General features: G+C 41.0%; 6 protein-coding genes and 1 long non-coding RNA gene across 10 annotated transcripts; 3 read left to right on the forward strand and 4 right to left on the reverse strand.

Moving 5' to 3' along the window:
* Window positions 1-1,468: 1,468 nt before the first annotated feature.
* On the reverse strand, window positions 1,469-90,844 carry babam2 (BRISC and BRCA1 A complex member 2). Of its 2 annotated transcripts, none has more exons than XM_079368970.1 (12): window positions 90,739-90,844; window positions 89,324-89,479; window positions 87,964-88,040; window positions 81,694-81,788; window positions 62,366-62,560; window positions 60,922-60,996; window positions 29,676-29,785; window positions 14,361-14,460; window positions 5,345-5,415; window positions 5,134-5,216; window positions 4,882-5,035; window positions 1,469-3,324 (listed from the first exon to the last, which is right to left on the reverse strand). In XM_079368970.1, the coding sequence occupies exons 2-12, from the start codon at window positions 89,458-89,460 to the stop codon at window positions 3,261-3,263; spliced, it is 1,161 nt and encodes a 386-aa protein (XP_079225096.1). In that variant the 5' UTR covers window positions 89,461-89,479; window positions 90,739-90,844; the 3' UTR covers window positions 1,469-3,260. The 2 variants fall into 2 exon arrangements, with proteins under 2 accessions (XP_079225096.1, XP_079225097.1); XM_079368971.1 differs by having other exon boundaries at window positions 89,324-89,470; window positions 90,739-90,831.
* A 121-nt stretch (window positions 90,845-90,965) lies between these two features.
* On the forward strand, window positions 90,966-130,802 carry rbks (ribokinase). 2 transcript variants are annotated; one of them, XM_079368972.1, is made up of 9 exons: window positions 90,966-91,109; window positions 93,570-93,631; window positions 102,596-102,728; window positions 103,724-103,787; window positions 104,204-104,266; window positions 105,680-105,844; window positions 110,659-110,750; window positions 119,848-120,036; window positions 129,663-130,802. In XM_079368972.1, the coding sequence occupies exons 2-9, from the start codon at window positions 93,573-93,575 to the stop codon at window positions 129,834-129,836; spliced, it is 939 nt and encodes a 312-aa protein (XP_079225098.1). In that variant the 5' UTR covers window positions 90,966-91,109; window positions 93,570-93,572; the 3' UTR covers window positions 129,837-130,802. The 2 variants fall into 2 exon arrangements, with proteins under 2 accessions (XP_079225098.1, XP_079225099.1); XM_079368973.1 differs by lacking the exon at window positions 90,966-91,109 and adding an exon at window positions 91,173-91,281.
* On the reverse strand, window positions 130,463-132,121 carry mrpl33 (mitochondrial ribosomal protein L33). The gene is made up of 4 exons (XM_079368974.1): window positions 131,982-132,121; window positions 131,673-131,691; window positions 131,477-131,583; window positions 130,463-130,902 (listed from the first exon to the last, which is right to left on the reverse strand). Exons 1-4 carry the CDS (start codon window positions 132,001-132,003, stop codon window positions 130,853-130,855), a joined length of 198 nt encoding a protein of 65 aa, XP_079225100.1. The 5' UTR covers window positions 132,004-132,121; the 3' UTR covers window positions 130,463-130,852.
* Window positions 132,122-154,177: 22,056 nt separating this feature from the next.
* Window positions 154,178-180,024, forward strand: LOC306840310 (uncharacterized protein). The gene is made up of 5 exons (XM_079369509.1): window positions 154,178-154,785; window positions 165,602-165,683; window positions 165,894-166,408; window positions 171,779-171,832; window positions 178,715-180,024. The coding sequence occupies exons 1-5, from the start codon at window positions 154,717-154,719 to the stop codon at window positions 178,838-178,840; spliced, it is 846 nt and encodes a 281-aa protein (XP_079225635.1). The 5' UTR covers window positions 154,178-154,716; the 3' UTR covers window positions 178,841-180,024.
* Window positions 180,025-182,479: 2,455 nt separating this feature from the next.
* LOC306840559 lies at window positions 182,480-183,396 on the reverse strand. Its single transcript, XR_013781347.1, has 2 exons — window positions 182,675-183,396; window positions 182,480-182,634 (listed from the first exon to the last, which is right to left on the reverse strand). It is a non-coding gene; the product is annotated as an uncharacterized lncRNA (long non-coding RNA).
* A 164-nt stretch (window positions 183,397-183,560) lies between these two features.
* On the reverse strand, window positions 183,561-190,323 carry slc4a1ap (solute carrier family 4 member 1 adaptor protein). Its single transcript, XM_079369920.1, has 14 exons — window positions 189,374-190,323; window positions 188,930-189,158; window positions 188,684-188,812; window positions 188,552-188,612; window positions 188,324-188,463; window positions 188,056-188,216; window positions 186,401-186,470; window positions 186,101-186,290; window positions 185,891-185,987; window positions 185,508-185,760; window positions 184,882-184,989; window positions 184,709-184,794; window positions 184,556-184,625; window positions 183,561-183,717 (listed from the first exon to the last, which is right to left on the reverse strand). The coding sequence occupies exons 1-14, from the start codon at window positions 190,226-190,228 to the stop codon at window positions 183,668-183,670; spliced, it is 2,499 nt and encodes an 832-aa protein (XP_079226046.1). The 5' UTR covers window positions 190,229-190,323; the 3' UTR covers window positions 183,561-183,667.
* supt7l (SPT7 like, STAGA complex subunit gamma) lies at window positions 189,970-194,030 on the forward strand. 2 transcript variants are annotated; one of them, XM_079369923.1, is made up of 5 exons: window positions 189,970-190,058; window positions 191,369-191,855; window positions 192,019-192,343; window positions 192,512-192,749; window positions 193,515-194,030. In XM_079369923.1, exons 2-5 carry the CDS (start codon window positions 191,419-191,421, stop codon window positions 193,817-193,819), a joined length of 1,305 nt encoding a protein of 434 aa, XP_079226049.1. In that variant the 5' UTR covers window positions 189,970-190,058; window positions 191,369-191,418; the 3' UTR covers window positions 193,820-194,030. The 2 variants fall into 2 exon arrangements, with proteins under 2 accessions (XP_079226049.1, XP_079226048.1); XM_079369922.1 differs by lacking the exon at window positions 189,970-190,058 and adding an exon at window positions 190,425-190,527.
* The last annotated feature ends 94,328 nt before the right edge of the window (window positions 194,031-288,358 follow it).

Consider the following 288,358-nt stretch of genomic DNA (forward strand, 5'->3'; position numbering starts at 1 on the left):
CAGCCAGCTGAGGTGGTTTGAGCGCCTGATCAGGAAGTCTCCGGGAGGCATTCTGGCCACGTCCAACTGGGAGGAGACCGACGGTAGACCCAGAGAGCTTGGCCTGGAAACTTTGAGATCCTCCAGGAGGGGCTGCAAAAGTATTGATGGGGAGAGGGACGTCTGGGGCATCTTGCTTAGCGCGGTCCCAGATAAGCGGGAGATAACGGATGGGTGGATTAAATCAAACATCTAATTCTAAATATCACATTATTATGATTGATAGTTTTTCAGCAATATTTATTTCAATATTGTTAACAAATAAAAATGTAAAAGTCATTAAGTATTAGATTTGAATGTGACTCATTTACAAAGGCTCAGTTCAAAAACATTCACTCGTATTAATAGAGCATTACTACTTTGAAAAGCAGAGTCGTGATCTCTCAGTTTTATTGTCAAGTCAAACTTATTTCCTCATGCTCGTTAAAGATGCTTCCTATCAGCCTGCTTCCTCTCTCCTTCTGTAACAGCCCCTCTCAGACATCCAAAAATGAGAGCAGCTCATCCTGCGGCTGACGACAGACATGTTTTGAAAGCAGGTCGGCAAAGGTTAGAGCAAGAAACATGGAGCGGGGCAGTGAAAAAGACAAAAAGAATCTTGCTTTTTAATTATTTTATTAAGAGCCTTGATGCTATTAAATGCCCCAGATACATTCACCCTATAGTTCTCAATTAGACTTGACAGTTGCTGCATTACCAACAATAAATATAGCAAAGGGCCGAGCCTCAGGCCAAGAAGGACCCCTAACTATGACCCTCATATTTAATGATGAAAACAAGCAGGCGCACACTCTGCCTCGCTCCAGCACATGCACGTGCACGTCCAGAAACACACGCGCACACACACATCCTCTCTTTGCTTGAGCTCCTTGTTACACAAGCACATCGAGGGCCTGTGAAAGGCAGCAGTATCTCTTAAGGTTAATAATCGCAGTGGGATGCCAAGGTGCGCACAGACTTAAATTCGAGTACATTTTATGGACACCAGATTTTCTTTAAATATGCAGCTTTGCCTTGAATGAGTTTTCAGTTTGTGTTTTCAGCTCTACCGACGCTGGCAGTGTTGGTCAAGGAGGAACGACTGCCATTGGATACGTCGCTTTTTTTATTCAGCACAAGTTTTCAGTTTCCAAAATACAATAAATAAAATTTTCTTTATGATTACCAATAATTACAGGCAAACTCCTGCACAGTCTAAACGCTTGAATAAACTTACCAACGTATTTGTGTGATTTAGACGATGCCCTTTTTGCCCTTCTGTTAAGTACACACCACAAGGTAATCAGGCTGATTTCAGGACCAATTCCCCTTTTCTTTTGTAAGTCAGCAAAGGCCTGATTATCTTGCCAGATTCTCCTGTGGTGTGAGGTGTGTTACATCTATATTCTTAACGAATATTAATATAGAACACAATCACCACATATTGCCCATGTATTTATTTATTTATTTAAAATCCCTTGAAGTGAGGCAAACAGGGTGGAGACCAAAGACAAATGAATTCCACACTGTTGGAGGGAAACAGACTTCTTTACTGGAGAGAAACTCAGACAGAACTGATCCTTCAGTGACTTACAGTGTTGTCACTTCACGTGACTTTAAATGCTTAAATGAAACAGACAGTTCAAATGAAAACTCATGGAGATATTGTGACAAAGAGCAGTGCAGCCAAACTCTAACATGTCATTAATGAAAGAGACCACAGTAAACAAAGGAGTTTTGAATTGTCCCCACACATGTAGTTAGTCGTTTTCATATTGATTACATACCAACGAAGGGCAGCTCTGGATGGAGAATCGTGATCGCAGCCCTCTGGGGTTTGAACGCTTTAAGCCGTTGGCACAACACTTTTAAACAACAGTTGTTTTTTTGTTTTTCAGACAGACACACTGTACAGGTTGTTGTGGAGATCTTTTCTTTGTGGGAGGGACAGAATAGGCTGCATATAAGAAGTGGATGTAGCCACTGTGATGTCAGCAGTCAGTTTATGGACAACCTTTTAGAAGCCTCTAGAAAAGCATTTGAGCCATGACTGATCTTGGATATTTTAAAGATGGATTTGAATTGGACGAGAGGGTGGCCCTGTATAAGGAGCAAGCACAGAGTCATAAGCTAAATCTAGGACTAGCTTTGTCTTCTCTGATTCACGGTCACTGTGATATTAATTATAGCTAATGAAAAACTGCCTTTAAACAAAATGTACTTCACAAAGATGGAGAACTGTAATCTGAACAAAGCTCTCTTAGGGGTGGCGGAGGTAACCAGGCCACAAAGCGTACACTGCTTTACCCTCGATGATACTATAATCTTATACTATAATAAACTTTATTATAGAAGAGTTCTTATCAACGATGCAGACTATAAACTCTGAAATTACTGAGGTTTTAAATCAAGGAAGAAGAATTGTTTTTAGTTCAACTCGTTCACCATTTTGGTTTTACCATTGGTGACTCTAAATTGCCCGTAGGTGTGAATTCGGGATTGGCTGGTTGTCTGTCTCTCTGGCAGCCCAGTGATTCAATGGCAAACAGTAACTCCGCCTCTCGTCCAATTACAGTTGGGATCAGCTCTAGCCCCTCCGAGACCCCAAATTGGAAAAGCAGTCAAGATAATTGAAGGATCTTTTGTGCAACCATTGGACCCCCTGCTGGCCACTCAAAGAAATGCAGGTTTAAGGCACTCCTGCATTAGCTTCAACTTTCCAACCAGGAGGCTGCTCGTCTCACTCATTCAATACAGTCTATGACCGGCGAAAAAGCAAAGAACATACACATTAGAGGCTGCTTCCACAAATGTGAGCAGCATGTGCACAATGTGTCTGTTATTTTCACTAAAGGAGGACATTTAAGTCACATCGCTGCCTTGTATTTACAACACTAAGTCTTTGTTAGCCTCTCTTTTACAGACATATTGTGAGTACACCTCCACCAGAGTTCAGCTGCAGCATATCACAGTGGCCTCCAGACTTCTACACTAAAAGTGGTGTCTATACAAACCAAATGAAAACTAAAATGGGGATTTAAGAGGCGACCATTTCAAGGTCAAATAATGGAACTCACAAAGTCTGTGTGCAACAAACACAAGGTCACTCTCACTGTACTGTTGAATTTCAGAACATTTCACAAACATTAGTCTGTGCATACTCACTTACAGGTACACAGGGACATGCACAAACACACTCACATACAGGCAACTCTCCAGGCATGTCATAATGCTGGAGAGCACTAGAGTTTCCCGTTGGCAAAGGCTCCCTCTTGGAACTGAGGGATAAAAGTCTTGAAGTACGCCCTGAGGTGGGTGAGAGAGGGAGAGAGAGAGAGAGAGAGGGAGAGAGGGAGAGGGAGAGAGAGAGAGAGAGAGAGAGAGAGAGAGAGAGAGAGAGAGAGAACATTAAATAAAACATCAAATGTGACAATAATTGTACTTCAAAGCCATCTCAAACTCAGACCAGTCCCAGCGGCATGTATGAGCCTGCAGATGAAAGGCAGAATGTGTTTACTTGTTAAAAATACAACGGCACATGAGAAAGTAAAGAAAGACACAGGACGGAAAAAATGCAAGTATAAAAACAACACACTAACAGTTCTTGGTGTTCAGCTACACAGATTTATCTACTTGTACTAAATGTGCTTGTTCTTGAAAAGTCAGATGAGAACATTAATGCCACTCTTGTATCTGAAGTAGCTTTAGCTTGTGCATTTTTTTTAAAAAATGTTTGAGTTGGGGGAAACGGCTAGCCTTAGCTTGTCTAACATTAGTCAAAAACACAAATTATTGACGATCTATACCGTATCATTTGTTACACATTTATCAGAATGTGTATTACTTTACCAGACCGGTCACACTGAGGCTAGCTGCATTAAGTGGTCAGCTCAAAAAGGTTAGCATAACACAATCACAGCCTCCACCAAGCAGCCATAGCCTTTCAGCCTGGTTTTGTAGCTGTTAAAGTCTGTCGAGGAACAATCTTGCATTACATCAATCTCTTATCAGTCTGTGTTTGTTTACTGCAGATGAATAGATTGTGTCCTACGTTAGCTGGCTCACCAAATGGCTAGCTTTGAAAGCCATCTAAAGACCCTGTACATACACACATGCTCTGAAGAGTGAACAAACACATCACCAAGACTTAGCAGTTTGGACTCAAATCCAAATTTTAATATGATGATTATTTTTTTTTTCTTTATGTTGTTTGCATTGTCATATTGAAAATGCGTTACAGAGGTAATGTGTGCTGGAAATACAACGAGGAACAGGATCGCATCCTTCAACTTTTCCAATTGGGATAACTTTTCAAGCATGTTGGGCTCTTATTTTGATCTAAAATGGATTGCAGTATGGACTTACGCCAACTTTTCCCAACAATATCCTCATCTGTTAGGAGGGGAAGAATACAGAGACATATTTGTTTAAAAGTTTTAGTCATAAGTTTTTAGAAAGGACAGTGGATAGAGTCAAAAATCAAGGAGAGGGAGTCCAGACCGATGACTGAACTGAGTGTTAATCCATTTTATTGGATTTGTTGTGCTTTATTGATGCATGAAGATTATGATTAATCATTATCATCAGGACAGATCTTTCTTAATGGTTTTAAACCATCTTCACTGAGAGGTTCATACATGTTTAAGCATTTTTAAGTGGAAAAATTCAAAGACACTCAGATCGTTAAATATTCACGTCAAATATTTACAGTTTTAAATGAAAGACCTACATTTTTTGTGAAACTTTCTGTTGTTCCTTTGAGGCAGAACCTATTGGTTCAGGGTTTGCCATCCTAAATATGTACAAACTGATTTAAAAGAGTTTTTAAAAATGCATCAGATGTCATGAGGCAGCACCACTCACTTTGCCCTCTTTGCCATCTCATTGCCGTCCCAGCGGGGGCTGTAGGGGTACGACTTCTGCACCTGAGAGTAGAGCTGGCCGCTGTTGGTGAAGTGGTACACAGACTGGAAGGTGAGGGTGGGCTGGTCTCTGGGGAAGTACAGCGGGAGATCCACTACCAGGAGCAGAGGGACACAGGAAAAAGAAAAATCACAAGCATTAGTTTTGAACCCAAACTGATGAGAAAGTCATTACAGAGTCAGGTTTTCCTACCGTGTACTAGGAAGCAAAAGTCCTTCCACATGAGCAGTAGAGTAAGTTTGGTGAATCCTTCAGCATCGTACTCCACCACACCCCTGAAATTCACATACAATCATTTCAAGTCCCACTCAAAGTGGTATTTTACAGTGACAGTAGCCTTTTGTAAACCGAGAGACGCTGTGATCTCTTCAGAGGACAATGTGCTCGTCTGTGTTCGACTCACGTCCCAAAGTGGCTGAGGAAGGCGGCGATGTACTCTCTCCTCTTGTGGTAGCCTTGGATGACATACTGCACCTAGAGACAACAAAGTAAAGAGTTTAGTACACAAAGGAAAACATTTGAACCCCAGCAGTGACTTGAAGGAAAGGAATTCAGAAGGCATCATTCAGTTTGGTTTAGTAAAATACATCAACTTAAACCAAAGAATTAAGGATGTGAAAGAGTACTTTTAGTAGTGGTATTTAATTGGTTTAAGAGAAAATGGGTATCTGCTGCACAACATTAATAGATAAATAAATAAATCAGCCTTTAAAGCTCCTATCAGGAACTTTTGATTTCTGATGATTTTGGCGCCCCCTCTGGACAAACTGGTACCTCTCATCTCTTTGATAATTTGTCCTGTACATGTGTTAAGAAGGGTTTATGAGAAAACCTACTCATCTTAGTGGAAGAAAAAGGCTTCAATCTTTGCTGTTGAAAATGATTAAAAAAAATCAGCTGACACCAAGTCTGCAGCGTTGCTTTGAGGCATTAAAAATAATGAGACAGAAGTCATCAGTCTCGTGGCTGAAGGTCTCGTTTGCCTTTTAAGGTCAAATAGAGATGTCAATATTAATTTCTGATCTGATCCATAACCAGTAAAAAAGTAATCACAGGAGCTTTAAAGAAATAGTTACACTAAAAATGAATATCTATTATTATTATAGACATTATAATAATAATAGATATTATTGTGAGACTTCAGTTTGAAGTTTAATCCAGATCCTATACAATATGTTCTAAACACAGAAAATTAAAAAAAATAATAGTAAGGGTAAGAATCACCAGAGGCCTCCCGACACAATATCATTACAATACTTGAGTCAAGATTTAACATCATATTGTGTTTTGAAACATTTCGCGATATGCTGAGAATCACGATACAATATATTGCCCTCTAACTTTTGAAACTGCATATCATGTCCACATAAGAAAACATTCTTATTCTATTCATCTCCCTTCAGTATTTTTATTCCTCCACGCGGGAAGTCGAGCCCACAGACTGACCAACACTGATGAAAGTGAAACCCTGTAAATGGCGGCATGATCTGAGCTGTTGGAGTGTTAGTCTATTTCATTGATTTTTTATTGATTTTGCCACTTATTTCAGGCCCTGCTTGTCAAACAGAGATTCCTAATTTAGTCATTACAACTTTACACATTTGTAAGCGTCTGACAGAAGAAGACCCTCACAGCAGCAACAGATTAAAAGGAAGTCTGTGACATTTTGGTAGCTGACTGTACAAAGAGACAGCAAAGGGACCAGAAGCAGGGAGACCTGGGGTTGTCAAGACAACATGATTAAAGGTCTTTGACCTATAAGAGAAGAAGAATACCCTTAAAGCAAAGGCATTTGCACATACTCCATTTAATGAATAAGTGTTTATTGTTTTCAACCCCCCCCCCCCCCCCCCCCCCCAGCAACCATTCAGTCCACATCATGTTTCTGGGTCTTTCTTACCCTGAGTGAGGCCTTGCAGGCTCACTCAGTCTGCGTGCAGCCTGAGAGGAAACGCTGTATGCAGCGTACTGGGAGACGTTTGTGAGAGAAAGCTACCCAGAATGTAAACAGAGCCTTGGCCTGTAGAGGGATTAAGAGAGGTGAGCTTTTTAATGGTTGCTTTCACTTTAAAAGCAGACAGCTCAGAGTACAAAAGTGGTATTACATGCAATCTTTGTACAAGCAAATTTAAATGTCACACAAGCACAAAGTCTTTAGCCAACCACTTGACAGCCAAATAAGCTTGTGCCTAAAGCACCACCATGGAGTGTGTCAAACAGAACAAGGAAAGAGTGCCTGCTCAAAGTGTTCATTTACATATACTGATCTCCATTTCCAACAAAATTAAGGAAATGAAGGTAACAATTTCAGGGTTTTATTTATTGAATACGAGTCATGCATGTAGAGCAACAATTTAGTTCAAGTTACAAAAGCAGGAAAACATTATGGATCTTATTTCAAGGTAGGGTATCTTACATCTCTGTGGTGTTATGCACATTCACACTAAACTACCTGCTGGCATTGTTGTGACACTGACAGGCATCAATTTTTTAAAAGCACACTGCACTATTAGCCATATGCTAACAGCCAGTAGCCGAGCCAGACCGTCGGTGCTCTTTTTCAAAATGTACAACATTCCCCGTATTTTAGCCTCCTACGGACCGTGTCTCGTACCTGCATCCTCTCTGTGTCTGCTTTGGTAAAAACCTACCTCAATTACAAAACATGCAGTAAAAAGGGACGGAGCCGTGTTTGTCATACAGCGGCTGTTGTCAACCCACTGTTGTCATAGAGACAGGATGGACGTGCAGCGCTTTTATTCTCAGCGAACAACCACTTCATGTTCACACTCCAGAGCGCACAGCCGGCTTTTCAGCCCAGAATAAAAGGCCAGGTGGACCTGTGGATCGTCATGACAAACAGTATAAAAAGTACCTGACTATTTGCTTTACAGCACAGAGACTATGAGTGATGATTGAACCTCAAACTGTGACTTAACAGCGATTGGAACATAAGTCTTAACTGAGCAGATCTACCCTCTGCTGTGCGCTGGGGGAGAAACAAACCCACTGGCAGTTATTTTGCTGATCTGCACCTTCGACCGCGGCACGCAGGACTTTTTTCTGCTATTGTGTTGCTGTAATATTTTAAATGGATGATTAATGGGATGATTCAGAAAGTAGGCCAGTAGAATAATTTGCAGTCTGGCGGAGTGGACTGACTGTCGCCCAGGTGAATGCCGGTTAATATTTTAAAATAAAAATGACTCTGCTTCTGATTTATTTATTTTTTGGGTGTGCCAGCTACTACTTTGGGTGGCACTGGCACAACCTGCCACACCTATAGCGACGCCACTGGGTGGGGCTATGAAAAAAAATACACCCAAAAAATGAAACAAAGACATGATCACTGAAAACACCATTTCTTCACATGACTTTCCAAACACTTGCTCATCACGAAAAGGGGAGGCTGTTCTCCTTTTTGGGCTGTTTAATTGAGTGCATGTTGACAGTCGTGAGTACCTTAAAGTCAAAAGAGGAGGGGCTTAAGGCAGCTCATTCGACTGTTAAGCTTCCTGAAGAGGTGAGAAGATCTGAAGTCTGATAGCCAAGCAGCCGTGAAGGTGCAGTATGCAGAAGTTTGCCTACACGTTTAAGCTAACTAACTAAGCATTAACAAGTATTTAAAAGAAGCTTCTGAGACATTGGAAAGCTAGCTGTTTGAGGATGCAGGGACTCAGGCTGCACAGCTCTGGCTAGCCCCCGTGTCTCCAATAACATCATATTAACTCCTACTCATTACACATGTTTTTGGTTAAAGACAGTGATGCACTTCACAGTCATACGATCATTTTATGTCCAACATGTTTAAGATAAAGTTTGACAATGGATGTGGGAATGTTTAATGAACGTTTTGTGACTGAAATAGATTTCTTGCTGCAAAGTGGTCTAAACATAGACATTTAATCAACTTCTTTAAATAGTTAAAAATACTTTTGGGACAGTTTTTTTTTTTTTTAAAGATTTGTTTTTGGCCTTTTTGCCTTTAATGATAGAGGGAGGAAAGTGGATAGAGTCGGAAAGGGGGAGAGAGGGGGGAGAGACATGCAGGAAATGGGCCACAGGCCGGACGCGAACCCGGGCCGCCCGCACGCGAGGACTGAGCCTCAATACGTGGGGTCGCGCGCACTGCCGCTGCGCCACCGGCGACCCCATGGGACAGTTTTTAATCTTTCATTCTTTAAACTTCTTTTAGAAGGTAAGAAACGGAGTGGTCTTAAAGTTCACGTACCTGCCGGGAAAAGAGGAGTGAAAGAACAATGTCAAAATGAGATGTGATATCGACGCCATGGTGTCTTTAATGTATACTGCAATAAAAAGCTGACACTGCTTTTTCTGGTCCTGACTATTTTATAGTAAAATTGTCGGGTTCATTTCAGGAAAGCGTTGAAAAAAACTGGAGATAAAAATATTTGACTCTCTGTTTCTGCACGGTTTGGATTACTCATCATCCATGTATGAATGACGGCGTTTAGTGAAAGAGAAAAGTCGTAATCTGTGATACAAATGGTCATGTGTGTGCGTGTGTGTGTGTGTGTGTGTGACAGGTCTTATTTCTGCAAGGGCTCTTAAACACATTGTGAGTCAGCCTCCTGTTCAATTGTGTTTACATGGGACAGTGAGGGCGGCTATTTAGCTTTTTCAGAAGCTGCACAGCCACATACTCAATAAGCTGTTTATCTAGTTACACTGCGTGTGTGTGTGTGCATGCGTGTGCATGTGTGTGCGTTTAAAGGGAACTGCGGATCACTGAACTTCCCCACCCATCCTGAGAAAGGATTTCCCGCCCCCACTGTCACTCAGATGCACAGCCCAGTCTGTTTTTCTATTGGCTGCCTGGAGGTTTGAGTGATGCAAGACAGGTGATCTTGCTCTGCAGGTATTCAAACCTGCCTGCACCCATGGCTCCAACGCCCGCAAAGCCATTTATTGTGCTTGTGCATGTGTGTCTGTGGAGAGTGTGATGCAATAACGCCGAAAGTGCTTCCTGCTGTGTGATTAAGAAATCTCTTCTCTCTCTCTCTGTCACATACGCATTCACACCACCCCCGGCTTTCATGTTATAAAGGGTGACTGAAATCTGACAAAAAATCTCTTTTAAAAAAAATCTGTCTTTTGGTTATCTGATCCACATGCTTTGAAAAACCCAAATGCTACGGAAAAACCACACAAGCAAAGAGAATTACCAAGAAAACCTCTTTGAAAGAATTGAACTTCAACCCTGCCGAGTACTGCCATTTATAAATAGATAAAAAGCAGCCACCTGTAATTGAAAGGAGAACGCACCACTGCTAATGGAGGCAGAAATGGAGGAAACGGTGGAAATGTCACACAAATTTCAACATGCTCAGCTTTTTTTTTCACATTTGTAAGAAAACACGAAGACGTGTTGACTCATTGTTAAGTTTACAGTCTGCTCTGCTTCAGGGAAATCCACTAACGCATCTCGTCGCTCCTTTCTTTCTGTTGGAGAAAGTCACTGTAAAGATTAATCTCCCTGATGATTCATGTGTCGTGCTCTGTAAAGCTGCTGCCATAACTGTGATGGGAGAGTTGAATGAATGAAAACTGCTTTGTGGGGGCAACTGCTTTAACTCGGTTGGTGGAGCATGCAGGCAGCTAATAAACAGTACATTCATGCATGTCTATCCAACTTCCTACCTTTCATATCCTGCCTCTCTTGGTCCCATCAATCAATAAAGGCAAAGGAAAAAACACCTACTGTGTGGCTTTGGTGTTTTAAGGGATTAGCCTGTTCTGACACAAATGAAATAAGTCCAGGATATGGTAGATCAGCAACTCCTGCGTTTATTTAAGATACATTTACAGTTTTTGCTCATGAGGTTTGGTGACTATAAATCAGCAATGCTAGCAGCTGTTTCTAGGTTACAGAACTTATTTTACTGTCATAATTTAAGTCTGGGCCAAGCGTTTAGCTCAGGCTTCTAATGCAAAAAGGCCTCAAAAAAGCTTAAAAACATTTCCACTTTTACTGTAATTGTTTTTTGTTTTTTTAAACTGCTGCTAGATCTGGTATTTTAGGTCACAGCAATCACAAAAAATGCCAGAACAATCCTGGAGAGACCGATTAAAGCTATAGGCCAAAACACTAAAAAAAAACATAAACAAATGGAGCCTTTCTGAAGCAAAAAAAAAAAAAGGATTTTTTTTCAGCCTTTACAGGCGGTCTTGTGGCTGAAGTCAATGAAGGGGGATTTTAGAAAACACAATTTAGAGCCCAGATAAGTGAAAAAGGACTCAAGTTTACAAAACCAGAATTCCCTGTAGGAAAAATGGCTAAAAATACGACTGTGGTGACCTTATGCTCACATCACACAGAAACTGGAACACTAGCAAAACGCTGAAGTGGACACTTGACACACTTAATTATACCGCTTTCATTTTTGAATAACTCTCACCTTCTCTCTCAAAGGTGAATCTCTGACTAAAATATCACTATAATGTCAGCAAATACCAACAACTGAGAATCAACTTCTTCCTGCTGTGGTGTCAATCCATTATATAACTTTCATACTTCAAAAAAAAACCTGTCAGGAATCATTTGATTAGCTTCTGAATCTGATTTTCATGAGCGATTTTTTTTGCGTCGATGCAGATGCCAGGCTGCCTCCATCACTCAGAACAATCACAGTCACAGTCACAGCTGAGGTATGTGGCGATATAGTTGTGTCAATACAATCCTAGCATCTGGAATAAGTGGGAGGAAATAATTGATGGTGTTAAAAAAAAAAAAGGACTTCACAGCCTGTGCAAAGATAATGAGAAGATTTGTCTGTGATGTTAAGATATATTTTTTTATTTCTTTACCATTCTTCGGCAGCAGTTGATAAATTTCTCTGATATTACTTTGTCTTATCGTTTCTCCTCGGATGAATCAATTTTCTTACTTTTCCTTTCTCTTTCTAAGCTAAAGTTACATTTCTTTCCTGTTAGAAGTGTTTCCAAAGAAGGCTAAATACTGCATTGGCCACAGAGCGTGTGCTATTGAGTACGACAGACTGCTAATTGCTACTTTTAGCTGTCTAAGTGTCCATTGTGCTTTTAATCTGTGACTGCAAAAGGCCTGAACGCATGACAGGAACTTTGAAAGGTCCAAGAAATGTGTAGAAAAAAGAAGTCTTTCAGAGTAACAAAAAGGACTCTGATAAGCAGCCTAAATTATGCAGCAGGAGGACTGCTGTCCTTACAAACAACAGGGATGTTGTGCTTCTTTTTTAAATCTTAATAACAGCAATAGCTAAATGCTGGGTGTCCGTATTGCTTGAATGCATCGGCTTTTGGAAAAAACAGCAGAATAATCATTTTGAAATGATCTTAAAAATGTGCTCTGCTCATTCAGGATCAGGAATCATAGCTTTCAAGCGACACATGGCATGAATGATATTTAAAAACTACAGTGGTGTAAATAATTGTGATAATGAGAAGACAACCTCCTGCCTGTGAGCAGGCCATGAGGTTTTTAACTGTATGTCTGGAAGACATGAAAGTATGGTTCAAGTCAGAGCTTACATAGCATGAAGAGCTCAACAAGTTGAAATGAATGGGAGCTAACAGATAAAGTCTTGCTAATTCGCAGCCTCGATGAGAAGGAGGCTAACAGTTTAGCATGTTCGCTGTCTTCGCCCCCCCGCCGCCTCACATGTTCTCCATCCACACCGTTCAACACAAAAAGCCTCCGTGGATTGCTTGTACTGTTCAAATGGTTTTGTGTCATTACAATTCATTCACAGCGCGCGTATGAATGTGCATGAAAAAGATCAGAGGGACAGAATTTTACAAACGTCTCCTGCTGCTTTACGAGACCTGTTGCGCTTATAGAGAGAGAATTTGAATTATTGGATGGATCACAACAGAGCATGTCATTCTCCACGTTAAAAGGATGCTTTGAATTTCCAAGTAAGCTGCACAACAGGATGTATATAGGCTTACAAACCGAGGCTGTTTTACATGCTTTCATGGCTCTGTTGTGTTGGCTGCAGTGCTCTTTACACCGCTGTCAGCAGAGCACGATGTTGGTTATTCAGTCCTAAGACATCTCTGACACCCAGAAGAACAAATCCCTTAAGCTACGTTTTAGTCTATAGAATTGAAATAGTATTCATGCTTTACAACAGTAATTGGCTCACATGCAGCTCTAAGTGCTGGGTGCACATTGTATACAGCAGAATCTGAAATGTTAAAACATCTGAAAGTGGGATCATGTCTGTTAGAGGCTGAGTGTGTCTTGCGCTGCACACTTAAGAATTACAACTTAATCTTCTAAATTGTGGCTTTGACAACATGAGCATGACTTCTCCTGCCTTGTGCCTTTATCTGCCATCGACTTTTCATTTCAACCTGCCTGTCCAAACACGACTGCAGCCTCCTCGGCTCTTTCAGAGAGGTGGAGACGGCCGCTCTGGCGCTGCTGCTGAGACACCGGGTCGATCTGGGACACGAGTGTTCCTGACATCCTGAGCACGCTGGTCAGGGTCCAGGTGCATATGAAGAGATGTGTGCATTATGTGTATGTGTGGAGGGCGGTTGCGGGGGATGGGCTTTTGTCCCCCCAAGGGAAATGGCATTACATGGCGTCTGCACTGCGTATCTACCTGTCAACCTGCAGAGGCCAGGGAGCGCTCAGACAGACTATGGAGATTGGCCAGCACGCCCACGTCGTCAGATGCCAGACACACGTGCATGACTTCACACACACACACACACACACACACACACACACACACACACACACACACACACACACACACACACACACACACACACACACACACACACACACACACACACACACACACACACACACACACAGCTTAGCTCGACAAGACTTCTCCGAAAATGATGCCTGTTTTGGACTAAGAGCAGCAAAGCTTACATCTGCACAGTTATAGATTCACACAAACACAAAAAGTGAGTGAATTAGCTCGAGGTTTGGAAAACAAGAATCAGAGTTAAAGTCCCAACACAAGCCAAAACTCTGTTTAATACATTTTAACAAGTGAACCCCCAACCTCCCGACTGAGAGATGACCGACTGGTGGAGTTGGTCAGAAGTGTTGCAGAGACACTTCCTGTATAGAGCTGTGTGTCAGTAGAGAAACATCACTGTTAGACTGTAAACTGTAAAATTTGGAGGCCAATTTATCCACAGAGGTGTCCTCATTTTCACAGATGTGCTAAGAAAACTAAAAGCTGGCTGCTAGCAAAGCTGCGTTCAACTTTGGCTTCCCAACACTTTGTCCAGCTGAGCGATATTGAATGAAACGACACCGGCTTGGGACACATTATCGTCTGCACTTTTAAATTCTTCGTCATGCAAACCGCGAACACAAACAGAGACGTCTTTCTGATGAAAACACACAAAGACACAAAGAACTGCACTACAAACAAAAACACGTTTACCTTGTTTGTGAGTAACTGGCACACTTGAGGGACGTAGTCTATTAGGCATCCTCCACTGGGGAATGCTGGGATATGAAGTGCAGAGGAGCCTCCCAGGGCACTAAAAAAAAAAAAAGAAAGAAAGAAAAGAAGTCAGTTGGCTAGTAAATACACACATTTAGCTTACACAGAACATAAAGTCACTACGATATTCTGTTGACATGACATTGTCTTGCCTTATTGGAACTCTATGAAATGTCTGAGAAAACCAAAAACACACGCAGAGCGTTACAAGAAAATAAAAGAGTAACTCATGCCTGTGGCTTCCTCTTAATAATTCTTCACTTATTTTTTTGACGTCCTGATTCAACGCAGCACCACAGCTCCATTAGTGATTAGCACACGCCTGTTTAATCAGGAAATCTGCTGCTGTAGCTCCCCAATGACTAACCAACCGAGCCAGTCACTCCCTCATTTTATTCTGATCTGGGGCAAAAAAACAGAGGGAATACCCTGAGGACGGGTTAAAGGTCTTAGGGAGCTTTTAATGCCCATGTTAAGACACATAAGGGAGGACTTCTTCCTCTGCTTTCTATTTTTATCTCCTTCTTCATTAAAGCAGGACAGTCAGGGGGCATTCAGAAAGGCTGTTATGTCATTTAAAAAGCAATGCCAAAGTGAATGACTTCCGTTTACCAGGTTAAGCATGCTTGATGCATGTAAATAGCCAATGTCATGTAACCGTATGTCAAATGTCAAAGAGCACGTATGTTGAGCTGCATGCTGCAGGGCTTGTTCTCTGGTTGATCAGAGAGTCTGTGATGTGGAAACATCAAGTATCCCATTTCTTTCGAATAACTTCCGTACACGGAGAGACTTGAACGCTAGAAGACTGAAGTCAGACACCTTAAAGACACTTTCTTCACAGGCAATAAGAGAATCCAGGGCTTGCAATTTTTTAAAAATATATTCTACACTGAAAAGAAAAGAAATATAAAAGAAGTCAAATCCAGCAACACCTATTCCACCCTGGTCTCCTTCAGACAAGTTGTGGACAAAGACTTCAACAAAGCTGTGTAGAAGAGGTGTTGACAGCTTGTTTGCATGATATGGACGTTTTTGTCCCAAATTAATTTCCACCTATTCATCTGAGGATAGCAGATGAGCTTCACCTGACTGCATTAAAATGACTACAACGCACTACCTCACTTTTTAACTTAATCTGTACTCTGTTTATATTGTTAATACTTTAATTTATCCACATACTGCCTCCATGGTGCAATACTCACAAGTGCCCTTGTCTGTCGATTGTCTGTCGTTCGTTATTTGTTGTCCCAAATGTCTTTAGTTAAGTTCTTTGTTTTATAGTATTGCTTTTTTATTGCTACTTTTTTTATTTATTTAAATTTGTCATGTTCATTGTTATTTTTTTAGTGCTCTTTTTTATGCACTGCAGGTCTGCACTGCGGGTTGGGGGGATTGCAATTTCATCTGTGCTGTATGTCTAACATGGAGCATATTTGACAAATAAAGAACCTTGAACCTTGTGAGAGAGACAGAGAAGTCTATTTTGAATTAGTACATACTTTAGGATCTATCCAGTCATCTGTGAGACTTGCTGAACTTCCTGTTGCTCTATTTGGCGTTTTACTGAAAAAGGAGGGAGTGACTGATTGGGATTAATTGTCACATCTGTGATATGTTTCTTGTGAGTGCTCATATCGCGATGATGAAAATTGTGATTATTTACACATCACTTCTTGGTACCAATTTCAATAACCAGATAAGCAGGCTATTTCACAAATCTATGGGATGTTAGCAGAATATATGTTGTTCAAAATTAGCTCCTCACTTAGCCAAACACTTTACATTCAGGTCTCTCGATGTGGACAGGTGACAAATCTCTTCACCAAAGTCCTGAATGCGTCATATGTAATGATGATCATCCATCTGCGGCTAAATACAGTTTTATCTCATGATGTTTGAAAATATTTTCCACATTATGTCATCTATCTAAGCTGAAAGCCTGCGATTTCTACAGAAATCCTGAGAATTGCAGAGTGTTGCACAACGAAGGGTTGGGGGAGTAGTGAGGTGGAGCACAGCATTCTTCACTCCACCTTTCTGTCATAACCAATACCACTGATGTTTATGGGAAATGTCTCTGAGCAGAGGTGAGGAAGAGGTTAACAGTGACTGGACACAGCAGATTTATGCTTTGCCAAGAGGTGAAGAAATAGTAACTGATGAGGTTCTGGAGAAAACACAGGAGTGACTTTACAAGAAGTCGCTGAAAGATAACACCCATGTTCACTTGAACAGCCTTTCCTTAAGATCCCTGGTCTGATTCCTTTTGCCGAGAGATGCTCGGCTGAATATTAATCAGGTCTTATTCTCACCGAATCCATGCAAACTGTCAAGAGGCCATTTTCATTGTTGAATCCTTTTCTTCAGAACTCCAAAGCCACCATTTACAGTAGGCTTTGTGCACATAATAAGCATTAGCCTGTGCATTTCTGCCGCGCACCAACAAATGGTCGATTGAGAATGGCTTGCAGCGACGAGGAGAGGAGCTTTTGAAAATGGAAATCTAAATGATGCCCATCTATCCTCCCACAGATCTAAGAATAGCTGCATATCATTCAGATGGAAATGCAGACAAAATAGACGCTGATGTGTTCGTCACTCGTGTGTGTGTCAATGGCGAGCATGTGAACAAATGTGATGCTTTTTGGAGTTTCAATGGTTTTGCCTCTGGAAGATTCATCTGAATGGAGGCTGATTAGACACTCGACTCTTATGCTGAGATCAGATTAACAGGTCGTCCAAAATCCAAAACCTGATACGAGAATGTTGGACAGTTACTCCCGATTGGTCCAGTCTTGAGGTCCATTATTTCCCTGAAACATCACCACCTATACATTGTATTTAACAAAGGCAAAATGCGTTTAAATCAAGTGCATAGGGTATACACTAAACATACCCTTGTCTGTAGCTAAACATACAAAAAATAAAACTAATAGGCAGTTGCAACTCCTACAGACTAATTTAGGCAACTAAAACTAATGTCACGGCAGAACAAAACTGAAATTACATTTTAAAGTTGCACTTTTTTGTCCAAGAATAATTGACTTCTATTTTTTTCTTCAAATCAAATTCATCATGTTTTTTTTTTATCATTGAAAACTACAAAGCGTTATGGCTGCATATGATCTGCAGATAGGCCTTTACACGTAAAAGAAACACACACAATAATTCATTCTCAAGAATTCAATAACAGAGTCTGAATTCTCTCAATGGCACCTCTCGAAGTAGAAGGGTCGACATGGAGAAGGATTAGATTTAATGCAGCTGAGTATTATCATTATCATTTTCCTGATTTAAGTCTCTCAAATGATTTAAGCTCAACCATATTGTCAAGCTCCTGATAATGCAACAAATAGTACCTATTTGTGTCGAGATTTAATTTACAATGTTATCCACGAAAGATGTTAATTAACAGTAACAACCTGATATCTGACAAAAACCCTGAAATGCAATTCTTGTATTGATCCAATTTTTTTCCTTTGTTTATAACTTAGCAGTTTTTATTCTGCCATGTTTCTGGACAATATGGTTTCAGGTGTTTTTCAACTTGACAGGGCAAGGGACTTAATAACATCGAACTTTTCCAGAAGGGAAAAAAAGAAAATCAGTTCAGAATTTTCCATGCGTTGAAGGTCCCTGTCTGACACTTTACATGCATGTGTCCTTCACGTTAAGTTTAAGTCCACATCCCTGGTTTGTAAGGCAGTTTTGGTTCCTCTAAATCCAAGTCGAGATGACCGGTTTTAGATCAACTCCACATGATTAAGCCAATAAGCTTGTAAAAAAAAAAAAAAATCTGCGGAGTTTCCCTTCAAGCAGAGAGTGGGCTGAGAGCACGTTGACCTGATTGAGGTGACTAATGGAAAATGAAGTGACTCTGTTGCAAATTCTGACCTCTGGTTGAATTTAGATACATAAAAGAACAGTACATGTCCGTGTTATAGTTTCAAAGTAAACAGAGAACCAGAGGTGAACTGAACCTGAAATGGTTCGGTATCATTATAGTTACGTCAGTGTTATCAAATGTCCTGTATGGGCTTAAAATGGAGCTTCCTGTGGGCGGGCTCAGAATCCAGACATAATGGTTTTTACTCTCCAAGTGGCGCCCTGAAGAGTCCCTGCTTTTGTCTCCACCGGTGACACTGCTCTCAACACTGCCCACACACACTGGAGTCATCATGAAGACAAGCTGCCTAACACAACCCCTCTGAGCAATGCAACCTACTGTATGACATATTTACAGTAGACAGTGGTACACATGTAAACAAACACACACAAACACACTCATGCTGTACAGTGACAGGGCTGCCTGTGACTTCATCAACCAGAGAGATTATCCTGTGTGACTCAGGTGGATGGTGACGAAGCTCAGTTTGTTTATTTGTGTGTGGTTTTATATGTGCGGTTGTGATGGGGGGGGGGCATGACAGCGCAGTGACAGCGTGAGAGCAGATAAAGACTCAATTGGAAAGAGGGCAGACATGATTCATTACCAAAGTGAAAGATAAGGCCAAGACGAAGAAATGATTGGAGATGCAAATGTAGTTTCAAAGCAGCAACATTTCCATTTTGATTGCCTTCTTCATTTCCTAAAGCCTGCAGGCTCCTCAGAGGCCCACATATGACTCTGCCTGTTGACTGTTTGGACTAAATAACATCCTTTTCTTCCCTCTGTGACTGGACAAAGCACACTTGGCCTATGGCAGTAGGAGTCAGTAACCTTTCTGTTATGAGGTGACTATCCTGGCATAACAGAGCAGAATTTTACCCAGATTCAGTATTCCTCCTCTATCTAGATAAAACCAGATTAATAGAGCCCTCAGGCTGCGACAGTTACACACGCTCACGAGTGCATGATGAGGTTTGGCAACGGGGAAACATTCGGTAATTGCCCTCTTTGACCTCTTCAACAGTCGGCACTTAATCTGCATGAAAATACATCTGCATACGAAAACGTTTGGCTTCTCTGAAGCTTATTTCAGCCGATTTGGTGACTTGAAGGAGATCAGTCCGTGAACAAAAGAAGCACAATGAAATGTAATATTTGTCTATGGTCTGAAGTGGCATCGATTTGTCGTGGTTTTTTTAAAACAAATATCTGAATATGAACGCAGACAGTCGATCTCGATCGTAATCAAATCCGAGCTAAAGGGTTAGCCGATGGGTTGCTGATTTATTTAATGATTGAGTGTCTACTTATACAATAGTGTTATTTTAGAAACAACATGCCGTGTTACATGCATCTATCTCAATATAGATGCGGAAACACTTTAACCATACAGAGCACTCGTGATGTGATAGAAAGCCACAACTGGGTGCTAAATCGAGATGCTTATAAGCTAATGTGTGTGCTCCTGCAATTCGAGACACTGAGAATGCATTGCAGGCTATCTGTGCATCAAGGCCAGGTTTCCATATATCGCAACATCTACCTGCAAAGTGTAGCTTCACTGAGGCTGTGTATTGGCAAGACTATGACTATATGATGCAGATCACAACAAGGGGAGCAATGCAGCCGATCCTCTATTGTGAAACACGTCACTTTAGAAATCAGCCACACTGTTCAAAGCATCACAAGCTCCCCCAGTCTGTCCTCGCGTTTATTATGAGGTGACGCAGCAGGAAGAGTGGGAAATCCTGTTTGAGAAACATTTGGGTTACGCTCAGTAATCCTCGGTTCGGTTCAGGAGAATATTAAAGGTTTGAGGTGAAGGTCGTATGTTGGTACAACAAGGGACACAGAGGTCCACTGGTGAAAGAGAAAACGCTCTGTTGAGACAGTCACAGCGTTCACCGAAGTGTGAACTGCTACTCGAAGCATAGCTCCAACAAAGAATGAACCGTTGTGTTTTTGGAGACCTTAAAGGAAATGAGGAAGATCCTGTTGAGTCTAATTTAATCTCCAAATCTTTTTTTTTTTTTTTGCATCTGATATTCGCAAGACTACCTCATGGCTTAAGTTATTGCCTCAAACGTAATTTAGTATTAAACAGTTGTTGGTGTGATTAGCAGCAAAGCCTGAGCCAGTTTCTTATTGTGCAATTTCACATTTTTGGTCTCATTAAATCTGCTTTTGGATGAACTAAGCTGGTCGGATGTTTTTCCACCAGAGAAGATATTTAGCAAGAAAATACTCTGCCCACTGAGGTTTCATATTGGCAAACATATTGAGTTGAACATTTTTCTTTTCCTGCAGCAAATCAGCACCACAAAACTCAGTGCACACAGACTTATAGAAAACATAGGAAGCACAAGTGTTCAAGGAGACCAGGAGGAGGATAAAGTGTACTTTGAGCGGCTGAGAGTGAGATAGGTGTCTGCACTGACATCGCAGACTGTCGAGTGGGTTTGCCGGGTTAGCCGTGAATTTATTTTATCAGACTGACGATTTCTTCCTGTGACAAGGCGCTCACAAATCCTTGAAAAATATCTGATCGAAATGCAAAGATTTTCAAAGGCTAAAAAACACCTCTACAGACCCTGGAGAAGGGACACACAAACTGTACACCCACACAGGCACATGCACACACAAACACTCATCATCAGGCAGGCGAGCAGGCGTGCATGTACACACACACACATGCGTTCACACACACACACACACACACACACACACACACACACACACACACACACACAGGCACCTAAAGGCAAATGCAGATACACAAACATAAGTGCACTGCAGCCTAAAACTGTCTCTCTGTGTTGATTTTTCTGGGCTCCTAAATCTGGTTTGGGGGCAGAGACGGTGCCCACTCGATTCTTTTATGCAATGCAGCAGGTTTTCTGGGGGAAGGAGAGATGTATCCAACTCATCTCATGGGCACAGCACAATCAGGTAAACGAGAAGTAAAAGTGAAAATGAAAAGAGCGATGAGACCGCTCACAAAATGGTCGGAGGAGACGCAAAAGCAATGGGGTAACAAAAAAAAAGAAAAGAAGAAGAAAAACGACTCGCCAGACCAAATGTGTGGATGTTTATGAATGCTGAAGATTTATTCACTTAAATATCTCCTCAAGTGATTCAAGCTGCAATAAAACAACCATATTACAAACTCATTAAATGATGCAAACAGGAATACGTGATTCTGAAAAAGCTCTTTATTATGTGTGTAAATCACCAGTTTCATCAAGATACTATATCCATTCTTTGGATGATGATTTGATAGTGCTCGCTGTGGGCAGCCCCCTCACTCTCACATCTCTCCATTAGTGCATGTCCATAGGATCCTGTGTGTGCATGTGTGTGTGTGTGTGTGTGTGTGTGTGTGTGTGTGTGTGTGTGTGTGTGTGTAGCATGTGCAACAACAGAGTGTTAAATTGAATTCCCTTCATGGGATTAATTTCTTCTGACATATATTACAAAGTCTGCCACGATATGATTTGAGTGTGATTCCATTCAGAGGCCTGTGATTGATTTGAGATGTTTTTATTATTCTGTGGCCGTTTGCCTTTTTTTTTTTTTTTTGACTAGACGGGACAGCTGGAGTGAGACTAGAAATGTCAGGAGGAGAACGTGGGTTATGACATGCGGCAAATGTCCAAGGTCGGATTCGAACCCTAGCAGCTCATACAAGTACTACAGCCTCTGTACGGGTGTGTGCAAAATAATCAACAGGCGCTCCCAAACGGGGATCGTTTTCCTGTGTTTGTTTTCAGTCACAGAAGGAAACCGATGGACTGTTCTGTACTGAAATGAGTTTGAGCGAGACAGAGCTAAAAGTAGAGCTCAAGTTTTATTAATAATTTGTGATACCCGCTTACATGTACATGCTGATGTTGCTGCTGGACCTCTAATTTGTTTTCCATACCAACCTTAAAGGTGACAATCGTAGTGTTCACACATTTGTTGTTGTTTTTTTATGCTTGTTCAGTAAAAGAAAGAAAAAGTAAATACAGAGTGGAGGACGGTCTATATTTATCATGCAATCTGAGGAACATTGCTTACATACAGCTCAGTAAAACTGTAACAGAATGAAGTGAAATCTGTTTTGCCTTCAGCCACAGACGGATACTATCCATGTTAGTTCTGTAGAAAAATGTTTGATGCTTTGTGTCAGATGGATGTTCAAAAAAATTCCCACAGAGACGGACACGTTTGATGTGCATCTTCTTAAAATCTGCCCGATCCTAAAGCTCTTCATATCTTTAATTGGCTTTGGTATATGAAGCCAAGCAACTCACTTTTACACACTTACGACCCAGCTCCTGCTGTGTTTCACAACTAGTCTTTTTTTTGTTTTGTTTTTTTGCAGGGATTCTAGTTTTTCTGGTCCAATCACAGCGAGACCTTCCCTGCAAAGATGTGATTTTTTTTACACAAAAAATGCAATCCAAGACGCCTCCAAAGCTTTTTTTTTTTTTCTTTTTTTTTACATTTTCTAAATGTCTACACCTATTTACCACTTAACTGTTAGTTTACATGAATAGGGAGGGGAATTCATCAGAGCTAAACAGCGTAACACCATGCCTTTCACGATGTATTTTCTTCTCGGCGACCCGTGAAACATTATATAACAAATGAACGCTGCATCTTAAGCAGGTGAATCTGGGAGCCTACAGAATAAGTGATTTGACTCTTTGCAATCGATATTTTCTACAGAAAAAGAAGCAAGTATGGTGGTGCAGTCCCATCAAAGAGCGGAGTCAAGACAGAGTCTACATGCACTGTACATTATTGGTAAAAATGTGGGTGTCTGTCAGGATATTTCAACATCTTTCCCCCCCTTGCTGCTCTGTAAGGCAGAAAACATTAGAGTGATTGTGTGTTTGAAGACAGGGAAGAATAAGTAACAGAGAGAGAGTAAGAAAGAGAGAGGAAGAGGGAATAGAAATAGAGGTATAACACTGTAGCTCAGGGGGCTTACGAGTTTGCGTTCAGAGCTCTTAGATCCGAGCCCCAGCTGAAGGAGAGTGAAAGTGAGATATCAAACAACTCAGGAGTGATGAAAGAGGAGAGTAGAGAGGTGGAGGAAAGAGAAAAGGAGAGAGAGGGAAAAGCTCTCTTCTCCCGTGTGTTGCCTTTTTTCCGCGCTGCGTTTCAGTCGAGCGAGGGACGACCTTGCTGGGTAGAGCACAGCTCTTCTCTCTCTTTTAAGTCCCACACACTTTCTCGGTTTCCTTTGAGGATCAGCCAGAGGGATCAGCAGAGGAGAGAGAGTGATAGAAAAATGGAGAGAGATGTTGAGGAAAGAGACAGGCGGCAGACGTGAAAAATGGGAGAGGTGTGGAGGGAGGCTTTGGCGAGATATGACCGAGGACACAAGAGTTAAAAACTGGAAAAAGTGATAAAAAGAAAGAAAGAAGTGAGATTGACTAGACAGCGGTGAGGGATGAGGGAGCGAAAGAGTGAAGGATGGAAGGATACAGGCTGTAACGGCTTAATCCATAAGCACAAGTATGAGGACTAAGAGGTTCATATCATGATTTCAAAGTATTCTAAGAACATTACACAAATGATTCCTAGAGGACAATCGTGTCTTTTTATTGACAAGATTCTTCAGTTAGATACTTATAAAGCCACCAGACGTCATTGATAGAGGAATCAAATTCCCCCGGCAGAACCCGGGAGTTGTTGATCTACCGCAGTCTCATTTGGATAGTTTGTGTTATTCTGTGACTTTGGCGGCTCCAGTGGCAAGATCTGACTCAATATTTATGTGAAACAATAACAAAAACAAACCTTGAACTCAAGGTGGACAAGCAAATTCGGTGTTCTCTCCAGGAACAGACAAAACACTCCACATCTGTAGAGATCCTTTCCCTATGGTTGTTTAGCACTTGAGACTACACATTTTGACCAGTCAATGGTAAAAAAAACAAAACAAAAAAAACAGTAATTCCGAAACTCACTTTGATGTGGCCAAGAAATATAAGCTGTCCATATATGTACTCAACTGGGAAAAAAAGCTTGTTCTCCCACTCCCACTAAAATTGATCTTAAAGTTTTAGAGGTCACATATTCTCTTCATTTTCAGCCTATTTAAGTATGTCTCAGAGCTCCCTTAAACATGTCTGTGAAGTTTTTTTGCTCTAAATCCAGCCTGATCCTGTATTTGATCATGTCTACAAACCGCTCTATTTCAGCCCTGCTCAGAACAGGCTGTTTCTGTGTCTGTAGCTTTAAATATGTAAATTAACTGTGTTTGACCACGCCCCTCTCTGAAAGGGCTTTGGGTTGCTCTGGCTTTCTTGCACCATGCCTGATTATTTACAGTGAGAAGGCAGACTCAGAGGGCAGAACAAGCATCTAGCTGTGGGAGTGTCATCCACCTGGGGGAGGGGTTACTGCCCTTTGTGATGTCATGAAGGGAGAATCTCAAACGACCTGTTTAAGAACACTTTCTCTGAAAAGTGAAGCAGGCAGAAGACAAAGTAGATGGAAGGTTTGTCGACAGAGTAGGGACGCATATTCGTGTTAGAAAGCCATGCTAAAGTTTATTTTGCATAATATGTGACCTTTAAAATATGATTCTGGTTCTGAACATAAAAAGTGATTTAAATGTACATGTATCTGGCCTTTGTAGACAGCCGTACTGAATAAATTTGGTTTATCTTGGCTTCACTGTAAACAGACACTCCAACATTTTTCAGGAGCTCAACGAGTGTTTGCTGTTGTATTAATCTGCACCTGCTGTTACCATGCATGCTTACATGGGTGTGACCAAATCAACAAGGACAGAAATCTGGAGGATTACAAGTTAAATGAGGAAGCACAATGGGAGTGAGTGAAACGAATTAAAGGTAGAAGGAACAGCAGCGGAGGGAGTAAGGGACAGGAGAACGGCAGAAGGATTAATGTACGGACAAAAGAACATCCTTAAAAAAAAAAAAAAAGAACAAGACAACAGGATGATTGACAACAAGCAGGAATGACAGAGAGCTTGCAGATGTAAAGAACATTTTGACACTGAATAGATGCAGTTGATATGACAGTCTCTACAAACAGTGAAATCCAGCGGTGCCAAAAACAAAGCTGAGCCAATTTTCTCTAGCTGTCCACATCTGCTACACTCAACGTTTCATAAAACAAGAACTGATTTAAACAATTCGCAAAGCGCTTTTGATGTGGATTTTATTGTGGCATTTTATGATTTTTCGAACATTTGCCGTTGCTCGGGTTAATGCAGAAGCTCCTGACTGTCGCTGTCTATCAAACACAGAGTGCAGGAACGCTGCAACAAACATGCATTTTCCTCTCCACTGGAGACAATGCAAAGACAACGTGCAAAGGGTTACTAACAAGGGTCAGTAAGGACATGACGGATATCTAACAGGGTAACTGATCTGCATGTACGCACACACAGCGCGAAGACTCGCACAAAAATCTGCATGCTTAATTAAGTAGCATCCTCAATGAATACAATAGGAATGCGCTCATGCACGGACTTGCAAACACATGTAGATGTTTGTCTTTAAACAATGGTGAAAGAGACGTACATTTTTGCCTTGGGTCATGAATTAACACACTCCCACACATCTGACAAAAAGGTGCACAAAAGCATGTAGCGGAGCACATTCATACTCAGCCTTGATATGCATATGTGCAAATATCTCAAGACAAAGAGGCAACATTTAGCGGGAGGAGAAGGGCTGGTAAATGAGAGCTTGGCTCAGTGTAGCATGGTTAAGCCTCAGCATGCTGAGATGCTTCTTAAAGGGTTAAGATGAGGAGGGTATGCTTTATAGCCTCTCCTCATTTATCTACCCCTCCTTCCCTCTCAACTACCCCCTCTCCCTCCCCTGCGCCGCAGCTTCCCCACTTCCTGCTCCATACTTTCCGCCGTTAGCCTCCTTCTGTCTTGTCTCCTCATGCAACTGGAAGAGAGAGGGAGAGAGCCTGTAACGCCACAGCAACAGCTCCAGTCTGGTCTGCTGGAGCTATCGGAAGGTCAGTCTCCCTCAGAAGACAAACACACACACACACCACACACAAATGTATGCATTGCACACATACATTCTGCAACTACACCACCGCAAGAGCTCTCCTGAAGAAAACCTCTTCAACCAAGTGTCCATCAAAACAGCACATTTATGACCAATCCACAGCTAGTTCATATTGTAAAGAATTGATATTTCACATTAAAGCCTCAGTGGCTCAAGAAAGGTTGAAACCTTCCATCACCTTCTATCTTTGTAATAAGTGCATTACACATCATAAAAAGCCAAATCAAAAAACAGAGGGACATGCAGAATTGTGTTTTATAAAGGAGATCCAGCAGCTCATGATTGCTCACATATGCACAGAAAAAAAAGAATGATAACACAGGAGTAGTAGGCGACCTATTGTGTGGTATAATTAGAGTATTTTGCTGCAGATGCTGTATGGGGTTAAAGTCCTGTCACAGTTCATCATTTCACATCGAGGAGGAGGAGCATCTCTCCCTCTCTCTCTCTCTCTGAGTGTTTTTTTTAAACCTGACTTCATATAGATTTAGAGATTCCTTTTATTGTATAAGATCAAACCAGTAGTTTGTCCCTTTAGGCGCACAGTAGACAATCTGTAGTCACAGTGATGGAACAGAACAACACTTCTGAGTGTCTTTCAGAAAAACTCCTCCACAGCTCAGCGGACGGGTCAAAAGTCATATCCACCTTATGACCACAAACATTTCCCTCTTTACCAGTCCTTTGAGCTGTTTTCATTTCGTTTTGGTTCCTTCATCATTCATTAAATCAATGTCATAACATTAGATCTACCAGAAAGTCCTTCAAAATAAAAGCAGTTTAATTTGAACAGCCAGTTAAGTAATCATTGCTTAAGACAGTAGGAAAGTTCAAAATAAAAGTCTAATCATGTTCATTTGTAGATGCAGAATAATAGAATTTCACACAGGCTTTTAAAAATATGATCAGTTAGAACACTAACAGTGACACAGACACGCCAGGGGATTTTTACAAAAAGAGGTGAAAAGAATTTTGTTATATTGTGAAAAGAATTTTGTTATACCGTGAAATCAGCAATACCACATTGTTAAACCTCCAGTGTGTGTGTGTGTGTGTGTGTGCTTTTGCCACTGACAGCGAGACACACACAGATAACGAGACAACAATTTTTGTATTTCAGGAGAATGAAGATTACCGTATTATGAAAGTGAAAAAAAAAAAAAACAGCAGAGAAGGACATAACAAAATGAGCCAAGCAGGAACACGGAGCATGAAAAAGGAACATGGTGAGACAGGACAACGAGAGAGAGAGAGAGCGAGAGAGAGAGCGAGAGAGAAAGAGAGAGAGAGAGAGAGAGAGAGAGAGAGAGAGAGAGAGAGAGAGAGAGAGAGAGAGAGAGAGAGAGAGAGAGAGAGAGAGAGAGTGGTGGGGGAAGGGGGGAGAGAGCAGAGGTCTCTTAACCTGGTGCGACGGGGCGTGTGCTTGTAAATAAACATCAGCCTGAAATTATTCTGAACACGAAAGCCCAGACCGTGAGGGCCTGAGGTCAGAGTGGGCCCATACCTGGCTCTCACACACACACACACACACACACACACACACACACACACACACACACACACACACACACACACACACACACACACACACACACACACACACACACACACACACACACACACACACACACACACACACACACACACACACACACACACACACACACATCTGCATCCACACCTACAGTACAAAGAGCAGGCCCTATTCGAATAGTGTTGGAGCGTGCACACAAACACATGAACAGCACAACATACTTTGAGGATATAAAAATAAAAACCCACGAGCATGCATGCATCCAAACACACACCCTTCTGCACACGCACACACATGCATGCAAACACACACACACAGGCAAACACAGACACACACACCCAAATGTAAACTGACAAATGCACACAAACACACACGTAGACACTACACCCTGCAAGACGAAAACTGGATTGAAACAAAGAGAATAAGCACACTGCTCAAGTACCCACACACACACACACACACACACACACACACACTGTGCCCACAGACTCAGAAAACATGCTACACACACAAACACACACCGTCTTTGTACTGTTAACACCCCAGATGTCTGTAGACATCTAGTCATCCCGAGCATAGACGTCGTGTGTCATCCATTTCATTTTTTTGTTCTTCCCCTGTTTGTTTTTGAGGAACCGCCTGATGAGTCCAGACACTGGGATGTGGGATTATTCACAATGATGTAAGTTGTTGCTAGATTCACAGCACACTCATGCTAATCCATCAACTTACGTCTCACATCCTGGAAATCAGAGGCAGGACGAGGACAGAGGGGGGCTAACATCACCTCGACCCGACCTTCGCTGCCTGCTCACTGTGAGGTTTTTTTGAGTGAGGCACGAGAACAAACCTGCAGACTTTTTGTTCCCCGGGATGAGTTTGGGAATGTTTCTCACGAGATGACCTCTGATTCTGGATGGTTTCTCCTGTCCAATATCACTGAGACTACAAATTGCTCAAAGATTTAACCAACGGGGCATAAATGTATGGAAGTGTGAATGAGTCGTCCATGACTCTGGATTAGTATAAGAACCTAAGATTGTGTTTGTAACTTTGTCTGCATGGATATGCAGAACATTTCAATGATATAGGCCGACTAATAGACTCTGAGACCAACTTTACAGACTTTAAGAACAATACTACAACTCTTTGAAGGACTGTCATGAACTAAAGGACGTTTAATGGAAGGGGGAAAACAACCTACAGTATGTGAGGAATGATGACGAACAGCAATGTTTGATCCACTTACAAACCAGGAAGCTACGAGTAAAAAAAACTCAACGTTTGACAAGTTAAACAACAAGTCTCACTTTCTAAACAGCTGTGTCTTCGTCCCTTAAACTATATTACTAATTAACTATAATATGGAATCAAAATGTAACATTCTCCCAAAGTCAGAAATCTTTTTTAATGGAAACATCTAAAGGTCTGACTTACATCTGAAACTGTGATTTATATTCCAAGGTTTGATGCAAAGGAACCATTGTTTAAAATTTCAGATTATAGACAGAGCTAATGAAAAACCTTCAATTCACATGAATCACATAGTGGTAGTAGGGTCCATAAAATAAACTTTCTATTAATTGATTAGAAACAGAATATGTTGATCACACCAGGATACATTTGGTTTATCCACAGTCATTTTCTGGTTTTGTTTGACTGTAGTGCAAACCGATTGCATGCAATAATATTTACTCCATCTAAACACACTGTTTAACATCATCAAAGGAAGAATACAAGTAATACATTTGTCAATGTGATGTGCTTACTGTTCAATGCTGGGGGACAGGTAGAGCTTAGGGAACACCTGGGTAGCCTCAGCGTCCTCAAAGCTCACCGAGAGAAGAGCGACATCCTCTCCAGGGTCCAGAGCCGTGTCCTGAGAAAGAGAAAGAGAAAAGGCTTTACTTTAATTACATCCCAACATCTCTAGAAACGGAAATCGAAGGAAGTGGTCAAGACACAAAAACACACAACAGACAACAAAAGTAATAAAACTAGACGATCCATAATGTGCCCTGAAACCCATTTGACCCCAAAGTCCAGTTCAGACTAGAGCGAGCGCTCTGTTCCCTCTTTGATCACAGTACACTTCCTTGTCCTGGCACAGATGGAAGGTGTGCGCTTTAGAACGGTACAGTTGCTCAAGAACGGGTACAAGCATGTGACGCAACGTGAACATGAAGTATAATGGATCCCTTCATTCCATTGTCAAGAAATCCTGGAGTTTTATGACCCAAAATAAGCCACATAGTCAGGACAGGCAGTCATGTTCTCCGACATGGGGATGAAGACTCAACTGCGCTTACCTTTCAAAAGAAAATCGTTTGCAGTCCATCTGTCTTGTAAACTAAACACGCTTCATGATCACGTATTCCATTCATGTGCTGTGTTACCACATGATGTACAAGAGGTAACCTGCAAAAGATAGCCTGAAATCTTAGGTACCGTTCATAATGCACTCATGCATTCATGACTATGTTCAATGCTCGCACTCGTCCTCATGCACACTGCACACACTCACACACATATCCACACTCACTCACTCAGGTAACCGTGCTCAGGCCAGGTTAGTCCTGGAGCAGTGGGAGTGCAGGCCAGCGGAGGAATAAAGGGGGGAGTGCGCCTGAAGTTTCCCACGAACATGGAATCCAACAGTTCTCTGACAGCCCGAAATTGTAACATTATGCAAATTATTCAAGGCTCCAGGAGCCACAGCCTTGAAGTCTGACACAATAAAACTTCAAGCTAATTCTTGCCTCTTGTCAGCCTGTTCAAGTAACATTTATCATTAGAACACTTCAGCGACAACTTCAGGTTAGTTCAAGTATCTCTGCTGCAAATTGGTTGTTTTTGTTCTTCCATGTATGTGTTGTCATGGGAAATCTATTAGCTATTCCAGCTCGGATTATTGGTCTTTGCTGTTTCTATTCTGTTCTTATGTTCAGATTTAAGATTTAGCTGACACAGCTTCTAAGCTAGCTATACAGCAGAACAAACACAGTAGAGTGAGTAAGTAAGTCTGCTTTTATTCAGAGGTCATTCATCTGGCTCAATGATCAGGAGAACCCAGTGACTTTATTTTCCACCAACAGTGGTTAAATGTCTACATCAAATCTCAAGGAAACTCACTGTAGATGGAGAATTGTATATAAAGTATTTAAGATGTTGGTGAGGCCAATTCACATATCGATGCCTTTTGAAAAGTTTGGATAACACAGAAAATATTGAAACTCTTGAACAACATTTTAAGCATTTTGTGTTGAAGCATGCAGAACCTACATTTGGTTTCAAACTTTCAGGTAGACACTAACTCATACCATATGATAGGATACGATACAATGTGATGCAATAGAAGGAGATCAGCTGCAATACGGTATGATAATTATGTTACACTATATTTTTATTTTGCTCATAAGAAACGTTTTCTCCATGGAGGAATGTATGTTGCAGAATATTGTTTACTTTTCTAAATATCTGTGGTTAGAAAATACATTCTCTGTTCATGTCGTATTTTCAAATTAGTAGAAGTAAAAACCTAGAGATCATACTCTTTAATGCTTACACAACAAGTGTGACAGTCCCAAAATCTTGAAGGAGGTGGAGAGGAGAGGGAAGACACCAGAAGAAACATCTGTTTCGTTTCATGGCACATTAACTTCAACAGCTGCACAGTGAGGCTGAGCTGATGACTGGGAGCTCCAATCAAATCATGTGTGAGATGGATGCAGAGGCCACCCGGAGCTGCTTGCTTCAAACCTCGTCTGCATCTCCGAGGTTCTAATTTCTCGATCTGTGATGTTTTTCCTAGAGCATGGCTACTTCTCAGGCACTGTCATTAGTGCAATTCCACATCAAGTACCACTCTGGCCTCTCTCGGCAGACAGAGGCTCGGCGGTGTTAATCAAATGTCTTACAGATGGTTTGAACTCATCCATTTGTTATAATCGCTGCACGCTGTGGTGAGAGGGAATGTAACCACCATACATGATGGACAGAGGCACACAGCAACCAGTATGCAGCAAGGGCGCCTCGAACGTGATCAGGCCTATGAACTCATTTCACAAACTGACCATTGGATTAAGAGAAACACTGAGTGGGCGGATGAGGGATTCCTTCACTGCCCATTTTCTCCCCTAATGGAGTGGGATTCATTTCATTGCATTTAATCTAATGATATGAACACTGTTTTAAAAAAGAGAAATGTATAGAAGGCACTCAAATCCATGCAAATGAAATTGGTTGCAGCTGAGAATACATGAGAAATGGCAGGGGCACTGGAACGGCTCTTAATGTCTCTGGAACTTTGGCTACAAATGGTAACAATGCATTTTCTAAATTAAAGTGGGCATATTATCTCCCCCTTTTTTTTTACTTTTTCAAACAGTCCCCTGTGGTCTAAATGAAACATCTGTGCTGTGCTTTGTTTAAAATATAACATGAATCAAGCAGCAGAGGAGGTTTGTGTCCACGTAGAAACCAGCTCTCTCAGAGCGCTCCGTTTAGGTGTGTGTGTGTCTCTTTAAATGCAATGAGCCCTCCCTGAGTTTTCCCAGTAGACAACACTCCCCTGTAGAGACAATAAAAATGGCAGACCTGCACATAAGTTTTGCTTTAAGCAGGAGGTGGAGTCCATGGGTGGAGATACCAGGAGAGGGAAGGGGATTTTCTTATCAGAATCCAACTTGTGATGAAAACAGAGCTTTTTTCTCTGTGTGGTAAGACTTAAGCAGACAACAAACGAATGCATAGATGGATTCATTTCAAATGTTGTGGGTCGATAGACACTCAGGTTACCCAAATAAATGTTCAAAAACACTGTGAAAGTGGATTTTTTTATACGTCCCTTTTAAAGCTGTGAGTCTCTTTAAAGGGGTACTTCACTTTACTTCACTTTCTTTGTATCATTATAAACCTGCTAGTATTTTTGAATGGTTGTGTATCCCACCCTCCTTTTCCCCTGAGACAGTAAAGCGTTGTATTTCTTGTCTGAAAAGGAGCCGATGACGCTTAAGTCGTCATTTCGCATCAACGACTGGCTGCTGTGGTTAAAGTGGGTTAAACTACATTGCTAGTTCTTTATGTTTTTGACAGTGAAGCTACAGACCTATCATAGATCAGTGGGTGGGAACTCGCTGCCAGCATCGATAAGCAGCGTCCGCCATCTTGCTAGGAAGCTATGCTGACACTTACAGGCTCTGTGGAGAAAGCTGAGAAGCAAAAAAAAAAGTCAAGCTGATATGGATGAGGGGGGTTTGATGCTGTGCTTGAATTATGACGATTTTCAGGATCTTGTGCTTGAATTGGATATCAGTGGCTATTTCACACGTCTACTACATGACCCAGTTTTAATACAGATTCATGTTTCAATGGATGAAGTGTCCCTTTAAGCATTTAAGAAGAGCTACCTATTTAAAAAATATCTGCTTAGGTCATTAGCACTCAAGACCTCCGTGCATGCACCAATCACTGCACTGCAGCCACAGGGTCTGAGTCCATTACAGACAAAAACATTTTTTTATATACTGAAGCGCTCACGCCCTCAGATTCAGAGAACTTGTCACTGGCGCTTATTGTTGCTAGGCTTTGTAATTTGTATCACAGCAAGTCAACTCACTCAAAAAAAAAAACCCACACCAAATTCTCACCTAATAAAGTAACGTTTGAAGATATCACATAGCGACATTTTTCATTCAGATTAAAAATAGTCGGCAGTACTTTTAAGACTCTTCCTATTACGTACACAAACCTAAAGTTACAGAGTTAGAAGGCTTCTATTGGTCGGGGTTTCCAGGGGCTTTAAGTATACGTAACACATATTCTAAAGTAGGAGCCATGAATGAGCAGATCACAGTCACAGTCACAACAATAGCTGTTGCTATACTGGTTTGCATAGAGACTGCCTTGCAACAGATATGAGGGGGTTAAGACATAAGCAGCAGAAGGGAGGCAGCGGGGTGTGTGCGGCATCCAAAAGTGTTGCCTGATGGACTCAGCTCGCATCACTACAGAGGGCATCAGTAAACAAGAGCTGCTCCGTGTCTCCCAGCAGCGCTCTGGGCCTCAGCAGCTGACGATAAGGGACAGATAGGAACAGGCATGGAGAGGCTGGGGTGGGCGTGGAGTTTGGGTCAAGATTATTATGCTCTGATTTGTAGCTGTCATGTCCCGTTCTCATCTTTAAAGGTGATTGAATGGACGCTTTCTTTAAGGCGGGGACAAAGGAAACAGACGGATGAGACCCAAGAGGAAGGTGAGAGGGCCAGATGAGGAACACGGGGCTGCAGCTGTGCACAGGCTGCAGCTTCACCTCCCTCGAATCAGTCAGACCAAAGGCGCTGTTGAAGGGAGAGACTTTTTTTTTTGTGGAATGATTCAGACTCTCCTCGTCCCTGCAGACAGCGGAGAGCTGTTCCAAGTCATATCAAATCAGTGAAACAAACAAAAACCAAAAGCAGACCATTTAACTTGTAGCTATTGCCATTTTAAATGAATGAAGGAAGCTGGAAATAAGAAGAACAATCTAATCTTATCTTGTTGAGAGTTTCAGTGTCTCTGCCTCAATAACTCTTTGAGCCTTGTTTTTTTTTTTTTTTTAAAGTTATACCAATAGATGACACGCTGTAAACTTTAAGTGCACCTTTCAAGCATCTTTTCAACGAAGAACGTACAACATTTTAAACATAAATACAGCAGATATGAACTATATCCTACGTGCAAATATCTCTCTGAGCCATGACTGTCTACAAGAAGTGAGAAGCGCGAGACACGCGTGCTGTGTTGTTGTCAGAGCCGTGTTTCATCATGTTTACATGGACGTGACGGCTCACTCCTCTCCTCACGTATAAAAGCTGTTTGAGTGAAGGACTACAGAAAAGAAGAATGGAAAACTTGCTGCTTATTTGATTGTCATTTAAGCATTTTTAGATCATGTCATGCTGTATGCAGTAAATGTACATGCAACGTGAAGCTACTAGCTAAATAGAGTGTGCTAACATTAGCCTGCTAACACACCAAAGCAGGCCTCAGGCAATTGCGGTTGGCGCCAACAGAACAATTGTCTGCGTGTGTGCTTAACTTCTCCGTGTGAACTTGAGGCGAGGGGGGGGGGGGTTAGAGGTGTGCCACAGGAGGAGGGCGGAGGCTGCAGTGTGTCGGAGGTGCTCATGGTCTACATCTACTGGATCAAAAAGTCAAGCATTCTTCCTTTAAGTCTTTATTGTTCTTGCAGGAAGAAAAACACATCTTCAGACTTCCAAATGTCTCTAAAAGAAATGGATCTGATAGTTAAAATTAAATCGGGAAAAAGCTCGTCATGTAAAATCAGTGTCACTTTGATGCTCATGATCAGGGCTCACGCCAAGCTACCACTGGGCGCCTAAAACTCAGCGTGTTTATCGGATTACTAATGATCCAACAAGGAAATGTGAACATTTTTCATACAGTTAAATTACTTGACAAATGTTTCCTCCATGACTTCTAGCTGAGGTCCCAAAAAAGGTCTTTAAATGTAACAAAATAGCTTGTCCATGAGTGCTGAGAGCAAAACAAAAATGACTACCTAAACTTGACAGGGCCATTTTAGGAGAAAACTGTTTGTATGCTTAAAGTAAATTAAAGAACAGAGGGGCAAAATAAATGGTTTACTTGACAGCTGGCTCGGGTTATTGAATACACTGTGTTCTGAGGGGGTGTCTTTAAACTGCGGTGGAAATGTAGAGGTACTTGAAAACTCTTGTGATTTTCTTTTCTCAAACTTTGCCAATATACAAGTGGTTGTGCAAAACAGATAGCTTAATGAGGAGAACAAAATGTGACCTTCTAACCTGACTGCCTTGAAACCATGGCTTAACTCAGAACAGAAGAACCGTCTCCACTGTAATGAAATCAAAAGCCTCCAAATGGCCATTAATTTCCTTTGCACACAAAACACACATCTTCAGTCCTTTTAAGCAAATACACTCGGGGCCAACTGCTGCCTGCTTATGTAAAGAGTTATTAGAGAAGTAACATTAAAAAAGCCTTTGCTCCACAGGCCACAGGCAGCACCTTAATGAAGAGACTTCTTCGTTGGTAAGTAATGAGCAGTGAAGCAGCCGAGGTCAGAGGGCTGGGAGACAGGCAGGGCGTCCTGCAGGGGTGTCGGCTGGACGCTGGAGCAGTATTTACTACATGTCCCCGGGGCCATGTGACTCAACTGCTGCAGGACTGGATTTAAGAAAGCGGTTGGAGAGTGTGCACGCCAGTGTGTGCTTGGACATCAAGGTTAGAGGGTGCCTCGGAGTCAAACCCTTTCACGTGGCCACCAACCCCACGCCCTCTGTCCTCCTTGCTGCTTGAGACACATGGACACACACACGCACGCACACACACACACACACACACACACACACACACACACACACACACACACACTAAAGCACAGACACTGTTCCTTATGTCTGTCCTTGTGTCTCCTGATGCTCCGGCCTCTGGCATCTCCTCTGTGTCGCATGTGACAGGTTGGAAATGTGACAGCTGTCCTTATGCCAGACCAAGTCTGGCCAAAGTCACAACACACACAAACACACTCATCCGCGAACGCAACACAGAGGGCTCGACTGCAGGGCGAGTACGGAGGAGGTGAGGGCACTTTGTCCGCTTTCTTCGCCCAACTTTAAATGTCATGCCCAACGTAATGGGGTGCTTTGACTGACAGCAGGATTGTTGTGCAAAGACATGTCCAGCTTCTAGGCGAGCAGCTTTGAATGCCCCCGTGCTACACTGGACACACTGCTGCTCGGCATCCTGATAACAACAATAAATACATGGCAGTGCCTGCAATTCAGGTTGGACATTTTCAAGAATTGTGCACCTTGGACATCAGGGCAGTCCAGGGGCTTTTACCCCTGACCTTTTAGCTTCATATTAAATGAACTCTGGTGGGTTTGACTTGACACACAGTCAAATTCAGCTCGTGTGGTGTCAATTGAACACTTATTCAAACCAAATAAGGCAAAGACGCCATGACTCTCTACAGGTTTAATGCGAGTCTGTATAACCTCACAATTTCATTACAGGTGAAAATAATGATGAACAATAAATGATCATTTCATCACAAACTACAAGCTGAACACACTGAAAAGACTACCTGAAGAGCAGCAATACTCTTTAGTTAATAACATGCCTTCCATATTCACTCACCGTGCCAACATTTGAAATATGAGTTAGAACAGAGATGGAAGTACAACCTGTCAAAGTATGCACCATTTCACTGTGGTTATTTCATTTCAAAACAGATTTCCCAAACATGAATCGTGTGCAAGATTTATTTAACACAGATAGTAATAAATCATGTTTGAGTCTGTTGTTGTCGATGGGAGATCAAAGACGGTGTTTTCAGCAGACAACTAACGGGCAAACATAGACCAGTGGAAGTGATTCTAACTTCTACAATCACCCTCCATCCCCTGTCATGTCTCAGTCCAAGTCATGTCATTTGATCTGCTGCGTGTTCAGTTAGGTCCTCAGAGCCTCCCTCACAGAATGAGGCAATAACTATTGTGTTGTATCGTCAAAAAAAAAAATGTAATCAACAAAAAAATTCACAAAAGTCCTGCACACGGTCAAATTTAAGAAATACATCGACAACTTTTGGCTACTGAAACATTGTGAATATTCTATTTTAAGCAGTGGTCTTTTTAGCATCATGAAAGTGAGAAATAAACTTAAATTAAATTTTTGTTTCTTTATGAGACGCCACAGGAACACGACAAAAGGTTAATATTTGGTTCCTGTGATTTTGAATGAACCTTGCTGCTTTCAATCGTGGCAACCCAAAACTGGGCCGGGCTTCACTTTTTCTTCCAATACATTTGGATACTACTGGTCGAGAAGAAAGCAGAATTTGCATTGATTGAAAACATGATAACAAAAAAGCATTGAAGCTTCAGAACATCTGAAAACCTTTCAGTCAAGTGCTGAGAAATAGTCTCATACGATGGAGGCTTTTGTTTTTAATCCACTGTCCTGTCTCTAAAATAACAGATAAAAGATCCTCACATAGTACTCTTCAGTGCCTTAACAGAATATAGTGAATTACTGTCTGACATACCGAGTTATGCGTTTGTGTCAGCCTTTTCAAAAGTTTGACAGAGACTTACGCATCGCTCCCTGAGGGCGAGAAGCACAGGGTCAAGGTGGCAGCTGCCAAAATGTCTCATTGGATGACATAAAATGTTCTGATTGAGAAAGAGAGTTGAGGATATTGTTCCTAATGATGTGGTGGCAGTGGTGCAGCTGCTGCTTGTGGGGAGGGTATGGGCAGCGATGTGGTGTACTTCAGGGGCCATGATGATCCCACTCCCTTCACCTCAAAACACAGAACATGCAAGCACAAGTCACCCAAATGGCACGCGTGTCCAAAAGAAGACATCGTCCTGTCAGAGGAAATGTCTTTCCCATGTCTGTCCCTCTCCTTTTTTTTTTTTTTTTTTAATTATATTTTTGGGCTTTTTTGGCCTTTATTTAGAGAGAGAGGGACAGTGGATAATGTAGAAAATCAGGGAGAGAGAGAGAGAGGGGAATGACATGCGGGAAAGGGCCTCAGGCTGGAGTCGAACCCGGGCCGCCCGCGTGAGGACCACAGCCTCAATGCATGGCGACGCGCGCGCTGCCACAGTCCCTCTCCTTTTTTTAACTCTTCTCCCAACAAACTCCCAAACGCTCATGTTCTAACTCAGTCTGATGTAAGACAGGCTGGTCGATGTTTAACCAGGCACCTCATAGTTGGACTCCGTGCCAGGACTTAACTGTGACACGAGGACAAAAGGGCGAAAGATTACTGAGCACACATGCTCCACCTGGAACCGTGCAGGTAAAACAAAACCCAAACACACCTAATCGCTCACGTCAGCATTGTGTTAGGGCGTGTTTGTTAACTCAAGAAAAAGCATATACTGTTTGACTCTCTCCATGGATTCTTATATCACGGGTGTGTCCATAAATGGTAATCCAGCAACAATTAATAGCTAGAATTTTCCATAGTTAATTTGTTAGTGCAGCCGTGCTTTCTGCTGTGAGAAACACCCTGTTATACAGGGCCGCCACTTAAAAGACAACATTTCCAAACACCAGTCAAAATGATCCAGTAAGAATCGCTGCACTGACGTATTTTAGAGTTTATGGACAGAGAGTCCCTAAAATCTCTATTCTTCTGAAACACTTCTGTTGACAGACAAAAAGGGCAACAAGCGGCTCTGCCTCTAACCCGTTAGTGACTTAGGATTCTTTAAGTGTTCAGCATTCACAGGATGTTTATAGGGCATCCATTGTGAGAACTGCTGCTCCCCTCCAAAACAAACACTAAAAGTAAAAGCAATGAATAAAATGTCCTATAACAAAAAACAACGAAAAAAAACCCCCACACTAACAGTAGGTCGTGCCTTGGCAGCTGCTGAGTTACTACTAACTTTAAATGGTTAGTTGATTTTCCTTCACCAGGTAAAATGATTTCAAAAGTAAAAAAAAGCAGTTGGCTAGAAATCTTTCCAACCAACCACCAACCCACCGGGAGGACCAGGATGGATAAGTGTTCAACAAGTTTAAACACAAGATGTCCTCTGATAAAAAAGAGTTTGGTGTTTCGCTGAACTGAAGAAACACACAGAGTAGTCAAAGGTTGATATTAAACTAAGTCTGATAGGACATTTCTGTGTTCTCAAGGTTCAAGATACTTTATTTGTCAAATATGCTCCATGTTAAGCATACAGCACACACATCTACATTGTAGATGAAGATTCATGTATCTAACAGTCTCTTACATTAAATGTAATGTTAGTCAATGGAGGGTTTAGATGTGCAAAATGAAAGAAGCTAAGTAGACAGTGGAGTTAATAGGTACGTTTGTTTTCATCCCAGCAAAGTGTTGGAAAAATATCAAGAACCATTAAAACATGAAACTGTTTCAAATGTTTACATTTACATTTAAATAGTCCTTTCAACTGGAAAGTGAAGTTTCCCAAGAGCTTTCAAAGTCGATCCAAGCAGCTCAAGAGACTGACTTAGCCCTGAAACATTTTACCCCAATGAAAATAATGACCCTACAAGAGTCAAGAGTCGAAAAGGTCAAACAAAATAGCAGCCATTAGTGCAATTCACCAACACTACAGGCAATTTAATTGACACTGGCAACCTTCATTTTTTGTGGGTTATTTTTTTTCCATCAAGCGGCTGAGGTGCAATAAATCCACAGTTCCTAAAGTGTCCACTTGAGGCTGGCTGCAAAAGTCAAGCAATCCCCATTAGAGTCCATGTTGACCAGCTTATGTTTACAGAGGCATTAAACAGCTTTTTTTTTTTTTGACTTGAACAACTCAAAAGAGTTATAAAGCTAAGACAGTCTGAGGTCAAATTGACCCAAGGAAAACCGATGCGTACAACATCATAAACATAAATCAACATAAATTAGGAAAAGTCATTACATATGAAGCAAAACAATTGATGTCAATCATTTATTAGAAGACGTTAAACATTGAATAAACAAAGGGGAGGAAATGAACGTTACGATTTTTTGTTATTCAGGTAATTAAAGAAGAATAGATACTCTATTCTTCTTTCTCAGGAGCAGAACCAGCAGCAAGAATCTTTCAATTCTTGGTGACAATATCTGGCCGAAGACCAACAGATGTGCCAACGAGACACTTAAGCAAGCTGATCATTATTTCCCTCAAACACGAGTCATATGTGTGACTGTGGCCAGCTGTTACTGATAGTGTGTCACTGATAGCGTGCACTGTGTGTGATGATGGGGCTTCAAGCCACAGAGGGTGACTCAAGTATGTGTCTTTGCATGTGGAGAAGTGCATGCCTGAGTGTTTTGAGAAGTGAATGAATGCATGTGCTATGTTCATACTGATGACACAATGAGTGACCTGGGAGTCAAGTACCCTCTGACTTCTGTACTGTGTGGTGACATTATTATGTGTAATATCTAACATCTCATTTAGAACAGATTTTTAACTGAACAATTAACGTTTTTTTTTTTCCTTTTTAATTTCCTTTCCCTTTTTTACTTGAAGCTGAAAATGCTAACACTGCTTGTGTTATTGTGGCATTTTGTGGGGGTGATAATTGTAATTGCATTAATATTGCTTCAATGATAGTGTTGCAGGGTATTTTTGTCCCTCTGCAGTGTTAATGAGACTATTCCGGTCATCTGAACCACTACAGCCTCTTTTACCCCATTTGGGTCCAGTGGGAAGTTGGGGCTAAATAACCGTGAAATGAAGGCATTTACAAATCATTCGGCTCAAGACAGAGCTGAATTTTTTTTGCAAGGAGTCGTCTCAGCTGCAGTCAGGACAAACCACAAAGTTTGATAAGCGCTTCAGTTGGCTCACACTCGGCCTATGATTACAAAATATAACAAACATGATACTGAGGTTGTTTGGTTTGTAAATGATCTCTCTCGAAACGTGAACCATATGTTTTAAATCAGTTTGAAATGGCATACATTTTAAAATGAGGTGCAGCTCAATTTGATATCTATAAAAGTGGCTTGAGTCTGAAAGCACATCTCCTGATACTAATTACTATTTTGCAGGAGCAGAATATCCTGCATACAGTGCTTCCATAAAGTAAGCCTGGAAAGCTTTGTGAAGGGGCGCCAGTGGTCTAGTGTTTACTTCATGCACCCCATACTTCAACACGGTAGTGTTAACCGGGGATCAACTCCTGCCAGTGGCTCCTTTTATGACATGTCATTCCACACACTCTATCTCTTCCCAATGTCCCAATTCACAGGCATTTTCTTGTTATTGTTATTTGCTATAAACGGGTGAAACAAAATATATAGTAATAATAATATAAGGCAAATATAACAAGATTTACAGCATTTAAAATCTATTTGGAAAACATTTTGTGATTTGCTATAAGGTCACGATTGTGGAGTCGATGTCTTGTTATTTTTCTTCCAGCAGTTACATTCCTCTTTCACAAATGTACTTTCTAACAGCCACCCTGCATTATCTCTGCCGCCGAAGAGAAATTATTCTACTTTCTTATTTAAAGCTGTTGATAATACTTGTGTGTTTGTCAACCTTCGAATCAACGCTCAAATAACCTTGTTAGTTTTCCAAATTGCAAACTAATGTTCCCTTATAATCCAGAAAAAAATGAATCTAATACTTAACCATGGGGTACTGTGGATGGAAAATGTAAAACCGTGTTTCATGAATAAAAAACAAGTTTTAGGTTGTGATTCTTTCGGCTACACTGCCTTTATTAAAGCATCTGTACAATGCTTCGAAGAACGAAGAAACTCTTGGGTGAAAAAAGGCTGATCCGTCTTAATGGTGGTGGTAATGGTCTGAAGTCATTTTTAAGCCAAGGGTAAGCCAAGACTCACAAATGAGCTCTGACAGGCAACATAGGGACACCATTTTAGCCTGAAGCTAAACACGTGTTAATAAAAAGCAGGACAATGGATGGAGAGTTCAAATGAGAGCTGAACAACATCAAGGTTGAAATGACAAACGACAAACAGTGGATTAATAAGGAGAACATTTGGAGGCGTTACAGAAAAAAAAAAAACAACAACAACATATAGATCGTGTTCAACTTGATATAGAGCGAGGGCGGAAAGTAGGCCAGTTAGAAGTAATTCCATGGAGGCGTGGAGAAGTGTGGGGGGGACGGAGGAAGAGGAAGAAGAGGAAGAAGAGGAGGAGGGGAGGATGCTCTCCAGAGACTGTAAAGCTGGAAACCTCTGATGCTCAGCTGGAGGTACAAGCAGGTGGGTGGGAATCTTCGTTTGGAGACGGAGTGTGGGTGGTTGAAGGGGGGGGAGGGTTGTGGAGAGTGACTGTGGATCGCAGATTCGCCGAGGGAGACGGGAGGAAGGCATGACCTTTGGTACCAGGGTGTCATATTGGGGTCAGTGGAGCATTAGGGAGAGGATTCGAGCTCCATGCTCTCTAACCAACCATCCTGAGGCTGTGATTTCTCTTTAATTCTCCGTATCCACAAAGGATACTAAAGCACTCTCCTTCATCTCTTTAAATAGTCTATAACCATTTACTTCCACACTTTAAAAAGGAGGTGATGGAAGCTTCTCATGACAATTGTCTTATTACAGCATGTGACGTTTTATCATTTCTGGATATGGAAGATAAGGGCTTATTGAAGAGGAATTCATTTAGGAAAAGGTCAACAGGTTGGCAGATATGACAGCCATCTTGTACATAAAGTATAGATAGATATTTAGTATAAAAACCATCCATCCATTATCTACGTATACTGCTTTTCCAGTTCAGGGTCCAGCTGTCATTGAACTGGTCCATGGTGTACCCCCAAGTCAATCACAGCGTTGACATATAGAGACAGACAACCAGCCACGTGCACATCAGTAAAGAGACACTATTTCTCCAGGACACATGCAGCCAGCATCTGATGGATCTCACATACAGACATGGTAGTTTAGGCTGAGGGTGTGTGTTGCTAAGGCGGACACTTTAACTGTGAAGCCCTGAGGGGAAAACTACAATCATAAAAGCAAAAAAAAAACCCACAACCATTAAAATGACAGAGTTGATCTATTCCAAGCAAACACTAACATTTGTCATTATACATAAAAAAACATGACGATTCACAAGGGCCAACGACAAACTCACTGAGTAAACTCTGCCATCAGTGATGCTCTTTTGAACGTGGGCTCGTGCACGCAATTGGTAGAGAACGAGCAGGGAGACAGGGAGGCGTGTGATTGGTTCATCAAATTTGTACCTCGTGGCAGACAATGGTTTCTTGTTCAGAGCACACAAGTTACTAATTTCTGTCAGGACATAAAGACAATTTCAACCAAAATCTTTAAAAAAAAAAAGTGTATCTGGAGAAAATGACAAACCCTGCCTTTAAAGCAAAATAAATAAAAGTGATAGATAATGAAATACAGACAGCCTCAAGTGTCATCACCACTGAGATGAGACATACTACTTAAATATGTTCTCTGCTTGCATGACTGCCATGACATCATGAGGCAAGAGATGACTCAGTTACAGTGAGAAACATGTTGTTTATCATGAGCAAACAATTATCAATTCATCAGCGTCAGAAGCATTCTGTGGCATTAGTCACCAGATATGATCCAACACCTAGTTATGATATGATAGAGCCTGACTAAAGAGGTCAAATATGTGTCATCATCAATGGGATGTGAGGGTAAGTAAGGTGTCTCTGATGGATTCTCACCTCAGATGATGATTACTGTCTTATAATGGGAATGCTGTAACAGAAAAGTACAACAGGGGAATGAAAAAAAAAAAACATGGATATGGAGGCACATGGAGAGATGAGGCCACACAAAAGGTCAAGGTGCTCACATTTTCTGTCGTTGCTAACCATCTCTTCATATGCGCCGAGGCTGTGGTGCCACCATTCATGTGTCACAACAAGGACGGGTGGAGAATTCCCTGACTCCTCAACCTCAGGGCACGACCTTTGTGACAACCCGCCTGTCAAAGCAGCACCGGGCTTGTTGCCCTGAGTGATGGGTCAGTGGACTGGAGTGCACTGACGGAGACGAGACGAGGGCATACACACAGAAATCAATGTGCAAACCAATAATCCATCAATCGGACATTTACACATTTACACTTTAGGATGAGCTTTTCCTCTCACAAAGACATTTGGGTTAAATTGTGGAGTGATGTGGAGAACAAGGCCCCGCTGTGTGCATTCATGCTGAGTATACAGTCGTTACGGGCGTAATGACTGTATACGCATGCTTACATTCTGATCTAAATGATCTACATTAAAATACAGCCAAACTAGATAGCATCCCTTCCCTGTGCTTGTTTTCATCCAGGTTGTAGAGTGGAGAGAGCAGGAACAATAACTGGACCTACAGCCTGGACTAGTGTGTGAGCAGATGTGTTGCAGTTTTGAGCATCACATTAGACCGGCTTCATGGACCTACAGCCCAACTGAACAGGGTGACGTTTAACCGTGCAGTCCACTGAAGGTCTTCATGAAGCAGTGTTGCTGTTCAGACTGTGCATACACTGTAGAAAGAACAAGTACTACTATTAATCCAGTCCTGTGAACTGGATTGATTGTGGGATAAAATAACACAAAACATCCTTCCTGTAGCGCCCATGTATTTCCTATTATAATCGAGGCACATGCTAAGAAGTGAGTTGGGAGATGGACTCAGCTGTATGTGTCTATCTGATGAACACATGAATGCTGGGTCACACATTTAAAAAAAATGAAGGCCCCAGTTGTTCATTGAAGCATGAAGGACTGATACACCTGGCGTGCCCTGACAGGTGCAACAAAACAGGAGAGTGAGGTAGATGTGTATCAAGCACAGCCTGCACATGCCCACACAGATTCACACTTCCTGTTGAAATGCTGCTGATAAGTGATATACTGCTGTATGTTCATATAAAGTGTGAGCGTTCCTCTTAATTGTGTGAATGTTTCAAGTGTGGTGAAAATGTAATAAATGACAGCGTAATGCGGTGGTAACAGTTTTGTTTCATATTGCACTATTTAAAAATACACGTTTATCCTTACATGGAACAAATAATGGCTCTCTCTATTGGTAAATATGGACACTTTCTCAGATACTAATGACTGGTGGAGTGAGCAGCAGGGTGCTACTGGAGTCTAACACTAATCATTATGTCATTCCCCGAGGTTCAAATATTTACATTGGGCTCTCTAAGGAGTTTCAGGGTGTGGACATCTCCAACCACAAATTGATATTTACAACAACATGGATAAAGAGCTTTCTGGTTTCCATGGCCTTTCTACTTTCAGGATTCAGATGAAGCTTACAGTATTTTCAGCCGTCTGAACTCAGAGTCATTTCTATTCCTGGTGATATAGTGGAGTCATGCTGTGAAGTAATAATGACCTCACACTTCATGTGACATCTGTACTCAATGCCATTAAATTGGATATGACTACTTGATGCTCTTTGGTGTACTGTAGTAAGACAAAAGAAGGGCTGAAGTAACCCCTTCTTTAGACTTTTATCACAGATTTACAGAAAATTCATTCAATAAAAAGAAATTCCAGAGCACTGTAACTTCCAGGGAGAGTTTTCTCTGGCCAGGTCCCAACGTCCACACAGCTAACTTTTCTTTGCCCCATTACTGTGAACATTTAATGTGCCTCTGCGCAAGAGCTTGTAAGTTAAAATACTGTATGGAAACTCTGATGCTTTTACCTGGATCATTTTTTTCTGAGTCTCTGAACATATAAATCAGGTTCAAGCTCAGGTTTTATTATTTGTAGTTTGTAGTTTTCGGTGAAATGATCATAAAAGCAACCTCATTACCCAAAGAATAAAGAAGAAGAAAAACAGTACTCCGACCTGTCAACTTGAGTTGTTTGATGCCAGCCAAAATATCCTAAACACTCGGGCACAATCTACATGAAAAATTGACTCCTAATCTACTGCTAACAAGACACGACTTTCAAGCTGTTTGACAGCCTGCTAACGACCAATGTTGGGGTAAAATCACAGCGTTTTGCTGGAGTTGAGAGCCTGGTCCTCTCATCTCCATGACTGGAGTTGTTGTTCTCTCTTGTCTTGGTGTTGTATTGAAATCAAACCATTTAAAATATACAGCACATTTGTTAGTCTAAGATAATGGAAGTATTGCATTTGAATGGGTCGAACACTGTCAACAATCAATCATCAACGAATAAGTCAAAAGGACCTGGAAGTAAATCAGGGGCGGCAGTAGCTCAGTCTGTAGGGACTTTGGTTGGGAACTGGAGGGTCGCCGGTTCAAGTCCCGGCACGGACCAAGTCCGGAAATTGGTCTGGTAGCTGGAGAGGTGCCAGTCCACTTCCTGAGCACTGCCGAGGTGCCCCTGAGCAAGGCACCGAACCCCAACAACTGCTCTGGGGCGCTCTCTGTGGGCAGCCCCCTCACTCTGAGACCTCTCCATTAATGCAGAGTGAAAACCGAATTTCCCCTCGCGGGATTAATAAAGTATATGGAGAAAAAAAAAAAAAAAAAAAAAAAAAAAGTAGGCCGAAGCCACAGGTCACAAGAGCTGATGTCCAGGTGTCAAAACGGACTGGTGACTAACTCAACAAAAAAAGAAACACGATGAAGAAGAATAAAATACAAACCAGCATTATTGTCTTCATACCTATAGGTAACGCAAAGTATTGCACACGCAAGAACAGCTATAGCCAAAAGCTGTTTCCTTATGGATTCCAATTTGGCATGATGGGAAATAAACAGGAAATGGGATCCATTTGTTTTATTTACAGTCTTTATTCTGCAAGACACTCAGTCTTTGCCAAGTCCTACAGTCTACAGTGTGACTGCATTTGAAGGGAGAAGATGTCAAACTTGAGTCAATTTGAATGTGTTGAATATTAGGCATTACTATTTCAGTTAAAGTGCGAGCGCCCAATCGACGGCGGCTTTAGTCCTCCAAGCCCAGGTTCAAATCTGATCTGGGGCTCTTTTCCCCTCATGTCATTCTCCATCCTCTCTCTCTGATTTCAGACTCTATCAACTTTCATATCTCTCCAATGAAGGCACAAAAAGCTTGAAACTAGATATTTAAATTTTATTTTAATTATCAATAGAATTGTTAAACAATGAAGCTTTTTGTTACCTCCAGTAAGAGTTTAAAACAAGAATTTACCAAATGTAATGTCTTCTTTATTGTTGCTGTACCAATGTTTTTTCAATTTAAAAAAAAGAAAAGAAAAGAAGTTAAAGTTTAAGAATCGGGTATTGCGACAAGCCCAAGATTTACTATTTAAACATGTAAGGAGAAAGGAGACATTTCAAAGCGAGGTTCTGATAATTGACTGACACGTCATTTAATCTGGTAAAGGCGGTTATGAAAGCAGTTCTTGCACATGAAAATGACAGTTAAAAAATAAATCTGATGCAACTGAATGAGTGTCCTGGTAAATCACAACGTTCAAAAGGTCATTAATGCCAAGAATCTTCAAGCCGTTGAGCATGGAGAGCTGCACTGTAAAGTCCCCCTCACTTATTGAAGTGTGTTATTTTCCTTACTAATGGTTGTAAGTTGTTGAGGACGCAGCATATCTGCAGCTGCATTGTGAATCCAATGCATTTCCTACAACAGGTGGGAACAGGCTCAAATGACCAACAAACATCAAACCCAAACATTATTGGTCGGGTACACGCTAGTACACAGGTGTTCTTTGATATCAATACTATGAGCACCATATGAGTGTGGTAAAATCTTTGAAATTAAAGTGAGATGAAAGCGTTCGACTATTAACAGGAGCAACATCATAAAGACTCCCTTTAGCTTTCTCATCACGAGACATTTGATCAGCAGGGTGAAAGCTGTGGAGAAGCAGATGTTCCACCACCTGGCTGTAACACAGCAGGGTTCACATATCCATAGAGCTTGCTTTTTTTTTTTTTTTTCCTACCTTTATTTTACCAGCAAATCTTAAAAAATCCCTTTCACAAGAGAGACCAAACACAATCACAAACACATTACAGGCCAATACAAGACAACACGTGTGCAAGACAAATCAGGTGAAATGTTCAGGACTTCCATGGAGGAGGCTAATTACTGACTCCAACATGTACAGTGTGTGGACTGTTATCATGTCACTAAACCCCCTCAGGGAGAGACCAGACCCCTCTGTAAGCACTTCACTGTTTGTTAGTTCTTCTGTATTGACGTACTTGCGGTACACTTTCTTGAAAATAAACTCGACAGCCTCACTTATACTGTACCTCTGTGGGGAGAAATGTTTACATACCATGACAAATGAGTGCTTTAAGTGTGAATAGGGAGCCGTGTACGGGCTAAAAAAGGTAAAGCTACCATTGTGTGTGTAGGTTTCTCAGTTCCCCAGGTCATGGTAAAGTCGACACTCAATCCAAAAGCAACTGGAATTAGTTGAAGATCTTGAAGTCTGACCTTTGAAAGGCTTCCTCAGTTCTGAACTAACTGGGGACAGAGCTTGACCGCTCAGCCTCTACGTGCTTGTTAGTACGCTAATGATCCGGAGAGGCTTACATTTCTAGCTCCGTCCACAGAGGGGCTCTGGGGCCGTGGGTTCGAATCCGACCTCGGCCCATTGCTGCATGTAACAACCCACTGTCTCCCTTCCCACACTTCTTGTCGCTCTTCAGCCGTCCAAAATTACTTTTGAAAAAACATGTTGCCAAAAACGATGGAAGTTTTAAACATTCAGACGACCTTAAGATTATTTATAAAAACACTTATGATACTTCAAAGTTAAAACCTGTGTTATTTCTGTCCTTTCCTAATATGCCATGTCGAGATAGTGTGACATGATAAGGTCGGCCAAAATTTAACCAGAAGTGCAACTAACTTGTTTTTTCATTGTCTCTCCCGTATTTTAAATTCTAATGTCCTTCATTCTCATTGAAAATGATGACTAAGCCCTGGCTGAGCTCTGACAGATACGTTTTTCCAATTCAATTAAAACGTATATGAATAGTATGCTTATAGTTAGCATTCTGAGGAGGCCCCTGGTCAGCTCAACCTAAAATCAACGTAAGCATTGATGTAACACTTTTGTAACCACATCCAGCTTCTTGCAACAGAGGAGTTTCAGTTCACTCTGTCAGCAAACTCAGTATAGGGCTGTGCATTTCCTGCTATGAGTGCGGAGGAGATATTACCGTTATTTGATTTGATAACTGATTGGTAGAAAAGCATTAGGAACATTCACCTATTGCAGAATCAGTTATAACAGTTTTAATACACTTGTAAAATAAAGATGAGGAAAAAAAAAACATCTTGACAATACAAATGATTATTTGAAGGCTTTTCTAGTCTGTCACTTCTTATTTCTGTTTTAGAGCTGTTACGCCTGACATTTAAATTCATCATCGAGAGCATACCAAGCTATAATACATCCACCATTTAAAAGCCACATAATTGTTTATCTGCGTGGAAGCATTGGCTGGCCTTTTCAGATTTCAGTGGTACACTGCATTAGTGAAGCCCAAACTGGCAATTACTTGACGATGTCTTTTGGGCAACTTGCTTCCTTATTAAATGCCATGTCTCGGTGCTATACAGACACGCCGTCACTCAGAAGCAGGACTCTCAAAAAGCAACATAAACACACAAATGAAAGCATGCTGATGCACTTCTGCTTCACCCTGAATTTATTCAAATCCTAGCTGAAGATAGCTTTGCATTTTCAATATGCCGGAAGTTTTAAAGGTTCATTTGAAGTGAGATGTTCGAATAAACGATCTGCTCGTGTCAAAGTCTGCTATCTACACAGTCTGTGACTGAAATTCAAATGACGTTTATTTTGTCTCAAATCATACTGAAGACTCTTGATGTGACATTCACATGGACGTTATACGGACATTTTTTTTCCCATTTCTAGATAAATCTCCAATTATGACCATTAACATCATAATGATGAACTATTCAATATGTAGTAAAATGAACATTTCTAAATCCTGGAGGAAACTTCAGGGTTTAAATCATGTCTCATATGTTAGGAAGCAAACCAGAACAGAAACAGCACAGATAGAACAGCAGTGTACGTGTTCAAAAAAAAAGGGGATGTGACGGAAGAGGCCGAGCTGAGGCAAAGAGCAGAACACTCTGGGCATTATGGGAGTAACCTGCAATTATTTTATAGCTCTTAAGATTCCTGAGCTCTTAGTCAGTGTTTACCGTGCAAGGGCACGGCAAGGCCACAAATTACAACCACTCGCTTTGGCACCAAATACTCACCAGTCACGCACAGGCCCCAGTTCAGTCTCTAAGTAGCAGACCGGCCCGAGAATAGAAAGACAAAAAGGTAATGGATGGAGGCTGGCCTTTAAGTGTTTGTTTTTAGTTTATCCTTACGTCATATGATCAGCAGAAGTGTCTTTTTTTAGACTCCGTCATCCAAAAGCAACGGACTCTATTTGAGGACGAGAACTCTTTTAACCTCATGTGCAGCCATGTGGTACAAACAACGACCAGTCGAACCAGCAGATGAACAAGTCATTCATGGTAAACAGTGGACACAGGAAACACTGAGGGGGTCATGACACAAGTTTTGGGGTTTTTTTTCCCCCCAGACATGCACACCTGAACATTTGGAGGAAAGTTTCAGGACAGCGGGCTCCCTGATCTGTTTATCAGATGTCCCTCACAACCTGAAACGTTCCTTGTGTGTGTGTGTGTGTGTGGGGGGGGGGTCTCAGGACGCCATGATGTTAAAAAAAACAAACAAACCTGTAAATCCAAGCTAGCGGAGGAAGTGAGACACTGATGACAGTCTTTTGTCATTATATCAGAGCGATGTGTAAATGGAAACATTTAGAGTATAAAGTCAAGTGGAAGATCTTCAAGAATATCAACCTGAATGTCTGCGGATGTACTAACAGTAACAATGAAAGAGTGTTAAAGTGAATAATAGGGTAAAGCCATCATCCCACCTGTTACCAGCTGTCAATTCAAGTCAACTTTATTTATATAGCACATTTGTAGCAGCCAAAGTGCAATCCAGTAAGTTTAGCAAAACACATTACATCCAGCCATTATAAAGAAACGTAAACAAACAGTAATATTTCTACTGGACACTGCTGTTGGGATTTAAAGAAGAAAAAAAACTCAACAAGAGGGAAAGAAGTAGGTTTTTAAAATGACTGACACTGTTCACTTGTGGCAGCTGTGATATTAAACATTTTGAACCTGCTGCACTGACATTAGCACACCCTAAAGTCATGAGGAAATGCCACTAGAGAGCAGGCAAAAGCCTGGGTGAAAAATGATGCTGCGTTGGTTTATACTTGCAGCTATCGCTGTGATTTTGGGACATTTTCAGGAATTTTATACAGATGGGAAAACTCAAGTGATACACTGGACGGCAGTGTTGTGTTTGAATCACCAAACCACCAGGATCTGGAGTCCCTGGTTTTCATGACCAGGTCACTAAAGAAGAATCTAAGTAGGGTCTGAGTCAGATCACAGTTACCTTGCATTTGCTGCAAGTATTTTTGAAAGCAGAAAAAGTAGCTGATCAAGCAGGCATGTGACCACACGGGAGAGCCACATACAGAATATGTAAATAAACTGTCCAGCAATAAGTCTGAGTCCTCCGTCCATCTCCTGAGTTCTAATGCCGTCAACGCTCGAGCATGAGTCCAAGGCCGATTCATTAGCGCTGGAGTCCAAGTTGGGTCGGAGGTTCTGAAAATCTGGACTGAAGTGGGGAGTTAGATTTGAGCAATAGAAAAACAGAAGGACCTTTCACACATGCACGTATGTGTGTGTGTGTGTGTGTGTGTGTGTATGCATGTATGTACTGTTGTTTTCCAGGTTTGTGCAGAAAATTGTGCAAGACTCATCATGTGACGCAGGAGACTATCTTCAGCCACGACTTCTCCAAAAGCTCAACTGCCACGCAAAGGGAACGTAGGCTGGACACAAAACCGCAACAATGGTTGAGAAAGGAGCAACCGTGATGTGGCAACCGGAAAAAGGTAAGCCAAGCACAGCTGCAGCTAACCGAAGTGGTTTGTAAGCTTCAACTTATGGAGAGCTGTGGTAGCCATACTGTTCTACAACGCTCACTGAAAAGTTCTGCAGAGTTCTGCATGTCCACACCAAGCGACTCTGGGGTGGGTCATGGGAAAAGCGGCTTTGTGTCACTCTGCAGCTCACTGAATCTTTGTCACAGGAGGTGTTGAGTTTAAGCGCTTTTTATGGAGCAGTGAGATAAGGTTTGATAAGACTAGTAGCATCTTTGAACTATAAATGTTGTTTCCCTTTTTTTGTGAATGTTTTTTGCTCTGGTTTTGAGAAGCGCAGGCAGAACGTCTACACGTCATGTTCAAGTTCATGGATCTGTGGGGCCGAATTTGAGCTTTCGACAAGTTAAAGCAATTCTCTGTGCCATCCGAACGAGCAACATGGCAGCATCGACTCTGTGGGGAAAAAAATCTTCATAATGTTGAATTCTCGGAAGAAAGGGAGGAGAACGGGGTGGATGAAGGCTCAAGAGCTCATGTTGTGTTGCTTTCATTGACACAGCGCTGTCTAATGCTGTTCGCCTCAGATCGTGAGCATATCAAAGAGCCTTTTAGTTTGTCTGTCGTCCCAGACACGAGGCTGCAGTGCTTACTTAGAAAAGCAGCGCTCCCGCCATTTGTCTTCCCTGTTCTTTATCTCACCTGTATTCATGCAGACAATTAACCCACTGACATCAAAGATCTCTTTCACAAGGCTGACCAGGCCAAGAGGGCAGCAGCACACGTCCTAATAAATATTACACAGATATATTGATGACTCTGTTGATACCTTTTCAAATACAAATACAATACATGAAGTAATTCTCCGGCACACAATCATTAATCTCACGGGACGATTATATTATTTTTAATGACCAACATGTGTCATTTGTCAGTTTTACTGTGAACTTCATAACAGCCGAATGACAAACATCCATCAACAACATCATTCAGCAGCAAACGCTCTGCATATTTCTGCTCAAATTACGGCTCCCTCCCTTTCTAAATGAGTTCATTACTTGGCTTTGGCTGACTGCTTAATATTAACATCGGTGATCTATTTTAAAACCTCTCTTTGAGACGCACAATATCAGCCAATAAAAGGCATCCATGGAGGTGATGAGTGGGATGGAAAATCAATTGATTTGAATAAACAACGCCTACTTCATCACCCCACTGAATTAATCAAAAGCTGACCTCATGCTATCTGTGACGCTTCTGATTTGATCCCTACATAAACCGTTTAACAAGAAAACACTGACGGAACTAATAACGGGCTACAGGTTACTGGGATGTTTTTCTATTTGTAGTTTGGTGTAAACACTAGAAATATGCAGAGGAAAAAATACATGTATAAAAAAGGTACCAGCTAAGAGAAGAGGCTAATTATTCAAATGATGTTTAAATGTTGAAAATTGTAACGACGTGGGTGCTGTTGGGTTTCACAAATACTACAAATCAAATTTGCAAGGATGGTATTTGGGAAAGTCAGGAACTAAAAGATCACATACATGAAGTTTAGAAAAGTAAAGAGCAACATCAGAGGTCATCATTCTGAAAACAAGCACTTTGACATTCAAATGTTTTCCATCCCTGTCAGATATTGATCAGGTATAAGTCCAAGATTGATGCTTGTTTAAAAGGAAATACAATCTAAAGTTGTGTCAACCAAAATCAAGTTTGCAGGTGTGTGTGTGTGTGTGTGTGTGTGTGTGTGTGTGTGTGTGTGTGTGTTGCTGCCAGCCACTGTTCAGGATCAATTGCTTGGACTACATTGGCGGGCTTCTTTTGAAGGTGTGGCTCCAGTCTTGCTAACAGAACGCCTGAAAAACACCTTGATAATTCTGCAGCTTCTATCAGCAGGTGAAAAGCCGCTCGCTCTCAGAATCATGAAATCTTCTTTACTGCTTCATCACTTTGCATGATGAATACAAATCGTTTGTTTATTGGGTTACAGAGCTGAAAAATAATGAGTCGGTGTGCAAAGGCCGGAACACATGCACAACCCTCCTGACTGACACAGATGTCTTCATGTTGATGGTGCATCTATTCCACACCATAAATACTGTTCAAAGAAACTGGATATGTTGACGCTTTAAATCCAATTACTTTTGTACATGGTCCAATCAGAGGAGTTTGTGCTGCAGACAGTGCAGAGCAGATTGTGGAGTCAGGGACACCAATGGAATAGACACTAATGAAACCACCTCTGAGCACATTGTATTCAGCTTTATCTGTTCTGTGAAATGTTTTTTATATCAGTGCATGGAAGCCAAAAACTAATATTAGTTTGAAAGATCAGTATCAACCAAGTTTGTTTCTTTCTGAGCCCGTCAGTCTCAGCCCAGCGCTGTTCAAAAGGCTTCTGCCCCGTTTAAAAGGAAATGTTGTTCTTGCCACTGTTACTTTGCTTAATGTTGTCACATCATGTGCTCATGGTGGATTAACGCTGGGTCTTTGTAAATAATGAGAAAAAGAACATTGTCTAGACCTGCTCCTTTTTGTAAAGTGCCCAGAGATTCGATTTGTTATGAATTGGCGCTAAAGATAAAGACTGACTGAAGGACTGATTGACTGAAAGAGGTTGAAACGTTCCAGTGTTATTGGCTTTTTGACTGGCCCTCATCATGAAGCTATCGATATCCTAGAAAACAAACATTTTCCACAAACCTTTTTTTACGTGCAGTTTGATTGTTTAGGCAACATCAAACTGTCTGATAGAGAAGACTTGGCGACAGCCTGAGTGTTATTTTGCAGAAGACAACGGCGTACCAAAAGCCCTCTGCATATAAAGAGAAATTGCGACGTGCTTGCTCCGCACTCTTCTGCCAACCCCTGGCTATATAACCTGCCCCCGAGCTCCTCCACGTTGTTCCCTGCGGGGGAACAAGGCTGCACTCGCACTCTCCCATTACTGAGGTGGGAGATGCTGCCATTGTTAGACGACCCCCCGAGGAGCATAGGGAGCGTGCTTAAAGAGGATCATTAGGAGGAAACGTTGGTGTTTCGTCCCCCTCTGTGAAGTATTTACCGACGCTTAGATCTCTCTATCTGTACTTAGAGCTGGAAATATCAGAGAAGATGAGCAAAAGTAGCTTTGGCTGGAATATATCGAGTAATAATGTAACTTACAGAGAAAAAAAATGATGGAAGTGACAGCACGTGGATGATAGATTGTGTTTTCCCACTAAAGAACGTTTGTCTATGACTGCAATATTGACTCAGGGATCATTCATTACTTCATATTTGGATGAAAGAATTAAAAACTAGACAGGAAATGAAAAGGAAGTAAAGAAATGATCGAGCCAGTGACGCTCGTACTACAAATGAAAAGACAGAACAAGAGCCCGAGGCTGCGCTTCACCCTGACCCTCCCCTGTCAGCTAATGCCTGTAGAGCTCTGAAGGTTAAAGTGTGTGTGTGTGTGTGTGTGTGTGTGTGTGCGCTTGTGTGTTTAATGGGGGGAAGGATGCGGGACCAAAAATAATTAGAGTAAAACTAATTAGATGTAAGTGCTGTTGTTGAAGCATGCACAGCTTGTACAGACCAAGCGTGCATACAGGAACGCTCCGGGTGAAATTTAGCCGGCCCTGAAGGAAGCACAACGGACCTGAGGCGGTCCGAGGCAGCCTTCTGGACATTTTACAGAGATGAGCTAAAAACGGTAAAAAAATAAATAAATTTAAAGTACAAATAATAATCTGGAGTTCATGTTAATATCTGGAACTTTAGATGGTACGCTTTTTTTGCATCGTGGCAGAAAGTTAGACGATAAATGTCGCTTAACAATCCGCACCGTGGCGTACTCAAGCGTGATTGGGCGTCTGAAAACGATTACCTCTCGTACACAACGTTGTAATACAGCTTCTGCTTTATGTCACTATGAAGCTTGCTCAGTTTAAAAAGAAGCAGATTCGAGAACAAAAACAACAACAACAAAAAACGTTCACACTGGCCAAACGAACTGGACTACAGAGCTCCCTGTATTAAAGTTGGCTGACATCACTTCGGCTTCGTCCATTGATATTTACAGTCTGTGTACAGGACTCAAGCTGCTTTTTTCTAAAAACAGTGCAAACTTTACATTTGCCTTCTTCGCTCCAAAGATGTAAAAATATGTTGAACTATTCGTTGAAACGTGCTGAATCTGTGCCGCCTTTAACCATTTGTGTCTGTTTGCAGGTTGGAGCATTTTCATAATATTCAGATTTTCAATCTTCTATATTTGGCCACAAGACCTGGGTCACCTAAAATATCCTTTCCTATTGATGACAGCTGCTTGAGGCAGTCCCTCATTCTGAACACAAACACACACACACACACACACACGGCACACTCACAATCGCTGTGGAGCTGGTGACATGGGTCAGTGCTTGTGGGGGAAACAAAGCTCAAGTGAAGCGAGAGCAGAGGGCTCAGTCACGAATGTGGCATCGCTCCATGCAGATCAGTGGGGACGTTTTTATAGGAAAGCCATCGCTGAACAATCTCTTCAGAGCGAGGACTGACAGACAAGTGAGAGGCAACTTGAAATGAAAAGGTCACAGCAGTTCTTCAAGATAATCAGGATGTTCTCTCAGGTTAGGATAATAAGGAGCAGAAACGTGGGGGGGAAACATTTCATTATGGCTACAGACTGTATGAAACATGGACGTAGTCACAGACCGTTCCTTTACATGCAAAGCCTCACGACGCTAATCCATTTAACCGCTGTCCTTGTCCTCCGATATGTGAGCTACTACTGCATATTCTTTTGGTTGGTCTACTACACTCAGACAAAAAAGTTAGCAGGCAGCGAACGGTTTACCTTCCATCGGTGTACCTTAATGGCACAACACACAATGTGTCGTACTCCCTTTAAAGCGTGTTTATACCGTTCGACTTCAGGGTGAAGGATAAACTCCATGAGGCCACTTTGGGTCTGATTGAGGTGTATGTTTTTTGTTTTTTTATGTTAGACTAACACAGAAGATGAATTCCCTCTTTTGTTTCTGCTGAGGCAATACAAAGCCCAAATGATGATGGCCGCCATATTGGATATACTATCTCAGCTAAGGTGGGCAACTCTTGGGATTAAAACAATCAGAAACAGTTGTAGCCTCCCGTTGAGTCTGTAAATAGACGAGCTACGTATTGAGACCAAATCCTTTTTGGTATCAGGCTGCTGACATGTTTATTACTGCTGTAATAATGAGCACTTTGATATGAGGAGTAAAGGAGGTTTCCTGCACACAGCCGCAACTCCACACTAGAAGAACTGTAGTTTTTGCCACTTTCTCAATGGCTTCTTTTTTCCAACGCTAGAAGTTCAACTCCACATAATATATTGTAGGAAAGGAAATACATTGTCCTTCATCTCGAAAAACATTTGAGTGAGTGTCTAAAATAAAGCAAGCGAAGCCTCATTTCCAGCAAATGGAAATGCTATCGAGCGGGAGGTGAAAGAGCAACGTAAAGTGTGAGTCAAAGCTTTAAACGGGTTACAAGCCAGAGGTCAAGGTACGATCAAAGGATGAGACATTAAGACCGTGGCCAAGAGGGCCAAACGCCCTTTACAGGGGAAGAAATCTGCCATCATCCATCTGTGTGCATTTCACTATCCTTTCCTTCATCTCTACTCTCCATGTCTTTTATTTTGACTATGATGGAACGGCCCCCCCTTTAAAACCAGGAATGAAATAAATAATAACCCCCACCCCCCAGGCTGGGCAGTCCATGCAGGGAGGTAAACATGTCCACTGTGGTGAGCTCAGACCACGCGGATGCCTCGCTCCAGGTAACAGTCGTCCTCCACAACTCTGTGCCCACCAGCAACATCTCGGCATTCACGAGCAGCGCAGAGTAGCCGATGTCTGAACACATTTCCGCTCCAGTGCCAAACCCTCCCATCCTCAAGCAAGGACATGCATGGATTTGATGAGGAGGTTGATTCAAATCAGGGTCAACAGTGTGCCCTCTGCAGTACCTGGCTGATGGCTTATATTCTGTCTGAACAGGATCACCTTAGTGATTTTTGAAGTGTGGACTTATTCGTAAAGGAAGACCAGCGACTGAAGGCTCAGTGGGCGTTCAGACGGTAAACAGCCCTGTTGTAATGCTTCAGGTACCTGTGAGATGAAGAAATACGATGGAGCAAGTCAGGGTTAAGTCATAGATTCTTAACAGACGCTCGTCAGTCTCAAAAACACGGGGTCGTAGTTTGTGATACTATAAGAGAGGACACAGGGACCACTGCTCCTTGAAGATATCAGTGGGTAAAGCAACAATAGACCCCAGAATTGATCACATTGTGTGATATTAATGGGCATCTTTAGATGAAAAGTAAACACAGAGTCTTTCAAAACTATGATGCGTCATACTCAACATGAAAGTTGAGTAGAAGAGTCCTGTGCAGTGTTCTCTGCGGTCCCAGGACTTGTTTATGCTCTCTGTCCCAAACGCTCAAAGAGAACTCGTAAAAGGGCTTCTGGGTAATATGTGGCCTCAGCCTGGAATCGCTTCAAACTCAAGGAGACTCGATTGGATGCTGATTTCTCTGGCTTGAGCGAATGACTTTCAGATTTGAGGTATAATTTGTAAGTTGTACTCTGTCTGTCTGTCTGTCTGTCTGTCTGTCTGTCTGTCTGTCTGTCTGTCTGTCTGTCTGTCTGTCTGTCTGTCTGTCTGTCTGTCTGTCTGTCTGTCTGTCTGTCTGTCTGTCTGTCTGTCTGTCTGTCTACCAGTGGCCAGGTCTCCCTTGGTAAAGAGATTCTTAATCTCGATGGGACCAGAGTGGTTAAATAAAAGTATATTAATTAAAAAGTCACAGGGGTTTTCAGTCAGGACTTACATTCTAACTAATACCAAAATAAATGTCCTGCTAATGACATACCTGTTAATGATTTGCATGAAGCTGGGGTGCCGATGGACGAGCAGTTGGTTGGTGTGCGTACTATGTACAGAGGCTGACATCCACTAGAGTAGGCGGCCGGGGTTCAAATCCCACCTGTGGCTCTTTTCCTGCATGTCATTCCCTGCTCTCTCTCTCTCTCTCTCTCTCTCTCTCTGACTCTATACTCAGTCCTATCTCTGAAATACAGGCACAAAAAAAAGCGCCAAAATAAATCTTAATGATCAACAGACCCTCGAGGGAACCAACAAAGATAGATTTATTTTGTGCTCGTTATAAGATTGACAACTGTCAAACAGAAAATTCAGGTCAAGCGTTTGGCGTAAAGTACATTTGTGTTCCTGGAGTCCGACCTATATGCTGCATAATCCGGTTCCTCTATAAAGCGTAGGTGGACAAGGTGTGGGCTGATGTTCATTACTTTCCTCTCTGCCAGTCGATACTCTTCCTTAGTCTTCATGCTCTCCTGTGGAGATACTATGTATACCCTATCTGCCAAATATGGCACAAGGCTGTGAGTCTGTGCGTGTGTGTGTGTGTGTGTGTGCGTGTGTGCAGAGAATATGATATGATTAAGGTGACAGGAACATACAGCCATATCCAAGATTTCGTCTCTAATAAATTCACTAAATAGTACAGAGAGTTCTTCTTTGACAACATTGTGTCAATGGCTACTCTGCTCCCACCACCCACTGGTTAACCGTGTCAGTGAGTCTGCCTCACCTTCGAAAGCTCTTACACAGAAACCTCTGCTAAGTGACAGCATGCTTGTTTGGAAGAGGAAAATGTCACCACAGAGCTCCCCTCAGGGCTGGAAGCTGCAGAAACTTCCCTGCCTCCGAACACTCAGGTGGAGAGAGAAAGAAAGAAATGGAAAAAAATAATAATAAAAAAATGCTATCAGCAATGCAGCTACGTACAGTAGCATAAATATGACTTTCGTTAAAGGCAACTCAAATCTTGCAGAGAGAGAAGTCTCAGCGCTGCAGGTCTGAGGGACATGGGGACAAAGGCTGTGAAGTGAGGCTGATGATGGTTGCTGTTTCCCTTATGTTTACCATCATTTTCTCTCACAAACAAGAGGCCAGGCTGGAAAAGGCCAGAGAGCCAGGGCCTGCAGCGAGCCGGCAGAGCAAGAAGGGGGCGAGTGACAGAGAGTGAAAAGAGAACTCGAGATAAGGCACAGAATGAGAGAGAGAGAGAGAGAGAGAGAGAGAGCGAGAGAGAGAGAGAGAGAAGGAGTCCGGGCTAAGCTGCCTCCAGACACCACGCGGCTCAGAGCAGATCGAGAGTGACGGCTTGCTGATTAGTCAACTCACAGCCCCCAAGACCGGAGTCTGCATACATGCACACTTACACACACATCCACACAAACATACACACACACACACCCTTGCATTGTCGCAAATTCAAATAAACCACTACAATCACAGCTACTGTTATCATTGCACATAAAACATAGTAACACGTGTATGCAAAGAAATAAACACTGATCATAATGTGGACGCGGGATCTACAGATCTGTGTGCATCACTGTATGGAGGTATGCAGTGTGAATTTGTGAGCTTGAATTACCTCACTCATCATGAGTATTTTTGTGAATGTGTTTTTTTTTACCTTGAGGAGATAGACCGGGATGTTGCTGAAGTCCACGGGGAGTTTGAGAAGGAAACGTGCTGAAAACTCTCCAGTCTGGAGTACAAGACACAAAGAGGAAGAAGTTGGAAGTACGAAAAGGACAACAAGTATGTCATGTAATGAGAAAAAGAGGGAGTTAAAGTGTAAATGATTGGAGATGTTAGCACTAAAAAAATATCTAACAGTGTGCAGTTTATGAACAACAACGTAGTAAAGATTGTTTGGGATTTCATTGTGCTGAAATCCTTCCATGCAAAGTTGAAAAATGACTTTGCATTTAAAAAGTTTAGACATTTTTCAATACTTCACAAGGTCAGAATAAACATTGTCAGCACTTGTTTCCAACAGGCAGCCGTCAGGTTCGTGTCCAGGACCCACTGCTGCTTTATCTCCACACTGACACAGTATAATAGTGCACACGGACAGGCAGGCATTTAAACATGACCAGCAGTGAAGGTCAATGGACTGAATTAAAGCTGAAACTTTTCCATCTCTAAACTTGAAAGAAAAAAAAAACAAACTAAGACACACTCGTCTTTATAAAGTTTTTAATTATTCTAAATGTGTTACCTAATATGGTGTCCTTTATATTATGAGCTGAGGCACAGGCCTCCAAACTTTGGCTCTCACTTGTTTGCAAAGAACCTTCTTTTTGGGGGGAGTTTATTGTGAGACCTCAGTTCTCCACATCAGTTTATAATCCAGCATGATGTTGAAGCTATATCTGGAATCTTTGGAAGTTGAACGTTGGCTAATCAACAGAGAACCTTTAATATTAATTCAAAGGACCCCAACTAGTGCTTTGTCCTTCTACATCAAGGACCAATTCAATTTAAATGTGGGATTCAACACAAGACTGACTGATGTTGTAACTTCCTCACTTGCCTTCTACAGATTGCATTTATGCAAAGTTGCAGTAACTAAGCTGGGCCATCATTACGTCTTTGTTCATTCTTATTGATGTGATGGCGTAGATTACTGTCCTGGTCTGTTAATTCACATAGCGGTTTAAGCGTTGTGGAAGCATGACACAGCAGGTGATCCACATACAGAGTCAGACATGAACAAAGTCAAACACAGCGCTGCTGTTTCAGGGAGATTAGTTAGGAAGCTAACATACAACATGTAAACCAAATACAAAAAAAATACATTAATACAAAATAAGATTCCATTAAAAGTCATTTTTCAATAATGTTACAAAAAAAAAAAAAAAACTTAATCATATATTCCATCTCATCTCAAAGTGTCAAAATGTCAAGTATTGATGTTTCAATTAAAAACTGACCAAGCTGGAGCATTAACATGGGAAGACTTATAGCCTGAGGATTTCCTTTGGGTATTTTTGTAACACGGTTATGTACCACTCCTGGTTTGGTGTATCTCGAGTATGACACACAAAAGGTCATTATAAACATTTATCTACCCAGCTGTTCTTGCGTCCGGCGTAAATCTCCATGTTGCGGCCATAGTTGGGATCCTCCAGCAGGCTTCCGTACTCAAAGAGCAGCCTGGAGCTTTCTCGCAGACGCTGGCACTGGTAGTTGTGGTACTGCTGGATGAGCTCCTTCACCAGCTGGAGCAAGCATTCTGAGTTCCCCGCATCCCACTGGACCAGGTGCTGAAGTAGGCACAAGAGAAGAGTCATTAGGACTGGTGTAACACATGCGATTTGTCCTTTATTATTGAAGCAAATAAGACGAAGGCAACAAATTCGGATGCTTCGATACTTTGCAATCCTGCATGTTAAAACTATCTGTTCTGTTACATTTGATAGTATCCAAAAGAACAGAACAGCTTACAAAGTATGAAAGATTATTTTTTCCTCTTGTGGGGCCCCCCAGGGGTCTATTTCAGGTCTCCTCTTACTCACTGTTCCCATGCTGCCCCTGGGGCAAAGCCTGTGTAGGCGCGGCATATACCTTTATTTTTACACTGATGACACTCAACTCTATGCCCCGTTAAAAGCTGGCACCTCCGATCTTTCACGTCTCATGTCCTCTCTGGCAGAAATTAAAAGTTGGATGTTAAAAAAAAAAAATGCTCTGCAGCTCAGCGACTTTAAATCTGCAGATCTTCTTATAATGTAGTCCGAGCTACATGAATAATCTCTCCCCCAGTCTGGGTGCCCTATCTTATGCTGTTTGCTATGAGGTCCCTAACCTCAGCGTCAATTTTGACTGAGAGCTGTCTCTTGATATCCATATGATGCAATCCTGCTTTGTTCAGCTTAGACACCTAGCCAACATTCTCCTGATCGTGCATGCATTTATTTTTTTCCACACACGACTGGTTTGGGCATTCGGGCATCTGCAAGTGTAACATCCAAAGACTGCAATTAAATCAAAGCGCTGCTGCCAGGCAATCTCGTATCAAAAGAAGTGACCCCATTACATCTGTCCTTGCTTCACTTCGATGGCTAGCCATACATTTTAGAAGTGCTTTTTAATTTTGTTTTATTTTATTGCTTGGTTGTAAAGAATTTCATGGTCAGGCCTCATTCTTTATTTGTGATTTGATTACCTTCATCCAGACCATTGAAGCTCCCTCAGGGTCCTACAAGTGGTTTCTAAAACTCATCTGTCAGGCAGGGGAACGGTGGGTCCTCTTCTAAATCTCTCACTTTTAAGGACTGCCTTTTTTTTAATCTTTTTGGTATCGTTGTTGTTGTTTACTGCTTTAGCAGTTTATTGAGTTTTTTAAGAAGTAGAAGTAACCTTAATATCCACCTGCTCCATTGTTCTCAAAGAGACTTTTAACACGGCACTGAAGGTTTTTTCACAGTTGCCCAACCATGTTCCTTTCTGTCAGAGTCAGATTTTGACAAACGGCAGTTATCACCAAAGTTGTCTTCATGCACGGGTCACAGCCCGGCGGACATTCCTCCACCTTCCTTTTTAATGGCAGTTCTGACAGCTAAAATGACATCCTGATATTTGAGCGCAGTGAGCGATACATTGACAGTGTTTTGGCTGGAAAGGGTTACTCAGCAGTATTAATTGAAGCCAAAAAAGGCCCACAGCACTCAAATATCAAGTCTGATTCATGTGGTAAGATGACAACCTCTAAAGAACGGATCAATCACTGAGACTCTGAGTGACACTCGGGAAAGATGAGAAATACAAGGCAATGGTTTCATGTAGGAAACAGGCTACCGATGTATTAGCTGGAAAGACCACGGTAGAGGAAAAAAAAGTTATGCAGTGTGGTAGGAAGAAAAAAAAGGCCCAGTCGGAGGCTTCTGTACTTCCTTTTACCAGATCAGAAGGAAAGGGCTGAGCTGGAGGATTTCCTGTTGCCACATAAAGATTTACTGGTAAATTGATATGGAAAAGTACCGAGCAAGAACTCCTCTGTCTGAAACTTTTCAAACCATGTTTGACCTTCCATCTGATATCCATGATGGATGTTAATAAGGATGCAGTTCGAAGTATGGAGACCGTTTATCAAAACAAGTTTATGAAGGAGCAATATGTACTCCATGTTTTCATCCAGTGTACCTTTTTAAAGAAAGTCACTTGCCATGTTTACACTTTGTTTTGGTTAAAAATACAGACACTGATTTTCTTTAATTCAGCGTCAGGTTCGTCCACTTCTGTCCGCTCATTGACTTTTTTTTTTTTTTCTTATGTTCTGCTTTGGGAGGGTTTGTTGGGACTTCTCCCTGACTTGGATGGATTATACTGTACCATCAGTTTTCTATTTTCAACTGAAGGTGACGTTTTCCTTAAGGATTTTAATTCTGTCTTTGGGACCTTTTATTTGGTTTCCCCCCTGAATGAATTTAATTTGAACACTTAAGGTGAGAAGCCTTTTTGTTGGTTTGTGAAGTCTCAGAGAGGAAGCTGATGTTTGTATTAGAGCTGAAACGATTCCTCGAATAACTCGAATAATTCGATTACAAAAATTCATCGAGGAATCTTCGCTGCCTCGAGGCTTCGTTAAGTTTTTTGATATGCTTTGATATGAGTATAAAACATGTTTAATGTAGCTGCAGCTACCTGCTCCTCTCTCTTACACACGGACACTTCAGCGCTAACGTGGCGCGGCGTGCCCCTTTTAACTTTTAGTCAGCACACAGTTGATCCGTGATCCATACGACCCAGTCGGGAACACGTGATCCGGTCAAACGGTCGGCTTTTCTCCGTTCACTCTCTCCGTGTTTGCAGCTAACATAACGATAGCAACGTCCTCACAGTCTCTGTCATAGACGCGTCTATGGTCTCTGTAGTCTCAGCTAACGTAACGATAGCAACGTCCTCTCACAGTCTCTGTCACAGACACGTCTATGGTCTCTGTAGTCTCAGCTAACGTAACGATAGCAACGTCCTCTCACAGTCTCTGTCACAGACACGTCTATGGTCTCTGTAGTCTCAGCTAACATAACGATAGCAACGTCCTCTCACAGTCTCTGTCATAGACACGTCTATGGTCTCTGTAGTCTCAGCTAACATAACGATAGCAACGTCCTCACAGTCTCTGTCACAGACACGTCTATGGTCTCTGTAGTCTCAGCTAACATAACGATAGCAACGTCCTCACAGTCTCTGTCATAGACGCGTCTATGGTCTCTGTAGTCTGTGAGCGCGCTGAGATACACTTTTAACAATATACAGGCTGAAATATGAAATGTCTAATATCTTCAAAGCTAAATCAAGACAGAACTTGTTTGTGGAATAATAATTTAGCAAATATATATTTAAAGTTTCTCAATTTCCTTATCTGACATAATGATTGATTCTGTGATTGATTCAACAGAACATAATGCTTTCTCTATTAAATGTACTGTAACAGATGTGTAGGCTACACAAAACACTATTTGCTATTTCAGCCAGTAAAACGTGTTTGGCCTGTATTTTTCATCTACCTGCCACCTTGACCAGTGAATCAGAAAGTGAATTTGGGACCCAAGACGAGTTAAACCTTAATTAAGCAAAAGTATGATGTATTAGATTACTCGATTAATCGACGGGATATTCGATAGAATACTCGATTACTAAAATATTCGATAGCTGCAGCTCTAGTTTGTATTGATTCTGATTTGATGCTGTGAAGACACTGGGTTAAAGGTTTGATGTTTACCGTGTCCTTTTTTTAACGCTGTTCACCTGATGAAGGTTAAATACCGGTCAAGTAACATCCAATAGACACATTTTTTGCAAGTTAGACAGTGTGCTGGAATTTGATTGTAATTTCCGACATAACGTTCTTACACAACTGTCTTATGAAGTTGTTAAGTGTCTTTTTTTTGCATTTAATCAGTGTAGCATGCATACCTGAATGCTCCATGATGCACACACTTTCCCTCTGACCAGCACACATCGACATGCACATTCAAAAAGGACGAACTCCAAACATATGCACCCACCTGTCACGTATGAGTAAGCAGAGCAAACTCTACATGACCCACTAGCAGGCTACCTCTTTTGGAACCAGTCCATTGATGCGCGAGGAACGAAATGCTTATAATTAATATGAACAACACTGCAACAGGAAATGGCAGGAAACATGTCAGGACTAATCAAGACAAATGGGTGACTGCACTTTAGAATGAACGCTGTGAGAGCTTTATAATGGAGAAGCTGAACACGCGAGGCAAAAACAAAAAGCCAAGAACAGTTTTAATGAGAGCTTTGAAGTGAATGTGGATGTAAGTTTCAAAGGATTTACGCTGCAGAAGAAAATGTCCCTCTGTAAATTCTAGTTTTCACACCGTCGCACATGTGGAGGCGGCGGGAGCTCAGTCTGTACTTGAGACTTGGACTTGGGTTGGGAACCGGAGGGTCGCCGATTCAAGTCCTGATCCGGAGCAATATATGGAAGTTGGTCTGGTAGCTGGAGGGGTGAAAGACCCCTTGTCCAGCACTCCCAAGGTGCCCTCGAGCAAGGCACCAAACCCCCACCAGCTCAGGGGGCGCTTCCAGTCTCTCCATTAATACTTGTCCACAGGTCCTGCTTGTGTGATTCAGGCATGTGTGTGTGAGAAGCATGTCTAAAAACTAAATAATAAATAAATAAATACAGAGTGCAAACCACAACTTCCTCCCTCAAGGATTATTAAAAGTATATCAAATAAAAAATAAACATTTTTATAAAGATGTTATTTTGGAGAATGTAAGACAGAATTTTCCTGTTAAACATTCTTGCTCCTGTGAGGTTAAGAGTGATGATGATACTTCAGGAAGTGGCTTGCTTGAGTTTGGGATTCACATGATGTGGGTCTTTCTGCAACTCTGAACTGAGAAATAGTGAAAGTGTTTTCTTCCCCACTTCATTCGGAACATTCTGAAATACTGCTGGCTGACTCTGATTGTTATAGCAGACCAAAAAAAAAAAAAAAAAAAGCAGCTCGTGACATAACTGCAATGCCAAAGTAAATGTGCAACAAGAGTTCATCATTGTTTCTCCCTGCCATGCTGAAGCACTCAGGTCAATTCACTGATACAGGTCAACATTAGGCAAAGTGGTGAGAACTGAGTCAAAGGTTGGATTAATACATGCTGTCCATCAAATCCAATACATCAAGATGTCATGAGCAGGACGTCTTTGACTCCAATAACTGCTCTGCCTGTCTGTCTGGCAGCCTCTTATCAGCCTAATGAAGAAAGCTTCCATTGTTTTAAAGGGGGGGGGGGGTGTTACAAGGCCAGGCTAAACACAGACAGTGACCTCATCATCCTGATCCACCAGTGGTTACCAGCAATGCCGGGATTCCCGAAAGGAGGGGGCGATGCAAACAAGGATGGGCATTGTCCAAAAGAGGCAGTCAGCGCTCCGGGGCAGGAGCGAGCTGAAACTGAGGAGAGACTGAGGAAGTGCTGTGTCAGGATTGTGACAGTGAATATCAGTGAAACTCAGCTGAGGAGGAGGAGGAGGACGAGGAGGAGGAGGAGGAGGAGAGGCAGGGAGATCAGAGGTGGAGGAGAGGGAGAGGCTGGAGAGCGCTCAGGGAAATAGGCCAAGGCCAATGAATGCAGGCTGCAACGTAGTTTGGTTTCATTTGTTTGTCATTACAACCTCATAAAAAGATGGCAAATATAAAATAATTGGAGCGAGAAGAGAGGCAGTGCGTTTTTTTTATGGCTGCTTTAATGGCCCCGTTGTTATGCACATACCGAGACTGTGATTTGTTGTCGTCAACTGTTGTTCTGAAAATTCAGAGGAACAAGAAGTGGTCCCTTATGTAAGGACAGGGGTGCAGGAGAAGCACTCCTTCTATAATTACAGTTTAGGCTTCCTCACGCTCAAAACCTCATGTGCTCATATGCAGCCATTTTGCCGACCAATGACAGAGCAGCTGAGGTCGTTGGAGGCAGCTCCCAGGTGAAGCAGGGTGGTGCTGGAAGAGGCTGACTTCTCCCTGCGTAAACAAAGGCTTTGTCTCAGAGGAAGAAGAACACTGTCTGAATCTGTTCTTTAGAAAAAAAAAAAAAAAAAGGAGTGCACCAATCATTTTGACAGCAGGAGTTTGTGACTTACTTAAATGGCAAATGCAACGCCCCTCGTTGGTGCACTTCCAGCCCCTTTTACACAGCCAGTTCAAGGCAGGACTCTTCCCACTGTGAAAGGCCTCTCTTTGTGTGCAGCCGATAAGGCGCTGAGGCAGAATGGGCAAAGTCTTTACCCCACTGAGGCGGCATCAAAGAAGCCAACTGAGGTCAACACCTTTGACTACTGAGGCCTGAGGACGTATCAAGCAGAACCTCTGGTGTGAAAAAAAGAAAAGAAGCCAGGAGATGTTAAATAAGTGGACAGAGTATTCTGAGTTTTTAAAACATTTAATGAATAAATCCTTAAACTTCCATTAAGTTTACTTTCTGTGAACATCACAAACACTGCTCTTACATAAGATGGACCTGAGAAAGAACATACCACCTGCGGTACTTTGGAGAGCTTATTGAATAAAGAGCCAGACTACAAATGTCTGCCCCAGTGCGCTTTTATTGTGAAATGCTGCTTGACTTACAGGAAGCTCCTTTTGGAACTCCGCTAGAAGGGAAGATAGTGATAAATCAAAAAGTTTACAATACAACACATACTCGTGTGTCATTTTGAGTTTACAAATCGCCATGACCTCTTAAAAGCTATCAAACATCAGCCTGTAGATTTATGCTGGGTTTTTTTTTGATGACGTGGTTAATGCTAATGTTTCAATCATTAAGTAACTGAATTGACTGATCAACTGATTTCAAAGTTAACACCCCGGTTCACAGATGAACAGCTAACGATAGATTGTTGATTAACTGTGCCTACATCTGTGAGATGTCAAGACACCACTTCAAAAAAAAAAAAAAAAAAAGGGATTATACCAGAGAAATGACTCAGAATGGATGGCACCTTCCTGATAGTCAATAGTTGTTATGCTATTTTAAACAGAACCAAAACAGTGGATGACCCACTGACAAGCAGAACCCCGCAGAAAAGTGGCCATCCCTTCAGCTCTGCTGCCATTGTGGCAAAAACACAGTTGTGGTGAATAACAGGAAACTGCTCTGGTACATCTTGTATTGTACCGAATGTTCTGACTTCGAGTTAACAAGGTAGGGCTTGAAAGCTGCAGCACAGCATTGCTCCAACATAGAGGGAGAGATAGTAAAAAGCACTGAGCCAAAAAAGCAATGTCCATGGGTTGCAATGTTTCTGTGTTTGTGTGTAGACATGTGAGTCGGTACAGACTCTTCACTGAATTGATTTTATCCGCTCTGCTGAAGGCAGTGTGTGCCAAAACAAATCTATGCTTTTTTTTCATGAATAGGATAAGCCCTGCAGAAAATGTACAGATTTGATACATGAAAAAACAAAAGATGCGAAAAAAGGCCCGATCCAGCCTATGTGAACGCAGAGTTTGAACTCTTGATGAAATGCTTTTGAAAAACACAACAACATGCCCTTTAGCTGATTCTGCATGAAAGAAACAGCTTCCTTAGGGCTTTATCCACAGGGGGTAGATCCCATAGCTGCAAACAATTCTACCTTGTTCAATTCAGACCTTGTAATCCAATTATTTTGTCACAACTAAAACTGTGTAAAATGATCAAACTTGGCTTATGATAAAACCTGTCACTTCTAATAAACAAACATCAGTTTAAAAAAAGGGTACAAACCCATTTATAATCGTATTACCTTGAGATATAACAATTTAATTTGATTTAATATTAATGTTAAACACTGGATATCAAAAATATATTAGATTAGTGTTAGAATTTCGTATTTATGGTATCCAAGCCAACGTAAATAAGAGTGAAAAAAGAAAAGCGTGCTGACACCAACATTATAAAAAGCTTTCCTTTTTGAAATAGACTTAGTGCTCTTCCTGCCGGCTGATTAACCCAGAAAGCACATTTTAAATTGGACAGGCTAGCTATTTGAGAGTGTGAACCTGAGGAAAAAGTTTGTTTTTGAAGAAAAACTATGAAGGAAATTAACATAGAAATATGAAATGTGTCGTCCAATGCAGAGTTTCTCAGCTGGTCTACCTTCAGGACTCACCACCAACTCCAAATGTCTGAAAATGTTCAACCAGTTCATGTGTTCATGCGCACATTCACGACCCACTTTGGGGTCCTGACCCACCAGTTTACTACCACTGGTCTAATGCATTTAAAATATTTCAAACTGTAGTAGTAGTTATTTTGCAATTTGGTCATTTATCCAGTTTCTGGATTAAAGAAAAAAAAATTAACAACTAATATAGCAATAGAATGAACTTATTTATTTGAAAGTATATCCTCGCATTGGATATATCTGTAGCTAGATTTAGTACAATCCAAATTTGAACATGCCAATGTCATGAGGAACAATCTCCAAAGTATGAAGAATCCCTCATTGATACATGTGTGTGGGTTTGACTGCCTGTCCAGAGACATGGCAGTTTCAACAGTATAGTAAAACATTAAATCAGTTTTGCTTCCTGAAACACCAAGAAGTCTTCAAAGTAAGTGACATATTCAAAACTGATGGGGAGCAGAGATTTCTTTCAGCTACAGCTACTGTCACACACAGACGGCTGTATGTTGAGAAGAAGGTACAAAATCCTCAGGAATGGTGTTTTCCTTTAAGAACAAAATGTACACCTAAATTGGGCACTTCACACTGAATAGACCCAAGTTGACAGAATTATGTCTTCCTGTGCCATCCGTCTGTATACCATCTCCCATCCAATATTTATCTTGGGCCAATGAGAGAGGGACTGGCATCTGAAAATGCAAGATAATTATATAGGCCAAGAGAAGATATTTGTTTTTACGTCGTAAATGTGATTTTTATAGATGCTGGCAACCTGATCCAATAAATCGCTGTAGACTTGAAAGTGTGAGGCATTAAAAAAACTCCAAAGTATTAAATTAATCTCTGTTAGTCTCTAATTCAAGTGTGGGCTCACACCCTGTTTCGCCCCCGGAGAGTGCCAAGTCTAAGATCATGCTAAATTGCTCTTGTCATGTGTTGAAGACACTTGGCATTCTCAGCCCAGTGTTTTTTTTTTCCTCACTGAGATCTGTGCTGTTTGTGTCCAAAACAGTACAACTTGTTGACACAAAGCACTTTTCTGACTGCTTCATGTGCTTCACTAAATGCTTAAGCCCAGAATCAGGGCTGATAGTGTTGTCCGGTCCTATTCTTGGCATTCAGGCATTTCCCCCCCCCTCCCCCTCCCACCACCTCCCATCCATCAGATGGTGTTTAAGAATTGTGAAGCCCCCTTTCCACCAGCCATCTCTGGTCACAAACAACAACACAACTACTAAAAGTATTCCCAGAGCTGTCAGTGAGCCCTGCCTATAGTAACGTCTAATAAAAACTGGAACGCATTATTCCCAAACGCGGGGAAGGAAGCAGGAGAAACAGTTGGTACACTATGCCCAGGTTGACATAATCTTTGCTTTATAGGCCATCTGAGCTCCATTGTTAAAGCAAGAAACAGGGGACGAGCTGGAGCAGCAGATAGGAAGTGCTCACCAGAGCATGGCATTCAGGATTACCAGGGGGTACGGTGAAGTCGGGAACGTTTCCTTTCCCTTCACTGGAGAGTGCTTGGATTGGCTTTAAACTCCATTTTTGTTGTGGGAGCTTTCCTGATTCCTAAATGACGAACAATGTCTCATTGTAAGAGACCGCAGAGTATACTTTTCTAACAAGGTAGGAAAATAAACAATTCTTTCTCAAAATATACGCTACGACATTTAGTGTAAAAGAACAGAAATATGGTGCTGACTCACATTCATATAAAAAAGGGTAATGAATATATTTAAAGACATTTAAAATGATTTTTCCGTATTACATGTTTTGAGAGGAATCAATGACCTTTTTTTTTTTTCATTTAAGTTTGACTTGAGTCCCATCGGTAAACATGGAGGAGGAGGTTTTTATCATCTATACTGTTGCATGTCAGTAGGGGGCGCTTGATCATATACAGTCTACGTTCTATTAAAAACATGTCACTAATACAGTCAACATTGATTTACATACAAGCTAACCTTAGTCTAAAATAACTCCTCAGTTTAGCTGTGAGTAAGAGTCACTACAGACTGAGTAAAGGCTGATTTGTTCAGGAGTATTTTTAGTGGTGGATCAAAGGGAATCTCTAATGGCCACCTTCACGTTGCTTGTGTCGTGCACGGAGATGTGTTCTGAACAACTGTAAGTCTTCTGTTTTGTTTATTTAGTCCTTTCTGTGGTAACTAATGAGGAATAGAAACAGTGGAAAAATTCACAGCACTTACTTTTGAGCTTCACAACTTCTGCATCAGTCCAAGGTCGAGTTTTTGGGTCATGCTGTACTGTAAAAATGAAAGTGCGCTAAAGTAAAGGGAGACAAATCAGTGGGACCCTCGTGGCTGAATAATTCTCTTACCAATTCAATTAAACATCATTTTGTATTGTGGACTTTCCAGACAGTCATTCATTGTTTCCTCATGTCTGCAGAAGTACACACAGGATGCACTAAATAAAAAAAATAAAAAAAAGGTTTTACAATCTTCCGAAGCAAAGACAGCTGTGTCGGCCTGGTGAAGACCTACAGCAGCCAGTTGTCTGATATGCAACCTCTTCAAACGCTCTCTGGCTGAATACTTCATCCCCACAATATATATATCATTTTCCCTGTGCAGAAAAGACAAACCCTACCTGTGACAATGAGTAAGTTCTGTCCAAAAACACAAGGTGACCAGACAGAGGTTGAGATGCACACTGACCCTCTGCATCAAACAAATGGAGGGCTTAATGATGCTGTCCTCATGCTGCATGCTTATATCCATATACAAGCCCAAAGCCTATGTAAGAATGCTGAATAATGAGCACTAAACCTGGTTCTCCCTGTGTGTCTATGTGAATGTTTCTCTTCTTTCCTCTGCCATGATGCTTCTGATGTCTTGTGTAAAGCACTTTGAATGTGCTACATAAATAGACTTGCCTTGCGTCTCTGTCATTTCATTTCTTAGAAGAAGACACCCAGGGGTCAGGTGGAATAGCCCCCTCATCTTCTCTTGAAACCATCCCCTCTGGAGCCCTACAAGGATTTTTTTGTCTTATTATTATCTTATCTGCTCTGTATTTTTTACACCTACAGAAGATCAAACCCCCAAAATAACTAACATTAAATACTCAATGTGGATTTGATCAACTCTAGACTGAGACAGACAGATCGAACAACCTCAGCACCACAACCAAAATCCATATCTCACATTCAAAGCTCACAGTAAAATAATCATCTGATAATGTGAGCAGCGCCTCTTCTTCTTCAGCAAACTCCATCAAATGCTTTCGTACCAATCGCTGTTACTAACGCTGTTTACAGGTGCTTTATTCTATCCATTGTCACTTTCAACGCAACAGTGGAAGAAACAATGAGGAACATTCCCCTAACCCTCTCAACAAGCTCATTAAAGTGAGCAGTCAAATCATTGGCCAGGACCTGGACACACACACACACCATAAACCAAAACACACACTTACAGATCTCTACCACTCATGATAAGGTGTGCCATGTCTGGATGCTTACATTAAAATCAACACATTTATGCTGTTTTTAATGGTCATCTTAGTCTAACTGGCTCTATCTTGAAAACTGCTTTTATTGTTTCACATACATGTTGTCCACTTTTTCTTTTTAGTCTGAAAGCTTTGACTTGTTGGCACTGACAAATGAAGTTCCGATTGAATCAATGAAGTCCTTTGAATTGAATTGAAATGTTTCTAATTGAATTGTCTAATGACATCTACTAGAAAAGCTTTAGAATCCAAATGGATTCATCCAGATTAGGAAGGAGCGACTACATTTGCATCAAAGCTACAAAAAGTAACAGTTTCCTAACTCTTTGTTACAGTGCTCATCTCTGAACATGAAGCATGCTCATGCAGAACCAAAAAGCAGACAGGAAAACTCTTTTATAATTATTATTTAAAAAAAATAATTAAATCCTCCCTGTCTGTGCTAAATCTAAACCTGCTCGGCTGAGTTTTCCTAGACCCCAAAGTGTGATAACAAACGACTGCCTAAGTAAAGACGACTGAGCCAAAATAATCCAAACTATTACACGGAGACAATCCTGGAATTTACAGTGTGACTGCTCGTAGCTCACTTATCTTATCTGCAGGTAAGATAAGTGAAAACATGTTAAAGTTGTATCTAAACAGACCATCGGAGCTTAGCTTTATGGACAAAGGAACACAGAACGTCAAAAAGATGCAAAACACATGGGGGAATTCCCAGAATGCTTAGTGGATGCACGCTCGGCTGGTCAAGTCTAGACCAAACAAATCAAACATGAGGCACAAAGAAGGGGACTGAAGGGCAGACCAACAGAAGGATTAGATGAGTAAAGAGAGAGGTGCCTTTAAAAATAACTGTTATGTGCAGCATACTTAGTCCTATATCACAGCAGACGATGAGTGTATGTCATGGTCTTTGGAAAATGTTGACGACATTAGGGTAAGGACAGTCTGTTCAATCTTCAAGACATTTAATGATTAAACTTTTTATTCAAGCATACTTGCATTTGTGGTTTGAAATGGTATACTTTTTTAAAGCTCTGTTTTAGACATGGTACTTGAGCTTGTATAGCACTTTTCAAACATTTGGAATCAAAAATCAATTTTTCAAGAGTGTCCTGGATAAAACAATAAATACAAATAAATAAACCAAAAGTGACCAAACTCGATCAAAAGTAGCGTTAAAAGAAATGTTGAAAATAAAGCAGAGTCTTTGGTGTGGACGTGAGATAACTGATAAATGCTAAAGACCCGAAAATGGAGCGCTCATCTGTCCAGCCAAACATCTTTAAGCCACCAGAGCCAGAATCACATTCAAAGTTTTTCCAACATGTATGATGTGATTAGACCAATTGGCTTCACATAAACTTTCCGCCTAGTATTTTAAATCTATTATACACAGAAAACATAAATAGAAGAAATAACAGTCCATACAAGCATAATCATAGGTCCCAGAAGGTTTAAAAAAAATAAACAGAACAGCCAATGAAGGAAAATCTGAAATGCTCAAAATATTTCTTCTTTGTCAGTAATCAAAGGCATGCATGATTTGTACTTACAGGGCCAAAAAATACAAATACATGAAGAGACCTTTCAGGGCTTCTTGCATGGTTTACTTTACACAACTGCAATAGCTTGAACTGTCTGGGTGTTTACGGTAATTGTGTACAACAAATCATAGAAGGGAGTGGATGGAAGAACACTTTTGAAGATATGTGATTAGAGAACTGCACATCACAGTCACAAAATGACTATCTTAACCAAGCAAAAGCAAGTGACATACACCAGATCCAGATGGGCGACTCATACGTGTTCTGGGTTGACAACTTATGACATCAAACTAAAGAAAAGACAGTATTTCCTGCAGATGTTTGTGTGAAACATTTCGTCATCATATACTGAATTGGGGAAGAACAAAAGAACAATGTGAAGCAACAGTACATGTTCTACGTAAGAGATGTTAAATACCTCTCCACCTACCCTCCTTTCCTGCCTCTTTTTGTTGGTAACTTCTTCCTCTTTGAGTATTTTTCCAAGCAACTCATGACAACCAACTCTGCTTGCATTTCCTGTCCCTAAGTTTGCAGTCTTTCCAACTCCTCTCCACTACACTGATGCGTCTTCAACAAGCCAAAGCTGGATGCGGCCAGGTGGTTACTGGAATAGAGTGTGGATTGAGAGTGTAAAAACATGTGATACTTCAAGACATTTCAATACCACTAGTTGTAAAAATGGGGATGTTCCTAGTCAACTCATTGTCTTGTCATTCAATGCCCTCCAGTCCTCCCTGCAGCATACTGTAACCACATGCCAACGATAAATGTGACGCATTGCCCAGGTGGATATTCCATTTCAGCCTGAAACAGCCTACATAATACTTTATCTTTATTTTCTTGATCAAAGTACTGGCAAACCGAGCTGCTCCTAAAAGATGCTATCTGTTTAATGTGCTAATTTACATCTGGGTTGTCGAGCTAGGAGAGCAGGCCCATTAACATTAGCTCCTGCCAGTTTAAGGCTACTGCGCCAGATTTCACTTTGAGCTTTCCATTTGACCAGCAGCCAAAATAAAAATGATCTGTTCAAGCAACAAAAAACAATACAGTCTCTGTTATTTGAACGACTGATGGTATCAAAAACATGAAGCTATGAAAACTTCAGCACTTAAGTCATATTTTCAACCCAAAGCTGTAAAAGTTGTTTGTGTTCCTTACAGACAGACATCGGGGGAAATCACACTGTCTTAGTTGCACTTATGAAGTGTTGGTTTATGTTTCGAAACGTTACCCTGTGCAATAAGAAAAGTGTGCTTGCAAATGATTTGATTTATTCTAGTATGATAATGAGGATTAGAATTCTGATATCCTTACAATCCTAGACCATACAGCATGTTACTGTGAAACAACCATGAAGAAAGCCTTGTTCAGAATTAATTAATTCAATAAGTCAGATTGTTTATTGCTAGCTACGATTAGCATCCGGATTTATATCACATTTAACACTAATATTAGATGCACCTTGCTAACCAAGCTAGCATTAGCACTCGCAGAGTACTCTCCTCTGGGTGACAGCATGTTAAATATGTCTACTGGCTACACTAGGCCAATGCAGTCAGTCACCCACATCTTTAGTTTTGGTTTGCACTAATTTGGTTCCCATGGTAAAATCAGCATTGCATGTTTTATACTATTTAAAACTTTACAACAGCCTCTCTGAAGTCATCTCTGATGCGCCGCAATTTAACTACAGAGTGGAATCAATTAAATCTCAAAGTTTAGTCGGCTATAAATGTGTCAAGAGTGGTCAAGTGATCGTAAGAGGTAAGGGACCAATCCATGGTTATATTAAGATTTATTTCCATGGTAAAAAGGAACAATGTCTCTGCATCGACCCTAAAATAAACCCATTAGACTGACTGATGACTTTCCAAAGCTATAACTGTGTTGACCAGTTAAAAACAAGCCTAGAGCACTCTGAGGTGGAGAACTGCCCTGGTGGCCAATTAACCCGCTGTCTGGATGCTATTTAGCCTTCAATGCACTTGACAAAGAACCTTTGCTCCCATAACAACAATGCAACAGTGAACCTCAGTAAATCTGCGGCAGACTTAGCCCATTCTGTATTCCATGGCTTATGGAACAGTTTTGCTGTAAAGGATTTATTTGTGGTGCATGCGGCCTCTCATCATGCAGCAGCAGTGCTTGAGTCTTTTTTTTTTTTTTTATCCCTCGTGTGTTGTGGCTTTAAATGTTGAAAGGATTTTTCTTAATAGTCACTAATGTTTGATGATGTCTTCATTATCGTGGCTGTAATATTAAAGTGCCAGCCAGGACTCTTCAGAAGACGTAGTCTAGTGTTTGTTAAAAGCTGTAGTCGTCGGGGCATTTTTTTTAATTTATTTATTTTCCCGGATGTTTTGCAACAAGATTAATTAAAAAGTGATAGACGTGTTTCCCTCTAAATCTCTGAAAGCAGCAGTAAACAAACCATTACTTCCAACATATTAAAGCTCCCGTGATGGCTTTTTAGCTGGTTATGAAAATAACAGACATTTATATTAATGCTTATTTATTGCCTTCAAAAGCAAATAAGACCATTTGTGAAAAGATAAAGTGTTTGTAGTACCAAATACGCAGGAGAAACAGCCATCTTTTACTTTTTCCACAGTAAGGCTTCACAATGATTGATATCCTCGACGGTTTCAAAAAATATTTAAAAAACATTTACCTACACATGTAGCGGACAAGATCAGAAAATACTGCAGATAAAAGTATATCTGTGACCACAGGGGGCGCCACCGTCAACAAACACTGAGAATCCTTCAAGGGAGCTTTAAGTATTAAAATGAATAACTAAATAGAAATAAAAATGGTTTGTGTTACATGTTCGGATAAATCTTTAATTTTTAGGTTACCGACATAAAAAAAAATACATTTGTAAAGTTTGTAAAATACAAATATCAAAACCTTTTTATGGTACGCCTACTTGTAGCACCTTGAGATTTTCTTTTAAATGTAAGGTGCGCTACAAATAAAATGTATTATTATCATTATTATTACTAAAACTTGATAAAAGCGTTGTATGCCCTTGTTTTTAGGTTTGACATTGGGTCAGTTGTAAAGAATGCTTTCAAAGTTAAAACTTTTCCAAGAACAAGACTACCATGCAGGAATGGCATTTGTTTTTCTTATCCAACAGAATTACATTTCTGTCGAAACAGAATCATGTATAAGTAACCCACTCAACGCCTGATGACAGAAGGACAAAAAAATCACAAGGCTAAACAGAGGAGCTAATGATACCCTTGGCTAGCCGTAAACAAGAGTAATATGTTGCTGAGACATCAGGAATTCAAGCAGCCACTAACAGAAGACCTAAAATTAGCCTAATGTTAACGCCCACTGGATAAAAAAAGATTTGAAACAGATTGCTTGTGAAGGCCTCAAGTGAATCCTCGTGGATTTTAGTTCATTTTTGGAGTCTGAGACAAAATCATGTTTGAATTTCTTGTCAATCTAATCATTTTGTTTCATTTAATAAAAGTCACAAAGTATCCTGCAGAAACCTGGACAAGTGTTTTCAGAGGATTCTTTGTAAACACACATGGTCGGGGCTTATGGTAAAACTTTACCAGGGGGATTTTGGGAGAGCTGGAAGAAGGTGCTGGGAATTTAGTATTTTACAGAGTTAGTGGGGGTTGTACTTACTGCAAACATACAGGAAAAGGAGTGTGTAGGAGAGGAGGATCTCAGGGCAGAGAGAGAGAAAGAGAGAGACGAAGGGAGGATTATGAGAGCAGAAACAGCGAAACACAGCAGGAATACAAGTGAGAAAAATAAACAAGCGATGGGCTGCCAAGAACTGGCTCAGCAGAGGTACTTCCCCTTATGTGCACAGCTGGATTTGTGAGACGGTGAGCAATACTACCCGCTCTTCTCCCAGACTCTGACACAAGCAGGGGAATTTAGCTTCTCTGTGTTAGACTGCTTCAAAAATAGCCCTGGATAACTGCATGCTAGTCACCTAACAACAGTGAGAAAAAGACTCAATAGAGGCCTGATCTCCATCAAGGCCTGATAATCTCCCTGAGTCAATGAACGCTGAGAGACATTCAAATCCCCGTCAAACTTGTATCAAGTCGTTTATTTGGTTAACTTAAAAACAATCAGACTGAATTTTCCCATGAATAACAGTTATTTTCATACAAACACCAGTATTGGTATTAGGGGTGGTTCTTTTCTCGATGTTGACATCACCATTCAAATTCACTGATCTTTAAGGCTGCCACGATAAATGATGTCTGGAAGCATTTAAATAAAAAAAAAATAGATAGAAAAAAGAGTGAGACTTGCAAATCACAGAAATAAATGTTCAAGAAGAAGAAACCAGCAGAGACAGACTACGAGCACTCTCACGACAAATAGCATGCTAGCTCTGTTAGCACATGTTGTTGTGATGCTACCAGAGCAGAGAAGATGAGCCGGCTCACAACCAAAATGGTGGTATGAGATATACGCTCCAGTTACATGGTGTGGACCCTCACCACCGAGGGGTCATATGTTTACACCAAGGGTTGTTTCATTTAGAACTGCGACTGGGACACGTAGTACTGATGAGCAGTCCAACGACATTTTGTTATGTCAGGTTGCATAACGACCCCCCCCCACTCAGAAAATCATACAAAGCACAAAGTATTCTGATTTCCCAGAGGCATCGATGCTTTAGGAAAACCAACAGTCAATGAAAACAGCCTGCTGAGCCAAGTTTTTCTCCTCCTACCCAGAACTTTGCCTCAACAGATTTTATTTGCCACATCCAATCCCCAACCTTTACCACACAGAAGTTACAATATGCACTGCAAACAATGATACTTTAAAAGTAGTTTTTTACTTATTATACTTTATAAGTTAGTAATAAGAAAAAGACATTTAAGGATTGGACAAACAACATTCAAGTTAAGGACAGAAATTCAGCTGACGTTATAAAAATGGACAAAGACAAAGATTGAGGAAGTTATTGTCATGTTGTGGTCCAACAGCTTTCATTTAATATAAACATTAAAGCTCACTTCTCAGAAAACGCAGTCTACAAACAAATGCAATCTATCATTGAACACTTGTTTGAATTGTAGATGTTAAAGTACAAAGTCAAGATATTTTCAACTTAACATTTTGTGTTGGGAGTTAAACATGAAATATGTACACTAAAATATCTCATCTAATTTGAGTACTTAAATTACCTCAATTATTTCCACCAGCTATCGAAGCCAGATAAAGTTGTCTTTTTAAAAATAAAATACTGAGCCTTACAATGAGCCTCATCGTGTCAAAACAGCTGTTGTTAAAGTGATTTATTTATTAAAGGGACAGTGCACATTAATCAACATAAACATGTAAATGTGCCAGATTGGAGCCTTAGGTTAATTTCTGTCTGTAGTCTCTGGGCAGTTTGGTGGTTCACTCATCAACACATTTACATAAAACAAGCACAACATAAACTGTCCATTGGGGCAGGGCTAAAAAAAAAGAAAAAAAAAAGATTTGCAATACATGGTCATGTGAAAGTACGGCTGCAAAGCTGTGAGGACAGGTTGTTGAGATAATGGACCTCTGGCCACAGCTCTGGGATTCAGTTATTTGAATGTGTTTCTAAGATCCCTGAGGATCTGAACTGAAGGGCTTTAAGTTGAAGAATCATTTTAAATATAAGGAATACAGCAGGTTAACGTGAATCCTCCAATCACGAAGCGTCTGTGTTACACAACATGTTAAGGTAGATCTTTCACAGAATAATAGTCTTGACTTTGGATCATGTTGAGTCTAGTTTGCCAGTGAACCATGGCAGCACAAAGACGATCACATTTGAAGATAGTCAGTAATTCAAAACAGAATAAATGGCATAATGAAATACAGTCATCTGCCAGTTATTGCAACATGTTCAGCTATCAAACAACGCACACCCATGATGTCTGCACACTGCTTACATAAAGGCTGTTTGTGGCACCTATTCAACCCCCTCTGGCTATTTGGATCAGTGACGTCGGCATCAGGAATTTGACGCATTTGTTTGACATTTAGGATCATGACAAGACAGCAACATGGAGACCCATGCAAACGAAGAGAAAGATCTGGCTTTGACAAGAGGCGAAAAGAACAAAGACAAACTGTGGGCTGTCTTTGTTTTCATGTGCTCTCAAAGCAACACATTAGTGTTTGAACTTCTTCCAGAAAGACTGGATCCACGTTCTGCACAAGTTTTTAAACTTACTGGTAGTTCTGAAGGTTCAGGCAGAAACTCGGCATCTTCTCCAAAAATGAAATCCGGTGGCAATTCTGGATACTGTGCATTGAATATGATGTCCCCTGAGACGAGAAGAAGAGACAAGGAGGAATACTTGTTAAGCAATCTTCATGCTGATTCAGTGATTTCAAATATTAATCTAAGTGCAATTGTTTAAATGTTCATATGGGACTTATTCTACCTAGTTTGAAGATATAAGGAGTATTTTTAACTCAGCTAAATGAAAGTAAACCTTAGTGTGAAATGTCTGACATCATTAAAAGTCTAAAATAAATCTGTCTAAACAACCTCATGATGTGCAGATGTTGTCGAGCTCTGGGATCTTTACCACTGGAGTCTTTCAAATCACACCAAACAGATCCGATTTGGGATCGTTTAATTCATCTTTTGTGACAGAACCCCATCGAGCCATAACAAAGTACACTGCTCCTTTAGGCATTGTGCGTTTCAGCGAGATGAAAAAAGGAGCGCATGCCTGAAAAAGACCCTCGCTAAGGCAGGTAACAGACCTCTTCCTAACATAATCACATAACTCATTACCTGGACTGGTTCACAATGTTCCTTTATTATGTTACACCATCCTATGTATGTGCTCAAAGGTTGTTCTGTTCTGCTTTGTGAAAGAAGGACACACACTTGTGCATATGGAAGGTTGTTTTTTTTTGTTTCCAGTGGAGGAGGGTCAGGAAGGAGGAAAGCAGAAGATGTGCTGAAAATGGGTTATGAAAAGCATTTGCGATAGATTATTGTGGCAAATTAAAAGGGAACATTTTTTGATTAAAAATGAAGTATAGCAGTGCATTGTCTTCTACATGGATTGGACATTTTGCATTTGTATGTTTATGCAAAGGTACCCAGGCCTCCCTCTCTCTCTCTCTCTCTCTCTCTCTCTCTCCCTCCCTCTCGCTCTCTGTCTGTATACATTGCAAACCAATTCCAATGCACGTCCCTGTCTGCTCGGCTGTGCTGCAGATGGTGCTGAGAGGGTTGTATTCTTTGGAGCTGGGGAAGTGAGTCTACTATAAACAGCACATTACAAAACCATTTCTAAATCACCCCAGGCATTTTTTTTCTGCCTAACAGGTTCTGTAAAAGAAGTTTGCCTATTTGCCAATATCAGAAAACATAGCGTCAGTGACAGACCATTATCAACAAATGGATATATTGGTCAGGTTGTAGTTACAAACCACTGGGAATCTGTCGGAGGTAAAATGACATGGAGGTCTCAATGTTGAGCCTTTTATCAGTTATGATACTTTTTAATGTTTATATATTTATTAAAGCCAAACTTGTTCAGTCTAAGCACTGTGTCAACTGTCTTCTCAAAGTCGGCATTCAAAGAGGTAATGAGGTTTTTTTATAGGTGCAACAACAAAGGCCACACATGTTTGTTGTGCAGAACTAACCTTTGTGGTTGAATAGAAGGAGGAGCAGGTTTGCATTAATAGTGCTTAGCTCTGTGCAGAGTGTGCCATTCTTTTGCACGCTACCAGAGGTGTAGGCAGGTTCATAGGCTGGCAGCGACCCAACCCGCGGCCTTGCATCCTTGATTAGACAAACCTTCTTCCTCAGGCCAGAGCACAGGAAGGTGCATTTATGGTACAGCAGCTGCAGAGATGTCGCGTGCCATGCCAGTGGTCTGTTTTTTGTTTGGGGGGAGGACTGCAGCTTTCATGTCTCAGTGAATTAAATACTTTTTATAAACTATGGCTGTGAGAACACACACACATGTATAGTACACACTGTAGTTTAACTACAAGCATGGATAAAATAAAACAATATGGAACCTTAACACTTTTTAGGCTTAATGTTGTCTGTGAAGGAGTCTGCAAATAAACATCACACCAACACTGTACAAGTCAGTGCCCTAGTTGACCCCGGACACAGTCCTGGATCATGTTAAAGCCTCCAAACTCCACAACCGAGTCCAGTTACCTTTTGGGTTAAACTTTGAAATAGAAACACTGTAGCTGCCAAGGTTCAGTGAATGGTGAGTGGTTTTGCATATTTCTTATTGATGGAGTTCTTGCTATCTTACTTTCAACTACAATTGTTTGTTTCATTTTTATAAATGTCATTGTCTTCTTTTGTTCTTACCTTCCATGCTGTTTGAACGAATAACTTAAAGGTGAGTGCTTGTATAAAAGGCGCTAAATATGTAAGGTTAAAGGTCACATGTTATGCAAAATACAGTTTACCATAGTTGTCTAACACTTCATTGTGTCAGTAGCCCAATCAGAAAACGTGTGATCAAACAAGCCATTTGGAGATTTTACCTTCATGACATTACAAAGGGCAGTAACCCCACCCCCAGGTGGGTGACACTCCCACAGCGATAAGGCTGAACAATTTTAGGAAAAGATTGAATTGCGATTTTTCTAGCAGAAATTGCGATTTCGATTTTTATCACGATTTTAAAGGAAGCTTGTGTAATGTTCTCAATGTACAGTAACATTTACAAACATCACAGGAAATTACATCATACCAGTTAAAACTTTAAATGCCAGAACTCTAAATTAATAGAATGAAAATAAAGTTAAGAATTGATTTCAGATTTATTTATTAAGAAGAAACACACAGGCGGTGTGATGTTCTTGTTTTTAGTGTCAGTTTGACAGAAATCTGGTCATAAGTATTGATGTAGTTTGTGCCTTTGGAGTTGCCGTAGGAGACTTAGTTCACAGAAGTTATGCAACAAGAGAAGCCAACAATGTCTCTATATTTTCTTCTAGCCATACGGCCGAAACATTGGCCTGTGAGCGTCATTTCATGTTCAGATCTTGCATTGTATCTTTTGAGTATGTTTAATAAGGTTACAACGTGAGATAACAACAATTGATACATTCGCGATGCTAACCGCTAGCATTCCTATTCAAATTCTCATAGATGTTAGCATCAAGCTAGCGGACTTTTCGGTTGTTTAGCATATTATGAGATGAATAACTTATGTTTTGATGTCTGTTTAGTTTTACAGGGCTTCCTTTATTAAAGACTGGACAAAGAAACTTCAGCTTCTTTATTGGAGGAAAACTGTTAGCTATCTGTCGAGCTGTGTATCAGGCTAAAGAAGTCACACACGCATGGGCAGGATAGACGGCGTCTGTAAATTAGTAGACGACAACAGCTCCTGGGTCAGTCGGGAGAAGCACTGTCAAAAACCGCGGCTTTGGCGATCACGTGATGGCGTTTTTTGAAATTGCGGTTTCGATCAGAAAACGATAAATCGTTCAGCCTTACACAGCAAGGTGTTTTGATTTTCACTCCGAGTCTGCCTTCTTACCTTAAACAACAAGGCATAGAGGGAGAAGAGAGCTACCCAAAGCCTTCCAGAGAGGGGGCGTGGTCAGACACAGCTCATTTACATTTAAAGCGACAGACACAGAAACAGCCTGTTCAGAGCAGGGCTGAACTAGAGGGTTTTACAGACACGGTCAAATACAGTACCAGAGCAGATTTAGAACAAGAAACTTTACAGACATGCTTAAGGGAGCTCTGAGACTTATTCAAACTTGTTGAAAAATAGAATAATATGTGATCTTTAAGTTTAGTTTTGTTAATCTCAACATTTAAAAGAACATTCGCATAGTGCAAACTATAGCTACAAAATACTCAGGTGCAGCTACAAACATTTGAAGATATATCTGGAATCTGCCAGATAGACATGTAGCAGTAACTCCACAGCTGTGCTGCATATTCTTAAACCCTGAATATTCCTCAAGTCTAGCAACAACATCCTGACATTGGCCACAACCATTTCTGCCTAAAAGGAATTTCAGAAAATATTGCAAAATAAGCAAAACTAACTTCCCCTTACGACAGCCACTTTTGTTTTGTTTTCCAAGCAGAGCCACATTTGCAGCACACAGTGATAAAAAATACTCTTAATCGAAACAGCATGTTTATTGTTCCCAAACTGCATGCTCGGACCTTAACATCTGTGGCTTACAGACCATTTTCATTTAAATTTATTGTTTTATAATTGTCTTTTAAAAACTACTTAAAAAGAGACAGAACCTTTTCTAAAAAAAAAATAAAAAACTTTTAGAAAATCCTGTTCCAATAATCCATAATGGACAGCTATTTATCAACTCTGAGGAGTCTATATCTGATCTGTAACTTTGAAGTCGATGAGAATATGAGTTGCAAACGTAACCAGAAAAGTAGCCTCATAAAACATTTGGAATAACAATGGGTGCAATAGTGCAGATAGTTTTGCACTTTCACAAGCTTTAAAGGAAAACATTACATTTCTTTAGTTTGCTCATCTCCTGAACTTCATTTATTCATCAAGCTTCCTCTAAGATTCGAAACTTTGCAGATTCATTTTTTTGCAAAGTTACAAACAGACTTTTTTTGGAATGACCTCGACTCAAAACTGGATTTGTGAAGAGCAAAACTACTCGTGTCAAAACAAGAGATGGTAACTGATGTTATCTTTTTCAGGAGGCATACATAAACACGTGCCTGATATGGGTGAGTCACCACAATTCCAGTAACACAGAGTTAAAATTCATCCTAAACCATGATCATTATCACATAACACTCAGCCGGGCTTCCAATTGAGCTCTCCGAGTCATGCTCAGAGGGGAGCGTGTCTGATGTGGGGACTTGATTCAGCAGAGAGAAACCTTTCCAGTAAGAGTTAAGTGGAAACTAAAACCTGTTTACTGCTTACTGATTAGGTATCACCACAATAATACTCATCTTGTTTTTGTTTTTTTTCACTTAAATAATTTCTTCAGTTATTTTGACCACCCTGCTTGCTTAGTAACTACAATGTCTAAACCTGAGTGTTCCAGCGTGTCTTACATTTCACTTAGTCGATCAACTATCTCAGTCGGCTTGAGCTCCTACCTCCACTTTCCTCACTGAGCCTCTGCTCTTTGAATAGTTCACCTTACTTTGAGGTAGGTATGGGACAGCTCCGATCTCTGTCTGATGTTGATGTAATTTACAAATCGGATAATGTACGATCAAGACATATAAGATCTGGCTTTGAAGACCTTCAGACTGGTCTGCAAGTTCCCCCAAATTGTCAACAAGATGTTCAGGTCAGATGGTAAAGCTCCTTCTGTATGATCAAAAGTACAATTCCTGAACTTCAGTTTGAAATATTTTATTTGAAAACTTGACAGCTGTTGCAGCTTCCTGTTTGTGAAGCCAGCTCGATGAGAAGCAAAGCCGGCTTTACTGCAGCTTTGTGAAGCCTTACTCATGATGCTCTACCAACGACAACAGTAACACTATTATTAATCATAACTTATAAAATAATCAGGTTCAGTACCGGTATTGTACATATGTGTCGGAATCGGAACTGAAAAAGTGGATCCATGCAGCTCGACTTTTTCGACAGGTTTTAGTCCTGCATGAGTTATTGTCTACTAAAGTTTGGAATAATGCCGTTAATTCAGACAGCTTAATCAAACCAGCCATTTATGGATGAGAAGTTGCACATGACGCTCAACACTTAGCACCGCTAACTATGAAAAGTACAGGCCCACGAACAATAAATCAATTAACCACTTAACAATCTAATTAACTAATCACAAATGGCATGCAGTCTTTGTGCTTACAGCTGAGTACAAAGACGATCTGATTTGACGATGGATCTAAAGTAAAAACAAAACTGTGCGTTTAAGTCTTACTTTCACCTAAAAAGTAATCCTTTCCTCTTTGCTTGGTATGAAAACTGCGGCCCTGTTCTTGAATATTTGATAAACTAAAGGTCTCATGTTGGTCCAAACGTTTTTGAAATTCTGTGTTAGATGACTCCAGCATCGGCGAAGAGACAGACAACAATGGCCTTGTGCTAATCTTTTCAGGTCAAATGGGACTGATCACAGACGTCCACCAGAAGTTCCAGTTAGGCTCAGATTGTTCAAAAAGACAGTTGATCCTGCAGAGGAGGACTTTTTTCTCTAACAGTTAGATGCCTTCTTAAAACCTAAAACAGCAGTTAAATCGCTCTCTTCAAAGCCAACCAGACTCCAGAGACAAAAACAGTAATTATGCAATTATAGTTAAAGTCATTAAAACCCTTAAAAAATGTACCCATAAAAATGGGCAAAGGTTTCAAAATTGCCTTTATGGACTGGGAAAACTTCAGCTGAAGAGTACTACTACAGCTGCTTGACTGCTTTTTGTTTTACTAAAAGTTTTTCTAATTAAAGATTTTTTTCTCAAAATCCAAGAATAAAAAAATCATCAACCCAGATCAGAAGAGAAGCATTTACTCACATTTCAGGGTTTCTCCAGCATACGGGATGTGAAGTTTGAAGCGATCACAGGAGGGACCGGGGGTCAAAGACGTGCATCTGAAAATGGAGTCGAATGAAACAACAATAGAAAACATGAAATAACAATGGGTGTAATAGTGCCTAACCCTAACTCTAGTTTCACAAGCTTTGAAGGAAAACATTACATTTCTTTATTGTTCTCATCTCCTGAACTTCATTTATTAATCAAGCTTCCTCAAGGACTCAAGACTTTACAGACAACAAGCACATTATTTTTTTCAACAAGTGACAAACAGAGTTTGTTTGTAATGACCTCGACTCAGTGTCAAAACAAGAGATGGTAACTGATGAAATCTTGTTCAGGACGTGTATGTAAACGCATGCCTGATATGGGTGAGTCACCACAGTTCTAGAGAACAGTCTGACAATGATAAAAAATGACGTCGTCCCACAGATCTATAATGCAGTAAGTTCAACAAACTTGGAAGGGATGTTTGTCAATCATTTATTATTAATTATGAGACATGTTTAAACGGCAAAGCCTAAGCAATAGAGATCCTTTTAATCTTTTCTTTGAAAGACGAGCTTCCATAAAAGGGGGACGTCATTCATACCATCAGGTGTCACTGAACCAGAGAGTCAATATTTCTTAGGATTTTCACCTGGATTTTAAAAGTGGAAAACTAAACCTCGGAGTGAGCAGTCAAGCCTGTTTAGGTGAGAGCTCATCCCCGCCGGGTCAGGCTGTATGTTTGTTTAAATATGGAACGTGTATTAAGTTAGTACAGTTTTTTCTAGGATTAAATGTTCATGATTTGCTACAGTATAGCAACATACCAATCCCAAAGAATATAAACATGAATGCTCAAAGACAAAAAATTAAAAACCAAAACCTCGACCTAGAACATTTTCACAGAGACTCCCATGCTGGTACATAAAGGGACAGTTATGATGACAGATATTTCTCCACGCACCATGTTTTAACAGATTGGACATTTCATTGTGCTCCTCTGTGGTGTGTTTTTTATTGTTATTTATTGTGGGGGGTTTTTTATTGTGAGTTTTTTTATTCATATCAGTTTTTAAATATTACAAAAACCTGCACAGATCTAGAAGTGAGGTTGTTTTAAATGTGTTATAAATCCATTTTGACATGACTGGACTGACTGCTAACACTTTAATTGTGAGTCATTGCAAATGTGCAGATATACTTGTTTATACGCACATATCAACTAAATCTGTAAATAATTCAATCTTTATGTTTGGTCCACACTTCCCCATCTTTCTCATGACAAGGTGGAGTGGATAAACCCACAGGTAATGTCATCAATGCATCTCTTCTTAAATCCTCTCCTCCTCACCCAGTTTTGAGGTCGGTCACACGCAGACAGTTTGTGGAGTCGAGTCCTACTCGGCCGTTCCGCACAACGCTGCACAGCAAGGGCCGCAACTCCGGTGAGATCCGGTGCAGAGCAACCTCAGGCGACATGTTGTTCATTTTATCCACTCTGAGCAGTCTGTGAAAACACAGCAACACGAACATGAAAAGCTGCAACTTGAATAATCAAACAGTAAACTATGCACACATTTTGAGGGAGGACTCTTAAAGGGGAAATATTATTAAAAAAATCAACTTCATCCAGTCCTTTGTTTGTGGTCTACTTAAGTCTTACCACACAGAGAGAAGTTTTCCCTTTGTGACATCACAAGTTGTATTTTGATAAGAAATCCCCTCCCCTCCCCTGGTATCTCCACCCATGCACTCCACCTCCAGCCTAGCGCAAAGCTTTTACGCAGGTACGCCATTTTTATTGTCTCTACAAAGGAGTGATGTCTATGGGGAAAACTCATGGGGTTGTCATTGCATTTAAAGAGACACACACCAAAACGGAGCATTCTGAGAGAGCTGGTTTCTACAGGGTCACAAACCTCCTCCAGTGCTTGACTCACGTTATATTTTGATCAACGCACAGCACAGATGTTTCATTAAGAGTATATAGGGACTGATTGAAAAGGTGAAAAGGAGGGACAATATGTCCCCTTTAAGTAGTCCGGTTCAGTCTGGTTCAGTTCGGTTCGGTATAGTACCCACTTACTGGCGTTTATAACCATTAAAAGTTGAGAATGGTACCAAAATAAGGGTACGGTTGGCTGTAGAAACGCAAGCAAGACAAATGTTTACCATAGCCAACTGTACTGAACCAAATTGGACATGGTTTGGTGGAAACGGGGTTAAAGGTCATTTTTCTGTCATTTCTTTGTCACATGTAAATGATGTATTTATGTCAGTTTCTCTCCACAATAACTTAACTCTTTAAGATGCAAGTTAATGGATAAATGCATTTCAACACCATCCTCCAAAGTCTGTAAACTTCTTCTCAGTGTGCAGCATGAAGGTAAAATAATAATAATAATAATAATAATAATAATAATAATAATAATAATAATAATAATGTGAGTGCAGAGAGAAGTAATTTGAGCTCGTCATTAAATGTACACATTTAAACACAGAAGGATTTAAAGGGCATGGCAGTGACAAGCTAACGCTCTTTGTTAACTTTATCATTCATTTGTTCGGGTGGTATCAGTCAATAACTCCACACAAAGTTGTTTCAGGATGTAAACAGAGTCACTCGGAGACTTGGCTTCGTTAGCAATCGTTAGCTTAGCCCGATGTGAAGCTTTAAATTGGCAACATGCGAACAATATGTTAATGTGAAAAAACATCTGCCACAACTGCCCGTATGAACACAACGTGTGAGATTAATTTAGGTACCTGTAAGTGACTGAAAACAGAAATTATGAGCGTTTAATCCAATGTTTACTTCATGCTGTCAGAATATCCGGTACATGTTGTTTGGGTCCTCTGAAAGCCCCGCTTTTAGTCGTCTCTAATAATGCCCGTTCAAAACAATACGAGTTTTCATTCAGAGAGCCATTATATATAGTTATGTAATGCTTATAAAGTATGTACCATGTCACATTATTGTCTCCTAACTCCTCAAAGCAACTTAAAAAAAGACATTTTTGCAGGTTAAATGGTGAATACATAAAAGGCATTAGCTGGACGCTGTGCAGCTGTCTCGGTGCTCTTTGACCAACACTTGTCTGCAGCTGTCTACACTGCAAACACTTTTAAATATCAAGGTCAGTATTGTGCCACATTTTCTCCACATTAGTACATCTCAGTGTACTCTACATGACATGAGTGGTCGTCTGATTAAGCTGTTACGTATTTTATTTCAGTTTTTGACGGGTTTTTCCAACATTCCCAGAGTTGTAAAATGTTACACTGAACACGTCGCTTCTTTAACATGAGGTTATTATTATAATTTTATAAGATTATACGCAGTTATAGATAGATTGCATTTGGACAATTTGAGAGTTAAATGCATATAATGATGTTCATTAAGCCGCTATAACATGTTAATGTTATATTTGCTATGTATGTTTTATGTCATTATTTAATGCATTAGTTAAATTAGTTTATCATCATACTAGAGCCCCTGCTAAAGTCATTTAACAGTCAGAATTATTTCTAGTAGCCTTCCTCTGATATTTATAATTTATGGATTATTTAAAGGTGCACTCTGGAGTTTTAGTAGAGAAATGTGAAAGTTGTACAAGTGGACAGAGTCTGTGATAAATGTTCAGACCTCTACACAAACACTCCTCAGAGGAAAATGTTCCCCCTGTAACACTGTTTGAAGATGAAATGCTCTGAGAGAAGTTATGAGGTGGTGGGCCCTCAACAGTCCTGGTAGTCTTTTACTTTAACAGTGTTCCAGGGACCCAAGTTAAGCTTTAGAGTATCCACAGCTTTCACATGTCACTACCAAATCTCCACAGTGCACCTTCAAGAGCTGATGGAAGGTTGCTCTCGCAGAAGTACATTCATTAATTTAATAATTATATAATAAAGCCCTTTTTCCTCATCTATATGCTCATTCTTCAAAAAGTCCTTAAATGATGCAAATGCTAATGGAGGAGCATTTAGCTTTGAGCTGTGTTAACATTTTACGCCATCCCTCCCTGTATTTAAATCACTTGAAGTGAGTCATTTATCAAAATTAAGCCTAATAGTACATTAAATTGAATTTTAATTGCATGTCTTCATTAAGGTTTGCACTAACATAATAGCAAACCAAATAACAGCGTTGGTCCAAGTTTCCTGTGTTGATGGAATCAAACTGAAAGCTAAACACTGATCCCAGATGTTGAAAAACAAAACCATGTTTGCATCTTCCGTGAAAATAAATCTAGGGCCCAGAGGTAAAAATGAAAGTATGTACATGAAGACTAATGGTGTATGTGACTAATGAAGAGCTGGGAAATTCCACTTTTATTGCCAGAATGATTTAGTCACCATTAGAATATCAACAATGACATGTCTTGTGTGTTATTTTCCAACCTGTACTTGTGCTATTTATGTATGACAGGTTTACTTCAACAAACGTCTACAGTTGTCTTTTTAGTGTTCTTGTATAACTAGAAATATGAAACTGCAAATATGAAAGACATTTGTGCAGACATTGTTTGGCTGATGTTGGGGTGAAATGGGTTTAGTGTAAGTGTTCTGCTGATTACAGTCATTATCTGAACTTCTGAATATTATTGTAAAACCAATCATTATCGAGCAAAACGCATGACTGCCCACCAGACTTGCAAAGACAGAAATCTGGAAGGTTTTGAAAGGGGGACCAACCCCAGTCTCTTTTGGATTTTGCTAATGGCTCTGTTTAAGTTATTGAACCCACTGTGTGCAGTTGTGATTTGCATTAAAACTAAGTTGTTTCAATGTATGGAGTGCATGCTTTGTTTTAATGCTAAAAGATGTTTGACTCAATTCTTAAATCATCTTTAATTCATTCATCATGCAAACGTACCGTTTCCCCGGGGGGTGACGTGGACCCTTGGTAAAGTTATATTTTATAACTGAGTTAACATCTTTTAAATTTTGCAAACTCTCATGCAGGGCGGTCAGCCACTTACTAAATCAGTTCAGATCTCAGACAATTCTCCTGCAGCGCAGACGTTAAGAGTTCTAGGTTAGCTTTGCATGCCTGCCGAGAGGAGACAATATACTGCAAGATGTGGGAGAGAGAATTGAGCCATCCTGCAGCCAGCGGGCAGGCTTTCCAAATCTTCTGCTGCCTAGGCAGAGATTTGAGGAGATTAACACACTAGCATTAGCTCTGATACAAGCAGAGGATTGAATTAATTATAGACTTTGCTGGGCTGAGGTACATTCACGTCGTGTTGCACCCCCCACCCCCCTCCACCCCCAATAACACTGGAACCTTTCCAACTCAGCCAGCAATGAATGCCCTATTTTTACCTTCGTCCTTGTTTCAGTCAAGCTCATGCTAATGTGGCAGATAAATAATATCAAATGGATTTTGTTTGGATGGGTTTGGATAGCAGTTTACATATTTTGCCTGATGTGCCCTGAAGGACTCCTGCAATGCTTTGTTAATGAATAGGCTTTACTCATAAGGCTGGTCAACTGTTGAACATTTCCATTTCGAAATCATGAAAAAATGATGTTCCAATGAAGAATTCTAAAGAGCGTTGTCACTGTAAAAATAACACGTGTGTGTTCACCAGATAATGAGTGCAGAGGCGTTGGACGTGATGGTGGTTGGTTCCTGTATGACTGATTTGGTGAGGTAGGTAAACAAACCTTTATTTAACCTTGACTTACTATTAGTGAATCTAATCAGGTCAATACTTTTGTGTTCTTCCCTGAAATGAAATGAACCTTTCATTTTATGCAAAGGCTCGGTCCATTCTGGGTGCAGGAGACTCCTCTGCTCCTTTTGGTTTGGCTCAATAGGAAGCAGCATATTTAAAAACTTTCAAAGACCACATTAAGAAACATATTCATAAAGTATAGGTCTGGACCTGTGTGGCTTTGCTTAATGCATATGTGGTTTAAAAAAACAACTTTTATTCACCTTGGTCTTAAAAGAAAAGAAAGACGTATGGTTTACACGGTGAAGGACTATTACTGAGAAGTCTTAGTGGTTAGTCTGTCTTTGTAAACTTCACTGTGTGCAGCTCATGAAGGGTGGGCTGATACAGAAGTGCTTCATTCCCTTTGCTTTAAAACCCAATTCCCGTTATTATTATTAACCACCACAACCACAATTTTCCTTCAGGGATTTATTATGACATGCAAGCTTGTGGAAAATGTGGCCTAAGGGCTGATGGGTGTTTTCCACCATGGCTTGAAATGGACTGAAGAGGCCGGTCTTCACAAGAAGAGAGGAAGTGGTTCTAAACTTAGATAATGTCACCGCCTCGCATTTCTGGTGCTAAAAAGCCTAAATGTCGAGGGAAGAGACATCCAGTGTCAACGAGCTTTTAGATTATCAGGAAATTGTATTATTTAGACCCAAAGTGAATTCTCGAGATTGATTTCTGTTTCAGGGTAAAAGTTTCTCGCTAAGTACAAATGTTTGGAATTGTGTTTATTATTTCCAGAGCTGGAGAAAAATGGGTCAAAAACTAAAAAAGAAGTTTAGATTAACAGTTATGTTTCCGCAGTACTGACCCTTTGTCTGGTACACAAAGCGTGTCATATAACATGAACATATTCATGAAGGTATAGAACAGTAAACACATTCATCATGGTTTTCCTATCCACACTGGATGTTTCAAAGGGAATGGGGTTACATTCTTAGCACCTCATTGATTCAAGTGATTGATTAATTAATTAGCAAGGAGTGATCACTGCTGTGATCAACAAACAGACATGAGATGGCAGGCTAAGGGAAGATTTATGACTTGAGCTGCACACTTTGGGAAAGTCCCAAACTTAGAGAGACACCGAAGTCCTGAAAAGTCAAAAAATAAAAAATCTTGTGCACAAAAGATAAGATCATTGTGATGTGAAAAATTAAAAGCCTTTTGCACACAGGTTTGTTTTGTTTTTGTTTTTTTACTTCAGGGTCTGTGTAGAAACTTTTGCACGCAAAAAAAGAGAAGTCGTTTTTATGCAAACAAGCAATGTCCTTCTCACTCAGCATGTGCACTACGTCCCCATTAGCTGGAGTGGCCACGCTCTCACACCATTAAGATGCAGTCAGATAAAAACTGGCTATCAAACACCCTTAGACTATATCATCCATACATAAAGAACTGCAGGGAGGTTTAAAAACAGTTATAATAAACAGGCTATTTAATGAGCTTCGTATGGGTTATTGCAGTGTTGAACAATGTTATCACACACTGCATGATACTTTAAAACCCTGCAGGCACATAGTCTGCATGTATGTCTTCATGATGCATTTAACTGTTGCTTTAACAAAAAAAATAACATCCCTGCATCGCTATAATGTCAATTAAGTTTACGGTTAATGAAGGATATATATATTTAGTCTGAAGTGGCTGAGCTGCTGTACTCAATATGCTGGCGCTACTGGAGTCCCAATCTACTTTACACAGTCATGTGTAAGGGGAAACAATATGAGTAGGGGTATAACGAATGAGTTTACTTCCTTTTTTTGGCAACCATGTTTTCTAAGGAGTTCTGAGTGAACAGTGAGCCTAGCAACAAAGCAACATGTGTCGGATGTAAGGCTAATCTATCTGCAGTAGTTGTTTGCGTCTTGATATCACATAAGGCTTGTTCAATCTAAGGATGCATTTTGAAAATCGACTCTACCAAAGGATTTGATTTTAAAATGGAAAATACTGGACGTTGTTAGAGATTGAGACTCATCAATGACTCTTAGCATTGTTTGGACGGCCAATCATTGATGTAAGTCAGTGACAGTTGATGCAGGTGTGACCGTCCCAATGGGGAAGCGGACTGCAGGTTTCAAACACTCAAAGTGTGCAGATGATCTGTTATAATTGCTGCTCGCTGAAATGTCAGAGTTGCATCATCGTCGCCGTACGTGGTGAGATCTGTTGAGCCAAGTAGGATCCATTCCCACAAATCGTTAGTCATCAACTCGCGCACAATAGGTCGGTTGAAAACAATTTGTCACCCTCATTTATCGAAACCTTTTGTGAGGGATGACACAATCTGAAAAGACACATGAAGTGAATACAGTGTAATGTCAAGTCTTCATGGGCTCCAGCCAAGTGAATGTCTTTTCTGTCAGCGTGAAGGAGAGTGTTGTGTGAGTATATGCAACAGCTTTTCTCATGCTGCTTCTGATTATATTTCTATAAAAGATAAATGTCACCTGGCTGCCAGCGAATGGCGAGCTCAATAAACAACCACAATCTGCCCCAGTGGGAAGAGGAAAGTTTCATGGTATTCTCGCAAGTGCACACTCCAATTCAAGTTGTCACATTGTCACTCCCAAGTCCCCCACTTATCCAAAACATATGCTGGGTATTCATGTTGTTGCTCATTAGCAATTCAACCAGTGAGTGTGTGCTTTGAAGGGCAGGAGTTGTCAATTAAGACTCTAATAAGCTAACGGGAAATGGCCTGTTTTTTGGAAAGAGTGTGTGTATGTGTGTGTGTGTTTGTGGGGTTGGGGCTTTTTGGATGGAGGTCAGAACGTGGGGAGGGGAGGGGAGGGCGGTTTGGAAGACATTCACAGCCCTTCAAAGTGATATGCTTGACTTTGAAGTTAGAAATCCAGTTGTCTTGAACAGCCAGTGTTTGGGTGGAAGTACAATTAACTGTCAGACAGCAGCGGCACACACACACACACACACACACACACACACACACACACACACACACACACACACACACACACACACTAACACTTTCTGTGTTTCCCCCTCTTTTTCGTCTTCTTCTTCATGCATGTGTATCACAGCTCTTTGTGATGTTTTGTTCAACATGCATCAGTCAGACTCTGGTGTGTGCGCTGCATGGAGGAGGAGAGCATCTCAGAATTTTTAACCCATTGTCAAAGCCATACAGTGCCCCCTACTGCCACATCTGTCTGCTGTTTGAAAGTGCTTCTGTATGTTTTCACTTTAGGGATTGACTCTGTGACTCTTTGTTGCTTCACTTGAAGGAGAAAGAGACCGAGTGTCTCCATTACATAAACTTAAGTTTACTCAAGAAACAAACACAGGAAACATGCCTTTCTAATCCTTTCATTTCGGTGGTTTTCCACTCAGACTCGCATATTTTGGTCCCTTCTATACTTAATGTTGATTTACACCAAAACCTTTATATTAACTCAGAACAAACTGAGGTTTCCCTCATTTTCAGTGACGTCGAGTTCACAGCATAGAAGAAGAGAAACAAATAAAAATGGGTGGAAAAGAAGAAAAATCAGCTAAAAAACAAAGAAAGAAAACAGTTACAGAACACATCCAGAAAAGTAGTTTTCACGGTACACAAGCCAACGCATGAGCATAAAAGATTTTTAAATAACACTATTACTGATTTGTACGATCTTCTATAGTAGACTGGATGTCTTAAATGTCTGACTGGTGCGGTAACATGAAGAAATCAAAATACGTCACTATCGTTTGTTCAGCATTATTTCACAACTTCCTGTTTGTTTATTTACTCAATGATTTCTCTTGTTTTTATTGTATTTGATACCACAGTAGATGAGACTATCAAAGTGCTTGGACTGTTTGTAGTCATAAGTCTGCAGGTGGGTCCAAAGTGTTGATGTGTTTGTGCTGTGTGCTGCCTGCTTGTCCTTTGACCCCTTTGAATGAACTTTAACTCATTTTCCACTTGTCCCTCTGTGTATTTCAGTGATCTTTTTACCTCATTTTTACATCCTGAAATAGTTTAATCCTTATGGCCTTATTTAGGCCCGATGAGGTTGAACTGTATTTACAGATAAAACAAAATAAGCCCTCTTTCTTATTGGGTTAATCATATTTTTTGGGAGTGGAAGGGGGACATTTTATCAAACCCTTATGAGCCCGGTCACGAGTCTGGTTCTGCTCCAGGTTTCTGCCTCTTTTTTTTTTTTTTATGCCACTGCAACTTTGCTTAAAGTTGCTTAGTGCTCATGATGGATTAACGTTGTGTCATTGTAATATGTCAGTGAGTAAGGTCTTTTACTTGCTCTTTGTAAAGTGTCTTGAGATAACACTTGTTATGAACAGGCACTATACAAATAAATATTGACTGACTGATTGATAATGCCACCGCTCTTTTTTCACAACCCCTTCCACAGTGTTACTTTTAAGAGAAATGCTGTTTTGTCCTTTTTTAACCAGCTACTTACGTCACATCATATTGAATAACAACTCCAATGCTTTATTCTGCAGTACACAATGTCCAAAGCCAGAAGATGTGACTGAGATCACTCCAGCTTCCCTCTATGTAAATGTAAAAAAAAAACATGAAACAAAGCTGCGATGTTTCATAAGCACCAACCAATTCAAACACTGAATAAGTTGATAAGTGGCTCATTATATCTGCTGCTTTAGGCCATTTTGGTGACCATCGAGGGAATAATAGCAACATGCGCGAGTATCCCACAAATGGTCTGACCACACACAAATAAACGCCCACGTCCTCCTCTGACACTGAACCTCTTGTTAGCAAAGTGGCTCAACGTGTCCATGCAAGGTATGCTGTCTCTGCACTAGCTGTTCTTTAAGTCCTGTCCTTGTCCTGATTTATTTAGAGCTTCAGATAAACGGACCTCTATGAACAAGGAGAAATTATACAAAATGACAACAAAGAAATGTAAGTGGTGCAAAGGCTTGAAAAGCTTCTGAAGCTGAAGTTTGTCATAACAAGTCCTGTGATTACTAATATTGTGCAGTCTCTTAAAATTATCTTTTATAACTTTATACATTATAGATTTAAAAAAGGAATATCTTGAGCTCATGATTTTCCTTCCTTCCTTTTTTCAAGTTTTGAGTTAATTTGGGATTTTTCTTTGTATCTGGCAAAACGCGCACAAATCCAACTTCAGAAAAAACACCTTTTGAAATAGTTTTTTTTCCCAACTCTACTTCCCCTTGTTTCTCACCAACAGCTGAGGAATGACTTTAATAGAAATGCAGGAGTAGGGAAATGAGAGACAAGCCTCAAAGCAAACATTTCGCGTCACTGAACACCTGCTTTAGCCTTTTGGTTCCATGGGAGAAAACGCACCGAGGTTGATAAGTGCCCTGTTTGTTTGGTGCACTCACCACAGACAACAATAGCCAAGTGTCTCAGTGGATATGAGTCGGCGTGGGTGGGTTTATTTAAGAATTTGGAAATTTGTTCATGTTATCTGTTAGTGATCTGACCTCAGGTGGTGATCAGCCAGATGTTAGCTTTAATGTGTTACCTAATCATCTGGACTTTATGCTTGTTTTATGGTGTATCTATTGTTTTGATGCATATTTTTTCTTTCTACACTTATATTTAATCTATTTTAAATTTTTTTTATTTTATTTTCTTCTGCTATCCTGCTTCGCTGCTGTAACACTGTAAATATCTCCGCTTGCGAGATGAATAAAGGATTATCTTAGCTTATTCACATTTGATGTAATACATTTGAAAGAGCACCTTTTATGATAACGGCAAATATGACACACAACAAGCCACTGTCTTTTGGTTCATCATGGACACACACACACATACACACACTGTATGGGGAACATGATAAATGTTATCCTTAGTTAGGCGCGTCGCTGACAAGATGGGGGCGGTATAGTGGATTAAACCCTGCCTCATATTCGGCTATTAACATTTGCTGTCTATGTGTACAACACAACCTCTTTTTGACGCAGCATCTTTGGGGAAAAGGTAAAACAAAAACAAAATGAAAAGTGCAACATAAGCATAAGATTTGTGGATTCAGAGAAAGACTTACAGGCGATATACACAACAAGATAAACCGAGCACTCTGAGCCCAACTCCCTACTTTTGAAAAAAAAAAAAAAAGAAGCAAAATCCAGATTTTTTTTATGGTTCCTAATGTGTATCTTGTCTGATTTTTCTGTGACGTGTTAAAAGTGAGCCAATCTGGAAGGGGCTACATCATTTGCAAATCAAATTGATATCCTGTTGTGTGCAGGAAACTCCGGGGACAGATGAGCAACTGCTTTGTGGTCTGTCACGTAGCACAAAACTCCAGCCAACTGGCAACCAAGCTGACTCATGGAGGAAACAATCACAGAAAATTCATTTTCATTCATCTTCAGCTCTTCAGGAAACACGCTAATGTTTACATTACGCATAACTTCCTCCGTTCATCCATATTTTCTCTTTTTGTCAATCCTCAGTAAAAGTAGTCCTTAAGCGATGGTCGCCAATTCTTCCTTCCCCTCGTCTGTCATGTTGGTTAACTCTAAAGTTGTGTTTGACTTTTTTAACTTTTGCAGGACTTTGAATTGTTAAGAGTCAGTTTGTTCCTGATTGAAATCTGCTAATGTGTTGTGCAGATATAAGATTAGCTTAGCATAGATTGAACATTGTGCTAGCAACAAACAGAGACGCACTGTTGTCATTACCAATATCAGGAAGTGTTAGTTTGCAACTTTTTAGCTAACTCCAATCTGTAATTGAAGATAAGCTAAACAGCTATCTGTCTCCTGGCTCTAGCTTGAAATGTAGAAGTTCTTCACTTTTTCCAAAGTGTATAATTTACTCCCCAGAAAGACCTGAATATTATGAATGTTGTAATATACAATGTACTCTTAACCCTTTAACATTGTATGAGTTTAAAGATTGTGAGAGGGTCCCATAAATGAAAGACTGAAGGCTTATGTATTTATGTGCAAATAGTAATAGCGTAGCAATAATGCAGGGTGAAAACCAAATAAGCAAATGAGTCAGGGAATAAATGAAGGACATAAATTGCTTTTTAGATATATATATATAGATATAAGAAAGATGGCTTGAAGCATCTGAAACCACCACAAATGGCTGATAAGCTTAGCTTTGTTTAGCACAAAGACGTTGGCAAGTACCTCAAAATCTGTCCATCAGCACCTCTCTCACACATAAGCTGGGGTTATCTTTGTTTATGTTGTGCAGAAACCGAGGTGTGTTTGAATAAAAAGCACTGCTTATGTGTTTAACTGTCCTTCTTGAAGTTTTGCTGTAAACTGTGAACATGGCAACTCAACAGTGACTGATTAAACAAACCAGGTATGCAGTGTAGAACGTGAAGCTTAAAAGGGGCTGCCAGATTGTTTCATCATGATTCCAGTCTGTGTTCTAAGCTAAGCTAACCAGCTATTGAGAGTCTATTATTTTTTGTCCATGGGGTGTTTTTTTTTTTTTTTTACCCAGTGAAAAACAACTATTTTTAACTCTCTTTTTACTGTGCGACTTATCATTCCATTAATAAAAATGTTGTTTTATGAAGATGGTGAAATCCAACAACAACACAAAGCTTCCTGATAGCTTCGTGAGTGTGCACAGAGTCCTTTTTTTCACAGAGTCACACGCCAGTGACACAGTTGGGAAAAATTTAGTTGGACAGCTGCACCAACTAGAATAGGTAATGTGTGTGTGTGTGTGTGTGTGTGGTTGTGTGTGTGTGGAGGAGGTGTGTGTGCGTGTGTATTAACATGTGCTCGTCCTTTGTCCTATTTGCTTCTCACCACATTTTAGCCTCACTGACCCTGCATCCTGTTATAGCTTTGGGCAATTTAGTGTTTTCACACGCCAGTGCGAAAACAGCAACATTTATAACAACCTCCAGTGTTTGCCACCAGCGTCTCACTTACTGGAAATCCTGGGATTGAGTAAACTTACAGTAATAGCACACCTGCCACGAACAAACTCTCACACGCACGCGCGCACACAAAAAAGCAGCAACAACAGGGTGAAAAACAACTTTATGACAACATTTTGCCGTCCGCAAACCCTCTGGCCCCGGGCCAGTTCTGCCCGGGGCCAGACCACAGTGCTCTGACGTACAGTAGAAAGCTGTCTGTAGTCTCTACCCATGTTACTCAGTTACTCACCACCCACTCTAAATCTGTGATTGGAAGAATGAGGGAACAGACAGCTCCTCCTGGGGGCACCCACCTGTGGCAAATCAACCCTGAGGGGAGAGGCGGGACTTTACCCAGCCCTGATGAGTCAGGCATTACTTGGGCAGCCAGTCACAAGTTGAGACATTTATGGGTTTTGTTGGTTGCATCATTTGCAAAATTCGGAGCAACTTGCATGGGCATAACTTACTGAATGTCTGGGCAAAATATCTAGTGCTTCTTGGAGTGATGAAGCAATCGTTAGCTGTGTTCTGACAGGGATTCTAAATTCTGCCGTCGTGTTGGGAAAAATTCATATAATCAATTCTTTCTAGCAGTGTTTCCATTTTGTTGACCTCTCAGTGAAATACCTCCACAAGACCAAAAGATAAAATCCTCAGCAGACTCCACAGAAACCTCCTGTTTGTGTTTTTTGCACATTTTCCAGTGATAAATAAAGCTTAACCACAGAAAGATCTGGCCCTGAAGGGTTATTTTCACATTTTGACATCTCCCATCCCTCCCTGGTTTCTCTGTAGAGCACTCACAAAGCCAAATAAAACAGTTTTTAAAGTTTGATGCCGCATTTCTAAACTTGTATCTGTTTGAGTGTTGGAATGACAAAAATGAACCAGGTTGAAATCCAAGCATTACTTTTGGGAAAGGTATTGTAATTATTCATCAACCTGTTACCAATGTGTTCATTTGCAAGGGAAGATATTTTCATGTGCCCGTTTCCTCTTTTTTACCCTCAGCCAGGCACCAAGGCTACCCAAAGCTGGAGAAACCATCCATGGTCACAAGTTCTTCATTGGGTTCGGAGGGAAAGGGGCCAACCAATGCATACAGGCTGCAAGACTGGGGGCCAAAACCACTATGGTCTGCAAGGTAGAGCACCATACACAGCTTTGTTTTTTGTTTATGTTTTGTTTGCCTGAAAGTGTGCGTGTCAGAAAAAACAGTTTTAGTGCTTTTCCAACCTCTGGCTCACCCATCTCTTACTCAGTACGAATAATGAGCAATCATCTACCAAACCAACGAGTTAACAACTCACAAAAACCTTATGGCATCGTTCACACTTCAGTCATTTCACAACATCAACTCTCCGTGCCTCATTTTCTCTTGATCAATAGCATACAACATGCATACGCCCACCCACGCTTGTGCACCTTCAAAAAAGCCTATTCCCATACCATGCAACCTGGAGTCTCCAATCAGTAAGCTCAGTGTGGCCTTTCAACCTGAGCACAAAAGCAGCGAAGCCCCACCTCTTTCAGAACAAAGAGACCCGATCGATAACAACCCAGTGCGGGAGGAGCTCTCCGGGCATGGGGAGAACCCAAAAATAGAAATCCGGGCTTGTCAAAAACATCCAAGACGGAAGGCCGCTCTTCAAAGCGATTGGGGCCAAGCAGCCAATACCAGCCCAAACCATTATCACAGGCAGCTTGAAGTGCCCGCGATTTGGCACGTTTTTTAGAAAGCGTGGGTTCGAAGTAGGCGCCTCAGGGCAAGGTGGGGACCCCTTCCGCAACCCAAAGTAGCTACAGATGTGGACATCCCTGTGCGGATCAGGGGAAGAGGGGAAGGAGGGAAGGAAAACGAAAGCGAGGTGGGCCTGAAGAGGCGGGAAGGCGGGGTTATCGTGTCTTGAAGGCTTGGCGCAGCTGGTCGTGTGTTTGCGTGTGTGTGCGTTTGTTGACTTTGTGTGTTCGTTTGTTCACATTTTCGGCGGCGGCACCATGCCAGTATGCTGGCAGGGCACACGAAAATTCAACCCAACTGAGGTTTGAGTATACCACTTTCAAAAGTTGCCGCTAACCAAGTCTGACCCTGCTTGACACTCTCTTTGTTGTTGTTGTTTTGCCTTAAATCTTTTCTAGGTTGGTAAAGACTTCTTTGGAGACAATTACATCCAGAATTTCAAGGACAATGGTGTAAACACAGGTAGGGTTTCAAGCTTTTTGCACAATGTGCCAGAGTGGTTGCCTTTTCCATGGTGCATGGAGAAGTTCAAAATCCAACCAATGTTTTTTTTAAATGTGTATTTATTCAAAACCTTTTTGTTATAGGCTTTGGAGAAGATATATTCCTTATATGTGTGGAGCCAATGAGAGTTTAGGTATTTTGATTCATAAGAGAGGGTTGTTTCAAAACGTTTGGCCCAATGCAAACATCTGACTTTCGATGTTTGTAGCAACTTTATAGCCAAAAACCAGTTACCTGAGCCAAGTGCCCTCCATGGAATTAATACAGGTTTTTTTCCTTTTTGTAAAGTTTCCTGTCAAGTAACAGATTTTTTGTTTTTTTTGGAAGAAAGACAAACCAATGATACTTCTAACCTTTAATCATTTCTGTATCAGACTTTGTGGGACAGACTTCTGATGCAGCCACAGGAGCCGCCTCCATCATTGTGAACAGTGCAGGTAAATGTTTTGGTGCTAGCATACAGCATCCTGCAGAGATACTGAAGCTCTTTGAGGTCTGGAAATGGTGTAAAAAAGTGCATGTGTACCGTACCGTATGTGTGTACTGTGCACACCCTCACACACACACACACACACACACACACACTGTATGTTCATGCATTCAATGCCACCATTGTCTTACCACTGCTCCATTGATTGTTATCTCTAGTTATGCACCACACAGATGCCTACACAAATGCTAAAGTGTGCCGAACCTTACGGAGTACTCTCATGTTCAAGGCTGCTAATGTCTAAGAGTTTACAAATCATGATACAACTCAACAGTCAGCTTATGGAAATGAATTTTATGTTGTCATGAATGTACCATCTTATGAGTAACTGCAGTTAAATATTCAATGTTTTGAAAGAAGGCTAAGGTCTTCCTGAAAGTGGATCATTATCGTGTTGCATTCAAGAGTAACTGACCAATTAGACAATGTGTCCAATCTTTTTAACATTATCGAGAAAAGACAAGGATGTGTTCAGCCCTTTTATTAATATATTAAATGAATAGTCAAGGGAAAAAAGGTTATCTTTCATTCACATGAAAACCCTTTATATTTTGTTTTGGCAAAAATGGTTTAATTTCAAGTATTAATCATCATGATGTCATTTAATATTGGATACTTGTGAAGGGTTGATATTGAACTTAAACAAGCACCTTTATGTCAGAATTGTTTTGCCTCAAACTTAAAACTCAAGGGTTTTTTCCAAAATTTGGAAGATGTCTAAAAGACAAAAGTTTCCAGTGACCTAAAGATCATATAATATTCTAAACACACTTCATATTATATATCAACTTATCTTTCAAACACTAAAATGTGTCCCTAGTCTACAAAACCCACAATTATTTTCCGCTTGTGACATCACAAAGGGCAGTAATCCCTCCCCCAAGTAGTTGACACTCCCGCATCTAGGTGTTTGTTCTACCCTCTAAGTCTGCCACCCAGGCCTTTCCAGATAGGGGCGTGGTCAGTGTCAACCTTTACATTTAAAGCTACAGACACAGAAACAGCCTGTTCTGAGCAGGGCTGGAATAGAACGGCTTATAGGCATGCTCAAACACAGGATCAGAGTGGATTTACTACTACACTATGTTTTGGGGAGCTCTGAGACTTATTTGAAGTTGTAGAAAATTAAGATAATATGTGTTTTTAAATGGGACACTTTTTATGAACTAAACAAGTGGAACAAAGAAAGTTAGATGGAACTTGAAAAAGTATAAAAAATATCACTCAACTTTGCAAAAGGCTGAGGCGGAATACTGGAAATTCTGTTTTAGCTTTTTTAAAATGTATAAAATATCTAGTATTACTTATGAGTAAAGAGTTCCCATGGTTTTAAAATGTCAACAAACTGTTGTCTCCACAGGGGAGAATGCCATTGTGATTGTGGCCGGTGCGAACATGCTGCTGGCCAGTGACGAGCTGCAGAACGCTCTTCCAGCCATCAAACAAGCAAAAGTTCTGGTGTGCCAGCTGGAGATCTGCCCGCAGACATCCTTACTGGCACTACAAATGGCTCAGGAGAACAAAGGTCAGTGAGTGTCAGGTTGGTATTTCCAGAGCACAAGTGCAGGATGGAGAATACATCTTAAAAAGTGAATATTTACATTAGGTGTGTACCAGTCTCCAGTTCCATAAATGCAGCAACAAATGTAAAATAATCCAAATGGTAGCAGAATTTAAAATATTTAAAGCCCACTTTTTGTGGCCAAACCAACATTTTACACTTGCAGGTTACAGGTTACTGTATATGTTCAGAGCAATATGAGGGGTACTTTCTGAAACCAACAGCTCAACCAACATGGGAATTCGTTACAGGAAGTGGTCTGCTTTGTGACGGTGACATAAAAAGCAGAGTGCTCTCTTGAGCTCTCGCACTTGTTCTTCATGAAATTACGTTCATCATTTTTGGTAAATGCAACCAGATTCAACAACCAACTATGGAAACAGGCTTCACATGCCATCTTCAATACGTGTCGTTCGAACCAACCAGCTTTTATCAGGGAAACCTGAAGCATGAACTCACTATCATTAGATCTTGTTTATGTGAGAAATGCTGTTTTTTGTGGAAAGAAAAATAAGTAGGGCAAAAAGACAATGGACTGAATCATCTGTCATTCAGTATTTTACTGCATCATGGCAGACTTTCATATAGGTTATTACTGTCTATCTTGGGGATTTTTGCCAAAAGCTAATTTACGCGCATAGCACTCCTTCTCTCCAAAACGTGTGAAGCTGTTGATTGAACTGGTCAAAAAGAACCTTGAAGCGTTAGGTAGCTCAGTTGGTAGAGCATGCATCCAATGCGGCCTGCTGATGCATCCGGCAGATATAGAATCCTTGCGTATCTGATGCAGAGGGTTACGGACTGCTGGAGCTGAGAGGCAGCTAATCACAGTCAATGGAATCACATTTAAGGACTGAAGTCAAATCAGCTCAGCTGGCGTGGCAGTGCTGAGATTGATCGAACACTCATCGGATGGACTGTAGCATCAAGACGCCAACCTTGAAATATTACTGTGGATTGTCTCAGTCTTTAGACGTTTGTGTTTGCTTCGATTGGCGTCCCACAGACTCGGATCTCTTCATCATGTTTAGTGTGAGAAGTTGACAAATCCAATATCTTCACAAGTTTTCGTTGTCTCCCTGCTGCTCACTTTTTATACCATCAACCGAGACTCAACACACATTACCAAGAGCAAGCAGGATCTTTGTATATCTGCATGAACATAACCCATTTTAGACTCCCACCCTCCCTCTGTCCATTCCTCCCTCCACCTTTTCTGTGATAACCAGGCTACGGAGCTCATCATCTCTTAACAGCCTCCTATTATTAGCACGCCTCGGCGTCATCAGATACGTCTGGGGAGCCTCTCGCCCATGTCATCCTGGCCGATCGTTTGTAATCGCTTGTTGCCGGCTGCCAGGAAATGAAAGAGTCGCAGCCATAACCGACTTTGCAGATGGGATACCCAGATGGCCTCGCTGAGCGCCACCCTCTTTCCCCCAAGACCCCCTCCCCGCCGTGTCGACCATACCACGGGATTAGGCTCAGCATGTGGCGCCAGGAGAGAAGCAATGCGAGGAAGGATCCTTGGCGAAGATGCCACCTCGGCGCTGCCACAGCAGAGCGTTGCGTAAATGAAGTTCTCTGGAGAGAATGGGTGTTAATGGGTTTGGCGGCGAGGATTTAATGACGCAGGGGTGAAGCGGCGCTTAAATTACATAAATGTCACCGTCAAACCACATGCGCTGTGGATGCCAGCTCTCAGGAACACTTGTCAAGATAACCTATTGAGATTGCATGTAATTATTTTAGAGAAAAAGACACCCTATGTATGTTTAGTTCATTGCCATCTACCATTGAATTTTGACAACTTAATGGAATTAAAGCAATTCTCGAGCTGAGGAAATGGCAGGAGTTGTGAAGTTTCACTCTTTTTTTTCCCTCTTCCGTCTTCCTCCGCCTCTTCCTTGTCTGTGCAAAAAGCAGTTTTTATATTTCTCATCAGATGCAATTAGAGCCTCTTAAAGCCCTTTCGCACACTTGCTGATGACTCATTTCTTTTGTGTGCGTGTGTCTGTTTGTGTGTGTGCATGCATGTAAGATTGTGAGTGATCTGTCTTTATTCTCTCTGTCTGCCATCTAACTTTCCTCCTAAATTGACCAAAGCAACAAACTGCCATATTTTTTTTTTTGCACTCTCTTGAAACCAGACTTTGAACCTCAGTGCAATGCAGAAATAAAATCACAGAGTCATGACACACACGCACACAAAGTCTGCTGCCAGACATGACTCAGTATGCACACATCCCAGTATTACCACATCTGTCCCAGCAGCTGTGAGCGTGTGTGTATGTTTTGTGTGTGTGTGTGTGTGTGTGTGTGTGTGTGTGTGTGTGTGTGTGTGTGTGTGTGTGTGTGTGTGTGTATGTGTGTGTGTGTGTGTGTGTGTGTGTGTGTGTTTGTGTGGTTTCACTAACACCTGGAGAGCAAAACAAAGCAACCTGAGCCTGACCTGCTGGTTAGTGTGACGTCCGTGGCAGCAGCTTCTTGCATCAAAGAGGCACATCCCTGCATGCATGAGTTTAATAGGGATTTTTCACAAGCTGCTCTTGCGTGCATATTGAGAGACTTCCGTCCTCAGCAGTCTTATTGCATGTATACTTCAGAAGCAGCAGGTCTATGCGTTTGCACTGCGGTGACAAGAGTGACGCAAACAGTGTGGTAACACCACAGATGGCAAATTAGGGAGCAGATAGTGGAGGACAACATTGTACTTCCTACTAGTTCTGTACATGGCAACAAATGATCGTGTGATTATTTACAAAAGTCCAGCATGAGTAAGCCCTCTCCATGATTCAGTGATACTTTCCTTGTTTGCTCTGTTTACACAGAGTGCAGTTTGTGCTAAGTGCTGCGATAAATGACTGATTGATGTATGTTTACGCCACTGAAGTTAAAATGAAACAAAAAACTCTTAGAATAATTAACAGTGCTATCAAGCTTCATTTATGAGCACTGTGTTAACACGTGTCCCCTTGCACTGCATGTTAAATAAAAAAAACAGAAGAAAACAAAACAAGATGTGACCACGGAGAGGAAACAAACAACAGTGGATTTAAAGGGACATGACGAAGGTGTATGAACAAAACAAAGTGTAACGAGGATGTTGAGGGTGGCGTTCTGATTGTCGTAGAAAGCAGTTCTGCGTTTTAATAATTAAAGTGAATGGAGGGAGATTTATTAATGCATTGTTTCAGAACATATTACCCCTCTTCTTACATCTCTTACCACATGATCGTTCACTAAGGGTTTGGCATGTCCATGCAGATATAATCAGGCTCAAACAGACAGGCACCGTTTGTTTAAAGCAAAAACAACCACAGCAGATAACATCCGGAAGAAATATGTGTTGATATCAAGAAGAGTCAGTGCTTCTGACTGGACAGGAAGGCTTTCACTTTCCTAAAAATACAATTGTTTGTTCTCAATCTTACAATTTGACCTTCAAATGTAGGGGCTTTTTGTGCTTGATTGGCTATTAGTTTTATGGTAAAGTACATATGAGTAACAAAGACAGACAGAGAAATGAAAATGGACTCACTTCCTTTTTTGCAAATGTGAGGCATCACATTTCCTTCAGATGTTGTCCTTGGAACCAGAGCGAGGGAATGTGAGGTGCAATTTAGTTGACAAACTGCAAAGAGGAGAAGAGTTAGCAAGAGCAGAGTGTCAGTTATTTGGTGACATGGTTGTAGCTTACATGGGTATGCAGTTTGAGTGTGTGCGTGTGTGCGTGTGTGTGTGTGTGTGTGTGTGTGTGTGTGTGTTGAAACAGGGAGAGGGAGAGACATCTCCACTTTTACTCGCGAGCAGCCCAGCTTCCACCTCAAAGCGCCAGGTGGCCAAAGCCCTGCACAAACCCACGCAGCTGCTCTCTTATGTGCCCACGCAAACACACACACATACACACCGCTACACACTTTAGCACAACAGACTTTGATGTCACCAACACTGAACATATATACCCCTCACACACACGCACACACTTGCACAAGGCTTTATTTTATACACAGAGATATCAGAATTAATCGCTTCGTCAAGCTGGGCTTATCCTCACACATACACAGAAATCATGGTATTAGATGCATTAATGCTCTCTGCTCATGAATATGCATGAGACAGTGATGTGCAACACGTACAGAGGATTACTCCTGACAAACACTCCTGCTCCCTCTCCCTCTCTTAATGCTCCTCGACAAACACAGAAAGGGTCACAACTCATCTCACCCACACACTGACACACATGTATTTAGGGTTACATACCTCGTGTCAAATCTTTTTCATGCACACAAGCCTGGAACCGCAGGGGTTACAGCGTATCACAGGAAACAGGATGTAAGGCCATTTCCACCGGCACCTTTTTTTTTTTTTTCTTCCTCTTTCTTCAATGTTCTTTTACCGGGAATGCTAATTTAATCGTTTAAAAGGTGTCTTTTAATAGAAGCTTATTCACTTGAGCTTTAGCTGTGAGAGAGCAATCCTCAGTGGTAGCCCACCAGCCTTTGTTCCTATTGAAAGTTTAATTAAGGTAATGCCAGACTTTGACAGCAGAGCTTAGCAAATGGAAAAAAGAAACATCACACGACTGTAAAATGTGTCACTGAGGGACACAGTCAAGATTGTTTCCCTTTAAGAGCCGAGCTGACATCTGTAACCAACCATATAATTGAGAACAATTGCACTTTTATAATGAGTGCATGTTCTCCTCAGTGACCTGGAGATTAAGATATTTGACACATGGTCATTAAAAAGTATCCCTTTCTGATCTCTTGTTGCAGTCAAGACAATATTCAACCCAGCGCCCGCCATTCCTGACTTGGATGCAGGTTTCTACAGAGCCTCGGATGTGTTTTGCTGTAATGAATCTGAGGTGATTATTCTCACACACACACACACACACACACACACACACACACACACAGACACACACAAACACACAGACACTTAGCTCACAGTATTTATCACAGCATCATTTAAGCTTCAGCACAAAATAACTGCTTTTCTCACACATGCCTACACTCACAATCACAAGGGATGCAAGAAAAAAAAACAAACGAACACAAGTATGACAGTACAGTACTGAACAGAAGTCTGAACTCTCATGATGCACATATGCACTTTTCACACCAGCAGCCGACTCGTTTGCTCTCTGAAGGGACGCTTGTATATGTTGCATGTTGTATTAGCTGTATCTAACTGCTTGAGCTAAAGCGTGAATATAAATGGTGTTTCGTAGTATCACAGGTTGGGAGTAAAAAGGGTTCCTGATGTCAAACAGACGTAGAATTAAAAAGGCTTTTGTTCTTTGAAGTGACAAATGTTGAAGAAGATAGTGTTAGCTGTAGCTAGCGTCAAGAGATTGCAGGATGGTGTTCCCAATATCACAGAGGGGTATATGAAAAGTATTTTTGCTCCCAGCCGAGGACATTTTTCTTTTCCCGTTTTTCTTTTGCTTTTTTTAAAAAATTGATTTGTGCACTGTGTTATTTACTTTTATTTAGCAGGTTTTTTTAAATATTTGAAACTCTCCGTGTCAAACATTAAAAAAACAAAAAAAGGGGTTCACAATCTAACACTCACTTTGTGCTTGTGGATGATTGACTTTCTGAAACATCTTGGGTTGCTTGCAGGTTTTGTTCGGCTGAATTGAAGCAACAACAAAAAGACAATGATTAGAAGTTGCAACATGGTTGTCAATTACACTCAGAGGTAAAGGTGAAGGATGCTCAGCTGACAGATGTTTACCACTTGAAGTAATAACTGATGTTAATCATGTTTTCGGCTCGCCTGTATTGGTCTAGAGATGTTACGAGAAATTGATTTAAATGCTCAACCTTTACTCTGAGGTTCACAAAAGCAGGTTTTGCACCGTTTTTAGTGAAAGTACACGACTCAGGTTTGTGTATCTTGTAATGAAAGCTAACATTACTGTAGCTCTAAGACTAGCATGAAACAGGTTCTTGCGCTGATGTTAAATGTTTTAAACTGACGGAGTCTCAAATGTGTTCCTGTGACTCAGTTCAAGGTTTAGGATATCCTGAGCCGAGAGAAAGAAACAGAACTGTTCTTGCAATGAAATCAAGCATCAGTTAACTCTTTTGTTCTTACGCAACATACTGTGGATACTTATCCTGCATACTTCTTTACAATATAAGCAACAAGCGCGGTGCACATGCTGTTTATCCATCTCGACCATTTCACAACATTAAAGTTTGGGAGAGCACAAAAAACATCAACCCACTTTATTGGGGGCACTGTGTCACTTTAAAGTCAAATAAAGGTAAAAAACGGGGTGCAGTCAGACACAACCGCTTTAAGATGTTGACATACATTTTGCTTGTAAGATTCTCTTTTGAATTATAGGAGGGAAAAGGCCCATAAAGAGAGCACTAACTGATGTGTTGAAAAAGATCCTGCGATGGTTGCTGGAGTCAAAGAAAAGAAGAGGTCAAGGAGTTCAGACGGCCTAGCGGTTAGGTCGCGTCCTTACAGTATGTACAGAGGCTATAGTTCTCCAAGCGGGCAGCTCGGGTTCAAGTCCTCTGGCTCCTTTCCTGCATGTCATTCCACTTACTATCTCCCTTGTTTCCAACTTTATTCACTGTCCTATCAAATAAAACCAACACCCCCCCCCCACCCCCCGCCCCAAAAAAAAAAAAAAAAACTTTAAAAAAGGAGAGAGTGGCCAAAGTTAGGTTCACCTCTGCTAGCATTGTTGAACCGCTCCATCTCAGTGGCTTGATACTTGGATATGAATATGTTGTTTTCACGTCATCCCTAAAGCCGCACATGAATGATGGTTACTTGATAACATGCTCCGCTGCCTTTACATTAACATGTGGTTGCCTGTTTAAGTATGAGACTACACGTAGGAGTAGTTCTGCTCATGTTTTCTGTGAAACGAGAAGATCAGAGGCTTGACATGTTCTGAGCGCCCACACACACACACAAACCTTTTCCACAGTGATTGAACCGTCCCTCCTGGGTCATGACCCCTGCCTGTACATCAATAACCCAGCTGAAGCCTTTATCCACAGATGTAAACCCTCCGGTATGAAGCGTAAAGCAGGTATCTCTCCACCCCTGTTACGGTAAAAACTACTGTCATGGCCTCTTCACTGTCAGGTGATGACAGATGAGTCTAAAGAGGGCAGGGATAGATGGGAATCGTAGTAACAACAACAAGGCAGATGTGCACTTTGGCTGAGTCAGCCGCCTCCTCGGGGATAAAGTGGATGTACGTTTGCCCGGGAGCTTGTATTTGATGTGGTGATGCAGGGCGGAGAGGAGCTGCAGCCAGGTGTGGGGACATGAAAGGGAGAGTCGACGAAAGCACAACATGTCTTTTTTTTTTTAAAGAGTGTCAGGTCATGAAGGAACAGTCATGTTATATATGATGCAGCGGTGCAAAGGACACAGAAATATTCCAACCTCTGACCGGTGAAGACGAAGAGAAACAATTAGATTATCAGTAAGATTTCAATCAATTCAAAAAGGAAAACAGGGAGAATGGGGAAAAAGTTTTTTTAGTTAATCACAAGTTGAAAGGAGCATTCATCAGTTACTGATGGTTAAATGTGATACTGTGTTAGTACTTGTGTATACCTGAAGACTTGTGCAGTGTTTGAGCATCGCTCTTTGTGTGTCCAGGTCAGTCGCTCTCCAACATTTATCACGCATCCGTGTACGACGGGCTCGTTCAGCGTTGATTTCTCACCATAGGCTTTCCTTGTATTACACACAGATGTCAGCTGTAATGTTGCGTCCGTGCAACGGAGCGAGACCGAAGCTGCAGCTCATGCATCCTGGTACATGTAGTCATGTCAGTGCTGCACAGGTGGATGAGCTGGAGAGCGAGGTTTTCTCTGGCAATATACAGGGTTAAGTTGCTTCTCGTTAACCATGAATTGAAAAAGTAGTGAATGACTCCTTTAATCGTGTCGATGCTATCAGCGTTACTCTGATAGAATATGAGTGGCTTCATTTATGGGTTCATCCTTCGTTCTCTTAGAACAGGCTTTAAGATCGTTTTCTGAGTAGACGTGTTGCTTTAGCAAAGACTCTCTGGGCTTTTTTCCTCATTCCAGAGGACAGTGGTAGAGTATGAAAAGTGGGGAGATAGAGTGATAATGAATGGGAGATGGACTTGAGCTTGTATATTGCTGTTCTATTCTTCAGATTACTCAAAGCGCTTCAACACCTTCACATGCACACACTGATGTGATGTAAAGTATTAACTAATCCCATTCATACACGTTCACACAGCGCCGACGTAGAAGCGAGAGCGGTTTATTCTTGCTCAAGGTCACGTGGATATGTGGCGAGGGATCGAACCCCCTCTTGGACCCTGGGTCACTTGTTTTGACTAAAGCCTCTGTACATCAGGTCACTAGGCTGGAAAAACTTTTAAGAAATTGTACACTTTGTGAAACAGTAATTATTTTGAAAATATAATGTAGTTATAATGTTTAAGTTACAGATACAATGTTTTCAAGCAGGCAGAGCGAATCGCTTTAAATGGATTAATTTCCCCGTTGTTTCTATATTTACTTATTTAGAATTGGACAGTGGAGTTATTTATTCAGTAGAGTTACAGTCAAACTTCATTTATAAGTCTGGGTTTATGTTGATTTTATTTACTTTGAAATGAATCTGCCTTTATGTGCGACAGGCGTCTATGAGACAGGCCTTTACTTCAATTTGTGCACACTTGTAGGATATGGTTAAAATGTTAATTTTCAAAGTCTCTCATTTGATCTTTGTGAGACAGCCCATCCATGCCCACCTGCTGAACGGTTCTTTCTACGCATATTTGATCTCCAGACCGGCCTCTCATGGAGCCCTGCCTTTATTTGTCAAAACTCACAGCTAAACACAGGCTAAAGAGGACTGGGCCTTTTTTACAGTATTACAGTATCAAGAGGTCGCCTCACTAATTTATGGCTGGTGAAGATACAGCACTAAAAGAAATGCACCCTACTTCATGATGTGCAAGTATACACATGTGTGTGTCTCTCCTGTCGTCTTACTGTAAAAACTTCTCCCTGAAGTTGCTGGAGTCTTTCGAAGCTTTTTAATGGGATTCCACACACATTGTTTGTCCCTGGTGACTCACACTGGAGCGTTTTTTTCATCCATTCAAGAGAGAGCTCATTAAAACATGAACGTTCCTGATTGTTAAACAAGTGTAAAGAAAATGTGTAAAAGTTTCTGTGAAGATTTACATACAAGTACAGGAGACGACTTTTCCTCTAAATACCTCACATAAAAAAAAAAAAAATGTCCGTCATTTAACAAGAACAAGAGTGAGACACCCAGTCAGTAAAAAGTGTAAAAACATGCAAAATGACAGTAATAACAGCAAATTGTTTTTCACGCTTTGGCAATTTGCCTAAACGTATATAATATTCCTATAAACAGAACCAACATGTCAACAGCTTTCTGCTGCATATGCTTTAAAATATAGATGCTGTTTGTGTTATCCGTGTGTGTGTGTGTGTGTGCGTGTTTGATAAGCAGATACACACAGACAGCGAGAGAGACATAATTCCACGTTCTCATATATTCTGGTACACAGGGGGAGGTAGATTGATTCCCTGCCCTGGTGTGAAGCCGATGACTAACAGAGCGGCTCTTTTTCTCTCTTGGCATCCGACAGCTCCGGGGTGGCTGCGGGCTCTGAAAGCACCGATACACTCTGCGGTTTATTTTTGAACTGTCCAAGGTCATTGTTCACTTTGACAGATCACAAAAGAAAGGGAGTGGATCGGATCCTCAGACCCCCTATTCAAGGCAAGCAGGAGCCGTGACGTGACCCTCCCATGTAGGGTTAGAGCTGGCACACATTCCCCACAGGTGTGTGTGTGTGTGTGTGTGTGTGTGTGTGGTCTCACTGTGCCATGCTCAGGCTGAGGGGTAAAGAGGGGGGAGAACGGAGGGGGGCTTAAGGATAACAAAGTGCAGACCCTCTTTGATCCGCAGCCCACATACTCGGCTGAAGAGCTTTATAGAGAGGGGAATTATCTTTGATGTCCACCTGAGGAGCTCACAGGCCAACGCTGATCCACGCTTCTGTCAAGCCCTGATCGAAAAGTGCTCACGCACACTTTCACTCACGCATGCTCGCCGCAAAATAAAACAACTTTTTGTTTCTCGTGGTTTTTAAAGGCTCGTTTGTTTTGTTAGGAAAGCGTATTTAAGGCACAGCTTTGTGAGCCATTACTCACACTGGGGAAAGTCTGTGTGGTTAGCTCGCACAAAACACTCGACAAAAAAACCACTGATGACAATGAACACTTGGGTAACTTCATAAAAAAAAACGTTATACAAAAATAATAGCATGCAGGCAAAAACTGCAACGCTTGTTCAACACGTGATAATAAAAGGCTCGGGGTGTTGCACCCAGCAGCAAACCTCGATTCATCACGACACTTAAAATCAGACGACACCCTTCTCTTAAGATTCAGTACTAAAAAGCAGTAATCATTACTTGTGACTAATGCAGCGCTCGGGCACGCCTTCAGAGCTGTCCGGATAAAAGAAAAAAGAGAGTGTGAGGAGGTTTAATTCAAGTTCAGAAGAAATGGTTCAAATTCCTTTTTTTCCCTTTGTGTGCCAAGCAGTTCTGACAGCATTAAATATGTGAAAAAAAAATCTAATTAAAAATCAGTAATTGAAATATGAATTATTTTCACTTGAAAGACGCTGATGTAAAAAAGTGTAATTGTCTGTAATTGAGGTGAGACTTTAGATATGTTGACAGATATCTCCTAAAAACGGAGTTCACGTTGTGTCCTTGAATGTCTTTTGAATTGAATCATTTCTAAAAGTCACATTTCAGGATTTTAAACTTTGATTTTTTTAAAAAGGTGTTTCAGTCTTTAATATTAGATGAACAATATCTGGTATGAAATTGATATATTTGTTTATTTGTTAAAGTGAAACAAATTCACTTAATTAAAATAGTTCATTTTTAAAACGATAACTTTAATATAATTGAGATTGAATTTATTAAATCCACTGATCCCTGTCACTGGACAGCAGTGATTACTGTGTTTTTAGTTTTTCTATATTTAACTGATATTAGGCATATTTAAAGTCGCTCCAACAGTATTTGACTGAACATGCACAGTGACTATAAAATCAGATTTTATTCATGTCATCGACTGCACAGGAAATACAATGACTCGCAAGAGAGTGTACATCAGTCGATGTTTGTTAATATGTGGGGACTAGAGAATAATGATAAGATTACAGAGCTTTATTATTTTAGCAGTGTAAAACTAAAGTTCATAAATCAGGAGTGAAGGTGTGGATAGAGAGAGCAAAAAAGGACAAACAGAGATTATGAGTTTCTCAACTACGAATAAAAAACACTACACTTCCTGCTGACGTCTTTAATGATCAAACAAATAAACTAAGAAATATCTCACACAGCAGGTTGATTAATAATAAAAGTTTATGTTAGCACTGAAGACATTTAAAAAATATATATTTGATAGGAGAGAGAAGAAAGGGAGGAAATGAGAGAGAGAGAGAGAGAGAGAGAGAGAGAGACAGGGAGGAAATGTGCAGGAAAGGATGTGCAGGTTGGTCGCCCGCGTTGAGACGTTCAGCCTCTCTCTTATCGGCCTTATGTTCTCCAACATTAAAACATTTATCCTGTTTTGTTTTGTTTGTTTTTTTCTGTAAAGCTTTTATTTTTCACGCTAAGTTGCCAAAGTTTTTGTTTTTTTTATTTCCTGGCAAAAATCCGAAACATATATTCCAATCAAATGGTGTTTAATTCTCTAAATTACAGACATGTTTTACTCTATTTAATAAAAATTAAAAAAACACATTTTACACACTTCTCTACCTGACAGTCTTATATTCTTTTATCCATATTTGGTAATGCCTGGATTTGATTGGAGAGTCAGGTTTGCAGGTTTGTTCCAGTAGAGCTTTTATCTGAGTGCAGTCTCACAGACTCGTCAAACTCAAGTACAGGTAATACACTAAATTCATGTGAGAGGAACATTTTAAAACAAGATACAAAAAAAATGTAGCCTTCAGTATAGATAATGATTTATTTTTTTTATTTTAGTGTGTTTAGCGGGGAGAGCGAGGTCAGTTCTCCAGGGGAGTGCACTGCAGCGCGAGACAAATAAAAACAGAACAGATGTGAACATGTAAACAGTTGACAAACATTTATTCTTTCAAAACATGTAAGAGTCAATGATTTCCCATGTTAAAACGGCTGCCTGACATCAGATCTTTAAAAACACCGTAAGAGAAAGTTCTTCCACACGACGAGTGCAGCAGCTCTTTACTTACAGACGTAAACATAAAATATCATCACTACATGTCTTAATTAGGAACGTTAAAGAAAGTGGTTTAAATGTTCTGGATCGAGTCAACACAGTGATCTGAGCTCATTCAAAGTGTTATCACTCAGCTCTGAGTGTTTAAGTATCAAAACAAAAAGTGAAATAAAACAGTCAGTGAATCATTTTTAAAGCTCAGGAAAATTCAGGAAATCCATGGGTTTTGTCTGAAGGGGCTGAAGTCAGAATGAGTCAGAAATAAAGAAATATGGAAGAAACAAAAACTAATTTTTCATGATGAATATTTAAAAACTCGAGGTGATGATTTTTATCTTGGTGATCATTTATGTCTATAAAGCACTGTGAATTGCCTTGTGTCTGAACAGCGCTATATAAATGAATTTGCTTTGCCTTGTGAGGATCAGTTTGAAATATATTTGTGTGATAAACTTTCTCGAAAATCTCCAGAATTTATAATAATAATATTAAGAAGATTAATAATAATACAAAGACTCTGTATTGGGAATAAAAACAGTCCTTCTGATGTGAACAGTGTTTATGAATATAGCGGCCTGTCTGTGGTATTTCTTTGTTTTTTAAAGCAGCTCTACAGCGTCTTCACGCGGTCACTTCTCCAAACGCTCTTTGAGCAGGATCAGACACGACTTGTCTCGTTTCACCTGTGCTTCATACATGCATGAACGCTACATCTCAGCGCTCTCCCAAGAGCACACGCAAAAATCATACGGGACGGTTTATTTCTGTTCCTCGCCCCCTGGCTTTCTGTTACAGGTTCACATTTCAAAATGTAACACTTCCAACCTGACCACTGACTTCAAATCGAACAACAGACCCGAGCTCAGGACTGATCGTTGGTTTGGACAGACAAAGTTAAAGAAAAGACACGCCCGCCCGTAAACTCGCCACTTGAAGCCTTTAAACAGAAAACGATGTTGTGGTTTCTTTACTTGAACGCTGCTGTTTACTCAAAAAAAAAGGGGGACTGAGAGATTTTCCTTGAAGTCGATCAAACATCAGCTGTGGAGTCCTGCTTTATCACCCTTGAGTCATTTTAGGGCCGGATCTACTCTTTGAAAATGTTTGACCCGCAGACTGCCGACTGATCCAGCAAAATCTTCAACACACTCAATGTGTTTTATGTGCAGTCTGACCTCTGTCAATGCATGATGAAGCGCTGACTCATCCCACAAAAAGAAACAGTTAGGTGTAAGGACTTGTAATGGGCCTCTAATTAAGGACATGTTAAATGGCTGTCATGTCCTGATCTTTGTTCGTTTGACAGGCGAGACAAGCTTCTTAGTTTCCACCGGTGCAAAAATCCAAAAATCAGGCAGTTCTTTGATCTCTTGGGTCTTACACACACTGCTTTTTTTTTCTCAGGGGAATTTCCAAAATGTCGCTCTTTATTTATGCTACCAGTATCCCACACTAGCACCGCTCTCACCATATCTTTGATTTTTATTCCTAACCTCTTATTAAATCAGCATCCTGGCCTTGGAAACTAAATTAAACTTGTTATAGGAGAACATTTGAAAGGAAAAGTCTCCAATTATCACATCATGCTAACTGAGACGAATGTTTGAATACAGAGCATGTTCTATGTTTCATCTCTGTACGTCTGCGTTGTCCCTCTGCTGACAGGCTGAGCTGCTGACGGGTTCCTCCGTAGTAAACGTGGAGGACGCACATCGAGCCGGTCAGGAGCTGCTAAAGCGAGGCTGCCGCTCAGTCATCATCACTTTGGGACCTCAAGGCTGCGTGGTGCTCGAGGCGAAGGAGTCTATCTCGAAACATGTCCCAACTGGTGCAGTAACAGCAGTGGACACGACGGTAAAAACATGACACGTGTTGTTGTTGTTTTTTATTCTCCACAGAAATCAAATCCTAACACCTGAACATGTTCAAACTACCATGAAAGTAGCAGAACTTTAAATCATTGTCTTCACATTTTGAATGTGAAAAATGTGTTGAGGATGATGATTTACTGTCAAATTAAGCCTTGAATTAAATTACTAAAATAAAAGGAAAATGAACCAGACAAAACAGCAATATGTGGATCATCTGCAGTCTATGTTAGGTTTCTTTTGTACAATATTCTCAGTGTGTTTTGTCACATTTTTTAAATATTTAAATACAAGGTTTGAATTATTATTAATTAAATATTATTGAGGTAGGGACATTTGTAAAGATTCTTTTCAAGTTTTAACAACTGTGACTATTTTTTACATTTTCAACACGCGTCTCATTTATATTTGTTATTTATATTCAGTCAGGCATTGGCACAGATATTAAGATGATTTATTATTATGTTGGTTAATATTATTACCGTAGTTGTTTTTTTTACTCTTTTGGAGAAATGACACGAGAAGAGAAAAAGTGTCCAAAAAAAAAAGAAATTGAGGGGAAGAAGATTCTGAAGAGTAGAGGTGAACGTAGTGAAGGGATGAGGAGAAATAATTAGTCATGATATCCATCTGTGTTAGAGATATGGCGCAATAATTGATACAGTATTATATCCCAATATTTTGGGTGGTGATATTTAATTTATTCAAGGCTGCAAACTATCGATATCTTTATTTTATTACGAGAAAAAGAGGCTTTTTTACATGTTTACTTTCTGAAGTAGCATTGTTAAAAATGAGTGCACCTGTCCAGTCGTCCGTACATGTCTGTGTTCAGTTCAGTTCAGTTCGATTAGACTGAAACAGTAACAGTTCAGATCGTGACGTGCATCAGTGTTGTTGATGCTGCTGCGCTCGACTCATTTGTCTAGAATTTTTTTTTTTTTTTAATGAAGTTGACTAGACTAAGAATGTCTTCTTTTGTGACAAAACCGTTCTTAAATTAGTTACATTTTGTGGGGGCGGGGCGTTCTTTAAAAACTCACAGCTTTAAGAGAGGAACAGATAACTTCTGAACAGAACATCCTCGTAACAAGATACTGTTACACATCACTTTTGACTCAGCCCACATGACATCAGAGAAGGAGTTCCTGGTACTCCGAGCTCTAGTGCAGGTACAAATGTGCCTGTTGCTCAAGTGGAACACTTTAAGATCACTGGGGATGTGGTGACCACCGGCTGTTTCCGCTCTCTGATTGTAATCTTTGAAAGAGGCCAACGTCGCTTGACTCATTTCACACCGGACTCTGTGGTTTGTTGTCGTCACAGGAGCCTCGACTCGATGTTTGCGTTTCCTGTCCCTGAGGTGTTTGCGTGGCCCGTGTTCTTCTGAGCAAATACGTCACTGCACAGAGGTGTTGATGAGCTCTCGAGTAAAGCCTTTTAATTGTTAGTGTAATGGATTCTTTTACTGGAGGCTTCCCTGAGGGGGCTTTTATTGTGCCGTGAGTTCCCGATGCCGTTCATCATGCTGTGTCGTAAAACTGGAACAAAAACACTTACAAACACACAGTCATAGTTTTACATGAAAACCACATCAGATGTTGTTAAACTGAGAAAGACACAGAGACGGAGGAAGCAGTCTTCTGGGCCCATATTCACGAAGCCTCCTAAGTACAAAGAGTTGTTCTTAGTGACAAAATTCTAAAAGAATTCTCAGAATCAGGACAATTTCCATGAATTTTCCCTTCAAGTTCAGACTAGATCCTGGTAAAGATTAAAGTTCTTTAGAAAGCATGTTAGCTCTTAAGAGAGCTGCTAAGGTGTCAAACTGTGAGGAGCAGTGAGGAGGACTTCTAAGAGGATGAAGAGTTTCTCAAGCTGAGGAGAAAATAGAGAGATGTTCTTCAAACACTAAATGGAGAGTATTATTGACTCATAGTTGGGCAGAACAGACATAAATGATTTGTGCAGACTTTTCAATCCACCTTTCAGAACAAAGTGAGACATGCATGTGGAGTTTCTCTCCATGTGGTTACCTCCATAGCTGCATCCAATCACTAATTAGGACTCTTTACCTGCTGATGTAACGATCAGCAGGTAGAAGAGGCAGCTGCACAAGTGAGCGTGTGATTTCAAACATTTTGTAGGATTTATACTTTTAAAGAACGTCTTGCATTTGATCACGCAGAGATGTTGATTTCAAAGGGTTCATAATTGTCTCCATTTCTTGGGATTAACCAATCACAACATGACATTATTATAAAAGTTTGCTCTGAGAATGTCCCTAAATCACACCTCGGCTTTTTATCTACGCTAGGCCTCGTGTCCACCTCACGTTTTTTTCTCGGCTGCAGATTTTTTTCGGTTCTTTTCAGCGGGCAGACGGCGTTTTGAAGCAGAAAGTTTCCATCTGGGTGAAAAGTGCAGCAACCAGCGTCTTTTGAACAAGCGCTCTGCCGTTTTTGTGCGGCCGCGCCGAGTGCTCAAGTTGAAAGTTCTTTCAACTTTTGATAAAGGTGCGATTGGCGCTCTTTTCAAAATGTTTGATATTTCCCGTGTTTTAGCCTCCTATGGATGTATCTTGTACCCGCATCCTCTTTGCTCCGTGTCTGCTGGGGTGAAAATATGAAACTTGAAACTATGAAAATTAACGGAGCCGTGTCGATTATACAACAAACTGTCGTCATAGAGACAGGACGGACGTGCAGCGCTTTTCTTCTCAGCGCACAAACACACTCACAAGCGCTCAGCCGACGCTTTTCTGCCCGGGGGGTTTGTTTTCTGACATTCTTCAGAGTCGAACAAACAAAGAGAAATCACACATTATCAACAAGAACAAGAATCTTTGAGCTCAAATCCAAAATGGCGAGCAAGCAAAGTCCGAAGTTACATGATGACGTTTTGCCAGCCAGAAGTTCTGCATTCGTTTGTGAGCCCCCTCTTTCAAGTCTCAAGTTCTCATCAACTAAGGGAGCCAGAAATGAGCACATTTGGAGACTTGAATGGATACACGTGACCAGGATGGTTACGTCTTTATTCTGATGTTATTTCACATTTGTTTACTGGACTCGACTTCACCATTTAATATTTACAAGAATCCTCAGAGCCTCTTATCTGTATCACAGGTGTAGAGGTATTAACTGAGGTCTGCTGTCACTCAAAGCTGCAGTGCCAGAGGGAAACAAACCATCGTCAAAAAAAAGGAGGTCAACTTAACCAACAATGGAGGCAGCATTATGGTGCTAATTATAAGATAATTGTTATCAATGCAGCATTGCGCGTATACTCGTGTACACGTGCACATGTAACGAGAGCAAGTCGGCCGCTGTTAAATCTCCCCTTAGCACATTGAATATGGTTACAATATTTTGAAGGAAACATTTTAAAACAGCCGTTGTTGCACATAAAGTAAAGAAGTGAGAAGTGAGCGTTTCTTCTGTTGGCACTTTTATAACTATATGAGTCGCCCCCGGGTGGCCATTTGAAAGAATGCAATTTTTCTTCTGCTTTCCTTTTTCGGTCCAAAATGACACAATATATGAATATTATCGGCTAAACCATAAATATCAGTCAGGCTCTACTCCACAGTGACTGCAGCTGAACTAAACAGCAGCGTGTTTACTTTGGGATTTCAGGAATAAAGGGTCCTGCTTTCTTAGACAGCGTGACCTCCTCCGTGCTCCAGCGTTTCAAAAAAGCAGACACAAACATCTCATTCAACCTTATTCACCGTCTTCAGTCTCCTCGCTTCCCATTAGCCCCCAGGAGAACTTACCCCCCCCCCCCCCCCACCCCTGTCCTCCCCCTTTCCTCTCCCATGACTCACCTCTTGGGCCTGCATCAGTCAGCAGAAAGCTGTGGTCGCGCCTGCTGCACCCCCCTCTCTCTGCACACACACCCCCCCCACCCCCTTACCCTTACCCCTCTGTTCTTTGATGGGCCCATAAATTCAGGAGTGTTTAACTCTTTTGGACATCATAATCCCTCTTCCAGTAAGGCCCTTTCTTTTCTTTTTTTTAATGGAGAGTAGGAAAAAAACCTGGCTGTTATCGAGATCGTTATTCACTCATCTGTTCTGGTAACACAGGCCTCTTTAGTTAGGTTTGTTTTTTGTGTTATTACAGATTATAGATTGTGTGTTTTCGACTCTCGAGCAGTAGTGAAAGATTTTCTTTGTGACAGCTTGTAAGCGCCAGGATCTGTGTTGCTGTGACTCTTAGTTTTACATGTAATAGACTATAAACTGAGGCTGTATTCTAAGATGCAATTCTTCAATATCAACACGATGAGTCATTTGCGGTTTCTCGCTATTTTAGCTAGGCTACTGCTCTGCCGGGCGCCGCAGGTGGCATAACCCTCTGCTGATCCCAAACAAACAACTTTTTACACTTTCACATGGACGCATTTCTCACTTCTTTCTACTTCCAACAACGAAATGTTTCTGTTTGATTGATGAGCCGGGTTACTGACGCGCCGACACTGCGGCTACATGACTTAGCTTCTTCCTCAGTGTTACTATTTCATCATCGGCTTCTCCTGCAGCTGTCTGAATAACACATTTTCAAACGGCACGAGCAATTATCGGCTGAGTCAGGATGGTGGATCTGGATGACAAAGCACATCCACTCATCTACTGTGGGTCTCCCCCATCCCTCCCTCTTTTATCCAGTTGTCTTAAATTGAGTACAGGCTTCCCTCGCTCAGATCAGAGCTTTGGCTGTTTCGTGTGGACAGTAAGATGAGGCGCACACGCACACACACACACAAACACACACACACACACACACACACCGTGCCTTTTAGCCCCAGCAGGACCTGGGTGGCCTCAGTTTCCATCGCCCCGGGAGGTCCACTGTGTAGGAGCAAGAGGGTAGACAGTGCTGTCTAAAACCAGACATTACAGCTGCTCGGTGGGTCTGGACCGTCAAATTATTCCCAGTCTTCTCCTTTGACTGAAGGAACAATTGTATGATTCCTTCCTGGGAGCCAAAGGAAAGGGGATACTTCCTGAGCGTTGCATTCCTGCACTCTGCAAACTGTGAGCCAGCATGACACAACAAGAAAAAGAAAAAGTGCCACATCACCATGTTTTAATGGAGTGCACATTGCTGCTGCTGCTGCTGCTGCTGCAGCTGCTGTTTAGCAACCCAGATGTTCAGCTGGTTTCCTGTGCCAGTGCAGACATGTCCGTGTTTTATACAAAAGGGTGAACGAGGACTAAGACAAAAGCGCTGCGGATGGATCAAAGATGTGAGAGCCATAATTGGTCCAATTAAGTGTGTTTTTTTGGGATCTCTGAATCCTCTTCACTCGTCGCTTCAGCCGAGCAGTTCGCCCCGGCTGTTTTCGAGTCTTTCTGGGAGCTTCCGGACATGGAAGCCGCTGTGAGTCATCACTGCCCCTTAGTTGGTCTTTGCTTTCCCCAGGGTGCCTTTCATTGACAAAGGCTGCAGGCTTCAGGAGTTAACGGCACATGGCTCCATCTGTCATATCAGGACGGGAGGCAAGATCGCAGGAGGCCTCTGAGGGAGAGACACAGTCACAAGTCCCGGGGAAGGCAGACTCTTGCTCTTTCTGAGTTCTGCTTTTCCTATAGTGTGTTTTTTAGGTTGTTTTTTTTTTCCTTCTTTTTTGTCTGGCGCTCGCTGCTGTCATGTGTCTGCGCTGCACTTTGCAAAGATCACTTGTCAATCAAAGCGTGTGGGCGCTTTTAGTCTCTTTGTCCCTGGATTTTTCTGTTGATGGACTTCTCATTTTCTGTATGCATTCTTTTATTTGTCTGTACAGCCATGGCGTTCATTTCTGCATGCGATAACTTATTCAATTTTTTACTTCCATTTATTCTAAACACACAGCACTTATGCTGCTATCAGACGCACTAGAGAAAGGTCAACTTCCTGGAGGGTTGTCAGTGAAAGCTTACCAAATACAGAAGCAGATAGAAAGCTTTCAGTGGCTGTAAGTTAGTCGCTGTGATCGCAGGAAGTTGTTTTTATTCACACAACAAAGTTCCCCGACTCTCTGATTCAAGTGTCGCACTCATAAACAAATCCAACCGAACAGGACTTCCCTCAAAACATACTTTGTTAATGTGGGAAGCTTCTTGCAGACTCATCTGCCATCCTAATTTTGAACTTCAGCGTGAGTACCAGAGGAGAACAGGCAGAGGAACAGCAGGGAGGTCAAGACGCGGCGTACGGAGCCGACCAGAAAGAGCATCAAGGCTCATCCGCGGCAAGCGCTTGTGTCATTTGATTGACAGGCCTCCAGATTTAACCTTCACCAAACTGTGTCGAGGGCAGCGGTGGCGCGGCTGAAGGGGGAAGCGCTTGTCAGCCTCGCTGAGCTTCATTGACTGGATCAAGTAGCGTCACATGCCAGTCTCAGGGAGTGAGACGTTGTGAGTGAGACCAGAGGAAGGTTGGCTGGTGGCTCGTACAGCCAAGTGGTGCAAAGTTGAGATCATGGTTTTGCTTCCAGGAAATAAAAGGAATCTTCTTTTTTTTTTTCATTTGCTTATGTCTGCACCTTCAGTGCTTTAGATTAAATATGGATGAAATATGAAAGGAGTTACTCAATAAACCAGATTTGTTTGTTTACATCCTGCAGCTTTAAATAAAGCACCCAGAATAAGACAACTGTTAGCATCTGAGTCATCAAAATAATCCAAAGTTTATCTGATACGCAGCCAGATCATTCCCTCTGGAGTTAGTAAAAAACCCAGATTTAAAATGATACGAGAAGGTGAACGCGTGCAGCCTTTAGTACAAGCTCACATGATCAAGTATGAAGATGATCACATGTGAAACTTCAGATGTCTCCTGAGCAGACAGAACAAAGTTCATGCTCTATTTGTTTTAGAACAGCTGCAGCTCAGTTGGTAAAGTCGTCTCACAGCTGGAAAGTTGTCCTTTGGTTAGCCACTTAACCCCCAAGTTGCTCCCGCTGCTTCATCGGCAGTGTGTGTGAATGTGTGTGTGAATGTGTGTGTGAATAGTGTTAGTTACTGCTGATGGTCACTTTACTTAGAACCCTCAGTGTGTGAATGTGTAGGTGGGACCTGAGGTGTAAAAGCACTTTGATTAGTCAAAAACTAGAAAAGCTCTACACAAGCTCAAGTCCATTTACCATGTACCATTTTAATTTAAAATAAGAATTAATACAAATGAACACCTTCAAAAATGATCTTGACCTCTTGATTTTGTTTTAGATCCATAATATTCAATAACAATTGTCATTGTTTATTTAAGTGTATGCAAAGAATCAAAGAATGCGCAGTCAGTAAATCAGTGGCGGTTGCAATGTTGAATGTGTGAAATGTTGACCCCCAAGTGAGAGACAGAGTCAACTTTAATCCTCAGGCCCAGCCTGCTCAGGTGCATCAGATCACATTGATTGGCTCCACCCATTTCTGCTGGGTGGAGCCAATCAGAGTGCCTGAGTGAGAAGAGATACAAAACAGCAGGAAGAGCGCTGACACAGTCAGGGGTCGTCACACAATAGAAATTAAAAATGACGGAATTTGAGACATTTCTCTGAAAGATGAAAAAAAAGGCAAATTGTGAATTTATTTTCAGAGAGTTTTTATCACTCATATTTCTGTTCAGCAACCAAAAGGCATTTTAATTGGACTAATGTATTCTTCAATGATTCAACTTCTCAATTATCATCAATTTTAGGTTTAGTCGTTATTACAGGTCAAAGCTTTCAGAAACCTGTCTCCGCCGCACCCTGATGTAGTCTGATGACACCAAATGCTTGTACTGACAGGGACTTGTTTAAAGATTAGTTCACAGTTAATCCCAAACAATCATTAAATAAAAGCATGTGCAAAAAGAAGGATTAATTTCGAAACAGGCGGATGTTTTTCTTTATATTTTATTAACTAATCCGATAATTGAACCTAGCCTCTTTCTGGTTCTGTGCTGCATTGGTCACTTTAGTTCCCATCAACCCCCACTGAAGAGTCGTGTCATCGTTGCAACCGCAAACCATGAGCTGGGAGCGAGGCCAGAACCAAACCATGTGAGGCTGCGTCACCAAACCTATTTCCAAATGTTGCCCGGCCCAGCTACCAGACAGGAGACATAAACACAGCACGGCTTCAAACATGGAAATCCAGCAGGCCTGTGAAATGTTTCAGCTCTGATCTCACTCTTTCCAGTTTCCCGGGCCAGCAGTCACACCAGTGGTATTCACTGGAAGGATGTCTGATGCAATAATGGGTTCATATGATGTCAGAAGCCAAATCAAAGCCATTTTTTTTCTTCCCAGTTAGCCTGAATCGAACATCTGGCTTATCAAGAAATGCTGATTCACTCTATGTTGGTTCCCCATGTTCTGCTTTGCCCTGTCGAGGTCACTTTTCGGGTTTTTGTCGCTGAATCATCCCAATCACAGCCGATGACCTTTCCTCACACAAAAGAGTTACACTTTAGGGTTGTGGGGGGGTTGGAGGTGTTCAGAGTGCATTGAACTCCTTCGAGAGCCACAGTGATGAGTAATGGAGCGGGCTTGTGAGAACCAGTGTCAGAGTGGTGGGGGGGGTGGGGGGGGGCATTTGTGGTTAAACATGAGCGTGTCGCCACATACCATTGTGCCTTTTCCCATCAGCAATCCCACCACCCCCACCGCGCCCTCCTCTCCACCACGTCCTGTTCCATGCAAAGAGCCCTCCAGGGCGTAGACGCCACATTCCATCTCTATCAATAGAAGAGGAGGGAGAATCTATGATTTATCTGTTCAAAGATAGCCAAAAAGCAGAGCTGCTGGCAGTTATGGTGAAGCCGCTGATGTGTGATCAGAGTGGCCTTGTGCGTCTCAGCTGACTGTGAAAGGCAATTAGAAAACAATGTGGATTGATGTTTGTTTCTCTGCTTTTTGACTAGAAACAAAACAAATAAAGAATAATGTCCTCACCAACAGAGTGAATCGTACAATATAATTAGTTTTAAGCGTGTCAAAATGAACTTGAACTTGTAGAGAGATTTGGTCACGTGATCAGACTGGTGAACGTGACAAAAAACAAGGCACCTGCAACGTGTTTAACTCTAATTTCAACAATAGACGTCAGTGTTTAAATAAGAATCTGATCATTTGGTTCATCATGAGCTGGTAACTTTTTATTCACCTGTCAGTCAACACGTTAGATGATGCTCTGATAGCATTTACTGACTAAGGGAAAACACATTTTCTGTTGTAGATGTGCAACAGTGACAATGAACTCTGCTGACCCTATGACTGTGATTAACACCCATAATACAGATGTCACTGTGACAGAGCTGACTGACACGCACAGTAATAATTCAGTCACTCATTACAAAGTAGTTAAACTTCAGGAAGCAGAGCAAGGCTTAATACACAGCTGGCAAATGCCACAGCACCCCCTACTGGTGACAGTTTAAGAACAAAACCCTCGTTCCTTTATATCCATAAGTTTTTTACTCCAAATGAAACTTTTAAAGGTCTATATAAAGTTGAATGTGTTGCTTTTCCCTTACTCTCAGATTTGCAGCTCACCCAGGTTTTACGATCCTGCCGAGTGATCACACACAGAGGAACTGATTGGTGAAATTTAATTAAGCACTGTTGTAATATTCTGTTCTCTCACAGGGTGCCGGAGACAGCTTTACTGGAGCGCTGGCCTTTTACATGGCTCATTATCCCACAATGCCTCTGGAGGAGATGGCACGCAGAGCCAATCGGGTGGCAGGAGTGAGCGTGCAGGCGGTCGGCACGCAGACGTCTTACCCACTCAGGAAGGATCTCCCAGCTGACCTGTTCTGAGAATCATCAAGTAACGGCTGACGGTCCAAAACGAAGAGGAGCGAGACATATTCACTGTCATCGTGTGAAGAATGTGAGCGGGCGTGATCACATGATCACAGAATCCACTTCCTCCTCTTTTTGTTGAGGGATGTACGGAGGTGGGATTGGGTTATGGAGGGGTCTTACTTTTTTTTTCGACACTTGAATCTTAATTTCAGATTTAAGCCACTGTTCAATAACTTTTCATAAATTCTGCCTGTATTTTAGTCGGATGCTGGAAAAACTGCAGTTTCACATCCCTAAAGTTTGCAATGACTGTTGGACATTTGAATCACTACGGTCTGCACCCCGGACAGATTCTCTGTGGTCTTGAGAAGTTTGGACATTTGGATTTAGGCTAAATGTCTCGACAGTCAGGGACAAGTCTTATTTAACACAAGATTCTTTGAAGTAGACTTAGAATGAACATGATGATCAAAGGATAACTAAGAGATCTTCAACAAAAATCAAAACTTCTATCTTAACAACTATGGTTTAATAGAAATGCTGCCTTTGTCATTTGACAGTTTTCAACTGATTTTGAACTTTGCTTGTTTCAACACATCGACTTCATTATTTAATCAACATACTGTACACAAATCGTGTTTCTTCAACGGTTTAATTACAGGAAACAAGTTGTACAACACTTTACTGCACCACAGTCAATGTTTCTGTAAAGAGCTGCTTCAGTGACTTCATGACTCTACATCTTCAGATCAACACGGCTGTGATGTCCTAAATAAACAGCTTCTCTCTAAAACACTGCGAGTCGTGTCTTCTTTGAAGCGATGATGGTGAAGACTTTGTCGCTCCAGGTCAGCATCATGCTGAGGTACAGAGAGAAGCAGCATTTGGACAGATCCAGAAAGAAAACGTCTCCGTCCAGACTGACGACACACTTTTCTATAATCCATGACGGTAAAAAAAAAAAAAGAAAAAAGAAAAGTCTGTTTGAAGCCTGCAGGCTTACATTGTCCGTGTACTTGGGTGCATTATTAAATGGATTTGATTTTCCTCTTCTCAAAGAACAGGACGTGCTTGTTCACTGCAAAGACAGAAAGCAAAAAAAAAAAAGAACATTTTCACATTTGTCATTTAAAGGAGAATCAAAAACGTTTACAGCTTCCTGTTGAGCCATTAGAGGAATGATTCACATCGATCACTGTCTGAACAGAAACTTACAGGAGTTATGAACTGTCCTTCATCTAAATCACATAGTCTGAAGACACTGTGGTTAAAACCTCTGGACTGTCATACCTTACTAAACATTATCTAATGTGCTTTTAACAGACACAGTACATAATAAACTGCTTTTCATGGACAGTTCACTTTTTAACCTAGACCTGAAACATGATCTGCAGGTTGGACTTCTTACACACATAAAGATTGTTTGTTGTTTTTGTTCTGTTTTCAAAGTTACACCTAATATGTTCAGATGTTTTCTTTTACATTCTAAGAATTCAGATGACTTGTGTTGGTAATTAAGCACACAGGGTGCTGGGGTTTTATTTTTTGTTTTATTTTTTTTATATATTGTCCCTCCATACGTTTCCTCCTAACATGCAGGAGTTGAAGGTTCACACTGTGGTGGCTTGTTAACAACATGATCCATGTCTTACCAAACGGATCGTGTTTCCGCAGCACCAGTTTGTCTTTGAGCCGGTTCCTCTTGGTGTTGAAGAAGTATCCGGTCCCTGCAGCGCTCACCATCTGCACCAGGATGGTCCTGAGAGGAGGAGACACCAGCAAGAGTGAGCAGCAACAACAACACCAACGACACAGCTGACACACATCTGTCCACATCTGTTCACTTACTTTGACTTAGCCTTGGCCACTGAGAAAGACACAGAGCAAAGAAGTAGTATTAAAACCAAGGAGACACAGGCTAATGTTAGCTGCTAATAACAGCTAGCCACAAAAATATACACCAATAAGAGTATCGAGTTACTACCTGAGCAACTCATGACACCTAAAGGTAACGTAACGTTACTCGTAGTAAAGTAGAGTCGTCATATGAGAGATAGCAGATATCTGTTAGTTAACAAACTACGAGCTGATAAAGCTCAGTTAGCGTTGAATAAATGAGCTCTTTCTATAGCTAAACACACACACTACAATACTTACAATTGGCGGTGGTGAGAAACATTTTGTAGACTTTAAACTACAAATCAACAGACTGTGTTAGAGCATAACAACTGGAGCCAGGGTAAGTCACATTGACAAGCGTGTGTAGCTCCGGGTCAGCGAGCACTTCCGGGTCGTCTTAAAGGGCCCGTGCACTTATTCAAAGCAGCGTCATTCAACATCACATAAAAACCACTAGATTTCAATAAATGAGCCGAGTATACACACTATACTTGACAGTTAATGTGATCCTCTTGGATTCATATGTAAATGTTAACCAATAGATCGTAACTGTTTTGTCATACACATGTATGACATTTATTCACTAATAAGTTGTGACAACAGAACGTTTTTTTCTGAAAATGTCAAAGAGACAAAAAACAAATGCAAGAATAATGCAAAATAAAAAGCTGATGTGGGAGGAGAAGGGGGTCAGTGATTAAAACACAACAACGTGGACAAAGTAAAAATGATCAGGCTGCAGAGTATAGGCAAAGTGAGCAAAGATAAATTCATGAAAACAGTTTAACAAGGAATCATAAGACACAGTAAATTGGGTGAAATAGGGAGTACACAATACAGCGTACAACCTGACTAGCTTTTGCCCCTTACCTCCTTGTAAATGGTGTTTAGACCCTGTGGGTTGTGTGTGTGAACATAAAAAGTGTGCAAATGTAATGTAATTCACTTCATCTCAGATGATTTGAATGTATTTTCATGCTCCAACAGCAGTCCTAATTTTTGTCATTCCAAAAAAAGCTGGTGTTTCTCAAAAGATATTTGTCAATATAGAGAAAAAAAAACAAAGTGGCATTGACCTTGTCATGAAACTCCAACCAGCAGCACAACAGCAACAGGAAGCACACGTGATTGGCTCTCTCCCATCTGCTGGCCTGTCCTTCTATTTCATTCTTTTTTTGTGTTTGCTTGTTTGTTTTTGTTCACAGGAATACATGTTTATTGGGCACAAGTATTCAGGTTGGCTGGTTTCTAAGATTTTAAATATTGATCAAAGGATTTGCTGATATGACAATGGAGGATTTGAATGGGAACTTCAGGAATCAGAGAAGTCAGAGAAATGGGTCGTCACTGTTGAGCTCTATAGACACTTGTAAATAACAAAAAGCTACAACTCAAAGCCGAGCTCTATTTACCATCTTTTTTAATACTCCAAAATGGGCCATAGTTCAGAAAAAAAACATCATGCTGTTTTGAAGAACTTGATTGTGACCTGACATATTGTACAAGTTGGGTAATTATATTTCAGTAGAGCCTCCTGTTGGCCAGCGAAACAATGCAGATGAAAGAAACTTCTGCATTGGCTTCACTTTTGAAACCAAGAGGCTTTGTTCATCTGGCATATACAAACAATTTTCAAGTGTATTCCTATCTTATTGTTTGAATTAGATATTAAATATCAGCAAACATTCTCTCGAATAGCATATCCCATCTTTGACAGAAATGAAAGTCAACAATGGAAGGATAAAAAAGATTGACTAGGATAATTAAGACTGTATGAGGATTGTTGTCCCTCTTCATATTGCCACAAAACATCTAACATAACATAACATAATCTATTTTGTCTGATCGATTGTCTCATTTTTATCTATTTGTTTCCAAACAAACCTGTTCTGACATCTGCAGACACAAGGTCACAGAGTTCCCTCAAGTACATGTTTTCTTGTGTTTTTCCGTATGACATTGTTCGTTGCCATTAAAATGAACGAGCATCTGTAAAGAATTTGAAAAGATTGGATTGTAAAATGTGATTGTGGTGGATGTGATCATCGAAAATATTTTTCCTTTTGATTTGAAACAGAATGACTCAGACATGCTCTTTTCATATCCAACTCAAATATTGTGTATTTTTCTCATCAAACAACGAGGCACATTTCACTCACTCCATGCACTTAAGCTTTATCATTCATCAGTTTACAGTTAGTAAGTTGGATGTCTTTAAAGGTAGAGTCAGTACAATAATTCTTCATAGATTGTTATCACAACTTTCAAACTTGGCCCCTCCCTGTGGATCATCACTCCCAGGGGCCCACACTCACTGCAGGACAAAGTGTGTACGTTTACTTCTAGCTACACTGCAAGTGACCACACGCCAGCACAAGCTGACCTCCAGTGTCGGGTATCTGCTGGTCCAATTAAAAGCAGACCAACTCAGTGTGGACTCCACTGGTTAAAGCGACTCCAGGGTTCACCCTCATTTTGAAATATGCTTGATCAGCTTGATGTTACGCCTCACTATGATTAGATTTTCTCATATCTTGCAGTGATGTCCGCTTCTGTCACATTCACTGGTTTGGATTTGAATGCTTGTGTTCAAATTGCTGATTTAAATCCACTCCTGAACTCAGCTGTCCCTTGTCAACCAAAACAAAACATCAAAATGCAGGTAGAGGACAGGGTCTCTGCAGACACTCACCACCACACGTGAATGGAGACCCATATCGATGACTTTTATTTCAGCCGATATTTGAACTTTTAGAGAAAAAAAACCTACTGACTTTTAACTTTTAACATGTTGAATTTAGTCCCACTACAAAGACGTTTTTTTTTAAACAGGCATTTTGCACAGAGATGCCGATGTGTCTTATGTGTCCTGGTATGCCTCTTGCCTCAGGACAGCAAACTCAGATTTCATGAATGGACTGAAACCAAAAAGAAAGAATAAAGTCAAAGACTTTCTTCTTCAAAGTGCTGAGGCAGGCAGATGAATGACACAGATACCAATAATGTTAGCATGGAAGTCCCCGTCACTCCTCAGAAAATAGTAACTTAATAGTCTTTTGTATGATGGCAGAGAAACACTGGTTCAGTGATGATGGAAACTAATTGACTCTCCATATTACTACAAAGGATCGGCTTAGGTTTCCATTTTCGGCCATGTTCATAAAATGCATTGGAGTGACAGTAACTGGTTTCACTCTCATGACATGTTTCTTTCCTCCTCATGTAGAGTCAGTTTTACACTGTGACGCCACATCAGTGACAAAAACAGGGAAATGTGACTGATTTAATGTCAATAAACGGCCTCACAAGCAAGTTCACAACATTCAATTCACCCTGATTGTTTATTCTGGTATCAGAATAAACAATCAACATCTCTGAAATGATTCTGACATTCTAATTCAAATGAACGTGTTGTGACAAGCTGCACTGACTGGCAGACATCTTACAAACAGTTATTGTCTTTGTGTTCATCAACTAACTCTTCTCCATCTTTTTGTTTAGAAAATGTGCAAAGGAAAACAATCTACAGTCTTCAGTGGACCAATTCAGAAGACGTGTGATGATGGTGTATGTGCATTGAGGGATTCATAGGTATAGAGATATGTGATGTGTTCATCACGTCTCTGTGCCAGAGCGGACCAACCAACGACAAGATGAAAATTTACAATTAACAATTAATGGCTAATAAAGTTTCTTATTGTCCCTGCAAGAAACAACAATCTCACTTGATGTCTATCCCACAACAAAGTGGGCGTATATGGTTTAATTGGGAAACAGTTCCATTGCAACCATTGTAACCCATGTAAGGGCCGCCGGCTAACAGACGTACTGGAGCAGCTGCAGAAACCTAACAATCTGTCATTTTAAACAACACCCAGGTTTATACATCTCAGAATAACGGCAGTTCTTACTTGATCAGATTTTCAGACAATCACTGTTTGCCCGGGTGAATGTCGTATAAGCAATTAGAATTTAACTGAGGAGTCCTGGTGAGACAATTATGTCATCTCTATGTTGCGAAAGTGCTTTAATGGTAAAAGACCCTTTATAAAAAAAAACAGGGGAAAGCAGGTCTCTTAAATCACTGAGGGCCCTTCTATTTCTTGAGCATCCGGTGTATTTCAGCCTTTGTGCCGTCACTCAGGGAACAATGCCTGAGATAAGTGGAGAAAGAAAACCAGGTTGTTCTTCTTTCACCTGATAAAAAAAAAAAACTAGATTTATCCAGCGTTTATGCGACACTGAGGTCCCACTTGTGCCTGGATTAGATGAAAACAAGAAGTAGTAAGTGAACTAATGAGCCTAAATGGAGCTGTGTTGTTAAACCCGGTGGGGGAAAGTTGCACATTAAAGCGGAAATGAGCCTGAATGTTATTGGACAGGCCGAGGAGCGCTGTAACCAGGCAGGGAGCAGCTTTCAGGATGTGAGTGGAGGAGTTTACGTCACACAGGGATAATTCTGAGAAAGAGGCTGAGACCAGTAGCTCCAGCTTCAGCTCTTCTCCTCCTCTTCCTCCTCCACCTCCCCACCCACTCAGCACTCTCTGAAGCCACTCCGGACGTTCGCTGCTCTTTCCTTCTCCCACTTCATCGCACTTATAATCGCCACTCTTTCTCACATGCTCTTTATTTTCATTTACAACCTATTATTTTCCTGCTTCTCTGTCACACAACAACCCATTCCTTTTAATTTATTAAAAATAGGGACAATGCACATTTAGGATCATAAACATGTATATATGCCAAGTTACAATTATGAAGGCTAATTGCCGCCTTTAGTCCCCCGGCAGGCAGGTGTACAAATGAACATATAAAGTTAAAAAAAACACAGGTAGCACATCAACAAGAAGATAAACTCAACGTTAGTTGACAAAGACACTCATATGACAACACAAAATGTGGCTATGTGAGTTTGCTCAGAATAAAGTAATTGTCACAGTTAAAGTGCAGAAGGTGCTAAGGAGGTGGGAGATGCTTAGGCACTTGTGCATTGTTCTAAAGTGCTTGTAAGAATTGCACATTTCCCCTAACGCCTGTTAATGTAAAGTGCTCGTGTAATTACACGTAGCACAAATTGTGCATTCACAGATGTGTGTCTGTCTGTGTGTACGCGCGCATCATTTTTAACACTTGAGCTCAGGTTCAAATCAAAAGCATTGACAAAAAATGAACAGGTGTGGTGAAGCGTTCTGTGAGTTTTGAAATTTAACAACTTATGGTCTAGAAAACAACCAGCACAAAGCATTGTGACAGGAAGTTCATTTGCAATTTATGCAGGACAAATTTCTACATGAAGTTTTCAAATTGTAAAGCCAGAACTTGAGCTGAGAAACAATGTTCTTCTTCTGAACTTTACAGTTGAAAAAAAGACACGTTTAGTGACATTGAAATTAAAGAGATTGATGAGTAGCCAGAATACCTCCAAAATCGGTACAACTCAAAAGGAAACACAATAAACCAAAAATAGCTTTAAGCTATCATGCACTTACATCTTAACAATCACACTGATTTCATTATTAGAGACTGGTGTTGTTTACTATTTTTAACACAGCTTAGATGAGTTAATTTGAGTAATTCAACAAAATGCTGTGTTTAGTTCAGTCATAAAAAAAACAGCTTGAGAGGTTTATTTTAGCTACAGTGTGATGATATCGTTATAACACTTGTAATCAGAGCCTGCAGGTGGATGCTGGGCTGATGGTGGGGCTGAAAGTAAGAACGTTGTCACGGCTGGACACAGAAAACCCAAAAGCAACGACTCAGAATCGGCAGGCAGTTTCAATCCGTTTTTTTCGGTCCGATGGTCGGTACACAAAATCCAAAAAAAAAGGTACAAAGTCAGCAGGCAAAAGACGTAGTCAAAACTAACTAGCTCAGATCAGGAGTCAAGACAGATAATAATGCTGGACCGCTGACACAAGGAACAACACAAACTGGCACAGCGTGAAGGGAAGGCAGACATTAAATACTGAACAGGGGGTGGAGTTTACAAGACACAGGTGAGACACATCAGGTAATCAGCAGACCGGGAAACACTGGGGGAAGGGCATGTAGCCAGCAGACCTGAAACGAGACACAGGGTAAGTATCAAAGTAAAACACAAGCACAAGACAAGAAACATGAGGGTAAACAGAAATAAACAGGAAAACTTAACCCGGGTATGTGACAAACGTAATGACAGAGCAGAGGGAAAAACTTGAAATCTGGCAGTAAAAGACCTAACTGTAAGTCTCTAAGCACAATTAAATCACTTTTTTGTGCAGTCTCACATACATCAGCACTTTATAAATATTTGTTATATGTGATTGTTTTGTGGAAATATGTACAGTATAATTTTAGTTAGCTATAAAATGTTATTATTAAATGCCGTCTTATTTACCGTTGTTATTGAACCTCAGGCAGCGTGATATCTCCAAATCCGAGATTTTGTTCGTCTGACCTTTTTATCCTTTCCATCCTCCCCACCCTCATGCTGTATTGGGAAATCATTGGATATGGATCCGTATCCAAGGGGATGGATCTCTATAATCTACAAATTAATGCAAGATACAGGAAAGCCTTCACTTGGTGGTTTGAAGGCGTCTTGGGAAGAGGAAATGGGGGGAGAGATAACGGAGGGTTCTTGGTGTTCTGCGATCACATCAATACATTCATCCTCTATTTGTATCCGCCATGGTCTTCTTCAATTTAAAATCTTTCACCATCTGCACTTATGTAGGAGTAAGCTTGCTAAGTTGTACCCAGATGTTGACCCAACATGTCTGACATGTTACCAGGACCCTGCTACTCCCTTTCATATGTTTTGGTCATGTCCAGCGCTGAGCCTGGTCATTTTCTAGTATGTATGGAACGGATATCACAGCAGACCCACTAATTGGCATTGTTGGTATTACCCCAGAAAGGTTTTTTTCTCCCTAGCTCTCAGTTGGAACCAATAGCCTTCTCATCCCATAGCCCGCCGCCTCATCTTGCTTAATTGGAAATCGCCGTCACCTCCATCTCACAAACAATGGGTTAGGTCAGTAATGTCTCATCTCAACCTGGAGAAACTGAAATACATCACACGTGGCTTCACTCATACATTCAAAATGATTTGGCAACCATTCCTCAACTACTTTGAGAAAGAATTTGTCTCTAACAATGTAGGGTAGTCTCTCCCCCCCCCCTGATGCTGCAGTGCCTGTTTTGGAAAACTGTTGTTCAGTTCTCCATGTAAACTGCATCAGTCTCTGCCAAACAAACCAGAGAAACAAGAAATAAATGACCTTCTGAAGCGTTCACATAACCAGTCCTTAGGTGTAAGACGTGTTAATGCTAATAATATAATGTAAAAATGAATGTAGGCAGTAACCAACGGTGCTACAACTAGCATTTGTAGTTGAACTATAGTTTTCAGTGTCTTGGTAGGAGCATCCCTGCGTCTAAATCATAAAGCTTTTCAGTAGCTTAACCATGCACACATGTTGTTCTTTGCTGGAAATTGTCTGTTGGACAGAAATTGGGCAGTGGAAAGAAATTTCCCCGTGGGGACAATAAAGTCTGAAAAAAGAAGGAGATACTTTATTAATCCAACAAGGGGAAATTCATACTAAGCACAGATCACTGTTCTCTGCTTGAGAGAGAGACTCTAAACAGAGTTTGGGCTCTCACAGAAACATGTTAGCATCACAGTTAAATGAATATATGTGGATTTGAATGTTGATACCGAGTGGTTCTAATAGAGTTACAGAAGTAGCATTTTAATTACATTCATCCACTGTAAAAGAAAATAGCTTTACTGTCGTAGATTCAGTGTCATGAAGTTTAACCTAACCAAATCTGTGTTTAGACCTCTACAAATCTGAATGTTTTTCACCTCGTATTGTCAATGTGACATTTTCATGGATGTAGCCGCTAAATATAACTCAGGTCTAATTTAATCTGCAACTTAAGCACTTGTTGCTGAGGAGCATGTTCCCTGAGGTTGATCGCTTCCGCTGGCTGATTAATATTGATATTTCAAAGCAGCATGCACATATTTCCATTAAACACCTCTACACACACACACACACACACACACACACACACACAATCACAGAGACCACCTCCTCCAAACAAGCCTCAACTTGTATACAGTATTATTAGCCGTCACAATAACAGTTTGCTGTTCTTTTGACCTACCAACTCGATCACAGTAGGTGACACGATGACTCACTCACACACACAGAGTCAGAGGCTCCAAACACCACACACTGGTTCACAACTCCCCAGCTTGCGTCAGCACTATGCCCTATTAGCTATTATATAAAAGAAGGCATACATAACAATAGGTGTTTTTTTTATAGTGTTTTCTCCCTTCATATCACACAGGTCTGCTTCTTTTACATATTCAACAAATCAGGGCATTTCTATGTTAGTGCAGGAAAGAGATGAACTATGAGCTGAAATATATTGTTTACAGTATGAATGGCTGCTGTTGCTCCATCCATCTTAATATATAGCAAAGTTTGAACACCTTGGGAAGCTTTGTGCAGAAAGCTGTCATGTATTAAATGTTTTAGTTTAGCAAAGGGTAGATGTGACTCAGAAGCATTCAGACAGATAAAGTCACATTAACTCGATATCCGGCAGCAAAATACAATCAAAGCGGGAGACAGTGTGCTCCACCTCAGGAAAACTCTGCTCTTCTTCAGCGGTAGGTTTGTCACCGATTTGCTGGTCCAACATGTTTATTGAGTACAAATTATATAAACTTCAGATTTACATAAACAACAGCAACTTGTTAATTGATCTTAGAAATGCAAAACTCACATCAGGCTTTTTGTCTCTTATCAAAGGTAGCAAAATCAGCCTCACTTACAAAGCTCACCAATGATTTTTTCTTCTCTCTCTCTCTCTCTCTCTCTCTCTCTCTCTCTCTTTCCTAGCCAGGAGCAGTGACAATGCAATGTCTGCTGGCCTGACTGACTCAGGGTGTAAAATGAAATATAGCTTATAGATAGCCTATAGGATTAAGGAGGGGGGAAAAAAAAGAAGAAAGAAAAGAAAATTAACAGTTTTTCTTCTAATTGTATTTGTTTTCCATTAAAAGGCAGGGTTGGTAACTTTCAAAAACTAGCATGATTTTGAAAGTTGCATTCCCTCAGTGCTCCATTTGCACCCACCATCTCCCCTCTGTGCTCCCTCAGAAGCCACCCCCCTCACTTACATGCACGAGCACTGTTGCCCCAGAAGAACACCTCAGCTCATCACTTGTACTGTGTCGTTGGTAAGTCAACACTAAACTTTATCATAATACTTGTTAAAAAAAAAAAAAATGTTTACGACAAACAATTGCGTAGCAATTTAATCAACGGCCAATGACAGACTCACTGTATTGATGCCGTGATGCGCTTTGAGTGTGGGCTCGTGCACGCAAGGGGGAGAACAAGCAGGGATATGTGATTGGTTCATCAAATGTGTACCTTGTGGCAGACATAGTTTTTACAGGCTTACAACTGCTACAGATGACAGATTTTCTTCATTTCTTTTTCAGAGCATATGAAGTATTTCTTTTTTCCATTTCTGTCAGGACTTACAGACAATTTAAAACAAAATCTTAAAAAGTGTATCTGGAGAAAATAACCAACCCTACCTTTAAGTCCCTGCAAATATTCCACGCAAAAAAAAAAAAAAACATCTTGAAAGATGGCAACATGTGGTTTCCTCCATGCTGAAAGGTAAAAAGGCCACAGCTGAAGTGCTACTCTAATTCTCAAGATCATAATCAGGTATTTCAGCAGCTCTCAAGAAGCTAAAATCAAGCTAAACTCTAGCTTTCCACCTCTGACAAGTTGTAGGTGGCTGATTTTGTGGACTTTTTTTTTTTTTGAAGGTTTTATTATGCATTTACACCCACATCTTTAACTTACATTGCAGCAACTGAACCAAAATACATATTCTTGTTTACAGACAAAACCTAACCCAGTACAGTCAGCGTGTCCTCACATCCTCCCTCTAACTCATTATCAGTGAAGGCTGTTCCAGAAAATGCTGCCTGATCACATCACACACTGCTCCCCTCTCTCTGGAGCTTTTACAGCAACTCGTCTGCCTCTGTGTATCTTAATCCTGCTGTCCAACATCTTTGGGATTTGTCTTCCAGGGTGGATTTTTGCTTTCAGTGTGACCCACATTTGATGGCTGATGTTCTCTCTCGCAATGAGAAGATCTAATCTCTTGCTTACATGATGTTAAAAATCTAATTTTTGTTTTGTTCTTGTGCAAATCCAGTAAACAACATTTGCATTTGAGCATGCTGCGTTACTGGTGCCATTTATAAAATGTCTCTATTATCATCGTCTGAAACCAGAACCTTATGCAACGCTTGTTTAAAGTCAGAGGTGGGAGCTGCTGGGAACGAAAAACAATAATAGCTAAATGGTCTTTCCACTTGCGTAATGTGTGTCAGTTATGATGTCATGAGCTGATGTGCATCAGGTTGCTATGGTTACACCATTCTTGCCACATTGAGGCCCTCGGATTGGATTTCCACAGGCAACAGGTCTGCATCCAGTCACTAAGACGTCGAAACCTAAAATCAAAAACGTCTGTGTGTGAAAATAAAGCCACATTTTTCGGCATGTGTTTGTGTTTTCTCTGTCAGTGAATATATTTGGAGTGAAGTATCTATTTACCATGAATTAGCCTTTTCAGAATAATAAATAAACCTTTTAACCTTTCTCAAAGTGTGGGACTACGTTTACTTTTCACACCAAAAATGTCTCTTCCTGTTCCTCTATATTCGGCTCAGTCCTTTAAATAGACCTGCCTGATGAGTCTACAATAGGCTGCTTCTTTACATAGTGCTTTTGATGACCACAGCGTTGTTGGGAGTAATGTTATAAAACAGGCAGCCCGTGTGTCCTCCTCCCATCTGTTCCCTCTCCTCTCTCTCTATTTCTCCGTGTTCCATGACGCAAAGCCTGAGTGGGAGTGGACAAACCTTCTGCTCTCTAAGAGGACTGAGTGGGCCGCCGCCATCCGCTGTGAGTGTGCACCAGAGATGGAGGTATATGGTGGAAGAGAGAGGGAAGGGAGGGGGAAGCCTGAGAGAAGGTGACTGAGATTTATACAGGAAGGCAAATTAATGGGGATGCATGGGAGAACAGGGAACCAGAGAGTGAACACTGTATACCGACTGTAAGATGGGTTTATTGGAGGGAGTTAGGGAGATGTGGATGAGTGAGATGATGTGGAGAGGACAAAAAGGGGGATGAGGGGATGATGAGAGTTGGGTAGTCAGTGTGAAAGAGAAGAATAATTAAAAAGCTAAACCTAGAATTAAATTTGTCCTTTAGGGGGGAAAAATCAAGTCACTCAATCAAGACTCGAGCTGCTGAGATTACATCAGGAGTCCATTCTTTTGGGAAACTCATTTAGGAGAAACACTTTATAGACATATTGAAATACATTGACAGAAACAAGTAGCTGACATGTCTGCTCTGCACATGTCAAAAAGCCTGATGCTTGTCCAGTGAGGTTGGAATCCCAAATCAGAAGGATTTAAATTGTACTGGATAAAATAGTAGACTCCCCAAATGAGTGTTCGGAACATTTCCTCTCGTGTCTACTTATCCAGTAAAGCAGGCAGCAGGAGCTACTTATGTCAACAGAGCTGTCAATCATGAGGTTACATCATTCTCTATTTCACATCCAATACCTCGTTGAGATGAACACACAACATAATCAGCATGGTCAGGACTAACTATGAAGACGTGGTGGAGGCTGGTTCTGCAGCCAGTCAACAAGGGGGAGCGCTCGATGTTTTGGCTTCACAACATTTCTCCCTGTCAGAGTGCCTCCTCTGTGACATCTGTTTACGTGGAGGTGTGTGTTTTTATTTTCAGAGTTTCTTGAGTAAGTGTGGAGTGCTTGGTGTGTTTTGTGTTCCCTCGCCTTCTTGGCTCACCTTCAATGGATCCGCAATCCACACCTGCCCACCATCAGGCAATCACCTACTCCTACAAGGATCCATCACCGACAGTCAGTCAAAGCCGGATCACAGTGCCCTGATGCGATCGTTGTGTGGTTTATCTGAGTCACAAGTCCAGTTCAAGTTGAGTCTTGTTGCGTGACTTAAGACGTACCGGCTTGTTTGCCTGTCTGCTACTGCGACTTACACACGATGTCTACACAATGTTTTGTCTGTTCAGTGGTCACTGTTTCAGATTAGGTGATCAAGTGCCATGACTTCACCGACAGACAAGACATGCTACACGCCGGTACCTGACTAATCATCCAACAGTTGCAAAAGCTAAACAAACTTGTCCTCTGTGTCATCGTTTCATCTCTCAGCACCAACATCGTCATTGTTCTTTCACTTCACCGTTTTCTTTGCTAATGTCGTATAACGACTGCACGCGGAGCGCTCTGTGTTCTCATTGGTGAAAATTACTGCTATGACAGAGAACATCGTCGAGGGCCGAACTAACATGCTCGACTTTGTGTCGGGAGGTCGTCAGGTGGTCTTGATTGTCGTTTACCATGACATGCAACATGAGATAAAATGACTGATTTTCGGGTAAGAGGGGTCTCGGATCTCTACATCAGCTGGACTGGGTTAAGATTATCATTAGCGATAACACGCTGTCTGATCTCTGCGTGACATCTGGTTTTCTATTCTCAAAGACCTTCCATCTACCAATCTGCCTCAACACCCACAAAGCCTGTCAGCCAAGTCCCCTCCCCCAGCCCTGGACCCCCACAAGCTGCTCCTTCTCTCCCTCCTGCTACCTTTTTAATAAGCCACCTTGGACACCTTACCTGTTGCTGGACTGCACTTTGGTTTTCCCTTCTTTTGCTGACCATTCATTGAAGAGTCTTTGGCACAATGTCGTGATTATTTGTTCATTAGTGAGCCAATTACTTGCTAAAGCCAACAATATAACTGTGATTCTATTGAGATATCTATACAAGAGGATTTCATTAAAAGTATTGGTAAAAGCATTGAAGACATATTTTGCTTTTATTAAAATCAGCTAAACCCTGACAGCTTCCCCAGATTTCCAGGCATTTTTTTTCCTTCATATTTTTACCATGATGCAGTCATTAATATTGCTGATTATTGGTACAACTGTTAAACCATATGTTTTTCTGTTGCTGCTTTCTTAATCAGAATGTTCTCCTTCTATATTTGTCAATGATTATTTAAACGTGCCTCATGAAACAATATTTCATCCAGGCTCTCGTAGTGACCTCTGTCTATTTTCTGATACAAACTCCTGCTTCTATCTTTAGCAGCTCAACCCCCCTCATGATCCATCAGTGGCTATTTTACAATTTGGCTAAATTCAGCTCTGAGGTAACAAGTGACACCTTCTGTTTCCATGCTTCCGGTCGCTAGGCAACCTCAGCAATTATACCACTGCCAAGAGAGGGAGGAGAGGAAGTAGCACCCCGGGGCCCCCTGCCTCTGTTAATCTTGGCCGCAGCCGGTCAGGCTCCATCACTCGGCTAAGTGCTCTGCTTCCGTTGCAAGCTAGTGACGAGGGCCACCGAGGCATGCTGTGTTTCCTACTGCTCTCATTAAATCAGCTCTGTTTCCTGTGTTACTGAGATACAGTTGTCTGGTAAGGAAGACTACGAGGGACTCGCTGATCAATCAAAACACTCTGCTGCCCTCTGTTGTTCGACTGTTTGACACATTTATCTGAACTGTTGAACTGGAAAGTGGAGAAGCCTCCATAAAAAAAAACTGGCCACAAAGAGTTTTAAAAAATCTAAATAAATGAAGTTGAAAATACAAGCTGCTTGTAGAGAGTCTGTTTCCTTTGGGCTTTCAGAAAAGAAGACACACAGGACCTTGTGGTTACAGTTCCAAAAGCTGAGATGTTTAGCAACAAGTGAGAACACATAGCGACTCATGAATACGTTTAGCATCCAAAGACATTGTTGGTATGATTAGAAATGTTTGACTATCAGACTGGACACATTTTTTGGCTGTAAAAGTTCTTCTACACAGCGTGATACTTGACAAACTTGACGTTATCTAAAGGGTTAGAAGAAGCCTTGTAATGCACAGATTCTCTCCACAAATGTTCAACACTGTGTAGCTGCCGGGATTCTCACCAAAGAGCTGCAATAATCTTCTCACTCATCCGTTATGCGTTAGATTGATTTTAACATCTTATCGATTACCCTTTATTTGATCGAATGGTGCAGGGATCTGAAAATAACAAGTCTGACTTTCACATTGGACTTCTGTTGGATAAAAGAGCATACACGCCATTTCTCCCCACAACGCTACAAATACACTTGTTTATGAGGATGAGAAGAACAGTGAAATGTTAGCATGATAAAATATATCAGCAGTTAACAAGTCAAGCTAACGGTTTAGCTTTAAAACTAGCAATATCATTCATACACATGCACGCACACACGTATGTGAAGATTCTTGCCCACAAATAGTCTCTCCTAACATTTAATGTGGGACATAAATCACAGGTTTATTCCAAGAGACATCCCTGCTTTTTCTCCCATTCAGTGTCCCCACGCTTTGTTCCACAGGACTGACCATGTCTGCAATAAAACTCAAATAGAAACTGAGGAGCAGCTGCAGAGGAAAATGTGCTCTTTCCAACGTACTGTGGCCTACGTCTTATGGAAAACATTGCACACACACCAGGGTTGGAAATGAACGGTTTTGCCTACCTGCCACTGTGACTTTTGGTTGAAGAAATCTACCAGTCACTCATTTGTTCGCCTGCCACTTGTAATATGGATGCTAATCCATGCTGCTCTCGATTAAAGAAACACTGAGTGAAACTATTTAAGCACATAGTCATTGTAAACACTGACATGAGGAGGGACGGGACCCTGTGGGCTTCTTTTAGGACTGAATCTACTTGTAGTCAAATCGGATGTATTTAAACCCCTGAGAGATTTTGAAAGCAGGTTCAGTGTCTGCAAACCTTCCCTTCATGGGTTAAAACTAAAACTGCTGATGACTCAGTGGGTTTTGTTAAGACATTTCTCTCTTTGTGCTGAAGCTGGAAAAAAAAACATGCTTTGTTCCTCAGTGATGTCATGTGGTAAAGATAACATGGCTCAAGGCACAAGACCAGTTTGTGGTCAGAGAAGCTATCTTTAGTCGCAGTAGTGTCTGTATCAGCTGTTAAACCTGCAACCTAGACCATTCATCTTTCTTTTCTCCCTTTATGGTCATCTAAAGCCTCAATCAGCCAGACTCGAAAATCATTACTTCATATATTTACATGATGCCTTACAGCAGCTGTGTTACTCCTTAAAAATAAAAATAAGCTTCTTTTTTTTAGCTGACTTTTTTTTTTGTTTTTTTACATTTTAATATTTGTTTGAAAAAAACTTGTTGCCAAATCAGAAACCTATATTTGCTTTTTTTTTTTTTTTTCTTCTTCCACTCCACTTAATATGTTTCAGTATCTGGCTTCTTTCATCTGCACACACAACTGCCAAAAATCTTCCTATTAAAAAAACACCACATAATAATGAGAGGGCGACACAAGCAGTAAAAGACAGTGTACATATTGCTGTTTACTACTCCTCAGTTAACAATGCAGGGTGTTTTACATATACAGTATATAAAGAGTAGGAGTTGAGTTTATTAACCTTCCAGCAGTGCACTCTATGTTTTATGTATGAAATGTCATTGTCTTTATATCCTTTTAATATCTCCAGGGCATGACTATGTTTTTTATCACTCACAGATGATACAGTGTGTTGTATCTTTGAGAAAACCATGTGCTGAATTATCACACTTTAGTTCTCTCTGTGTTATTCTAAAGCAGATAGAAACCCCTATGATTACTGTCCATGCAAGCAGCATGTCTCAACTTAAGGTTTATAACTCATCTGTTCTGATTCCATGGAGGATAAGAGTTCTTCACATTAAGGCTCGTAGCTGACCTGACTCACAGACGGGCGATGTCAGGTTTGTCAAGAGGCTTAAAACCAGCTCCAGCTCCAGCCACCACATAAAGTATTGCATTGTCGGCAGGATTGGTAAGAGCTACATTAGAGATTGAGGACATTTTAGGGTTCAAGGGCTAAGTGCTGGCATGCTCGATGATCTTAACCATGGATGGAGAATGGTCAGCCATTGAAAAGGTAGGTGCTAATTGTTCACTTGTCTCTCCTGATTGAAATAATAGGCTTGTGTGTGTTGTTGAGTTCTGGACTCTGCAGACCTTAGCGCTCATTGTTTAATCATTTCCTTTTTCAGTTGACTTTTCAATTAATACCCCTGCAACGAGTAAGATCATCTCCTTGGAATCATATAAGATACCACATGAAGTTTGGAAGAAGCCTGTTGTTAGGTTGACACAAAGGTAACTTGAGACAGCGTTTCCAGCAGCGCGACCGCCATGGGACTCCAAAGCCCCCTGCAGTGACAGATTAGTAATGTCACACAGTCCATTAATATTTGAAAGCCTGAGGATAGACCCCAATACAAGCAACACAGTTATGAATTTAACATAGTTGAAAATGTATTGCATAATATTTGAAATGCAGTCCTATTTAATAGGGAGAAAAAAAGACACATTTTGGAGAAATTGTTATACAAATAACATGTTTTTTAATTGATTTCAGTTCTTGATAGAGCAGAATCTAAATGCATGCCCTTTATTCTTTCCTTGAGCTGTGGATAAAATACCATCTCATGTCTAAATTTGTCACTCTTCCTGTAAGGGTGTGCTGCCACGGGCCAAGTACACTGTTGTGTAAACAAGACCTGTGAAGCAATATGAGAGAGAATAAGAGAGGGAGACGAGTCTTGCGTAAGTAAGCCTGTGCTTTGTGTTTTAATAAAACACGGAGAAGAGAAAATAGCAGCCTGCGAGACTAAAAGTAACCTCTCCAGCACAGATGGACCCCACGCTTTTCCGCCAGTGGGTCAGTGGGTGAGGGAAGAGTGGAGGGGAGAGGAGAGGCTGTGGCCGTGCGCCGCTATCCAGGGGAGCGTGTGGGCGACGAGGGCAGCAGGAAAGAGGAAGACAAGGACTTCCAAGGCCAAGTGGGCCGAGTTGTTTTTTTTTTCTGCAGTATTCACTTCTAAAAACAGCCGTGATGACGCGCAGAGGTCAGCCGGCTGATTTGTCATCAGCTATTTCAGCAATGTTAAACAACTGACGAGGGAGAGGGAAGCATGTTGACATCACTGCTGCATGCTCTCATCACTTCTCCCCACATTGTTCTGATTGTGCAATCATGAAAGCAGAGAATTCACACAGTACTGTATCCTGGATTTCACTTGGTGCCTTATTTGGTCAGGAGGACGACAGTGGATCAAAAGAGTTACAAAAAGAGACAAATGAAAACTGGAGTCAGAGCAGCACCTTTAGGTGGCCTCCGGTCCTGCTTCTGATCAGACAGTTGCGACAAAAAATCTCTTCTGCTCACATGTGCACTCAAATGTTCCTTGTCCGTCTTCTTTTACTTCTCCTCCATTTCTTTTTCTTCATTTCTGCACATCTTCCCTCTGCTTTTCTTCTTCTCTTCTAATCCTCTTCTTCTCATCCTCTTCTTCTCTTCTAGTAGTCCTTCTTCTTCTCTTCTACTCGTCTTCCTCTTCTTCTCTTGTACGAGTCCTTCTTTTCTCCTTTGTAATTTCATTTACATGTTTTTTATCATCTTCTATTATACCTCCTGCTTTTTGTCCTTCTCTCCTTCTCTCCTCTCTCTGAATCACGCTACAGTGTTCATTCAAACCTCATGAATAAACGAGGATGAATAAACTCTGATGAGCCAGCGCTGAACCTCGGCTTGAACTCTTACTGTAACATCTCTTGCATATTGTGGAATATCTTAGACACAAACGTACCGTAAATGACTAAACAGCCGTGAAAAATAGAGGGAAACATTTCTCTATTCCGACCTCTAACAGGAAATGATTGTATCACCTTGTAAAGTGATGAAAAGCAAATAAAGCACTTTTGTGTGGTGAAGTGTCACAGAAATACAGTATGAGCAAACACCTCTCACACCTCTGCTCTCTTCAAACACTTGTAACAAAAACATGTAGAACCGGCTCAGCCCACACTCAGGTGATGTGTGCAGTATCGCACCGCTGCCAGCAGATAGCAAACAATCGACAGCAAACACAGCGCTGTGTTTGCTGTGGCAGGTATCACACAACCTGATGCAATTTGTAAAGAAATGCTAAATAATTACCAGGTAAAGATAAATGAGTTACATTGACTTAACAAAGTCCAAACCCTCACCTTTAACGTTGCTAGTGCTAATATGTTGTTCACATTAGAATAAGACGGCTCCTTCTTAAACCAAAGGCTCAAAAAACTGTTCAGTCTCAACACGATTAGTGAAATATTCAAGAAAGTATAACAATCAGAATCATGTTCATGGACATTTATCTCCCTTATCTCACGCCAGTCAGCATGACCTTCCAAGTGGTGTCACTAGGTCCATGTCCAGTGACCTTCAGGACTTTCTGCCCTGAAGCTGAGAAGAGATTTTATAACTTGATCCACAACGATCCTCTAGAAACCAGCTGGTTTTGGTTTTAATACGATCGACCATGAAAACTAGAAAAGCAGGAAGTTAAGTCCTCAACTAATGTCTGCAAACACAATTCCTCATCAACCTTGAACACTAAAACAACTTGTTTTTGTCTTTTTTAAAGCAGCATCACTTGTTTCCCAAAAGAATCAGTGTTATGTGCTCTAAAAAGACTGGACTTCTAATTACTAATCTAATACTAATACTAATCGTCCCTGGTGTCATAAAGTATTTTAAACAAAGAGAGGACCCATGTGTAGAAGAGTAAAGAAAAAAATGTATCTCAGTAAATAACAATGCCTGAAAGCAAACCAGATGACATAAAATAAAAACCCACGATTGAAACTATGACAACCAGCATCAGGAAGCCACAGAGGACAGATGTAGGTTTGACAGCAGACTGACACCGGCTGGAGGGAACACAGACTAAATACAGAGGAGGGTAATTAAACACAGGTGAAACTGATGAGGGCAATCAAAGCCACACAGGGGGGTGACGGGAAACATTAAATGTCAGAATATTACAGTAAAGAAACGCACAAAGAAAACATTGTTACAACAACAGCAATAAAAACACAGAAGTCTGAATTCATCACTATATAAATACATGTTTGTAAACAAGTAATGATATTTCACTCAGCAATTTTAAAATATCTCACACCAAATATTTAACAATTGAATTAATGTGAAACTGCTCCCAGTAATGACATGAAATTAACACACGTTTTAGGGGTTTCAGTTATGGAATGGGTTCACTTTGAGCACAAGTCTTTGGCATTTCAGTAAACATCTGAGGTACCAAAGGGTTAAACTGTCAATCAACCGATTCTTCTCGTGAGAATCTGATTCAGAAAAAAAGAACAAAAAAAGTGAAATCAAAGTTTTGCAGGTCAACAGAAATACATTGTGTCTGCCTTTATGGAGTTCGTCATCCCTTCAAAGATCAAACAAACAAACACACACACACACACACATACACACACACTGTTGATTTCTGGACGACAGAGGTCATAGGTCATATAAGTAACCTCCACTGCACCAGAGCAACACGGATAACAGGAATCAGGATTCTGAGCAACCTAAGATCATTTCTTCTTCATTTGTTCCTAAGAGTAGATATACTGCCCTCTTGTGGCCAAGAATGTCAAGACAAAAATCATAAAACTGTAACAATCTGCCTGAAGTCTCCTTAAGAGTTTAATAAGATAACACATTAGTATATATTTGACTTAATTTCATTTTTAAATGTTTATTAAAACAATTAAATTACCATTTGGAAAAAAGATCTCTCACAGAGTAAGTACACGTCTCTGGTTTAGCTGCCTTGTTGATTATGTTCAGCAACAAATTGGATTTTCATTGAGCTTGACCTGGAGCCAAACTAAAGGTTCCTTGGAAAGTTTACCAGGTCACTGACCGGAGGTGTTAGTGAGAAAGCCTCTCACACATAAACCAGCGAGCCAGAAGCCTTTTAAAGGCGTAGCAAGCTGCTTATGTGTTCGACAACAGCAGGAAGGAAAGCTGTGATAAGAAATTACTGTAGCTGCAGTTACCGTTGAATCAGAGAGATTGTTTACACTTTTACAGTAAAATAAACACAGTGCAGGGTTCAACAAGCAAAGCAAAGGGACAACTACAGTGAGTGTCAGAAAAGCAGTTTAAAATGAAAATGTTTTCAGCTGTTTCCAAGTCATGATTTAAGCACAATGATCAAATTTCCCTTTTTCAGATGTATTTTTGTTGTATGTCAATTCATGACTTTGTCGTGCAGAGTTTCGTTTTAGGATTTGATCATGATTGAGAGGAAACACATGCAGCTGCATGATGTGCATGCAACAAATGGACACGTGCAGCAAAATCTTAGTGGAGACTGCAAAGGATGACATCACTGAAACTGGATGCCCCACTTACACCAATTATACCTGACATGCTCTCCTTCTTCACAGCTCTCTTTCGCTCATGCTCTGTGACTTACTCTGTCTCTCTCTCAGTGTTTCTGTAGCTTCATGAGCAGGCCTGTTGTTGGAACCAAACAACGCTTTTTAAACAGCTGTTAAGAGACAACAGCATCACAAATTAGACATTTTGTCCTTGACAATCAGGATCACTGGTCGCTGTTATGATCGGGTTTTTTGTGTGTGTTTTTTCATGTATCATTTTAATGTTGTGAATATCACTCAAAATCAACCTACAATAATTTGTATAAAATGTCTCAGGTCCCTTCAAAAACTCTCATATATTATTCCTGTAAGATTCCTACATTATCTTTATTTATAGAAGAACCAAAAAACCCCTTCAGTCATAACATTCGTCTTTATTTATTGATGTATTCAAGAAATAATTCTTCATTGCATTTCAGAGATGGAACCATTGAACGACCTTGAGAACCAAGGAAAAGAAAAAAGATTTTCCATGTGGCAAACTGCAGCAGTGGAAAAGTAAATGAGTGTATTTAGTCCATTGTAAATACAAGGTGCCTACATTACAATTTATATTATGGCCATGGTTACTCTGGAGATTGTTAATTATACAAACTAAGGATAAAGATACACATTATTGTCCCCCTGAGGGAAACGTATCTCAGACAACAGTGACACACCAGTCTGTAAGCTTTATATAAAAACACTAGTATGAAACAAAGCCCTCACATCAAGTCAATGAAACGATGTGTTTTAGTTTTTCACCACATTTCTAACGATAGTTGATCTTAATCAGATGTGAGTCACACTAATATTTGTACATTATTATGTGCGGTGAACCATCAAAATGATTCAGAGGGAAACTCATAGAACAATCAGACAATCAATTGTTTGCACTTTTAACCATAAAAAAAAACTTGATTTAGTACATTGCATGTACAAATCTACAAGTTCAGAAAATAAAGCGTGACAAAGGACAAGTGCAAAAAGAAAACACAAAGATCCCTCTATTCTCTGAAAAGTTAAGTAAAAAGGGGAATCAAATCTGCGGTAGCTTTAAAAACGTAAGCATGTAAAGTTCATGCTTTTTTCTCAGGTTGTTAAAAAAAAAAAAAAAAAAAAAGGAGTGTAAAAACTCTTTGGAGCAAACACATTTTCTAATCACCTTCATCTCTCTATAAACTTTCTATCTATAAAGTATATTAAATGCACTACTTTACATTGGCTAAATCTTTTTCTACAAATACAATAAACACTTTTCTTCCCAGCAATCCACTGGTAATAATCAATCAAGTTAAAAGGATGGAGTAAGCGGTCGTCAATTCCACCTTGTTTAAATTTTTGCCTGACTCATATTTCCATCTTAGGTCTAATAAAAATAAATTGTATCTTTGGACTTGTTATTGCAGGAAAGGCCAAGGTGCTCCCATCAGTTTCACACCAAACTTATCAAAGCCATCAGTCATTACAAGCAGAGGGTTACACTTCAGATCAAAGTCACAATATTCACCATTAACTAGCTGCTTATTAACATGCTTATTAGTGACATATACTGGCTGCTTATTAGTCAATAGTAAGCGCTCATTGGTACCATATTCTGCAAGACCATTGGCCCTTGAGTAAGAGTTTGCCCTCAATCACATAAATATGGTTTATTGATAGTGAGTTAGGAAGTTGTTGAACATTTATTCATTCATATGAATTAAAATTCTTTGCTCAGTATGGTCCTAAAAAGGTAGTAATAAGAAAAAGCATTTAGGCCTATTATGAACTCAATTTCAAGAGTTACCAAGCACTTCTCCTTCCTTCAGATAATTCAATAAAAGAGACAATTAAAGGGTTAAATGCTACAATCTCACATGTAAATTCGTCTGTTTTCTGTACATGCAAGTTATGATTGTGATATGAAAAGAGGAAGTAAACAGACAAGATAATGTGGCTTTAACTCTCAACCCTCCTCCTCCTCAGGAGCAAAAAAAATGACATCAGTCATTAGCGCAGCCAATCAGAGGGCAGCTACGCTCAGGCTGGAGGAGCTCTCTGTTTGTCCGTGTAGTCAGTCAGTGTGCATTTGGTTGTGTGTATGTGTGTGAGTGTGCGTGTGTGAGTGTCTGAATGCGAACAAGTTCACATTATTATTATTATTATTTTTTTTTTAAGATTTTACAAACATCTCTTGAATTAAGCTCTGCAGGTAACGGTGAGCGAGCCATCTTTCAGAGTCGCGCGAGGACAAGAAAAAAGACTAACAAACAACTACGGAGGCTCCAATGAACTCGAAAATTACAAGTTTGCTGCGAAGAGTCTCAGAAAACAAGCCACATCTACGCAGTTTAACCCATTTCGGTGCATCTTCTTTAATACTGCGTGCAGCTGCTCGTGCTGTAGTTTTTTTAATTTTTATTTATTATTTGTTTGTGTAGCTCACAGTCCAGTAGTAGTCCCGGGTGCCTTTCTTTAAATGCGTAAATGCGTTTGCTGATGAAGTGACATTGAACGTCACATAAGACAGTAATAAAAACATTGTGAGGGATAAGCCATAAACTACGCAGACAAAAAACATGCTAAAGACGCTAACGAAGAAGCTCAGAAGACATTCACTCAATGAGATACACCCTTTTCAACTCAAGGTAAGTTCAGCTCAGTTACTTACTATTGAAATGTTATTATAGCCTATTATATGATAGACAGTTTTATTTATTGGCAGTCAACACTGCACCAAAATACAAAGTAGGCTACACTACAGAAGAAAGGGACTTGTTTGTGAACGGCGTGCCTTTACTTTTGTCTTGTGACTTGCTCGTTTAAAGCCCAGTTCTAATCTTTCTTGTACGAGGTTATAGTTAGTTCATTAACACTCTCTTTTTCACACACATGCACACACACACACACACACACACACACACACACACACACACACACTTACTACATGGCCACAAAGACAGCGCACACAGACACACATACACCGCGCGCGCACACACGCGCGCACACACACAACTGTACAGCACTGTACCTACATAAACCAAGCTGGTTTTGAGAAAGAGGTTATATTCTACATTTTTTCTGACATACAGTTTGATATTTGTCAAATACCCTGACACCACCCACTGACAACTGACTCTAACCTATACAGAAAATGACACTGTTTTACTTTCTCTTTTCTTTTTCAGTGAACAGTAACACCTGAATCAAGTTAAATTCTGAGTTCAGCCCTGATTCTGTTTACTGTAACAAAGTCATCCAAACTTTGCCAAGTCAAGGACGCTTCTGTGGCATTAGCCAACCTGTAGCGCTGACCCCCCCTCTCTTAAATTCCTTTTAAACGACATTATGATGGAAAATATCTAAACTTAAAGTCACGTCCTAATTTTAGATTCATCAATAATGCTCATTCGTTTCATGTAGTGGTTCTTTTCTCAACATCACTGTAAGAAAGCTCACCATCATCATGTTTTAACTAGGGGGTGGGGACTTTAACGCATTATTCATGATTAATTAATTACACGAAAATAACACGTTGATTTTTTTAACATGCATTTAATCACAGTTTGCCTTATAAACTGGAACTGGAAACTGGAATAAAGCGGAACTGTTTATCATAGATTTGCGCTAGCTCCGCGATAGCTTTGCGCTAGCTCCGTGACAAGTACAAACAAGGGGCTTTGCAGCCTGGCTTCAGGATCAACATTAGTAATTCAATGTCTGATAAACTTACAAATTCACTCGCTACATAGATTGCTCTGGACTGTAGACCACTGTTAGTGGTAGAAGATAAGGGGTTAGAAAATGCAAAATGTGATCCAACTTTCTAGCTGCTGTGCAGAAAAATAATTTCAAACAAGATCAAACAGCTTAATTAAACTGAGAAGCAAGTACAATGGGATGCATTGCATTCATTCACCCACCAAAATCCATTCAGATTGGGAAGTGTTGCTGTTTAGGGCAAATATTGTGATGCACTTAAAATGTGATTAATTTTGATTAATTAATTAGATTAATTTTCTGATCAAGTCCCACCCCAAGTCTTAACGCATTCATATTGATTCTGGACTGTGTAATATTATTGTCCCAATCGTTGAATTGAACATCACGTTAATGCATCGTAGAGGCTCAGGAGAGCGGCCCCTCCTGGACATGTTGTGAACACATTAGAAACACATGTTTTAAAAGTGATGTGTTTTTACTTTTTTTATTTTTTATCACCTGGTCCATTTGTTTACGAGTTGTTTACTATCAGTTCCAAGTTGTTTGTTGAACTTTAACCCTCCCATAACCATTTGAGAAGGAATGTACTCCTCATTGCTTACAGCCACAGCTACACAAACACATCAATAAACATGGGACACGTCAACAAACTCGCACTATCAAATTGACGCTTATTGAATCTGAAAATGCAGTTCAGCCTTTTGTTGTTCAACTAAAAAAAACAGTTTAAGGCATCAACAATCACTGTGGAAAATAATTTAAAAGTAGTTTCAGGAAGGGACAGGCAACAGGAAAAAAAGAACTACAAAATACATACTGTAGGCTATGATCATTATATTAATGCTGATTCAAATAACATTCGTCACTATGCAGAAGTTGTTCACACTTATTAGTTACAACGATGGAACCATGGTGTTCATTAGACACATTTTACATTGTAATGACTGACGTTTTCAGCTACACTTGTGTTCTCTTAAAAACAACTATTAATAGTAACAATATGAAGGAGGAAAGAAACCTATGAGAGTCGCCCATCACACACTGTTGAACAGTTCTTGTAACACTAGACATGAAGAGGGGCCGCAAGTCGAGCTGCCGCTACCGGTAGCTCATCTCTGAGTTAGCTTGTTCTTTGACTAGAGTTCAGTCAGTGTTCCTCGTCTTCGAGGCTTTTAAATCAGGAGCTGAATCATCACCAGATGTCTCCCTCTTTACAAAACAAAAGGACAAAAGGTAACAAGAACCAGGAATCATAATCAATAAAGCAGTTTTTTATTGTGAAAGTCTGTTCCCCTTTCGACTGTTGGACGTTAGCCAACGATGGCTTAAGTCCATTGAAATGATGCAATTTTATCACTTTTGTCAACAATTTCCTCATCTTTAGACCTCATCGTAACAGGAGATCAAATCTCTGCTGCTTTCGTTCATATTTTGTTCTGCTTTTAGAAAAGAAATCTACTTTTCTTCAGAGGTAGCTCAAACAATGCCGTGTACTTAATCAGACACTTAAACACTTCAAGTCCATTTTTTGGCCTGACACTGGTTTTAGGTGGAACATTGGCTTGTGTTCTGGTGGCTATGAGGTTGGAAATGGAGCTCCTTCAACAACTGGACAGATTCAGTTAACATTTAGAAAAAGAACCTGTACATCTTCATCGTGCAGTTTCACACAAGAGGCCATGATTGTTGTCCTCGATTGTTCCTGCCTGCTCACTCTGCCTCTGCTCAGTGAGAAGAGGGGTGAATCGTATCCTGCACGGGTCACTTACTCACCCTTGTCCTCAACAATATTGAGTGTCGACCAACTGTATAGTCGCATGGCAGCCATCTTGTGCCAAAGGGCCCCTGTTCAAAAGCCTGGCTAAAGAAGTGGGGCAAAGTGTGCCATCCCTGCTGTCTGCTGTGTGCTGTTTGTTTCTCTGCTCAGTGGTTCCTTCTGCTCCAAGTGGTTAGTGTAATGGGAAAAATGAATGAGCAACGGAAAGCCCGCTGGTTACATCCTAGACTGGTCACAAGAGCTTTCTTTGAAATATAAACGGTGAGAAGAACTTATTATATTATAGTTAAGAAAAGAATGAAAACAACTCTCAAATGAGTCATGGAAACACGGGAAGGTGTTCTTTACCTTTTAGTAGTTAGAGGCAGTCCTGAACCTTTTATGAACCGTGTTAAAGTTTCAGATGATTATCATGACCAGAAAATGACTTTGAAAAGTGTATCCTCAGTCTCAGTCAATACGACAACCTGGCTCTCCATTTGGAAGCTTTTGCTTTCACTCCCATCAAGTATCATTAGTACACCGCGGTACAAAATACTTTATAATCAATATTTTACTGATTGGGACACATGTCCGTTTAACTTCACAGCCCGTGTTTCGTCTTCCCTTTAAGGTCTAAAACTTGTATTAGTGGTTGTAACAAAAGTGTGTTTCAGAATATTGAGTTGATAAGTCTAAATATTTTCCTTTAAGATGCTCAGTTATCATTTTGTCCAATGTTATTGTCGTGTGTGGTTCACTTTTGTATTTTGGCCACAAGAGGAACATAGTTGTTTTTCTTATATTTATTTCCATGTAGTGCTTCAGACTGAAGCCTTCAGAGTGTTTGGTAAATGCATGTAAAGCAGGCTCACTGTAAAATCAGTGATCTTAATTTACATCTCAATATCACTTTGAAATATGGGGATTAGGATTTCGGCTTTAATCGAGCTTCCCAGCTCTCCCCTGTCAACCGAACTTCTGCTTTAGTGATCAATAAAGCCTTTTCTGATCTTCTCTTTGTCACGAGTCACTCCGGTAATATTTGAGTTTGAAGTCTGCCGCCATGCTGATTGGAACGAGGGCTGCTCCAGGACTCCATTTCAGGAGAGTTGAAAAAGAGGCTGATTGTCTCTATGGGCCTGTCGTGCTGTCTTTCCCCGGAGCTAACTCTAATCATGACTACTTACTTCTGGCACACCAGTGTGAGGCTACAGAATCAACCAGCTCTGACCCCTGTAATGTGTGTTTTCAATGAGAGGGGAAATGGAGTGTGACAGTGTCCATGTCAGTGTGGAAGGACAGAGCAAAGCTGATCTGTGTGTGTGTGTGTGTGTGTGTGTGTACGCTGTGACATTGCCATTGATCCAGCTTAGCAAGCTGCTCGGCGATGCAGGGGAGTGACAAGGATTTCATTCAACTGTTCTTGACACACAAACACACACGTCTTTGTCAGTCGTCGCATACATGCACAAAGCATTTGTTTTGTGCTTCATGCATGCAGGCTCACTTTGACTTGTGCTCTCTGAATGACACAAGAGATGTGTGCAGGTTTCAGTGGAGGAACAGATAAAACATTAACTATCATGTCTCTGTTTGTACATGATGTGGCTGGGCTCTTCTCTGTACTGTTAGTGCAGTTTGGTGTTAGACAAACCTGCATAAACTGTAAGAACTGACGTGTTTATTTTATTATATTTTGCATACGTATGTGGGTGTTGTTTCCATCCCCCCCCCCCATTGTTCTGAAGCCCGGAGTGTCACCTTTTTGCAGCCAGAAGTTACCACACCTGAAGGAGAGTGTGGAATCAGGGAGGAGAGCGGATTTTTTCAACACTTCAGTGAGAGCAAGCCATGACTACCCAGTGCAAGGTTAAACAGTCAGGTGCATCAGGAGTCAATGGAAATACTGTCAGTGAAATGGGATGCTAATTTTCGGGCTACAAAAACATGGTCAAATAAAACACAGTCAGTCTTTACAGATCAGACTCCTCAGAGTGGATCACTAATCTGTTAGTGAGGGTTGGATTTGCTGTGGTCGTGACTGTGAACCATGAGAGAAGCTCATGCTTTATGAGCATTGTTAATGGAATCCCAGTCAACGAGTTGAACATTATTCTGTGTGTAGCGTGAAGTCGATACAGACTTAAAACTATGAAGGAAATGTTCATGTAATAGAGAAGCAGGTTAAAGGCAGCTCAAGAACATTGGCTTCACTTTGAAGACCTGGACCGTCCATGTCTCATGTCAACTCTCTTAATGTCTCGAATGCATGTAACAGGAATATACTGCAGCTTTATTTCACCCGGTCCCATCTCGTCCTTTTAATGATCTTAAATCCTGCAGGACTACCTCCAGCATAGTCTGACTGTACGACGAAGCGCTGAAACAGGATACAGTAGTTGAAGGACAACTCCAGCAGTCACTGACATGAAGAGATCTGTATCATGAACTGAATTACAAAGACTTTATTTGTGCACTATTCCATAGCAGCAGTGGGTCAGTTAGCTCGTTTAATGTATTGTTCACACTTGTTTTCAGCTTAGCACACCTCCGTTCCACATTTGGCTTGACTGAATATGATGCTAATGACTAATAGGTGTGTGGGGAGGGTGTGACTGTGGGCGGCCATGACTGAACAGCTGATCATGATGCTTCATGTTTACATCGTGGGCTTTCTCCTTTGCATGTCGTTTCTTAACATAGACATCGGGATGGTCTCCCTGTTGTCTCTAAAAAACGCTTTTATACTGAGCGCTAGAGATGATTACAGAATGTGGCAGTGTATGCATGTATCCATGCTTAACACAGGTTTACACTTGACCTGAAAGAACATTAAAAAGTGCAAGAGAAAAAATGCTTTCTAGGCTTATTCTCATTGCATACATGCAATACTTGCACATCCTACAAAAAACAAAAACAAGTTGGCTCTTTTCAGCTTCTGACTATTGGTTTTATTTATATTTAAATGTTGGATTATTAATTAGTTTTTAAGAGTTAAATTGCATAAAACATAAATGCAACATCATATCTTGGTACTGGAATAGTGTTGCCACAGTATTGGGTTAAAGCCTGTTATTGTCTTTGGTACAGGAAAGCCCTGCCATCCTGTTCCTCCATAAACGGATCGTCAGCTAGCCAGAGTTATTTGTTGTTGCTGGCTTTGCCATGCCAAAGCAATAACCATATCAGATGTTGCTCTCTGAAAAAGACACGCAACGTTTGCTCGCTCTCCTCCACAAAACAAAGACTCAAACTGCGTGAGAAAGAACGAGACGAGGAGCAACAACAACGAGTCCTTCCACGCTGACGTCAGAGAAGTGTGAGAAGCCACGCTTCTCTTGTGATCTGAAAACACTTTAAGGAGGGAGACGTCGGTCAAATACTTCACATGCACATGCTTGGCTTAACACTCCCAGATGAGACCATCAAAACACTCAATCATGCACCCACCTGCTTTGCATGAGGAGTCATTTTGAATTGTACTGGCTATTCAAGTGATGCTTCATGTTAAAGGCACACTGTGTGTGTCAGTGAAGAGAGGAAGTGTCAGGACGTGTAGCAGGCGCTAAACCAAACTAAAGTTGGGTGTTGCTAAAGTTCACTGTGATGCCACCTCTCACTATGTGGACAGATGGTTTTGGAGTCTTAAAGGTGGCTTTTTTGAGGGTGGCCATTTTTTTCCCTCTCTCTCTTTTTGTAAGAAAGGAGTCGAGACTTTCAGCAAGATGGAGAAGCTGGCGAGCAGCAAGGGATCGGAAAACTATCCCAAGACCATTTCAGTAGCTGGCTCATAAAGATGGTTAACCAGCGAGCACAGTGCTTCCACAGATTGTTTGTGTTGGTAGCTTATCAGAGTTGTTTAATTATTGAGGCAGGGTCAATTCCAGTGGACTACTAAGACTATTAAGGATAGGATACTCCCCTTATGGAGTCTAGACCCTGGTGATGGTGGTGAAGAAGAATGCAGGATGTTTGTTTCTGGGGCTCGATATGAACTCTGCTGAGCTGGAGTGAAGGTGATCGTGACCGTGGAAGAGAGAGAAGAGATTTCAAAATGTGACCGCGTCAGGAGGATTGGTTGAGAGATGTGGCAGAATCTAGTTGGATTAGTATTTAGGGGAGTAAACGCCCCAAATCAGCTGATCACCAGAGCAGGGAGACAGGAAGTGGTAGAGAGCGAATGGCGAAGTTGAATGAAGAAATGGAATAAATGTGGGAGAGAATAACTTCTGCACGGCTCCAAAAAACCACATGATGATGCCAAAAATGAAAACTAAATGAATGATATCACCGTCTCCAAGTCTATTTCTTATTTATATTCTAGGAACGTGACGGAGGCTGAAACATGCTTCTGTCAACATCGGCCTCTGACACGGTCTCTGTGGCGGTCTCCAGGGGAATTAAGAGCCAAATTATTACAGTCAGCTTCTATTTGCCTGGAGTTGCACCAACAATAATTGCTTTGTGGAGAAACACCAGGCTTCCAGGTCAAAAGCAGCTGAAATATGATGTGCTGATTCTGTAGCTTTAGTGTCGAGGAAAGATGGTGTTGAAGATCTCAGTCATCAGTGTGACATTCAGAGGTCTCCGATCGAACGCAAGCACAATCAAGACGAGAGCCCGTCAGCAGCGCTTCATTCTCAGTGTGGAACTTTAAACGGGATCTCCGCTGTTCCATGGATGCCGCCCAACAATAATTCACTGCAGTGTTCAGTGTATCCGAGACCCTGAGCCAGCTTCTTGCCAAAATATATTTCCTTCCCACAGTTATTCCTCAGTGTAATTTTCCTGTGGAGTTCATGAAGCGAAGCTGTTTAACTTGAGGCTCCTCGAGAGCCAACATTTTCAGTCTGGTACGCTGGCTCTGGGCCTGTTCATTGAGAATTTGTCCCACAGGTCGTTTAAGTTTGAAAAGGAAGGAGGCTGCATTCCAAACATCTTCAACCTCAGTCTTTTTAACCTCCCATTGAAAAACAGCTACACATCCTTAACGCTGCTATCTAACACTCAACCATGTATTCAATGTGTGAGAAGTGTGTCCCGCTCTGAGCTTCGTCCCAGTAAATGAAATAAACCAGTGAGTCTAAACCTGCCACAGTCTGAGTGTAACTGTATCCAGTATGAGCTCATACTGTGATTGGCTGGCAGGTTGAACCACGTCAGCTTCAGCCCATCAGACCACATTAGCAGATATAAACAGCCCATATGACAGGTTCAATGATAATACAAGTGTGACAGTGTCTGATCAATTGAGCTGCTCAACAGACCTTTTCCCCTTTAGTATTTCAGCAACCTAAAACTCAGTTGATTGTCACAGTAAACCTTTAGGATGCAAAGTGATCAGAACCAGTTCACTTCACCTGTGTGTTATAAAAACGTGATTTAGTGAGGGGAAGTATTTCATGCAGCTCGTGAGCTGAAGTTAGCAGCAGCTCGGCTCTCATCGGCTCCCAGAAGCAGAGCCGATGAAAGCTGTGGAAACTCAGACTTTAAACTTAAAACGTTTATTTTTATGTTTTTACTTATTTTAATCACAGGCTCACTTTCATTTACACAGAAGATGCTAACCTTGAAGCTAGTTAAAGCTACATAATCGACTCACCAGTTCTGCTCACAGCCACTCCATAATGCTGCTGAAGCATTAAAGAAACACTTATTATTATTATTGTTGTTGTTATTATGAAACAAGCTTTCTTTGATGTAGCTTTGGCTAACAGTGTAACCACACTGTTTTCTCCTTCCATCCATTAATAACAAGCCTTAAATCAGTTCCCTTTAAAAGAATATTTTTTTTAATAACACCTGCATGGTGCCAACACAGCTCAACTTTCAGTGCAGCTACAGCTTTGGATCAGTGAAGAAGAATTTAATGAAGTTTAGCGTTTACATTTTGTTTTTGGACCGGTGCGTTGATCAAATCTATGATCGCGTGATACCTCTGATACTGCTCGTGGAATCACAATGACTCTGTAGACAAATGCATCCACCTTGTTTTCCTCTGAGTTTGACCTCGGAGATGAAATGTACATAATATAGAGAGAACACAGGACTGTGTGTGTGTGTGAAGCCTGTTGAGTTCTCAGGGAGCAGGAGGTGAAATTAAACAGGAATTCACACTCCACGTTAATTGAACACTGTCCACCCTCACTGGGCTCACAAACCCTGGCTCCTTTCTCTTTTTGTAGAGCTTTAGAAAGACGAGGAGGTGTGTGTGTGTGTGTGCATGAGTGTGTGTGTTAGAGAGTAGAAGGGAGGACACAGTGAATGTTTGCGTGGATGTGTGGAAGCATACATGCACAGACGCACAGATGGCAGCTGCTCAGCGAGGGCCTCGGAGTGGTAATTACAGAGTGTGAGGCGCATTACTTAACTCTTAGCGTCGCAGGCTGCAGGATTTCTGTATTGTCGCTATTGGTGGAGACAAGGAATTGATTTGGGAGAGACAGACTGGTTGAGGTTGTGGGAAAAGAAAGTGGTCTCAGGGGAACTTAAACAGAGCCATAACTCAATGTGTCCTGCCTTTTGTGATGGCTATAAATGCTAAGCTTCCATTAGAAGCTGCTCTGTTTTGATGCAAAGACGACGCAGCACAACATCACAAGACAAACTGCAGCTGCACTTCTGAAAGCACCACTGAGAATCGTTTTATGATGACCTTAAGATGCTCAAATATTTCACTTTAAGCTCTTCTCATATTCCGACTCACAGTATTACTTCCCTAATGAAATTTGATGTTCAGCTAATCCTCCCATTTGCATGCAGCTGCACATATTGTGATCAACACAAGCCAACTGTTGACTCGTTGGTTTAAATGCAAAGCAAAGAGCTGACTTCTTACATGCTGTGTTACAAACTTTTTTGAAGACAGAAAAACAAAGAGGGCTCCTTAAACCTGTTAAACATCTGGATCGTTTTACAAGAAAAGGCTGCATTTTTAGACCTTATTTGGGATGTCCAAGCTGAAATGGATTTATTTTTCATTTCCTTTCGTATTTATCAGCGCACAATGACATTGATCCTTTACACAAAGAAAAATGAAAAGACGGTTGGAAGCAGATTTAGCGAGTCGCTAATTTCCATCTGTAGTCCCTCATAAAAGTGACACACGACAAACAATCAAACTCCTCTCAACAAAGGAACCAACTGTCCTGAACTTACTTGATATAATGTGACTGTTCATTTGTGGTAAACGACAATTTCTCTCATTTTGCCGTCATGTATAAAACAGTTATTAAAGCTCCAGTACATGAAAATCTAATTGTGAATATTTGAGTGGTAGAACTCACTCTTATGACCACTTTTTGAAGGTCTCGTCTGGGAATCAAGAGTACGGCTACCCGGTCTTGTCTCGGCCTCGGACTGGGTTTTAAATCAACACCACCACTGATCCTTGTTGTGATTATCCCAACTTCTTTGAGTTACTGTCTAAAGGCGTGATCCTGCAGGATGATTATCTCGGTCTCATCCTGACCTGGTCTTGGTCTTGGTCTCGACTCCCTCTACATGCCTAAATATCTGGTCTTGTCTTGGTCTCGGTTAGTGTGGTCATGACTACAACACTACTGAATATTACCACCAGTCAATAAATACTCCTTGTAACAACCAGCAGTGCTTTAAAAATGTGTAACGTCCACATCAGCTATGATCACAGGCTGAGGTTTCAGTTCAGACTTTTTTACATGTTTTTGTGGGAAACTGAAGGAATGATACTGTTTTGACTGAACTCTTTTTGAGATAAAGTTACTCAGTTGTGAAGGTTTCTGTTCCTCTTTAGTTTGACTATATTTGTTGGTCATACTGAAAAATGAAAGCTTCCTACATGACTGAACCTAAAGCTGATTACATTTAGCCTCATGAAAAAAAAAAAAAGCCAAATCTCAAGAATGTTCTTTTACAGACTCTTAGTGATGTACGAGTTCCATGTTTGAAGGTGATACCATCTGGCATATTTGAACTACAGCGTTGCTTGATTCTTTTCCCAGATTTCATACCACGGTGGTGGAGAGGGGGGCGAGAGTGATGACTCAGAGGGGGAGAACCAGGAGCTTGCACAGATTGACAGAGGTAAGTGCCCTCTAAAACCAAACCATCTCTTCTGTAAACACACGTTGGTCAGCCTCCACTCTTATTGAGTTTCACACGTTATAATTAGATGTTTCCAGTCAACAGATGGTGTGCATGAAGATAAGAGCATTGCACTTTTTTTTTTTTTTTTTTGCAACTTTGTCTACACCTTCTCCTTTGACCTGATTTCCTCTTTATCGACTCCTGTAGAGAGGCGGAGAAATTGTGCCCTCACTCCCTTGGCCACCAGCCAGCAGCACAACCAGGGTCCCCTATCTCCGGCTCGATTACGACGCCTCCGCCTCCTTCTAGATGCCAATCTGGATCGCCACTCTTCGGAGGAGGAGCTCGAGCGCATCAGCTGCGGCGACAACAGGAAGTGGGTGTCAGCGCTTCCCCAGCGACACGGCGATCACCACAGCAGCGCCTCAAGTGACGAGGAGGTGAGGGACCTCTGCGGCTGCGGCTCGCCGGCTGCGTCTGCCAGGCCGCTGGTTGAGCCGGTCGCTTGCTTGGCTGCGTCCCCCAGCCCTGTACTCTTCAGCTCCAGCCCACCACGTAGCCTCAAGCCGCCCCCCATGAGGTTTCAGCTGCAGGTGGTCCAGCCAGTTGCACGGCCCATCATTTTAACCCACTTTGAGCAGTCAGCACCTTACAGAAAGTATCGACACAGTTATGGAGGAGAGCCAGGAAGGCCGAGTCTGGACCTGGAGAAAATGCAACAGGTATGTAGTCTATAGACCAGGTCACTCAGTGTACTGTAACACATGCCCTGATAGATGCAATGTATTTTGGAGTTGCTTTGGAGGAATCCTTCAGTGAGAAGCTAGATAAGGTTTGTAATCCAATCACATCGCTTTCAGACTGACAAGAACTCGAGTTCGACCTGACAGAAAAGAGGACCTGCTGGTTTACTGCCACTTCAACCAGGAAGCTAGTGTATATTGTGTTGAGGGTCATTCTTAGTTTCATAGTTTGTTTCAAATATGTTGTGTTGGATCCAGTGTTAGCATCTGAAACACCAAAGTCACTCTAACTAATCAATGAAGTCACTTCTGATTCTTCCCCTGCAAAGTGTGTCGCGGTCATTACAGCCTAAATCGAGCCGTTTGTTGGAGGAAACTTCGAGAAGTTTGTACCCAATTTGTCATTTAGACACTAAATAATGTGTGAAAACAAAACCTAATTGAGTAAACCGATATTTACTTGAAAAAATAAAAACTGGGAGTTAAAACAAATCTTTATTTTGACTGAAATAAATTCAAAGAAGAAATGTGTTCATAAAAAAGCCCTCTGAAATGTTAGATGTTTTATGAAAGCTTTATTGAATTATCAAGACATGCTTTTATTTCTGTTATCTTCGCTGATTAAGGTGAAGACAGTTTCTTTCCTATATACATTAATGAAGAGTTTACTCAAGTGCACACATTTATAACACATTATCACACCTTTGTTAAGAGCCCAAACCAGTGAATACATTTAGTAGGATGCAGTAATACAACCTGAACTGTAACATGAGACGTGTTTTCATCTGTTACACGTCACAATAAACTTCTGCCACCAAATCTTTGTAACCTTGCACAGGATGCTGCCTCATGTCTAAACCCCTCTTCGCTACATGTTGAAAGTTGATTCTTTCAGCGCTAATAATAGAGTTGATAAATGGTAGTTGATGTCACTCGCACTACAGCATCATTTGTATTTGACTAAAAATATTAAAAGTACGAAGTAACAGATGAGCCTCTCACTCCCATCCTAAAACACTCAAACAGGCCGAGGATTTGATCCAAAAATACAATCATGTCCCTGAAGTCCAACCGGCTACCCTGCGCACACACAAACACACACACGGCAAACAAAGTCTTCCCTTTCCATTGCCGGACGCTCGCCACCTCGGTGGTCTGGCTGGAGAGGGATGAAGGAGAGGGAGGCACGGACGGCAGATGTCCGCCCTCGTTTCTCACAAAGGCTGGCAAGCGAGGGGAAACGATGGAGGGGTGGAGGCAGAAGGAGAGGATTAAATAAACAACAGAAAAACGACAGCCACTAATGAGTCATGGAGAAGCTGGTCCACTAATCATTAAAATCCAATAGACTTGTTGGCCCACACTGTAGATGGGAAATGATGTGTGTGTGTGTGTGTGTGTGTGTGTGTGTGTGTGTGTGTGTGTGTGTGTGTGTGTGTGTGTGTGTGTGTGTGTGTGTGTGTGTGTGTGTGTGTGATTGCATAGAGAGACTGCAGGTTTCAGGGGTCCATATGTCCATGGGGTTTTTAGAGGGAAAGAACAGATGATGAGAGACAGCGGGCAGCAATAAAGAAAAAAAGTGGAAGAGTGTGTGTGTGTGTGTGTGTGTGTAGGGCTGGGGTACGCGTCTATCATCCCGCTTGTCTTTTTGTGTCTACATGTGTACATCCTCCTGTCTGTGAGTTTGTTGCTCTATCAGTGTGTGTGTGTGTGTGTGTGTGTGTGTGTGTGTGTGTGTCTGCATGTGTGAGAGTGTGTGTGCACACTCAGTCAAGTGGAATGGGAGGTGCTGCAGGGAATACAATAGGGGGCCTACAGAGGAGCCTGCAGACACAGCTCCAGTCTCCTATTAACCCTTTAGCTTGACAACTCCCATATCCAAAAATCTGCCTCAACCTAGAAACCATCCCCATGTAATCGCTTTCACACATGTTGTGTCTGGAGTTTAAAAACTGGGAAAGAACATGGCGGAGTTTGTTTCTCAAGACAGATATAGCTGAAGCCCAACAGTTTACTGGTATAGTGTATGTTTTAACTGGAATGGAAATAGATCTTTTCCTTTTTGTGTGCACCAAATATGATTATGTGAAAATACCCAGACAGATTTTTTTTCAATAAATGTCAGTATCCAAAAGATTGTGCTATCTAATGCTCCTGAATAAAGAGACCTCAGACTTCGTTATATCTGAACTGCTGAGGGGCATCGCTGAACCAGGGATGTTGGTTAAACCTGTGATCAAGTTTTAACCGTTACGTCATGTCTCCATGTGACAACTAGACTGCAGAAAGCCAGCACTGAAAAACAATTTTAAATCAATTTTTTTAAGCATGACATTGGGTAGATAGTGCAGAGACTCGAGGAGACACTGTGATACAGCCTTCTAATACAAATGAAAGAAACATTATTTTTTCTGACATGTTGGAAAATAATATACCATGAGAAAGCAACAAGTCCTGATAAATGTGATAAAGTAAGAAGTACAACAGGAAATTCTCCAGACCAAATACATTGAGGTCTTCATTAAAACATTTATTGTTAAATTTAAAAGAAGTGTAAATTAAAACTTTCAGATCCAACTTTTTTTAGTTAAGATGAAGTTGAAACTATGTCAAAGTCCATGTGTGCTTACCAAGCCCCCCCTTTGAACACTAATGATCCAAGACTATCTAAGGCCAGCCAAGCAAGGCTCCTGAGTCCCGGCGTGACTGGCATTAGCTTGAGTGTTAGGTTTATTCATCTCATAATTCTCTTTAAAGCAGGGTCAAAAGGTCGGCGGCCTGTTTCCTTTCAGTCTCCCTCATGCATGCTAATCCATATCCAATTGTTTGGATGAGGCTGTGCCGTCTTTCCTTAAGCTTCACCATCAACACAGATCAAGAGTTTGGGAAGCAAATGTGATCGACCACGACTCACACACACGGGGAAAATCGATATGAAAAATGTAATTTAACAAAAGCACACTGGTTGGAGTGTAGCAGTGTTAGCACATGCTGTGGCCTTTTGCAGCTTTATATAGTGAAAGATACCAACAAACAAAGTGTGGTGCGTCACTTCTAGCGCTGAGTGATTAATCAGATTGTCAGATATTAGCATTTCAGGTTACTGTTGGTATTGTCTCCTTCTATCGCAGATATGTGCTGATATTAGTTGATTTATTCACCAGTCAGATAGCATTTCATATGAATTTCATTGTATCACACTTTATTTTCTGGCTGTCACCAGCAGAGGGCGCTATCTGGATTATAACACACTTTTAATTGTATTTAAGTTTGTTTAGGGCCAAACTCAAATATTTCCTACAGTAATCAAAGCCAGAGATAATTATTACAGAGATTATTGTAAAAGGACATGTTCTGTCGCCATGACAAAGCCACCATGCCAGATGACATGTTTATTGTTGCCGTGGAAACACCAGTTGTGTTGTGTCAAAGACCTCTAAATAAGAAAGTGGGATCTCTTCCTCAGGTCCGTTTGTTTTCATCGGGGTGTGGGAGGAGAAGCAGAGAGAATCACTCCCATGATTCCCCGCCAGCCTCAACATCATCTTTTGTTCATGTTCTGATTGAGAGCCCCCTGGTGGTGTAATTGACAAACTAAGCATTTAATGTATACATAATTAATAACTAATTATAACTCCCTGGGTATTAAATTAGAAGTAAGAAGATGAAGAAGACTTTCTATTCCTTTCTAATGCTGAAAGTTCAGTTTAATTCTTAACATTTTGACCTCAGACTTTCCTTAAACGCTCTTTCATGAACATTTTAATCAATCTATATTTTTGATGCGCCAGTTCATAACAATTGTTATCTCAATATTTGGACTTTAATTAATTCTTGAAGTTCAGCTTAAATGTACATGAACACAGACTCAAGATCCAGAGATCCACATCCTCCTCCTTCAGGTGTTTCTCATTTACCTGGCCTAATACTGCAAACATTTCTCAAAGTGAACACCAATGACAGTTCAGTATTATAATACACTTAGAAGAGCAGAATTAAAGAAACAAACTGTTATTTCTCTGTCAACAAAAGAACAAAAGTAGATGTAACAAGTGAAACATAAACAATGGTTAAAGCTCCCACAAAAGAGGTTAGACACGCCCTAGCAACCTTCCTTGTGTAATTGTTTTCATACATAACAGGGTCATTAGGATTCTTTACACAAGTCATCAGAATGATTACAGGGCAACTTCTAAATGTCAACTATCACACGCAAACCGCTCTTTTATCAGCAACACTAAGAGTACGAAGAGAGTACACAGAACATTATGAAGAAGTGACTGTTAGAACAACATTCATCACGTCTGTGTGTGAGATGATGTTTAAGTAACACAGGCTCTCTGAAACAGTGTGAGGTTGGCTAAAAGAAGACTATGAGCGCGGCCAGACTGGCCATCCGCACCATGTCGTACTCGACGATGCTGGTTTCATGGAGTGAAAAAAGTGTTGAAAACGAAAGCATCATGTCTGATGAAGGGCGAGGGCCTAACATGTTACACGTGGTGATAATTCAAACACAACTTCTGGTGCACAGACAGTCCTGCTCTGTCTTTGGATGTTTTTTTGTCCAGCACCCAGTACTCAACTTTTCAGACGAGCGTGCTTTCAATAAGAAAAAATAATAATACATTTTGTTTCCACATGGACGGTAGCAGAAGAGATATGTGCCAGCAGGAGGTGAGCATGAGGGCAAGCGCTAACCAGCTCTCTACATCACAGCAGCAGGAGTCCTGTGTTCCCTTTCTTTCCTCAGCTCCCTTCCCCCTTTAGAAGCTACCTCCCCGACTTGAGACAATTCAAGGATTGTGTGGTCCCTCCACCCCCACTGTTTTTTTTTTTTTTTGTTTGGGGGGGGCGCAAAGTGGAGCTGCATTGATGTGGTGGGGAGTGGGAGACAGGATATTGCATAAGCTTCGTTGACCCACTGTTTAGTTTAGAGAGGCAGCTGGACGCGCCTCACCGTTCTTGTCACGTCAGATTTTCACTCTTCATGTTTTATCGGAACTCTTTGTACAAGTTCCAAATATTCTTGCATTGAAATCTGCAGAGAACAGTCAATAATGTTGTTGACGAAGCACAGACAACAAGAAAACAGAAAGCAGCTGAACTCATACATGTGAAAACAAGGTCAAACTGTGAAAAGTGTACGCTGCAGACATGAACATCAATAGAAAGAACTAAAGGAACATTGTATGCTGTAAAATCCATAAATGGTCTCAGTGGTGTTGCTAAGTTATTCAGATGTTGGGAATGAATCTTACCAAACACTCTTTGAATTGTCATCGTCGAACATTTTCCACAGCTGTCGGTGTGTATTTCATTTTGCGACATCACATTTGTTTTCCGTAGAAAATGCTGCTGAAAAAGAACTGCGGAGGGAAAACACGGAGCATCAAGATTCGGGTGAGTTCATTTCCATTTCACTTTTCCCTGTCAGTAACTCCATTGTTACATTTTCTTGTGATGAATGCAAACAACTCATAGCATGTCGTTCATTGTTGTCTGAAAGAAAAGTTGTTATCATTCAGATGTACACACACACACACACACACTTTTTATGCAGACCCATGATAGAGCAGGGTTTTCATTCCAGCAGCTCTAAGGTTACAGGTTTGCTCGGCCTCCTGTGAACAGCCTGGCCTGTCCTGTCACCAGCACCTTGATGTCCATCCAACTGCACACTGCGACAGCATCTGGCTGCAGAGCTTGTTCCCATGCTCTGCAAGCAACGATGCCTGAGACGCCTGAACCTCTGACGTGTGAGGTTGGATGACATAAATATGACCACGTCTTTCTGTTTCTTAGAAGATGAATATAGTCTCATTGTCCTTCTATTAAAAAGAGCATCTGGACAGTGACAAAAGCCTGATGGGTCATTAGTTTAATGTAAGAGTTTTGTGTATTTATAACATGCATACAGACACAGGACATCAGGATGGTCGGCTGCAGCTAACAGCTAGCTCAGTGTCTCTGGGTTCATCGGTCAAAAGGTCACGAGGTCATCCACTACAAAACAAATGAGCCCAGTTCATTTGGTCAGTGTGAACACAAATGTAACAAACCCGTGATGTGCCTGAGTCCGTTTGAAGATGTGCTCTCAGGTCTCCAGTCAGCAGGAGATATGAACGCATCCTTTTGTACACTGCTATATGATGTCATTCTGAACAGCTGCTGTCCTTTATGAAAACGTTTTATCCGTGCAGCACGGACCTATTTCATCCTGGAGGCTGAGCGGTAGATGTGGACATTGTAAGAGGGGTCGCTGGTGCCGTCTCAGACGTAACAAAAACCTGTGAGTGGTTGCCATGGTTGCGTCTTCTTCTCTCTCATTTTGGCTGGATTTGCAAACCAACTTTGTGCACACGGCCACCTGCAGTATGGGACTGTGTACGGACTCAAGTGTACTCGAGTACGGAACATGTTACTAATGTAAAGTTGACACACTACAACCCAGCGGGGGAAGGGTGAGCAATTGTGCTCAGGCGTGTTATGAAACCATCAAGCTAAATGTGAGAACACCCTAAAACTGGTTAAAAAACAGAATGACCACTTTTATCTTCAAAATAAATCTGTTTTTCCTGTATGCCCACTTGCAGAAGGTCAAGGTCTGCTGCGAACTAATGGTCCTGCTGATTTCGTTCTCAACATCTTCAGTTCTAATAGCTGTAATCCTTGAACTGGCTAAATGAGCATCTTTAAAGTGACAAACTTAACAGAAACCACATTCAATAATTGTTAACTTCAGGGAGACTTGAACAAGTAGAAAAATGTGTGTTTGTTTGATCTCTCTCAATGACCTCTAACAGCACAGCTTTCCATTCGTCCCATGAGTTCCCATTTACTCTCTTAAATAGCTCACATCAGGGACTTTCCCAGAGACTGTGTCCTGTCTGATCTTCCTGTAAGGTGAGTTTTTTTAAGAGTCTGTCTTCAATGATCATCCACCAACTCCCTCAGTCTCTGCAAGCGTGCGTGGCTTGATGTTGTTTGTAGTGGTGAAGGAAGGCATGTTGGAGAGGCGGCTGGAACAAGCCTGGGCATCTTGGCACAGCGCAGAATACTCCAGAAGGATGCACAGTGTGGTGAGAAGAGTGACGTTATTATCACGTTGCGTGGGCTACGTGTCAATGGAACCTCATCATCACACACTTGTTTATGTACACACACACAGACTGTAACAGCCTCTAAGGTTAGCTCCAGCACTCCTTATAGGTATACATCACCAGTATACTAAAAAAACAGCCTGAGAACAATCTCTCCGAGTAGTTTAGGATGAACAAGTGAGCTGTGATGAGTGATGGAGCCGAGGAGGAGGAGGAAGAGGAGGTGGAGTGTTGAGAGCGGTTCCCTTGTGGTGTATTTCCAGGGATGAAGTCACTTTCCGTTTATAGCCCTCGCCGCCTGCTATCTGTTTAACTCTGCTGATGCATCAAGATATTTCTCAGGATCCTCTGTTTCATCGCTGGCCGAGTTGGTAGTGTTGATGTCCCCGTCAGTGACGTCTGTGGGGGTTTTTGAGAGCGTCCCTGAAGCCCACACACACACACACACACACACACACACACACACACACACACACACACACACACACACACACACACACACACACACACACACACACACACACACACACACACACACACACACACACACACACACACACACACACACACACACACACACACACACACCAAGTTTTAGGATTGTGTGAGCCACTCGTTCTGTGCCACACTCCGTCCAAAACTTTCTCCGTGTCTTCCTCTCTCACTCTTTCTATCTGTCAGCCCCTCGATTCCCTGGCCGGGACCCAGAGGGGACACTGAATGTGGATGGGGCCCCTGCTTTGAGACTTGTTTCAAACATGAGAGCCGTTACGGGATGTTGAGGAGGTCAATGGTAGTGGTTGTGTGTGTGTGTGTGTGTGTGTGTGTGTGTGTGTGTGTGTGTGTGTGTGTGTGTGTGTGTGTGTGTGTGTGCGTGTGTGTGTGGAAGCAGTAGGAAAACACAGCTTTGGCCTCCCCCCTTTATGGGTCCGGAGGTGAAGGGAGAGTGGGGGGGATGGAGGAGTGATGAGAGCTTCCCAGGCTGCAGCAGGCAGAGCGATGGCATCTGGTTTCAACCGCTGTAAAAAGAATTGTTGGAGAGGGAGATGAAGATTGATTGAGGTGAGGGGAATAGTGCAGATATGGAGAGTGGAGGGAGAAACTGAATTGAAGGAAAATAAATGAATGCCCCTTTGATTTCTGATTGAGGTAAACGACACGGCCTGGATGTAGAGTGAAGGCGTTTCTGCTCTGACTATTAACAGATGTTAAAGGAATAGTCTGAAATATTGGACAGTCAAACTTATTTGTCTTCTTGCAGAGTTGGATGAGAATAGTCATTTACAGTTTGACAGGGGCAAAACAAACGTGATGAGATGATCAGGTCAAACTTCGACTGACTTTCACCTCGTACAGAGAGGAGATGTTGTGACAAGCCTTTTTCTGCAGAGCTAAGCTAAAAAGGATAGATACCAATACCAGTGGAAAACCTGAGTGAAAAGCACAAGTACTTCACTCAGTCATTTTCCAAACAAGGTGGCAACTATCTAAACTGAGGCGAGTTGTTGTCATGTCTGTTGTTTGTGAATGTCTTAAAAGAATTGGTTTCTGCAGAGTGAGTTGATTTTTGTCGTGATTACAAACTAGAGATACCGGGACGTTGACCGGCGAACTTGCCGATACCTGATCCTACATTTTAGACTGTAGTCAAAGAGTTTCCAGTTTTGGCTTTGGTTTCATTATTGGAACTCAAATTCAGAGTTTCAAGTTCAAAGCCTGGTAAAAAAAAAATAAATAAATAAATAAACTTGAGTCCTTGATCAAGCATCCAGTAGAGCCAGGAACTGTAATCCAACGATGCACTGAACATCTGTTTTTCCTGAAGCCTCCAACAAGAAGCCACACAGGTCTAATAATATTGGGAGTGATATGCGTGTACAGTACAATGTGGGATGTGAACACACGCAGCGTCAATGGCATCATCAGTGTGCGTCAACTTGATCAAGCTCAGGTTGGCTTGGCTGTCAGCAGAGTTGACCGTGGCGTTCATGTGGACACACTGGTGGTGAGGACGTAGAGATTAACTCGGGAGGCCAGCGTTGCAAAGAAAGCTTGAGAAAATGTTAATTATTAGTAGTGTTGGTAAGTGTTCATTCTGTACTGCATATCTATTGGTTGGTATTTGACGTAGATGGTAGAAGCATTCACATTGTGAGAAGAACCTACATTTCTGACACTTGTCGGATATTTGCGGCAGGCAGTCTTTGGTCGCAGGACTGTGAGTTGGGTCATCTTTGATGCTCTCTCACAGTGCGACAAAGTGAGACCTTTGCAGAGCCACGACTCCTCATCTTTCGCCTGGGACAGTTGTACCGTCTGTACGCGGCCTTAGAGATGAACAGTGAACTTGTCAAACATGCTGATTTCTAACACTACTCAATCTCCTAAAAGAAGCACATCAGTCAAACAGGCCGACATTACTGCTGACGTCTGCACATGTGAAGGGCCCGTGTTCTTCTGAGACCTGTACTCTGTTTGACTCTTCACATCGTCCTGCAGATGTGACCACAGAAAAAGAAAAAAAAAAACCCTCTTTGGGGATTTCTTGCATGGACAGGGAGCCATTCTGATGTACGACTCCCCCTCACTTGGACTGACTGCAGCTAGCATATGGAGAACTTCTCAACATTGTCCACCATCCATCAAGTTTTACTGCTGCTTGGGTTTTTTTTTTTTCCACTTCTCATTCTTTGCTTGAGCATTTATGTATGAATGGAAGAGCTTGTTTCCACATTTGTAGATAAACCAGCTCCACGTTGTTTTGGGAATTGTTGCTGTGTAACTGCTGCTCAGGGCTGAATCCCTGAAGATGTCGGCTGAAGTCATAGCGACACCTGTAGCCTCACAGGCTCTGTTAATGGGCCTTATTTCATAGGCAGTGATGTCACTGGGTACTTTCCAGAAGCAGTCACAGAGATGCACCTTTTTTTAGTTCTCACTGAAGGTGTTGGGTAATGGACCCCGATGAGAATAAATAGCTTCAGATGTAAACATACAGTCAAGTCTTTCCGTGGGATCAGCTCCTAATTAAAATGAATCCGTCTCAAGGTCTTAATCTTTCTCAGTCCACCTTCTCACCGACTCCACTCCCCCTCAGCAGGACTCCGGAGAAAGTGCTGCCTCACTGCCAAGTCCAACAAAGTCATTTCCTGTAGGGAGGAAAATGACCTGGGCTAATTTTAGAAGGAGGGCTTGTAAAACCAGAAAAGGCGAAGTTCTGCTCAAATAAGGGGGGGGGGGGGGGGGGGGATGCGTTGTGTTTGGAAAAGCATTTATATCACCCCCACCTGAAACCTGCAGCCGGACTTGAATGCGGTCAAAGAACGGCACTATTGACATGTTCAAGGAACTGTAAGTGACCATTAACTCCAGGTCAGCAGGTAATCCTCAGCGTTTCTAAGTGACAAAGCTGGATTAACCCTCCGTCTGACAGATCTGCTGCTCAGCACAAGCACTCAGTGTTCTGCAAAGAGGAGGGACATGAGCTACCAGTTACTACAGCTGAAGCAAACACCCAGAGATATGGAACTCAAAGCTCCACTAACAATGCAAAAAATATCCTGTTTACAGTGAATGCCAGCATGTTGACCACGCTTCTCTAGTTTCAGCTTCTTTTAATATTTGAATGAGTACGTTTCACTTCCTGCTCCGAGTCTAATTATGAACCTTTAGTATTGTCCATGACTGAGAGATCAGCACTATAAACTGATGAATGAGCACTGTGACTTTATTCATGACAGAGCTTTACTGAGCCTGCATGAAGGGGACATCAGTGTGTATTCATAGTGTGCTACAGGCAGGGACGTTAATACTGTTCAAAGTTAATATACTGAGCTTTACTAACTGTTTACCACACCACTTTAACCTCACATCATTCTGAATGCTCCTGTTGACTTCACCTCACTCTCTATACCTCCCATTGTTTTTATTCATCTCATCAAGTCTGTGAATTTTCCATCACCTACTTCTCTGTCGCCTTTTTTTTTTTTTCATGCTCTCACTGTTCCACTCTCTGCTAGCGCCACGTTGTTTGCTAACCTCTCATTAGACAAACCTAACTCCTGTTTTTTATTTTTTTATTTGTGCTCTTAAACAGCATTAGCCAATCACAATTCATGCACAAGTCAACTCTTGTTGAGAAATTGTGACTTTCCCCTAAAAACACAACCTGGATGACGACCAAGTGTTGCACATATTTAAAACCAGAGAGAAGTTATTGTTGGTATAAAAAGGAGGAAAAGAAATGAAAGAACACTCTCGTTCAGAGAGCCAGCTGATGGTGTTGACTCTCTGAAGACACACAAGCATCTGAGCAGGGAAAGCCCGACCTCCCTATGAAGCCTCCCAGCTGCTCGTCATCAGGCGTCAGCTGAGCGACAACGACACAGGTGCTCTCAATCACTCCTGATGAGCAGGCAAACCTGTGACCTACTTTCTCTGGAATCTGTCCCTCACAGTTTTATTAGGGGTGCGTTCGGATTGTCCCTCCTATCTACTTTCACTATCCACTTCACCTTAACCCCGTGAAAACAAAAGCTCATCGAAAAATGTTTCCCATGTGCCTTCTTACCGGGGAAATAATCCTAAAAAAAAAAGGCCTACCTTTTATAAAGACAAAAGGTCGGCTTTATTAGACACCAGGAAACTTCACTTTGATGGTTTTATAACATCAAGATCATGTTCAGTGTTCACCTCTGGGTTTAAGATGGTTTAAAGTTATTACAATTTCACGTATTAAATCATCATCAAATAACAGCAAATCATCTCCACAAACATGATACAAGAATGTATAAAAGCAATGTTCACCTTCTTCACACACACACAATAAAAAGAAATGAAATAAATACAAAGGCTGTGACTAATTAGAAGTCAAATCAATGTGCAGATTGTCTTCACAATTGTGAATTGTGGGGCGGCACTTTCTTATCTCCTTTCGTAAAGGATGCTCCAGTGTTTCCTATGCTGAAGGAGGAAACGTTGAGCCACCTTTCCTTAACTTTTAGAGAATTTGAACGGCTCTCATCATGGCCGCCGCCTAACTGCTTCTGGGGTTAAGGAAAAAATGCGAGTGAAAGTGGATAGGAGGGACAATCCGAACGCACCCTCTGTGATTTTAGTTGTTGGAACGACTCTCCGTCTGAGAAACGTTGTTTACATTGAACTCTTTTCTCTGTTTCCTCAGAATCTGACAGGAAGTCGTCCTCCGCCCAGATACACCTACGATCCGTCCATCTTCGCCTTCCGCTCCTTGAGCTCCGTGCCGCCCTGCAGCCCACTCACCCCCGCTGAGGATCCACCCTGTTCGTAAAAAAAAAAAAAAAAAAAAACTCCATCCACCTGTCAGATAATCTTCTCTCCCCATTCTGTCGTCCCCGGACTGCTGCTTTTCGATGTGGCTTCTGCAGCGAGACCAAGCCGTGACTGTTCAGACTGCTAGATTAAGATGCTTGTTTGAAGTTGGAACTTTTGCACACTCAGGTAACTTCCCCCTGACCCGCTCATCATCATCATCATCGCTCTCCACATCAAAAAAAAAAGAACAACAAGAACATTTGGAGAATAAAATGGCCTAAACATTTCTGCGGATACTTCAGGTGTTGCTTCTGTATCTCTGAAGTTTGATGGTGCGATTGGAGGACTAATGGACACGAAACAAACTGGACTGTGGACGAGACGTGGAACAAAAAGGGACAAAGCCAACCAGTTTTATTTAAAACGTGGATTGACTTCAGGTTTGATCAGTCTTCAAGGGAAATAAATAATGCATGTGAGACAATCAAATGGTTCCCAGGTTTCCTCGGTTGATGTGATTTTTGGACATCCTGTGAGGTTCTTGGTAACTTTATATACAAAACATGTCGAGTCATCAGATATCCTGTTATCATTGAGGTGAACGTAAACTGTCTGGTCAAGCTACTACTTGCAATGTGTCATTGAATATGCAGCTCATGACGAGTTATAACCAACATGTATGTAGGTGAATAGTTGACCTTTGATAATGTCCGTTTCTTATTGAACTTGTCACTTCTAGTCCAGGTCAAAGTGAAGTACTTGTATCCTCTTTCCTTGCATGAATTGCGCTGTTTTGCAGAAAGAGAGGTATGTGGAAATAAGGAAGTAAGATATAGTTTGCTGCACATTTGGCAAGAGTAACTGGTGCTATGTTATGCATAGCCTTTTTTTTTTTTGTAGTGTGCCATTTTTTATTTTTTTTTTCCAATATTGTACCTCATTACGTTCTAGGTAGAAGAGGACCACTGGTGTATTGAAGACATCCCAGTGTTTTCTTAAGATCTCTTAATGCCTTGAAGTCACATTCCTGTTGTATCAAATGAAACTTTTGGGCTCCTGTAAAGAGCCCATCCAATGATTAAACATGATGTCACCACTGAAAACCAAGATTTCGCCGAAGTGAATGTAACATTGTGACATGTTTTGGTCCATTGTTGCACAAAATTAAACAATAAACGCCCCGTGGCCTCTTGTTTAGAAGGTGATTTTTTATTTGTTTACAGGATATCAAAGATCAACCTCGAGGGAGTGTTATACCATCTTCATGTTTGGTGTTATGGTTTAATAATGTCTCCTTGATCACATTACAGTCATCTCAGAACCAAGCAGGGCCTGCCTGTAAAAGCAGTAACCTCCCATGTTGAAAAATGACACTGAGGCAGAAGTGTGCTGATATTCCCAATCATTCTGAGAGTCATCTCACAGAGCGCCTAACTGAGCTTAAACAATCCTAACAAGGAGGCTTTTCCTAGGAGAGATTTAGGAACATTCTGAGAGCGACTCTGAGCAAGGAAGAGACTTCATCTAAAACAATGAAGATAAAAAGTGAATCATTGAATCTAGTCAGACGTGTAATTATGAACACTTTGAAATTGGCATCTTTGTGATCATTAATGAGACTTACTTCAAAAGCATAAATCCTACAAAATGTTTGAAATCACACGCTCACGTGTGCAGCTGCCTCTTCTACCTGCTGATCGTTACATCAGCAGGTAAAGAGTCTTAATTAGTGATTGGATGCAGCTGTGGATATAACCACATGTAGAGAAACTCCACACACATATCTCACTTTGTTCTGAAAGGTGGATTGAAAAGTCTGCACAAATCATTTGTCTGTTCTGCCCAACTATGAGTCAATAATACTCTCCATTTAGTGTTTGAAGAACATCTCTCTATTTTCTCCTCAGCTTGAGAAACTCTTCATCCTGTTAGAAGTCCTCCTCACTGCTCCTCACAGTTTGACACCTTAGCAGCTCTCTTAAGAGCTAACATGCTTTCTAAAGAACTTTAATCTTTACCAGGATCTAGTCTGAACTTGAAGGTGAAATTCTTATAAATTGTCCTGATTCTGAATCTTCTTACTATTTTGTCACCAGGAGCAACTCTTTGTACTTAGGAGGCTTCTTGAGTACGGGCCCTGCAGTTTGTCCAGTGAGCCCTAGAAGTCACAAACATAGCACCGCCATAAGTCGTTTTTACTGTAGAAATAAATAGGTTTACAGCCTGGTCTGATTAGTAATTGTTAACACTGGCACAGACTGTACGTGGTGAATTTCTTTAACACATCTGTTTTGATTTTATGAATGATATGCGTTATCCATAGTTAGTCGTGTAGCTGACTTTCTTAAAGGGCCGGCGCATTGTAGTGATTTGTCTAGAGGTTTAAAAACTTTAGGTTAGGTTGACTGAGAGTTAGCCTGAGACAGCGTTCCCATCGTGGCGGCTGCTGCCAGCGAGCCTCCTGCAGGAACAGAAGGCAGAAGTCACTCAGGCTTCATCCTTGGATTTTTAAAGTTTCTGGTTTAAAACGATCCAAATCATTTGAAACTCCACATTTCCCATTTCGACGTTCAGGTTGTTTCTGATGGGTTAAATGTTTCTTAATCAGTCATTATTAAACCAAACAAAAAGCGAAATAAACTTTCAAAAATATATACTTTTATAGACATGCAGTGATATTCTGCTTTCATTACCTGCTAGCATGCTTGTTCACCTTTTAGAGCTTGATCGTCTTAAAGTTAGCTAGCAAAGACTAAACGCAGCCTTGTGCAAACTGGGGTTTACGGTTTAATTTAAATGAAAGGAAAACAAACAGATGAAATCAGGGATCATAAATAAACATGTCAGTTTCTCTCCACGTCTCTCCATCTCCACTCTGGTTCTCTGCAGCTAAGAAGAAAACGCTGAATGAATCAGTTAAAGACACAATAGAGTGTGTTTGACATCTAGTATCGTCAACTGCTCTGAGCCCATCATGACCCCTGCTGCTGCTTTAATAGTATACTGTATGTCCTGCTGACTTACACATGATGCTATCAGACAGAATCTAATGTTAGACTCATTTATCGTCTGTATTTGGATGTGCAGCAGGTTGTTAGTCCTTCACTGTGCTCTCATTCGTCAGTATTTTAACATGACGACAACTAACTTGAGTAATGTCTGCACATGCCAGAATATGATACAATGATATTTGGAGCTGATGTTCCAGAGGCAGTCGATCTATAGTGAGGTAACAGGTCAACAATAAAGCCCGTGAAGAACCATTGCACTGTCTAGAAAATGAAGAAGTGCTCAACCCCCGAGTTTTCTCTGCGGAGCATCGTCTTCAGTGTTCAGGAGGAGGATTTATGAGGTGGAAGCACAGAGGACTCCTCTCATGAGTTCCACGCAGAGGAATGCTTTCCATCAGTGATTAGTAGGTCACAGCACAGAACATCACAGCAAAGATCTGCAGCCAAGACCACAAGCCTCTTTGTGCCAGATCATACCCCTGAGAAACGCTCTTTGTGTGAGAGAGAGCGCCTGGAAGAGAGGGAAAGAAACTCTGACGTCAAGTCTGGGTTTGGGTGCGAAGAAGCCCCCGAAGCGAACGCCAGGAGAGGACAGACGGCTGGAAAATCAAGATGAAGGCAAAGAACAAAAAACCTGAAGCAGCTTGCAGGCTATTTACAGACACTTTTATTTTACATTTGTATCACAAAATACATTCTTTACTTTGTGTTTTAGGTTAAGACGACAGCAAAGAGGGTGGAAAAATGGCAGGAAACCAACAGAACAGCACTGAGTGGGATTTCAGAGTGAGGAATCCTGCTCGAGGCAAACACACACACACACACACACACACACACACACACACACACACACACACACACACACACACACACAGCTGACTCGCTCATAAAGACAATCTTGTTAAAAAGAGAACTTTGAGAAGGTTGGGCTGCGTGTGTGTGTGTGTCATCGTAGACACACACACACACTCCACTTAGCTTGACTCATTATCAGCTTGCGTTTCATCCAGTAAGCCATCCAAGTGTCCAGATGGTCAGAAAAGCTGCTTCAATGCTCTCCCTCTCCCTCTCTCTCCCTTCTTACTACTCACTCTCCTTTGGAGGAAAAAAAAAAAAAAAGGTTATGCCAGCGATCGACTCGAGCCAAAGAGGGGAGCGATGCAGATTGGATGTCAGGTGGACTTAACGGTGAGAGGAGCATCCAAAGAGCAGACCGCTCCCACTCTGTCCCTTTCTATTTTCTGCCTGAAGGATAGAGAATACAAATAAAAAAAAGAACACAATTCAAGTGCTTCACATCTCTGTTATTATCATGGAGGGGAGTGCCAGAAGGCTGAGTGCCCAGTGCTCTGAGGGGGGTAATTCCCCAGGCCCAACACTTTCATGTTAAGTGTCATGGATTGCTTTCCCAGAATGCAAATATCTCCAAATGATAAATAAAAGCAGCAGATAGTATCTCTGCAAGTCTCTTCTACGCTGTGACCACACACACACACACACACACACACACACACACACACACACACACACACACACACACACACACACACACACACACACACACACACACACACACACACACACACACACACACACACACACACACACACACACACACACACACACACACACACACACACACACACACACACACACACACACACACACACACACACACACACACACACACACACACACACACACACACACACACACACACACACACACACACACTTAACAGTCAGCGTGAAGGAGACAGGAAGCTTCTGTGTTGAAGGTGCTCTCTGCTGTTTGGAGGCTGATGGAGTAGACACACACACACACAAACGAGCTCAGTAGCCGAACTTGTCGTTGAGGTGTGTGCGGCCGTCTCCACTCTGGTCTGTGGGGGAAGAAAAGCAAGATTCAGCACCCCAAAAAAATAAACATAAAAAAACACTGAGCTAGAAACACAGGTTGTATTTACATGTCGAAAGGAAAATAAACACAGCCGGCAGCTGTTTTAATGTCGGTTTCTATTCAAGCGGACCATCGTGAACTAACTGCGATCTTGATCCGACTTCCTCAGTTCACAATAGAATTGTTGCTGCACGTGGACACCATGAAGGCCTTTTTACTCTGCCTCATTAAGTCTCCAATGAACACGCGAGTTCTTACATCGACTGTTCCAGGAACGCACTTCGCTCATCAGACGCAGCGGAGTACATCAACAGTAAGTCCTAATAAAGAAGGCCGTCTGTCATCGTCACAGCATGACACTGGGCTGGTGTCGAGTTGACCCATGTACACACAGATATTTACTGCACGGACAGAATCCAGAGAGTGCTCTTAGATAGCAAACAGAGAGACAAAGGATCTGAAGGTTCAGATGCTGCTACCTGTAAATAACTTAACCAGACATCGCCTAGCTTACCTTCATTACAGCTACTTGTTTATAGTCCTCTTTTGTGTGTTCTTTTCAGCTCTGTGCACTTTCAAGTGAAGCCAAATAATATTGTTGTAGAATAGTATAATGACAATAAATGCTTTCTATTCAAACGTTGAAGCTTTTTGGAGGTTTAAGACCCGTCTCGGCTTCTTCTTCCGTGCGTGTTGCTGAGTTGACTGAAAGTTAGTTTGAGGCGACATTTCCAATAAGGCGACTTCAGAAACCAGTTTGTACGTCACTGAGTTAATGTCTATGTTTTAGAGCTGAGAGTGAGCTCAGTCAGATTCTTCACCTGCAGGAGGAACCCAGACACAATAATCGGGGTCGTCCTCTGGATACTGCCCTGAGAGCTGCACTGGAGGCTGTGGAGAGAAAATTCAACCACAAATGACGTGACATGAAAGTGGCTGCTGTTTTCACGTGGAGGAGTGGCGTTAGGATTTACCCTGCTGGGACCCATCGCTTTCTTCTTGGCGTTCTTTTTGGGACTCGGCCGTGCTGCAGGCTCAGTGTCAGCGTCTGCCTTGGACTCTGCGGACACGTACAGTGGGTTGAGATCATCAGAGGGGATCCATCACACTCAAGTCATCCTCTGTGACACAGAGACAGAGAACCTACCTGAGCTGGACGGGACCACGGCCTTGGTCTTGGTCTTGCTGCTGATCTGAGGAACCTGCTCTGCTGTTTCTGCAGACTCATCACTGCTCCTCTGTTTGTGGCTTTGCTCTGTCGTATAAATAAAGCATTATACAAGCTGACGACACATGATCAATGTACAGAGCATGTAGTCCTCGAAACGAACCTGTGGCTCCTCTCCTGCGTGTTACATGATCTGTCTTATCTCAAGAATAAAGGCATAATTGAGTTGTGTATTTTTAACATCTCTGATGTCACAGACTGCTGCAGGTAAGGGCTGAATAAATTCATCTAATTTGTAGTTATTTAGTGCCAAATTACACACACAAACATCTCAGGACAAGTACAGAAAACACCATTTCAAAAACTACAATTCCCAGAAAAGATAACAGATTGAATTTTTCTGTCTTTAAAACCACAAAAAAAATTTCCTCCCCCAATTTCCTCCTCAATAAACTAAATGGACACAGTGAGGAGTGTGCTGTTTATGTAACAGATATACTGCCCCCTAGTGGCCTGGGACACTCGTATTCAAACTTGTGAGCAGACTGTGGTGCACACACACACGGCCGCATGTCTCCTCTTTCATATCTTCTCCTGGCTTTTACCTTTCTGCTTCTGGGACTTCGCTGGCTGCCGCCTCGAGGGAGAGCCGTCCTGAGACACGGATGCGCTGGACTCCTCACGGTCAACATCCACGTCGGTGATATCTTCACAGTCTTCATCGTCGTTCCCCTCGGCTTTTTTCCCTGCCTCCTCCTCCTCCTCTTCTTCTTCTACTTCTACATCCTCTCCAGCAGGTGCGAGCTCTTTCATGTTGAACAGCTCCGCGGGCAAGTTGGGACGCTTAGGAGGCAACTTCTACAAGACGAGAAGAAAACATCAATAAAAGAGGAGGAGGAGGAGGAGGAGGAGGAAGCAGAGACAGAAATGCTTTCTAGAGGAATGAAAGAGTCGGCCTGAGTGATCTAACATGAGAAACAACACCTACCCCGATGGTGCCTGTCTTCAGTTTGAATTTGCGTCCTCCTTTCATGGCTCCAAATAGCGGCATGGTCTTTTTAGGCTTCTCTGGCTCGGAGCTTCCACTATCACAGCAAAACATCGGATTAAATGTGGCCTCCCGGGGGAAGCTTTCAGAGATGCTCCTTAGATTGTTTTTAGTTTGGGGAAGTGCTTAGCGTGAAAGTGAGTGTCTAACCTCGGCACCAGTGAGGGCATCTGCGCGGGCCGCGTCAGCTCCACCAGTTTGCGCAGCCTCTGAGCTTCTTTGCGCAAATCTGCGACGTGCACGTGGAGCTTCCGTCGCTCCACGGCGTCCAGCGCCGCCTCTTTGCGCACGGCGCTCATGAAGGCGTCCAGGGAGTCCTCGGTGGAGGAGCCGGAGGAGTCTGAGCGGAGGGGTGAAAACATACGGTAACACGGGAGAGCGGGAGAGAGGGGGGGGGGGGGGGACATGGAATGTGTAGGTACAGAGAACAGCCGGGTCATGGTGACTCACCTCCTCGAGCATCACTCAGCTTTTTCTGAGTCTCTGCCAGCTCCCGCTCCACCGAGGACAGTTTGTCCACCTACATGAAAATCAAACACAAATTTAACACACGGAAAAGCTACAGCTTGTGCATCAATACGGCACACGTGCACTCTAACACACGTCACGTCAAAGAGGGCTCCTCAGACGCGGGTGACTGATTGAGCAGCCAGAGAGCAGACGGGCTGCTCGAGTGGAGCCGAGGACAAGAAATGAGACCGCAGCAAAGAAGCACAGAGAGGCGACTTCCATCAAACAATGTCCGAGGTCTCAGAGCTTTCTGCTATCAATCAAATACCTAAAAGCAGTTTTAGTGGCAGCTTCTTGTCCAGTTGAATCGCAGGCGTCGGTTTTAGGGACGTACTCCTGATACGGTTCACCATACCATTCTCTCCTGATTTCTGTTTTTACACAGTGAGACTGAAGACAAGTTAGGACTGGATATGTCTTTGGCTCGTACACTCGTTTGGGGCGACGACAAACTACAACGATGACTACAAACCAGCTCGTTGGTAGAGTTTGGTTTGGCAGCTGCCGTAATCACGTCTGCTTTTTTTTTTTTTCCAACAAACAGCTCGTGCTCTACAGCGGCTGAAGTTCACCATATCACTGTGATTCATTCTTCAGAGGACTGATGTGAACCTAGACACCACTCGTCTCTTTAATAGATGTGTATTTATTGGTTCACTTGTCTTCTGTTCAGCGACACACTCTGCTTAGTTAACCGTTTACTTCTTAGTCACTGTGTTTGTTTGTTTTTCATGCACTGGATCTATCTTGATCTTTTCAGAACACACACTGCTTTATGAGATGCTTTAACAGGGTGTGTGTGTGTGTGTGTGTGTGTGTGTGTGTGTGTGTGTGTGTGTGTGTGTGTGTGTGTGTGTGTGTGTGTGTGTGTGTGTGTGTGTGTGTGTGTGTGTGTGTGTGTGTGTGTGTGTAGGGGGGTTCAACCACCAAGTCTGATTCCAGACCAAAAGACTCTCCATGTGTTGGTTCGGACTTGGTTGAGATGTCTCATGTCTCTGGCACATGTGTTTCAGTTTGTGTGTTTTTTGGGGTTTTTTTTGAGTGAAACGACTCAAAACGACTTCATTTATGAACACGAAACTCAAAAACAGATATTCATTTCCCTCTTAGGAAGCATTGCGACAGTTGTGGTGATCTCTTAACTTTTCATTTCCTGTCACCAGACTCACCACTGCCTCCAAACGTGCAGTTATTAAAGCAGCGATGGATACGGTTTATGACCAAATACATCCACGTAGAAGGAAAAGTCCACATATAAGAGCACTGGACGGTTTCTGTCATGGGTTCGTGATCTGTGAAATCAGCCTTTCCAAAAGATGAACACATGTTCCCATGAGGCTCTCATGTAACAGGAGATTGGACAAGTGAAAGTTGCATCATGTACTTTAGACCATGTGAGACCGAGAATTGAAACATCTGTTTTGCTTATTAAAACTTCAAATAGATTATGTGCATGAATGTTTCTTTTGAAGTTGTCAAACTGTTTTATGCACTTCCAAAATAAGAGCCTAAGTAAGGTCACGGTGAAGATTCAAGTCTATGTGAATCAGCTGATCTTCAGCAGTACTCAAAAGCACAGGATTGTTTTCTTTTACCAATGACTCATAGGTCTCAGGCCGCTCCTCAATCTTTCCCGCCTTCTTCATCCTCTCCTGCCTCTTCTTCTCCACGGTGCCGGTTCGATCCAGGAATGTGTCGTCGTCGCTGTCGTAGTAGTCCTCATCTTCCCAGTTCTTCTTCTTACGCTTACGGGACACTGCAAACAGGATGTAAAGCCAGACAACGATACGTCAGAGCTGTCCTTTTACCGGCTGTGTCTCGTGAATCAAAGGGAGGGGGGAGGGGGGAGGGGGGGGCACACACCGGCCTCCTGGCGCAGCACCCCTCTGGCCTCCAGCATTCGACAAGCCTCCAGGCAGCACTGGACGGCTGCTTCTTTCTTCTTCCCCGTGTGCGTGACCTCGGCTACGAGCTGCCGGCCCTTGGCGTCGTCCACCGGAAGCCTTACAGACACATTCACATGAACGTCATACCTCCATACACAAAGGACGCGTTTTCATGTCTTTATATTTAAAAAATCAGCTGACTTACTTTATTCTGCAGAGCCAGCTGCCGTGACTTTTGTCCTCATACTCAAACTCCAGCTCCTCTCCTACAACAGAAGGACCAACAGTTAAAGTAAAAACAGACAAACTGAGGAATAAGCAGAGTGTGGACGGTCACCTTCTCGGTCGTAGAAGCCCTGCAGAGCCTTCTTCGGATCTTTCAGGTACGCAGCTTCCTGGTCCTCCTGAAACTCTGTTGAGAAAGGGTTTTCCTCGTTCTCATCTTCCTCCGGCGCAGCTTCCTCGGCTGCAGGGAGAGAAGACCCGGAGACCCGGAGACAGGAGAGAACGTAAAGATGACACAGATGAGTAAATAAGGTCGTATAGCATCCTCCAGTTTGCTCTGTTCCAAAAAAAGGCTCACCCATTCCCCACGAGCAGCCCGAGTCTTCGTTTGACTGTTTGCTGCGGCCCTTGTTGCTCTTTCCTTCCTCATCTTCCTCCTTGTCAACCCTCTCCTCCCCGTCATCATCATCATCATCGAGTCCATCTCCCATCATCCTCTTCTCCAGCTCGGCCTTCTGTTTTTGGGCTTTCGCCCTCAGCTCTGTCACGGTCAGCTCAGACTCCTCTTCCTCGTCAAACTCTGGACCCTGTGAGACGACAAAAACACGCTGCATAATGTATTTCTGGACAAGAGATGTTAACATGTTTCTTTCTTAATAAAGATTGCCACTATTTGGTGCATGATGAATTTCTGTTTTGGTATCCTGGCAGCCGAGTTGGACAAGTCAAGAGTGAGCGTTTGTCCTTAATACAATCATAAGAAGTGCTGCAGGTCGTTTGCGCCATCAGCACCCTGGTTTACCTGCAGGATAAAAAGCCTCGTGCTCCCCCCAAACTTCAGCACGTGTCCCACGCGCACTCTGATGAAGGTCTTCGGAGGGATCTTGTTCTTGTTCACCACAGTGCCGTGTGTGCTGCCCAGGTCGTGGACGTAAAAGCCCCTCTCCTCCCCAGCACACCCCTCCTCCTCCTCCTCCCCCTCCCCCTCCCCCCCGGCCTGTCTTCGGTACTGGAGCACAGCATGGTACCTGGAGATGGAGGGGTGCTCCAGTGAAACGTCACAGATGGGTAAACGTCCAACCACGAAGTAACTTCTATGTGTGAGGGGAACTGTGTCCACTATGGTGCCGTTTTTCAGGATCTCCAGAGCATACGGGACATCTGGAGCTGAGCCCCCCCAGGGCGGCTCTGCGTACGGGATAGGGGGAAATTTACCAGCTGGGGGACCTTTAGGGAGCACGCGGGGTTTAACTTCCTGTTTGATTTTGACAGGAGCCACAGTCTTTTCTGTCTCTCTCTCTGAGTCCTCTTCTTGGACTTTTCCAGCCGGTGTGTCTTCACGAACAGGACACACAGAGTCTCCGATCGTAGGAGTCCCAAGTTCGGCTTCATTGTTTTCTGTCAAACCTTTAGTTTCGGCCTCTGTTGTGTGGTTTTTGTTTGCACCTGTGCTGCGTTTGCTGCTGAGGGAAGGAGCGGCGAAAAGAGTGGGTATCTTAAAAGTGTCCTCCGTTTCAGGTTCCGCTTCCTTTACGTCTCTCTCGTCTTGTTCGCCACCGTCTTTTTCCTTTCCCAAACACTCGCCGGTGTCCATCGCAGAATTATTTTCTTCATTCGTAATTTTCTCACACACGTCCGATTGCGAGGGGGCCGCCATGTTTATTTGGTACGACTGTGAAATTCGTCCGGGTCTTTTGTGCTTTTATAAAAAAAAAATAACCAAAAAGGTCAATAAAAATGTGATGTAGCACCACGTTTTTGAAAATAATCTGAAAACGCAAATACTGCATGACTGTAAACATGTTTGTTTTATACAAACAACTTAATGTTTGTTGCGGAACCAAAGTTACTACCCGAGCTTTTTACAACGAGGACTACATGACGTAGTTCCTGTCCAACTTCCTGTAAAAATATTGGCTCAAACATAAACAAACGAATCATCCACCTTTGTTAAATGTGAGTAATACAAGTGTTTCTTACTTTTAAAAATTATAAAACTATACTAGACTATTAAACTATAGCTATTCATTCTGGGTCTGCTGGCCTGTAGTTTGATACAATGATGTTGTATTTGTTATCTCGTGTTCTCATGCAGGAAAATAACAGAAACAAATGTCGTAGTAAAACATCATTTGTCTTTTTCCTTCAATTTCAACGGATAAACTATATAAACCTCGACTTCACTTGAACAGCAGCTTCAACTTTCCCTTTTGCAGTATTATCACTTGTTGTATGCCGGCAGCTCGAGCTGATCCTAACTTGTAAAAATGTTTCCTTTAAAATTCACATTTAAAACAGCGACAATACAAGTTAATAGTTTCAATAGTCTTAAAGAATGCTTTAAGATTCAGATATATGCACTAAATGTAGTCTGCAACTGGGTATCAGCAAAACACATTTCAATGATTTTAAATAGACACTTTGAAGTGTGTAGTGGTGAATATACTTCACTATAGGATAAAAACAGAGGCTTTTAAGACTGCTCACTGTAGTTAGTGCATACCAGGCATTTAGAGACAGAGAAGGAAGGATCATTCATTCATTATTCTTGGAAAAAAAATTGCAGCATCCTTTAAAACATTGTCAATAATGAATGTTGTGAATCAGAGGAGATTTAGAAGTGGCTATGCTCTATGAAGGCTTAAAGATAATCTGGTATATCCTGCACTACACCTATATGTACAGTATACATCTAAAATTATTATTTTTTAATGTCTCTTGAAATCAGAGTTTATTTCCACTTGAGTCATCCTTGAATACAATGGTAACTCTGACTTCCTCTCTACCTTTTGAACAGTTTCAGACTTGGTCAAGTTGAAATCTGGCCCTCGTCCCTGATCGCTCATCATGATGCGTTACTGGGGTGAGATACCTGGACCTGCAGGGGCTCCTCCGAGTCGCAGCTCCTTTGACCTGCTCCAGCGTGAGTTCCGCTCTGTGGAGATGCAGGACCCTCCCTTGCACCAGCCCTCAGCTCAGCGACCAAGGCCCACCACCATGTTGGACATCCCGTCAGAGCCCTGCAGCCTCACCATCCACACAGTGCAGCTGTGTCAGCACGCCCGCCGTCTTCGGGGTCTGCTGGCAGCGGCTCAGGCCCAGACTCAGGGTCAGGGCACAGGGCTGTCTGAGGGGGGCAGCAGGCTGGAGGAGACTGATGCCAGCCTGCCCCTGCGTCCTCCCACCCCACCTGTCATGCCAGATGACCTGCTGCCTGCGGACAGCAAAGCCCCTCAGCAGCCCTTCCAGCTCCGACACAGCGACCCAGAGAGTGACTTTTATAAGTATGTCAAGCTGTTTTGCTTCTCAAGACGTTGTGCTACAATGTGGTCAACTAATATCTTATCAGTTCTACACAGTTTAGATATTATATACTTTACATCATACCAGCTAGATTTGGCAGCCAGTCATCATTTTCCCATCTCCTTTTTTTTTCTCCTAAAAAAGGGGTAAAGGTGAGCCAGTCACAGAGCTCAGTTGGCCCTCCTGCAGACAGTTCCTCTATCAGTCAGTAGCCACTGTCTTGGCCCATGCTGGATTCGAGTCGGCCCAGGAGAGTGTGCTGGAGACCCTGACCGACATGGTCCACGAGCATTACCTGCGCGTCACACGCCTGCTGCGAGTGGCAGTGGACCGGGAGGCTCGGCTGGGAGCGAGTCCCTTCCCAGACGTGGTGGAGCAGGTGTTCCATGAGATCGGCATCGGCAGCGTGCTGGCCCTGCAGCACTTCTGGCAAGTCCGAATCAAAGACTATCACAGCTACATGCTGCAGGTGAGTGCATGTTGAGAGTGGCTCATCACTGTTCATGGAACTGTTTGGCAGTTAAACCGACATCTAACATGCCAACAAATGTGTCTGCTCTTCTAATTATAGTTGAAATAACACGCCGTGTAGACGCTTGGGTTCCATTTCTTCACTCTAAAGGTTTTTCTCCTCCAGGTGAGCAAGGATCTGTCCGAGGAATACGAGCGCCTGGTCAACCCAGAGAAAGCTCTGGAAGACTCCAAGCCCCCCAGGATCAAGGAGGAGCCCATGAGCGACATCTCCTTCCCCGTCAGTGAGGAGCCCGAGGCTGACCTGGCCTCCGGGGACCAGGCGCTGCCCATGGGGGTCCTCGGCGCCCACGGTGAGAGGCTGGCTGGGGGGCTGGATGGAGATCATTCCCCTCACACCTCAGGTGAGAGCAGCGTTCCTGTTTGAACCGACGTTCTGCTTTCTGCCGTGACGTTTGTGTTCTTGGGATTGAGGGTCGCTGTCTTCTTCTGTTTTGTTCCTGCGAGGCTGCTTCTTGATTATTTCTACATTGTAGGGGATTATTCGAGCACACTCGTCTCTTTCTGTTACATCTCTTTCTCAGAGCAACTAATCTGCAACCAATGCCCTCCTCCTGCACAGACACACAGGTGACAGTCAGTGAGGTTGTTTTGGCCTCTTTCTCTCCTCATTAAGAAACCTTCCATGACCTCGAGCGGCTTCTTCTTCTTTCTTTTTTTTCCCCAAACGCACCTAGCAGAACACTTAGTCCCTTTGGTTAAAAGCCTAAAACGTATTCAAAAACATATCCTCCTTCTTTTTGGCTCGTCTTCTCAGACCTGATTGCTTTACTTTCATTTCAACATCCAGCAGCAGTAGATTGAAGTGGGCAGACTCCCCAGGTTGAACCCTTTTATATAAAAGCATAGATTAACAACTCCATGAAGCCATTCGAACTGATCAAATACATTTTACGACATTATATTCATGCACATCAGAAAACTTGAGATGTCTCAGTGTCTCAGTCTAAGTTTGATGACGATCACTGAACCGTATCAGGAAACAGAAGCAGCCGTATCACGATTCTTTCACTGTCCTCTTCTTGTCTCTGTTTTTATTCTGTTGGTAACAAACTTTTTTTCTTTGAATCAAAACATTTTCTAAATGTATTCTTCTTCTCTTGTTTAAGGTGGGGGCGGGGCCAACAACTCCCCACTGTGGCCGCAGGTAAAAATGGAGCCGCAGGACGCCGACGAAGGCCAGAGCGCCGGGCATCATCATCATCACCACCACCACCATCACCATCACCTGGGTGGAGACGTGTTCGAGGAGGGCGGGCCAATGTCCACCATGAGCGAGTCAGGAGGAGCCATGGCGCCCTCCCCTGCAGGAGCAGCGTCCGATGGCAGCTACGCCTCCCATTCGCCCGACTCGTTGATGGGGACCTCGCCTGTTTTCAATCAGAGACCCAAGAAAAGGGCCAAGAAGATGTGAGGCTCCGACGAGTCGGCTCTGACACGCCTGTTTCTCCACAGTAAAAACGGAGAAGTCGTCAAAGAACTGAACTTCAGAGGGGGGGAAATATATTTTGTAGTTTTTTATTTGTTTGTATGAGTGTAGTTAATCTCCCAATAGTGGAAGTCATTGTCGTTAATGGAGTCATTTGGATTATTGTCATAAGAATAAAAGTGATTATTCATCTTAATCATGTGTTTATTTCTTTTTTGGAACATGAACAAGGCTTATAATTATCCTACTTAAATCGAACAACAGGACAAACAAAGATGTTCAAAAGCAAGTCATTGAGTGGAACAGCTTTATACTTCAGCGGAGCGTTTTGTTTGCACGAGTGATTACGCCTGTTTCTCCTTTTTCATTACGATCAAAGATGCACAGAACAATAAAATCTATTTTTCTCGCACACATGATGCTGCATATTATGAGGATTTTTCCAACATCCGCTCTACAGTGAACAGTACAGTGTAGCTCAACGCAGCGGAACCATCCGCTCAGACACACACACACACATTACACACAGGCACCTGACAACCTGAAGCCGCCTGGCTAAATTAGCATCTGTTTCAGTAATGAGGCAAAGCTGTGCATGCAACACCAGAGGCAATTATGGCTTGGCTGTCTGCATCATGACGGCGACATCAATCCAGCCTTAATGGCAAATTAATTATGGCGCGCATAACTTTGCATGCTGAATACATGGGACTTGCCTTTTGTGTGCACCTCATGATTAGGCCGTTAATTGCATGCGCCTGTGGGAGGAGCTGATGAGGTCATACGTATTGATACTGTATTAGCCTCTTAGATGTTTGATGTCTGTACACTAATAATGAGTCTGATCTGCAGCCGTGTGTGACCCAGGTGGGAATTGCAGCAGGAAGATAAAATCAGTATTCCAGACTTCCGATGGAAAAGACTCAAGTAACTGTGTCAGAAGGAATTTCCATGGGTTCGTTCGCTTTGGTGGCTTTGTGGGTGAATCTTTTGGATCTGTGTGCAATCTAAGAGTAACTGATTCTAGGTTTGAGAAACTGTAACCACATCAAGGTAAAATATCTCACAGCAGCAGTTAGGCTATATTTGGATCCAACTGTCTGTTGTCTGAGAAGGTTTGCTGAGAATGTAATATGTCGGACATTTACGAGTCAAGGAGATGCCTTCAAGAACATGGTTGGACCTTATGGATGCCATGTCTGGCCCCAGATCTTTAACATGGGAAGAAAGGGAGGCATTGATATGGCAGCCTCTCTGCTGGAGGCCAGCATAGAGTCTGTCTTTAGGTTGTTGGTCTTCCCTAAACTGTTATCTTTGTGCTCTGCTTGTAAAGTTATCGTTTCATTAGTGACATAAATAGTTGCAAAGTTTATCCGACAGGCCAAGATCAATGTACAGCTTCAGACCAAGCCTACTGTTCTTTGTTAGTTAGCAGGCGACTTTCATCAATGACATCATTTATTGGTTACTGAAAAAGCATTTTGAAGCCTCCACATGTGGTTGCAATGTTCAATCTTAAATCTAATAATAGATGTATTAACCGGCTGTATTAAGGATGCTAAATGATTAAGGATGCTTCACTGCAAACAGCTACATGCATCCACCATCAGTCAGATCAGCTTTGTCCCGAATTGCCCCGTGTTCAGAGGCTACATGTTAACAAAAAACATTGTACGTCCTCAAAACACTTTAAATAAGAAGAATACTTTGCTTTTGCAGCCAGGCTCAAGTGGACAGTGGAGGAACTACATTTATTTTGCCCTTCTGGTTTGGCTTCAATTTTTAACATCTGATGCTGCAACTTCGGAAACTTTGTTAAGCCTATAGCTGCAAAACAACATAAACCCACGTGCTGAAAGGTAATCCAATATACAGAAAGAAATGTGAAAATAGGTCAAAACAGAAGATTCAACTCTGCAAAGTGACAGCTGGACTTTAAAAACACTACGTATGGAAAGAAACTCCCACAGGCTCTCTCTCTCCAGGTTTTTGTTAAAGGACTTTAAAATTCCTGAGAGGAACCGAGCCAGACAGCTTCAGTCCTTGCTGTAGGCTGCTCCAGACAGGCAGAGTAGAAGAAGGCATTTCACCCTCCTCCATCCCCCCACCCCCCCAAATAAAATAAAAACAACTTGTGGACTGAAAAGTTAGAAGAAGTTATATAGCTAGAACAGTTTCATGTTCATAAGTGATAGTACGAATTTCTGTGAATACGTTAAGTTTGGTTACACTTTGTAGAGGTGACTTTGCTGTTAGCAGACTACGATCTATTCTGAGAAGCTATGACCATATTTGAAGAGAAGCATGTCATTAGAGGTATTCCAAAAGTATAAATGTATGGCCTCAGTTGACAGTAGAATGAGGAATTGTTCTTCAAATAGAGGTTTGACATTGAAAGGGTAAAGGTGATGTGATTCTCCAGACCATGTATAGAAATATCCAAAGTGGGAAGGAATTTATGACACCTGTTGAACGGTATATAATGGCTCCACACTGAACATTAAATTGTCTATCTTTCAGCCTGCACAGAGTCTCAGTGTTGTCTGTTAGATTAGAACCACGGCCGTGATATGATGCATTAATATTATCCAGTCTGTTGATAGATTCAGCTTTAGGGACATTTACATTATTCAACCCATCAATAAGTAAGCAGGAAACACTTTGGATCTAGACACATTGAGATGGTAAGATATATTGTACTTCTGCCTATGTCAAACGATAACCAAGTAAAGCTAATGTGTTTAACTTTCCATTTCTGTTCATTAGCCGTTTGTTCGTCCTCAACGAGACAATATCTCTTTTGGGTTTGCTTATCCTGTCTTGTACACGAGTGAAGAGTATTTTGTCACAAAAAAATCCTCCTGTCATCGATTGATCACAGCACTCATTAGACATTTCAGGAAAGTAGAAATCAAACCAAGCGTTTCTGCTGCATGCGTTTGTACACTTCATCTGATACCTACACTGACAGCAGTGACAAGCATTAAACAATTACAATGTATTTAAAAGATAAAGTCAACATTCTAGCTGATAGCCTGGTTTGTTTATGTAGCTCATACAGAGACATCTGTATTCATATCTGTCTGTTTTATAAGCAACATTCTGAGGTCTGGAAGTACACAACATCCGTACAGTCCTGCTGCAATTTCTCTTTGAGTTTGCACAAACTGGAAATAGCCAAGCCAAGGACCTCATAATCGTATTTTAGCCACAGCACATCTGACAAGCTGACGCTGCATGGAACATTTATTTTTGAATATCAATCACATAATTCAATCAGCCTTTATATACTCCAGAGATCTTTGATGGGGACCTTCACTCAGGGACTCAGAGAACATGGAATGGAAATTGGTTTGAGGAGCAGGTCTGAAAAAAACATCGGCTAATTGAAGATGTTCTGCAGGTATTATTCATTTATATGAAAACGATGCCAGTGAATATGACATCTCTCTTGGAGAGGACCACCATGCCATATTAAATAAGATATATACTCTAATGAAGCCACCTGCATCAGCACAAATACATTTTGGTTGGTCATTTTCTCCAGAAACACTTTCTAAGATTTTGGTTGAAACTTTGGGTCTGACAGAAATGAATAACTTTATATGCAGAGCAACAGGAAACTCTGTTATCTGCAGCATGTTGTAAGCCTGCAAAATCTTCGACCACTGTCTGCCATGAGTTACCAATCTGAAGAACCAATCACAGCCTCTCTTCTCCTTTACCTCTTGCGTACACGAGCCCACACTCAAAGTCACTGATAATGCAGCTTATACTGTGAGTTTATCGTTGGCCTATGTGAGCAGTAAAAGACTCATGTTTTTTTGGATATGTTTTTTTGACAAAGTTTAAAAGGAAACTTTAATCAAGCCTGAAAATAGTATTGGTTTAAATGGTCGTAACTGTGACCGTTTGGATGTAATTGGATTTCCGAAGCACATTTTCAGCCTGAGAATCTGTCGAGAAAAGTGTGACATTGTTGCCATATTTAAAAGGCTTATTAAACTCGCGCTGAGCCAATGTGACCTCTCAGTTTGTCAACAGCTGCTGAGCTGCCTGGTGCTGGAGAGAAAAGGTGTAATTACAAAAATGTCAAGATGTTTTTTTGTGCAGGGGTCTTCGACAGGGGGCCAGAGAGCTTAGAGCAGGTGAAAGAACCCAACAAATGATTAATTATAGCTGCCTACATGCAAAGTCATTAATTTAGCACAAAATGTAATCTCTCCAGTTTAATTTTGAGTTTGTGAGCAGAATGAGGAATATGTTCAATTTTTACATAATGAGCTCGGGTAGTCCTTGAGGATCCTTGTCTGTTGCTTTTTGAGTAAATAAGTGGAAACACTCATCCTGAAGTCATCATAGGAATCCTCAGAGTTCTATTTATTGTCGTCTATCTGCAGTGGAGACAAACAATGAATTATGAGGCGAGATGATATTATCAGCAGGAAGACGAATTACCCGACATATAGGAAGTGACAGGTACAAGAGGTCCCATGCTACACATGGCGCTGGAACAACCAATCACTGCACCCCAGATATGAGAGAATTGATTGCATGGCCTCGGTCTGAATCTATCGATGAAGATTTTCTCTTGGGTGATCTGAATGAAAATGTAAAATGAAACTACAGTTGATGCAGTGTGAACGGAATCAGAATTCATCCATCCTCTCGCTCATCTTTGTCAGGAAAATGTCCAAGAACCGGCTGGCCGAGTGGTGACCAAGCATTTGCTTGTGACTTAAAATTAATTCTGTTTGTACACGGTTCTCTGTCACATTTCTGACCTATTTCCTTTATATACTGGGATTTTACCACTTTTGAAGAACTTTTTATGAAGAGGCACCAATAAAGTGAAATTGTGATATTTTTTCAACAATACCACAGAAAAGTCAAAAACGGCAAATGAATTCATGACATAAATCCTAGAGTAATGAGCACATGCGAGTTTCTAATCCTCTCCTCAGTCACCTGTGCATTAGTATTGACGACAGCCTACAGCCTGTTTGTCAAAACCCTCCATAAAGACTCCTCTCAAATCCCTCCCACTTTGACCCCTCTAATCCTAGCCTACCTTGACCCCTTTCCCCTCTCCCTTCCTCGACCCTTCTTCTGCCTATACACTTTACACTGACATGATCTTGGTGGTGAGCCAGCCAATCATCCTGTTGTAATCAAGCTTGAAATCTGTTGTCCTCTCTGCTGCTGTCAGTTTGTCATTTTAGTATGGATTGTTACGACACTCCTCCGTCAACTCACAATAGGACCTCACCACCCATTCTGAATACATGAAGCAGCTTCCCAGGTCTCCACCAAGACTTTGCACATTCCTCATTCTTTTAGAAACATGTAGCATGAAGAATTGATTAAGGTGGCTGAAGGTAGGAAAACACCAATTTGCAGGCAGAAAACTACTAATCCATAATTCAAAGCAAAGCTAATGTATAATATTCAAACCAGTCTGATCCACAGATCGGTAAACTGAGTGGAGAGGCAGAGGCCAGCTTCCCTACTGTTGAACATTCTCGTACAATCTCTTTGATTTCATATAAAAAATAATGTCAAGTGAACAAGGAGCCACTCTACAGCAATCGATTTCACTGAAAACAAGACGACACATCTCTATGGTACATTAGTCTGCCACAGATGCAGTGAATCGACCTTCCATCGGAGGGCAGTCTTGTGTCACACGCAGACTAGAGCTGGACTGTGGGCTCTGCTTTACATGCAAGATTTAGCATTCTCCCTGTCACCACGGAGACCTGGGCACTCCTGAGAATTTGGAGCGAGCAATAATTTTATGGCATCAGAATGTAGCAGAGGAGTGGAGTCCAAATGTGACCAAATGAATACATTTCCTCAACACATGGCAGTAATTAGCTCACTGTTGCTTGTGCATGCTTATGTTTCTGAATGTCACCATTGGGTTGGAACTAAGAAACCAAACCAATCTGCATCATTTGGACATGTTTCTCATTATAGTCCAAACATTTTTTTTAGCAGGGCCTGTCAATTCCAGTATATGGTCCCCTCTGCAATGTCAGCTTTTGATTGTATTATGCTTCATTTGACTGAAAGGTGCACCTAAAAATCAGCTTTCTGTCCTTGAGTGCTTGTCAGTCTAAGCCGCCGGTTATTGAGTTCTGTGTTTTCTCAGCCTTTGCAGGACAGGAGTAACCCATCAGGGGATCATGCCTGCATATAGCTGCCGGCAAATGCATGAAAATAGCACCATAATTTTCTTATTCCATTCCACCACAATTGATATGGCTGCTGCTAATGTATTTACATCTGACGCTGAAAGCACTTTAGATGATGGTATTGATATCACAAAGAAAGCCTCAGACCCTCCCGGCAGAATCTACAGAATAACACAAGCTCTGAGTGTTAGTGTTCATTAAACTGGCTCACGTTTGTGAACGTGCTAAACACACACGTGAAATAACGGTATGGGCCCTGCTTTTCTATTTGGGGGGATTGTATGCGGACCGTGGTACTGTACATCAACACTCATGATGCATGATATATTGAACGACATCACCACACAAATGCAGACTGGTCGGCGGGAGCATAAAAAAACAACGTCCATATACTTTGATATTTTAACTTTTTTTTTTTTTTTAATAAAAGGTACCTCTTAGCCTCAGCATTATATGGCTTTGATATGCTCCTACATTAGAACTCTCATTGATTCAAAAATAGGTGTATTATGTCTGTAGGTTAATGTTTGACTGCGTTATGACTCTGAGATGAGTACAATTTGACACAAATTGCAGCAATTTGACGCTAATGGTTGGAAAGTTAATTGCCTCCATGAGCTGCTGCTGCTTGTGCTGCTGTAACTGCTGATCGTGTTGATGTGTGGGCCAAATTATTACACTCGGCATGCACACGTCTCCTCTATCTCCCACAGTCTGTCCTGTGTATCTCCACAGAGGAAACCTCCTAGTTTTGAAAAAACCTTTAAGAAGTGCAAACATGAAATTAGCCCTTAGCACTGTAGCGAAGGTGCAGCATAAAGAGGCATTTATTGCTGATAATAAAATGTTAGTGTTCTTGTCTAAGTTTGACATACAATAATGCTGCAGTGGAATATTTTATATAGGTCACATTATGTAGACTTAAACTTAAAGGGATACTTCACCCATTTTTCATTAAGCTTTGTAATCTTTTGCAACCTGGTAGTATTTTTGAATGGTAGTGCATCCAACCCTCATTTTCCACTGAGACGTGAAAGCTCTGTATTTCTTTTCTGACAAGGAGCCTCCGTTTAATGTCAAACTAATATGGATGAAGGGGGGTTTGAAGGTCTTGTGCTCAAATCGGAGGTTTGTGGCTCTCTCTATGGGACGGAATACGGAGACGAGCAGTTGAGGCTGATGGAGGAACGGGAGGCGGCTGCTGCCGACAGGAAGCTCTTGTGACAGCAGCAGCCGAGGCACAAGACCAGACACACTGTAGGACTGTCACACTGCAGTTGTGAAACTGTGACACTTTGATGAGTCCTCAGTGTCAGCTTGTTGATACTAAGTTTATGACACTATCCTTTCCCCCTTCTGCTGTTAGTCGGCACATTCACTGAAAGTGTCAAAACACCTTAGAGCTCGCTCCAAACTGTGAGTGTATGCAGCGATGGTTGACAGGAAGAAACTGAGATATTGGCCTACTTGATAATACTTCACACCGTTCAATCTTGATGGGTATTTTTCAGCATATCCTCCAATATAGCTGTATTTGGGATGTGCAGAGTACAGTTTGGCATGGAGGGGATTTGTTTACCTGCTTGAGGGGATTTTAAAATGGGGATGCAATGGTAACCTTACCTTCTTGAAAAAGACTCTCCTGAGAGGGTCAGTTGAGGGAAGCTATCAGGTTTATTTCCAATCAAAAGGGCATAAAGCAAGCACGAGCAGTCGAAAAATAAACTTTTCCACATCACTTCCTTGAGAAAATGCAATATACTTAACGCCGTCTTGAATCTCTCTCCTCGTACTCCTTCCACTTAATATTCGTCTCCCACTCCAACTCATCAAATTACTTTTCATTTTCAAAGCTTGAAATTCCAGTCCAACTTCACAGAGTGTTCTGAACATGTGTTATGTTCCTCTCCGCTACTTTTTCGAGACGTTTCCTTTCGTTGCTAATTATTGTCACACTCAGAATGAAGGAATCAGTCGAGCTCACGCTGCGAACTCAGTGCTGTTTCACTTCCCTTTTCAGGTGTAATGAAGTATGTACTCCACAGGCCTTTGTTATATATTTAGTTGTTAAGCTGAAGCCGAGTCTTTTCTTCTCATCATTATTTCATGCAGTGCCCTCTTTGTTCTCCTTTCCTGAACTTGAGCCCTCCCTCTGATCTCCCTGAGTTGTAGTAGCCTTTTTCTTCACAGTCATAAACTTCAGCAAACGGTCCTTAGTGTCTCTTTCATCCCTCTCCTGTCTGAACCACACTGCAGTTGTTTCATTTTCTTTTTTTGACAGACTTTTGTAAACCTAAATAACGTCTCCCATGATATGACATTTTTGGAAAAATCCACTCTGTGTGGAGAGATTTAGAAAATAGATGCCACTCTCTGCATTAATAATTAGGGTTTTCATATTCAAAATTCCCAAATGTGGAACCTTGAGTGCATCATTTATTCATGCATATCCAAATGTATGCACTGTAGGTGTTTTCATGAGCATGGGGGCAATTATTTCAAGCACTAAACACCTACCGAGTGCACCTGTCGACAACGTTGATGCTATTTTTGTTGCAGGTGCTGTGTCAAAGTCTGTTTTAGGAAATGTGTTTCCTCGTCCAGAGTTCTTTTTGCCCAACTTATCCATCCACTGTTGGAACATGGATGTAGTTTTACCAAGGCTGTCCATAAGCGAAGGAAAAGGTAAAAGCTTTGTGAGGCCCAGGCACATTGGGTTCCTCCTGAGGTGAGGTAAAGCATGTTCCAACCAAAAACCTAAGCAACCATTACCATGTGTTTTAAACCTAAATACTAATCATTACTCATCACCACAGAGAAAACATTTTATTCATTGTTGCCCGTTTCAAAATGTAAATCCCCTATTTTTAAAATTAAATTGTGTTTTTTTTTTCTTTTCTTTTTTGACCCATCAATAATATTGGCTGTGTATTAGCTATGTCAGCAAATGCACAAACATCAGGATGTCACAAAGAAAGACCTTGAGGCATCTGAACCCCAAAACTTGTTTTCAGTTAGCTCCAATAAGAAGCTGACCAGAGCCAGGCAGAGGAGCCAAATATTAACACTTCTGGTCCAACTCTAACATCTGGTCCATCTATTTACAGTCTACGGGTCCAACACACTCGAAAAGATAGTTATGAAAGACATCTGTGGAGGGCCTTTTAATTGGCCTTGCAGGGGACCAGCCTTTTCTGTGGGCAGGTTTGGGCATAACTGGCTGTAAATCTACATGAAAAATGGGATTAAAGTGTTGCTGTTCAGCACTGGTGGTGAGTAAAAATATGTTCTTGTAGAATATTTGCTTATATGTAGGAGCTGGTAATCTTTGAAAAAAATAAATTGGTGAACCAAATTCATAAAAGAGAAAAACAACAGTCCAGGGTAAATCAAGACCAAGACACTAAATGAGCCATCTAGCAAGCTGCCACGAACAACAGTTTCCCTCCTGGACTATGGCTGAGTGTACTTTTATCTCTTTCTTGGCCCCGCCCTAATTGGACCAAATCATTGCAGGAGTGAAGGGAAGCCAAAGAAACAAATTCCCACTGAAACAACAGTAACATAGCATGAAAATATCTCAACGGGGAAGCTAAAGCATAATATAAACAAACATGTAAACATGAAACCGTTTTATTCAAACCTTTTAGGTAAAACAATTACAAGCCGACTGATCCACTCTGTGTCCAATTGCACACAGGTGGCCTCACTCAGCCTGATTTATTTGCAGGCTGCAGGAATGGTGCATTCATGTGCTCCTCGGATGGTCCCAGTTTACAAGTTGGGAGGTCATTTTTCAGACCTCAGTGTGTTCACATAATTTCAGTTTGTTAAGTTGGATTGTTGTAATAACTGTGGTGAAATTACTACATTAAATGTGTAATGTTAATTCACTGGTCCTGCTGTCAGTCAGACCTGATACAGTTCAGTTTTGTCTAAAAACCAAAGACAGCTTAGAGAACGTCAACAGGTCTTCCTGGAAGAACGTGTTGTTTGTTCCAAGCTCCTCGACGTCGCAGACTAGTCTTAGTGGGTCTGTGTGACACAACCCGAATAATAATAATGACCTTTTGGATATATGCAGAGCCTTTAGATGAGTCCAGCAGCGTGAATCATCTCAGTCTAATGAGTCTTATTCTGTGAAGTTAAGTCTTGATCATTTCCTCGACAGTAACAACAGCACGGAAGATACAAAGATCCTTTGTAAAATATCTGTTACCAGTTACATTTGAGCAACAAGTTGATGTGCAATACACAAATTAATGAAAACTGTGGTAACTTCTAATTCTTCCCTGAGTTTCCGAGTTGTTGTTTCGAATTGACCGAGCTCCTGTATTCATGAAGCCTCCGAAGTACAAAGAGTTGCTCCACTTGACAAAATGCTATGAAAATTCTCAGAATCTCAACATTTGCTTCAAAGTTCAGACTAGATCCTTGTAAAGATTAAAGTTATTCACAAAGTGAAAAGAGCTCCTATAGGTGTCAAACTGTTAGAAGTAGTGAGGAGGACTTCTAACAAGATGAAGAGTTTCTCTAGCTGAGGAGAAAAAAGAGAAATTTGTATTAAACATTACATGACAGTATTTTGACTCATAGGCCTTGTTCACATTGCACCTCCAAATCACATTTTTAGCTCACCCACATTGTATGTGGTTTGAACACAAAAAGCTACATGAGATCAGATTTTTACAAAATCTGATTCAAACCTAATTAGTTTCTAATCCAAATTCAATCCAAATTCAATTCTGATTCCTACAGATCCGACTCAATCTGAATGTCGCTTTAATGTGTCATCTGTGTCACTCGTAACGCGACACCATTGACAATAACAACAATGACATAGATCCAGCGGACTGGAAGTTAAATTTGGTCAGTGAAAGAAACAAATGTAGGAAAACAAGCCAGCGGGCAGACTGCTTCATAAAATACTTTGCATCAGAAATAATCACACTTCTCTGTCATCCATTTTGCTATTGTTTTTGCTGGGCATAACCTGTTACCATAGAAACCAATGTAGATTGGACCATGTCAATATGGACAGGCAGATTGGATCTGGTGACTTGCAATTTGTGATGTGGACAGTCTGTCAGTTAGATCAGATTCTGATCAGATTTGAGGAAAAATGTGATTTGAGCTGCAGTCTGAACAAAGCCTTCGTTTGGCAGAACAGACAAAAAGGATTTGTGCAGACTTTTCAATCCATCTCTGACTTTTTTCAGAACAAAGTGAGACATGCGTGTTGAGTTTCTCTACATGCGGTTACCTCCACAGGTGCATCCAATCACTAATTAAGACTCTTCACCTGTTGATGTAACGATCAGCAGGTGAAAAATAAAAGACGCATGTGGTAGTAGTTATTGGCTTGATTGAATTAATATAATATGCTTGATGTTATAGAATATTGTGCTATAGAAACAAAACACCTTACCTCCACCCTGAAATATTTATTCCCCATTGTAATATAAATGCTGAGTGTGAGGACACAATTTTGTCCATAATACTAAAATGGACTCAGTGTTTGAAATATCATTACAATTGAACACCAACAACTTGATGTTAAATGGACTTGAGCTTGTATAAGAATCAGAATCAGAATTGTTTTTATTATTGCCAAGTACATTTACACAGACAAGGAATTTGTATTGGTGCAAAAACAGTAAATAAGGCCAAAATAGCAAGTGCTTAAATAAACTTGAATTAAAAAACCAATTAACAATGTAAAAAAATAAAATTAAAAAAAATAAATAAAATAAAAGAATAATAAAAACACAAAAAGGTGCAATAGAGTGCATGTAAGATCAATTTAAAGTCCAGTGAGCATTAATGTAGTGCAAACAGTTTCAGCCTTCACATGACTGTGATGTTCTGTGACTGTGAGGCTGATAAGAGAGCAGGCACACTGTTCAGGAGGCTGACAGCTGAGGGGAAGAAACTGTTCTTGTGGCGAGAGGTTTTGGTCTTGATGGGCCGCAGCTTCGTACCAGAGGGGAGAGTCTCAAACAGTCCATGTGCAGGAATTGTATAGTGCTGTTTTAGTCTTCTGACTACTCAAAGCTCTTTCACACTGCAGGTCAGACCTACACATTCACACATTGATGAAAGAGGATGCTACGTATTAGTAACTAATCCTGCTCACATTTAAATAATCACCTGAAATGTTGCTTGTATGTTGCATGTGAGCCTGCGCTCTCTGTACACGTCGTTTTGTGAGCTCAGTTATCTCCTGTTTCCCCTTTAATTGCGGCTTATTGAAACTCTGTGTTGCTGCGAAGTTCCTACTCTAAGCTCTTCAGTTTTAAAATTTGTGGCCTTCAAATTCCTTTGCTATACAAATGATTCAATTACTCCTACTTTTAAATGTGCAAGAGGAGATAGCGCTATGCTGCCAGAGCGGGAGGAGAGAATGAAATTAACCTCCGCTAACTCCCTATGCTCTCCACTCTGGTATTATGGTTTTCTATTAAAACCCTATCTCTGCTGTAATGAATTCAGTCTTTCTACAAGGAAGGAGTCCCCGCATTTGCACAAACTGATTTTTGTTTGTGTTCAGGTGAACATTGAAATGAGGGACCTGCTGACAGAGCGGCTCAGAAAGCCACAGAGACCTTTTACAATATTCAAAGAGTTAAATTGAGGTTTGTACAACAATCAACACACACAATGAATACATTACATGGCAATTTGTATGAAATTATAAAACCTCTTTGGCTTTAAAGACAAAGGAAGGCAAACAAACAGAACATCTGTAAACACAAAATGTCTGGATGACCGGTGCATGGGATATTTTGTACACTCAGTGTTAATACATTTTTAGATTTTTAAGTCTGGCTGTTGGGATCGGGCTTCTCTGAGACATTTGTTTTGATTTCCCACCATCCTGCTGATGAATTGATCCCTGAAATGCTTTCTATCAACTTTCTCTCTTTCAAACCTCAAATAGTTACTCCAATTCATTTTGAAGAATTTTAAAGTTGACAGTTTAATCAAAGGATTGAGTCCCCACTAAGAGATCATTAACCTTCCCTTCACCTTTCATCATGAGAAATGATGTGACACAGTTTTGTATGCAGTCTTAAGATGGAACTCAGTTCATACTCAGGGGTGTGTCGAGTCCAGAGGGGATCGGTCAAGCTAGAAATGTGATTGGCCACCCCAGGCATATAGACATAATATACCTAGACGCCTCATAGACTGACGCTGCCTATTGGAGCTAGCGTATCAGCGCGGCCGCCATCTTGGATGGGTCTCTGATGTGCCCACTCTGCATTCTTTATATTGACGAAGGTCTATCCCCAATTACAATTATCATCATAACTCTCAGAGTATCTAATGGATTTTCACAAACGTTACAAACGGCAGAGATTTAACTATGACATAATAGTATAATTGGTAAAATAACCAAAATAAATTTCCTATGTGAAACATAATCCCATGCAATCTGTTATCAATATTGCACCAGTTATTGTAACTGTAAACTGCACAAAATACCATCATAATGGCTCGCTCTCCGTTGATTCCTATTGACTCTGGTGCTAGAGTAGAGCGAGGAGATCCATCAGATATGGGAGTGACGTTTTATGAAAAGTCCGAAACTGCAACTGGCTATTTGTCAGAGGCGGGACTTCCCATAAGGCACATTTTCTTTTGTTTGTACTTTGTGAATAAAAACTGTACCCATCTATTCCTTAAGACGGGCATGGGAGAACAGCCCACTGTCTAACTTACAATTAACTAACTGGCAATGTGACGGGACCAAAACATTGCTAGTTAGACATAGTAGGAGCTCTTTTGAACGTATCTTCTTTTTGTGTCATAAAAATACTTGAGCCAATGATTAATATTTAGTTGTGTGAGTTAATGCGCACATCACACTTTAGGCCAATGCTGCAAAAGTCAGTGCCCCAGTTGGGCCAAAGTCTGGACACGCCCCTGTTCATACGTTATTTTGATGCATGTTTTTAGGATGAAATTTAAGACAAACCTACAGTAAAGTTTATTCTAAATATATCATTATTAGGAATGTAAAATTGCTCTACGTGTAATTGCTTAGATTATGTGCACAGGAAACCTTTTTTCATTCTAATAAAGTAAAACATTCATGTGATGAATGGAAGTCCAATAATTAAAAATACCCGATGTGCTCACCGAACACAGTGCCTCCCTGTTATCTTTTTTAAAACTAACAAACCTTGATGAAAGCCATGGAGGGATTTACATTTTACAAAAGAAGACAAGAAACTACATGCTTTGGACAATAACAGGCTCCCAACACTGAGGCTTTCTCCGCTGAATGTTACAGTTCTCCTTTGGTTTTTCAGTTTGGTGCGAAACAATTTTACTTGCCTGCACAGAGTTCTGACCTCGACCCCATCAAACACCTCTGAGACGAACTGGAACACACACTCAGCCAGACCCTTATCGCCTGTATCAGTGCTTGACCTTAGTTTTGGCTGAATGGGAGCAAATCTCTGCAGTGGGCTTTCTTAAGCCTGTGGAAAGCCTTTCAAGAACAGGGACACACTATAGCATAGCAATGCACATGGATTTAAAGTGACTTTTTGCTGCATTGCTCAGAAATCCTCTTTCTTTTGGCACATAAATCATGCATTAGGAGCCTGGCATGTTATTGTAATTGTATTGTAATTGCACTAAAGAAAAAATAGTTATTATTGATCTGAGAACTTCAGAAACAAGAGTGCATGGCCTGAGGTAAAAAAAAAAAAAAAAAAAAAAAAAAAAGAGGTGTTGGCAATTGCCTGGTGGGTTAATGGTGCCTGGAAAAATAACTACCCTGTCTACAGTACAGACAGAAAAAAGCAGCAGCAAGTCAAGTTTTTTTTTTTTTAACTGAAGAACAGAGAGAAAAGTCGGTGATTGGGCCACACAAATTCAACAAATAAACACTGATCAACAATCTCGCTGGCCTTTCTTAAAGCGCCTCATTTTTTATTCCTTTTGTGATCAATTTTCTATCCAGATCTATGCTGTTCCTTTGGCTGTGAGCTTCCATGCAGCTGCTTGCAATGAGAAGAAGAATTCGATAAACAAGATCAGATTGCACAGAGTGGGGCGGGGGTGAGCTGTTGCTATAGTAACCCCCCATGCTGCATGCCGTCGAGGCGGCCGAGGCTGATCTGGCAGGACTTTGGGAAGTGACGGACAGACAAGACAGCAGTCGCTGCAAGTAATCCAACGTGGATGTCATGACCTGATGGCTTCGATACTGTTTGTGCTTCATATGAGTACCGTTGAAGCTGTCAAAAAAAGCGCTTAATAGGGAAGAAAGTGGGAGAAAACATCAGTGGAGATTTATGCGAAAAGTGAATTTTATGTATGACATTTGCAAAATTGCACATATGTGAACAAACACAGCCAGACATAACTTGTATGCAGATGTACTGTCTGACTCTAAATAACACATTTCCTCAGTTCTCTGTCGGTGTACTGTAAGCTCCTGTAATGGAGACGCTCACATGCTTTCCCCGACTTTGAGCTGTCATATGCATCCTGGTTTTTTTTTAAAGCCGAGACAAGCTCTGTAGTTATAATGAGCCACATGCACCCTCTACTTCATTATGTTGCTGTTTCTCTCTCTCTCTCTCTCTCTCTCTCTGTCTCTCTCTCTCTCTCATTTGATTTGACTCTAAAAGCCTCCCTCTATGGTGTCTCTCCTGTCACAAAACTGTCTTTCAAATGCGCACCTATCTGTGGACAAGCGTGGAACATTAAGGGGAGGATACCACATCAATAAACGAGGCATGCATGCTGGTGACATTCCTGACACTGGCTGCTGATAAAAGTAAACATCATAAAGGCTTCTGAATCCTGAGACATGGATGTCCATAGAGGCAGAGGAATTTGTGCTGTGTTGTTGTTGTGTTTTCATCGAGGTACAAAACTTCAGCTGCATGAGTCTCAGATTTATTGACGGCTGTTTATGTAAACTGATGTTGCGCATTGCGTGAATTAATGATCTTAACCTCTTCTGGTCTGATTATTCCTCACGCCACTTATCTTAGCTTGATCAGAACTTATTGTTCATACTAATGAATTCCTCCTAGCAATAGACCGTATGAAATACCTCAAAGATAACTATAAGCGTTGCAGCGTGAGAAAGGTCTTTAGTGAAAACAACAGTGAAGGCCGACTCCTCCACAGGACAGCAGATAAAAAGGATTGAAGGTTTTTTTGGCATGTACAAGGCAAACTTAACTGTTTATTTTCACGTGAACAGAAAGTTGTGCTATTTCATTACGAGATTAGCTTGGCCTGGTCTGCTCGTGGTGCTGAAAGTCAAAAGAAAGACAGGTGGGGTGGCTGTGGCTCAGTTGGTGGAGATGGTTATCTGTCAGCCGGAAGGTTGGGGATCGAACCTACAACTTTCTGGTTGAGAGACAACCAACATATCCAATGTGTCCTTAAGCAAAACGCTTAACCCCGTCAGCAGCAGTGTATGAATGGAACTTGATCACTTCACATAGCAGCCTCAGACATCAGTGTGTGAATGGTTTGAGTAAGTCAGAAGACTAGGTAAAAACTATACGTGCTCAAGTCCAGTGACTATTTACCAAGTATAACAAAAGTGGCCAGAGCCCCCTCAGATATTTAACAAATGTAAAAGTGAAAATCTAGAATTTGTATGTAGATAAATAAAATTAGTTAGAGTGAGGGGTGGATTTTCATCTTTTGTGTCTCTTTCTTTTACGACATCATCCCTGCTGTTTAAATCTCAATACTGAATGTTTCTTATGAATCAATGAATAACATTTGTTTTATCTTATTCCTGCAAGTTGAGTGAGGTACAAGTTCCTCTTTATTGACAATATTTTGCTTTTACAGTTGCAACAATAAAAACGTATAAACATCCTGTGGTCAATGAACAACAATGTTTCAAAGACATGACCACCTTTGATTTGTTTCCTGGCAAATTACACCCAATGCTGTGCAATATATAAGACACAAATCTGAGAGAATGGGAGTTGTAATACAGGTTTACCCAATACATCTGATGGGGATCATACATCATGCTCGCAGTCCACATGTGTAACTTTGATTCCATGAAACCAGACGAGTGAAACTGCACAGCTCTGAGAGCCGCAGCGAGCTCCTGCCTACTCACTATAGTTTAGATTGAATGGCTGTGAGGCTAAGGCCATTTATACACTGACAACCGACTGTGTAGCAAGGATGGATCATCAGTCAACCCTCCTCCCTCCTACAGGGCAACATCGCTCTCCTTCACTTCCTCCTCTGCTGGCTCCCTCTAAGAGGGAGGGATGTGATCTGGATTCACAAGTGCTGAAGAAAAGAAAACTAGACACCAAAATAAGTGCCAATCCTGGAGCCCAATCATCTCCTGGATGGTACATCGCTGTGTGTATGCGATGGTGGATGTAGTCGATGGAAAAGACGTAAGGTTGAAAACAAAAGCGGGCAGCATCACATAAAATAAAGGAAAGTGACCTGAGCAAACAGCCGCTTACATTACCATAAAGAAGCACAGGATCTTTAGAGAGCCGGAGAGGGAGCATAAAAACAAGCGAGAAGTGGTGACAACTAAGGAAATAACAACTGCTGCTTGTGGTTTTTTGGTCCTACTCTCTGGACCAACAGATACAGCTACAAACATCTACATCTACAACTCTTAACAAATTATTTGAAATAACCTCTGACGTTTTCTAATGAAAAGACTTGGGCATTATTTTGACTGTATAAACTGCAAAGGCAAGACAAGTCTATTTATATAGCATCTTTGAGACCACACAATTCAAATGATTCGCAGGGATTTGAAATAATAATGTCTTTGCATTTAAAAAGTACACTTAATGCATACATCGTTTACACAAATTAGACGTGTGTTGCTCAAGCAAATGTGCAAATACTTGTACACACATACACAAACATTTGTGACTGTGCAAATGTCCAAGATTAATTTTGTAAACAAACATGTGTGACCCTGCAAATCTGCAAATACATGTACACACGGCATAAAAATAAACCTGTTGATATGAGGAGATGAACACGTGATTAAAATGTTCTAAGAAAACGACCGAAAACAAAGTAACTTGTCCAACTACATTCTGCTTGTTTAAGCGGCGCTCAATCTGGGTGCAAAGCGAGGTCAGGGGAACAAAGAGGATGGATTAAAACGCGTGTTTATACACAGGTGTGTTTTGTGCATCACATGAATAAAACCAGAAAAGTGTCAGTATGTCTGGCTCCCTTTAAAGCCGAGTGAGCCTGCCTGCAGACCAGGCGTAATCTTATTTACAGAGAGACTTTCAGTCTTTGTTCTTAAATGGACCAAACTCAGACAGCCTCATTTGACTTCCTTTTCTCTGTGCCTCTAAACACACTGAACACACACGGGACTCTGTATTGAACCAAAGTTATATGTTGCTGAAGCGTTCCCACAACATCGAACAGAACATTTCTGCATGAGGCACAAAAGCAGGGCTTCGTTAACTGTTCAATTCTCCACACATGCGGCCTGATCAGACAGGATCAATGGTAAGTGATGTTCTGTTCTGTGCTCTCAACGTCAAATACAGGAAGGCTGTAAACGGGCTGCAGGCTGTCACTTATTTTTTTCTGCTGACATCCTCGGCTTTATTCTCTCGTGTGTACGTAATGAGCAGTGGACAGTCTGTGTTAATATCTCTGGGCTATATTGTCGGTCACACTTACATGAATAAGATGTATTATATATTCAACTCTCCATGGGTGCATGTGAGCGTGTGTGCTTCTGAGTGTGCGTCTGCCTGTGTTGGACAGAGTGTGTGAGCATAGAGGAGAGCTTGGTGTTGGTCACCATCTCTTAGCCTTTCATCCCTCTGAAAACTCATTTACAGTGGGTACGGAAAGTCCCCTTTCAATGTTTCACTCTTTGTTTCATTGCAGCCATTTTCTAAATTCAAAAACGTTCATTTCATTTATTTCTCATTAATGTACACCCAGCACTGGTTTTTTCTGTCTTGAAAAGTGAGGTGAGAAAACTATTCTGAACCCCCCCTAAAGCCTCCCACTGTACAAAATGGCAGAGTATTTTTTAGTCCTTCTCTCATATGCAATAAAAATAATCACGTCTTGGCATTTGGAGATGTGCATCTTGAATCCTCTCTTGGATCGACTGCTGAATGCTTTTCCGTCCACTCTTGGCTAAGGCTGCCTCTTTCTGAACATCTGAGGGGGTTAAACTGAAGCACCATGAATTCACCACATGAATTCAGAGAGGAGACATTCACTTCCACTGTTTGGGAATACAACCCATGAATACTGGGTGGTAAACTTCATTTATATCTAATAACCAGTGGTCTTTGGAAGAATAAAAACAGCACAGGCTATAAATGAGTGTCTTATCCTCATTGAAGATTCCAATTCTAATCCAATAACAATCTATATTCAAGCATTTTTGTAGTTCTGTAGTTATGCTTTACTCCTCTTAGGAATTTCATTCCTTGGGTTTAAAACCTTAAAACTCATTTTTCTCTGACCTCAAGACCAAAATCTTCAAAAGTGTGTCTTGAGAAAATGACCTGCTCTGCCTTTAAGCTGAACATGTAGCCTTTATTGGAAGTTGTGTGTCAATGTAATGAAAGTTAAATTATCACTTGTCTTTTAGTGAAGAACAAACTCCTGAGGGAAACATCTGGCTCTTAAGCTGCTTAATGACCTCCTATATTTAGGATTGTTAAAGTGTGCGTTGATTCCTGGCTGGTTAGGTTCAGTTGGTTGATCAGAGCTTTTTGCTATCAGCTGTCACTGTTTGGAACCGAGGTAAATAAGAGCTTGTCAAAATCAAAATAAGGAGCTAAATGTTTAAAAGTTGAGAAGAACAGAAGAGTCTGTCTGGGTTCATAACTAATTCGATAATAAATTGTTGCCGTTACGACATTGAGGATAAAATCAACTTTTATCTAAAAAAGCAATATTCAGGTGATGTACCTACAACTTCAAATACTTGCCTATAATCTCGAGTCTTGTGTGTTTGGATCGGCTCTTGAAAAATGTTTGCATTCGAAACACAATCTCTCAAGGCTCAAAATCTCCATATTTATACCTCCTTGAAAATACAGCTTTCAGTCTGTTTTCAAAGTTGAGCTCAGCACAATTTTGTCACTTTGCTTAGAAAGCAGCAACCCTGAAGAATGCATCATGCAGCAGAAGCAGCATCTTTAGCGTTCCTTTATGTTAAAGTTAAACGGCATGGCATTAGCTTGACACACTAACTGCAAAGAAAGAGGGCTATTATTGTAGCTTACTGCATGTTCTGTTATAGAAACGTAAAAGAAAAAAAAGGTGCAGAAGGAGGGCTACTGGGTTCAAATGTAGTCAGCAGATTTGTTTCTCCTCCCTAAAACTGTGTCCCTGCATCATTTAGCAACGAGCAAGCTGCACTGAGATTTTCTTTTCTTAACTGCTAAGAGAAGTGCGTGCACTGCGGCTAAAGGCACTCCCCTGGCCTGAACCTCCCTCATATCATTTTTTTAGGGAGTGTGACATGCATTTAAAGCATCAGTCCAAGTGCTACAGCCTTTTCACTTAGTCCACACTGTTCTCAGGAGACTCTCCCAGGAGCTCCTGTTTCCATCCTGTTCCTTTTTGCTGTGACTTCAGTGAGGGAGCTCACTGAAGGGAACTGTGATACATGGTGAAGCAGGTGCAGCCAAACTTGGCATGAAAGGCAACCTTCGATGTGTCTTACAGGGAGAGGAGCTGTAGGTTCTGCTTTCTTTACCAGCGTCTCCCAATAACAAACGCAAAACAAACACAGGCTCCGAATCTGTCTTTGGTATTTCAAGCAATTTATTTGAAGAAAACACAACAACCCCACGGGCTCCTTTTCCCTAGTTTCATTTACAGATTTTCACAGTAAAATTCTGGTCTAGGGTAAAGTTTTCTTCCTCTTTTTTCCTGTCTTGGAGGCAAAGTTAACTTTTTATGCCTTTTTTTAAAGCCTGTTGATGTAGAAAATACTTGTAAAAAAAGCAGCTGGAATTGCGATTCCCTTCGGAGAGGGTTTTGAGGCTATTGAATTTTATGTAGATGTTTTTTTTTTCTTCTGGAAACCAAAGAAAAACATATTATCAAGAGGACAGAAAAACAGAAAAAAATAATATAATAGTCAGCACAAAAGGCAAAGACTACAAGGACTACAGGGTTAGTTCAATAAGGCTGAAAGGATTCAGATGAAAATGGAAAAAGTCTTTTCATATCATCTTACAAAATAGTGAAAAGAAGTTCATGTCTGTGTCTCCTGATAAATTCTGTTAACAGACTTGATAAAAGAAAGGGGCTTAGCTTCTTGGGTTCAAAAGTAAAGATGATACAGAACTGCCTTAATGCCCATTCTTTCTAAAGGGCAGCAGGGGGCATTTTAAATGGAATGGCCTTTTTTCTCACTTTATTTATGACCTCAATTAACACTTTCCTTAAAGTGTATGGTCTCACACACACACGCTTGAATTATTATTTAACACAATGTAAGGGTTTTTAAATACTCTTCCATTTAGGCCATGGATATAATCGTTTTTAACCTTGAATACCAGCTCTGCCATGGAGGTATTGTTCACTACTTTGATATGCATTAAGCGTGCTACTGAAGAATACCTCTCGCGGGCTCCCAAGTGCTCAAGCTGTATGCAACTAGCAGCTGGAACGATGTCAAATACAGATAAAGGGAGTTACTGTTATGTTGTTATACTAGCAGAACTAACATAATTGTAACATCGATTATCAATAGTAGCCTCATGTCAGCTCAGATAACTTAATGACCTTAGTACAGAACACACCACTTCAGCACCATCCCCACTCATTTTTCCGGCATGTTCCTCCTTGTACATCCATCAATTCATCAAAAGGTGTGCACATCACCCTTCAGTAATGATAATCAAATTTGCTGCTGTGGGCCAAAATCTAAATCTAATATAAAGTGTAATAAAAATGTTATTTTGAAAGCATAAAAAACAAGCATGACAGTTTTAAATGCAAGTGTACCCTAAATGTTAGGACAGTGCTAGATACTTTGTAGAACTTGTCCACCATGTGAGCGGGTAGCATTTAGGAAACAGTTAAGAGGAGGAAAAGACTTGATGATAAACAAGTACGATGTAGAATAAAGCCTTTAGAAAGCTTTAGTTTTTTTTAAGGAATATTTAAACCTGTGGGACATTAGTGGAGGAATTAATGCCTGTGAAATTCCCTCACAAGTAATTTTGATAATGAATGAGGGAAGCATTACCCTTTAAGATCGGGTTTATTTTCAAAGCCAGTGAAATATATGCTAGGCCATTGTTCCCATCATTTACTCAGCCCTCATGCCCTGTAGATGTTTTTTTGTTTATCCTCATCTCCTCCAGCCAATTAAGATAGAAATGTTTAATGGTATAGCATGAGGGTGATCATTGCCGACCACTCTTTTTTGACTTGCAGTGACCTCTCCTTCTTAAAGACAGCCAGCCTATGCCATTAAAAATGCCCCCACAGCAGAACTGAGCCATCAAACGCCCTCATTGTCAGGGTCAAGTTCAGGCCTGTCATGCTCTCTTGGGCTACTCCACACAAGCACTCATCCACTTGTTGCAAATGTGGTGAATGATGACTCAACCATTCAAATGCAGCTACATTCTTCTTTGTGGATGTCTAGGGTTTTGTTTATGCACTCATTGTGGTTTTCCTTCAAAGCTGCACTTACTCATATTTCAGTTTTTATCTTTCCATAGCATATTGTTTTTATAAAAGCTGGAGAGAAGGTGACTGAGAAAGTAACTTTAATGACATTTCTTTTTACAGCAAAGAATCTTAAAGCTTGATGTATTGGGCTGTTTAAAGAGTCAAGGTGAGATTTGAGTTTAAAACATGCGTACAGGACAAACTTAGCAAACATATAAGATATGCTGCTTTGTCCACAGGGGGCGCCAAATCCAACACAACGTGTGGGTGAATGTGTAACTTATTTGAAGGTGCAGCTCGTGTCACAGTACGCCCCTTAAGTTTTCCTGATCTTTTGGGCTGAGGTCATTCAGTCATGCACCACCTCCATTTAAAATATTTATTGCAGTAGAACATAGATTGTTTGTGGCGTCAAGGCTCCCACCTTATCGCTCCTCACATTTTTTTATTCACTACAGAAATTTAAGGAGTGTTGGGATGATATCTCAAACCTCTTCAGTTGGAGCCTACAGGTGGTGGTGTTGGCAAAGAGTGAGTGAGAGGAAACCTTACAGTTTAGGCCACTAATTGGAATGGGGTGTTGTCAGGTGATCGTCGGAAACCAGGCACGTTGAGTGTGCAATAAGTGCTTAAGTTGACTGCCTGAACTAGCTCTCAGATGTTACCTTATAATGTTATACATTTAGTTTGTATAAGCAGTAAAAAGGAGGGTGCTGAGGCAAAAAATCTTAAATGATGGTCCGCAAGTTGTAGATTATAGCCTTGTGGCATTATGTGTGATTTTCTTCTGCTATCCTGCTTTGCCGCTGTAAATTTCTCCACTCATGAGATGAATAAAGGATTATCTTATCTTATCTTAATGTGTTCCAATGATCTTTAAATATTGGCTTATAAAAAGCCCAAAAGCTACTAAAATGCATGCTAACAAGCAATGGGTGAATGCAGTGTTTGTACCTTTATTTAAAAATGGATTTAAAAAAATTGCAATTTAGAAGCAACACTTCAGTTTATAGAGACAATAATTGTCAACTGTTCCCAGGTCCAGTTTCTTCACTGTTATATTGCCACTAGCTGTTTACAAAAGTACTTACTGTACGAAGGATTGTAATGACACTTGCTGCGTGATAGAAGATAACTCAGTTTTCTCTCAAACACAGTAACATACTGTGTGTGTGTGTGTGTGTGTGTGTGTGTGTGTGTGTGTGTGTGTACACACGTGTATGCATCTTAAATTGTTTGTTAGCATGCCGTCCACACATTTAAAAAAAGGGCTCTGTCACTGTCCACACTGAGGTCGTTGGCCCTCGCTCTCTTCAGGGACCGCAGTCACAGCTGGTGCGGCTCCATCGGCGTTCACACACCAATGATTATCCACTCGGGGTCATTGTGCTCCACATCGCTCCCCTTGCCTCGGCAGTCCGTCACGGTCGCAGCTGGTCGCACGTGGGTGATTCAGAGCACTGCAGTGTTGATAAGCATGCTGTGCTGGAGGTGCTGATGAGGCGAAGGTGCCTGTGAGTTTCTTTAAATAGAGAGCAGGTATACAGGGCCCCATAGTGTCACGCAAGCTGCATGTGCATCTGCATATTTGGATATAAAATGGCTGTATAGGCCACTGCACTCCTTTAAAGCCATTCGAGTCCTCAGACCACTCAAAGTGCTTTTCAACATACATTCTATCCAACTTTTCAAACACAGATTGCAGAGGCTGCTTTGCAACCAATCAAAAAGAATTCAGCCAAACTATTCCGATCGTCATTCACACATGCTTCACATTTTGGAGATCTTATTAATGATTGTGCAAATAAAGGGGTCAACAGGCAGGCAGGCGGGCATAATAGCACTCCTGAAGATCATTACCTTCACTGTTCTTTTTTATACTTCTGAAACGTCAAATCCGTTCTTGTTTTATGTTTAGTGTTTTTTTTTTCCTTTTTCTTTTTGCTCCACAACACATTGCTAAAAATATTCTTCACTTTAATGGCTGATGCCTCCCATTGTCTGTTTGGGTGTTTTTTTGCTGGTTGAAAAATAATGACAACTATGAGGCAAGCTACAACTCAGAGTTTGTTTTTGGTTTTTTTAATAACTGCAGTTTCATTGTTGGAATTTTGAAAAAAAGCTCCCCTGCATAAACTTGAAAAAAAAAAAACCTGAAAATAACTCAAAAGCTACAGAATCACATCATTTGCGCTTTGTAGACCTGGTGTCTGACCCCCCAATTTCCACAGTCTGTGTGCCGCAGTCCATTAACGCCACAGTTTTGCTCAGTCGGACGGCATGCGACCTGCCCCACTGGGTCCAATTCTTGAACCTGAGAGCAGCCATGACAAAATGTACACACGTCACAGGAGAACTACAAGTTCACATAGTAATGAAGAAAATACCTTGCAAAGAATGTTTTACTTTGTCTTTCTGAAGATAATTTGGGGAATGATGGGGGGGGATGACGTGTGCCATCAGTTTCTCAAAATAAATGCATAATGTCTTTTTGTGGACTGACCTTAAGAAAAAAGACAGAAGCTGGGACAGATTCCCATCTAAAAGTAAGCGCAGAGCGTGCTGCAAGTAGAGGTAATTCACCGGGGAAAAGAACTGGCCTGTCAATGTTTTGAATGGAACATGATAAACCTGCATCCAGAGGGCTGCTCTACAAAACAACGTTATCGGTAACACAAGCTTATTTCAGAAGGACAGGCTCATTCTAATGAAATGTGCTTCAAGCATACAGTTTAGAATGAAGTGTGGCTGATTAAATGAAGCCTAAAGTCAGTCTTAATCGGTGTTATAGCTGCAGAGTGCCAGTTTGTCCACGATACAGTGGATGGAACTGAAAACTCCAAACATGATACCTACTCTTCACTCTTTAAATCATTTTGGGTGGGAGCGTGTAGCCTGTCTGGAAAACAAAACCGCAATCATCCCTGTGCTCAGCATAAATGAAAAGGTTTTTAATGGTTCCAGTTTCCAAAATTGTCAAATAAAATACACTTTATATACGATAATGAAAAGGTGAGGAAAAAAAAAAAAGACTGAAAAGGATTGTTTGGTTCTTAATCAAGTAGTAAACATATATCACGTCAGATGTAAACATCAATGAGACATTTCTACATGTTCTCCCTCCTGACTCGACAAAAAGGCTTCATAATGTCAGTGTTGGTGAAACCCTCAAGTACCATTAGGTTGGCACATGCAGAGCTAAACTGTGAAGTCAGCAGTTATATGTCCAAATCATTCTGCTGATACAGTTTTGAGTTTGCATTTAAAATCACGGCATGGTAAACGTTAAGAAAAAGATGCAGTTGGTTAGGTTATAGGAACTGAAACTGTTCACAGGGGTTTCTCTGGTAGAATCATCGTCTCTCAACCAGAAGGTTTGGGGTTCAATTCCCAACTGCGACAGCAACATGTCTCGACGTGTCCCTGGGCAAAACACTGGAACTGGAACGTTACGAGTTGGTCGCAGTAGCTTGAGTTAGAATCCAATATGTAAATCTCTTTACTTCGAATGCAAAATGTGACAAATCTGAGCTCATTGTGGACTCTTTCCTGAAACAAAGAATACAGACAGGCGCTGTGCAGAGTCGGCTCCTATACAGACAGACACTCTTGAGACAGAGATTGGGGATGGTGTCGAGGGAATAACTGCTTCAGCAACATGATCTGTGCCGGATTAACAAACATCCACAGTCCTGCAGCGGCTCCAGCGAGGAGGGACGTTATAGCCCAAGCTGGAGACGAGAAGCGCCCCGGATAAGCGCTCGTCTCAAACGTCACATAAATAAAATTAAAGCCATGGAACCACTGAGGAGAATTCAACATTTTATGGACACTGTAAGCTGGAAGAGGCTTATTACTACCGTAGTGTGAGAGACAGTTATCCCACAGCATTTCCATTATGCGAAACCTATTACAGTCTCCCGAGTGTCAAGTGCTGTATTCCAGAAATGGCAGCACTTTCTTATCTCATATAATAGACAGAAACACACATGGAAAGTATCTCACTAAACACATAAACTGCTTTTGTAGGATTGAGCTTTTTGTTAAATGTGTGTAATATTATACTGCACATCAGCTCAAATGTTTTGATTGGATTACATATTAATTTCATCAGTGGGAGGGCCAGTTACGGATTATATGAACACGTTAATGCTGCTTGAGCTAGTTTTTCTGTCATTTACCCTCTGAATATTACAATTCTATAATGAGCATATAGAGACTACTCCGAATGAAACAATATTAGAATGTGTTATGGAATCTCCAGCAGTGGTTCTCAGCATGTGGGCCTTGAATGTGTGCCTGGGAAGCCAAATGATGCTAAAACATCAAATCACAATGGTCAACATATCTTGATGAGGTGTTCACATACCACACTATCCGGTTTTCTCCTTGAGTGTCTTTTTCCGGACAGGATACATATTTCTTCATATATTTCAAAAACACGGTCTTCGGTCTTTCCCTTCTCTTTCTTATTGAAACAATAAGTTTAAACGTACTATATATATATATATATATATATATATATATATATATATATACACATATATATATATTTACAATGTTTACGTTCAAATATCTACATTGATTTAAAATTGACTGAACACATGGTATATATAAATATATATATATATATATATATATATATATATATATATATATATATATATCTGTAATTTCATAGTTGTAAGTGAGCAGCAGAGTATTTATTGTTGCCGTGGAAACAACAGATGAAAAGATGGCTACATAAGGAAGTTGGAAATTGCTACTGAAAGCTGCCACACTGTTGCTGTATATGCTGCTGCGATAAAAAAAAAAAAAAAAAAAAATTAAAAATGGATACATTAACGCGTCTGTGAACACAATCTCTTCCTCAGCTCGGTTTCACCCGCTCGTCTTTACTTCGTGAGTAGCAGAGAGGAATTCCATGATTATCGCTGATTTTAATGAGCAGGATGGTGCGTTTGAGTTTTTCAGTTTATTTTGCACTTCTGGCGTTTCTTTGATTTGTTTTTCAAAATAGTTGAATTAAATTACTTGGCTGCGTAATCTTTGCATCCTGCTCAATAGTGTTTGTTTAAGCGAAAAGAAATGTTAAGAAAAATTATATTTAGTCAGCAAAATTAAAGAATATCCCTCACTATAAACCTCAGCTTTAGGCTCAGCTCTCCTCCAGCTAATCCCACAGATAGACTTCTCATTGGAAACTGATGAAAAGCAAATAAGGTATCATTAACAAGGCAACACATCGAAGCACAACGCCTAACAGCAACACTCGGAGAGAAAATACCTGACAACACTCAACCACAGGTGGGATTATGGATATCAGTTTCTCCCTGTGAACTCTGCCGGATCTCTCATAAAAGATTTCCTCCGGGAGAAGTTCACTATTGTGTGCCTGCTGTTGTTGATGAGAACTGTACAACAGCTGGAAATGTGGCTCCCACATAAAGAGGTGTCAGAGTTAATACAGTGCTGCATGCAGGCAGGTTGGGGACTATAGGGGAAGAGCTTCCAGAGAGGCCCGTGTTTTGCTGTGCCTGTTTATCCTAATGGGCTGAACCCTCCGGGGACAGATTTCAGGCTTCCCTGCAGCAGAGAGGATGTGAGCCGTGATACCAAAGCTGGGAGGAGCTCAGGATAGACAGGCTGTTAACACCAGGTCAGGTGGCAGCGTGCCAGTGATGCTCCATGAACTAATGAGAGAAAGTGTATGGAATTAGTTGTTAAGAGTGTTTTCTCCCTTGTTTGTGTGAAATACCCCCAGGGTGTGATAGGCCAGAGTGGTTTCATCTGCAGGATGTGTGCAGACAGACGCCTATTACTGCATACATCTGCATATATGAGCTAATATTGTTATTCCCTGTATGTTTTTCTGAACGTCTTATTGCCTTCATGTAAGAGGTTCAGCTGGAGAGAGTGTTTTCATCTCATTGGAACTTGAAAATAGAAATTGAATGGACCGAACCCTTTATGATGATCTCAGCAAATACTGTAGCATACCGAAGAGATCATTTAAAGACCAGTTTTGTACAGATCCTCCTATTTTCCCTTTTTTGTAAATAGAAAGTGAAATGGTGGATGATATGCAAAAGTCCATTTAGAGAACCAAGAAGTTTGTTTGAATTTACTCTGAGGTTTAAATGTTTACACTCTCGGTGGAAGGAGAGATTTATGGTGTTTTCACACATACTGAGGATGTCCTGAAATACTGAGGGTGAGCTGCATGTATGATGGAAAATTGTGGATTTAGTCACCTTGGCTTTGGCATCATTTTGTCCTGCCAGTGCCTGGTAAGAATTTCGTGTGAAGTTGGAGTTAACTGATGTGTCGAAGCAAAAGGAAATATTCAGGAAAATAACTGACTCAACAGAGTCACTCAATGTTGTCACAAGCTCAAACGTGCGCCCCTTCCCGTCAGCACCACAGTTTTGCTCCATTTCTGGATTGTAAGGATCGTGTAGGCATTTAAGCATTTTATTGCTGTCGATTTCTCAGCCATTTGCACGTAAACCTTTTACATCAAGTCATGCCTCCTGAGACCTCCTCCCTCAGTCTGACAGTGAAAGTCCCACACCTTGAGGGACACGTGAACAGGCATGTCACGAAGATTTTTGACAATTTTCAGGAGTGCATTTGTGAAAAAGGCTTAAATCACACAGTAAATTCAAGAGAGTGGTTCAACTGTACAGCCTTTATAAATGTTGTGATTCCTATTCTAGCTGTGAAATTGAATTGCCAGAGGTTCTGTTGTGGATGCAGTTATGAGGGTGTCAAGCACTAAACACACTAGTTTAGTTCCCATTGGAGGACATCAACTTTAAAGTAGTACCACAAAAAACATAAACATCAAAGCTGAGGAAAAATCCCCTTGTAAAATCACAAATTCAAAATGGCAGCACAAGTCCTCACATCAAATGTCCCTAATTTCCCCAAGACAACTGAATATACTGTACTGAATTCTGCCTTGCTTTACTGTCATTATACTGTGTCTCAACCAAAATGGACAAGCACATGTTTTTCATAAATGATGTTTTTTTAAGCGCGTTCACTCGAAAGGGGAATCATGTTGTTTGAAAGAAGTTTGCTCTGAGCCTTAGCAAATCTTTCCTCCACAAATGCAGTCCAGATGCTGGATGTGAAGGTGTTGGGCCGTGATGCATCTGAGGCTGCAAAGACGATGAAGCTGATGACACTGTGAAGACTAGGTGGTAATGGTGACATGTTGGGGAAGGGGGTGGTCTTATGGTGGCTTATGAGAAGAAGAAGTTGATAAAACTGTTAGACTGGGAGTAGGAGGATTTCTTTTTAACGATGGCATTAATGAACTGCAGGAGGTGGATATTTAAAAATACAGCAGTAATAACAAAGAGTGTGTTGCGAGTAGCTAACAGCTTCAGGAAAATGAGTGAGCATGCGTTAGAGAGTGTATGCATGATATGATAAATGAAATATAGACCCACCGTGCAGACTATAGTTAAACTGAAGCTAGGAGTTCTTTTTTACATCCACAATTCACACATTTTTATTCTGTATTGGCTTTTAAATTATTTCCCACTAGACTCAAATACCCCACTGTTTATGCATGCATCATTAATGCAGAATTCTTTCAATTATGGGCTATTGTTACTGTTTGCCAGGAGGCTTCATGCCCGCCTCAGCTCCTCCTCTTTGCCCGGTTGATCGAAAGTTGGAGATTTAGCATTTATAATAGGGTCACCACCATCATCGGGCTTCAAAAAAGCTCCTCAAAAATGATGTCACAAAGGCTTTGTCCATCTTTTAAACAGAGGACAGTACCAGAATACCATCCGTCTCTTGTAATCTGGGGCGTAATTGCTTTCTTGCAGGAAGCCCTGAAGGCAACTTTGAGGCAAATGGAGAATGCCACTCAATGCAAAGTAAGGTACCTGTAGAATAAGGCAGTAAGGGAGTATGCCATTATCTATTTTAAAAAGGACAGTCTTCATTATTATGACCAGGTTAACAAACACTATAGTTTCAATCCCAGGAGAAATCTGTTCGAGCAGAGATTTAAGTTCAGACAGACTTCAGCTCTTAATGATGATTTGAAAGAGAAAATAACATTGATCATCTTTTTCCCACCCTGCATGAAACGAACAGCTGGAGGCACAGGTTACAGTTTGCCTGTTTGCCTTTTTGCTTTATTAAATTATTCCTGTCTTCAAACTCACTGGCCACCCACTCATACTGCTGGGTGTTAAAACCTAAAAGAGAGCATACTTTAGAAAAACATCCTCTGACCAAACAAGTATCTAAAACAACCAGACATGTTTTCCTGTAGGTCTATCTCTATCTCTGGAAGTTGATTGGTCAACAAGCGACAGACTCTGGTGTTATGAAGCCAATAGCTTGTGTGTAATTACTCTTTCTCCAGCGCACTATAATAGGAACATATTTCCCCCCAAAATCAATATGATTATGGTGATGAAAACACTCGTTGCCTGCAGCACAAAGAATGCATTTGTAAAAGATATATTTCTCTAATTCCCCATACAGCCAAGAAACAAACAACATAACAGAAGGTCAATAGAAAATTTACGGTACTTTAAATTGTGTTCCAGCAGAAAGAGTAACACGACTGTTAAAAAGTCCATGCATCACATCCAGCTAGAAAATCATGCCTGAAGGCTGGGAAACATATTAAGCCATAATAGATAAGAAATAGAGAATGATAACCCACTTAATGCTTCATACTTTGCTGGGAGTGTGAGTGTGTTTGCAGTGCAAGAAAGTGTGCTAAAAATGGGGTTCTACTTTGTTGATGACAGCTATATTGTTTACCGCCAGGCAAAACCAATTATTTAAAAGCTAATGTCATGTTCATGTCTGAGTGGTCTGGTTTAATAATGTGGAACTGCAGATGTTCAGCTGAGAGGAAGGTTCATAAGGTTAGCCTTTATTTCTCATTTTAGCTCTCAAACGTGTCTTCACACTCAGACTAAATGGCACTTTAATTTCTTTGCTGACCTCGTTGTCCTGCCGACCTTTCAGCAAAGAAGAAAGACCTGTCTTACCTTAATGACTCGGGACAAGGGCAGACCTCGTGTTCAGGTCAGTGGCAAACTAAGGCACTATCCTTCGAACCTTATTTTAATTTTTTTGTTCACACATGCAGCTCACCATCTGAAAGTGTCAGAATTACTATGATGTGTTATTTTAGCTATGAAGCACTAATTTAACATACATCTGGACTTTAAATGTCCAACATGCGGCTGTCAGATAGTCTGTTTTAGGCATTAAAGGTCACATTTTATTTTATTTTTTAAATAAGTGCTCCTATTGTAAATCCACTCTGTTCCGGTATTTGATCATGTCTATCATGCCTATAAACCCCTCCATTTCAGCCCTGCTCAGAACAGGCTATTTCTGTGTCTGTAGCTTTAAATGTAAATGAGCTGTCTCTGACCACGCCCCTCTCTGGAAGGGCACCATGCGTGATTGTTTAGGGTGAGAAGACCGACTCAGAGGGCAGAACAAACATCTAGCTTTGGGAGGGGTTACTGCCCTTTGTGATGTCATGAAGGGGAACATTCCAAACAGTTTGAGTGCACATTTTCTGAAAAAGTGAAGTAGTCAAAAGTCAATGGCCTTTTCTCAACTCAGGGCACTTTGTAGACAGGCTAGGGACACATTAGGAAAAAGAAAAAAAAAAACAACACAAACTGCACTAAACTATAGGTGTTGGGAACCCGGTGACCAGTAGCCTGATCATCTCAGATTGGAATAAGTCAGCATGTCGCTTTCTCCCATCTTAAAAAAAAATGTATTTCAATACTTCATTACTGGAAGACAAAACTTAGTATAGTCATTGCTACAGAAGTAAGCCGATATGTTGTCGTTGTTGCTGTTGTCACTTGGCCGAGGCCATGACTGCACAGACCATCAACAGCTGTTAAAATTGGCACAAGGGCTCATCCTAGTTTCTGAAATCAGGACATGACGTTTTCCATGAACAACACAAATTGGGATACTTGAAAAAGCTAAATAATTTTTTTTTTAACTTGCTTTCATCAAGCTTCATACTATTATCCATGACTGGGTTTACTGTAACTACTCGCTTGTTTTGCTCTTTGTACGTCTTTCTTTGTTGAATGTCTGCTCTGATTTTTGCACTATTTATCTGTGTGTGATTTTAGCAGATAGGAGCTGAAGAGGATTAGGAAATGCTAGGAGGATAGAGTGGGGGATGACATACGTCAAAGAACTGAGATCGTATTTGATCAGACTACCGCGAGGCTATCTGGCACCCCCACTGGCTCCATTTTAACTAACTGAAGCCATCCAAATATTTCCAAAATGCATCACTGCAACTGGTAGATTTTTATTTTTTCATCTGCTACATTAAACAAAAAGATGATGCATAAATGGCTGTTGGATTATAAAGGATGAAATATTGTGAAGTCAGTCTTTGATTTCTCAGATCTGCAGTTGTCAGAGAAAAGATTCTGAGGAAAACAAACCAGGCCGTCTTCTAAGCGCTTACCAAATAACAGGGATTGATGGTTCTGATTGTACTGGTTTCCTTGATCTCCTTCAGCTTCTAAATCCAAACAATCTCCTCCACCTCATGCAGCCACAAAGATACCTCTGTAGTATCTGCTGCTTCCATTCTGGATCTGAAAACACCTTCCTCCTACTGTCTGTTGGCCAGCGCACCATGAGTGTACAGTGGCCGCTTCAGAAAAATCAAAAGTGCCACCGTGTGTTCCTGCAGATTTGCCATGTTGTCCACTGCTGGGGTGAAAATAAGGAAAGTGGAAACATCCGGGAAAAGATGAAGTAGTTATTGAAAATTGCTGATGTTGGCAGCGGTGGAGCGGTGAAGACAAATGTGTAGCAGGCACAGACACAGGGAATGATTAGTTACCCCATACTGTGGATTATAAGCCTTGTGGTAGCCGTCTCTGTGGATATTGTGCCACACTAACAGCCTACTTAGACTCTAGGACAGTAATGCATCTTCTTTACCCACTTAAATTGCTTTAGAAGGCACTGTTTCACTGACACTACGTGATAGAGTAAAGAGTAAAAGTCCACTCTCTAGTTTTGTTACCTAAATCCTGAAGATTGATTCTCTGTAAAGCAGCTGTTGTTGCCCATTTAAGATTGAGCCTCTTAGCTACTGTTTTCAACTTAAGCTCCTGCTCAGGTAAACATTTTCACAGTTGAAAAAAATGTGTGTAATGTGAAAAGTTCAAGGTCAGACTAATTAGCAACTGAAAATATCATCTTACCCATGTCACCTTCTGTCCCTGCGGCCAACAATATTTTGTCTGTTGGGGGATTTTGTCATGTTTGGGGTTTCCACGTGCAGTTTTGTTGTGTTTTTTTTTACAATTATTTCACCCCGAGTCACGTTACTAATAAATTGTTATTTGTAAACGTTAAACTGTCTCTGAGTCGTGCGCTTGGTTCTAAAGATTTTCTGGATCGCAACAGATTTACTGTAACGTAACACTCAACGTCTAAAATTTGACATGCATTCTTCGACATAAAACAAAACAGTTTACAGAGTTTACAGTGCTAACATTAAATGAATTGCACTTAGACTCCAGTGAATCAGTTACATGGAATTTAATGAAGCAACGGTTAGAAACGGGTTACACCAGTGATTCCCAAAATTTCCTCTAGGGGGCCCTGGGATTATGATAGCGTGGCTGCAACTATACCAAGTAAAAACTATGCACTCAGTTCTGCACTGCTTGTAAATCCTGGCCTCGTGAATTTAGTGAAAGGACTGTCATGTATATGTAAAGATAATGACTGGTCTACCTCTGATTGGCACGACTACTTAAAGACAAGATAATGGCGACTTATATTCCCCCCAGTGACTTTACTGGAATATTAGTATCACAACATGAAGGTGAACAAGGTAAGATGTCACATGCCAAACACAGGGGCTTTGCTAAGGGTGCATGGGTACCATAGGTGATTTTACATCCTTTTTTGGCAGGGCTGAAGCACCCCTAAAAGGTCTGTTCCTAAAATCGCCCCTGATACGCCTCATTTGATGCTCAACTCACCTCTCATTAAGTAGCTAACAGAGTTGCTCTGTGTATAAACGCCGCTTCACCACCACTGGAGGTGTTCACTGCAGAGTGAACACCAGAGGACGGAAAGAAGGTTGAGCTCTATTGACCACTACTTGTAACTACATGTAACTGCCCGGCCAGCTAATCAGAGTAAGACAGGAAAGACAGGAGTTCTTTCCTCCCTGACTAAAACTGCTTTGATACGCAAAGAGGAGATGATCATCCCTTCCATGTCAACTTGACGTAAACACAACTCCTACAACAACACATAACTCACAGACATTTACAGACTTATTTGATTTCTGCTATATTCATGTGTAAGATGTTCCACATTCTTCCTTTCATGTATGACAGGTGTTCAGTCATAGGTGTTGAATGAATTCTGTTAAAACTTGAATATATTTGACATAGGTCTCGCCTTCCTCCGCCCAGAGACCATCAAAGTATTACGAGGTCATGTACAGGGTATGTCACTCTTCAAGCTTCTGTATTGAGGTTGCTTTTGTTGTTACTTTTTGCATCGGTACCACAAGAGGCTCGTGTGGTTCATTGTTAGAAATGAACCGCCTTGCGTCTTCAAAAAGAGGTCAGCTCGAGCATAATCTTCAAGCGACATTCTGTGAACACAACAAACATAAATCAACCTCTGGGGTACACCACTTTATTCAGACTCTTGATGTGTCAGAGCCTGCGAGGTTCCACAAAAAGCCGCTGTCGCCTCTAATCACCGCTGCATTGTGCAGGCAGGGAGGAAATTTGTGGTATTTTATGCATAGTCAGTTCTGATGATCATCCCGCCTATTGTCGGCGTCTATGGCGCTGAAATGACAGCATCATTATTGTCTCTGTGAGCACAGTGGTGACACGGCCTTGTTCCCCCTCCGGCCTGATGAAACTGGAGCTGTGTAAGAAATGAATGGCAGTGGTGGCGGTGATTAAACACACACTACCTCTCTCTCTTTTGCTCTGTCTATGAAGTTGGGCTCAGTTAGCTGTAATTGTTCTGTTTATGCAAACACATGCTTGGATCAGAGAAAATGCAGCCAACAAGAGCTCAAACTGCACTGACAGGAAATCAAAGAAGCATACGACTGCTGTGTTTGATTAGCGACAGTACGCGGGGAAAAGAAAAAATGACAAGTCAGGGAAGAAAGAGATGTAAATAAATACACAAAAAGATGACCTCACAGGATGTCTGAATCATAAAGATCTTTTCTGCTTGATTTATATTATATGAAATCAACATGCTGGTGCATGACTTCCATTGTGCAGCTGGTGGCTGCTCTGCTCTGAAAGATTGCTAACATGTACATGTCACTGTCAATATAAATAACACAGTATGCAGAGAGCTATAGCATGTGCTGGACGTTAAAACACACCACACTGTTTCTGTATTTTTTTTCCATCATCATCGAGTTTACAAATGGCACTTGGAGTGGTTATGAAAGGTCACATATTATTCTCCTTTTAATCAGTCTATGTAAGTCTGGGAGCTCTGTTCTTGATGGAAAACACAAACACTGCAAACGGGTCACAAACATCAGGCTGAAGATGCTAGCAGTCATATTTGTGCAAAATCCCTGAAATATTACTCTGCATTGTCAGCACGGTATTTTGACTTCTCAAAGTGTCTTTGCGTGCTTGTCAACAAATGCATGTTGTACATGAAGGGGCGGCGTGAACAGCACTGTCTTTTTTACAATATTGCAGTTGCACTCAGTGACCTTTGGTGGGACTTAAAATACACCCACGTTTATTTTTTCTCCTCTGAGTTAATTTAGTTTTCACTTTAACAAAATTAGCATCCCAATTAAAATCACACTTGCCTTGAGAACTTCTTATCCTCTTCAGCTCAACTTTTCCCAAAGACAAATCATTTTGACTGTCAGTCACAAGCACCGCATTTTGTCTTCAACATCACATCCAGTGCATGCATACATTTTCTTCTGCATATCAAGTGTTTTTGGGAATGTGATGCTTATCAAGCTTAGATTGTCAAACTCTGCAGGTTGCTGAAATAACGATGGCCATAAATAGTATCAAGAACAGGGTTTGATCATCTTAAGGATGATACACTTTAGCAACACATAAAAAATACACCTTGGGAGGCTGTAATTATATTTTAGACTTATAGTTGGTCTTGATTATGCTTGTAATCCCCCTGAAATCCTAACGTATCATCATCTTTCCACTTATATGTCTTGACTTTGCATTACTGCTTTCATATACCATCCTCAGACTTGTTAATGAGCTCTTCGGGCCATGCTCTACTGACTACAACAATAATTGCCTCCACACCATCGCAGATCATGTTGCCTTGCTTGCTGCTTCCTGGCAGGCATCAGCACCACCACCCACGTACACCTGAAGGAATTCAAGATCTTCATTAAAATGAGGAGAGGGCTCCTGTTTCCTACATCGCACCCCTCCCTTCATCACTGGCAACAGGTTTGTGTGAATACATCCATTAAATTGGATTCCTGGCCTGCAGGGAGTGACAAGCAGAAAGAGGTGTTTGAACCAGGAAGGAAAGATGATGTGCATTTTGGGGGCCACTGGAAAACAGTCCCTGTAGTAATAACATGGCTGTTTGGTCTGCTTAAGCCCCAATTTCCACAGTGCACGCCACTGATGTGATTCAGACACAGTCAATTTGGAGGATGGCTGATCACAATGAGAAAGCTCTGAAAGCTGTCCAGTTAGGAGTGGGAACTGTCCCAAGAGTAATTTATTTGCAAACTAAGGAAACAATTACTTTAACAGAACAAAAGTGTAGTATATTTTACTCCCTTCTGCTCGTCCCTTTTTTCTCCAACTTTGTAACTGGTTTCATTATCACCCTGATGCTCAACAGCTTCCTTCTGTCTCTGCTGTTCTGCCCACAGTATGCAGTGCTCCACAAACCAGCGACTGAATGGAAACTAGCCAAGCATTATGGCAGCAGGTCAGTCCAGACTGACTCATTTCCCCTTGCAACGCTACCCATTCCAGTTCCACACACTCTTCAGCCTCACTGGACATTAGTCAGCATGTGTAGTCACTATATCCCACTCATATTATTCACCTCATGTTTCGCTGGACCTGAGCAGATGAGATCCCTTCACTCCATTAGCTTCCAATTAAAAACGGATCAAAAAATGGTTTGAATGCTTGTTTAATGGCTGTTTTGGCAGAGTTCAATGGAAATCGTAGGCACCATTGGGAAAAGAGGACATTGCTCTAAGACAGAATCAGCCTCATGTTTTCTTAATGGGACTTATGCATACAAGAAATCCATCTGTTTGTGCAGGCTTATGGGTCATTCATTTATACTGAGATATGGCTGTGAAAATAACTATTATTTTAGTCAAATGCTCCAAAACAAAGCAATAACAAATGTTTATAAGAACATATGATAGCATAACAATGAAATGTCAATAAAGGTTTATATAACGTGACTTTTAGAATAGATGTCCAATAGACAGTTAACTTAAAAAAAAAAAAGACAAAAAAAATCAAAAAACAGAACAGAACTGTTTTAAATAGCACAGATCCCTGAGACATGGTACGGAACACATCCAGCAGTTGTACTGTTATTAGGTTTAATAATAAAGTAGATACATGTAGATTCTAAGAATGATTAATAACAGAAAGTATTCCACTTAATTATTCCCCTTAATTTATGTATTCATTATTGTACCGGATCGATGACACTTGCAATTAAACTATGCAATGAAAGTTTAGAAAGACTCAATGCTGGTCGCCGAGCCGTTCAGGTCGCACCTCAGGTATTAAGGTTAGTCCTCCAAGCGGTTGACCTTGGTTTGATTCTGACCTGCAATTCCTTTCATGCATTCCTGCATTCCCCGCTTTCTGTCCACTGTCCCATCTGAATAAGGAGACAAAGCCCAAGAATAACTCTTCATGGCTTCTTCCATTAATACTTAAAGAAGAATACTAAAAGAAGGTAAAATGGTCTGTAAAATGTACTTTAGCAACATGCCCAGGTAGCATTTCTGTGTAGATTACACTGCTTGTATTCAAGGCCTAGTCTCATGTCTTTGAGGGGCAAATCAAAGTCAGGTCTCAAGTCACATTTCTGCACAACTTAAGTGTGATTTGAGTCTAAGTCTGGACTGTTAATTACAAAGCAGATGAATGTATTTCCCATATGATGGAAATATTCCCTCAGTTTTTCCCCTCTGGTTTTAGCCCCCTTACACAATGAGCTCACTTTCTATCTGAGGCAAGTGTTGGCGAGTCTGGCTGGACTGACACTGCCGAGCTCACACATAATGTCACACAATTGATTTTACACATCCTGGTGCAGTTTCCAGCTCTCCTCTGGTCACCATAAAGCCTCAGGCCAGCATCCATTCAGTTATGTTTATATTTCATGAAACAGTGGGGCTCTTGTGGAATTTACAGGCAGGCGCTGTGTGGCTGAAGATATCAAAAAAGTGTAGCTGCCCAGCTGCCTTTCACTCATACAAAAGGTGTGTGACATGAGCCAGTGTGGTGCCTTTCACTTTACACCCTTCTACCACACAGGGATTCAGGAAATGAATAAAGCTGCAGGGCATTTTTAAAGGCATTTACAGCACGATTTGGACTCTCTTGCACTGTGCAGGTACCATGATCCATGAAGTCAGCTCCTGAAGTTAAAGCAAGTAAGGTTTAGTCAGGATTTAAGAACACAGAAAACGAGAAAAAGGTCAAACAAAACAAGACTGCAAAGATGGTAGTCGATATGTTATTATGGAGAAATTATTTCTTAAATGGATAAACTTTCAAGGTCACAAACTCACAGAAAGCTGTTACTCTTTGAAATGCTGCGTTCTTGATAGTCTGTCGTGTTTAGAGATTGCCTGCAGAGCTCCAAAGTCTACTGATTACTCCCCTACTGAATGTTAACAATGACACGTGTAAAATGAAGCAAAGACAAATCTCATTTACTACCTGAGTGCGTCAATGAAATGTTTCTACATCAACAGCCAATTAGATTAGAACTCGTCTTTCAAGGCTAAAAATGCATTAGCAAACAAAACGTTTTAAAACGTTAATTAGATCTCATTGGTTACATGTTTTTTTCCCCCCTGTGGTAAACCCAGGAACAATCTTTTTTACAGAGTTTTGCACAAATCAACAGCATTGTCCAAGCTGCCTGCAAGTCCCTTTCTGTGGCCGACATAAAACCAGCCTTTTGGATATCCGTCTATGGCATGCTGGTACAGAAGATGCTTCAACAAAAGCTGCATGTCCAGTGCCATGACATTGACTGGTGACTGCCCATCTTTACTGGCTTGGATGTGAAAGCAGAGTCCATTGCTTGAACGAGATGCCCGCCATTGTTCTCAAGAATAATTATTACATCTAGCTGGAGGAGATGGAGATCAAGCAGAATTAAGGCATCTTACTGGCCTTGAGGCATTCCACTGAGTGACTTGTGCGTATAAAAGGTGACACTTTAGAATATACACATCTGCTAAAGAAATGCTGCTTTAGCTGTAAAGTCTTTCTTCAGTTGTTCTTTAGGTCGTCAGTGACCACAAAACACGGATATCTTCATTGGCAACACATGGGGTCAAGTCCATGACGCCCTTTCTTCTGGAGAGAACCCATGTCCCTCTATCAACCAGCTGAACTTTTTTATCTTTGACACTGGGGTTACTCATTCCGGCAGCATCACCTAAATGGCTTCTTGTAGCAGCCAGTAGCATTTGATATCTACAATAACAATGTTTCTACAAGAGTGAAACCACCTGATAAGTCATTTGGTGTAAAATCATCAATGAATACAGAATAACGTTCCATGTATTTAAGTCACCAAAAATAAAGAAACCTTTATTACCGAAGAAAATGAACATAACCTGCTGTCTAGCCATGTTTTTAAGTAATTTAAAGATTCTGTTTTTATTTACCCCAAATGATAGTAACATGCTCCATCAATCGATATAATCTCTATAACACCAACACACAAAGCTGAATAATATACTTTAACAGTTGCTTCTAGAGGAAGGTGTATTCTTGTTCTCGGATTTTTGGCTCTTCTAGTTGCTGATAGCGCTCAGATGCCCAAAAAAAGAAGAAACATGAATATCCAGCATGCACTGTTTGTTTTTCTTCTGCCTGAGCCAAAAAGTACAGGTACAACTGTAAGTGGTTGCCAATTCATTGGTGAAGACTGTTCATGTTAAATATGAACATAGCCTACTGCAGAGTAAATTACAAGCTGGAAAGAATTGATGTATTCTATCAGTGGAGAAGGGCTGGCCCTGACCTAAGAGTTCCCTCTGAGAGTAGCAGGTAACTTAAGACATACCAGTTGTTGTACTTTTAAATGAAATTTTATCATACAATACTTTAAAAGCCTCAGAAATGTGAGTGCCAGGACTAAAGGGAAAGCAATACGTAACACTGTCAAGAAAAATAATGGCAACAAGTACAATATGAAGTGGACCGATTGGGACTTTGGGCAAGTTTTTCTACCTAACAAAACACCCTTCTGTCCCACTTTCATCCCCCTACACTGTAATCTGGAGAAGACTAGTTTCTTTTATCTGATCCAGTTGGTTTTAGCTTGGCTTGTAGCATATCCACGAACAAACTTTTGAGACTAATGGTTGTGATGATGTTGTATAAAACAGGTTTCTCAGTCATGCGTATTCAAGCCATATTTCATTCACTAAGGGGGGTAAGGCTTGGTCAGGAACATGACAAATTGGTTTGACTGACACTAGATTGGTTTGACAGACACTCTGCTTGCAAACATGGTGTAACTCCAGGATGAAGTTTGAGGTACATTTTATCCTGTGATTGTGGACAAAGACTCTTTACAGCCATTCTCTACAAAGTTGTCCACTTTATTAAATTAAAGTTTAAGTGTTTGGTATCGCAGGAAAATCTACGTAGCTTTAACATTGTCATCCTGACATGGAGCTGCAGCAGGTTAAAGTTTAGTGTGTTCTCTAAAAGCTCCACAACAGGGCCGATGTTTCTGCTCCTGTCTTCAGGTGGATATTTAGCATCTGTATCTGCTTATGTATCCATAGTTGCCTTATTTACATTATTAATAAGTGAGCATGCAGGAAAAACATGTCATTAGAGAGAAAAAAAGGTGTAATGAATGCAAAGCATATGTGCAGCTCTACCCAATCGCTTTTCCCTGAAGACCCTTTTACAGGTGAGTCTGTGAGAGAGCATGAGACACTGTGACGTGACGAGGTTCACTCTCCTGGGGATTACCCAAGGCCAAGGGAAGTTTAATGGTGTTGAATTTGGAAAGTTAAAGGGAAAATCTCCTTGAGAGCTGTTGATAGTTGATAATAAAGGCTGACAAAATGCATAAACTCATGACAACAACGTGTAAGATTATTTAACAATACATTCTAGTTCATTTACTCTGACAGCACTGTGCGGACTTTATTCTGCTGGCATATAAGGGTTGGTGGCTGATTATGAGCTGCCATGCATGTAAGTGGACTCTAGCCTCCAACACAACTCTGTCTTGACACAAAAAGGAAACTAACACCTTTTTCCAGAGTTGGCCAAAACATATACAGACATACTATCATCAGTGCTCGAAATAAAGCTCTGGATGAAGAGTGCTTCCTAAAATCTCTGGCTCCATCCCCAAGAACGCTATCCAATCAGAAGAAGGTTCAAGCCCAAATTTTAGAGTTAATCTCTCTCTCTCTCTAACACACTCACTCAGTCAAATTGTTTTATTGCAATAATGTCAGCTATCATTAGCTTTCATTCAGTTAGTTTGCTACCAGGATTGCACTTAAAATGATTAAGGAAGCTACTTAGCTCTTGTAAATCAACACATCATACAACTAGATGTGATCCAGCATAGTGTTATGGCATTTTTTTTTTTTTGATTGTGTGCTGTGTTTTTGTGTTGGTTTTATCGTTTGCAGTGCATTTTACCTTTCATTTATATCCTAAGAACTGCCATAGACACATGCTTCATTGCTAATTAATCACATGACTTTGCCCCAATCCCGGAGACCTTAAAATCAGCGCACCTGTGTTGGTGCGGAGGAACGCACATAAAAAGGACGGAAGCAACAATCACAAAAACGGAGAAGGGACACGCAAACGGGGAACGGGGAATGGGGAACGGGAACCGGAAGACCGCGTACCACCGCTCAAGCAGTAAAGGTGAAGGACGGCACACGCACGCTGAGACCGCAAGTGCTGCAAGGCGATACACACGCAGGGGCAGAGGAGGACTCTGCCTTCCGTGCGTCTCAGCGTGCAGAGGACGGGAGCCAGCCGGTAGAGATCGGGACTGAGTGAAGGAGTGTTGTGAAACCTAATACACGCAGGGGCAGAGGAAACTCTGCCTCGAGTGTAAGTATTGTAGCGAGACTCCACCCTGTAGCCTAAGGCCTTAATAGTCTCGTATCCCCGTGCTGGCGTATATGCTTTGCATTTGCAGGTGACCCGGTGCGTGTGACCAGAAGATTTACTGCCTGGAGGAGGAAGGAGATGGCGCCATTTTTTTTAAAGCATTCTTCGCCCACGTGTTTTTATGGACTTTTAGCATTCTTATGTGGGTATTTTGTTATTATCTTGTTTTTTTTCATTATCATCCTTTTAATAAATTTCAATAAAGCCGCGCTATCTTTTGGTCCCTCCTTGTCAACAGTGTGCTCTCACCCGGTCATCCCACTCTACTTATCAATAATTTTCTGGTCAAATTTCCGTACACCTCTCATAGTTCTCCATAGCCCCTCCCCATTACATATATACAACCCCATGTAGTCGATTCGCTAACGATTCATGGGAATGACCCTCAGTTGACTGCCAATCTCAAAGTTGAACACAACGTATGACACAAGGATCATTCTATCCCAGCCAAATAGGGGATTACATTCCCCTAAAAAGCTAAATCTGAATGACAAGGGCCGTGAGGTTTGCAACAAACAAAACGCTTCACTTGTTAGAAAATGATACCAAATAAGTGGGCGTTGGGTTTCCTGAAGATGGCTCCAAAACCCCCAATTTATTGAAAGACAGATGTTCTCAAAATACAAACTGAGACACATAACTGTGATCTTCATTTAAATACGAGACAGAGAGAGAGCCAACTGATGGTGTTAACTCTCTGGAGACAAAACCAACTGATCAGGGAAAATTCAACCTCCCTATATAGCATCCCAGTCCATATGATTGTCCTCAGCTGTCAGCTGAGGAAGAACACCACAGGTGCACTCAATCACTACTAATTAGCAAGGAAACCCACACCAGGGGGGTGTTTAATGTGTAATTTTACATAGATTTGCCTTATTCATACTTTGAATGATGAAAAGTACATCTTACTTTTGATACAGCTCTTAAGTGAGGAAATAACCATGAGAAGCATATCCCTTGTACAGAGTTTTATTGGCTACAAGACACATCATTGATTGACACAGTCACGTGCAATTGGCCGGAACAGAACAGGTGCAGTCACCTACTTTCAACTCAGGCTCTCATTGGCGATTATAGGCAACATAATAGTTGGTTTTCTTTGACTGAAATACCCTTAACTTTGGAAAACTTGCAAATGGCTAAACATGCCTAGCAAAAAGAGGTTTGGCTAAATATAATCCACACCTGTCACTGCCCTAATATTAGAGTAGGTGACTAAATAAACACTTGCAAATCAGAGTGTTTATGAGGCTTTTGGCTCAAATCGACAGAGGAGTGATTCATGGCTCGAGCCACAGCTGAAGATTACAGGGTTCTACCAAGTGATTTGCTCACGGGCAGGACAGCCAGTTATCTCCTCTAGCTGGACAGAACAGGAGCATGACGTGAAAAGCTTTGGCAGCTTTTAAATCCAAATAAGAAAGAGGAAAGCAAGAAGTATGAATGGAACAACTAAATCAAGTTCATTAAAAAAACAATGAACGACTCCATTTCAGATGAGAATTTTGAATGTAGAAGAGGCTGTAACAGAGATATTCTGTGCTTACTCAGTTTTTACACAAGCAGAGATGGACAACAAAGCACTGAATACAAAAGTGTTGTGCAATAATGGATATGCTGTGACGCATGAGGCTGCATCCACAGCTCTGAAAGGAAGGGTCAGAATTGACGACGCTGCTCCCTCTGGCAGAAAGCAGCTGTCTCCTGGGCCAGATATGAGCATGCGTTATTTATTCAGCACACCTTAATTAAACATGTCTGAGTCAGTGTACAGTCTTAGCTGTGATTTCTCAAAGGAGTCGGTGCAATTCACATGAATTCATCATCCAATAGATAATCTTCAGGTGCGTGGCACAATCGTTTGCCAAGTTTCGTAGCAAATAAAGACCATCTGCTGTTTTTATCCAAACCTGATCAGAATGATATAAGAAGAAATATTTACTGCTAATAGGAGACAGGAGGAGGTGATGAAGGAGGATTTCCAGCTCTGGTTGCAGGAGGGGGCATTAAGAGAGGTTAAAGCAGAAAGTTTGTCAAACAAAGCCTTCGCATCAAGACCAAACATCAACTAAACCACTGATGATGTTTGCACTCATTTAAATTTCACAGGGCAGATTTTGCCTCACAGTTCTCTCCACACTCTGCAGGGCGCATGCCATGACTCCTTTGTTGTCGTCCTCCTCAGTGTTGTCTTCTTCCTGTTTGTGTGGCTCTGCATGCTGAACACAGTCATACATTGTGGAAGCCAGGGATGTTCATGCTGTGCTCCCCACTTGGACAAAAGTGTCTGTGCTCTGTTGGCAATATGGCGTAGGTCTGCGATACATAATCAGAGTTACAGAACATTCCCACCCTATTGGATCTTAACACTTTGAAGTCTCACTGAAATCCTGTGAGTTAGCAGCAAGATTTTTGGAGTTCTTTTTGGAAGAAGTCAACAAACTAACAGTTAAAGGTCTAACATTTCAGAAGTGTTGTTTTACTTCTGGAAATTCTTCCTGCAAAGATGATTTAACACATTTTTGTTTACCTTTATTGAACACTAAAGGCAGTATACACAGAATGCATGATCCCAGTTTCCACAGGATTTGTGTGCGCTATCTTCGATGGCATGCATTCTGCATGAACGTCCAGTATTTTCAAGTAATAGCAGATAAATCTGAATATAACAAAAGGAAAAGTGGCTTATAAGAAAACCTCGGTATTAAACTGGTTTAACGGTATTAAATTCAGACACCGTCACAATCACCACAATTTTTGCCTGGCTTTGTAAATCACATTGCGTGTACTAACTTAACTTATTTACATTTTCTCCTCCCAGTATTTTGCACGCTGAGGCAGAAACGCCTCGTTTTGCATATTCATTAAGGCAAACATACTATTTGGACAATACGTGTTATTTTGCTCATATGAAAGACGCAATCCTCACTGCACGCTGATAGTAAATCAGATAGCACATTTTTTTGCTGGTGGTATCAAGTTTGCACACGTTTTAATACACGTAAACCTTTAGTAAATCAGGCCCCAAGTCTTTTTTGAATGGAACCCAATGCAACCACACATCAAGCTGAACAGACTAAATTGACCGGGAGAAAGTCACATCAAAAGCTTTTCCTGGCACTAAAACAAAACCTTTTGAAATCTGCTTCCATCGGAGAATGTGAAGTAAAACACTGTTTTACTGGTGGTGTACTCAAAACAAATGTTTGTACTTAAGCTGCAACATACAGAACTTTTGCACATGATGTTATGTAATCTGAGCAGGTCATGGGGTTTAGCCACCGTTCCACAGCAGAGCTCCTGGTGCTGGACATTTGGTCGTGAGACATGTGGAAAAGGTCAGGCTTCTCTGACATGTAAACAGAGAACAGAACATGATATTCCAGCCCCCCTCAGACAACATGGCCGTGTCCTGTGATAGGATCAATCCGGTGGACCTGTCTTGCAATTCAGCCAGCCGAGAAGCCATGATGAGGTCCCTGTGTGCCCCAGCTGCTGTCGCAACCAATAAATCTTCCCCAGTGAGAGTCACAAGCTGGGATGTACTAATTGCTTTATTGATTTGGACTTTTACTCTACGACAGCACCTGATAAACACATCAGGGAGATGGGGGAGAAAGCATAAAGCCCTGCAGAGCTTTAGCGTTCACTCTTATCGCTTTAAAACGCAGGGGAACAAAGCTTAAGGGAAGGTGACCAGCCCTGGGTGGAGTATTCCACATAAACACACACCACTGGCTATAAATTTTCACAAAGAGAGAACATGCTGTCAGAGCATCTGCCAATGTGTTTCTCCAGGTGATGCTGGAGGAGGCGGGGGGTTGGTGAGAGAGGAGCTGTAAACAATATCAGAGGGATGTTTGTCTTGCATGCCTCATTTGGTTTTCCGTGTGTTGTAACAACAGAGCAGAGATTCAGCTCTGTGATTTAATTAAAAAAAGGCCCTGGCTTCATTTGTCTGCCTTTATTTAGATATGCATCGCCGCATGTGTTCAATGCAAGGTGGAACAACCAAAGCAGAGTGTTCTGTCAAGCACAGCCGCAAACTTAAATTAAATATATAAAAGATATCAGTTTTAATGGGAACAACAGGAGATTAGTCACGGCCTTAAGGACAATTCCCTGTGACAAAAATCAAATACCCCTTGGACCGAACCAGCTTAGTGCAGATGATCTCAGAAACACGAGGAAGTGAAAATCTTTTTCAAACCTTGTAATCGGCAGCAACAAAAGCAGCTCCCATTTTCAAAGCACAACCAATGCAATTCAGCATTATCGGTGCTCAGTGTCCAGAGTGCAAAAACGCCCACATCAGCTGGTTTTTGTCATTGTGTTCACTGCACTCTCAAGTGAAAAGAGTTTAACTTTTGGAACCCCCACTTTGCTGATCTAATGCTGCGTTCATTCCACTCGTGTGGTCCAAGTTTCAGAGTTGGGAAGTAGTTGTTCCAACTTCAGTGTGTTCACGTGATTTTAGCTCAGAAAGTAGAAATGTTGTAACAACAGCAAAAAACAAAGTTAATGTGAAGATGAACAATGGAAAATATCTAAAGCATATAACACAAATTGATTTTATTTTCTATTGGCCATTTCTTTGTTTAATTGTGAAAAGGCCAAACTTGGATTGAACTCCGACTTTTGACCATTTATGACAATGACTGTTATCTTATATTTATTTACAGAAGACTATTTTTGAGCAAACATTTGGAAAACAGTGTTCAATCCTCTTGGTGTAATTTCCCTGAGACAGAGTGACATTGGCTTGCTGCTGTTGCTAGGAGACAGGCATGAACCGTCATACTGTGGCTTTATAGTATATAAACCCTGGTTCAAGACTTTGTGTCACAGTGTGTAAACAACAAATAAGGTGACCATGGGCGGACTTCGGTGGGATTTAATTAAAAACTAAATAAAAGACTTTAATAAAAGCCCAAAGATTCACAAGAAGAAGAGAAACAATATCCTCTGGGAAAAATAAACATGGGACAGTTTGACGTAATGAACTGACAGATGGAAAGAAACACAGACTAAATAGACACTGGGGTAATCAAGACAGCTGTGACTAATTACACTGGTGAAGTCAATCAGGGTGGGGATCGCAATCACAGTGGAGGGAAACACACACAAAGGGAGGAAATGAATGTTGACATGAAACACCAGGGCAAGGACTCCAAAATAAAACAGGAAATAATGCACAAAAGGTAATAATTACAAAATAAAACAGGAGAAAAACACAAGACCAGGAAAAATGAAAACGCACATATGGGGTAAATCAGAAGACCGAGACAAATATTAAGTGTAATTATAACCAAACGTGAACACATGGCACTTATTTTTACAGAAACAATCAGGACAAACAGTTGATACTATTTTAACCTTCAACATCTTGGCACATCCATTTCACTATTCATTTTGTTCGGCACTCAAAGAGAAATACATAGAAGGGCCAATAAGCCCCTCAGGGAAAGCTAGTTAGCCTAGCTTGATGTGCTTAGTAAGCACTGATTCCCAGTAGACCGGTCTGCACATCCACTTTTGATTCACTCATTATTTTTGATTTCAACACCTGCTGAGTCATCGACAGCTTCCCGACACTCAAAGCTGTTTTCATCCTGCATTTTAAAAAAGTGGAGATCGAGGTGTCTCTTTTATGAGTCCGACTACTGTAGGATGCCGTCAAATGAGCTTCAAACGTTGGTCAACATTTAGTCTGGAGTATTTTCTTTTGGTTTGAGGGAATTCTTGAATTAATATTGGGACCAAACTATAAGTAAGGCATCCTTGTCGACTTTCCATACAGACTGTTTATTTTTTCATTAGAGTTTTTTGAATTTTCACAAGTACTATACATGCTGAGATATTCCACAGATTGTCATTTTAGTAATTGAAGATGAAGGTAAAATTAAAATCCGAAAACAGTAATTGCCACAACCTGGAAAAATAAGGATATACACATTACTTTCGATTAAAAGTTAAATTATTGGATACAATTTTTTTCTATATACAGTACTGATAACCTTACCAATACTGACCTGAGTCTTTATTGATACAATTATCATGCCAACTTGCCAAGAAACTAATTTATTTTTCTTGACGCCACACTTGAACACATTATGATGACATTTTATTTACCTTTGCCTAAAAGTCATTTTAGTGAGCAGACTTTCAACACATAATGTAACACCTCTCACCTTGTTTAATTAGCTTACTAGTTTTCAAATGTGCTGCATTTTTGTATATTTGTTGGATTTGATTTGCAATGCTGATGTGCTTGTTGGGTTGGCAATTAAATTTGATTAAAAATAAAGTCATTAGACAATTTATGTATGATCAGGCAAATTCAGAACTTCAAATCTCAAATTTGATTGATTATTTTTTTTATTTTTAAAAATGCAGAACAGTTTTGATCCCCTTATCTAATTAAGTGTCTCAAATTGCGGATGCTCCCTGTCCCAAGAGACTGCGTGAAATTAGCTGGCCAAATGAATGGTTGAAAAACAAGACCATCTTCTCGCTGTCCAGAGAGAAATCTTTGAGGATGAGGCTGCTGCTGATGTGTGCACTGAGGCACCAGGTCTTCTATTTCAAATAAAAAGGAATCATTTCTATGAGACTCAAACATGTCTTTTCTGGTGCTCATGTGTCTTGAAACCAGTGAATGCCCTTCTAAAGTCCAAGTCTGTGGATTGTGATATTGTTGGTGAATCATTGGAGTCCTTAATAAAAATCCGGAAAGATGAGTACCTGACAGAGCTCTCTCAGAAACCAGCAGGGGAAGATTTACACCCTTCAAAGAGATGGGGGCATTGAGCTGTCAACTGTGGGTCATAAAGACTCTGATGAACTCACTATCACTTTCTGATCTCTGCTCAACATCCTTGTCAAAGCCATTTCAGAGACGGAAAACCGATTTTAAAAGAGCAGTTTGGACCAAAATGACATCTGTAAGCATTCTCTCTCCCAAATCTAGTTCCTTTATACATTCCACCCTGTTGAGCAACATGTCCTTGCTGAAACTGCAGCAGAGGGTGTGAAGCCAAACATTTTGCTCAACCAATGTTGGTGAGGAAAAGTCTTAATAAAACATAGACTTTCCAGTCTGGGAAAACACCTGATGGAATACAACAAAACTTTACCTGAGTTGCAGTAGTTGTGTCGTCAATATCAAGTGAAAGTGTCCTTTCCTGTTCTCATCTGTAAGAAGTTGAAACCCCCTTAGAGAGAAATCAAAAAACAAATGCCTTGAACATGAATGAAGAAAGTGTTCTTGGTCAGAAAAACAAAGAGGGGATTGATGCATGGCAGGTAAAAGAGGCAGCAAGAAGTGGATAAGATGTTGCTTTGATTTTGTGCCTTTTGATTAGAACAAGAACAAGACTAGCTTTTGATTTATAAACATTGGCTATTATTATTACGAGTAGTATCTTAAATGATTTTAAGGAGACAGCCTTTTTGTTGCAAACATAGTTTTACTGCACAATTAAATGAATAAAGAATGATTAAACAATGAGTAAGTCATGTTTAAACATAAGTGTAATATCTGTCATTCATATTGATAATCCAATTGTTGGAGCTTCCCCGCCTTTGATAACGTGACACATTACTCCCAAATCCAAATACCACATTGATGTAATGGTTATGCAACAGAGGATAAATCCATCAGGAACTGGACAAGTTAATGACTTTGTTATTGCCGAAAAATCTTTCTTCTGTGAGCAGCCCTGCCCTGAGCTCCCCGTCCTCAGTGAACTCTGGTTCACTCTGTCCAACTCTCAATGCTTTTTCTTAAGTTTCAGGGTCAGTTAGTCCTACCTTCAATAAATATCATCATTAAAATAAAAATGTTGCTTGCAACTTCCAATTAACCTGCCTCACATTGTTATTTGAAACACAAAGACCATAATCCTTTACTCATGGTGGTCCAAAGCATTAACACTTGTATTTCACTAACTTTTATTTATTTATTAATTTTTGTAAGATGCAAAAATGTGTCTGTTTAGCATTCTTTTTAAAAATAGTAAGAGCTGGGACATTGATGGCATCTTGTTTGGAGGATTTTCATATTAAGATGCAACGTCATAGTTTCCAAAACATGAACAGGCATGGGTTTGAAGTGAATTGGAGATGACACTCTCACTATGTCTTCAAATTGCTTCAACAGCCGTATTGCCAGTATCACATCCATCATCTATCAGTTTGGATTTCTGCCTCCACTGTATGTGAGCCTGATCATTTCTGTGACATAATGACACACACTTGCTAGCCTATTCCAAATGTTGGTTTTGTGGTTCATACAGTATTAAGGGCTCTGAGTTGGTAGGACACCACCTATCAATCCCCAAACATATGTTGCAATCAATACTAGATCATGTAAAGTTTAACTGGCATAATTGGTGTTTGACACAGCCAAATTTGACTGGTGTCGCCTGTACGCCTGCTGTAAAGTCGTGGTTCTGTTAGGCTATACTCATTTTTTAAATTTTAAATACTTTATTAATCCCCGAGGGGTAGATTCTGGTTCTGGTTATTGTAGAGACATGTTTCCCACACACACACACACACACACACACATGCACGAGCAGGACCTGTGGACATGCATTAATGGAGAGATGTAAGAGTACGATGGCTGTTCCCACTGAAAGCGCCCCCTTAAGCTGGTGGGGGTTCGGTGCCTTGCTCAAGGGTACCTCGGCGGTGCTCAAAAAGTGATCTGGCACCTCTCCAGCGACCAGACCAAAGTCCATATTTCAGGACTAGAGCCGGCAACCCTCCAGTTCCCAACCCAAGTCCCTACGGACTGAGCTACTGCCGCCCAACTTCAGCCTTGTTCTTGCCAGTGTTGTTTTAAGCTAAATATTCCCTTAACGTGCAGGCTTTAGAGGTTTAATTTAAGCATGTATGTCATGCAAGTTGAGCTTTTTAACACTCTAAATTTAATATTAGAGTAAAGAGCTCATTTTTGTTTGCGGGGGGGGGGGGGGGGGGGGGGGGGGGGGTGCTACATATTGAAGTAGACAATAACAAGTGTTGGTCCTTAATTACTGGGTTTATGAAATGTTTTTTTTTCTTTATTTGTCTCAGTCAAAGGAGCTGTTGCACAACTGTTTCTACAATCCTGGTATGATGTCACTCTGTGGGCACAAAAGCTCTTAACCCTGCCAGGCTGTCTGAGTTTTTCAAAACAGAACCTGGAGCTGCTTTCAACACTTCAACTTTCTTTCAACATAAAGCCACAAACCTTTATTTCCTCTGCAAGCTGTTGCTGAAATATCAGACACTGCTGTTTGCAAAAAATAAACACATGTGGTACATTATGCTAACTTCATACACAATCTACCACTTCCATGATTTTTTTTTTGCTAACAAACTATAGAGAATAGATTGAAAAAGTTGGAACAGGTTCAAAGGAAATACACCAACATGTAAGGTGACATTCAAAACTGTTCACCACTGATTAGGTTATCTTTTAGACTACTCTAACAGAATGTGTATAATACACTGAAACACAAGCTGATGACAACCTCATGCAATTCCATTTAAACAAACGCCCAGTGACTCGTTGTTGAAACATATGTGCATCATGGCTGAGATTTGTGACATTTGCTTTTCATAAGTATGCAGCCTTGGCTTTTCAAGTTTTAATGGATTTTCATATTTCCACCTGCCATAACTGTGTGTGATGAAGAACAAGTAAAATGAAATAGTGCTGCTAGCCCTAACTCAGTAATTCCACCTACACTGGGTGTACTGACATATATATAAAGATGACATAACATAACATTGCTCTGTCTATCTGAGACGACCTGGTATTTCTGAAACTCTGACCTTTTTGCAGAACTTGTAGACCGGAGATTTAATGGCACAGAGAAGAAGTCTCAAAGAAAAAAAAAGATTATGTTCTATGTTCTTCTGAGTCAGAAAGAAATAACTTGTTTCTCGCTTGATAATGTCTCTTTTAAAACGATTTCACCTTGTCACGAAATGTGATTTGCAGCCATGTAAAAGTAAGGAGCTTATAGAAAGCTCAGACACTTGACTCAGACATTATAAAAAAACCCCATAAAAATAAAATACTAAAGTACATTAATTGACAACAACATACCAAGAATATTAAAGCATCCTAAAACTAGTAAAACCATCATCAGTCATCATGGCCACCATTGGAGTTCAGTATTTTTCAGTTTTATGCCACCCCGATACTACCATATTGGATATGGATCTATTGTGATTCTTCTATCATAAAAATCAAAGCTATCTCTTATCAGTTTTTTTCTGATTGCCAGTGGATGCTGGGTGGGTGTTTTTTTTACTTCTGCATTCCAAGACCAGAAACCAGTTTAACCCAGCCTGGCACACTGCAAAATAACCATCGACTGACGTCATTTTTGTTGGCAGTTTCGAACATAGCGTTGGTATCAAAAACAATATCAGAGTATCAAAAGTCTGGACAACCTTTGTCAGGCAGGGAGCAGAGGTGTGCTAACAATATTTAATATGTGTATTCTTAATGTAACTTTAAAGTAGTTACATGTATCTGTCAGGCAGACGCTGTTAACAGTGATGATGTTTCTTTTTTGTTTTCTTCATTATGTCAGAGTTGGACCTGTCAAGGTTCAATGTCAAAAGACCATCTCTTTCTGCTTTGAGGTGATTTATATCAACATAAACAAGGAGTTCATCTTTCCGAAAGGGCTGACAGATAAAATGTGTGTTTGTGCACAATTAGCAGTCTTCTCTTTCCCGCTCTAGTTCTCATCATCACAAAGAGAAACGATAATGGAACTCGACAGATCTTTGGACGTGTCTTTTGATTTTGATTCGAACCAACCCACCATGAATAAACAAAGAGCTGAAGGACTGCCATCTGACACAACACAACCAATGATGTGCCAGAATTGTGTTGAGTCATCCATATTGATAGTGTGAGCTTGTCATGCCTGTTGCACTTGAAAAAAACAGGCTCATATCTGCTTTGAGCAGATTGCTGTGACTGTTCTGCTATGCTACTGCCACAGAGATAAGGAACAACTCCCCCGTATGTTCAGTGCTTTAGCTTTAGATATATCTACATATCTCAGTCTTCAATTTCATTCCATACACAAGTTTTCCAAACCAATTTGTCATCAGTATTTAGCTAAAACAGATGGTCATTAGTTCATGTAAAGGTCTTGCATGAAGCAGAGGGAAAACAATGATGCACTCTAGTTATTGCTCAGCCGGACGTGAGAGGTGTGATGTCAGCAGAAAATGCCATGTGGCGATCAGGAGCAGAAAAATTCCCAGCACTGCAAAAGTAAATAGAAAAAAAAAGCCAATTAATGGGGTAAAATAAGTTCCAGGTGACAGCGCGAAATGTAATTTTATTAAGTCAATAAATCTCAAGAGGCTCTGGCACTGTACATGTTTAATGCTTTTAATGACTCGTCGCAATAGATTTACGAATAGGAATACAAAGTAATATTGGCATATTTTCCTATTTGCTTTAAGTGCCTCCCTGACTTACATCAATTTGTATGGATTTGTTGTGTAGGTTTTTCTATATATAGAAAATTACCACAAATCACCATAATGAGAGCCCCAGTAAGCAGATTAATGGAAAACAGTATACTTTCAAAGCAACAGTGTAATTATTTGTAAAAGTTCCAGCTGGATTTTGAGCATTTAATGTGTTTCTTTTCTTTTTTGAGTAAGAGGATTTGGATGGCTTGTTTGCTTCGAGTGTTCTAACAGACTATTTGATAGATTGCCATCACTTTTTCTAAAGAATTAGAGGATCACTCTTCAAGGCTAAGAATGCAGCATTCTGAATATTGCATGTTCCCAAAAATATATTATACCCTTTGTAAATACATATTTTGGAGTCATGACTTCCAGAGGAAGCTAAGCGAATCAGTTCCTGATAAAGAAAAACAGCAGCGACCAAAGCAAGCGAACAACTTCAACTTTTTGTCAGACGTTATTGTCGTTTAGTATATCTCAAGTGCTGGGAAACAGCAGTTAGAAAATGGTCTTCTCGTGTCATAACGGTTTATACTGTATATCCACATTCTTCTCCTCGTCCTTTTCCAGTTTTCCCATTTTGAAATGAGGATTTCAGACTACCGCCGCTTGCTGGCATGGAGAGTTATTTCCTGTCAGTCATGCGCAGAGTGTACATAGTGGTCTTTTTGGCAAAGACTTTAGGCCTTATGAGGCGACGCCACTAGTTCTTTGCCGTCTGCTTGGTGCATCAGGGCCTTAGATTGATACAGAATGAGAAGTCCACATTTGGCCAGTGTAGAATGATAGTCCCTGATTGGTAAGGTATGCCTGGATACGTGTACTCACATGTGTGTGTTTTAATGCTTGTAACCATTTCCTCTGGTAGAAGAAGCAATCCATAGTGTACCTTCTTCTAGTGCCATTATTAAGTTTTCAGCGAGATTCAAAAAAAAATAAAACTTAAGGTTGTAATTGTGAAGCAGAATGAAAATTTACCTCATAAAGCACTACTGGCACATGTACACGAGAGAATCAGCGAAGACAAATAAGAGCACTTAGTCTGCAAGGTTTGCCACAATCCACACAACAAAAGTTCCTCACATGAGCTTTAATACGCCAAACTATAAACAGTCCCATAAGTCTTGTCTGCACTTTCTGTTTAGTGCCAATGAACAGATTAAGTATGCTAAAATGATACATTAAACTGGTACACATAACGCCTGTTAGACTAAAAAACAGAGATTGAATAAATACCCAATAGAAGCAGGGCAAGTGATGTTCCCTCATAAACAGACTCGTGAATAGTAACATGCTTCATATTGTGCATCTGATTCATAAAACATTTACAATGTTGTGAGCATATTTGCACATATTCAGTGTTTAGACAATTGGCATGTTGTACTTTATTATGCAGTAGTCCTATATACTTGCATACACTTACAATTTCCTGTAAATGTAAAATTATACAGAAATTACATTTACATGAATCAACATAATGGCATCGCCTGCAAGACTCCAAAACCTCCTGAATCAAAGAGGTGGTAAAATAAAGTCTCAATGATGGAGGTAAGAGAGCAGCTGGGGGATAAAGCAGTGATGATATTATGGCCATTCAAAAAGATGATGTATGGAAGGAGATCGTGAAGCAGTTTAATGCCATTATATCCTTCCAGAGAGCTGTAGAAGGAAGTGGTTTGATTTAGATCTGTTCAGTGCAGCCAGCTGAGAGAAAAGAGAGGCCTGAAGAGAACACTGTGGGTGTGCTGCCTCAAAGGGGACATGTCAGTGTCTGGCCCTGGTCCAGGTGAGGACAGTGGCATTTTGTCACACACAGCAGCTGACTGGTGTTAAGGGACACATCTACCAGGCTGTATTTTAATTTTATAAACGTCTTTGGGCAATGTTTTCATCTTAGAAAATTGGAGTAATTAAACAAAAAGTTAACTTTTTTCCTGACATATGTATATATATATATATATATATATATATATACAAAAGCCTTTGGGCATGCAACATTGACAATTTCGATGTTGCCTGAATTATTTGTCAAATACATCTATGTTTACTTCTCTATGCATCTGCATTAGCATAAATCAAGGCTTGTTAATCGAATTAAGTCTAAACACAGTTTAAAACACAGGCACCTCATAAAATCTCATATACATAATTAAATTAATTTTAATTCAGTTTAAATTAACAGTAAAGTTCATGGCACACTTTATATAAAAAGCCTCAAGGTACATACTGACTATTAACTTATCATTATACAAAAACAACTTCATGAGCAACACCCAAACACAACATATTTAAAAATAAAAGTTATATAAGGTTTCACTGACTGCAGGAGTCAACACAGAAATGAAACCTTAGAAACCTTGCAAACTTGGAATGATTGGCCTGAACGGATGCACATACTGTATGCTCCACCAGATCAAACAAAAGCATGTGTTACACACACACAAACACAAACAGGACCTGTGAACATGCATTAATGGGGAGATGTCAAAATGGGGCAGCTACACAGGGAGCGCTTCAGAGCAGTTGTGGGTTCAGTGCCTTGCTCAAAGACAAATAAGCAGTACTCTAGACGCAACCTGGCACCTCTCCAGCAACCAGACCAACTCGCTTACTTTGGTCCGCACCAGGACTCAAACCTGAAAACAACCACACATTCAGTTTTGAAAGAATGAAACTACTGTCAAGTTTTTCTCTATAAGAAAAACAAAACTATGAAGACGTTCTTGCCATCTCAGTGGAACTTGTTCTTATATAAGGTTTCTGTCAAAATATATTAACTCAAACAAATAAAATGAATTCCTGAAATAGTTCCACAGTCAATATTCTTCCTTTGCTCAAAGCAGAAGGTCTGTGTAATTAAGCTGGGATGCATTGTTTCTAAAATCATTGAAAACACATCACCTGAGGCGTCGATCACTGCAGAAACTTTTAAATTGGTTTGAGCATGAGTTTTACCATATTTTCAAATTCCCAAACCGAGACCCTTTAACTGGGCCAGGTGTGCGTGCAAAACCACACGTAGAGGATAATGCACACACCACAATTATTATCATGCAGGACGAAGCACAACTTTGAACATTACAGATACTGTGAATGCAGAAAGTTAAAAAAACTGCAACTTTACCTACGAAGGAGGTTCGTTGCAATCTCACTCAGGTGTGAATGAAATAAATAGCCTAGCCACCTCTCTGTATTGTTTGTCATCTGTTTATTTCTGTTTTTTTTAACTCAGTTTTGGTCAGTCAGCTTTATCTTCTATTTCAGACACATCAGTGTTTTGCATATTAAAACACATAGTGGTGTTGCTGGCAGGCGCCAGAGACGGACTACGCTGCATGCAGTGGAAACATACAATTGATACATAGAGCATGGTCAGCTCCATGTTGCATGGGACTGACAGAATGCGGCACACACTGATCCTGTGGAAACAGCCAGTAAGGTCTTCTGATTTCCTTCTCAACCATACGTGCTGTGTTTTGATTCGTTCTCGATGGAGCCTAGCTTTCTTTCATGACTTTGAGCACATGATTCCACCAGCGCGCTGCAGCTGGCTGATCGTCATCAGGTCACAGACAGTTCTGCCTGCACACAGACTGGATCAGTAGAAGGAACAGTGACAACCTCTGATGTGTATTCATGGTAGGAACATCAAATATTACTGCGTAGGCGCTCTCACTGGGAAAAAGAAAAAGAACAGAACACAAATTGTGCTGTAATATGTTTTGAGGCTATAATGAGGGGAAGTCTGAAAACGTAGGATCGTGGCTGTGATTGAACAGCGCTCACATTCACCTCTGCCGTGTTTATCCTCGCCTGTATTGAAGTGAAGCGGTGTCACTCTCACTTCCACACACAGGCCATATGCAGTGCTTCACTATAATTGCCAATAAACAGCACCAAGTGAAATGGACTGAATTCATTTTTCTCCTCTCTTCAAGCATTGTCCTTTGGCCTCCCCTTATTTCTCCATCTGGAGGACTCATCCGCTCTCGCTTCAGGGGCTTTGCTGCTTTATCTCGTAGATTACAGGCCCACTGAAAAACCCTAGAACCTGCTCCCTCACAGCCTTTTTGTATATTTTATAGTGTAACTGTGTGTTCTGCAGCTTCTGAGAAGTTCTTGACTTTCCTTCTCTCAGAATGACTTGTCTTTTGTTTCATGGAAAATAGGGAAAAGGTTATCAAACGGTCGTTTGCTGTGAGAATATGACTGAAAAATCACAAAAAAATCTTCTGTTGGAAGAATGTTTTTAAGCCTTTGTGCATGGAGCATTTTTAATAAGAATCCCTTAATGACACAGTGGTAGGTGTGTGACACACTCGAAATCACAGCTCCAGGGAAGAGCAATTATTTTATCACAATTTGACAAACATAGAACTTGCATTTTGACAAACGAAAACAATATAATAATTGCAGCAGTTAGCAGCAGCAGCTATTGTACTGCAAATATTGTCCCAGCTGTAACAATGTGCAGTGTAGTTTCTTCCTGCATAGGGCCAAATAAAAAAAACAGAGTAGAGTAAAGACATTTTTTATAGAGATTTTTCTACTAAACATTCTCCAGAGCTTCAACAGAAATAATTTGTTATCTACATTTTTGCTTTGTGTGGGGTGTTGTTTGGGGTTATCACATCCCTTACATTTATACAAACTAAGCTAAATCTTTCTCCAAGTGGGTAATTATAGGTACCATAATAATCTGACACAGCATTGGAACTGAAATTGTGTCCTGAATAAATTTTGAAATAGCGTATTAAAATAAGTCTGAGCCCTCCAGAGGTTATTGAAGTTTTTTGAGATATGTGCTCCCATTTCTCAGGGTATATTAAAAGAGAAAAAACAACAACTATTTAGCCTTTATCCAAGCAGGAAAAAGTGTAACTGAGATTAAGAATCTCTTTTACAAGATCGTCCTGGCCAAGACAGGCAGCAGCATAATTTACAGGGTTTTAGACATAAAACACTTGAACAACAATTAACACAAATAAAGGAATCACAAAATGAACCAATCATCAAAATGAGTCATAAAAAAGGGCGAGCCAGTGTATAAAGCAGAGTTGTTTAAAGTGAGAATGGGTCATTTGTGTGATGGAGGTGTGGTTATAGAGAATCTGCGGGACAAGACTGTGCTGTGGTAGGGGTCCAATGTGATCACTTTACATGGGGCTCAGAGGTTTAACCCCAATTTTTATGAGTCTATTAGAGCAAGAGTCTGCTTTTTACCCAAATATAGTCAGTACCACTGTTTTTGTTCGCTTTGGTGTCCATGGAGGTTGTTACATGAGCCCCTCAGACTAAGTCCTAAAAAGCAGCAGAATGTGATAGCTTTGAAAACCTATAAGAAGGCTGATGTGTTGTCTCTTGTTAGAGTCATGCTTCAACCCAAATTCTCTGTGGGTTCCTCCATATTTATACTTGTTTAAGAGTTTAATGTATTTCTAATATTGATGCGACACGCAGCCTGGCAGCAATACTTTGGAGTCCTTCAAATGAACACTCGTAAACTTTGATAAAGATGTGTCCAAGTGAGTCTGGGCAGAAATGGAACTGTGACTGACACAGGCACACCATTCTTGCTGTTGATATGTTATTACCTTGAGGTCCCATGAATACACTTTGCTTTTTGAACAAAGCTATGAACAGCTTTTTTTTCTGTTGTCAAAATGGGTATTTTTACATACAGGAGTTTTTTTTTGCTTCTCTGGCTTTTGCAGCCAGCATCAAGCTTCACAGTCGGGGAACTGCAGGTTTTGGCACTTCCACTTTGCATTAACTTTTTCAAAATCCATGTTGCTGCTTAGTAAATTCTGAGTGTTTTAATGTTTCTTTTAACTACATACAGCAATTATGTGCCCTAAATGGAGAGATACAACACCATTTCTGGTATGGGTTTTAAGGGATGAGTGTATGGACTATAATGAGTTGTTAATGGTGAATAAATGCTTGCCTGGATGGAAATTCTTTTTATTCGAATGAAAATGTATTCTCGTAATTAACATGGGAGAAAAACTCTGTAAACATGTTCCTCAGAAGTGACATAGAAGAAAAGATGTTACATAGTCTAACATTAAATAATTGGGATATATACTCTCTATAAAAAAGCAACATTCCTCTCCAGAGTTGTGGTTTTGAGATAAATATATCCCCTATTCAAGGCACTTTAAATTGGGACACAGTACATTTTCTTCCTTGCCTTGAAAGCGGCAGCAGCAGGATATTTCTATGTTGCTCTTAACTAACTAGGTGCATTCCCTCAGGTCTTAAAGGAAGTCTTTGCTATGATAAGAAAGAGTGCAGCAGAGACACTCTGCAGAAGTTTGAATGACAAACTTTTTCCATAGAGCGATAAAGGATTTCATAAATTAGAGCACAATGATGCCGCTATGAGCACACTTATTTCCTAAGACGCCCCGCCTGTGGATTAGGGGAGGTTTTCTTTTTCCATGTCAGACAGAATGCACGCTATAGCACTACTAACAAGCAGGCTTGTTTAACAGCCCCGAGGAAGGCTTTGTCAGAACACATGGGAGGACACTTTCAGTTCCAAAGATTGGCCTGCGAATGCATGGGTGGACAGCAAGGTTTACTAATGTAGCATATGAAATGCAGGCGAGGGCCCATAGGGATTGGAATCAGCGTGCTGCCGTTTTAGGCATCTGTCCAAACGCCTGGCTCACACTCAGATGGTTTCGAGGCTCGTCTCATACACCAAGGTAGGATAAATGGTGCCAAGAAACAAACTGCAGCGGAGGTGAAAAATGCCAGCACACTCAGTGAAATTCAACCTGCATAGGATATTGTGCAGAGGAAGAGGAGAGGGAGCACAGCGTGGACAGTGTGAAACGTCCCCACACATCACAAGAAGAATGGGAGCAAACTCAGTGTCGTTTCATCAGTTACTCACAGGGCCCAACATAATAGAGAATTGTGCAACTTTTGCAGCCGCTAAACTTGTGCAAAATGAGTGTAAGAAGGGTGTGTCATTCTCACAAATCTGCCATTATCTCACTGCATGAAAAAATAAAATTCACAAACAACAGTAACAATATAAATACTTTGTTGAAGACAAATACTGAGTCACGCCTGCAGAGTTTGTTGTTACATAAAAATCATACTTTAACTTTAAAGACTTTACAAATGCCATGACAACAAATCCAACTTTATGTGACCATAAGAAACAAGTTGTCTGGAAAGACAATATGTAAATATTACCTTGACATCCCTTTTTTTGGTATAGTTATGGATTAAAATGAGCCTTTACTAAAGAGACAGTATGGCGAATGAGAGAGAGAGAGAGAGAGAGAGAGAGAGAGAGAGAGAGAGAGAGAGAGAGAGAGAGAGAAAGTGGAGAATGACAGACAGGAAAGTAGCTATAGGTCAAATTTGAACCAAGGTCGTCTGCTCTGAGGACGACAGCCTCTGTAAATGTGGTGCACAAACTAACCACTTTTATTGATAGATAACACTTAGAAACGTTCTACTGTTGTACAAAAGTTAAACCAAGATATCCCCTTGACAGCGTCAGAGTGCTTAAAGAGAAAGAGAGTCGCGCAGTATGGACTGGCATCAAGAACTGTAATAAAGATACCTCGCCCCTTCTGCAAACCAAAACATTTAACTCATATGCACCTATTTACAGCTTTCATCTCCTGCACCTTAATCCTCCTGTCAATAATCAGGACGCAGTAGGGACTGCACTTTTCACTGAACTGTCAATCAAGGCCTTCACACCTTTTTTATAGAATCAAATAAATAATTCAAAAGAAACCATTTAGAAAAAAGGAGAACTTGAACACAAATCACATGACAATAACCAGCATGAGATGTTCTTGTATTCATTCATTTTCAAGTTTGTTCGCTCCAGGTGTTAACATGGAGGAGGCAGGGTTTGTTGCCTTCCCTGCAGAAAGTCAGAAGGGGTGGCGCTACATCTTTTGGCTTTACACTCAAATGGAGTACCATGGGGCAACATGGAAATAAGAACTACTTACTCACATGCAAAACAAGAGCACACTGCACAGAGATGCAACACTTTCAGGGGAATATCAAAATCACAATATGAGCTCACAGGCCTAATCTGAAAATGATTGTCTGAAAATGTCATTTTAGCTTACACTGGTTATGTGTCTGTGTGAAGAGGTTTTTTCAGTCCTGTACACCTTAGTTACTGCAGGTAGGTCAGACAAGTTTAACAGAAATAAAACAACAGGGTGATGCTGGTTTCCTTTAGCCCGCTGCTGCAGTGTGGATTGGGTGTGAGGGAAAACTGAATGAAGAAGCCGACTGTAAGTACTGCAGTCTTTGATGACTGATCCGTGATGATGGTAGAGCAAATTTTTGTTAACTTTCCTGAACAAGACAGAAAAGTGCAAATTAAGGCTAGTACTCTATTCATGCAGGAGTAGCTTTACCTGTTGACCTCTGGTGAACAGAAGATGACATAGTGTGTCTGTTATAGCAGACTCAAATGGGATAAAGAATCAGTGTTTTTTTCTCGAATTTTCCCTGGATATGTACTTCTACCTTTAGAGCTTTTTGTATCACAGAGCTTCACCTTCTTGTCACCTCCTTTTCATTTTCATTGTTATACACTTTTATTGTCGTCTTGTTTGCCAGTGTGCCGCTCTATATTTTTGATGTTTTATCTTGTTCTCATTTTCCTGTGTTCTTCTCTCTTTGCTCCTTAAAAGGCTCCAACAGGCCCCTAAAAATAAGACAAGAAATTATATTTTTATGTCACTTCTAAAAGCTTGTTCTGAATGTGAAACAAGCTGCTGGAGCCTAACAAGTCTCACATGAGCCGAGGCTGCGAATCAGAGGCTGCTTGTTCTTACCGAGGAGTGTGAATTCCTCATTGGTGTGACTCAACCACCTCTGCCAAATTCCTTCTTAATTCTCTTTAGAAATGTTTTAAAAAAGGTGACTCTGGTGACGCTGTTTCTGTGTCCTGCTTTGGTTGCTTCTTGCTCTTCTTTTGGAGGATTGCTTATCTTTAAAGGTCCCATATTATGCAATATTCACTTTACTATGTTTTTCTAACATTAACATGTGTCCATAGTCTGTCAACAAACCCTCACATTATGAAGAAAAGTGATTTGCCTGCTCTACTTTTCAGAAAATGTGTGCTCAAACATGCTGTTGGGGATCTTCCCTTTATGACATCACAAAGGGAAGTAACCCCTCCCCTAGGTGAGTGACACTCCCACAGCAAGGTGTTTGTTCTTCAGTCTGAGTTTGCCTTCCATTCATAACATGGCATGGATCGAGAAAGCCACCCAGAAAGGGGCGTGGTCAGACAGCTCATTTGCATTTAAAGCTACAGACACAGAAACAGCCTGTTCTGAGCAGAGCTGAATTACAGGGGTTCGAGGGGTGAAGCAGGCTAAAGACAGAGAGGACGGAGGTTTCTCATAATTTTGGCAGTTTGTAGACGGACTAAGCATTGACATCTTACAAGTAAATCAAACAATGTAAAGTGACCTTAAAGAAAAGAAATCCTAAACTGACACTGGATAGATCCTTTAACAGCACCAATCGGACGTTTACAATCTGCTTTCAAGATCCTTGCTGCCTGCTCTCCAACCATGGCAACTAAATGCTCAGAAGTATCTTGTGAAAATGAACATGGAATTGTAAACTTTAAAATGTATATTATACGAACAGGTTTTTTTTTGATAGAAGTCATTAGCATGTTGAATCTTAAAGAGGGACGTCCCAGAACAGAGCCATACTGGAAAATATAAATAATTGCATTCTTGACAAAGTGTTCCTGATTGGACTGGGTATTTTTGACATACTGCAGAGCTCACATTTGTTTGCATGGTGCATTCTGTATTTTGGCCATAGCAGTACGTATTACTAGCACAGAAGGCGGTATTGTTAACAGCCAATGTTTCATCATGTTCAAGTAAAAAATAATTAAGTGGAAAATAATGCCTGGCATGTAATCAGTCTTACCACGCACTTGTAGCTGACAACATGTTAGAATTGTTTGCATTTCTTACTGATTGACGCACACACTGCACCTGCATTCAATCAGACACTAATTAAGACTGTGATTCTGATTATAATGTAAGTGCCCGTCATTTAGATAGTTGTGGAAAATGAAGAGTAGGACAAGAAAACTCCCTTAAAGTGAGGAAAGTTTGAATGTTATTGGAACTAGAATGGACAGCTGCAGAGTAGAAATATGTTTATGTCGTATTATTGACAAAGACATGACGACTTTCAGGCAACTTCAGGAGTGATAAGGAGCTGTTCCATTTTTTTTCAATGCAGACTTTTGGGTATTTAAACAGCTGTATTGATAAATGGACAAAACTACAATACTTCAATGTGTGCACCTTCAATCTCATAGTAGTAAAAATCAAACAATATTGATATCTATTTGATAACACGTCATTTAAAACACAAGTCGTAGGGACCTGATATCGGCTTATATTTCTTAATTTGAATAATGGAACATTTCAAGCAAATTGTTGTATTCAGTAAATTGCACAAACACATTGCTAACACCTCAGTACGGACACCTTGGCAATGTATTTGGAAATGTATTGATTCTAAGAAATCTAATATTTTTAGACACCACATGTTTGAAAATGATACAATCGCCAAACTTTTTTTGAGAATTTTGGAAAACCTTAGTATGCACAACCACATCAAACATTTGACAATTCATGTCTTTCTCCATTTTTGCCTCTAAAGTGCTGAAGGTCTACATTATGCTAAAGTGCTTAACTCTTCCGTACGTACGTAATTATCTGGACAGATAGCAGGGTTTTTTTGGGTTCAGGTAGTGAACGTTTTATATTCACACTGACACACACCAGCTTCTACTGACCGAACAATAAGAGCACTCCGAGCAGATTGGAGATCAAGACAGATAAGCAACAGCGGCTATGACCTCAGTGACACCAAAAAAAAAATGTCTCAATTGATTTTGAGCCCAGGTGCATGAGTGCCGGTGATGATTACCTCAAAAGCTTTAACGTCAGGCCCTCCTCTCAACACTAGCCACTCCAATCACAGAGCTTTCACTCTCAAGGAGCGGAGGGATGGTCTCCTGGATCAGGGCTAACAGTGTACTCCTCAAAAGAGGAGAGTGGGCTTTAGAGAGCAGGTTTCCTGGACAACTAAGCTGTGACGGAAATCAGTGCCCCACGTTGGATGCCAACTGGGGGTTGCTGATAAATTTTTTGCAGACTGGTAAGTTCCCTCTTTGGAGAAGGAGTAAGGGTAGATCATACCTGCAGGGTGCTGATGTGACTGGAGCCCCACTGGTTTGCAGTTGTGAATATGAGCCACATGGGACCTGAACTCTTATTGGTATGCATGTGATGCGTGAGCTGAGGGTTACAGGGAACACGTTGGGAAGGTGTGTGCGGCTGTGGAGGAGGTGGGTGATACAGAGGAGAGAACATGGCTCAATCACACCCCAGCACGTGCATGAAGACAGCGACAGGGAGCCTGAAATATTGTGAGGGAAATCAAAGGGGGAAAAAAAATTGCAGAAAGTCTGTTACACTGAGTGAGGCAGAGCATTACATTTTTCTTTTCCTTTTCCATCGTTAGGTGCAAACATGAAGACAGTCAGGCAAAAAAGGTACAGATTTTCAGCTGTCACTTAAAGAACTGTGCACATCAATCTGAGTAATTGTGATTTTCTTAATCAGGAATCATTTTTTACCATACCAAAGGATCAAGCTATATTATTTTCTTTTTCTTACCTGGATCAATCATATCATCAATCATATAATCTCATATGTTCAGAATCTGAGTCAGATAAAATACTGACAAAGAAAATAATTTAGAACAAAATGTATATGAACCTGTTGGTGACCTCTTGATCTCTTTGATATAAATTAATGAACATGTAAGCAAATAGCAAATAGCATCCAGCATCCGGAATCAGCACAAAAGCTCAAAACAATCTGTTATTCCTGAAGCAGATACAAACAAAAAAAACATAAAAGCCTTTTACAAGTCATTCTCCTGCACACATACATGTTTTAAAAGCTGACAGCACCATATTTATCATCCATCCAAATTTCCAAAGATCCTCACATCCTGTTTTTGAATAACATTCAGACAAAATGTGCACAGCTAAAGGAAAGAGATTAATGATTGATTTGACCACGCACATGCACACAATAGCCTACCAACCATATGATCAATGTGTACTGGCTAGCTTACAGCTGACGTCTGTGCAGTCTGCTCTCTGACAGACAGTAACCCAAGATACACAGACGCTCTAGCTGCCAAATGTTTGCAAAAAGCACACGATAGAAATCTCTTGCTCTCATTTCTCTGGCTATACACAGCTTTCTGTAGGTTGTACGTTACACTCTGTGAAAGAACAGCACTTAGTTAGGTGCACCTAACCCTGTCTAATGTTCACTTATCACTGCCTCTGTGTTCCAGCTTTTCACTGTTTAAAATGCCCCTTAAATTTACAGCCTATTCAGAGGGTGATTACAGAAAGCAGTATAACATGATTGCAACTCTAATTGCTTCAATGTGAAGCAATGGCCACGTTACAAAGTGCACTAAAATGTAAATGTGGCAAAAAAAGACGCACTATTTTCTTCATATAACATAAAATTGAACATGCTGCTGTTTGTTCAAGCACTCAAGCAACAGATGGCCGCTCTCATGTTTGTAAAGCAAGAGGGGGGAGGATTTGTGTGCAACTACACAAAGAATGCAATAAAATCACTCTTTCACTTTTAAATACCACACAGGCTTCATGGTAGTATTGGTTTTCTGGTGTTAGTAGTCATGTATACTGCAGAGGCAGCCTCTTGGTTTGGGTATTTTTTACATGCATGCACACTGTGTTATGTATCCAAATATCAACCGAGGCTCTTCCAGTTTGGACAGAAATGAAGGGAGGGATCAAACAGAGCAGATCAATGAGGCACCTGGTCTACTGGTCTATGCAAACACAGATGTGCCCCAAATACCTAATGCAGACCTTTCCAGCGTCACATTATTCAGAGAAACTGTCCACAGCTCGGGGTACAATGTCAAGGTTTTTTTTTCGCTTTCACCTCTTCTTTTATATTGACAAACAAAAACCCACATACCTGAGAGATGCACACACTATGACCAACTGTCACATCAACAAAGTCTCAACTTTTCAAAACTACTGAAGTAACCTGACTCTGCTCCAACTGTGACAACCCTGGTTAGAGGATTTCCTCCTGGTGTGGGGGGGGGGTTCTCCCTTACTTTGAGAGTCATTTTTACAAATTCAGATCCCAGGTCTGACATGTATTTTTTTGCTTTAGGTGTTTCGATATCACTGCACTTATCCTGTTTGCTACTTAGCGCCTTTATTGATAGGACGGCTGAAGAGAGACAGGAAATGTAGGACAGATAGAGTGAGAGAGACATGCATGAGAGAGCTAACGCCGGGAGTAAAACCTGGGGCCGATGCGTCGAGGACTGTAACCTTCCTTCACGGAGTGCCTGCACTACAGCTCTAAAGATAAAGCTATAGCTCACCTTTAGGATGTCTCTATATTTGGAGTGAAGTAGAAGGCTTTCTCCCTGATTGCTTATAACAATCATATGTCCATTATCATTATTAATAATGTTTAAGTAAATCCTTTAGTTACTATTATTGCTAAAATCAGTCCTCCCCACTTCATCTCCACAATTATATTCCTAATTATTATTTGAAGGATCTGTCCTTTATCATATTTTGTTGTTACTTCTAAACGCCTGCTTTAGCCTTACTCCTGGCGTTGTAGCTACAAATCCATCTTATTCATTTTTGTTGTTATTATTGTTGCTCTGTTTCTTTCCCTTTTCCATCTGTAGATTGGGAACAGAAGAGTTGTCGGTTCAAGTCCAGGTGCAGACTTGGTCATGACACTGGAGAGGTGCCTGTTCACTTCCTGATCAACCCCACAGCTCAGGGTTGCTCGCTGTGGGCAGCCCCCTCATTCTGACTTCCCTCCATTAGTGCACGTACATAGGTAGAATCCTGCAAGGTTTTTTTGTCAGCCTGTGTGTAGCAAGCGCAACAGTAAAATAGAATTTCCCTTTGTGGGATTAATCAATAATATGTTAGTCTTGTCTGCCTGTGTAGCCCTCTATATCTCTCTCAAAACCTACACAGACATGTTCACATGGTTCTGCTCGAGCAATCGGCCTTCTTTTATGCCACTGTATTGATTATACAATGTTTAGTACAATATTCTCAATTCACATATTTCGATCATAATTAATGAATTAAAATGCATAAGTCCATCATGCTTCTCATGTCTTCAGTTAAAAACAGCACAGTCATCCTCAACAGAACGATAGATGGATGGAAGAAGTAGATGAAACATTAACGTCACACTTTCAGACACATTATTTTTTTCTAAGCAGATATTTTATGTTTCTTGACATTTCTGCTTCAGTAAAACATGAAAGGAGACAAGGCAAAGACTGGTTCCAGTATATAGACTGAATTGAATGGCAGAAATGAGATAATGGTCTTGTAGGTGTTGAATAATGTGCATGTACCTAATGACCCTACATTTAAAAAGTGTGAGCCATTTTGACATATAAAGGATGAATGAATTTAGTTTGTCATTTTTTACAGCAAGATAGGATGGTTAAAGCTCCTCCTAGAAGTTTACATTTGCCCTTAAAAACTGTAGCTTATCACTATAAACACCTACCCATTATTTAGATGACTTTACAGATCGCATATAGAGGTTAAAGTCCAAAGACTCAGAATAACATTCCTCCCTGAACATACCCTGACGGTATGGCTCTGCTGAGTCAAGACGGAATCTAGTGAAGGTGCATTTAGTCACCAGGATATGCATGGTGCAGTTTTGTGGAACAAACTACCTGCTGACCTGAGATCTGTAGAAACACTAAGTTCTTTTAAGAGTGGTCATGCACGTGTAAGTATGTGTGTGGTAGATGCTGTATGTTTGTTGTATGGGATGGAGCAGGGTTCTTTTATAAAATTGTTTTGGATTTGTGAGCTTTTGAATCCATTTGTTCATTTCTTATGTGTTTGTTTATCTTTGTTGTCTGTAAACTACATTTAATTTTATGTTTGTATGAAATGTGCCACACAAATAAAAATGAACCCTGGAAAAAGGTGGTGGTTATATGTTATCAGTTCATCCTCAATGCATCCTGTTTTCTCCATGTGGTGAAAAAAGAAGGATGGTTTGTGATGCTATGTTATGCCTCACTGTAGTCAAGGAGTCTCCTGCTTGTTATCTTGAATTCTACAGAAAAGCTTTGAAGCCATGATGTGATTTGGATGTTAACAATAAGCAACACTTTTATTCATCATCTGCTTGCTCTTTTCCATCCAACCTGCCGCCCACCCGCAGCGGTACACATGCTGCATTTTTCGCCTGTGACCAATCCCAATGATTTGTCAACCACGTGCAGCCAAGTGTGCTCTAATCTGCTGTATCTGACAGCTGACAACAGTGACTAAGTGCCCAAACATTTGGCATCGACTGTTTCCCCAGGGCTGCCGCCACTGATGGACTGGAAAAGGTAACAATGTTGTCCTCCGGGGAGAACAACCCAGGCCCACCCCTCCCTTTTTCTCCCAGCCTCCTCACTGCCTCTGGTCACACAGCATGACTGGTGAGTCAGAGCGGTGCTGCTCAAAGTGGGCATCACGTTAGCTGCTATGTTGCCCACTTCATCTTTTCACTATACTTAATTAGCATGGCTGCGTAGTCCCTGAAGGGGGATTCCACTGATTTTATGTCTGTGTGTGTGTGTGTGTGAGCTGCAGAGGCAGATTTAGAGAAAGGACAGAAGAGAGAGAGAAAGAAGGATAGAAATGAAGCTTCATCATTATATTCCTTGATGTAATGAAAAGGGAGGCTTGAACATTTTAGATGAAACCATTTCTCATGAATTCTTCAGTCACAGTTGAGATCAAGAGCACGTACGCCTGCACTGACCCAAAAAAAGATTTGACTCAAGTGTTTCTGATTTGACTGCTAGGTGGCAGTGCAGCACGGGGCTGTGTGTGCATGCAGCCTTTTTTTTTGTTATAGCCTCGAGGACAGTGCTCTCCCTGGCCAGTACAAACAAGATTAGGGGGATAATCCTGATTTAACAGGCCTTATTATCTTTTATTTAGTCGTAACCGAATCTCAGTCTCTGCTGAGTTCCTGTCCCATGAGAGCGATGCATACTGACAATAAAAATCTTTGAAAGAAAACTGTCCTGATTCGATTACAGCACCTCGAAATCACGCTGCTTTTGGAAGCCCGCAGAAACCTTTTTTTTTTTTTTTCCCCTCGCCATAAGGGAGCACTATAATCGAGCATCTCATTTATGCGACTGGTCAGTTTTTTAGAGTGTATTCTATCACATGATTCAATTACTATAATCTGATTCTCTCTGGTAACCAAACTCTCTGAGGAAGGAAAGCATTGGGATGCTTTGATGGCGTTGATTGCTATGTAATTGGAAACAAATCGATTCTCCCCACCTTGCATTACACTCTATCGATCCACCATAATTTAGTTGCAGGTTTCAAGGAAATCAAAGTGGTCAGTAACCGGGGGCTAATCTCACGCTGTTGATGCTTATATTAACACAGAACCTCCATCTGTGAGCAGAGATGGAAGAAGTGCACGCAATCATTCTCAGATACCATCAGCATCTACTGTTTCTTTGCAAGGTTTACTCACACTCACATAAAGTTTTTTCATTTCAAATCATATTGATGTATTTCAAAAATACAACATCCAAATAATTATGAACATTTCTCCTCAAACCATGTATTAAGCCTGTTGTTAGAAATGAATGGTGGTCAAGGAAGGACAATTGGTGAAGCAGCCACAGGGTAATGAGCAGTTAAGACCCATTGGTGCTCATGGGGAGTGAAAGCTGCCCAGTGTGGTTCGAGCTACTGGAGCACAAACTACTGAAAAATCAATACTACTCCTTATAGATACACAGCTGGTGTCACACAGTGCAAAGCAGATTGTTGTTATGACACAATCTGCTGCAGACCACTTAGGGTGTTGACCCCTGTACTGTGCTAAAGTTGCCTACAATGAGCCTGAGTACCAGAGCTGAACAATGGAACAGCGGAAGAAGGCAGCCTGAAGTTCAAGACGTTGACTTGGCCTCCAAAATTTCCCAGTTCTCTATTGATCATCTGTGTGAAGTGCTTGGCGACTAAATCCCTACCATGCAGGCACCACCTTAAGCACGCAACTTACAGGACTTAAATAGTTACCACTAACGTCTTGGTTCCAGATACTACAGCACATCTTCAGAGGTCTAGTGGAGTCCATTTCTAGTCAGGTTAGGACTCTTTAGGCCCTGACCTAATGAGAGGGGCGCTTACACAATATAAGGCAGGTGGTTGGGGTATGACAAGCAGCTAAAAGTAAGTCCTCAGAACAATACATAGACTCGTACTCTACTCTAAGCACTCCACCTAAGTGTAGTACATCAGTTAACTCTACTCTTAGCAATCTACTTGAGTGGAGTAGTTAGATATTTGTACTTCCTTTTTTCCTGTCTGAAAGTGAAAACATCCATCTCGCTCCAAAGTGCGCCTCTTTCTTGAACATTCTATGGAAAGATAAATGTGGATGCAGCTCGTCTGAGTGACATTTTCTTTGGGCATACGTTTGAGTGTATTTGCATGAAGGAAAACAGATTGAAGTGTCACATCCTCCGTCTCCAACGGCTCAACTATATACCCAATTTTATTGCTTGTTCAACAGAGGTGAGACACAAGATTGCATCACTTTTACAAGGCATTGCATCCTCCTCGCTAATGCAAAAGAAATTGCAGCCGTCCCTCAAAAGAAAATATGCAATCTACATTTTCTTTTTCTGTCATCCAATCGCCTTGAAAATTGGCTCAAATATGACCACCCAATTCACTACAGCGAGGGATAAATCTGCCCCCATCTCCATCCATCTTTAAAAAGTGGGCTCCCTCCATCTTGACGACAGCGTTCATGGTCAGTTATTGCTGTTTACGGTCACTAACCTACTTCCTCTACATTCTCTAGTATAGCCTGTGGAGGACTTTATTGACAAGTACACTCATAACTCAGGCTACTGGTGCTCCACAGACCCGTCATCTGTTACTACTTCATCCATCTCCTCTATGGAGCCCCGCAGGTGACCTGCAGATGAATCGCATGTGGGGCCTTGTGAATGTCTCCAAGGACAAGATTAGATCGGTATGTACCTGTCAGCCTCATGAAATATGGAATGGGCCAATTCTTACACACAGTGGGCTAAGCCTGGGGCTTACCTTCCCTTAAAACCTTCACAGCTAACCAGTCAATAAAATAATTGTCCTTCTGGCTCCTTGTTCTTTAGTTCAACACCCCTACAGAATTTAACATGAATGATGTTGTGCCTTTAATTGAGCTCTATTGTGTCTGATTTATAATTGTGTTAAAGGTTTTCAATGTGCCACTTTGCTCCGTTTCATTTTTTTTTTTCAATGGCATACATTTACACATGCAAAACAAAGACACATTCCTGCCTCTGCATGCAACAGTAGTAAAGAGTCTAAGAGTCTAATACAAATGGATTCATTTCACACAGTATATGGCCAAAAAACGTCAGGCATTTTTAAACTACTGGCCTTTAGTTGTTGCTGATGTTTCACCTTGCAAAGTAGCAAAAAAAGTGACCACAATAAACTTGAAATTAGTCGTTGATTTTCTGTTTTCAGCGACCTGTTCATTCAGTTTTTATTGGTTGCTTCCATTGAAATCTGTAAATTCATTGCAGGATTGAAGAAATCATCATTATTTGTGGTAATGTTATGGTCCTGAGTTGCTGATTCGAGTTTAGAAAATGCAACTGCAGATCGTGAAAAGTGCAATTTTATCTTTCTCCAACCATCTGAGAATGATATTTGATTACTATACATACAACAAATGCTAGTCCCTGCATGTGAATGAAGTCACAGGAGCACACTTCCTTTGTCATTTGAATACAGCGGCAGGCAGCTGTGGCCACAGAGAAACACTCCTGGCACACATCCCTGGTGTAAACTGCTGTCGGCAGTTTCTTCTAGAGACCACTGCTGTTTGTTTACACTAAACCGCAGCATACTGGGGCCTCCACACTGATTCACTGCAGTATGAAGCAGCATGCTCGTGTGCATACCGCGATCAGCAAACAGGGCGCTGAGATGCTCTCCTTTTGATGCCTGCCTCTTCAAATGTCTCCCTCCTTTCGTCTCTCTGCTGCAGGCTGTAGAGCTCAGGAGGAGGAAGAGGAGCAGGAAAGCTTTTGTGGTTGAAGCCAATACACGCCTGTATCCATCCACATGTCGTGGAAGTCATTACCATTGCAAACCTGTGAAATCGCCAGGCTCCAGGAAAGACTTCTAAGCATCTATCCCCTGTCCTTCTCGAGGAGAATCGAGTGGGATTTGGTGGTGGAGGCTTGTGAACTGGAAGCACCAGCTCAGCAGAGACCACAGGCTGGCTCTCATCCTGGAGACAGGAATTTACTGTAATGAGATGCTTTTACTGTTGCCCACGCATGAGTGCCATTCCACCAAGCATAGACAGTGTCACATAAACAGAGGGTCACAGAGTCCGTTCTCTGATGAGGAAAGATGAGGGATCCCTCGGCGCCCTTACGAACCTGGAATTAATGGAACGGAACACACACAGGCTAATAAAATATACATAACTTAACAGTGATACAGCAAGCTGTTACCAGAGAGGCTACAGCTCTGAAACAGCAGTGCATGCATTATACACATTATTCCCATTTGAGACCAGTAAAGAGGTCTAATTAAATGACTATAATAATATTTGAGTCTTCCCCTCACAGCTGATGGCTTACAATGATCAAACCATTTATAATATCAAAAATGTATGAGAACATTTAATACCCAGGGACTGCTTTGTCATAAAAGAGGTGTTATGAACATTGATTTGGAGGGGGATTTATTTGACAGTATGAAATGAAAAAGTTTGAATAGAGATCAAAGGAAGGAAAAGTAATTGCTAGACGATTAACAGACTAGGGCTCGCAACTGATGATTTTGATAGTGGACATGCCATAGATTAAAGCACCAACTAATTAGATAATGTTTTGCACAAATCATTTACAGCAGTAGCTATTAGGATATAGATTTAACATTAGTCTTTGAAACTTAAAATACGCTATTTAATGATTTAGTTAAGCAATGTTTTGGGCTTTATTTAAAATAAACACAAGGTACTCATGGCCTAATGAAAAGATAAGATAATCTTTTATTCATCTTGCAGATGGAGAAATTTATAATTTGCACAAGATCTCAGTGAAGACATCACTCATGCCAGTTATGCCCTTATGCCTTATGATAAGTTACATGACCTACCCTATGGCCCTTAGTTACCAACCAAAACAGTGTTCCAGCTTTCATCAGACCCAGGCTGTGTTGATGTGAGCTCCAGGCAGGCACAATGTCGATACAACCTACCCTACCACATGGCCACTTCTCGCCCCCACAACTCAAATAGGCTGATTTAAAGCTAGAGTCAAAACAAACAATATACAGATGTTGTTTTAAAGTTTTTGCCACTGTTGAGTGGTAGGAATGGAGGAAGAACTAGAGAGGCGAAGGGAAAAAGGTCAAGTGCTCTACAGTTGTCAACTCGACTAGCCTTAGGACCCACCATGAACTCCTCCGTAAAAAATCATTAACCAAAATTTACATAATTTTTTCAACAAATCAGATTTATTTACTGAGAAATTCTGTAGCATGGTCCTCACTCAGTACAAATCATGTGACAGAAGCAAGAAACTGAACACAACCATGTTTGAATAGTGCTCCAAAGAGGCAGTCATTGGTTGGTAATCCTAGTTGTTCCATTGTCTGTAATCAGTATTAAATGTGATAATATAGAGTTTAAGTCCTTTACATCTATCACCAACTTAATAAACTACTGAATATTAGAATTTTTGAATCTGTCCTTAGACCTTAAAAAGGATATGCTCAATTCATATTTGAAGAAACTCGAATATTTGGAAACACTTTTCTATATTTCTACGTTTTAATAGCACAAGGTCAGCAATGAAGACAAAAAAGATGACTGTTTTTGGAGATAACACAATAAAGTTGTATTCCAAAACGTTCAACAGCTACTGTTCATAAACTTTAAAAACCAACATATGTTTGTGCTTCTTGCATGTTCTCTGTTTTTGAACAAAAAGCCTTTGTCAAAGAATTGTGGTACAATTTACAGCACACAAACAGTCGGAGGGAGCTGCTTTCCTTTCAAATGATTCTGATTCCCTGAGACGTGTCCCCATCCATGGAGTGATGTGGTAAACTGATGTTCTTGGACAAAAACAAGCAATTAGCGAAAACAACTCACTCCTGAGTTGTTTATGGACGGCGACAGCAGACAATGAGTTATTATTGTCTTTCAGATGATACAAACAGATGGATACACCAGTGAGTGTGCATTTGTCGTCAATAGCCATCATTATTTAAATGATAAATATCAGTGTTACAGACACCCAGTGATTATATCGTGCCTCAAGATACCATGACATATTTTACCACTATTACAGAAAGGCAGTTTTGGACCAGATTCTCTTGCTGTTTACCATATACTGTCTTATGCTTGGCGACTGGGCTGACTTCTGTCCGAGCCTGCGGACAGCAGCCAAATTTTTGCTGCAAAAGTTGAAGATTGCTGCACATTCAGACACATTTCTGCCTATAGCAGCTGCTTGTAAAACGTGTTCATCTCATTTTTTTGTTAACTTGATTTATACAGAATAATGGATAGAGTTGGAAAAAGTTGGGATTGGCACGTTGGAAAGAAGCCATAGATTCGACTTGAAGTCAGGTCGCCTGCTTTCAGGACTGTCATCTCTGAACTGTACTGTACTCAAATTTACCACTGCCCCATCGTCATCCCAACTTTTTAAATGTCCTAAAATGTTGGTTAGTTTAATGTTTATTCAAACATGGCTATGGTATGCCTAGATTAGCCACAAAAGCTAGTTTTGTTAGCTTTAATAGTAAACAATTGCTTGTTTTCTGAAAATATTGCAACATTAAGCATGCCACTTCAATGAGGATCAACCAAATGCGAACATATACTGATCTGCAATTGCATAGAGTTTCAATGAGTGTCACATTTAAGCTGATACCTTCTGGAGAGAATACATGAAGACCCTAACCAGAGAACTAATAACATGTGGTTGGGATTATATTAAAACTCTGTACTAAACTAAACACTAAACTAAAATGTATAACCTTGAGCATCTTGAAATGCTATGGATCCATATCAGCTTTTCACCTCGCAACATACAGGTAGGCTGCTTTTGAAAACTTTGAGACAGAAGGTTAATGCATTAAAAGTTTGTTTTCCAGGTGCCACTAGAGTTGTATCTCTTGGGACATTTCTAAAAAAGAAGAAGTGGTGTGAAAACCCATGCTGCCATTCCTCTGGTGGATTTCTTGATTTTGTCTGCAGTCCTCATCACACGGTGCAAGATAATCTCTCTCGTGGCTATTTTTATTTTTTCAGAAATTGTAAAGGTGTGACGCGTGTTCCTCTTCCCACAGATTCATGCAAAAACATCAAATATTTTTTTCTTAGAAAGCAGACTGCATGTCTGAAACATTCACATCACAGCATACTTCTTTATAGTGCCCGCGTTAGTTCATCGGTGCCAGAGGTGTGAAGCTGTTGATTCGATTGAGGGAAATCTGTGAAAAGCCAGTGGGCTGAATCTTCCCCTAGTTCACTGCCCAGCCCTACACTATATCTAAATGCACGCAAAGGGGAATTGCTCTTGCTGACATCTAAACCAGTTTTAGAGCCATTAAAAGAGATTTGACCTTAGGAAAGCTAAACGACACGAGGGAACGCTAAGTGCTCCAGGCACAGCAGAGGTCATTGAGGGTGATATGGCAGAATGAAATTATCCGTAAAGCTCAAAAGCACTTTATTGTGTAGCTCTGAACTCAAAGGAGAGATACATATTTTGTCTCTTTGACTTTAACATCAATATTGATTTTGTTGAGAGTTCTGTGTTTCAAAATCCAAAAGACGTCTTAGAGTGAGTTGATTTTAGAATCTGCAAACCAGCAGTTTATATATCCATAAAAAACAAATGCGTCTTAGTTTAAAAGAGAAACGTTTTTTTTTTTTCATTAAACCTTTGCGTTTTGTCATGACCTCAAGTCTGGTGTCACATTTGTGAATCAGTGACTGACTAGGGGGGACAAATCAACCTACTTGTAGTTCATAAACAGGATCAATCACTGGGATTTTATCCTACCATGTATTCAGTTGCTAAACTATATCTTCCTAACAGTTGGTGAAAAAAAGGCCAAAACACAACATCTTATACTGGACAAAGGATCAGTGACAACACCCACTGGTTACTGCAGGGGTCTTTTAAAGCCCATCGATGGCAGCGCTATATTGGAAATGCTGTCTCAAGTGAGTTATGAAAAAAATGCACTCCCCAGTATAGTGAGTGTGGATAACACCATGAGATAAAGACTTTTTTTTTTTTTTTTAAACAGGTTGTCAACGTTTCTATGTCTTCGGTAAACATGCATTAATGGGTATGTGAGTAACTCCCATGGATTCTGCAGTCAGCCTCAAGTAACTGACAAACTGAGAGACAGTCTAGAGAATGGCTAACATGGCCCTACATGGAAGATCTTAGGTAGTAGTCCTGCTCATTGAATGGGAGCAGCAGACCCTAACCCTAACCCTATCCCAGTATATGGTTAGGCCTGGACATAAAGGGCTTTAAAAACAAGCAATGAAATCTTAAAATCAATTCTAAATCTCGGAGGATGCCAGTTAAGACGAGCAAGGACAGGTGTAATGGGGTCACTTCGCCCGGGATCCATTAAAACCTGGCAGCAGTGTTTAGAATAAATATTGGCCTTGATTCACTCTTTAGTCTATTCATTGTACATCTTATGCTGATGTGAAATATAATAATTTGTGGAAAAAACTAATTTGTTTGGCCAAAGCATGAACTACATTGTCTGATTGTCACTGTGGGGAAAGTGGCCTTTTTTCATATTGAGTCTTTGCAAATCCAAGACCCTGCAAAAAACACTTCTTTAAAACATCCTCTAGCAACTACTACACTATTATTTCAGCGCTAATGTCATATTAGCATTCAGCTGAAAACACTCGATGTAGAGTATAAATCAATAATCAAGAACACTATGAGGCTGAATTAATGAACAAAGAAAAAATGCTTTTGATTGGAAGACAAGACAAGTGAACATGACTAGTGGTAGTGCAGTCTCCCAAAAGAGTGCTTCTCCAATAAATACCACTGAATGGCTTTTGAGCACTAGTTTGCTTTTTCTTTATGTTGTCATCTTTCAGGTTTCTTTCAAATAGTTCAGAGATGGTCAACTTTCACACGACGTGGTACTTTAAGTCAGGAGTTACTTAATTGGGTTTAAAAGTGGATGAGACTGCAAAATGGACTCTGACGGTGATGTGAAGGATCACTCGGCTCCTCTCACCTGCACTTCACAAGGAGGAGGAGGAGGACGACGAAGAGGGTGGACATGTTTTTATCCTAAGCACATCAGGCCATTAGTTTGAGTCTAAGGGCTGAGAGGAAGCTGATGTGGCTGCATAGTAACAAAACACATCTGATGCATACACTGGTTAGTTTTTTACAGATCTTGACAGCCAAAGGCTTAAATATGCTGCACAAATTGATTAAACATTACACTCTTTTTTTGCTTGACAGGTTGCATTATGTATGATTAATGGCCGTCGCTAAGCCATTTATGATACAAAAGAAGCAGTCCTGTTTAGAACGGTGGGACAGGGCCTTTCAGCACATGGTCAATGAATATTAATTTTAGAGGTAGTATCAAGCGGTGAATATTTGCGTAAGAAGTAATCTTTGAAGTCATTCCAGAAACACATCGGGGAGCTGGAACACGTGGCTCGTCAAACAAAAGAGGAGAGCGGAGACCATCATATTTCTACTCCTTTGTACGCCATTCACATCTGTAGTTATTTCTTTATCCTAGTTGGATGAACTTGAAACAAATCTTAAGTCAACAGGAACTCAATCGTTTATTCCTCAGGGAGACGGGAGATGAGAAAAGTGGAGGAGCTGGAAGGCCGCATTAACATTGCAAATGTCTCCACACGGATTGGCTCATGGTCTGTATGCGAGTCTCACACTGCATTCACAATGCATTCTTAAATAAATAAACAAACGTGCCAGGCTTAAGCCGCCTGCAAGACGGTCATGAATATTTGATTCAATTACTTTGAGAATGCAGATAGCCATGACCTTTGAGCTTGGCTTTATGTTGAGAAGCAAACCAGGAGGTGATTTACCTCAGCCTGATGTGCCGCTGGGTTAGGATAGGATATGGTTCATATGTATGTAGAGTGGTTCACAAATCTTTAGAGGGCCAAAAGGTGCGGAGTGCTTACATAACAAGATCTCATACAAATTCCTTTATGCTGACCTCTGAGAGGCGGAGCACTGCTGTCACCGAGACCACACATCACACAAAACTTCACATGACGAGGTAGAGACAAGAAAGACACAAGATCTATTGGTCTGCTTCGTAATGCTGTCCCGCCTGACTTTTCTTCGCCTCCTCCTCTGGCTTCGAACCACTGCTAAGCACAATGGATTTTTTCTGTTGAAGCCTTCACCAACCTTCACTGCATTGACTTTTTCCTCAATATTCATCGAAACAATTTGAATTTTATCAGAAGTGTAGTTTAACCGTCTCAACACACCAGCGCAGGGATGAATGAACCCCCAGTACATTTCACCGCTCATATGCTCCACAGACATAACTGTAATAAGGAGTTAGAGATGTGCTTGAGCTTTTAAATTTACATTTCTTTTTGCTTTATACATGATTTTATTCTTGAGCTTTTATTTAGTTTAAAAAAAAAAAAAATCCAAGATCAAAATATTTACACATACATTTTAATCACAGTGTCAAACCAATTTTCTGAAGTGATATCATGGTGACCTTTAACTCCAAAGTTTAACTTTGAAGTCCAAACTCTAAATTGAAACTAACAGTGTTAAAAGTTTACTCAGACAATGAAAGCAAATCAGAACAACTGTAATCACAGACACGTTCTCACCTCCCGCTTGTGAAACATGGCAGCTCGGTCAACTGGCCTATACCATAAAATATGAAACTGTAGTTAAACCTCTAGTGTCTGTTTAACTGCCAATTTACACAGCGCACGCCCTGCCTCGCTGGCTCCGTTTCTACACCGTGAGCAACAGCCGAGTGCAGCCATGAGCATCTGTACCGCCGCGGTATACAGCCCTGTTCTCTGCCACTCTAGTAAAAGTTCCTCCTTCCATAGCAAGCGCCGCAATCCATCTTTGGAGCGTGACAACAGCTCTGCTCCGCTTCTAATACACTGCCAGCCTATTTTCGACAAAGCTGCAAGCACTCGTCAAGCTGGACAGTATATAGATTGAGCCCGACAGGAAATCTAACGAGGAAATGCACATACGATCAATTTCAAAATAAAACTCAATATTTGTATCAATGTTGTTTGCATATTTTTCTCTTTAATCCCGTGTGAGCTTGAAGTTCCCCTGTGATGTATGTACCGCTGCTCATGGCTCGTCCTGCTGCACTCACATCCCAGAAACAGAATCAGTGGGGCAGGGCGTGCGCTGTCTGACGGAGCAAAACGAGGAAATGAGGAGTGAGAGTACTTGAATGCAAACCAGGATGTTCAAGTTCAATTGGAGAAAAAAACAATGTAAAGATCTAAAGAGTGAAGTGAATTAGATGTGATGTCTGGGACATTCATATGGAACCATACTGACTCCTTTAAAACATGATATACTTGTTTAGTTACATGGGATCACATTTTTTAACCATGCACTAGCGTTGTGTGCAGATTGTGCTGTGCATGCTTTGGATTTCAATTTGTCTTCGTAAACTATTTTGTCGAAGTGCACAAACTAGAAATTAATCAGACTGCACAAAACAAAAATAGTCATTCGTCCTCTGCACATCCCTCAAAAGCTCCATGCAAATATAAGAAGAGATGAAAAAAAACATGATTACCTTTCGCTCATCTTCTTTTGTGTTTGACTTTTTTCCTCTTTCATTGCTTATGCATGAGACCAGAATAAAAGGAATATATCATTTTTTTCTGTGACAGTCGTAGTAGGACTATAACTGAACATGCTGAGTTGGAGCAAAACAACATTAAATTATTGATTACCCCAAAAATGTATAGGGCAAAGCTATGCATTATTCAAATTGATGCTCACTACTGCCTCAACTTTCCAACTGTAAATAAAGGGTGCTATTTTTGAATTGAAAAGATGTATTTATGGACATGCGACAAAAGTGAAGTCAAGCTACTTCATAGGTCATACAGACAAGACTCAGACTGTGAGTTCTGTTCATAGGTGCTTAACATCAATCACAATTAAAACCATAAACATGTTGACTCTTAAGTGTACTCTGTTGTATGGGATATGTAGAGTTAGAACACTGATGTGTGATCTCTTCTTTCTCTGTTTACTAAAGTCTGTAGCTCGATCTTGCAGAGTGAAACAGCAGCTCGGATCCTCTGAGAGCCAGAGGGAGAGAGAGAGAGAGAGAGAGAGAGAGAGAGAGAAGAGAGCTATAGTCCAGTTAGAACTGGGGAGCATGCAGTTCTGCACAGAATTATAAACACAAAACACCAAAACTTGATTTGATCTTCTGTCGAAATGTGAATGGGTTTGGTTTCAGTGGAGTGTATGAATGAGTCTCTGTTCACAGACTGATGATGCTGCCTCTTATTAACGGCTCCAATGTGTGTTGGAGTGATAATGTCTGTATGGATTAAAATGTTTATTAAAAACTATAGACATATGCCATGTCTATGTGAAACTTTTTTGTGAACTTGTTATTCTTGCTGTTAATATTCTAAGGTAACCCATGTTACTGAACAATGAAATCAATTGAAAGAAAATATCCAATCATACTGAATAACTCTCTCAGCACCCCCCAACCAAGCCCTTTTCAGACTGTATGTCCACAAAAGTACCATAACATATATTATCCTTTTTTAGAAACAGCTCTGGTCATATGGGGAACAAATGGATAATGTATATAGTAACACTGTTGGGAGTGCAATAAAGAAGTACAGGGGTGCTGGAAGTTTGCCATTTTTATGCTGCAGTTTGAAGGTGCGATACGTACGTCCCTGTGACGTTTCGCCTTCAAAATGAATGGTGCAAAGGTGTAATGAAGGTGTAATGACAAAGTGATCAACTGGCTGTGCAATCTTCGGAGGTTGTCGCAGAGGCGTTCTGGAGGCGAGACAGAATCAGCCAGTGTGTGTGTGTGTCTGCTGTGCCATGCTTCTGCAACGCTAAAAGACTATGTGAATTCACTGTAACACCAATATGAGGACGTTGCGGAGTCAATATGAATATTACAAAGAATATTATAGAAGGTTGAGCATAGTATGATAGGGTGGAAGACTTCAACATTTAACTTTAGTTTTTCTGTTGAGAGCATTTCATGTAGTAGTAGTAGTTAATCATATATTCAGTAATTCCTGAAACGTACATTATTTTTATGTCCATTTTCAGAGAGAAAGAGCCTTTCATGTCAAAAAGTGTTTTATTTTTCTGACCCATATTTTGTCTGGGAAATTGAAGGTCATTGGTAACATAAATTGAAGCATAAAAGCAAATCTTTAGAACAAATTGAGGTGTTGGATTCTTGACAGGAGTGCAGGTCTCAGTGCAGCTCATGTGCTGTTTGGTTGACTGGCTGCATCTATTACCTCCATCCATCCTCAAAGCGCTTCAACCATGCATCTGAGAGAACATAAAACTGGGTGAGAAACTGGGCTGCAACATACATATAACATGGTCTGAGGCATGTTGTGGCAGGAATACAGGCCCTGTTTCTGTCTGACAGAGGACAGAAAGAAAGAGGTCAGCGGTTTGACGATTTGTCTCTGTCTGTTTCAGACCTCAGATGTCATAGCAGTGTGAGGGATGTAATTTGTTTTGCCAGCAACTTATTCAAGTCCCTTAAGATGTTATTTTTATGTCCCTGGAAGGAGGACAAGCAGCAACAAAAACAGTGAAACCAAGGCCTTGAATGCTAACTAGATGACAGTTTATTCAATAGTTCTTTACCAGAGAACACAAATAGATGTATTTTAATCATACAACATGTATTAACAGGGGAATAGATACTGATAAGACACATTTAATTTTTTGGACGTAACTTTTTTAAAGACATTTGCTGTTTGAGGAAACATGATGCCCCTGATTACCGTAATTTAATCATCAAACGACTAAATGTTGCAAACAATTGTTAACAAGTGTGCTAGCCAAAAGACTCACTTAACTTGTTTTCTACAATGTTGGTTTGGTTCGTAGGCTTTAGTTAAAACACTAAGCACTCTTGCAAGAGTTCAGGAGTGCACAATAACTTCCAACTTCAGAGGTAATATGCTGACATTATTTATAGTTAGCTAAAAAGAGGCTGTCTTCTGCACAAGTTATGGATATTCAAAATGTAAATAAAGCCCTGCACCTTTGGTTTCAAAGCAATTGCTTTATTTTACTGTTGATGCATGGAGCAGCCATGTTGGATTTAGGCCATGGGTAACTGAAGCTCTGAGTTTCCGAGCCAGTGTTCCTAATAACAAATCAGCCCAGCAAGCAAAATTTCCAACTTGTGGTCCGCTATCTGTTCCTAAGCGTGGAAGCATTGATTGACCCGAACAGGAAGTCATACAAGGAAATGCAACATAATGACTCCCAATCCTATTTTTTCTTACTTTATCAACATTAAGTCTGAACAGACCATAAATCAACCCTTCCATAGCAACATGTTTGCAAATTGTTCTCTGAATTCAAATCATGTAGTTCTCCTGTAATGTGTACTGTTGCTAATGGCTGTGCTCACTTTCTATTATGGACCCAGCGGGGCAGGGCATGCACCACTGGACAGAGACAATGGTGGAGCTGACAGAATGCAATACGCGTGGACAATTTGGAAATTGGCAGTAAGGCCTTTAAATAATCCAGAATTTTCAAATTTATAATTTGTAATGTATGTTTGTTTGATCTTTGAGAATAAAGAAAGAAAAAAAACCTTTCAGAACTGATTGAAAAAAAATCTCCTTCCTGTGGAATATTTTCCTTATATTATTTTTATTATATTCCTGGCATGCTGGTTTTCAACATTTTGAATAGGAAAAAAAAAATCTTCCCCCTTGTATTTTTTTTTTTTTGCTTTTCCCCAACTACTTGTAATTCAGCCTTAAATGCATTTTGTCTTTTTTAATTGAAAAAAAGGGGACATAAAAAAGGGGACAAATTGGACAATGTTCCACCCATTACACTATAAAGTTTATGTGTAAGGGCATATATATTTTTACATGATTGTTTTCAGTTCATGATGTACAGCTCCTTATTTCAAAGACACGGCAACATCAACAGAAAACACACCAACAAATAGGACTAAGCTTGTCTGTAGGCTGTATCCTCATTACTTTTTATAGCACACTGTACATTTCCAGTATGTTCATGCAGTTCATTTTCCAAATGTCCTAAAATCACGTATTCAGTGTATAGTTCAGCAACATTAATCCACTTTCCACAGTCTGCCGCGTCAACTTACATGCAGCCCCATAATGTGCTTCAGGTAAGTGAATAGGCTTCCCCACCCTCCTCAGTAATCCTTGGATCAATCCACTGTGAGAAATGGAGATGGAGAGAGGGATGATGCAATGGAAACAGAGTTTGAAAAAAAGCGGCTGAACATTTTCATAGGATTAACATTCATTAAAGTCTTCATCTCTTCAATGTGTTACATACCCACTGCATTTTAAACAGATTCTTCAAAAAAGCCGTTGTGGCCCGCGGTTGTAATGGAGGGATCTATTTTCAATATTCTCTCCAATAGTTTGGGATTAGTCCCAGAGAATGACTCCTTTGCCTCTCCAATTATCCTCTCATTATACACAACTTCCATGACCTCTGCTGATGAACCGGATTAATCAGCTTCACTCGGGTCAGTCGACCTTCCTTAGCTGAGGAAAACTCACCAAGCTAAAACACTGCCAGTTCTCCGGCAGATAGAAGACTTGCTTAGTACACAGTCACTGCATGCACTTTGAATTAGCGATACACTTTGTTTGTTGGCTTTAATCATTGCTCAAGCCTGAGATCATGAAAAAAATCTATCAAACGCCCTTCAAGATTTAAAGTTAATTAATTCCTGAAATGCTCTGTTGTGGAGTCAAAACTCTCATTAATCATTTATTCAGATTTAACATACAAACTGGAGATGAGAGTTTTTATTGGACATCCAACAAAAACACATCAATGATATCATACACTGTGACTTAAAGCTGACAATGCTCTGATTTAAGTCAACTTTATGTTTTCATGTTTTGATATTCAAGTGCATCAGTTTTAAGTAACACAAGTTAAACTAGGAGGATCTCTGTCAGAATTCCCAAGATGCAGTAGCTGCATAAACATACAGCAGTGTTGGCCCTCTTCAAGGTTGTTTGTTATGTGACTGGAATACCCTGGAGTTTTTTTACATTATTAATATTTTTGTGGGTTTGTTTTTACCCATTTTACTCAAACCAGGACAACATTTGTGTAAGAGTGCCATGGAAGGTCAGATGATGTTACTGAATAACATTGCTGCTTGGATGCATGTTGCTTTCTTAAATGATTGATATAATTGACATTTACAAAATCAGAAACTTTGAAACTTTAAGGAAATGGACTGCATCCGCTGCTTTAGTTTTATATTGAGTATTTGGGTAGAAATACCAAAAAAACTGTTTGCGAAAAATTAAGCCAATACAGAAGTGAAAAAAACAAACAGACTAACTGCAGTTCCCTTGGTGTCCACTTGGCTTGCAGAAGTTCTGGAAGTCACTTACACAATGCATATTTTAAAAAGCAAATATTAAAGTCTTACAGCCTGGTACAAAAAAAGGTGTTTTGTCTCAGTTGCTTTTGTTAGGGGACTCATCAATTTGATTTTATTAAGAATAATAGTAATTTGTCATTGGGGGCATGGCTAACCTGACTGCATGAAAGTGCATGTCGCTGTTCGTTAGGAGCTAAAATTTCCACTCCAGCTCTTTTCCTGCAGTTGATAATTGGGTTGAAAAAGGATTTTCAATATGGCGTCTGACACCAATGGGCCTTAAAGACCCTCTTCAGTAACCAATGGGTGATGTCACTGAGACTAAATCCATGCTTTATGCTGTCTAGGGAATCAAGCTGTTTGCTGCTGTTGTTAGCGTTACTGTTAGCAGCCATGTTTTGCCAGGAAGTTCCAACACATGTCATTTGTAATTAAATTGGATGCCAATACAAGCCTCATAATAGCATATGTTTGACTGCTCCTTGATAGCGTTACTGTTATCTTCAACATCCCCATTTAGGTGCTACATAAGTAAATATGATGCTTTGTTTAGTGGTAGCTGCTAAAACTATCCAAACCCATGCCTTAGTTATACTGTCCCTATAACCACACATATCACTGTTTTAATGTCACAAGCATAACTTGTTTAACCTTCCACAAAGTTTTAGTGAGCTGAAGCTTAAGAGGTTTACTGACGCCTTGGTAACTGATAGGCTGCTAAATTACAATTTAGGCTTTGGCCCGACGAGTAAGGCAAACTTACAGTCAGGGAAAGATGTAATTTACAGCACAGAGGTCATTTAAAGGGTCGGCCAGGAAAAAAAGACATGAACCTGCGGAGCGCTGTTGCCAGAGTGGTCAGTACATGCGCCCCATGTATGGAGACTTTAGTCTGCCAAGCAGGGGACCCAGGTTCAAATCCAACATGTGGCCTCTTTCCCACATGTCAATCCCCACTCTGTCGCTTCCTGATTTACAACTCTATCCCCCAATAAAAGGCAGAAAATGCCCCAAGATAGATCTTAAAGAAAAAAGACACGAACATGAGAAAATATATTTAAGAAATATCAGGGCTTGATAGCTGTGGATGAAGTGGATTTTTTTTCCTTCAGCAAATCACATTCTTAAGACTTGAGCAACTACCACTATTTTACGGGTGATTGTTCATTTACCTTGGCTGGCAGGAGCTACACAACCCGTTACACTTGTCAAATGTCTTCTTTGTGCAAAAGCAGTGTTTTTAATATATCTCACATCTCACGCGTTTGTCTTTCAAACGACCCTGCTGAGGATCTTTTGTGCCAATCAGCTAGCAAGATGGACAACTTAAAACATAGTCTGTACCTTCCTGCAGAGAAAAGGCCAATGACCTTCACGCTTGGTGGGGAAAGCCAAGCTGGTAAAGACCATCAAAGAAGAAACGCATGATCACCTGGGTGTATATAGGTGTGCGTGTGTGCGTGTGTGTGTGTGTGTGTGTGTGTGTGTGCGTATTGACTTTCCGGCCAAGTCTCAGCTAAAACGACCCCTGATTGTATTTTTCTTTCATCTCATTGTCAAAAAAATCAATTCCCGCCTGTCACTCAAGTGAAGAACCACTCCTGGCATGCCTCTTCCTCTTCGTACCGTGCAGTGTCAACATTTGCTTTGCATTGTGTGTGAAGTGCATGAAATTTTAATGACTGGATTCAAACATCCATTTTCACTGTGGCAACAAAAAAATACTAAAAAGGAGTTGAAACAAAATTTGTTTCAACTCCTTATCGTGAAAATAGATATTTGAGTCACAGCAGACACATTCAGACTGCACAGAAGCTCTGAGTGTCTCTCAAACTGATTATTACACTGTTGATTCTGAGCTGTTCATTGAATTCAAAAATCAACAGTCATCTTTTTTTTTGCTAGAAATGGCCTTTTTCCTGTTTAAAGGGTTGACGATTCATTCAGTTGTTCGATAAAGTCAGAATAATTACAGCTTCTGAATCAATTGTAGGAGAGTACAGCATCTTACCTTCTCAGCCTGTATAGGATGACCAGGCGGTCCTCTTCAGTGTCATTAAAGTACACATTTAAATTCAGGGAATAAATCACTAATCTGAACCAGTTTAGCGTATGACATCCAGAACCTGACTCGTAAAGCAGATAATGTTTTGGTGTATGAAATGTGAGGACTGTCAGAGAACTGCATCCGGCAGATGGGAAAGATCTATTTCCCATAGCTGGAGGGGATATAATTTAAATGATCCCATATATGCTCATTTAATTTATCTGTTATGACGCTTTTAACCTTTCAAGAATTAATAAAGTGTCACTATTTAATGGCAACCCTGCTCTCCCTTTTGTTTTTTGTTTGTCTCAACTCTCAGTTTCCTGTCCTGGGTAAATGGCTGTGGTGATTGCATGTGGGTGTGGTTTTCTGTGCAGGCAGCCCAGGTGGCAGGCAACCTCCCTCTTACCACCTGCAGTTTATTTACCCTGCTCTCTTCACCACTCGCCACATACTTCACACGTTGTACATCGCTTGTTGTTGGCTCATTTAAACCCTGTAGTTCAGTGTGAACTTGTGTGTTTAGCCTGTGTGCTAACCTCTGACTCTGATATCAGCCGTGTTCCATGCTTCTGCCTGTTCACTCTGTGTGAATCTGGACACAGAGACACACTGACTGTGCAGAACGTGGAGGAGCCTCACCTGTCACATCTTTTGTTCCCCTGTAACCTTCAATCCATCGACTCAATCCTCCTCGCCCCTTTTGCACAATTAAATTATTGTTACATTATTCCTGTGTCCAGAGTCTGCTTTTGGGTCCTTAAGCTTTGTGCAGAGTCATACTGTAGGTTTGAAATGAATTCATTAGCACTAGGTGACACTAACAGTCCACCATATTGCACTGCATTAATAGCATTGACAACAATCAGGGCTACCTCTGCAAAAACATACATGCTAACTACAGCTAGAATATGCAAAGTGAGGCATTTAGTAACTAATTGCTCAGTGACATAAATCATTTTCAAATGATCCTGACTCTTCTGATTCCCCATCAGATGACTCGTACAAGCTGCTAATGGCTCAACAACACTGAATGTCTCATAAGCCGATGCTTTGCTGATGAGCCATGAGACGTCAATCTAAATAGGATCAGCAACATCATGAAAGTCTGGAGAGGTTGTCTTCAAAGCAGAATGATCTGTTATTTGGACTTGGTTAGGGTTTATCTTTCTCAGATTTTAAAGGATGCTTAATAACGTACTCATCTTTAACATCATACAGTTTTACATTTCAAGGCCAATTTTCCTGAGGCTTTTGGAGTGAGTCAGTGCTTGGTCTCAACACTGTTTCAGTGGCTGTTTCACACTGCCAAGATAAATGTCTGTGGGAAACACTAGTGCGTGTAAACACAATAGGAGTGTGATGCCCGGAGTGGGAGGATTGTGTCAGTAATGACATAAAGCAGCCAAAACACTGCCCGCTGCAGACTGAGCGATAAAGCCTCTTCAAAACGCCAGACTGCTCACTGTGCCCACACTAATCCCCATCCTAATCACTCAATATTAACTGACAGAGAGAGCCACACTCGGGGACTGTGTCTCTGTAATCATGTGAAAAGTGCTGACAGTGCTTGAGAATGTGTCAACTTTCACTTCTTCTTTTGATATGACTGAGTCTCAGCCAGTTCTTTTTAGCACCTATGATTAGTTTAATTTCAGCAGGAAGACATATTTAATTTAAAGGGTATCTTCCGTTATCTTATGGTACAGTACCAAGGAAGCAAATGATACACAAAAACAAAGTACTTCAGGCTCTCCTAACCACAACAGCCCTCATTTTCTGCCCCTGCTTAAATCTCACGATCACACACTCCGTGACAGCACCCCATCTTTTTTTTCATCACTTTGTCAACACTTTGACAAAACAGGCACCAAAAGAACAACAAAGCAATCTCAGAAAGACAAAGTAGCATGTTATTTGCATGTGTGTCTCCTCATTCCTGTGCAATCTCGTAGTTGTCCTGTGATGTGTGTGCAGCTGCTCATGGCTGCGCTCAGGTTCCAGAAATGAACCCAGTAGGACAGGGTGTGTGCCGTCCGGCAGAGCCAAAACTGTGGTGAAAGACTCTAAGAAACTTGAACTCCTTTACTTGAGGTAAAGACTCAAATCTATACTAGATGAAACATCCACCATTTCAAGGCTGAACACCATGGCCTCGGATTTGGAGGATGTGCTGACCCTCATCCAAACCGCTTTACACTTAAATGTTAAGTGCCTAGATGCCTGCTCAATTCATGACTGGTGTTGGTTGAGAAGACAAACTTAAGCTTGTAAGCTAAACAAATCATGCTGATGAAGAAGTATCCCAACTTAGCCAATGGTTCTAATTTCAGTGTCTGCTGAAATTTGTTGAGAGCAATTATCTGACAAAAGTTCGATGAGACCAAGCCAGTGATTTCAGCCTCTTTCTGATCTTCCCTTAAGTGCCTCCATTTGGTAAAGTCTTGTGCAAAGGAAGTATTAAAATCTGACTCTTTCTCTGTAGAGAGGACTTGCAGCTTGAACATTCTCCAAAGGACATGAACCCTTTTTTGAGCTGAAGCACTCCACTAGAACACACTTGTACATGTTTAGCAGTATTATGCCAAACAAATCAAATTTACAGCATACTGTTAATTTTCAAGGGGATTCAATGGGTACTGCACTACTCACTGTGCTGACAACAGGTGAATTTGCATCTGTAAACAGTCTAGATTTTAAGAAAGTGAGAGTCCAGTCACTAAAACAAAAAAGGCTCAACTCAACACAACAGTGCTGACCCTGGCCGGACAAGCATAAGGCAAGTAAAAATGGATATGCTGTGTTTTTTCTTCTTCCTTCTTCAGTCAGCTTGTATCCCAAATGGCTATCTTTGGGGCTCCATCAATCTACAGAGTGCATGCTCTGCTATCATCAGGGTTTATGCCTCTACCCAAAGGAAAATGTGGTAAAGGATCATCAAAGGATTGCACTCTTGCTAAATGTTGTCAAAAGAGGGAAAACCGGCCTAACATCAGCCTTTAACTTTGTTATGGTTACCTCTACTTTCAATGGGAACTATTGAAGCTATTTTCAATTTTTCTGAAAACCTGTTTGAAAAAAAAGGAGAAAAAAAACCCTGCTCATATTATTTTAATGTCCATTTCTGGTTAGTGAAAGCAAGTTTAATTATTTATATTACAAAGATTGACTTTGTAGCACTCGTTAGGAAGGATTTCAAAATGACAGGCCTTTCATGGGCTTTTGGGGTGGAGTGAACACAATAGGACTGTTCATTATTCACCACAGCTGAAAGGATCATGTGACTGTGTGAGACAACCATGGAGCTGAAGTTCACACTCCACTGGTGTCACTTGTTTTAAAAATGGATACTCTGTGAGAACAGATGCATTTCTTTGGCAGAGGAGGAACTGTTGCTGTCGTCTGTAGAAACTCCAGACGTTGTGACATTTGCAACTCAACAGAAACACACATGATCTTGTGGTTGTTGTCGTCAATAGCAACCTTTAGGTCTCTGTTCAGTTAGATGACAGACAGCACTTAACAATGAAGAAAAGATTTTTTATTCTTTTTTTTTTTTTTTTTTTTTACAGCTTGCCATCCAAAAGACTTCTCGCCCGTGTGTCCTCGATACTCAAACCAAAATGAGCTTCCATCAGTCACGTATTAAGTGTTGTGATTACACTGCCACTGTGGCTGGTTTGGCTTTAGCTTCAAAGCTGATCCAAATATTTTGCAATAATTTTACACATCACAGCAGCAGATTAGTTACTGTGCATTAGTTTTCACTTTGTTTTATGAGCGATAATTACCCGGCGAATCAGGCTCAGAAAGGCATGCAAATGAGCGCAGTTCATTAGGGGCATTAGAAACACGTTACCCAATTATGGCATTCTGCTTGGCAACGCCGATGACACGGACACAGAATTTGAAGGCACTTGCCCTGTTGACTATTATCGAACAGGTTTGAATTATGACCCAAATTATCTGTGTAAAGTAGATAAGAGGTTTGGTGTGAGCTTGTGAAAAAATACCACAGATGTAAGAAAAAAAAAAAAAACAGTTTGGATCTTACACCTTTAAATTAGTGAGATGAGAGAGGTGGTTCTCCTGCAGCAGAGTGGAGCGATACATTTCACAAGGTGTGGAGAAGTAATTATGAACCAGAAAGTGTTGTGCAGCTGTTAATCATTTTTGGAATATATTTTAACGTATGCATTTGACTTGCAGAAGAAAATCCCTCTTGTAGATAATCTATTTACTGGCAAATTCCACCACTGCTTCAGTTTCAAGGTCTGATGATTGTGCATGCCGCCCGACTCTCACACTACCCTGACCTAAACCTTCAAAAATGTACTTGAAAATTTCAGGACAGGCTTCTCCTGAAAGCTTCCTTAGTGGCCAGTTCATATATGTCCCTCACAGCGGGAGACTTACTCACAGAGTCGGCAGCATCCGTGTGCACATGCAGCACTCTGTCTCTGCTGTGGTTTTGCTCTGATTGCCTCGCACAGCCTAACCCTATGGGTCCAAAGTGGGGCACAGTCATGAGCAAGATGAAGGAAAGCTACAAGATCATGCAGCAAAAAAGAAAAAAAAAAAAAACAGCACGTAAACGACATGTTACTTTTTCCCTTTCCAATGTGAATTTGTTGTTTATTCAGTGCCTGATTGGATGCAGTGTTGATTAAGTGATGTGGTTGGTCCAAGGAAGCGTTAAAGGGACCTTGACATGACCATGAGGTAGAAGTAGAAACATTGTCCAACTCTATGATGGTGCTTTTTAGTACAAAAAGGACAAGTAGAACATATACTTGTGAGCAGAAAACAAAATGGCGCTGTTTCACTATGAGCATGGCGTTGTTAGTCGCTTGAAAGGTGAAAATCCCTGCTTGGTTGTTTGCAGTGCAGTAGTGTTACCTTTTGTGTTCACACATACCTCAAAAACTTACTCAAAGCTTTTTTTTTTTTACACCAATCAGAAGTAACTAATCCCAGTCATACACATAAATGTGCCATCAACAAATTGTCAAATGTCTTACTGAAGGACACATCGAGCACGCTGCTGCAGTAGCTGGGCATCGCAACCCCGACTGTCTGGTTGAGAGACAACCGACTCTACCAACTGAGCCACAGATACCTGAGACAATTAGACAAATATGCTGCTTGTATTTAAGTTTTTCCTTGTGATCCTGCACAAGTGTCATGGCATTTTATTTTGTTTTTGTGTGCTGTGTTTTTGTGTTGGTTTTATCTTTGCACTGCATTTCACCTTTATTTATATTTGAAGAACTTGCCATAGTCACATGCTTTTATCTCTTGATACATCACATGACTTGGCCCCAATCCCTGAGACCTGGAAATCAGCGCACCTGTGTTTGGCGCGAACGAACGCAAACGCAAAGAGACGGGAAAAACAAACGCAGAGGGAAAAACTAACTGAAGGAGCAGGAAGAGGAGCAGGAAAGCCACGCACCACCACTACGAGGCTTAGAAGTGCAGGACGGCACACGCATCGGGGAGCACGCACGCTGAGACCGCAAGTGCTGCAAGGCGATATACACGCAGGGGCAGAGGAGGACTCTTGCCTTCTGTGTGAGTATCCTTTGGGAACGTAGTAGCACTTGTCGGATAAAAGTTAAAACAAGAATCCCGCTGTTTAGGACGTTTGACTGCCGATTGTTGTTTCCGTGTAGGTGTCTCAGCGTGCAGAGGACGGGAGCCAGCCGGGAGGGATCGGGACTGAGTGAAGGAGTGTTGTGAAGCCTA

This window comes from Symphodus melops (assembly GCF_947650265.1).
Source record: "Symphodus melops genome assembly, chromosome: 19".
Classification (NCBI taxonomy): Eukaryota; Metazoa; Chordata; class Actinopteri; order Labriformes; family Labridae; genus Symphodus; species Symphodus melops.

Coding starts and splice junctions, on each gene's coding strand:
- mrpl33 (XM_079368974.1), bottom strand. CDS start 132,003: ATGTTTCTCACCACCGCCAATT. Junction 130,903..131,476: donor GCGGAAACACGATCCGTTTG/GTAAGACATGGA, acceptor CTGTCTTTGCAG/TGAACAAGCACGTCCTGTTC.
- babam2 (XM_079368970.1), bottom strand. CDS start 89,460: ATGAACAACATGTCGCCTGAGGTTGCTCTGCACCGGATCTCACCGGAG. Junction 62,561..81,693: donor CTGAACCTTCAGAACTACCA/GTAAGTTTAAAA, acceptor TGCCTACTTCAG/CACCTGGTCCAGTGGGATGC. Junction 3,325..4,881: donor GAGATGGCAAAGAGGGCAAA/GTGAGTGGTGCT, acceptor CACCCACCTCAG/GGCGTACTTCAAGACTTTTA.
- supt7l (XM_079369923.1), top strand. CDS start 191,419: ATGATGCGTTACTGGGGTGAGATACCTGGACCTGCAGGGGCTCCTCCG. Junction 191,856..192,018: donor CCAGAGAGTGACTTTTATAA/GTATGTCAAGCT, acceptor CTCCTAAAAAAG/GGGTAAAGGTGAGCCAGTCA. Junction 192,750..193,514: donor TCATTCCCCTCACACCTCAG/GTGAGAGCAGCG, acceptor CTCTTGTTTAAG/GTGGGGGCGGGGCCAACAAC.
- rbks (XM_079368972.1), top strand. CDS start 93,573: ATGAGTGCAGAGGCGTTGGACGTGATGGTGGTTGGTTCCTGTATGACT. Junction 102,729..103,723: donor AAACCACTATGGTCTGCAAG/GTAGAGCACCAT, acceptor AATCTTTTCTAG/GTTGGTAAAGACTTCTTTGG. Junction 120,037..129,662: donor TAACAGCAGTGGACACGACG/GTAAAAACATGA, acceptor GTTCTCTCACAG/GGTGCCGGAGACAGCTTTAC.
- slc4a1ap (XM_079369920.1), bottom strand. CDS start 190,228: ATGGCGGCCCCCTCGCAATCGGACGTGTGTGAGAAAATTACGAATGAA. Junction 188,464..188,551: donor AGCTGGCTCTGCAGAATAAA/GTAAGTCAGCTG, acceptor TGTGTCTGTAAG/GCTTCCGGTGGACGACGCCA. Junction 184,795..184,881: donor CGTGGTCCCGTCCAGCTCAG/GTAGGTTCTCTG, acceptor ACGTGTCCGCAG/AGTCCAAGGCAGACGCTGAC.
- LOC306840310 (XM_079369509.1), top strand. CDS start 154,717: ATGCTAAAGACGCTAACGAAGAAGCTCAGAAGACATTCACTCAATGAG. Junction 165,684..165,893: donor GCTTGCACAGATTGACAGAG/GTAAGTGCCCTC, acceptor CGACTCCTGTAG/AGAGGCGGAGAAATTGTGCC. Junction 171,833..178,714: donor CACGGAGCATCAAGATTCGG/GTGAGTTCATTT, acceptor CTGTTTCCTCAG/AATCTGACAGGAAGTCGTCC.